Below are 288,358 nucleotides of genomic sequence, written 5' to 3' on the forward strand. Positions count from 1 at the left end.
CATTAGATTTAACATCTGGGTACTGGCAGATTGCCTTAACTGAGGGGGCAAAGGAGAGGTCAGCATTCTCTGCCCCAGATGGGCACTTCCACTTCAACGTGATACCCTTTGGGATGAAGAATGCCCCTGCCACCTTTCAGAGGTTGGTCAACCAGGTGTTGGCAGGACTGGATGAGTTCAGTGCCGCCTACCTGGATGACATTGCTGTGTTTAATTCCACATGGGAGGAACACCTGCAACACCTCTGGAGAGTGTTAGAGGCCCTGCAGAAGGCAGGCCTCACTATTAAGGCGAGCAAGTGCCAAATAGGGCAGGGTTCTGTGGTGTACTTAGGACACCAGGTGGGGAGTGGCCAGGTGGCACCCCTACAGCCTAAGATTGACACAATTCTGGCTTGGGAGCCTCCCAAGACCCAGACTGAAGTGAGAGCCTTTTTAGGTCTCACAGGATATTACAGGAGGTTTGTTAAGGGATATGGTACCATTGTTACCCCCTTAAGTGAGTTGACTTCTAAGAAGCAACCCAAGAAGGTGATCTGGACAGAGGCTTGCCAGAACACTTTTGATGCCCTGAAGGCTGCCATGTGCACAGCACCTGTGCTGAAGGCACCTGACTACTCCAAGGAGTTTGTTGTGCAGACAGGCACCTCAGAGCATGGTATTGGAGCAGTACTCTCACAGCTGAATGAAGAGGGCCTAGATCATCCCGTAGCCTTCATTAGCAGGAGGTTACTACCCAGGGAAAGTTGGTGGAGTGCCATAGAACGCGAAGCGTTTGCTGTGGTCTGGGCACTGAAGAAGCTAAGACCCTACTTGTTTGGGACTCACTTCTGAGTTCAGACTGACCACAGGCCCCTCAGATGGTTAATGCAGATGAGGGGTGAGAATCCAAAACTGTTGAGGTGGTCCATTTCCCTACAGGGGATGGACTTTACGGTGGAACACCGTCCTGGTACAGAGCACGCCAATGCTGATGGTCTGTCCAGGTTCTTCCGCCTTAGTGAGGAGAACTCCCATGAGGTTGGGTAGTTGCTCCCCACTTTTAGCTGGGGGGGGACACGTGTTAGACTTTTCATCCTTGGCGTGGTCTCCCTTAACTTTTTGCCTCTGTTTCCCAGGTTGTTGATGTGTGCTGGACTCTGATTTTGCTGTTTTTATTACTCTGGGCACTTTACCACTGCTAACCAGTGCTAAAGTGCAAGTGCTCCTGTTTAAAATGTGTACGTAATTAGTTCTCCATGATTGGCTTATTTGTTTTACTATTAAGTCCCTAGTAAAGTGCACTGGAGGTGCCCAGGGCCTGTAAATCAAATGTTACTAGTGGGCCTGCAGCACTGGTTGTGCCACCCACACAAGTAACCCTGTAATCATGTCTCAGACCTGCCACTGCAGTGTCTGTGTGTGTATTTTTACACTGTAAATTCGACTTGGCAAGTGTACCCACTTGCCAGGCCTAAACCTTCCCTTTTCTTACATGTAAGGCACCCCTAAGGTAGGCCCTAGGTAGCCCCAAGGGCAGGGTGCAGTGTATGGATAAGGTAGGACATATAGTAATGTGGTTTATATGTCCTGACAGTGAAATACTGCCAACTTCGTTTTTCACTGTTGCATGGCCTGTCTCTCTCATAGGATAACATGGGGGCTACCTTTAAATATGATTAAAGTGTAGATTCCCCTAGAGAGTAGATGGACATGTGGAGTTTGGGGTCCCTGAACTCACAATTTAAAAATACATCTTTTAGTAAAGTTGATTTTGAGATTGTGCGTTTGAAAATGCCACTTTTAGAAAGTGAGCATTTTCTTGCTTAAACCATTCTGAGACTCTGCCTTGTTTGTGGATTCCCTGTCTGGGTCAGTCTGACAGTTGGGTTGTTTTTCACCTCGCACTAGACAGTGACACAAAGGGAGCTGGGGTGTAACCTGCATTTCCTGATTAGCCATCTCTGCTAGGAGGGAGGGGCGGAGTGGTCACTCTCATCTGAAAGGACTGTGCCTGCCTCTGACAATGCAGACTCCAACCCCCTGGTGTGTGTCTGAGGCCTTGCCTGGGCAAGGCAGGATTTCACATGTAGGTGTGAGTCCCCTTTGAAGAAAGGTGACTTCAAAGACTAAAATGGGTATAAGAAGGGCACCCAAATCTACAGACTTTAGAAACACTTCTGGAAATAAGAGGAACCTCTGCCTGGAGAAGAGCTGATAGCTGAGGAAGAAGTGCTGCCCTGCCCATGACTGTGCTTTGTGGAGCTTTCCTGCTGTGCTACTTCTGCCAGAGTAAGAGGGCAAAGACTGGACTTTGTGTGCCTTTCATCTTGTGAAGAAATCTCCAAGGGCTTGATTTAGAGCTTGCCTCCTGTTGTTTGAAGTCTCAGGGACAGCAAAGACTTCTCTCTGCCAGCACCGTCTCTGGAGAGACTCCTGCTCTGACAAGTGGTGCCCTATCCAGTCCCTGGGCCCTTGAAAGGAAAGCTGGTGGAAATCCAAGGAAATCGACTTCGGACCGCCGCCGCTGCTGAATCCGGTGAAACCGCCTGCACCCGACGCCGTGACCTTCGCTGGAACGCGACGCTCTTTGCAGGCCCGACGCCGCAGCAGCCCCGCTGAAGTCCGCAACTCCGTGGAAGTCGCCACACCACATCGTGACAGACGCAGCTCGAAGTGCACGGATTCAACGTTTCCCACAGACGCAGTGATCCCCGACTTCGCGCATCGGCTTGTTTTCACTCTTCACCAAAGGTACTGTACTTGGGGGTCTACATGACTCCGTGTCCAGCGCCGCTGGTGTCGGCTTGTTGGGAATGACTCCGTCACGACGCCTTGTTAACATCTCATTGAAGCATTTTTGTTTCTAAGCGCTATTTTTGAGTTTAATCTTGAAAAATGTATAACTTGACTTGTGTATGTTGGATTTTTGTCGTTTTGGTCTTGTTTTGTTTAGATAAATATTTCCTATTTTTCTAAACCTCTGTTGTGTCATTTTGTGGTGTTTTCATTAAGTTACTGTGTGTGTTGGTACAAATACTTTACACCTAGCACTCTGAAGTTAAGCCTACTGCTCTGCCAAGCTACCAAGGGGGTAAGCAGGGGTTAGCTGAGGGCGATTCTCTTTTACCCTGACTAGAGTGATGGTCCTTGCTTGAACAGGGGGTAACCTGACTGTCAACCAAAGACCCCATTTCTAACACACACTCAGTGCAGATGAAGGGCCTATTTTAGAGGAGGACACTGATGTGCCATTAGTGCAGCAACCTGGGGCTGAAAGGTTTCCCGTTAGAAGACCTGAACTCTGGGTTGCCCCAAACATGGAGCAGCCAGAGTTGCCTGCTTTTACTGGTCTCCCGGGGTGTAGAGTCAATACAGAGAACTTTTTGCCTGTCAATTACTTTGAGTTATTTGTGGATGATGTGTTTTTGGAAGCGATTGTTGAGCAGACTAATTTGTATGCGGAGCAGTATTTGAGGGACAACGCTGCTAGACTTAGGCCACACTCTAGAGCTACCCAGTGGATTCCCACAAATTTGGAGGAGATGAAAAGGTTTTTGGGTTTGACTCTTTTGATGGGGTTGATAAGGAAGCCGTCACTGACTTCTTATTGGTCTACTAGTCCCTTGATGGCAACAGCTATATTTCCTGCAACCATGAGTCGTAATCGGTATTTGCTTCTTCTTAGGATGTTGCATTTTGTTGACAATGCTTTAGCCTTGCCACGAGATCACCCTGATTCTGACCGTCTTTTTAAGATTAGGCCTGTCCTTGATCATTTTGTAGATCGGTTTTCAGAGGTCTATGTTCCAGGCAAAGAAATAGCTGTGGACGAGTCTTTGGTCCTCTTCAAGGGTCGTTTGGTTTTTAGGCAGTACATTCCTAGCAAGAAGGCACGATATGGAATTAAATTGTATATGCTGTCTGAAAGTAGTACAGGATATGTGTATAGTTTCCGTGTCTACACTGGTAGGGATTCCAGTATAGAACCCTCCCTGGTAGTCCTCCCACTTTTGGAGTTACTGAGAAAATTGTGTGGAAACTTGGTAGACAACTGTTCAACAAAGGTCACCATTTGTATGTAGATAACTTCTACACTGGAGTGCAGTTGTTCAAGGAACTGTTTAGAGTAGATACTGCTGCTTGTGGCACAATTTGTTGTAACCGGAAAGGCTATCCAAGGGAGCTTGTATGCAAAAAAACTTGAGAGGGGACAGTGCAGTGCCTTGCGGAATGCTGAGCTGCTAGATTTGACATTTTCAGACAGGAGGGATGTCTACATGCTAAGTACCATCCATGATGAGAGTACTTCCCCCGTGACTGTTTGAGGCCAGGCTGCTGAAGTGTGCAAACCTGTGTGCATTTTAGATTATAATAAGCACATGGGAGGTGTAGATAGAGTTGATCAAAGGTTGGAACCTTATACTGCTATCCGTAAGTCTTACGTTTGGTATAAGAAGTTAGCAATTCACCTCTTCCACTTAGCAACTTTGAATGCTTTTATTGTGTTTAAGGATAGGTCTCCAGAGTCAAAGATGACATTTGTGAAATTTCAGGAGTCAGTGACAGAGAGCCTTATTCTGGTGGAACAGGCCTGAGTTCCTAGAGAAGCAGTGGTGGAGGATGTGGCTAGATCAAAAGATCGCCACCTTGCTGAGCACATTCCTCCCACACCCAAAAAAGACTTTCCAGCTAAGAAATGTAGAGTGTGTGCTCAAAGAGGTATCCGCAGGGAGACTCGAATGTACTGCCCAGATTGTCCTTCAAAGCCTGGGCTGTGTGTGGGTGGTTGTTTCAAGAATTACCACACCCAGAAGAATTACTGGGAACAACCATGAGTGTAAACTGCCGGTTTTGTATTTTCATGTGTTCAGTTTCATGGTTGGCATTTCTGTCATGTACTTAGAGCTTTTGTGTTTGTAGTTTTGTAATTATTTCTAATTACTTAGTGGTTTCTTTGTTTAAAAAAAAAAAAAGTGATGCCATTGTGTGGCGCTTGGCTGACGGTGTACATATTGACTTGCTGTTGGCTACTGTAACACACTGCCAGCCAAACGCCAGTCCACACACTCCCATCAGCTGGTATGATTGCTGTATCAGGCATATGGGTGTATGTAAGTGATGGGCCCTTGAGTGGTGCTGTCTGTCAATGCGAGTATTGTAATGTGCTGGGCCCGTGGCTGGCTTGTGAATGCCATGTATGAAAGGTGTGTGAATGGACTGTAAAGCGGTTGGTGCCTTGCCGTGGCTTTACAACTCACGAGCTGTGAGTCATTGGTTCAGTTTTGTGGCCTTTCAGTTATTAACAGTGCATTTAATTTTTGTGAAATCTCTTGTTAATAAAACTTGATCCACTGAACCATCACTTACCCTTGTGCCAAATCCACCCAGTATGTGTGGTAAAAATGACAAAGCCTGCTCCGCTGTAATCAGGCGTTGCAGCACACCTGTGACACGCTAGGTGTCTCGGGTGGGACCCGGATGATGAAGCATGGCACCAACTTGGTTGGTGGGTGAGGGGTCTTTTTAACATAACCTAAGTGCGTTTCTTTTCACAATTTTAGTGTTTTGAACATCACATAAGTATGTGGACACATCAAAATGATCTATTTCAAAACTACCTGTGTTTGGGAGGGGGGCACCTATGTTTTCGGTCCCGGGTGCGGCCTTCATCTAGGGAAACCTACCAAACCCAGACATGTTTTAAAAATGGACACCCCAAGGCGTCCAAGGAGGTGTGGCTTGCCTGGATCCCCCAACATTTTCTTCCCCAGACTCCTTGGCAAACCTCAAAATTTGCATAAAAAATCATATTTTCCTCACCTTTCTTTGTAGGATCTCCGCTGCGGCACAGATTTCCTACCACCCCGCATTCCCCTCAGTCCCCAAAGTAAAATGATACCTCACTTGCATGGGTCCCCAAAGCAGAGTCAGCCTAAAAGATGTATAAAAGAAAAATATGTGCTTATCAACTCACTGTGCCATCCCCTCAATCTCTACAAGTTTTTGGCCTTTTTCTGTTGCAGGCACCTGGCCCACCCACACAAGTGAGGTATCATTTTTATCGGTAGACTTGGGGGAACGCTGGGTGGAAGGAAATTTGTGGCTCCTCTCTGATTCCAGAACTTTCTGTCACCGAAATGAGAGGAAAAAGTGTTTTTTTGGCCAAATTTTGAGGTTTGCAAAGGATTCTGGGTAACAGAACCTGGTCAGAGCCCCACAAGTCACCCCATCTTGGATTTCCCTAGGTGTCTAGTTTTCAAAACTGAGCAGGTTTGCTATGTTTCCCTAGGTGCCGGCTGAGCTAGAGGCCAAAATCCACAGCTAGGCACTTTGCAAAAAACAGCTCTGTTTTCTTTGTGAAAATGTGATGTGTCCGCGTTGTGTTCTGGGGCAGTTCCTGTTGCGGGCGCTAGGCCTATCCACGCAAGTGAGGTACCATTTCTATCGGGAGACATGGGGGAAGACAGATTAGTAAAACAAGTGTTATTGCCCCTTGTCATTCTCCACATTTTTTCCTTCCAAATGTAAGACAGTGTGTTAAAAAGATGTCTATTTGAGAAATGCCCTGTAATTCACATGCTGGTATGGGCACCCCGCAATTCAGAGATGTGCAAATAACCTCTGAATCTCAACACCCTATTTTGTGGCCATTTTGGAAATACAAAGGTTTTCTTGATTCCTTTTTCTCACGTTTTATATTATTATAGAGTTCTTGATGAACCTACAAGCCCTATATATCCCCACAACCAGAAGAGTCTACTTTTCAGAAATGTTTGGCTTTCTGGGATCCAGCATTGGTTTCTTACCCATTTTGGTCACTAACTGGAAGGAGGCTGAAAGCACAAAAAAATTGTAAAAATGGGGTATGTCCCAGTAAAGTGTCAAAATTGTGTTGAAAAATTGGGTTTTCTAATTCAAGTCTGTCTGTTCCTGAAAGCTGTGAAGATGGTGATCTGACCACCGCAAATCCTTTGTTGATGCCATTTTCAGGGAAAAAACCACGAGCCTTCTTCTGCAGCCCTTTTTTCCCATTTTTTTTTTTTTACAAAAACAAAATTTTCACTGTATTTTGGCTAATTTATTGGTCTCCTTCAGGGGAACCCACAAAGTCTGGGTACCTCTAGAATCCCTAGGATGTTGGAAAAAAGGACGCAAATTTGGTGTGGTTAGCTTATGTGAACAAAAAGTTATGAGGGCCTAAGCGCAATCTGCCCCAAATGGCCAAAAAAAGGCTCGGCACAGGAGGGGAAAAGCCCTGGCAGCGAAGGGGTTAGTACACCAGTTAGGAGTATACCAATTTCATCATGTTGGAAGGAGGAGCACAGATCCTTTACCGCTGGTTAGCAGCAGTAAAGTGCACAAAGTTCTAAATGCAGCAAAAATATAGGGTCCAGCGAAAGGTGAAAAATCCAGGGTTACCGCACTGAAATGACGGATTTCCTACAGTAACCTATTCTGTATGCGCCATGTGATATTGTAGATGCAGTGCACCCACTTAAAAGCAATGTCCCATCCCCATAAGGATGAAGGAAACTGAAAATAAATATAGCTGTAGTAAATCTATCAAAAATACAGTGATCGATTATGTCCTAATGTCTACACACTTCGCTCACTATCTTACAAACTACTCATTGCACGATATCGCAATTAGTGATCACTATCCTAAGAGTATCTCTTAATATCTCCCCTTTTAGCAGCTAGGGAAGATAGTATTATACTGGCAGATGATATTGAACTGGCACCGCGCAATGGATATACTATGAAGTGGGACCAGATAGACCCCAAGTCTTTACTGAAACAGGTAATACGCCAATGTAAACACGCCTTCGCAGACTGTCTAAGAGAGAACCCACATCCAGGGCAATGTCTAAGTGCGTTTACAACGATTACACAAACCATAAAAGAAGCCCTCACTAACAAAAGCAGTAAGGTAGAGAAAAAAAGGATGTCCGGATGGTTTGAGCATTAACTGCACCCAAGCACATAAGAGACTGAAAAAGGCCCTAAATGCCCCAAAAAGGTGCTGGAGTGATATACGCAAACGCAGACAGGAATATAAGACAGCAATAAAGAAAAGGAAATTGACTATAAAAACAAACTTGTGGGAAACCCTCCATATAGCAAGTCGCAAGAAAGATAACATACTCTTCTGGCAGACAATAAATTCCCCTATGTTAGGGGACAGTGACACTCCTAGGATGGAAATTGCTATCTCCGAAGAAGTCTGGGTAGCACATTTCTCTAATATATATTCCCTGATAAGTGACACACCAGACCATACCCACGACCACGATGCACAGGAAAGTCAGCGCCTAATCATAACCCCCCAATTTAGCCTTCAGGAGGTAGAGGAAGCTTTAATAGAAAGTAAATCAGGGAAAGCGCCCGGCCCTGATGGCGTTCCGATTGATTTATTCAAGGCCAACACGGAGTTGTGGGGACCTGTACTGACGCAGACATTGAGGGCTATCTGTACATGCGGACCCCTACCATCTTGGAGAGACTCTAACATAATCCCAATATATAAAAAGGGTGACCGCCTCAATCCAGCCTGTTACAGGCCAATCTCCCTGCTGGACACAACAGCTAAAATTGCAGGGAGAATAATTCTGAACAGGCTACAAACATGGGCAGAGGAAAATAATGTGCTAACCCCGGTCCAGTATGGATTCCGAAAAAGAAACGGAACAGTGGAACAAAGTTTAAATCTAAGTCTTATTATTGCAAAGTATACTAAGATCAGAGCAGGCAACCTGTACCTGGCCTTTATTGATTTATCATCAGCCTTCGACTGTGTGATTCATGATAAATTATGGGATATTTTAAACAGCATGGGGGTGGAACCGGCCATAATTCAATTTATTCGTGAAATGTATACAGGGAGCAGAGCAAGAGTGAGGTACGGCCTAAAATGGGAATGCACTCGCCCCTTTGGTCTATATAGAGGAGTGCGCCAAGGCTGCGTTCTTGCTCCGTTCCTGTTCTCAATGTACATAAACAACCTAGACAAAGAACTGGCCACTAAATGTAAAGATTTACCCCAAATAGATAACCGACCTGTCCCAGCATTACTTTACGCAGACGACGCAGTACTAATGGCTAGGACCCCAATAGCTCTCCAGAAACTCTTAACAACCTGCATTACATACATGTCACAGCTGGGTCTTACTGTCAACCGCTCAAAAACTTTTATCATGAACTGCGGTGGGAAGCGCGGGAAGTCTTATAATATCACTATTGCAGATAGCAAGGTCGAAACCGCGCAATCTTTTTCATACTTGGGCATAACTCTTGACAAGTTGGGTTCCTGGGCCAACTGCAGGAAGATGAAGAGAGTGCACTTGATTAAAACAACGATGGCACTACGACTCTTCTCCAAAAGGCTTGGGGGGATTACACCACCTAACATGGTAAAGATCTACAAAGCCAAGTGCATTCCAGCTATTACGTACGGGGCAGGAATTTGGGGTCATACAAACTGTGATCTAGTTCAGACTGTGGAGAATGATTTCCTACGACACCTGTTGAGGGTACCAAAAGGTACTTCATCGTACGTCACGCACTCGGAACTTGGGGTTCCTTTCATTGCAGACCTGATAAAGATACAGCCATTGCTATTATGGCATAAAGTCTGGACCTTGGAGCACACCAGTTTTAATAAGGCCATTCTTAGCGACTGTACGAAGTCATTATACACATCAAGGGTACCATGGCTAAAATATATCACGACCTTTTTTGAAAAATTGGGCAACAAAGACTACTACTCAAATCCAGCCTCGTTGCAGAAGATATCTAGAAAGGACCTGAGCAAACTGGCATTAAAACACCTAGAAGACATACGCCTGGGTGTGGAATAAAAAAAAACTTCAGTCATTCATAACCAAATAATTTTGACGGCGGAGGGCATGCAGCCTTACTTGGCAAACATGGTACTCCCTCGCCACCGTTATGTCCTTACCAGACTTAGGCTAGATACGTTTCATCGCCTAGTTTCATTTCAAACTATGAATGATTGGTCCATCTTGTTAAAACCATGCCCCTGTGATGCAAAAACACCGCAATCGACAATTCATGTGGTCTTATTTTGTAATTTTTACGCCTACCAGAGGAAACGCCTAGTTGTTCCACTTTTAAGGAAAATTAACCTCCCCCAATGTCGCACAGCCTACGCCTGTCTCCAGTCACTCTCTTCCTTAGAAACGTGTGGAATTTTAGCAAATTTTTTATGTTCGGTATTAAAGATAAGGAAATCCATGGGGGAGGTGTTCTAAATATAATCTACCGTGATAGGTTTCTTCCATTGTTGTGTTTATTTTTTTTTATATATATATTTTTTTTTTACTACATTTTTATCGTTTTATCTATTCTGTCTTTTATTCTTTATTGAAACACATGTATTATAACCAGAGATCTTTTTTATGACTGTTATGTCTTTTATGACTTGGTGAAAGTCGAATAAAGATTTGTACTACTACTACTACTATTAAAAAGTCTTTGACCTGCTTGAGGTTTTTTCTACCATGAATGCCAAGACAAGAATGTTTTGTGTATTTGTGAGCAATTGACCAGGTTTTTGCTTTGTAAATATTCATAAGTGGAACGTCTCCAAGGGAAATCATGGTAGCCCTTTTTGACAAGTGGAATGTGCTTGAATAATGAAATTAGTTGTCTGTTTGCTTGTCCATAAAAAATCTGAATGTATCACACAATCCATTTGGTTATGCCTGCTTCACAAATAGGTTTCGCAAGATCGTAGCACAAAGAAGAAACAAAAAGCAGTTTTGTCTTTCGTACATGTTTGGTCTGAGCTTGGAATACATAAGAGCTTATTTGACATTTAACAAATACAGTGCCTTTTGTACCCTCATTAAGAATTTGTTGCAAGTTAAATAGTATGCTGGAGGTGAAAAAGAGATACCAACTTTGGAAAGAGCTTTGGATGTGTGCATAAGACAACTTTGTCTTTGTGGTACCTAAATGAAACATTTGTCCAGTGATAACACTTGCAGGTCACTAACTCTCCACAAATAATGTATTGCTACCGGAACAATAACTCTCCATGTTAGTGCCTGCAGTGAGCAGGAATGTAGTGGCTCAAATATGGGGTAACTCCTTTCAAGAATTCTATGCAGGCTTTAATGACTTTCCCCAAAGAAATGAATTGTCTGGTTTGATACTTGGTAGCTACTGCTAACAAGTGTACTCTAATGGAAGTGTGGACCAGGACTGATTTATTATGGGAATAAAGGTATGTCACTATTTGTGATAACTCTACAGTGAGTAGATGTGCAGAGTTAGTGAACAAAGTGTTTCCACTCATCCACATAAGTCAAAGTGTGTGTTTTGGGGCTCCATGCTTCCATACAGTTGTTCACTTTAATAGTTAATTTTGATATACAAATTATAATACTTCAGGAGCCAAATCTCTTAATAATAATCATAGTAATAATAATAGTCCTAAATAGAATTATAAAAAATATAGTAAGATTTCATAAACAAAATGACAGCAGAAACAACACAAAAATCAATAAGTGGAATTGGACATATGAATGTTTAAAGTTTTAAGTAGAAATAGAGCCAATAAACACAAAGTGCCAATGATAGTTAATGGTTGCAGTAGACTGGGACCTAGACACAATTTGATGCTGACTGCGATGGTGCACAGGTCGGATGCACCGACTAGGTCCATCCTGGTCAAACATTTTACCTTGCGACTTAGACCTTTAACTGCCAATCCACCACATGCGTATACTTCTAAATCCCCCACAGGACCTCAGTGGAAACACTTAGAGACTCACATGGTGTAAGGTAGAGGCCAACAGCAGGGTCCAGTCACGATTGATCAGGTGGGCAGATGTAGAAAAGGCCTTTTGCAGCTTGTTGTCGCCCTGTAGCTTGAACTGCAGGTCAGCCTTATGACCTCTGAAGTCCACTTCTTTGTCCTGGTTACAAGAGGGAGTAGGTCTAGTCCTTTAAAGCTCTTCTCTCGTCAGAGCCGCCACCGGGTTAAGTCCTCTTCTGTTCTCCCTGAAGTCCAGCAGTGTTCTCAATTAGGGTTCCTGGAGGTGCCACATTTATATCTGGCACTACCTAGATGGTGGGCATAATTCTTCAGCATGCCCTAACCAAGGGAGTATATGTTTCCAGGGCCAACCCATCGCACTTTGGGCATTTTCAAGACAGTGTAAGTTTTCAGCCACACTAAACTTGGGCTCATAGGGCTGGGCTATGGCGGGATTGTACTATAGTAGTCCTAGTGTCCTACAACATCTAACACTAAACTCCAGTTTAAGGCAGCCTCTGTACACACAATAAACCTAGAGAGAGAAGTCTGGTAGCAAACAGACAGTAGACACTCAAGAATTGTCTTGGCAATCATTTGATGTGTGCCCCATGAGTGAACCAAGCATATCTGTCAAGCAGGATTTGAAACTGTAATATCAAAAAGGATGCTCACTACCCCCACCATTCTGCTGAGTTATCCCTGCCCATTCAGGTCAGCTTGTCAATTACAGTGACCTATTGTGTAGCTCCTGGAAGGAATCTCACACCTTTTCCTTACCTACGTATTCAAACGGTAATCGCTGGCTGGGAGGAGTTGGAGAGCAAATGCAAATTAGTCTCCAGAAACCTCAAGTAGGGAAAAGGTAACTCAAGAGGTAGGTATCTATGAGTTCATTTTCCTTAATAATTATAAAACATATGACTTCACCATTGAATTGGATTTAAATAATTATTACAAACAGTTGTTCAATTATTTTTCTAGATAGCCCCATTCTAGAGTTACAGTATTAGGATTTTAATCTGTACTCTGTTTTTTTTGCACTGACACCCAGGGCTACCACAATGAAAAATAGTATTTGGGTGTTTGTCCTTGTAAGGACATATTAACGTTCATTTTCAACATATCCCACTTTAAAATACCATGCTTCCTTTTTTGAGGGGCACACGGCCTATTATAGGGGGGTGACATTAATATTTAAAAGGGAGGTTTTGACCTGTCAAATGGTTTATTTTGACAGGTAGAACAGAGTTTTTACACAGCTACAGTCTGGCTCCTTGGGGTAGGTATGAAGCTGTGTTTGCTCTGCCACTGTATTGGAAGGGACACTTGGTGCTGAGGTTCACTTGTGGCATTTAACTTTTAGGCCCTGGGTACACTTTGTACCATGCACTAGAGAGTTATGGGCAAGTTAAATATGCCAATTAGGAATATGGCAATTAAACCATGTTTAAAGGAGGAGCACAGGAACTTTGCTTCAGGTTATCAGGGGAAGTGCATGGAGTTCTACGGCCAGCTAAAACATAGGGTCCAGTAAAAGGCAAAAAAAACGGGATGATCATGCAGAAAAGGTGGATTTTCTACAAACACGACATGCTGGAGTTTTAGCTAGAGGTGATGCTCTAATGGGAAATTGATCAAGATGCTCTTCGTTATCTGGCTCTACTACGTTTTGTACCATGCATCCTGAAAACACGGAAGTAAGTCCTTAGTTCTTTATCTGTGCTGTCTGCAGTTGTGGCATAGATGGTGGAATATGGTGGTGTTTCCTGTTGCATATGGTGAATTATCAGGTTCAGTGGTTTTACTATGCTTAGGAATGGAGCAATGGCGTAAATCTGGTAAAACTGCCTCCTTGGCAGAGATTTAATGTTAAATAGTAGTCTTACCTGAATATGGTACATTTTGTTGTGAAAGAATGGTTGATTTGGCCTTGTTTATGGACCTAAACAAATCCCTCACATATTTGGCCACAATATAGCCTGTATCACGACCCATATCAATTTGTTTGTGATTCCAATCATGAATATCAAATGTATCTTCATGTGTTGGTGTGGGGACATCATCCATTGTCCTCAGATGTCTTTTTGGTGTTGAGGCTCTCTTGGTTCTGAAGCAGCACCTAATGAGGACATACCTTCAGTTATGGAGTTTCAAGGTCGATCACCCTTAGGGATCAAATATGTTTCCAGGTTCTAACGTCCTTGTGTTTCAAAGCATTCTTTGAGATACCAGCAGGTGGCTGGGATCGAGACTTGGAGTAAGTCTGAACGGTCCCTTTTGTTGGAGTGTGTTCTGAGCACCCCACTTTCAGTGGCACTGGTTTTCTAACCTGAGGAAGAGTTTCATTATCTCTCAGATTTTGTTGCAACAAAAAATGGTATTGAGGATCAGACCACACATCATTTCAATAGTCTTCCGTCAGGTTTGTTCCACATAAGCATCAATGCCCTGTGGATCTTTTGACTCTACAGCAGTAAAAGTAAGCTCACCTATGACCAAGGACAACAGGACCAGGAGTAATGAAGATTACCGGTAAGTAATAGAGCATTACCCCCAGGTTCCTCTAGTCCTCGTCCCATTCATCACTAATTGGAGAACACCTAAGCAGGCAAAACCGACCTTCTGAAAACCAGACAGAGCCAACACTTCAAGAAGGGATACCAAACAAAATAGCACAGGAATCCCAACAAAAAGGGAGCCAACAGACCCTAGATGAAGTCCCAGGCCAAAACAGAGGCCAAGCGCAAACTAGAAAGGGAGCGACCCGGCCAGACCAAGGGAGCAGAGGACCCACCACCAGCAGCCCAGCAGAGCACAAGGAGGGGAACAGACAGAGACTGAACCCAGAAGACCGCAACCATTCATGGAAACCAGCGCAAGAACAAGATCTCTACCATAGGAGGAAGACCAGACATCACAAAAGCCAGCACAACAGACAGCTTGGGAGATGGACCCAAAAGAAATACCCACCAATGAAAACCTCCCGGGCATGATCCAACAAAAACCACAAAGACTAAGGAACAGCCTGGAAGAAAAAGGCTGACCGAAGACATCCAAATACTGAGAAACTAAGGCAGGAAATTGATGCCTCGCAGGCAACTGAATTTTTAAAAAAAGGAACCACAGGAACAAGGAAGAACCAACACACAAAAAGCACTCTAGAGCCGGAAAAAGACAAGATGTGGTCCCAATTCCCACGAGTGCCAAGGACCCAGAGCCCCCAAAACATAGAGAGGTCTAACCAAGGAACCACCGAAAAAGAGAAAAGGGGAACAGCAGCAATCTCCAGAGACACACAGGAGCTGAACCAAAGGCAAGCAAACCAAAACACCACACAGCGACAGTCAGAACTCAAGGAAGCCCCAATCATATGCCACTATCGGGTGCATCTTTGAACAAACGACATACTATGTGTATTGTTTATATTTAAGTTTTTGATGTTGGCTTTGTTTATGATTTCAAATAGATACTTAATTTGAAGAGAAGATTGTATACATGATTAAGGATTGATTGCCGTGATGAAGGTGGCTGGAAATAAGGGGGATTTACCCTGACGGATATGTCCACTGAAACGCCCGTCGGCAAGTTTGATGGCACATAGCAAGTCTGTTTGCATATGACTGAAGTGAAGGAGACGCACTAGAAATAGACTATTTTTCAAACGGCAAGTTCAATGGCATATGATTGAAGTGAATGATACGTACTGGATACAAACTATACTTCCAACATTTACTGGATTTAGTGGCGTTAGTGAAGACCCGAACTGACGTTACTAGTATGGATTTTTTTCATTCTAATAAGGAGCTTTCTTTTCTTCATTGGGAGAACATTTTGATTTCAATCAGTTATGAGTTGTATATTCAAATGGACAATATTATATATTTTAATGTCATTGGATGTCATTTTGTATTTGTCTGTGATGTATGTTGTTTTGTATAGTGAATGTGTCTATGGTCCTGTTTGTTTATGGATTTGTTTATCAGTATTAGTGTATTAGAGTAGAAAAAAAGGGGGGGTTTGAATTATTAATGTTTTTTATGAGTATATATGATTTTGGAAATAAATATAAATATTGGAAATAAACTTTGATATTACAGAAGGAAAAAGAAAAAACAGCCTTTGTTCAGTCTCTGTCATCGCGGATTGAGCTGATTGTTCTGAATCTTTGGAGAGCGATACACTATTTACTTGTGGCACCACCAGTAGGACCATCAGCCCGCAAAAACAAATGTTGCAGAGACCAGAGACTGAAACCAGGACACCCAAAAAAAGCAGCCGGCCAATCCTCTCCATCTGGAAAACCGCACCAACAACAAGGGAAGGACATGTGCAAGAGTCCCCATCCTGAGAAGAGACAGAGCCGACAAAAAAAAAACCCTAGCTGGCAAACAGCAACCAGACAGAACAATACAGAACGGCCAACCCACCAGAAGAATGGAGCGGAACACCCAACCCCACATCAAGGAGGGAACAGACCGATAGTAGGGGATTACTGAGAAAAAATAACCCCCTGTCGAAGGGCCAGCAATTGACCCCTGAAGGATGGGCAAAGAGCAAAGTGCACCCCAGACGCGGCGGAAGACCACATGACCCCCACATACAAAAAGACCAGAGCCAAGTCAGGGAACCACCCAGGACAACCATCCACCGTATCCACCCCAACAGAGGGGCAGGACCCTGTACCGGCTGTGGGTATATACAGAGAACAGGACACAAACCCAGCGCACACAGCCAGCACTGCCAGGGAAGCAGCCTGAACCAGGAGAAGAGAAGGGCAAAAAAATATAAGGGGAAGCAACGTCCCAGAAAGAACACAAACACCCAAAGAGATACCCGAGAAGAACCCCCAATACCCAGTAAAAGAGGCTGGGACAGTGATCAACAGGTGTCAGGAAAGACCCACAAAATGCCGAGGGATACAAACACCCTAAGGCATGCACAGGAGGTGACCCAAGGCCGCGCCTACCAGGCACGACCCTCCCAACCCGCTAAGCGCAGACTGCACCATACGCCGCTCGGGATGCCCAACTGAAGGTGCCTGGAAGCAACCCCAGCACCAGCACAAAAAAGAAAGGGGATATAGAGAGACGAGCTGGAATGGAAGCCAGGAAGGAGACAAAAACCCCTAACAAAAATAGCCCCATATGTGCAAGTAACAGTAGCCTAGGGCCTTAAGCTACAGGGAACCATCCAAGCCACAGAGCAAAATACCAGGCAAAAACCAAACAACACTGGTGGCTGCAGAAACAAGCAACGTCGAACGTGTCATCGAAGGAAAGTCAGCGGCCTGCGAAGCACAAGAGGGGAAAAGCTACCGACAAACGTGGAACAAAAGCCACACGCGACTGAGAGAGGGCCTGAAAATGCGAACACCCAGAGCCACATCCGGCGGCAGGGAGTAGGAAGGAGAGACAGTACCAGAACAACAAGAGGGAAAGGATGGGAAACAGACAGAGATCCCTGGATCCCCGTCTCACCCCATTGGCCAGGAGAGACCATCCTATATTTCAATTTACATGATGGAACAGGCAATGGACGCAGCCCTGCCTGCATGGCTGTCGCCTCTCAAGGGCCCTGGTGGCCGGCAGCCTCAGAGTATATGGTTATCCTGGCACCGGAGGCCACGACGCCTAACAACGTGCAGGCCCAATCTATTTGTATGTTGCAGCTGGAAATAGCGCGAACTCAGGGACAATGGAGCGTGTCGTAAGTATACAGGCATGGATCTGATGATCAAGTTATGATTTGCCCCGAGTACAAGAGGTGAAGTTAACACAAAGACCTGAACCCGGCTCCACAGCACCAAAGTCGACAGTTCCGAACAGAACACCACCTTCACGCCCCTGCAGGAGGCTGGGCAGCCAAAGCCACGACAAGGACCCAAAAGGACCCAAAAGGAGGGGACGACCACAGGAACTGTAGACAGAAAGAGAATGAGCTCCTCCAGACCAGACCAGGGGGACCTCCGACCCACCTGCAAGGCTCCCAGACTGGCACCCACAGAGGGGATGGCAACAATGGGCATACCACACACAGAACCAGGCCCACGAGTCCAAAGACAAAAAACGCAGGAGGAGATGCCCGCTGCGGGGAAGCCATTACGTGGAGCCTACCGGGAGGACCTGGCCGCCGCATGAGCACAGGCGGACGCCAGCTGCCACTGCTGGATGGAGATGGCTGGGCCAAGGCCTCTAAGGCAGGACCCAGAAAACAACAAAGAGAAACACCTCATGAGCAGAACCGCTAACCTGCACGAATAGGAAAAACACCCTCAGAGACACACAGCACCGACCCAACCCCGCAACTGGAGGCTCTGCATGCATGAGCAAGATGCTTCAGGAGACATCACCGTAGAAAAATGTGAGCCCCCGCAAAGAAAACAGAGACACCGCCAAGAGGCACTCACCCCAGGAACCGGCAGCTGCCAATCCAGAAAGCGTTGTTCCCACGTATGCTCGGCAACACCCGTGTCACGAGCAGGAAGTCAGGCAGGCACCATGCAAAAAGAACAGTTGATGGACAGAATGCAGAACAAAACAAACATCCACCCCCTTTCACAGATCTGGGTTTAATGCATCAGTTTTTTTGCTCACCATGCCATTCCATTTTAGACCCAGTCATATGCAAATCAGTCTTGACCCTCAGCCCGAACTGCCAGACCAGGTCCTCCACCATGCAACTGGCTCTCACCACACGCCTCCCAACTGCCCAGGTGGCCAGGAGACAAAGAAAGCTGATCGCCAACGACAGGAACCATACCCTCAGCCCACAATGGGAGGGCCCATCATCATGACGACAGTATCCCGGAGGATGAGCTCCTGCAGGACGAGGCAGCACTGCACTACAGAGCCAGGGCAGCAGCCAAGAAGGGCCTGCCCAGCGGCCACTGAGAAGCAAATAACTGCACACCCACAGTAAGCCCAGCAGACCGGAGGGGAGTGTACCCGGAACAACCGTCACCCAAGCCCAGCAGGGATGACATCCTCACATCCATAGAAGACAGAAAAAAGAACAGGATGAATGCTGGGTGAGTACAGCTTATGTACTACCAGAGGGATGGGCTGGGGAAGGGAGATCCCAGCATTCCTCAAGTTATTTTTTTCTGTCGCGGAGACAGTTATCTCCAATTAGTGATGAATGGGATGAGGACTAGAGGGACCTGGAGGTAATGCAAAGTTTAAAAAAAAACCTGGACTGGGTGAACTGTTCCTGCATGGAAATAGGAAACCTGCCGGTTGTGTGCGCCACACTTTCCTCTATTAATCAAACAGAGCAGTTCCAGCTTTTTATTTCATTTATTTCACTGCTCAAATACGCTTCCTTGATTTTGGCAGTGTTTACTCATTGTACAAATACCTGCAATGATTTCCAGGCCAGCTGCCTCTAGCAATCAATAGTCAGATGGAAAATAACATCTGCTCTCGACTGTATTAGTCTTTCTTCTATGTCCAAGGTGAAGCTTTTGTGCTCACTGCAGCTCCCTGTGAATAATTTATAGCGATAACACTAACATGGTTAACAGCAAACCTGCCACGTCTGGAGCTTAGCACCTGCAGTGAGGGGACCTCAAAATTAAGAAATATATTCAGCTTCTGAAGCGGTTTTTCTGGCTGCTCCGATAAAGGCGAAGCATAACTATTATTCCATTCGTGCAGATTGCATTGTGCCATTTCTTGCATCATGCTTTCCTTTTTAGGTCTTGCCTACGGATAGTTAGTTCCTCTTAGTCGTCAAAAACCTGTTGTGTACAAGGCAAGTACTTACAGCAAGTTTTGGTTTGGCCCATTACTGGCATTTGTCCAGTTTTTTTTTACCATCGTTTTGTCTGAAAGATTGGTATCCTTGGCCTAAGCTTCAACCCTCACATCCGGAAAATATTTTTTTCTTTTTTATTCAGCACACTAAGTGTGCATGTGTTGCCTTGCTCTCTCCGTTATGTGTTACTGTCCCATTTAAATCACTGCCCCTCTTTACTCTCCATCTTGCTGCCCTGTCCCCAGGTCATCCATTGCGTCCCTGACGCCCACATTTCCTGACTCAGCTCTCAACCCAGCTTCTCGCCTTCTCTCCGCGCCGCTCCTCCAGCCACAAGTCAAGGTTTATTTAAACTCGCATCACTGCTCGCCATCACGTTTTTCTCTTTTCTATATTTGTTGGAGGGCCTGGAAATCACACTTTGCTGCCAAGTTGTTTTTTTTAATCACACTAGCATGCTTAATTTTAATTTTTCACTACAGCTGAAAACGTTTTAAGTTACAGCTCCAGATTAAAACAGTAACATAATTGGTGTTGTGTTGATTTGTATGTATGCATTTGTGTTGATGCATCACCTTTATGTACGTAATACGTGTATGTGCTATTATGTAAAGCATGAACCTAGCCAAAAAGGCAGCAGCATGATGTACAGGGTCAAAGACAAGCATACAGTCGCCATGCAGTGTACGTCGTGCAACAGCCGCCATTGTGTGATTATTTTGCGTGATGCTATTCAGCATCAGCCAAAAGCACTGGCAACACCGGTAGTTCTGCAGTGTCAAAGTCAAAAGGCAAGACCTACTGCCATTTGCCAATGCTTGCTAGGTAGAGTTAGGTAGCCTTTATATATTGCTGGACCTTGATGCTGCTGTCTGCAGGCATGGATCTGAGAGGTTCAATCTAGAGGTTAAATAGGAAGAAGGAAGCCCTGTGGGTCTCCACAGGAGACTGAGGGTGTTAATGATCTTGAAGACCCTTTGCATGGGGTGGTGCTGGTTGGTGATGTAGAATGTGAACCGTTTCAAAGTACTGCCTGAAGGTCCCGTCTGTGTTTTCAGGGAGCTGGATGGTTCAGTGTGTTAAAGGCTACAGAGAGGTAAAGCAGGACCAGGAGGAAGTGGGTGTGCCTGGTATTGGAGAGCAGGAGCTACTGACGAATTGAAGTGTGACTGTCTCAGTGCTGCAAGCTGATTGGCAGTCCTGTAGAAGAAGATATTTGCTGATTTGATCCTGGAGTTGGTAGTGACTGATTTTTCAATGTTATTCCATATCGAAAGATGTTGAGACAGGATGGACTCAGGGATGGTTTTCTTAACAGGGAAAGGATCTCTGACCTGTTTTAAATCATCGAGGAATTTTCCTTAGCTTTGGGTGGTGCCAACAATGTGGACAAGGGCTGTGAGTGCCTCCTAGAGCGAAGTGATGATGGAAGAAAGAAGGGTGTCGGTCTTCATCAGAGATTGCCTTCAGAGAGTTAGCCATTTTTGGAGGGATCCATGGGCAAGGCAGGTCAAAGAAGGTTTATTTAGTGGTGAGGTGCTTTGGATGGCGCAAAGCAAGGGGACTACCAAAGTGGTAATGATGATGGATTTCATTTTGTCGATCTCACTGAAGAAGAGTTTGATGGTGTCACGTTTCTCGAATGAAGCAGGCACTGTGGGCTCTGGAAGAGATCTGGTGCAGTGTTTGACAGCATTGAAGAGGACTTTGATTCCGTTGGTTGATTCACTGTAGGTGGTCTAGTCATAGGTTTCAGCCGCAATGATGAGCTATTAGAGCATAGTGTTTTGAGCAAGTGAGAACATCCTAGAACTTTGATCTTCTCCATTTCCTTATCTGTTTCTATAAGGTACATTTATCTATGCCATTTCATGCATCTAATGAGGCTGGAAATAGAAAGTGAAATCTAAGGTGAAATGGTCAGCTGAAAATCTTAGGGCAAGGGTCAAATAATTTGACAAAGTGACAACCTGTACCCAAAACAAGATCTAGGTACTTGATGACTGTAGCGGTGTGGGGATATAATTAGGCCATCAGTTTTATTGTATTTATTGCTTTGACATGTCCGTCTGTATTCCTCTACATTGATCTTTTTCCAACTTTATTAAAATGAATCAATTTTCTAAATGAAAAAATGAAGCTGCAACTACTACATTTCCACATGCATTAAACCAATAAAAGTGGATTTACATTAAAAATCAGTTGGGTTTTAGAATTATAAGTAATCATAAAACTTCTATGAAACTTTAGCAGTGTGGTAGAAAAATGTGTGCATACTTGCTGCTGCTTAAGTTTTATTATTAAACCTCATCCTTTCTTAACTTACCTGTCAATCTGCCCTGTTAGAGGCACGTCAGTCATAACTGACAGCATTGAGAATGTAAAAAAAAAAAAAGAAAACTATTTTCTAAGTGTTTCTGCATTTAAACATGCACAAAGATGTGGTAAGCAATGATTCTCTATCTGTATTTTTTTTCTACAAAATACCAGTAAAATTTGAGACTGAGGAAGGTGTGCCCAGACTGCTGTGTACACAATACAGAATGACAAACTAACAAACAAGACGCCATCGCCATTAAGACTGTTATTTCTGGTGGAGCAAATATTCTGGTTAAATCAAGGTAGATACTATATCCTTATGGCCCGCCATGGTGGGCTATACTGGCCATTAAGGGCCCGCTCCAGCGTTAAAGGCCCAAGCCAAAGGCGAGGGTCTTCAACATAGGAGCAGGACTTTAATGCTGGTATATCCCATGTACAGAGGACTATAAGTCTATTAGAACTTTCTGCCACTAGAGGGCAAAATGGTTTAATAAATAAAACAAAGGCCTAGCATGGTCTGAAGGGAACTGTGAACAAAAGCTTTGGAATGTTGGAGCTCCAGGCTTCTACTGGCTGGTAATACCCCAGAGCACTCCAATATTTTCAATATGAAATGAAATGTAGATTTATATAGCGCGGCTTATCACCCGTGAGGGTCTCAAGTCGCTGTACATGAGCACGGGGAGATTAAGTGATTTGCCCAGAATCACAAGACGTTACACAGTCACTCTGACTGCTGCACTACATCCTCTCCCGATGGGGCTCACGACATTCTAATGTTATATTATGCACACAGTTGATGACATTAACAGTTTGCCAATAAAGTGCAGAAGGTCCTTAGCAGTTTTAGAGAGAACCCTGTAGTGTAAAGAGATGGCTTGGTATTTATATACATTCCAGAGGTTTTTACCAGCTTTCTGGGGTAGTACTGGGTTCTACTGTAGGGTAACTCAGTGGCCACGTCCAATATGAAAGCTTTGAACAACTGAGATAACTCGTTCTGTACCATCCCACTAGGCCCCACGGGTTTGGAGCACCTTTCCAGTGTGGCTCAGTCAGGCTCCGTTCCTTCTCCACGAAGATGAAAACCCTTGCCTTGAGGCATCACTCCTGCCCCAACCGCCCCAGTACGGTGGGAGAGAACCCCTTACTCCAACACCTTCATCAAGTGCCCGTTCTTCTGCTCAACCCAATGTAACACCTCTCGTTGTATGGAGTGCTCTTGTGCTCTGTAGCTAGCATCATTCAAGAGAGACACACACACACGTATCACTACAGAAATGCAGTCAATTGCAATCATGGATTTGGCAGTCATTTTGGCTTCATCTTACAAATATCGTTGCAAAAATTGAGAATTTTATTGCAAAATAAAATACCGAACAACCATGTCAAGGGCTTTATTAACAACAGCATATTTGTGCTGAAAGGCCGGGCCGGATCCCTATCGGACCCAACATGATAGCGATGAAAAGATAAATAATAAAAATAAAAAAGGTTGTGTCAACTGCCAGTTCTCGGTTGGTAAGGACTCTATCCAACAAATAGTTTTGTGGTAAACGACAATCTTTTGTGGCCACTAAACAGGGTTCTATGTGCCACAGCACCAAAGGTTGGGAGATATCTAAAAGCACGAGGTGGTGTGAATTAGTGCAAACATTTTTGCGCAACACGTGGACTACTTTTCACCACCGCAGGATTTCGATGGCCGAACCAATCTTCATCAAATTTACCGGATGGAGTGGCTCTGTGACAAAGGGCCTTAATGTCAATTTTTTTAAAGATTAGTTTAGTCTTGGAAAAGCTGGATAAGCTAAAGCATTTAACAAAGAAAGGGCAAAAATGCAGTATTTTAACCTTTTACGTCGTCACTGTACGAATTATCTTTTTTTTTTTTTTTAAGTATAGCACAAGCACGGTTTAAGCAGAAGAGGGGCACGTGGCCACCTTGATGTTTTTCAAATGTGTGGTCAGTTAGAAGTAGGCTGATGTGTTTTGAACATGTTTCTTGCTGTATGTAGGTCAATGGAAAAAAAAAACACAAAACTGGTTCCTTTTATGCCTCGCCTTAGATCCACAACATAATCAAGTGATTTTTTTAAAACAAAACTCAGCATTATTTAACTACATAAATAATGGCATTTGTTTCCAGAAACACCTCTACTCCATGATTTCTTCCTTTGATTCTCTTCAGTAGATAATATACTAATATATAATCTAATTTAATATTCCCCATTTCCATAGAGCACTTCCTGGATATGTGCAAAATCCACAGGTAACCTGTTCACTGTATATTAACATTCCTGTAAAATAAAGTGCCTTGAGCAGCAGAGGAGAAACCAAAACCTTTGTACTTTTTTCATTCTAAAATTCGCATCCCCTCCGAAAAATTGGGAGTCATGAAAGTAAGTGATGTTAGTATTACCAAAGTGAATGGTTCTCGTTATATCAACATTGGTAGGGCGGAATCTGCCATGCTCAGATACAAACTGCTAGCCACACAAATCTCCCTAGCAGGTGCAACAGCCCACTAGGCTATCACGGGGCTCTGAGAAAAAGATTACAGACCGCTTCTCAGCAGCCCTGTCAAGATAGCCGAAAGGCTAGAGGGAGTGTCTTATACTCCAATGCGTGCAACACTGAGCTTAAGGTTATAACAAAGATAAACCGTATGAGTGATGAGATCAGGGGGTGCAGGAGTTAAGCAAAGATAGTGAAACAGTAGTACAGAATGAGAACTGGACTTTTATCGCCCAAAGCATTGGACACTCAGTGGCAGACTTCCATATCACAATGAGGTGGTACTAGGATATGAGGCAACAGGTCCCCAAAATGTGCACTCCCTTACATCTCAAGAGCTTGACTGTCGATGGAGGAAAAAATCCTAACCACCTCGAGTGACCGCTCAAGGAGTCCTACCTCAAATCACTGTAGACTGATAGCACGACAGCAGTATCAAGTAGAGGGCAAGTCTGTCTCTCATTAGTGAACCCTAAACAAAACCTACTGCCACAATTCTGTGTTTCGATGGCTTGGGGAAGAAAGAGAGTACAAGTCTATCATTCAAGTGCGACCCCTCAAAGAGACCTCCAAATATAATTATCTGTATGTTCACAGCTTGGCAGGTGAAACACTAAAAGATCAAATCTTCTCTTCATGGGGGTCTCCTGGCTACAGCCTCTCAAAGTTCACTTCTCTCCACTGATGGCAGGGTAAGGAGGGTGGAGGCCAAGCCTACATACCACGTATAACCTGCGAAAGAGAACTCCAGCTCAAATGTAAGTGTGCTGATGCCTGGAGGAGAGGCAAGGGAAGAATGCATCTATCCTTCGTTTACGACTCCTAATGGAGTCTCTTGCTGCCTGCTCATAATACTGACTAATTGGTGGTTCTTAGGGGGCCACATTTACAATCAATTAAGAAACAGAGTTATCAACTTTGATTCTGCTGCTAAGCCCAACCACTCACTGCACTCTTCCGTCAGCCTTTCCTAATCTGTTCCCTTTGAGGGGCACCAGTTTTGCCACACCAGATACACTGACAAATAGCAAGTGTCTGGAAGGTTTAGGGAATGGTGGTTCCTTCAGGAGATGATCTGGCGTTGCATGAAGTCTGCTAGCTCCTTCCTTCTCAGGACTCTTGGCATCTGAAGCTGGTCATAGGTGATCCCAGAACCAGAAACAATAAAGTGGCGGAGCAGTGTGAAAGCCCCCGCTCGGACGAGGTGGACACGTGTGTGCCCAATGCTTCCTTTGATCCGTAGCGCTTTGTAGGCAGGAATGTCTTCCTGAAGACACTGATCCAGCTGCAGAAACATGAAACGGACACATTAAATACAATGCTGCAATGGAAATGAATTAAACAGAGCGACAATTACAGTTACCCATTAAGCCAGGAGAGCTGAGGCACAGTGGCCACACCTCAAGCTCAGCCCAGCACAAACAGACTTTCACTAACCAGCAGGCCTTTCTGGGACTTTCCAGGTGCTCCTACAGGCCAGTCTAACTCTGGTAGGGATACATTTTCAAGTCAAAAAAGTTAAAAAAAAAGAAAACTCACTAGGACACCCTGACCTGCAAATTCGATCATGGACATCTCATTGCAAGTCTTGCTATTATTAAAACTGTTAATGTCTGTAAACTGTTGTGTTATTTTCACTTTAAATGCATTTTGAAACAACCAATGGGATGCCAGAAAGGTTAACATTGAGGCACCTTTGTCCAATCAGAACACTCAATCCTTATACTGGGCCAAAAGCTTGTTTTCTGGAGCTGTGGAACATCTTCATGGATTTGAGAACATAATCACCCATATTGCAGATATTGCTTATTGCAAGAAACTCTGTTTGTTCTGTGCAGCAGCATAATGTCACAATTGGACATCATTCAAAAAGCAATATAAACATTATTATAATAACTACTACTAGGGTACTATTAATTGTTTCAATGGGCACAAGCATAAAAGGCTTAATTGGCCAATCAGCAATCAAAACCTATAGGCTGAAACTTACAAGGAGTTCCACAGTAGTAGCTTAACTGACTGTGCCATCTTTCCGTTTTAGGCAATGCTTGTTTTTATACAATATGTGTCTTCATACAAAAAATATTCACAAAGTAAGCACTGACCAGGTTAAGAGATCAGAAGACTAAGCATCAGACCTTTGCAAATGCTTGTTGTAATTAGAAACGGCTTGCGACATTCTGGAGTATACAGTAGTGTTAAGTACATGGTAAAAGCTTCAAGAAAATAAGTTGTTTTTATTTAAATTACCGCAGTCATTGGTAGAGTTTCATCCTCCCACAACCATCACCTACCATAACACAGGGCAGAAGTACTATGTATTGCTTACAAAATACTGGCCATAAATTGCTACCAGTAGATTTTTTAAACTGACCTAAGTAGAAAAAGGTTGGTTTCAGAAAATTATGATCCGATTGGGTCGTAATCCAACCAACCTAATTTATGAATACTGAGATTGGTCACAAAGTGTAAGTCCCTCCAATTGGAGGCCATCATATGAATGCTGGCCATCTCTCGACAGCAGCCCACCATGTCTGTGACTGTTTTCTACAAAGTAACCTTTTTTTTTTTTTATTATTAATTTTTTTTTTTTTTAGATGTGGCCTATTTTCCCTAAAGGAAACAAGAAAGTGTTTAAAAAGAACAGATTTTTTCTTCATTGTTTGAGAGCTACTCCCCAACAATATTTTTGTTTTACTTCATTCACAAAGGGGAAGGGATCCTAAAGAGACCCCTTCCCTTTTGCAAATGATCTTTACCCCAACACTGAAGGGGGTGGGAGGAGCTAACATTTCAATGTTTTGTAGCTGGGTTGTAGTCGCCAAACATTGATTCACATTTGGGAGGAGTGCCCACAGCAGAAAACACATTTCTGACCCCTTTTGCGACCCCTAAATTGAGATGCTAGAGTTGTAAACCAAAAACCTGTGCCAGAATGGAGACTGGGTAGAATAAGCACTACTAGTGATGTTTGCACCACTGCTATCAGTTGACAGAAATGCTGACCACCATAACAGTTCTGCATCCAGGAGCTTAAAGCTGACCGGGCCCAGTGATTTAGAGCAGTGGTTCTTAACCTGTGGCTCGGGGACCCAGGGTGCCCGCGAGGCGGTGGTCCATGACTGCGCAGAAAATGAAATGAATGTGTATATAAATAAAGAAGCAAAATGTAATTCAGATCCTTAAATTTATTTGTGGCAACAGTGCAAGTACATCAAACCGAATATAGTATAAACGATGAGTGGTCTAAATTAAATTTAGACAAGTTCAACCCATCCTATTTGTGAAATAAATTAAAATAAAATATTTCATGTTTATGAATTTGTTTGATGAATGCTTGTTCCTGTACTTTTTGTGTACTGTTTTGTGTTTCAAAGCACTGACTTCAAATCATCTAAAATGCTTATGACAGGTCCCAGGGCTCACAGTAATGACTCAGTAGGGGTCCTCGGATTCCAAACATAATTAAGTGGGGGTCCACAAAAAGTCAAAAGATTAAGAACCACTAATTGAGAGAAAGCATCACATAGCGGTATACGTGCTAAATGAGGGCAGGGGAAAAGAATGCGTCTAATAAATGGTCCTTTAGCGCCCTCCAGTGGTTTCTTGTGATTAAGTGGGAAAAATAGAGCTTCCCTTATTCAGTAAATTCATTAAAATAGAGTTTCACCATCGGGGACCACCAAGCTGGTGTTTCCACATTGTTTTCACTGAAAGTCGGTTTTGTTCACAGTATTTTTGTGGCAAACATTTCTCCACCCTCTTCCATCTATCAGCCACTAAAGGTCAGCTACAGAGGGTCGTGAGTATTTGCCCTCAACCTCCTCCTGGAAGCAACAAGCAGATTTGTAAAACCTGCACCTGAAGAACAGTTCTCTTGTCGCTTTCCAAGGATTGGTGAATATTTTGCTACAATGCTAGTTCTCCAACCCCTTGCCCATGCATCAGGGTACCCTACCGCATGGCACCACTCACTCTCCCTAACTTATACTTGGAACCACTCTGCATTCTTTAAAAAGTCTCCAACATCTCTTACCACTTCTGCACTGATGATGGAGAGCGCAAAATCCTGAGGCTTCATCCACAGTAAGCAACCTCCAATCCCACAAATGCACTGTAGCTAATGTGGCTCAACTACAATGAGACTGCTACATAGTATAAACTGCCTCCAACTACAAATGAGACTACTACATTGTGTCAACTGCCTCTAACTACAAATGAGACTGCTACATTGTATTAACTGCCTCCAACTACAAATGAGACCTCAACATTGAACCAACCTCCTTCAAGTACAAATTTTCTGCTACACTGTTCCTACCGCCTCCAACTACAAATGAGACAGCTACACTGTATTAACCACCTCTAACTACAAATGAGACTGCTACATTGTATAAACTGCATCCAACTACAAATGAGACTACTACATTGTGTCAACCGCCTCTAACTACAAATGAGGCTGCTACACTGTATTAACTGCCTCCAACTACAAATGAGACCTCAACATTGAACCAACCTCCTTCAAGTACAAATGAGACTGCTACACTGTTCCTACCGCCTCCAACTACAAATGAGACAGCTACACTGTATTAACCACCTCTAACTACAAATGAGACTGCTATATTGTATCAACCGCCTCCAACTACAAATGAGACTGCTACATTGTGTCAACTGCCTCTAACTACAAATGAGACTGCTACACTGTATTAAGTGCCTCTAACTACAAATGAGACTGCAACATTGAATCAACCTCCTCCAAGTACAAATGAGACTGCTACACTGTTCCTACCGCCTCCAACTACTAATGAGACAGCTACACTGTATTAACCGTCTCTAACTACAAATGAGGCTGCTAGATTGTATCAACCGCCTCCAACTATCACTGAGACAGCTATATTGTACCAACCGCCTCAAACAAGACTGCTACATTGTATCAACTGTCTCCACCAAGACTGCTACATTGTATCAACCTCCTCCAACTACAAATAAGACAGCTACATTGTATCAACTGCCTGAAACTACAAATGAGACTGCACACTGCATTAACCGCCTCCAGCTACAAATGAGACAGATACATTTTATCAACCACCTCAAACTACAAATGAGACCGCAAATTGCATTAACCTTCTCCAACTACAAATGAGACCGCTACATTGTATCAACTACCTCCAACTACAAATGAGACTGTTACATTGTATCAACCACCTCCAAAATGAGACTGCTACACTGTATCAACGCCTCTTACCATGTGAAGATCTAAAACAAGTGGTCTAATCCCTAATCCTTTCTCGACTTGACTATGGCAACTCTATACTGCATCTTGCCCATGAGAAAGCAGCACTCTAATTTGAAGCCAGACTGGTCCATGGATCCAGCAAATTTAACAATATATCACACCAATCTTCATCTCCTTGTAGTGGGCTTCCGAGATGACACCAGTAACTATCTTGCTCATAAACGAGTCATCTCTGGTGGTCAACAGAATTTATGAAGCACAGACACTCTTCTCTTCCAACTAATTATGTATATAAAAATTAACCCTCATCAGTCCCTCCCAAACTTTGCAATTGAAACCTGCCTGCCATCAGAACTACCCCAACCTACAAAATCTTCAAGAGTCCAATGAAAAGACTACTATTCGAACACCACTTGGCAATCTAAATCTTATCTGCAACAAGACTGTCCTGGTCGCACCCTTGGGACAGTCCACATTTTCTGCATCATACAGCGGAATATGGTTGCCCCATCTCTGACCATGAGTTACTATCGCTGCACCACTAACTTTTTGTACATTGTTATATTGTCTTTTTTATATCAACTGTGTACTTATGTGTAACAAACTACTTGCTCCTTGCAACTTATGTGAAGCGCTATGACACCCATGGTTCATATTCGCACTATAGAAAGTTACAAATAAATGATCAAAAATACTACCAACTCCATCACCTTTGTGGTGAGTATGAGGCTAGCTGGGTGGATAGTGCAGTGGGTTGGGTGTGCCTTCAGCAGATGTTGTGTGCAGGCTACTAGTCACATGTTTAAAATTTGATAGAAGATAGTTTATATTTCAATGGCAAATATATGCTGCATTTCTTATTTGCTCCTTGTATACGTAGCACATGAACAAAAGGACAACCATCCATTTTATAGCCTCACCCAACTAGTCACCGACACAAGACACACACTTTGATGGTCAGGGACAGATTCAAATACAGCCACGTCACTGAGCTCACCTGGACAGGCCACACCACTGTCCACAAGAACCCTCTGCACAGCCTCCAGGCAACCCAGCTCCTCACGCCACAGCTGTAACAAAGTATCTGAGAGCCAGTGGACCAACACCCTCAGCACATCCCACTCTAACACCGCAAGCAACCTTGAACAGGCTGTCCAGAATTTCTCTGTCAGGATCACCGACTTCGCCGACAGAGTCGCTTGTCAAGCACACCAAACTAAAGAGACCCACTAAACAAGCAACTTGGTACACCCTGCAACTATGAATCGTGAAATGCAACTGCAAGCAACTCAAAAGGAAATGGTGCACTAGCAAGCAGCCACAGGCTGAACCCCTTCAAGTCCTCTCTCAACTAATACCACCAACTACTGAAAAAAACCCAAAAAGAAATGCCCTAGCCGACTGCATTGAAAATCGATTCAACCACCCTAAGGAACTCTTCAGCACTGTCAGAGAGTTGTACAACCCCTCAGTCAGTGAAAAAAATATCACCTCTTCTCAGGAACTCTGCGCTTCCCTGGCAGACTTCTTCCACAACAAGATCTCCACCATCTACAAAAACTTCAAACCCCAACCCCCCATCGCCAACACCCTCAGCCTTCTCCCTCCCATGGATGCTCTCCCCAAAGAGGTCTCCGACCACCTACTCACAAGCCTGGGACCAGCTCACCACATAACACCATAGCCATCATGAACTCTGTCCACTGTGGAGCACCCACAGACCCCTGTCCCCATAAGATTTTCAACCTCAGAAGCAAGATTATCAGCAGGGAGCTCACCATCATCTTCAACTCATCTATACCATGGCCTCTTTCCCCGAGGTATGGAAACACTCTAAAGTCAAACCCCTTCTCAAGAAACCTTCCGCCGACCCAGCAAACTCAAGAACTACTGCCCCATCTCGCAGCACTACTTTCCTGCCAAGATACTCAAAAAGGCCATCAACCACCAACTCACACAACACCTAGAGATCAACAACGTCCTGGACCCCTTCTTAATCCGGATTCCGCACCAACCAGTGCACCGAGACTGCCATGGACGACATCATAGCCCTTCTCAATCAGGGAGAAATGGCAGACCTGATCCTTCTTGACCTCTCAGCAGCATTAAACACCGTGTCCCACCACACCCTTATCAACAGGATGCATCACTTCGGAATCCAAGGAAAAGCCCTCAAGTGGATCACCTCCTTCTTCAACGGAAGAACCCAGAGAATCTGCCTAACTCCTATCACCTCAGAACCCAAGGAAATCATCTGCAGAATCACTCAAGGCTTGTCTCTCAGCCACACACTCTTCAAGATCTGCATGACCCCCTTGGCTAACATCATCAGATCCCACGGAATGAACATCATATCCTAGACAGACTACACCATGCTGATCCTCTCACTATCAGGCCACCCCCTCCACCGCACCACCACAAAGGCCAACTCCCACAGGTAAAACTCACTGCAGACAAAATGGAGCTGCTGATCTTCAGGAGCAACTCCTCCAAATGGAATGACTCCTGGTGGCCTACAGAACTTGGACCACCACCCAGCCTGGGAGATCGTGCTCACAATCTTGTCATCATACTGGACTGAAAGCTCATCATGAAAAACCAGATCAACGCAGTTACTGCTGCCTGCTTCCTATTGCTTCGTATGCTCCGTAAGATCTTCATATGGCTTCCAGTCAACCCCAGACAAGCCCTAGTCACCAGCCGACTGGACTACGGCAATGCACTCTATGTAAGAATCACCACGCATCATCTGAAAAGACTGCAGACCATACAGAACTCAGCAGCCAGACTCATCCTCGACCTCCCTAAGTAGACCCACATCACCTCTCATCTCAGGAAGCTCCACTAGCTCCCCACTCAGAAGAGATGCCAATTCAAGATGAGGACCCAAAAAGCCCTTGATAATCAAGGACCTGTACACATCAACCACTGCATAAACTTTTCGCCAATCACATCCAGACTACTGCGCTCCACCTCCCTCTCCCTTGTGACATTTCCTTTATCCATCAGATTGACAGTGGAGAATGCTTGATTCTCCCACCTTACAGCAAAATCCTGGAACGACCTCCCCCTTAACCTGCAGACCTCCTCCTCTCTTCTGGAATTCAGGAAAGGACCCAAGGCCTAGCTGTTCAACTAATTGCAGCAGCTACGCTCTCAGCACCTAGATACCCTCAAGGGTGGTTAGCTGCACTCTATAAATCCGGTTTGATGGATAGCTTTAGAATTGTCAGTGTATTAATTGCGCTATCCTTATTTTCTTATTCTGTAGTTTACTGATCTTAATTGAAATTGTTTAATGTGTGTTAGACTTTTGGTCCATTTATGGTTTGCAAAAAAAATAATGCTTCATAAAAACTATCTACTGCAGACTTTCAGATGATATTAACAATAGCTGGGTCCTTCCAAAGTGACTGAAAAAGAGCTGTCCAGTTTGAAAGTAGTAGTAGTGCTATCACAGTGCTTGGCGACTTAGATGTAGTGCTAGATAACCATACATTTTCCTGAGCCCCTCATCCTTCCAAAGTTACCTCTGATGCATCTGATAATTACAGCACCAGTTATTTACAGTGTTATCAAACTCCAAATGTAAAGTACTACATGCTGTTCAACAAGCAAGCTATTGCTGCAATACACGGACTCCTCCAACATCTGCATAAAATGATACCTATTTTGTTTATTACAGACTACTTGTGTCATGATTACTCAACTCTTCTACTGTAATAATGTAGTAAAATGGAATTGTGACTTGAGTGTGTATTCCACAAATGAGAGAATTCCAGGTATTCCAGTAACATTTTAACTGCTACCCTGGCTCCCAACATCCACACATGCGTTGCTCCAACTTCTAACTACCTACTAAAGACCACAACAACAGAGAATGTAGACCTCCCTCCAGAGAGCACTGACACATACAGAAGGAAATGACCCAATGCACTAACTCTCAGATCACACAATGCCTACTACAGTAGACAGGGCAAAATCCATTCTAACCACAAACTGGATTAGAATGTCACTGAGATTACTTACAGCGAAATACAGGCTGCATATTAATGCATTTGTTTCTGCAGTACAGAGCAATGGTTAATCTACATAACTAAAAGTGGGGCTTTATAGGAATAAAACACTAATGGCTTGATTTAGGTCTTGGCAGAGGGGAATAAATGTGATGGCTATCCCATCTGCCTTATTACAATCCCATGATATCCCACTGAATTTGTGATAAGACAACAGGATATCTGCCATGTTTGTGACGGAGTATTACCTCTGCCAAGACCCACATCAGGCCCCAAGTATTGGAGAGGAAAGAGTTATGGTGTGACCATGAATTATAAGCAATAAAGTCATCCTAAATGTACGTTATAAAGAAACTGAAAGCACCTTACAGCTCTATGACTGTATAAGGTACGGCGTGCAATATTCCTGTGACGGATAGAATTTCATCACTTACAGGATTACAGAAATGTAGCTCAAACCATAATGCTTTGTTTCCTTTATTTTCTGGTTCCAAAGACACAGAACTGCACTGGAGGAGCTCAAGGTTATAAACCAACAAAAGACATATAAATCACCCTACAAACATATCTAAGGACGTGTTATACACTGAATGGCCTTTGTTGCCAGGGACCAGTTAAAGTGCTAAAAATGTTCTTAAATAACTTTTACAAGTAAAGCTTTTCTCTGGACAGGACTGTTGTCGCATTGTCAGACAATCTAATAACTTCCCACTCTAAACATCATCTGGGTGCCTACTTTGTTCATGACAACAAACTAGCCCTCTTTTTGAGCACTTAAGAGCGACATATTCACACGCTGGGCTTATTCTGCCATCTAGTGGGTGGTGTTGCAACGTGCATCATTTTTATATGTTTCTCGGTAAAACGTGTTCTCACTGTCAAGGCAACTGCACACAGAACTCTCTCCGTGGCCTCGATTTATCTTCCGACATTTGTTTCTTAGATATGTTTCCCCGACTGTTTGGACATTTGAGATTAACCCCAATTGATCAAAGACTAAATCATCTGGTTGTTCAGAGATAATCTTGCCCCTTCGTAACTCCGAAAGAACCTGCTTTGAAGTCCTTACGCAAACAGTCTTCAACGCTTTTAAACCTTTTTTTTTTTTAATTCAGCGTCACCCCTCAGGTAAAAATAAACGAATAAATAAATAAACGGCGCTCCCAGAATGACATTTTTTGACAATAATTCTAGAAAAATGGCAGCTCTGTGCATATTTAAGAAGTCAAACACTGCAGATACGTTCGGTTCTCCCCTTTAAAATGCAAACTATTTTCAGCTTGCAACTGGCTGCCAGGTCACTCTAAATGTGGACACGTATCCACAGTGTGGTCCTTTATCATTGATAGAGGAGAGGTCTTTGCGAGTTATTTGCAACCAGGCTCGCCTCAACATCCCGTGATTCTCGGCAAATAACTTAATGTCACCGTGTCTATAAAAAAAATGAATTTGTCCTTGTGTAACACAACTGGGGCTAAAGTAAAGCGCCCCAATGCCTTCGAGTTCAGTTGGTGCTATATAAAACCGCTCAGAAAAGTGTCTGTTTTTGTGAATCCAATCTGTGGCACAAGTTTTACCCCTAAGTGGCCAGCAGAGGGTGCTGATGACATGAGGGCACATGGTGCAGACAGACACCCCTGGCTAGTGCTTAATTTGTAAATAAAAAAGTGCCGGCGCTCAAAGCTCACCTCTTAAACACGCGGCTGCTGCAATTAAAAGTGCGAGCACATAATACTGAGGCAGCGTAATCCTGAAGCCACCTCGGGCCTCTTCAATCCATATAAAGCCACTCCCTGCCCCTTCAGCTCACTCTGTCAGCTACCTGCCTTTCCTCTTCACTGGCGCTTTTTCGTTTTTCTCTTCCTCCGTCTTTCCCACGTGCTCGCAGTAAATGCGAGAGCCAGAAAACTAAGCGCCGGCCCAAATAAGCGCCGGTGCTCAGCACCGGAAACAACAAGCACAAATTAAGCACTGCCCCGGGTTTACCCAGCCTTGTCCGCAGCTCCGAAAGCATCCCAGTCCTGCAAGTAATGCTTAGTCTGTGCCTGTGGCTGCAGGGGCGAGAATCAACACTCATTTTTGGGAACCAGGACTTACTTATCAAACTATTGCCCACAGCCAGAGAGAGAAAGGCAGAAAAGGGAGGAAGAGAGCGACAGGAAAACTGTGACAAAATGGGAAAGCAGACATAAAAAAGATCCAAAAAAGACAGAGAGATGATGGTGCTGGAAAAAGAGGCATAAGATGGAATCAAGTCTAGGCAGCCTCGGCAGTCAGTAACCCCTGCATTCAGCACACTCAGCGGCAGGATACTGCACTTAGTTTTTATTTGGAGAGGGGTCATCCCTGCTTCTACAGAATGGAGGAGGGTTCATGGCTGGAAGCAGAGCAGGTAGTTCAAAGCAGAAGTAATTGGGCCTGTACCGCAGCGAACCATAACAGTTTGCAAACAGAATATTTCATGCAAAAGGAATAACATACTTTTTATCTTACTAATTGCCTTCGTTGGCTTAGTGACGTCTCTTTCAAAAGTGTATGATTTCAGTAATTCATAAAGGATAAAAGACTGCAGCAGTGAGCAATGAGTTTTGCATAGGGCAGCAAAGCAAACAGAAGGGATCAAGATTTATTATTAACTTTTTTTACGAAACTCATTAGTGTTTTTCCAACTCAACTGCACTAACCTAATTGACCTAAGAAGAATGAACATCTGAATGGACCTGCCAGAATTTTAGAACTATGACCATGAGATCAAGCACAGATTCCCGCAGTGAACAATTAGTCCTGTGAGCCAATAACCAGGCAAGTGTGTCAAATCTTGGGAGATCAGAGTGATAATGTCACAAAGAGATTAAGTGATTTGGCTTGAGTCACACATTTCGGTTAGAAGGACAGTTAAGAATTCGGAGCCGACAACTTTGTCTCAAAGCCACGCTTTCCTCTCTCCCAATGAATACAAAAAGCTGTCTTTAAGGACCATCCTACCACAAGATTTCCTTAATGCGTTTACATGCTAAGCCATGAATTAGATTACAAACTTTTTGTAACTTCAGTATTTCTTACTTAATCATACATGGGACAAGTTTCCTGGAACAGCCTCCCTTTGAAGCTGGTTAACAAGACTTTCAAACCTATCTCTTCGCAAAGGCCTGTGTAAGTAACACTTCAGAGCATGACTATGGGAGGAGGCCTGGTTGGAAGGCTGTCAAATGGCCGTACAGCTTATGTGGGAAGAATTGCTAAGTTGTGCATTGTTCATCAAAGTGGTGGCCTTATTCTATCATTGGTGCTGCACATTTATGTGCGCTGGCAGAAGAGAAAGCAAACATTACATTATTATTGTGCCTCCGCAGTGTCTATCTAGAAGTGACAGAGGCACAACCCAATCAATCAAGTTATTTTTAGAGCTCGCTACTCACCCATTAGGGTCTTAAGGCGCTGAGCAGTGAGAGCAGCCAGGTCTGAGGCGTTTCCTGAAGGTCAGCAGGTTCTGGGTCTGTCGTAGGTGGACGGGGAGGGAGTTCCAGGTTTTGGCGGCGAGGTGCGAGAATGATCTGCCGCCGGCTGTAGTTCGATGGATGGCAAGGGCGAGGCTGGTGGAGCGGAGTTGACGGTTAGGAGTGTAGAAGGTGAGTCGCTTGTTGAGATTGGCAGGACTAGTTGTTGTGGAGTGGTTTGTGAGCGTGGATGAGGAGTCTGAAGGTGTCCTGAGAACCCATAGTATGTATTGTACATAGGTGGTTATGGCAGGCATCCTATCTAATCTGCCTGGAGCCAGTGGGGTAATGCAAAATGATGGGACTGCACTGCAGTATGTAATGAGGGGCCACAGAGTTTCCCATATCTTACAAATATTGATTGGCCTTGGGCTGAATAGTCGCCCCAAGGATTATGGGGCACCCTGAAGGGTTAGGGGCTTCCATGCACTTCTCGGGCTTGAGTTGAGCCCCTGCCCAGAGCGGATATCATGCCAATGTATCAAACTGGGTACGAGATAGGTATCTCACACCATATCAAAAGTGCTGATTTCAAAGTGTGCACTTTATTAATGGTATTCATAGCCAAATTTGGTATTGGAGCACTTTACCTGGGATCCAGATTATGTTACAGAAGGTCATTGTGAGAAAATTGGGTTGTTGGTTGACTGGGGAGTGAGCCCTGGTCAAGCAACAGCTATAATCCCTTGCAGGGTGAACCACAAAAAAAGAAATCACTAAATTAACCTGTGCTTAACCCTGGGTAGCTTTGCACAAAAAGCAGTCAGACTTAACTTAGAGGCAATGTGTAAAGTATTAATGCAGCACACAAACACTAATAAAGTGAAAACACAACACAAAAAAAAGTCCTACACCAATTTATAAACATTAAATTTTAAGAAATTGACAACAACAAAAAATCCATTCACTAGAAGCGGAGTTGTGAATTTTTAAAGTTCACGGTTCGAAATAGCACCTAAAAGATAAAACTGCCAACAGTGCACATCTGGTCACTTTAAGCACCACAACCAGGGGTACAGAAGTAAATGGAGACCTCTTGGGGGTTCAGGACTCACTCAGGCTGGCTTTAGGTGTGGGTGCAAGATGGTGGGAGCCTGTTGTGTCCATGTGGCTCTGAACAGGAGGCCAGCAAACTAGTCCTTGGAGTCACTTCTGGTAGTCCTGGTTGCAGGTGTAGAATCAGGGATCAACAGCAGGACTTGCCTCCGAGGGTTCCTGGCAGGCTCTGGGCAGCAAAGTCGTCCCTACAGGTACAGCAGCAGTCTGGCAGAGTGCACAGCAGTTCACAGCAGCAGGCAGTCCTCTGAGAGTCCTTCTGCAAGTCCAGTAGTGAACTGAAGAGTGAGTCTGAGAGTCCTATTTTTAAAAGGTGGGGGACATTTCTGGAAATGTTTTTTGAAGTTCTGGTAATTTCAAGCCTCCTCTGCCCTTGCTCCTAGCTGGCTGCAGAGACAATACAGGGCCTATTGTGAGGAGACAGGACACAACCTATTCAGGAGCAACTGGACTGTACTCAGCTCTGGCCCCACCACCTCTTTAATGAAGCCAATTAATGGTCCTCTGAGGGACATCTAATCCCACTAGTGTGACTGTCTGAGAGGAATTCACAAGTCTGTCAGCTACACCCAGTCAAGTGACTCAAGAGAGGCTTCAGACACAAATGTCTAAGGGCAGGTTAAGTGCCATTTTTTTTTAAAGTGCCATTTTCAAAACTGTAATGATATATCTGACTTTACCGTTAAAGAGAGTTTATCAATACAATTTCATAGGTATTAAACACAATATGTCTTCCTCCTCTCATTTAGGAGTTACAGCTTATTAAAGGTAATAAGGAATCCCCAATGTTTACCTATGGGCGGCGTAGGCTCACCAGTAGTGAATAACGAATTTGGGAGTTTTTTCACCATCAGGACATGTAAAACGTAAACATACCTGTCCAACCTTTAAATTACACAGTACCCTGCCCTTTGAGCTATCTATGGCCTGCCTTTGGGGTGACATATGTCTGTACACAATAGTGTCTCAGAAGTGAGACGCATATGCTAGCACATGCACTCGCAAGCTTGACGCTCAAAAAGAAAAAATTGTAATCTGCTGTCTACTGTCAAAAGGAGAAACTATATTGGTGGTCCTCTCTTCTTGCTGGGCATGAAACCAATGGTGCATTGTGTGCGTTACGTTTTTGTTGACTGTCAGTGCCCAGAGTTATGCTACAAATGCAGATCCTTTTTTTTCCAGCGTCATCCTCTAGACTGTCTGTGACTGGACAAAACTATGAAGTTTCCTATTAGATTTCCGGAATTCAATTTGGAACAACAGGATAAAATATAATTCTCTTTCATTTTTTTACGGTACAAAAAAATAAAGTTTTATTCTTAACTTTTTATTAAAATACAGTGCTGGAGTTTATAATAGTCTCCAACGCAGAATACCTAGGTGAAACAAACAACAGTATGAGGAAGCCAGACAAACGAGAAAACAAAAAGAGATCAAATCACCTCCGGAAATCTCTTATCACACACCTAAGAAAGTAAACTGAAAAAAATATAAAAATGTTGAATGAGTCATGCTTGGTTGAAGAAAGCGGAACAATGGGCATTTTTCTCTATAGGAAGCATCTTGTTTCATAATTCGCCCTGGGTGACGAGATAAGACCCCCAAACTTCATTAGGACGATTTCCCCAGCTGATCAACTCTTGGAAAACGCACGAGGGGCTCGAAAGTGGCTTCCACCTTAATTAATGATCCAATCTCCTCCGGTGCTAATTTAATTACAGTAGCAAAAGCATTAGCGCGGACTGAGACGCCATTAGTAACTGCCTGGGAATCATTTTGTTAATTAAATAGTGCCTATCAACCCATTTTTAGTGTTAGGAATTAACAGCATTGCCATATCTGCTTTGTGGATGGGGGGCAGGCTGTTCCATTTTGAGGCAAAAGTGCCACGTGCATTTAAGAAGAGCGCGAGGGAGAGACAGAAAGAGACACACAAATGGGGCCCACATGGTTGAATTCTACGTGTTATATTCGACTCATCGAGCAATAGAGCTGTCTAAGCCCAGCAAGGCTACTCGGGACTTGTCACACACGGCCTGTCGGGCCAATACAGAGCCGAGCCAGGCATGGGCGTAGGAAGTGTGGGGGACGCGGGGGATATATCCCCCCCAGATTTTGGAGTGGGGGGGACACAGGGGACATGGGTGGGGGGGACGAGGGGACAAAGGATTTCCCTTTCTATGATCTGATTTGCAGGGGCATGAGCGCGCGAAAGCGCGACCTATACTGGCCCTGCACTTGACCTGTGACCTGCTTCCAGCTACCTGCAACCAATCTGATGGTCGGGTGACATCACAAAGGCCACTCTCCCTCTGCCCTTTTGTTGTGCTGCAAGCACAGGAGGAGTTCTTTCACACCTTGCCGCCAACAGCCCACAGCTGCCTGGAGTCTTCACTTCTGAAAACAAAGGGAGAGAGGCCCTTTGTTGATTGCTGTCTGAAATCCGTTCCTGCCGCCCTCTAGCCTGAAGATAGCAGCAAGATTTAAATAAGGTAAGGAGGTTTGGGTAATTAAATAAAGTATTTAACTTACTTTTTAAATAAAGTGCTGTGTTGCCGAGCATCTCCCTTTTTTATACAGTATTGTTGATTCACTGTAAGATATGAGCAGGGCAGGTTTTAGCACACTTGTGTGACAATGTCTTAGGGCCCTGTTTCTGTCGCCCTCTGTCTCCCTGTCACAGGGTCTTGACTGCCCCAGTGCTAATTATTGTCCCCTGAGGTGAGGCTTGAAAGTGGCTTTGAAAGCACCTACTGGGTGTTCCTTGCCCCGGACAGTTTTCAGGCAACAATAAAAATCTCAATCCGATAATTAATGGTCTTCCTGGAGAGAGATTGAAGTTTTGTCTAGTGGAAGTTTTGAGTCATCATAAAATAGTACTAGCGCAAAGAGATGCATACAAACTGCGAGGTATAGATTAGAAAGTTATGGTTGTTCCCCATTTTTTCATTAATTTAGTGTTGCAAAAGGGGTTAATTTCAGTGAAAATCAGTTCTTATTATTAAAGAGAACCCCCAACCATGGTGTTATGTTTTAAATTCTGGGCCTGCGCTTCTCCAGACAGGGTACTCTTAAACTATACCGGATACCAGTATGGATGACCTGTGACTCCTACACCTTGTAGTCCTCTGTCTTATGTAACATTTCCTATAGACTGAGTTACACACATATGATGATTGTCTCTGTGTAATGTCTGTGTGATGTAAAGTGCTCTGACAGCCTACACTGGTATGAAGGATGTATGATGGAACAACACGTGTACATCACGCATGCCTTAACAACTTGTTCTCAACAACGGCCACGTCTTTATCATACATGCCTTTACCATGCACACCATTACCATGCAAGCCTTTACAGTGAATTTCGTTGTAAAAGCATGTTTGGTAAAGGAACATGCATGGTAAATTCTTCCCGTCCTGCCCTCTTACACCTGATACCATACTCCACCCCGCCCAAGCACTTAAAACTCCCCCTTCCCCCGTACTCTGAGCTCTAAAGCCCCCCGCCCTGATCCCTAAAAGTAACCCTGCCCAGTCCTAAAAACTACCCCGATCCCACCCCCACCCTTAATCCCAAAACCTACCCTGCACTGTCCTAAAAACTACCATAACTCCTCCCCCCTTCCCTGAACCCTACAACCTACCCTGCCCTGTCCTAAAAACTACCTGACCCCCTGCCCATGCCCTAAACCCTAAAACCTACCCCGCCCTGTCCTAAAAACTACCCGACCTCCCCGTCCTGTACCTTAAAACGAACCCTGCACTGTCCTAAAAACTTCCCTGACCCCACCCCTGCCCTGATCCCTAAAACCTACCCTGCACTGTCCTAAAAACTACCAGACGCCCCTGCCCTGAATTCTAAAACCTGCTCTGCCTGTCCTAAAAAAAACTCTGCCTGTCCTAAAAACTACCCGAACCCCAGACCCCACCCTGAATCCTAAAACCTACTCTACCCTTTCCTAAAAACTACCCTGATCTCGCCCCCACCCTGAACCCTAAAACCTACCCGCCCTGTCCTAAAAACTACCCGACAGTCTGCCCTTGCCCTGATCCCTAAAACCTAGCCCGTCCTGTCCTATAAACTACCTGATCTCCCCGTCCTGTACCCTAAAACCTACCCTGCACTGTCCTAAAAACTTCCCTGACCCCACCCCTGCCCTGAACCATAAAACCTACCCTGCACTGTCCTAAAAACTACCAGACGCCCCTGCCCTGAATTCTAAAACCTGCTCTGTCTGTCCTAAAAAAACTCTGCCCGTCCTAAAAACTACCCGAACCCCCGACCCCACCCTGAATCCTAAAACCTACTCTACCCTTTCCTAAAAACTACCCTGAGCCCTGCCCCACTCTGAACCCTAAAACCTACCCGCCCTGTCCTAAAAACTACCTGACCCCCTGCCCTTGACCTGAACCCTAAAACCTAGCCCGCCCTGTCCTATAAACTACCTGATCTCCCCGTCCTGTACCCTAAAACTACCCGCCCCCACCCTGTATCGTAAAACCTACCCCGCCCTGTTCTAAAATTTACCCCGACCCCCCTGCCCTGAATCCTAAAAACTACCCTGTCCTAAAAATTACCCCGCCACACCCTGAACCCTAAAACCTACCCCGCCTTAAAAACTACCTGACCTCCCCGTCCTGTACCCAAAAACCTACCCTGCACAGCCCTAAAAACTACCCTGACCCCCTGCCCTGAACCCTAAAATCTAACTCACCCTGTCCTAAAAACTTCCCGGCGCCCCGTCGCACTCTAAAACCTACCCAGGCCTGTTCTAAAAATTACTTTGCCCCCACCCTGAACTCTAAAACCTACCTGGCCCTGTCCTAAAAACTACATGACCTCCCCGTCCTGTACCCTAAAACCTACCCTTCATCAAAGGCAAATGCTAGATTTGTGCCCACTGTGCATGCGCTAGTGGTTGGCCCTAGGGACCAGATGCCAGTGATCATTTGCAACTCCCGCGATCCTGGATGTTGCCACCGATTCTCTGCCAGCACACTTTGGAGGGTTCTGTGACCTTGGTGTCCTGCTCAGGCAAGAATGGTAAGCTGAATTGCCCCACCAATCATGATCTCACCCCAGGGGTGTGGAATTAAATAAAATATCTACTTGTCCATGGGACAGGTTGCTTCTTAAATCTACTTGCCCTGTAAAAAAATCTACTTGTCCCTTTGGGGCCATGTAGTGCGGCGACAAATTATGGCAGCAATCTCATTATGTAAGAGCTCTGATAATAGCCTCTCTGATTATGCTAGAGCTACTACTATAGTAGGGCTTGAATACTTGCAACTTCAATCCCTACTATAGCAATTTCCTTATTTTGCCACCTTTCGCAGATCTACATACTGGGGCTGGAGGAAGAAGTAAGCAGTAGTTCCAGGGCTGGAATGCCTTTGAGTCTGCATACCTACTAACTTGCATGTTTTTAAGTATTTTCACCAGCTCTTCTCAAATCTTTTCCCATAATGAGAAAGGTTGGAAATTTACTCCTGACAATGGCAATAGTATAAATTCTTCCAGGTTTGGGAAAAAATAGATGGAGGGAAAGTGAACTTGTAAACGCTCAATAGATTTTCACATGAGCAAATCTACACATGTATATTTGCTCGTGCTGAAATACAGTTCACAAATATTTTCTAGGAGTACGATTTCCTGGTCTACTTCTGTTAGCTCTTGTGAATTCATGAAAGCCACAAATTCAAAGACGTATACCATGGGTACACTTTTGAGACTATTAATAATTGGTGACAGTGTGTGCTTTTTGAGACCAAAACCCTTTTTCTTTCTGTTTGCCACTGTTTTTACAATGGCGAGGGCCTAGAAGCTCCTACAACAATAAAGTGTTACAAAAGGTATGTCAAAAAAAGCCATGCATTGACAAAACCAAAAGACTCACAAAAAGTGTCAGATCGGTTGGCTTTGCCAGTGCTTGTTGATTTTCATGCTTCCCAAAATTTTGTTGAAAATTGTTACACTCATTTTCTATTAGGAATATATTTTTTTAAATACTAGCATGCATCAACACATTTTACTGAGTGACGCTTCAAAGAAATAACACCTAAAATTTCATTGTAGCAAAGCGTTTTTTTCCCTACTTGCATTTTTTCCGAACATTTTATTTTGAAAGCAAAAAATCATCACTCTTGCTTACAAACTTCTGCCAACATTTTGCATATAATCACAGATCATTCTGGGAGCATTATACTTAGCCTCATATTATTAAGCTTTTCAAACATGTGTGTACACTCATGTTTTTTACTGGAACCACTGTCATTAGTGCAACGTGACCTTAAAACGTTTATTTACAGCGCTCACCCTTATAATGAAGGCTTTTCATTAATGAACCATAAATACAAGTGTGAACAGCATTAACTTATGGATACAAATATTACATCCACTGCAGACAGTTCCCTTCTTTGTAAACTGGCAGCCAAAGTGTTTGTGCTGCAGGGGTTTGGGCCTACTTGTCCCAAGGACAAAATAAATATGAAAACTTGTTGCCCTTGACCCCAAACAGTATGTCCTCAGCATTGGGTGATAGGAATTCCACATCCCTGCACCCCATCTTAAAATACATAAAAATATGACACAAAGCATACTTTCAAAATCTCATCTGCAGTCACCTCAGTGACTTTGGAGGAGATAATGACTGGCCCCAACGGTGAGTTCCTGGCCTGGATCCACCCCTCTGGCTATGTGGCCCTGAGGCAGGTCCCTCCATATGGGAGAGCTCCCCCTGCAGCCCTTTTGGGTGCAAACGTTGTGCAGGGGGCCCGCCTGCCCGCCAGGATACTTACCTTGGGTGCCCCCTCCACCACTCAGGCTCCCACCACCCAAGGGCAAATGCTAGCTTTGTGCCCACTGCGCATGCGCCAGTGGTTGGCCTTCTTTTCTGAAATGTGCCACAATTTAATATCTGAGCAGGACCGTCTTTGTGCCTCCCTTGAGTAACCAGCGCCTCTTCCAACTCCAAGTCCACAGACTCCGCTCCGGCTCACCTGAGCTATTACCTGGGGTAAGACTCCAGAGTCCCTGAGCAGAAGGAAACACAGCACCGCACGCCACCAGAACGCAGCATTCAGCCAGATCAACAACCTACAGTCAGTGAGTGGATCAAGATAATTGCAAAAAGGGCCACTGCTACTACTACCGCTTCCAATAAGTAAGTGCACTATTGAGTTGTCTAGTGTAAAACATGAATAATTTGTGCCCAACCTGTTTGAATACTTTTTTAGTCAAATTATGATAATGCGCTTCCTTTTTCAGCATCTCAACATTTGTGCATTTTCTCTTTGTATGCTGTGTACAGAACAATTCTGTAGCACTATACCTGTATTACTGTGACCAAAATCAAACGCCTTACAATGTCATATGATGTTCCCCAATAGATTCATTTTTGCCACAAGTACAAAAATACTTCACTTTTGGAGACCTGCTTGATCGCATTATCTGTCATCTTCAGCTTAAGGAACTTTTTCAACTAAGTTCCCTGCCACTGTTAAGTATATGCTAGAGTGTTATATGAATTGCTGAAACATTCTAGTTAGGTAAATTGCCAAGTAGAGTTGCTGTTGAAACCTAACGGTGTTTTAAAGCAGCTGGATAGACCTTCTAGGAAATCTTTGCACATGCTAGCATCACTTCCCCTCACTGTTGCACAACATTGGGAGAGGATCCTTATGCTGGAGGCAGGTTTTTCTTCTAACACTTCCTATGTTAATTACATATGCGGATACACACAAAAGTCTGTTTGCTACTTTTAAACTGCAGTTAATTAATTTGTATGTTCCAAAATTGCAACTTCTACAAACTTATCTTTTCTGTTTTTTTCCTAGAATGGACATCCGGAAATTCTTTGTAAAGAAACAGCCAAGTGAAGTGACCCTATATTCAGACAACTCAGAAACTAATACAATTCATTGCAATGATATGCCAGATCTGCAGTCTGCTATTCAATATGGAGTTAGGGTGGCCGATTTAGAAATATCAAGTGATTACACCCCAGTCCCAGGAACATTTTGTGAAGCTGTCACTTCCTCAGATGAATCAAGCAACAGTTCTTCTGCAACAGCAACCAGTCTTCAGGATGATGAGGAAACACTTCGAAGCACAGTGACACCAAACCAACCGTCTGAGAGCACCATGCCTGTTCAAATCATTGAAACACAGTCACAGACTAAGAAAAAACGTATTCTGCATTTTCAGGGAAGGTGGTTCCAGGATTTTCCCTGGCTACATTACAGCGACAGAGTGGCAGGAGTACTGTGCTTTCACTGTGCAAAAGCTAAGTTGCTGAAATTAACAGAGCTGTCCAAGAACGCAGAGGAAGCATTCTGCAGCACTGGTTATACCAACTGGAAGAAGGCCATAGAAAGGTTCAAAAAGCACCAGAGCAGTTATGCTCATTCTTATGCACTGAGCCAATTAGCACATTATAGAGGGCGCCAACCAATCAATCAACAGTTATCACAGCAAATCCAACAACAACAAAACGAAGCCTGGCTTTGTCTTAACAAAATCATTCATACTATTGCTTTTCTGGCAAAGCAAGGCCTTGCACTTCGAGGTCATGATGACAGCAATGGGAATTTCCGTCAGTTTCTTTGTGCACCAGCAGAGGATGTATCTTCTTTGAAACAGTGGATTACAGCAAATCGAGCAGAATATCTCAGCCCAGACATCCAAAACGAAGTCCTTCAGTTATTATCCCATGCAGTTTTGCACCAGATTCGTAAGAATATTGGTGACAATCCATATGCAGTAATTGTTGATGGCACACAGGATATATCTGGTCAGGAACAAGAAAGCTTTTGTATTTGTTACACTGACCAAGATCTGTACCCTCATGAGCATTTTATTGGACTGTATCAGGCTGATAATACCACTGGTACTGCAATTGCTACAATTGTTAAAGATGTTTTATGCCGCCATGGTCTTTCTCTGTCAAAGTTGAGAGCACAAACATATGATGGTGCAGCAAATATGGCAGGGAAATACCATGGTGCACAAGCATTAATACGCCAAGAACAACCTCTTGCTCTTTATGTTCACTGTGGAGCACATTGTACAAATCTGGTTATGCAGGCTGCAGCACATAAATGTTCCATAATGGAAGATGCACTGCTTTATATCCAAGAACTTGGAAATATGTTTGGGCAATCTTTGACATGTCGTACAATATTTTCAGACCTCATCCAGCACAGCATTGAAGGCCCTACAAATGTGTTAAAAATAAAGCCACTGTGTCCAACACGCTGGACGGTCCGTGTAAAAGCTGTACAAAAAGTAATGGATAATTATGAACCTATTCTGGAAACCCCAGAACAATTATCAACATCCAAGTCCAGTGGGGATGTGTCTGCTCGTGCTCGTGGTTTGCTTCCACACTTTCAGAGAGGAACAACTGTCCTAGGTCTTCAGATTGCTCTCCAAATACTGCAGCTTCTGGAATGTTTGAATATTGCCATGCAAGGCCGCCAGCAAACTATATCTGGGCTACTGGCTGCTGTGAATGTAGCAAAAAGTGCCATACTGAAGCTTCGTAATGATGAGTCATTCAACAGTCTGATCCATTCCACTAACCACATGACTTCTAAGTACCATCTTAATGCCATTGAAGTGGCACGACTGCGGCGAATCCCTAAAAGAATAGATGATGGAGCAGCAGAAAGTTTTCATCCTGCAACCGTGGGGGACTACTATCGACCTCAGTACTTTGAACTTTTGGATACAGTTTCTGTTCATCTCACTCAGCGTTTTGACCAGGAAGGCATCCAAAGATATGAAAAACTTGAACAGGTGCTTTTAACAGGCAGTGGCATGGACTCTATTGCGCAGTACAAAGAAATTGACCCTTTGCTGCTCAAAGCTCAATTAACTATATTATCTAGTATGTTCAAGTACTCTTCAGTCCCAGAACTGGCAGACATACTCCGAAAAATGCTTCCAAGAGAGAGAGCTTTCTTTTCACAGGTCGAGAAGCTACTGCAGATTCTTTTAATTATTCCAGTATCTTCTTGTGAGGCTGAGAGAAGCTTCAGTGGTCTCCGCCGCCTGAAAACTTGGCTAAGATCAACTATGTCCCATAAAAGACTGAATCATGTTGCCATATGCAATCTACATAAAGAGATGATGGACTAAATTGACCTACAGACAATATCAAAACAATTTGTCCTCCGCAGTGAACGGCGCAAGAAATGATTTGGCTTTTCAAATTCAAGTTCATAATTTTATTATAGATACCTATAGCAAGAAATAATCATTTCTAATTAGGCCAATTGCATGTTGAGGTTTTGGAATCTCACCAAGAACATTTAGTTTATTCGTCCTTTTTTAGTCCCACCTTTGTTCGCTTGGTGCATGAAGGTGCGAGATTTATAAACATTTTTTTGTGCATTTGGTCCAATTACTTTGTGAATGTAAATAACAATAAAGCATACTTGTAAACTGTGACTACAACCATGCCTTTCTCAATATTTCACTTAAAACTATGCGATTGTATTTGTTTACCCGGGTGATCTCACACATTGGGCGATTTGTATAGGGTCACTTGAAAGTCCTCAAGGTTGTCCCTGTCCCCCCCAGAAATTTACTGTCTCCTACGCCCCTGGAGCCAGGCATCCCAGGCACTGGTCTTTTAACTTCCTGTCACAGGGCAGCTGAGCAAGCGACATCTAAACAGGTGATTTTCTGCTCCGTGAGTGTGACCTAATGAGATGCAATCTGCATGTGTCTCACTGGTGGGGTAGTAAAGGTCCCCTACATGGCTCTGGACATCGTGCCTCGTAGCACATTTTTAGCTTTTGACCCTAACCGCGAGACAAAAGGCCATCCCGAGTATGCCCTAGAGGTAATTCGAGTGACGCGTTTTAAGACGCATAGAGGGGTTCTTTGACCAAGAAGGGCGCAGCATGTGCACACTCCTTAAACCGAGCGGGACTATTTTGCATGGCCGAGGTGTGGAAGACTGACAGAGGCGGCAGAAAGTAAGTTATGATGACACGTCAGGCTGTTTAACATGACCCTGCCTTGGAGCGAGGCCTACAGAATTCCCTGTCCCTGGGACCTTCGCGCATCCATGTGGGACATGGGTGCCATGTGCGTCTACCTTGCTGTGTGTGTAGACGTTATGCGTGTAGAGAGTATGACACGTGCGGTCATACCCACACTGAAATCCATTCTGTACTTGTTACATCCTAAGATGAAGGGTTGGAGAGACGGCAGATGTGAATTGTAGGGATCCTTCAGAGTAGCTGAAATGAGACAGAGGGAGCATTGACAAAGGACCCATTTGAAGCTCTGGGAGTTCCCCCGCTGCCACTTCCTGTCTCACTGCTCACTGGAAGTGCTAATGCACCTAGGTTAACAGATAGCTTAGTGGGGCCGCCTCCCACTCTCTTCTGCCTTTGTTTTGTGTTTCTCTTGACAGGAGGCTGCGAACTCGACCCCGCATCCCTGCTAGCATCTTGTAACAAGGGCCTTGGCTGAACCAGATGGAGTAGCATAAGAAAAAGAACTAGAGCCGTAATGCACGGTCTGGAACCTTAGTATGAAGATGGGTCAGAGCCGTTCAGCCATTGAGCCAACATTTCTAAGCCAGCATTCGCGTCTTCACACCAGCGACGAACGAGAAAATCTCTATATTGCAGAATTGGGATATTTAGTAGGAACTACTTTTGCCAAGTTGGAGACCAGAAGTGTGGGAATCTTGCTAAAGACGGCCAAGAGGGCAGCGTGGACCCTGCTTTAAAGGAGATGATAGATGACCAACTGCGCATAAGGGGTCAAGGATTCCTTTTCCACTGCACAACCAGGGAAGGACCTGCGCTACTCTGCGAGAGTGAAGCCCAGGAATCAGCAGTGCAACTGGAATGTGTACCCCTGCAGACGCAGTGTACTCAGGAACTTCAGCCCTACCAAGCATAGTTGAGACTCCATATTCCAAGAAGCCATGAGGCAACAGAAACCAAGACCCCAGTATGAATTCCTTTCGAAGGAAGTGAGAGTGGACCAAAGTGCTCACTGTTCCAAGAGGGTTGGCACCTAGCTTGTTTGGGTTGTGAGTGTTGTGTCTGGGCCTGAGGAAAACCTCAAGATCAGCCAAGCTGCAAACACCACAACTTCATAGCAGCCTCCTCCACTAGTTCTGGCCCCACCTTCACGTACCAGTCACCCTGCAACAGCATCACTGTTTATACACCAGTCAGCGAGCTAGGAGAGAGTGACTGCCTCTTGCGTTCCGTGTGCTGTGTGGTGCCCACAAAGTAGGGTGGAATTAAGACTTCAGGCACTGCAACAAACAACTTAACAAGAAAGGTATTGTGCAAACTGAGTGAAATCCAGGGATTGGTTATATGGGAGTTACGCTCTCACATATGGGGTACAAAATAATGTAGTGCTGGCCCACAACCCAATCCGCCTACTTAATCCACAGACGTGTTGCATGCCAAAGCCACTGCAAAGGAGAACTACAAAGGCTGATCAGAAATCGTTGCACAGGGATTGTAAGAGGCTGGCTCAATCTATGGTGTACACCTATAGAGTGGCACCCTATATTGAGTCCAGGCAACCCTTCGTGATAGCGAATAGGTGTCCAGATAACAAAAGTTCTCTAAGGGTAGCTGAGGCAAGCAGCTGAACCTTATCCAGGAGGGATGTAAAGCATTTTCAATACCACAGTATTCAGACATTAACTCACTCACAAGAAAGAACCACACAAGTGTTGCAAAAATAAAGGATACTTTATTACAGCACTACTGTTAGACTAGCATAGGTATATCTCCCTTTGGAGATATCTACATACAATATATACACAAAATAACCAACAGAAATAGCATAAAATGTACAGGTCCCTTATATGGATGGGGGTGGGGGAACCATATAGTAAGAAAGTGGAATGTGAAACAGTGAACCCAACCAAGGTAAGTGTGGTAGTTAGCTGGGGCTGGGTATAGATGAAAACACCAGAGGTAAGTACGTAAGTGTCCTCAGCGACCAGGTGCAAGATAGTTACCACCCAGTCATCCCATAGACTAATACAGGGAGAAGTGGATGGAGTTTGTGTGATTCAGGACCTTTTCCAGTGGTCTCTGAGGAAAACAACAGACAAGAGGAAGGGTGCAGCGGGCCCCCACCCAAAGATGCCCAGGAGGCGGGAGGATGGAGAGGGAAGAAGGGACGCTCTCTCTGAAGTCAGTGGAGGCCTCGGATTTTCCAGCTGCTGTCACAACCCATGGACCAGGCCAGTGGAACCCAGGGCTGGATTCCGGGCATGGAGGACCTGAAAAGGAAGGGGACAGAGTCCAGCACCCTTGGAGGTGCCCAGGTGGTGCAGGTGGCAATGCCCACCGTCCTGGAGGTGAAGTTTCTGCAAGTCGGTGGAAGAAGTCCAGTTGCAGGGTCCAGGAGCTGCAGAAGATTCCAGGAGCTGCAGAAGATTCCAGGAGCTGCAGAAGATTCCAGGAGTCGCCTACAAGCTGTCCCTCGACTGCAGGAGGTTCAGTGACCAGCCAGGTCACCAACGAGCAATGGCAAATGCAAGCAAGAACTGAAGATGTATGTGCAGAGCTTTGGGGACCAGCAAGGTCCAGGAGACTCTATCCTTGAGGGGGATCCAGGGCTGGCCCTTATCGTGCAGGAAGGCTAGCAGAAGTTGTTGGAACCCCCACGAGTGAGCCACAGGCAATGGACACAGGGAGTCACAATGAGGCTTCATCAGCACAACAAAACAGAAGTACCACGTTGCAGTTGTTGCAGGACAGGGGCTGATCTTCGCGCAGCAGAGTGCTGGAGGTCGGGGCTACTTGGAACCTTAAGATCGCCTAAAGTAAGAGTCAATAAGTCTTGGCAAGTGGAACAGCTGCAGTGCACAATGCTACCAGTCCAGTGGCAGGAGCAGGGGCCCACACTCTCCCAAGTTGGTCAGAAGACAAGCAGGACCCATAGGAAGCCAGACTCACTACCTGTAAAGCAGAGCCTTTCGATGTCCATGGAACATTAGACCCCTACCAGCCAGTCAACATTGTCTTGAGGTGCCTGTGGATGCAGGAGAGTGACTTCTTAAGACTCCTTAACTCCAAGGGAGATTATTTTGTGCTTCCAGGTGCAAACGGAGTCCTTGTGACCCTGGAGGATGCACAGCCTTGGATGTTGCAGAATTCTTGCAGGATCCGGTGAAACAATGTTGCAATGGGAGCCTTCCCACCAGAAACAGACATGTTTCGGTTCCAAAGCAGACTAGCAGCAGTTCTAGAGGCCAGGAGCAGATGTCTTGCAAGAGTTCCTTGGAGAGTCTTGCTTGAAGAGTCGGAGGACCCACCCACAGGCATACCTGCCAATTCACAGAGTGGCACTGTGTGTCACTCGATATTAGCTCAATTCACATGGTCTCCCAGTGAAAACCCGATATCACATGGTAATTCATTGACCCTGGTTCAATGTTGCCAGTTTGGGCGATTTCCCACACCAATGGGTGATATTTTTGTGGGAAAAAGCACCACTGGTGGCCACGGGTCACTGAGCTGGATTGTTACGAGTGCGTAACATAAACTACATAAGCTGCCTCAGGGTAAAAAGGTTGGATGAGTGCCGCAGCGGTACCAATGACAGTTCGAAATACTACTTGCCCGCCCCTCCTTAGCCGTGCTGAATCTGCACATGTCAGAGTCAGAGCAATAGACGTCGTCCACACTTAACTCACACCACATATCGCGCGCCGCATTAGCTAGTCGGAAAGAGGCTGTTGAAGAAGAAGCACTGTTGTACGGTGCAGCAGCACTGCACAGGCCACTGCCACCGATAATTAAGACACTGACACACAGTAAGTAATGATTTTCATAGCAATGAAGAAACATGAAGCATGATATGGAACAAATGTGAAATGTTAATTTTCTTTTGTTACCTTAATTGTATCGATTACCTTCACAAGAATTTGACGCATGTTCTCGACAGAAAAAGCTGATCACTGGATAATTGTGACTTGTGAAGTTTTAAATGTAGGTCTGGTTTCTGCACCTGGGTTTTAACGATCCACTACTATCAGTAGTAATATTGACCCCTGCCCCATTTCTCAGTGACTTGTGCATTCAAATTCAACACTGCACAGCAATGAACGCTTCCTCACAGAGATCGGTTCCTCTGGACTCCATCCTGAGGACTCGTTATTTTATTCTTTCCCAGTCATGCATGTCTTTCCCCACTAGCAATATTTAACTGCATCAAGCTAAAGCTGCCTGTTGTGAAGGCACATTAATTTCTTTACATAGATATACAGAGCTAGCAGCTGCCAGACCATTCAATATTTCTTTTCACTGTATAAGCCGCTGTTTTGCGCTCAGATCTTTGCGTTTGGATAGGAAGACAGAATACATTTCAGTGCTGGGCCATAAAACGAGACCTGCTACCAAGGGCCTCCTAATCATTAAGTGGGCCTGGCATTTCATTCAGTTACCACTGGCAGGGGGAGCCTGCCTGCTGAACCAAACCCCTGCCATCAGTTATGAAGCAGCAAAGGTAGGAGTCCTTTGCATCTCTCCACAAGATTTCACATGCACGCTCACTTACCGCCTGGCGGGGCAGATGGGAAATATTTCAGAGAGGTGTGACAGTGCAGGGGAACAGGTGCCTTGCAGCACAATGTATTTCCTGGCAGTGTCTGAGCAATTCATGCGTTTTTAATAGGAGACCAAACAATTATTACCATTTAGAACTGACTTGTAAATTAATGAAGAAGGAAAATATCACTTACGTGAAAGGAGAGGCCTCCGTCTAGAAATATAATATCCTGCTTTGGAGCATTATCCCCTTGCTGACCCATTATGTATATACTTAAATGTTTACAATAATACTGTTATGATTTGAAGCACAGTCAAGGCACATGCAGCAATTAATAAACTACTTGGTATTTCTTACAATAAGCATGCGTGTTTCACTGTTTAACTCTCACGATGCATCCCCGTGCGCGCGCTGCTTTGCCTGCACCTCTTAATCAGCTGAAAGATCACAATGTGGAAAATTGTCCAAGGTTGCAGATCTGCTCACAGGGGAACCTTTAAGTAATCCTAAAAGGGGGTTGGTCACTCTCTGAAGTGACCTACCCATCAGAGGGAGTCAGGGACGTGAAATGCTTTGCTTAACCAGGCAGATGCTCTCAGGTGCTTTTGTCCAGCTTGTTTCCAAGATGGCAGAATCAAGTGGCCACCTGGCAGAGCTCTGTTCACCTCCCTAGGGGAGGAGCTGGACAGGGGGGTGGTCACTTCCCTGTCCATTGTGTAGTTTTGCACCAGAGCAGGAACCGGGCGTTCCTGAACTGGTGCAAACTGGATTATGCAAAGAGGGCACCAAATGTGCGCTTCAATGCAGTCTGGTGGCACTCAGAGGTCACGCCACCCCAGCCCTTAGACACCTAATATACAGAGGGAGGTGGTCACACCTCTCCCTTGCAGGAAATCCTTTGTTCTGTCTCTCCGGCCTGAGCCAGGCTCACCAGCAAGAGGGGTAGAATAGTGGTTGGGGTCAGCAACAGTGTGGGCTGGCAGTTAGACCTCATTAGGCTGCACAGACAGGACTGGGGGATCCTCTAAAGAACCCCCAGAATACATGGTATCATGCAACTAGCACGGGAATCAGTGTAGTTGCATGATTCCAACATGTTTGATACCAAACATGCCTAGGTTCGGAGAGAAGCCATTATGTAGTTGGATCACTCGTATTGACCAATGTCCACTACATAGCTTAAGATGGCTTCCCCGCAGGAAATGGGGCCTGTAGGAGCACCCTGCTCATGCAGGAGTACCCTCACACTTAGGGACATGGACCCTGCCCTTCAGCTGAAGGGCCTACCAAAGTAGTGACTTACAGTGTCTAAGTGCAGTGACCAAGGCAAGCCTTATATCTGTGGTGAAAGGGTGCATACACCATTTCATGCAGGCTGAAATGGCAGACCTGCAGACACAGTTTGCATTGGCCCCCACGGGTGGCAGAATACATGCTGCAGGCCATGGGAGACCCCTGGTGTAGCAATGCCCTGGGTACCCAAGTACCATATACCAGGGACTTACATAGGTGCACCAGCATGCCAATTGTGGGTGTAAAATGTTTACCACCATCCAAATTTAGGGGAGAGAGCACTGGCACTGTGTCCCGGGTTAGCAGGATCCCAGTGCACTGCAGTCCAAAACATACTGGCACCAGGCAAAAAAGGGGGTTGGGGAGTACTACTACCAGAACCCAGCTTACTGCAAAGATTACCAAAGAAAGAGATTTTCTCGCACGGACAGTTTGGTCTGTCTCACAACGATCACTTGAAGTTACCAGTAACCCCCACATTTACTGTCTGTGCTAAAACATACAGTACTATGTAGTGTTTGTATTAAGTAAAGCACTGCTTCAACAATTGGGCACTGAGTCTAAAGCCCCTCCCTGAGCAGGCCTGAACCTGTTCGACTTTGCCACCCAGAGTGTCAAGTGCTAGGAGTTATACTTAGGCCTTAATTTTGAGCTTATTAGTAAGGTTCAACCCCAGGACAGTAGTGGTAAAAGGGTCTGGGACTCCTGAAAAAAGTTTCAACACTCAGTGACAGAATAATCTACACAAGAGAGCGCACACTGCAGGATGCAAGAGTCCTCCTTGTTTTACTCATTTATATAACGAGTGTCATTATTGTGCAGAGTCCCTCCCTCTTTGCTTTTTGTCTAGCCGGGAAGGTGGGGAGGCAATGATAACTTAACAAGCATTGGCAAGGCCAATAGGTCTCACCTATACAAGAGCTATTGCGCAATGTGCTTTTACCATGCAGTGTGGCTGCTGTTCAGCATGGGTAAAAGTTGGTGGCGTGGAGTGTCGTAGAGTGGAGTGGGGGGAGTAGTGTCATAGAATGGAGTTGTTGGAGTAGAATATTGAAGAGAAGAGTAGAGTGTCGTAGAGGGGAGCAGAGTTCAGTGGTTCAGTTGCAGAGAGTGTGATGGAGTGGCATGGAGTGTAGTCGATGGAATAGGGTGGAGTGGGTTGGAGTGAACTGAGGTAATGTATTGGATATAAGTACAGTGGGGTAGATTGGACTGGGGTAGAGTGAGGTGGATGGAGCGGAGTGGGGTGGATTGCATTGGGGTAGAGTGAGGTGGATGGTGGTGGGGTGGATTGGACCAGAGTGGGGTGGAGTAGAATGGACTGGTTTCGCATGGATTAGATTGGAGTGGGGCTGATGAGATTGGAGTGGGGTGGATTAGATTGTGGTAGAGGTGAGTGGGGTGGATTGGAGAGGGGTGGACTGGACTGGGGTGGACCGGACCGGACCGGAGTGGGGTGGGGTGGAGTGGATTGAACCGGGGTGGAGTGGGGCGGACTGGCTTTGCATGGATTAGATTGGAGTGGGGCAGATGAGATTGGAGTAGGGTGGATTGAAATGGGTTGGGGTGATGAGGCCTGGTGTGGGCTGGACAGGAGTGAGGAGGATTGGATTGGGGTGAGATAGATTGGAGTGAGGTGGATTAGAGGAGAGTAGGATGGAGTGGAGTTGCTGGAAGGTGGGGAAGTAGTGATAATAGCTTAGCAAGCATTGGCAAAGCCAATAGGTCTTGCCTATACACGATCTATAGGGCAATGTGCTTTTACCATGTTGCACACCAGTGTGGCGGTGTTCTGCATGGGCAAAAGTTAGTATCGTGGAGTGTTGTAGAGTGGAGTGGGGGGAGTAGAGTGCCTCAGAGTGGATTTGTTGGAGTAGAGTATTGAATAGAAGAGTAGAGTGTCGTAAAAGGGAGTAGAGTTCAGTGGTTCAGTCACAGAGATTGTCGTAGAGTGGAGTGGCATGGAGTCAGGTGGCTGTAATAGGGTGGTGTGGGTTTGAGTGAACTGAGGTAATGGATTGGATATTAGTAGAGTGGGGTGGATTGGATTGGGGTAGAGTGAGGTGGATGGGGTGGGGTGATTGGAGTGGGTGGGCTGGATGGGGTGGATTGGGGTAGGCTGGACTGAAGTGGGGTGAGGTGAATTAGACTGGGGTGGATTGGAGTGCAGTGGGGTGGATTAGGCTGGATTGAAGTGATAGGAATGGGGTTGGGTGGATAGGGCTGGACTGGATTGGGTGGGTGGACTAAATTAGAGTGGGGTGGTTTGGAGTGGGGTTAATTACAGTGGGGTGGATCAGACTGGACTAGACGAGTAGGGAGGGTTGGACTAGACGAGTGGGGAGGGTTGGACTAGACGGGAGGGGGTGGATTGGATTGGGGTGACAACTGGGATAGGGTGGACTGGACTTGTATAGGGTGGACTGGAGTATGGTGGACTGGTTTGGAGTGGGGTGGGGTGGATGGATTATATTGAGTGGGGTCGATTGAACTGGGGTGGATTGGATTGGGGTAGAGTGTAGTGGATTGGAGTAAAGTGGGTGGATTGGATTGTAGTGGGGTGAATTAGAGTGGATTTAAGTAGAGTGGGGTGGATTGGAGTTGGGTGAATTGGAGTGCGGTGAATTGAAGTAGAATGGCCTCCGCAAGATCTTCAGGTGGCTCCCAGCAAACACCAGAAGGACCATCACACCGGCCTTCATCACCAGCAGACTTGACTACAGAAACACGCTCGACGTAGGAATCACACCATGCCTCCTGAAGAGACTCCAGACAATACAGAACTATGCGGCAAGGCTCATACTTGACCTCCCCAGAAGGACCCACATCATACCCCATCTCAAGAAACTACACTGGCTCCCGATTCAGAGGGGATGCCTGTTCAAATGCTGACCCACACCTACAAGGCCAAGCACAAAAAAGAACCAGCATACATCTACGAACACCTGACCCTCCATAAACCAACCAGACACCTCCGATCAGTTTCCCCTCCCTTGTAGACACCCCACGGATCTGTTGAGACAAAAGCAGAGGACGCTCCTTGTTGCACATGGCAGGGAAAGGCTTACAACAACCTCCCCCTGCACCCCAGAATCTGAAAAATTTGCGATGGGCTTGGTAGACTGGTATGTAGAAGTATGCATCTTTGAGATCTAGAGCAGGCATAAAGTCGCCCTGTTGAAGTAGTGGATAACATCTTGTAGTGTGACCATGTGGAAGTGTTCTGAAGGAATGTAGTGGTTGAGTGGCCGTAAATCCAAGATTGGCCTCACAGTACTGTCTTTTTTTGGGTATGAGGAAGTATAAAGAGTATACGCCCGACCTTGGTGTTGGAGAGGTACGGGTTCTATTGCTCATTTGAGGAGGAGTGTTTGTACTTCCTGTTGGAGTAATGCCTGCTGTTCTAAGGAGAAGCATTGAGTTTGAGGTGGAATGTTGGGAGGAGTGGTAACGAACTCCAGACAATAACCATGTTGGATAATGTCCAACACCCACTGGTCTGTTGTTTTTTGTTGTCGGATGGGGAAAAATGTTGTAGGTGTCCCTCAACAGGTGTAGTGTGATCCAGGGGAAATTAAATGGAGACACTGCTTACTGGTGATGGTGGCACCAGATGGGGAAGTACACTTGCCCTTTCCCTTTGAGTTGTTTCCCCAATAGAAGCCTGTATAGTAGAACTTTGTGGGAGAGTACGGACTCTGTTCACGCTGATAGGAGGTGGAAGGTTCAAGGGTTTTGAACCACCACGGTAGGTGGATCGACAAAATGAGCCTCTAGAAGCAGGGGTTTGAAGTGTTCCCATGGGCTTAACTGTTTCTGTGTCCTTTTTGATTTTTTCTAACATCTTATCCACTTGTAGGGTGAAGAGATGTTCTTTATCAAAGGGGGAGTTAAGAATGTTCTGCTGAAAATCAGGCTTAAAGCCTGAGATATGCAGCCATGCAAGAGGAATACACTTATGTTTGTACTAGTAGCTGCAGTGTCAGTAGATTCTACAACAACTCTAATGAAAGTGTTGGAAATTAGCTTTCCTTCTGTCACTAATTCATGACCCCTTTTCCTGTGCTCACCTGGGAGATGCTGTAGGAGTAACTCCATCTCATCCCAGTGAGCAAGGTCGTAGTGTACTAATAGCCCCATCGAATTACGGATGCACCACTGGCTAGCTGACTGTGCAGCAACCCGTTTGCCTGCTGCATCAATCCTTTTACTTTGTCAGGCGGTGGAGTCTTGTCTGAAGCTTGTGAGTTAGCTCGCTTTCTGACACTTGTTACCACAAGAGAGTCGATGGTACTTGTCCCCTTATGTAAACTGGATCAGAGGGTGAGGCCTTGTATTTCTTAACAACCCTAGAGGTGGTAACTTGGACCCTGATAGGGTCTTTAAAGATATCCTCTGTATGGTGGAGCATGCCTTTTAGCATTGGCAAGTATTGTGGGCCTTTGTGGGTGGATAAGAAAGTTTCACACAAGAAACCTCTTCTAGAGATTCTTTGTGTAACTGAATCCCATTAAAGGTAGTCAACCTCGATATAAGCTCCTAATATGTTGTTGAGCCATCAAGGAGTGAAGGGGGTGCTAGGTACAGGTCTAGGTCTGTGTCCCCTGGTGGATCTACATCATATGTGTCCCAGTGGTCAGTGACTTGGGGCACCAGAAAGGAGTCATCTGATGGGTGTGGTAATCCAGTGTCACATGCAGTGGGAGCCTTGCACAGAGATGTCCAATGGCTCAATTTCAGAAAGTGGCGAATGAGGCATTTCTGGTATAGGTGATGGAGGTTGTGCAGGTGTTGGAGGCAGCTGTGGTAGTGGAGGTGGAGAATGCGAAGTTTGCAGCAAATGACTGGTGGCTTTGTCCGACAACTTCTTTTTGGTTTGAATGGGTATGTCCAAGGCATCCTGAAAAGAAAATTGTCTCTTGGAAGGCAGTGGGTGAGGAGGTAGCGGTTTAGCCAATACCCACCATTCTTTGTTTGGATCTGGATCTGCTTTTGTTTACAGTACAGTCTTTCCTGCATTTTGTGGAGAATGGGTTCCACAGCTGCCTAAGCAGTCGTTTTCGGCACTACTTTGGAGGGTTTGGTTTCGGAACCAAGCTTGGGTTTCAGCACTGAAGGCATCAACTTTGAAGAATGTGCTGACCATGAGGAAATGGAAGAAGAGGAGGTTGTTGGCACCAAAACTATCGGCTTTGAGTGGTGTTTTATCACCGAGTTGGAGGACGGGCCATTCAAACTGCATTCTGTGCCAACCATGGCCTACAGGCAGTGGTGGTCCAAGGACGAGTCTTTTGGTGGTTTTGACTTGAGACGGGGGTGGGAGGGTCCTAGAATTAACATACTCACTGCGCCAATTTGTATAGAGACGCTGGGGATCTCATATTCGAACTCAGGATCTAATTCTGAGCTTGCCTCAACGGAAGGGGCCTCTTGTTCGGCCACTGAAGGCTCTGGATGGAGTTCCTCTTCAACATCCTGTTGCTTGAAAATCTCTGGAGTGTCGTACATCGATCTGCGTTTTATTTCAAGGTGACACGCTTGATGATCACGCAGTGTCTTCTTCAAACAAAAAGCTCAACAGGCTGCACGGTTGGCCTCCCTATGTTCAGGGGACAGCCAGGTTACAGACCTGGTTGGAGTTTGTCCTGTGGTGTTTTGCGTGGCTATGTGGGCAAAATCTGAATGGCGCTACGCTAGTTCCATCACCGGTATGTCATGATGTGGAAGACAGATCCGGAGATGAAGATGGAAGGCCCCGAGGGGTGAGGCCCTTAACGGTCGACGACGATCCTGCGTCAACTCAACATTCGGTTGTGGCTCGATGCACAAGATAAGAAAAAGCAAACAATAATACTGACGGAAACATGATGGGACCGAAAGAAAGAACTGACAGTGATCCTGACTCGGAGCAGTATCACATATGTCCAAACCAGACAGCAGAGAAAAACCTATCTAACAGTGGAGTAAATTCACATGCGCAGTATCACCGAGAAGGAGGAGTCACTCAAACCTATGGCTCGAAAGACTTTCTTAGAAGAAAAAACAATCTGCACATATCCAGACCCAACACCAGATGGCAGGAGTATGCAGAGCATGTGTATCTACAGCCACACATGCCTTAAACCCATTGATTCACCCCGTGCAGTGACACCATGGTATGGGTCTGTTTAAAAACTGTTAATTGTAACAAATGTCAATACAGTGATATAGTCTATTGTACTAAAGTGAAACACAAGCATTCTCCAAAAAATAATTTTAATTTGATAGAGTATTTATCATTTTTACATGATGGCTGCAGAATCATACTTTCCAAATGTTTTGATGGCTCGACTCAAACTTTGTTTAGGAATGCCAAGCTATACTACTAGATCAGATCTTCCGACAAATTTGTTGACTTGCCCCCTTCTAGTGCTCTATCCTTTTCCTGACCAATAATAAAAGGAAAAAAAAACAAGTACTGACAAAGTCAACAGGTCTTTATATTTTATAAATGGACGTGCTTTGCAGAGCTTCTGAATATGATTGTTTGGATGGGTGAGCGGGCGAATGGGAATGAGTGAACTGTTAGATGGATGAATGTTTGAGTGACTGCATGAATGTGTAGGCGAGTGAGTGAATGGATGAACACACAAATTAACGGTTGTATAAGTACGTACATGGATGGATGAACAGGGAAGGAAATACACCAGAGTGCTGTAGAGGGAAAATTACTCAGAGCTTTGCAAAGAGGTGTGCATCAGTGCTGTGTACCTGGAAGAAAACTTCTCTACACAGGGGTAATGCAGGTAATTGCTGCATGCAGGAAGAGTAATCACAAGTTCCATATGGAGGGAAGCAAACATACATTGCACAGATGCAACAGACCGGTGCACAAGAAGAATGGCCAATCCCTGCACCAGAGACCATTTATTAGAGCCGGGGTCTGTACAATACGTGCACTAGAGCCAAGCGCAAGAAAGGATTTGCATGAAACCCTTCCACAAGAGCTCTATTCAGCAAAGGAATGCACAACAGTCTTACACACACGGTAAGTGCTCTACAGGCCTGCACTGAAAGGGAATATCCCAAACCCAGTATCAGGAAGTAAATACACCAGGGCACCGTACATAAAAGAAATGCACTGCTTTTCTGTACAGAGGAAGGCACAAGAGTCCTGTGCAGGGATGGTGCACCAGAGTCCTGTAAAGGAGTACGGTTCGAGTCCTGCACAGGAGAGAATGCAACAAGGTCCTGTACGGGGTGGTGGTGCACTAGAGTCCTCTACAATGGAAAAGTGCCAGATTCATGCAGAGGGTGAATGCACAAGCATTCGGTAATTGAAGGAGTTGGGTCATGAACAGGAGGTCATGCACCGGAGCACTTCATGATGGAAGTCCATCTGAGCCAAAAGAGATGAAGCATGGTCATGCTTCAGGCCGTGTACCAATCACCTACAGTACTGCAAAATCCCATTCCATTAGCATGTGTGCTTAAACACCTAGCTCACCCTTTTTCTAGGAATCTCCAATGTCATCTTACTTCAGCTGAAGAAGCAGGTAATCTAGGCTAGAAACCAGGAAGAGAAGTTCTTTAATTCAATGAAATTCAAAATTGCTAGCCAAAGTAAAAAAGGCCTTCGTTAAAATCTATGAAAGAGCTTGAAACACACAGATCCTTCTGCCCAAAGCGATAGTTGTCATGAAATCAGCATTCCAAGTCCCTAACTCTATGTCACAGTCTGCCACGGTTTCAAATGAATTGTGCATGAGCTGTGGCTGAACTAAACTGAATCCCACTGAGGGTCAGGGTCCTCAGTAAGAGAAAGAAGAGCTGAGACAGTGTTTTCAAGTATGCTGCAATGGGCAACTAATAATGTTACAGGAACTCACTCCAATTCTTGCACCAACCAAAGTTAGACTAGCATTCAAAGATGGATTCTATTGGGGAGGTAGGAGGGATTGCTAGGGGGCTGCACACAAGATGGCCGCTTGATAGGTGCACTCCTCCAGCCAAAATATAAAATCTGCGGGCATCAGCCTCTGAACCCCCATTAATTGAGCTGGAAGAGGTACAGAGTAAAGATTGGGTGATTAGTGCCCAGCTCTGGCAGTTCTCTCGTTTCTAGACTGATTGGTTCAAATCTGGTTGGGTCCTGGCGGTGGCCCGCTGCAGAGGAGCGAAACTGCAGTGGTCTGTGATGCAAGGGTGACAGGAGACAGCCCCGCTGGAGATCAAGGGGAAGAGGGGGAATCGCCGTCTGCAGCCTGGGAGTCCGGATGCCTGGTTACAGATTCAGAGGTACGCCTGGAGTCTGCAAGAGAGCTGGGACGCAAGTCAACGCCCCAGCCTGGCTTACGCGCAGCATGGCGTGCCCACGTCCTAGCAGCAGGATGAGAGCAGAGGTGATTTCTGAAAGCCTGCCCAGTGCTGGGACACATACGCAACTGAAGACGCATGACTTTCCCCCAGGGGCCTGAGATGTGGCATGAGGAGTTGCTGTGAGCTCCGTGTCTGGAGACTGCAGGGCCCTGCTGGACTGGCATCTTGCCGCTTGGGCCGTCCCTCCGTTCTGGAAGAGACATGCCGTGATATATGGCGAGAAGAGTTGCTTGGTATATCGCATCTGGGGGCTGTGGGACACTGGTGGACTGGTTCATCAGGGCTAAAGGAGACCCTGGCCTTGAGTGGGATATGCATTGTGAGGCGTCGAAGTGAGCACCGTTTCTGGAGGCTGTGGGGGCCTGATGGGCTGGTCTCAGTGTGTGACCAGGGCCCCAACTCTGAGGGACACATAATCTTGCTAGGAAGGCAGAAGGAGCGTTGGTGGGTGAGCAAATGCAGTGAACAGACTCCTTCATCCAGGACTTGACTATCCAGTCAATGACAGCGGCTTGCATCAGCTGTGAGACTCTGTAGAAGTGACACCTTGTTTAGGGGGTTGTGTTGGGGCCCAAGCTATGGGGAAATCAGACCAGAGACAATCAAAGCTCTACTTCGACAAGTGGCAGGATAGCACTCTGACAGATGAACAGCAACCGGCCCTATCTCGACTCGAGGACATGGAGGTCAACGGGCTTCTCAAGAAAGTGAAGGAAAATTTAAAACCCATAGACTAAGATTAGCCCTCTCACAATTCGTACGGATCACGTTAAGATCTATTTCAATAAGCAGAATACTAAACTTGTGGAGGCAGAGACTAGGGTGTCGGAGGTGAAAGACGCTACCCAGGACCACGCTTGCAAACCAGCTACGGTCCCCAAGGAACTTTTAGTGCTGAAATGAAAAATGATGATTTGGAAGGACAATCACAAAGGAATATTATGGGGATTATAAGGGTGGAGGATGCATCAAATATGGAAACTTTTGTTGAGCAACTACTCGCATCCTTCTTTGGCAGAGATGCCTTCTCCCCTGTATCTACAGTTGAATGTACTCACAGGTCTCTAGCTCCCCGACCCAAGCCAGGTCAGCCTACACAACTAAGGGCCAGATGTAGGTAGGCTTTTGCACCTCGCAAACGGCGAAAAACGCCGTTTGCGAGGTGCAAAAGCCCTCAAGCGATGCAGAAACACATTTTGCGAGTCGGAACCGACTCGCAAAATGTGTTTCCGACTCGCAAATAGGAAGGGGTGTTCCCTTCCTATTTGCGACTCGCACCGCGATTTAAGTTGATTTGTGACCGCGAAAGCGGTCGCAAATCAACTCGCAGTTACCATCCACTTGAAGTGGATGGTAACTCATTCGCAAAGGGGAAGGGGTCCCCACGGGACCCCTTCCCCTTTGTGAATGCTCACAACATTATTTTTTCAGAGCAGGCAGTGGTCCTATGGACCACTGCCTACTCTGAAAAAAACCGAAACAAAAGGTTTCGGTATTTTTTTCTATTTGCAACTCGTTTTCCTTTAAGGAAAACGGGCTGCAAAGAGAAAAAAAAAAACTGCTTTATTTAAAAGCAGTCACGGAGATGGTGGTCTGCTGTCTCCAGCAGGCCACCATCCCCGTGAGTGCCTAGACTCGCTATGGGGTCGCAAACTGCGACCCACCTCATAAATATTTATGAGGTGGGTCTTTGCGACCCCATAGCGAGTTGCAGAAGGTGTCTGAGACACCTTTCTGCATTCCAAATTGCGACTTGCAATTTGGAATCTTTCTACATCTGGCCCTAATTTCGGTCTAGCCATTGAACTACAGGGATAGGGACATGGTTTTGCGACTCAGTAGATCCCAACCAGACCTACAGCATGATAATGCCCGGGTGGTGTTCTACTTGGACTTGACGCCCGTTCTTCAGGACACTAGTTAAGAAGCAATTGCGCAAACGCTCGCTCAGGTACTCAATGTTATACCCAGCTAAACTACGAGTGGAGAAAGCTGGCAAGGTTCACTTCTTCACACAATCGAAGGCTGCCTTGGAATTTTTTTAACACAACCCCCTGTTGACTGGGTCCCCAGAGATGAGCACTGCGGCTGCTGTGATTCAACTAAATGGCTGGAGACATGACTTCACCTTGCACAGATGGACTGACCAAAAAATAATAGCTGATGGCGCCCTGTGTACTCCCTACTATGGACAGGTACAATACGCATTTCTAAGAGTTGACTCAGTACTAAGGTAGTGTGGTCTACGTATGACTGCTTGTATTTGGTCTGGCTTGACTGATTTCTGCTTCCTGGATGGGGGCAGCCCCAGGGTACTGGTGAGTGACACTGCCATGAGAGTGAGTGGGGTGGGATGGAAGCCAGTGACCACTTCACCTCCCTGATTATCCCTTTTTATAAATGGCCAATGGGACACTTGCTGATATAGTTATAGACACCTAACCGGTGCCTGGGTCCGCTGCACACTCCCTGCCACAGCCCAGGCAGGTAGCGCAGAGCGGCAGTTATGAACACTTATGTGGGACTTCCTAGGATTTTGTATGAGAGGGGTATTGTCGACTTGGCATGAGAGGAGGAGGGCGATGTATGGGAGTAGTAATTGTGGTTGCTATTATTGTTGATCATCTCACACGTAGGCACAGGCCTCATCACTAGGACATTCCAGTGGCACAGATACGATACAGGCACTATGAATTGTTTACACTTAGACGATGTCTGGGCACATAGGCACAACACCCAAAGCATTAAGTTGGACTGTGCCCGGGCTTAATAACCCGCAGAATTTCCACCAGGTTCTGGATTATGCCACAACAGGGGTGTCTGCTATCTATCCCCTCTGATTGTTCCTCTGGTGGTGTAGCACCTGGTGTGTTGGTTGCAGGAGTTTAATTCCCACACTGGGTTAAGGGTGGGGACTGGTCCTGTGCTGCTGTCCATATATGCAGACAACGTGATCCTTTATCTCCAACACATGGCAGAAAATATAAACCCCGTCAAAGATATCATACGCTTTGGGAGTTATTCTGGCAGGAATTCTTTCCCTGCAGGAGACAAACGTCACCAGTAACACACACGTGGGGCCCGCACAGGTATTTCCCATCAAATTAATCTTATTATCGGGGAGTGGCAATCTTTATACATAAGTCTGTACCCTTCCGACTGCTGGAATGGCAAGGGAATGATAAAGGATGCTGGGTATTAGTGAATGGACATATAGATGATGCACCTCTGGTCCTTCTTAACGTCGATGGCCCAAACAAAGGCAGCCCTGACTTTTTTGATGAGCTCATGACCAGATGCCATAAATCTGCTAAACTGCCAATAATCTGGGGTGGGGACTTCAATGTGACTGTGTCAGGGCATCGTGAGCGATCCACAGTTGCACATTGCCCTCCCATGCAGGCGGTAGTAGCACTTGGCAAGATTAAAGAATTAAATGCACTGTCAGATGTAAGATGAAGGCTACACCCACAAAAATATGACTTTACATCCTACTATACAGTTCACAATACTAGTTCCCATATAGTTTATTGGTTAGTGACACCCTTGGCCAGGGAAATGGTACAAACAGCTGATATCTTACCGAGAACATTATCAGACCACTCCCCAACTGACTTATTGTTAGAAATACCCTGCTCGCTATGAGTTCATAGGTCATGGCAACTGATGGGCAGTGTTATTCCGTAAAATTTTTATTAGCACTGGTGGTTTCGTTTAACTCCAACTCCATGCAAGACGTATCCTCTCTACCCTCTTGTCTGAAAGCTGTAGCAGATTGGATGGCTAACAGCAGAATGCTACTAAACAATGACAAGACTGAGCTGTTGATCGTGGGTCATAAATCGGGCCCCAATCAGACTCTAGAGATCGATGGGTCTAGAGGAGTACTTCCGGCCCCAAGTAACATACTAAAAGCCTAGGGATATGGTTGGACCCATCTCTTACGATGGACTACCACGCTAAGCACATATCTGGTATTTATTTTGGTCTTCTAAGACTCTTAAGAAAAGTTTTGCATATTCTTCCTCCTGAAGCCAAAAGGCTTATAGTCCAAGCTCTGATTATTTCCAGACTGGACTATGGAAACAGTCTCTTTGCGGGGTCACCCTTCTATGTTAAAAATAAATTACAGAGGGTCCAAAATGCAGCAGCTCGTCTACTGCTAGACATTCCCAAAAGGAGCTCTGTAAAGGCAGGACTGACTCTATTACATTGGCTACCGGCTGACCAACGCATTAAGTTTAAGGTTCTGTGTTGTGTCAACAGATCCCTCCATAACAGTGGCCCTCAGATTCTTAGAACCCTTTTCTCCCTTCACAAGCCCAAGAGAGATCTTAGGTCAGCTTCCAGGGCCCTTGCTATCCCCCCCAGAATAAATAAATCTAGATGGGGAGGTGCCACTCTTGCTTATCAAGGGGCCAAACTTTGGAACTCTCTTCCCATTGGCCTGCGGCTGACGACCGATGAACTTAGATTTCGGAAATCTTTAAAAACTTGGCTATTCTAGGTACAGGGTTTTTCTCTCCCATTTGTTTCGGTTCGTAGTCCTCTAGCGCTGGGAAGCCATGCGCTTTAGAAATATGATAACATAACATAACTTAAAACCAACACCAACATCAAAATCCATTCACATAATCATAGAGAATACAACACAGAGCATACTCCTGATTTTAGCATATGGATACACACACTATTGAAAGACTATCCTTGCCTAATAATACTAACACAGAGACATTTACTTAAAATATGAATAATAAAAAGAGACCCTAGAAACCATACCCTCTCAAATAGCCTGATTAAGTGACAGTGCAATACAATATGATAAACGTGAAAGTGCAATCTATATCAAAGTGACAGGGAGCATTTCAATGAAAATTTATAAACCCTGTTAGTTTCATACTACTCTTCAGTAAGTCACAACCCATCAAGCTCAAAATCAGCTTAGGCTTTCCGCCGATCACCCGTTTTTTCTTTAGTTTCTGATTAAATGCTCATTATCATAAAAACATGCAGGACAACTCTTGACTTTAATCTGACCTACTCGATTATTGTAGACCTTTCTTAAAAATTCAGCAGTATAAATTTGGTCCCTCTACAGGCCAAAAAGATGAAAGTACCACCTAACGAACTAATAACAGCTTGCCTACATGATCGAATGTTCAAAATCCTAAAAATATGTTTTAAGTACTTTTTCCTCTGTACTTCCGGCACCGGCCACAAACAGAAAACATGTACAAGTGACTCTTGTTTGTACCCACAAAGACGTCAGGATTGTGTCTGTGACTGATATTTCCAAGAAGGAACAATGTCTTTAGTTTCCATCATACCAAAACGAAATAGCATGAATTGATGTTTCAAAATTTGTGAAAAGAACTCAGAGGTATTCCTGAGCCTATAGAGTTTTGTATGATGATAATACAGACCAGGCATGCCTTCTTGTACCCAACGTGTTTTTGTCTGCTAATAAGGACAAAGACTGAATAGAAGCGTTTGCTATCCAATTAAACTCCACTTTCCCCAAGTTCATGCCCCAAACATCTTGCAAGCCTAATTTCTTATTTAACATTGTTTAGATAATATCTCCATGAGCCCCTCACGTTGCAACAACGTTGTTCCTCAATTTCAATCCAGCATAGGTTATGCATTTAAAACCGAGATCAGGGAATGTATCCAAGACTGCTTTAAACGTAAAAAGAGTGTTCAAGGTGGGTGTGTTGTGGGCAATGTTCCCTCAGTTTATTTTTTCTGTGGGTGGCAATGAAGGTTCTCTGTGCACTAAAGCCAAGGCTATTTGTGTCTGCACCTCCCTCATTTTGCTTGCCGACCTGCCCTCCTTCCGTTGATCTGTTTATAGAATGTATGACTTTACAACACATGCATTTACCACGCAAGGTCTATCAATCTATCTATCAAATTTTAAAGTAAGATTCTTTTCCTTATTTGAGGTAGACTCCCCAAACCCACAATTTAAAAAAATTATTATAACTTTCTTTATTGAGAGGGAAATCCCACATCCCCCCTTTCTTTAATTAAATAACCTTACCTACCCCTAAGCCCTAAAGCTCCTCAGCTCTAAAAAAAAAAAATATCCCTACCTCTCATACCCTTACCAACCCCTAAGCTCTAAAAATAACCTTAGCATCTATGATCGTACCCACCCCTAAATCATAAAAATACACTTAGCATCCTATATCCCTAAATCCAGTGCCTTAAATGGAAATATAAAAGTGCAGGTACTCTCTATTTGGAGTACCTGTTTGCTCCTGAGAATTTCAGCACTGAGAAGTGCAGGTACTCTCCCCTGCAAATTAAAGAAGCACAGGTGCTCGGTAACATACCACTCCCACCGATAAACCCTAAAACACCCTTACCATTCTATGCCCTAATGCACCCCTACACCCTAAAAAAATACCCTTACTACCCTCTGTGGTGTATATTATTATATATTATTATATGTATATATATATATATATATATATATATATATATATATATACACACACACAGAAGTTACAGGGATGTTATAGTTAGGTTCTGAATTTACACGCATAAAACCATAGAAATTCAGCTGTTCAGCTCGTGCCTTAAGGTAACTGTAACTCGTGCCCTCGCCATGCACAGCTAGTTAGCCCACATATTCATGACATAATATGGGGGTAATTAGTTGTGCATGGAGAGGGTATGAGTTATAGTTACTTGAAATAACTATAACAGCTGAATTCCTATTGTTTTGTGCGTGTAAATTCAGAACCAAACTATAACGTCCATGTCACCTTCGTTTTTTCAGTGAATCTCTAAGATTTTTTTATATGCTAATGTCCAACTATAACGTCTCTGTAAACTTCGCTTTTTTTTTTTTTAGGGAATTTCAATTTTTGGTTTTTTTTGTTGTTTTTTTTTAAACGCAGAGGGGGTAGGCTGCAGGGCCAAACCCCGCACTCTTCCAGGACCACACCACACACAGCCTTCATGCATGCATCCAACTCCATGCCACGCACAGCCTTTCTCAATTAAATGTAGCTAGTGCTTATTTCTTTGGTGGAGGTGTGCTCATATTCTTCTGGTAGAAAAACACGTCTCCAAAATCAGTGGGAAGTGCGCTCCGGGGGATTTTTAGGAAGCTGTCTATCATGCTGTTAAAAGGCCGGCAAAAGTTGCATACCACTAAATTGTATGTGGCGGGGTCAAGGTCCCGCCGGCATTGCTCCCGCATGCAGGGAGCAGCAAAAAATGCTGCTTCTTGCGAGCAGGAGCAATCCTTTCAAATGTTTTCCTGTCCACTTGACAGCAAGCAGAAAAACAGATTAAAAGTCCGCACCCTGTGAGCGGGAGCATTTTTCCTGCTCCCGCCAATTGGGAATAGACTTACAGTTTGCTCTCCCTTGGGGAAGCTGTCAAAGCTCCTGCCAAGCGAAAGCAAACTGCTATCTCCAGAGGGTTGGCACCTGGGAAGATAGGTAGGGAGCCGGCCTGCAGGGTGGGGGCGGCTCCAAGAGAGGGGCCACAAGCCCCCCTACTTTTGTTTGTAAAGGGCCGGCCCGGGGGAGTTGGTGGTCCCCAGGGTCATAAACAGCCATACAGCCCCCCCCTCTCACTTGGTATATTAGCCATGCCCCGGGGAGGTGGTGGTCCCTGGGGCCAAACATGGCTTGGGAGTGAGGCCTACTTCCCCCTTTTTACATCATCTGTGCCCCGAGGAGGTGGTGGTCCCTGAGGCAAATGCCCTGTATAGAGGAGGGTCCGGGCAGCCCCCCTTTAATATATATTCCTAGCCCCCTCCTTTTATTTTACTAAAGTAAAGCCCCAGGGAGGTGGCAGTCCCAAGGGCACAAACCGCCCTTCAGGGGGTTGGGGGAGGAAGCACATGCGCCCCTCCAAACAAGCTATTAATACATATGACCTTGGAACCTGGCCTACCCAGTGGCTCATAAAAATACAAGCGCAGGGACACACGCTTGCTTTTTTTCTTTTTTTTTCTTTTTCCCTGGATACATTGTGGTTTCTGACGACTTTTTTTTAATGCTTTTTTGCCCTGATGGGGCCAAGGGGGACCCCAGGACCAGGGCAAGGGGGTCAGGGTATTCCTACACTGCCCACTTTTCTCAATTTTTACTTATTATGTTTTGGGACTCGTTGCGTCTGAGTCCCAATATGGCTTCCGATAGTTCCTGGTTGAAGTGCTGGCAACCAATCAGATTTCAGTACGGAGACTGTTAGATCTGCTTCCCCAGATATACAATATCTCAAAAACTAATGAACAGATTTACACCAATTCACAAAAAGCACTCTTTCTGGACCAAAAACTAGCTTTCTGCTAAATTTTATGTTATTTTGTCCTGCAGTTCGGACTGTAGTCATGTTTCAAATCTCTATGGGAAACTGCATGGGAAAAACATGTTTTGGGGACATCCCCTTTTTTCTCAGCTCCCACTTGATGGATCACCCCGAATCTTTCGATTCGGGAGCTGGAGGCAAAATAGTTTAGAAAATTTTGTGATGATTCGTCAAACAGCGCCTAAGTCATTGGCAAACCAAAAAATCCTTTTCCAGTGGAAACTAGCTCCTAACCGTAGAAATTCAGCAGTTGTAGTTATATTTATAGTTATACTTATGTAACTCATTGCCTAAAGTTACTTTCCAGCATGAGTTATAGTTTCTTCAAACAAGTAGAACTATGACTGCTGAATTTCTATAGTTTTCTACGGGTAAAACTTCAACCTAACCATAAGGTCCCTGTAACCTTTGTTTTTTTCAGTGAATTTCCATATTTGTTTTTTTAACATACACGTTAATGTAACCAACGCCGCCCACTGCAGAAGGTGCTCGATGCAGGTCCTAGCCTATGGCCAAGCCCTGCAGCCAACCCTTCCACATGCACCCAAAACCGAGCAGTGCATGGCTTTCGGCCATGGGCAATGTGTGGTTGGATGCAGTGGGAGTATTTTTTCCATTTTTCCCTGGATCCACTGATCCTTCCCAAGTTTGCACAGGGGGAGCAGCACAGATCCCCTGCGGTGGATCTGCCGATCGGCCCCCCAAAGAATAAAATGGATATCATTTTGCCAGCTCCTTCTATCCTACAGGGTCTGGATACCAGTTTCCCGACCCCTCATACGTTTTTACACCATATGTTTACCTCTCCCAGGCGAATGCATGAAACAAAATGGTGGGCGCAGGTTTCCTTTCAGGTTGTGGCCAGCCAATCAGGGCCTTGATTTTCCCCTGGACCCTTGAATCCGTCACGGGTGGAGCCCCATCCCTCGATATCTATATTTGTTTAGCCTTAAATAACTCAAAAACTACTGATCAGATTTACACCATATTATAAAAAGCAGTCTTTCTGGACCAAGATCTAGCTTCCTGCCAAATTTGGTGTAAATCCATGCAGCGGTTCGGGGTGTAGTTTTGTTAAAAAATTCAAAAAAGTCTATATGCATAGAATGGGGGGGGGGGAGTGTTTTAGTCACCCCCATTTTTCTGACCCCACTTGACGAATCACCCTGAGATTTTCAACACAGCAGCTGAACGGACCGTTAATTTTTTTGAAACTTTTGTGAAGACTTGTCAAACAGCGCCAAAGTTATTGGCAAAACAAATATGCTCTGCCTATGAGAAAAGTAGATTCTAACTATAACTTCCTACTGGCTATCACCAGTAGGTAATATATAGTTACCTTTACTCTTATCTGCACTTACCTTGGTAAAAGCATATGCGTCTTAAAAGCATGCATGGTAAATGATGCATGGTAAAGGGTGTTTCTCTCGGTTACTTGGATACCCAAGAGCTATTTGACTTTGTCAATGATTTTTTACACATATTGCACAGCAGCACAGGCTGAGGAAAGAGGAAAAAAAGTGCTGTGGTGCTGTCAATGTTGGCTGCGTCATAGCACTTTTTTTCTTTTCTTTAAGCCTGTGCTGCTGTGCAACATAATAAAACATTGACAAAGCCATCAGATCTTGCATAGGTGAACTCTTTGGGCTTTGCCAATGCTTGTTACGGTAGCCATGCATATATTCTTAAGTTTGGACTGGGCAGCAAGTGACCTACATTACTGAATAAGACAGCTAAAAAAGTGTCCACCATTTGCAAATGAGGGCTGTGTTGAACGTGTAAAGACATGCTGTATAAGTGTTTTACAAGGAAGAGCGACAAGGCATTTGTGATTACTGCAGGCAGTGCTTGTGATAGTATTAGGGAAATCAACAGTAAAAAAAGTGGTCCACCAGCCCATAAAAAGGCCACAACAGCCAAAATAAAACAGCCTGCAAGACAAACCAATTGGCTCTACAGACCAGTGTAACTGTGTGCCAACCTTGCAGCTTGTTCACGTCAATCCCCGTAACACCGTGTCAAGTCCTTGTAAAGGGCTTGTAAAGATGTTATGTGTATTCGCATATAAATTAAGGAGCTGTTTTAGTCACTGCCAGCCTGAGGGGCCCCAACAGAATACTTATGAGACCCCAGAAAAATCTCTTTTCAACTGGATTCCCCTTTGGCAGCTGGCACATAAATAGAAAGCTTCCTTCCACGATGCTGCATTCTTTTTAAATGAGCAGCTGGGGAAGTCTTTCTCTCCGTACCGGTGATAGTAGTGTGCCCACACCATACAGGGAACATAGTTTGTGGGATGTCTTTAAGGTATACACACAGGGAAAGTGTGTCTCCAAGGGACGGGTATTATTAAAGCACTAAGAGTGCAGCTGGACTGGCTTGAAGGTAAGATCGACAATCTATGATGAAACTAACTGCCATCCACTGTACAAGAACCAATGGAAAAGTTCTGTGCTATCCCTGACCAAGAGATTCTGTATTTGGGGTCGCACATGAGAGCCCAGCTTTTGATGAGGGGGCAGGCCAGGCAAGGAGCTTGCATGGAAAATGCATACAGGAACCACACACTCAAACAGCTGGAAAATGAGCACATGACAGGAACATGAAGACATCCAATGAGGAAGTTTCTGTGTCCTTTTTGAAATTACTACAGGGCTTATACAGTTTCAGCTTAGTATCTAGGCAATGCGACGATGGCGTAGGTAGAAGAAAATATTTGTGAACTGCTTAACTCACCCATTACTTTAGAACACGAAATTGGAAATAGGAGCACTGGCTAGTGGGAAGGCTCCTGGGGGGGATGGTTTCCCGGTGGAATTTTATACAAAATATAGATCTGTTGACGCCACGGCTATTGGCCGTAGAAGAGGGTATGTGGCCACAAATGCTGCTGGAGGATGTTATAACAGTATTATCGAAGTCGGGTCGTGATCAGGGACTATGTTCCTCTTACCGACCCATGTCATTGTTAAATGTAGATAAGATCCTGCCTAAGGTACTGGTGCAAAGGCTACAACAGCTGATCCTTGCGGATCGGGCTGATTCTGTTCCATAGAGATCCATGGCACTACACCTTCGTACGCTGATGGCTTTATTTTTGGCGTGTCAGAATTTTAGAGTAGCACTCGGGTTTAAAATGCAAGAGGATAGGTGGATACACATCACTGTTGGTGCTGGAGAGGATCTACCTCATAAAAATGGTGATTTTGCCAAAATTCCTCTATTTATTCGTTAATATTCCAATAGACTTACACAAAAGCTTTTTCCATCAGCTACAGCAGGAACTCAACAGACTCATTTGGGGAAGGGGGCAACTACATATGTGCTGGTCAGCGCCGTCTTAACCGCTTGAGAGAGGTGGACTGGCGGTTCCTAATTTGCATCTTTAGTACTTGGTAACACAGGCCCACCACGTGCAGTACTGGTATCATGACACTGTCAACCTACAGCATGTGACCAGGGACAGAACTCTTGTGAACCTGACTTGTTGAGTACCATAATGCCTGTAAGCACTGGCAACCCTGGATGGAGATGGATATGCTTGTTAACATGTGTGAGCGCCCTTAACTTATCTATTTTGTTATAAATATCAAATGCATCCCTAAGGTCGATGGACCTTTTGACTCATTTACATTTTTATGGCGACCAGTTATAAAGCACAACAATATCAAACAATACAAACCATTAGGGAGTCAGTAAAGAACGCACCATGATCCATTTGGCCAAGAATAACCACACATTTTTGTATCAATTAGAATGTTTACTTTCCTATATTAACAATGCTAAGGTCACGAAAATTAGTCTCAACACCAACCAATAAAGGTAATGAAACAGCACAGGTTGACCAAATCTTCGACAGAATCTCAATTTAAACAAAGCAATAAGAATGATAATTTCAACAGCGAAAACACTAATTAATTGCAGCAATATCTGAGTAACAGAAATAACATAAATTTGTTCTAAACTAGAAGGATGTCAGTTCATAGGTATAGAGGAAAACACCTCACTAACTTCAGATTAGCATGTTGGGCGTCAGGCAAAAGTTTTAGTAAAACTAATTTAGAAAGCATCTAGCTATGGCGCTATCAAAACTGCAGCAGTATCAATACAGTAGCAGCGGGTATCTGAAAATCAAAAGACAAACAACAATGCACAGAAAATTCCTATTACCTATCCCTAGAGAATCAGCGAAACAGCTTTAGCTTCATCAGGGGGTCAACAGCATCAGGACAGGAGCAGGGAAAGGGGGACAGTTTAGAATTTGGACTATACGATCACTCAACCATCAGGTCATTTGTTTAGCACTGAACAGGCAAAGTAAACTCAGAAAATAATAAAGTAGCAGAACGTCAGTAGACAGTCTGGCAAAGCACGAAGTGTCAAAGTGACAGATCACCATGAGCATGGGAAGAGTCTCTTGAATGAGCCAAGAAAGAATGAACCCCGCACTACAAGTGCAGAATGGTTATGTTAAAACTATCACACGTTTGCTATTGGTCAGAAGCATCAGACGAAGAAAGAACATCCAATTACAAAAACATTAGATATCGCCAATGCATTAGGAAAGATACACATGAAATGTTTGCAGGACACTGATTGGTCTCTTCTCTTTTCACGTAGTTCTAAACTATACTAAATGTATCATCCCGCTCTCTCCTTCAGTCCACGTTCAATAGACTCTTGTTCAGCATGTCCCAAATATGGTGCTAGATAGTGGTTACAAAGACTGTAGCATGAAACGTCACATCCTCGGAAGAAAACCATGAGTTAGAAACATAACTTCTATGCAATTCAAACAATGGAACCGGTCATACAGCGGACATTAGATCATTTCAAATGTTACACTGACTAGAACATCAAGCAGTTATATAACTTCTCGATGTGGCCCTGTCTGCTTGAGACACAGCAGAAACAAGAAATACTCATATTATTTCAGTTATTTATTTTGACTGAGAAACGCTTTTAAAGAAACATGCTTCTTAATACAACGTTAGTACATTATTCATAAGAGTGCATGTGCAGGCCTTGCACTCAATGGTGGCCAATAAAGAAGGCACATTATTTGTCACACGTTAATTTCAACGTTAATGCATCTTACATATTAAAAAACACACAGGAATATATGTAATAATTATTAATGTTAAATTTCAGCGCTCACAATCCTTACTCTGATGACTATATATGTCATCACACTTACATCTCAAATAAATGTATTTAATTCATTACACAGATTTTCAAAAATTTTGTTTACCGCACATTTTTATAGATTTTCTTCTTTCTCTTTGTATTTTCCCTATGTAATCTTTCTAATTGAAATTCTATACCCTCCTCTGTTTCTTATCTAATTTTCTCTTTTTGATCACATTATCACAATTATCACATACCCCATATTCCAATTAGACAAATCACAATAATTGAAACCCTTGAATTATTTTCATTAACATTTCTTTTCCCAGATTGCCGAGCCATTTTCCCACAGCTGCCATCCCTTTGCTAGACTTTTCCCAAACAGTCAGCTCAGTTAGTTCTTTTAATTCAGTTTTATCTTTTGTTATATTGTTAATCAAGCCTCTAACTGCTTTTCTGTTGTCCGGAATATATGAACAACAAGGATGCGGACCTAGCAATTTACAAACTCCGCCCTCCTCTGCTAAGAGGATGTCTAACGCAAGGTGGTTCTGAAGAGTCATAGCTCTTAACGCAGCCATCTCTGTATCTAAAAGGATAATGGCTTCTGGATAACTTGTAATCATGTTATCCACAACAGTAGACAACTGTCGAATTTTAATAGAATTCAGAACAACTCCCACTGAAGGAATTATTGCTCCAAATATGTCTCCAACAATGCCAGAAATTGATTCTCGCTTTTTTCTCTTTGGTTGCAATTCAATCATTTTAGGAAATGTATTAAAGTCATCAAGTTGGTACATTTTCGGGAAGACTATTCCCAAATAACATGCGCCATACCATCCTTTAGGAAGACAGTAATATTCATTTGTCCCACTGATGTAATAAACACCAGGCACTGGCGGGTTTTGACCATTCAACATAAATGTCTACTAATACTCAAACAAAAACACATCTTCATTCACTCGTTCCCACAAATATTTTATTAACCCTAGATTGTGGCCTATATACACAAAGCGTACCTACATGTTGTATGTCCAAAGTTAATCTCCCTTGTTTAGTAATGTCAGTCAAGTCATAGTCATTCCTAAGTTGACATGAAACTAATCCCTTATCTACCTTAGCCTTCATTGCCTTTCTCCTATCTTCTGTGTAATCTAAAAAGCTCTTTTCTAAGGGTGAAAGTAAACAGGTAAGGTTATTGCGGTAGGGAAAAGCTGTCCCAAATGTTAATGTAGGTTCAAAGAAATCCCTCATTATTACTATATTATTGTCCTTAGCTACCTTATTAAGATCCCTAATTATAGGAACAAAAGAAAACAAAATATCAAAGTTGGAGTAAAAATATTGGATGTACTCCTGGTTATAAAATCGTGTTAGTAAAAGACTACAACTTATGCCGTAAGTTAAAGGCAAACTATGATAAGCTATTTCCTCCTCAACAGAGGCTGGAATCTGTGTGCAAACATAATCTGTTGCATCCATTGTACCATCATATTCCCGCAATACGCAATAGAAGACATTAGAAGAAACTTCTCCCTGTGTATGCAAGTATTTCTCATCTATTTTAAATCTATCTATTGCTGAAAGAGTAGGAGCTAACTCTAAAGATGTAGTAGTTGTTTCTACAGCTATGGTATGCTTGGCTCCATTCTTATCAAAGACAATCACACCCACAATTAATAACAGACATACAACTGCACAAACAATCACCAAACCAATACCCATATATTTACAGCATCTATTTTTAGTGTTCTGCTGGCTGTGGTTACCCATGGTCTGTAAAGAATCAAAAAATAAAAGCAAAGACAAGAATATAGCTACGATGCAGCAAATCCTTAATCCCTCCTTATTTTATTTTTTCCAAAGATATTCACAGCTCCATTTGCACAGGACCCTTTTTGTCAAAAATAGGTAAAATTGTCAAATTCAGTTTAGCAGCTTGTCAAAATCAGGTTATCAAAGTCTCTCAAAATATTTTTCAACAGTCTCTTTTCTTTGTGCTTTCTAAATTTGCGTTTCTCAAAAGTTCAGATCATCAGTTCTGTTCACGTGCTAAAATATTGACCCGGAATGTCTCCACCAAAACAAAAATTCCAAAATTCTTCTTGCCATTCCTAGATAGCTACATATGCCCAATCAGGACCTGAGTATCTTCGATTGGCAACTCTCTTTCTTTTTTAATCTTCGACCATCACTTGATTCACCATCACTCAGATCTTCACTTCTGGTGGTATCTACTTCTTCCTGTACTGGTGGCACCACATTTGTCTTCTTTGTCTTTGATCTTGTTTCTGGCCAATTGTCACCTTTCAGAGTTGTTCTTGTTAATGCTCTTTTCAGTATTGGATACAAATTCTTCTCCTTTGATGTTCCTGCAACAGGTTCAGGAGGAGTCAAATCCTTTTGTCTCAGATCTGCCTCAACTCCTTTCCGGCTGAAGGCAGTGACTTGTTCAGTCTGGTTTCCCAGACTATTTGCTTCTGAGGATACCGTCCTTTGGACAGGTTCTCTTACTGATTCATTTGAGGACGCTGAGGACGTTTCATCCTCCTCTTCCAGGATTTCTTCCACTTCATCTGTCACAGGAGTGGGCAAGTAAACTGGAAGATGTTCAGGCACTGTCTCCAACTCGCTTCTTCTTCTGTCTTGCCCCGGAATATGTCTAGATGGTGGTAATCTCAACAGCTCCTCTTCTTGTTCTGTTGTATTATTCACCTTCCAAGTTTGGCTTGCGTGGATCCAGTTTCAGAAGTCCAGCACACTTCACAGCTGTGGTAGTTATTAATACCACCTGGTAAGGACCCTTCCACTGAGGCTCCAAACACAATTTTCTCACATGCTTTCAAATCACAACCCAATCACCTGCATTCAGGTTGTGTTGTTGGTCTTGAGACGGTTGCCATGTGGTAGCCTATACCTGATGAGAGAAATCGCGAACCACATCAGCTAGACCTTTGCAGTAATTCAATACCATATCATTTGTAATGTTCACAAGAGCATTTGCAGTTACAGCTGACAATCTCCTGGCTCACCCATGAGCATTTCTTGAGGTGACAATCCTGTTTTCTTGTCAGGGGTGCTTCTCATTGACATTAGAACCAACATCAAAGCATCCCGTCATTTCAGATTTGTGGATGCACACATTTTGCCAATCTCGACTTCAAAGTACCGTTCATCCGTTCTACAAGTCCTGAAGCTTCTGGGCAGTAACTATAATGAAGCTTCTACTCAATGTTTAATGCTGAACATAGCAATTTAATCATTTCATTGTAGAAGTGGCTTCCTCTATCTGATTCTAAAGAGACCGGAAAACCGAAACGTGGAATTAGCTCCCTAAGCAGTAATTTAGCTACTGTAAGACTGTCATTTCTCCGTGTAGGGTAAGCCTCAATTCAATGACTGAAAATGCACACAATCACCAACACATATTTCAAACCAGCACACACAGGCATCTCAATGAAATCCATTTGCATTCTGCTGAATGGTCCTCCAGCCATGCCACTATGTCCCATATTGACGCCTGTTCCTTTGCCCACGTTCATCTGCTGGCAGATGACGCATCTGTGGCAAACTGCTTCGGCAACCTGTCTAAATTTTAGATTGAAACAAAACTGCTTGAACAACCTGACAATGGCATCTCTCCCCACATGAGCTTGACCATGATAGTATCTGGCCATCTGAGTCAGTAGACTGTTGGGCAGTACTACCTTCCCTTCTCCGAGACCCACATATCGTCCTCCCTTTGAACACATTTAATTTTAATCTAGTCCCTGCGCTCTTCTTTTGAGACACTGTCTTGAAGAGTTTCCAACTCTTCAAAATTGTCAATATCATGCATTACATAATTTGCATTGATCTAATCATTTTCAGGGAACAATTCACATTCTCCTTTGTAGGACATGCCGTTCAATGGACAAAACTTTGGGACTTGATACGCATATGCTTCACCTAGTGACACGTAATCCTGTGATCTCTGATGTGCACTGCATTTCACCACAGAAATCTTTTCAGGCCTTTGAATTGCTTTTAACAACTCATGTATTCTTTCACCATTTCTTATTGGTGAGCCAGCGGAGGTCAAGAAACCTCTCTGGGACCACACTGGCCAAAGTCATGCATAATGCCGAATCCATATTGGCGGTCTGTGAAAATAGTGACTTTCAGTTGAGTTGAAATGTGGCATGCTCTAGGAAGAACCACCAGTTTGGCCACTTGTGCAGAGAATGCTCCTTGAAGCAATGAAGCTTCCAGTATGCCAGTGATGGTGGACACTGCATATCCTGCTCTTAATGTGCCCACATTATCTCTCAGGCAGGAACCATCAAAGATAATTTGGTCACTCTCTTCCAGGCAAGTATCTCTAATATCGGCTCTTGGTTTTGTGCACAATTCTGTAATTTCCAGACAATCATGCTCAATGTCGTCCAATTTATAAGTACCTACATTCTCAATTGGAAAAATTGAACTCTCAAAGTTGCTGGGTTAAGCACTGTACATCTCTTAATGGTTACATTAGGTAATCTCAGGATTACTGATTCGTATCTGGTTAACCTATAGTTGGTTCAATACTGGTTTTTAGATCTAGTAAGCAACATCTCAATTGAATGGGGAGTCATGATAGTGAGGTGATAAACCATCACAATGCTCTTGCTCTGAGCGAGGCTCTGCCCAACTGCTGCAACGGACCGTAAACAACCTTGTAAAGCTGCTGCGACCGGATCCAATGTGGCTGAAAAATATGCCACCGGGCGATTCACACCACCATGATTTTGAGTCAAGACAAAGAACATGCATCACGTTCATGACAAAACAACAGGAAAGATTTTGCGTAATTGGGCATTCCCAAAGCTGGAGCTTAGCTCAAACTTTCATTCAAATCAGTAAATGCTTTCATATAGGCTTCATCCAGCACTATAGGATCAGAAACATCCTTATGAGTCAGCTCCTGTAAGGGCTTTGGGTAAACTTAAGATTTCGGGATCCATTGGTGGCAGTAACCCACCATTCCCAAACACATCCTCACATCTTTCTGAGTAGTTGGTGCTGACATTTGCAAAATAGTTGCAACCCTCTCTCTGGAAATGTTCCTAGTTCCCTTCTCAGTCAAATGACCCAAATATTTCACTTCTTTCTGACAATATTGCAATTTACCCGGGGACATTTTATAACCATTCTCCCAAAAAGTTCAACAATGCAATCGTATCACATTTGCACCATCCTCTAGTCTTGGACACGATCAGCAGATCATCAATCTAGTGCACCATTGTTGAATGATAAGGCATTACTAATGATTCCAAATTCTTTTTCAAGATCTGGTTGAAAATAGATGGTGACTCTGAAAAACCCTGTGGAATTCTACACCAACAGTAGACCCTGTTTAAGAACTTTAAAAAAAAGAGATATCTGCTGTCCTCATGAAGAGGCACAGAAAAGAATGCTTGACATAGGTCCAGTTCAGTGAACCATTCATCATCGCATGGGATCTGAAACATAATCAAAGCTGGATTTGGCACTACTGGGCAACACTTTACCACAATATCATTTATTTCTCTCAAATCTTGCACAAGTCAAATTTTCCCACAGGGGTTGCTCAGTCCATTTATTGGTGAATTAAATGGGCTGGTCAACACTTCTTTTAAAATTCCTTTCTCCAGAAACTCTCCTATTAACGGTTTTACATCCTTAATTGCATATCTTTCATGGGGTATTGTGGAGGGAAAACTGCATTTGGCTTAACTACTACTCTAACTGGCTCAGCTCCTTTTATCAACCCAATGTCCTTTCCTGAAAGATCCCAAACCTTGGTCAGGACACTTTTCTGTGAATCAACAGGAAGATCTTTTACTGCAAAAACTGGAAAGAAACTAATCAAAGGAGCTTCCTCATTCTCTGGCTCATCGAAACTGATCAAAGGAAACTCTTCAATCACCGACTCAGTATTTACAGTAAGTATTGGGTCTTCATCATCACTGTTAGTTTGAATTTCAATGCTCTCATCTGAACAGGTAATTGAACATCTTGTTTTGCACAATAAATCCCTTCCCAGTAAGGACACAGGACTTGAATCACAAACCACAAACTTATGCAGTCCTTTAAAATTGCCAATTTTAACTCTAACGGGTTCTGTGATTGCATTTGTCAAATATTGATTTGCAACCCCTACAATCTGGACTGTCTTCCGTGATAAAGGCAAGTCTGGAACCTCTCCAGGTCTCACTGTGAAGCCTGTAGCTCCAGTGCCAACCAAAAACGACCATTCACCTTTCCTTTAACATAAGGACCTTTCTGATCTACTTCTAACGAAGCAGCTATCACACATTCTTCTGCATCTGAACTCTCAGACATCCAAACATTGTTTATTCCATTGTCACTGTGTAGTGGATATTGTTGTACAGTATTAATACACTGATTTAATCTTTGACCTGTGACTGTCTGAGAAAGCACCACCTGTTGCTGATCTATAGGGGCTTGAGGTATCTGAATTTGGTGTCTAGGCATTTGAATTTGTCGACCAGGCACCATTTGTACCTATGGCTGCACCTGGTGTAACTGGGGCATTTGTACTTATAATGGCTGTACAGTTTGCAAGGGCTGTAAGGGTTGGAAACCCTGCATCAGATAGACATTATTCTGAAAATTTGGATTTTTAACTCTATATCTCGGTACTCTCACATTCTGAAAATAATTAACATGATTCACTTGCTGAACAACACCTCCCTGATTTACCATCGGACACATCCATTTCCAATGCCCAATTCCCCCACAACCGTGACAGGGGAACATCCTCTTTCCTTGTGGCTCTCCGTGTATCACTACTGTATTCAAATCTGGACCACGATTAACGCTTCCCATTCTACCACGACCTCTACCTCTGCCTACATTCTGAAACGGCATGTTTCCCTGCTGCTGAGGCTGATAACTTCCCTGAATCCCTGTCTGTGCAGCTTTGATCTGCATCACCATCGCTTTCAACTTTTTCTCTTCCAATTCAGTCTCATGACTACAGTATTTCGCATACTGCAGCACCTTATCAATCGGCTTGGCTTGCCAACAACTCAAATGACTCTTAATCATCTGACTCATTTCTGGTATGAGACCTTCAACAAATCTGAACAAAAAGATATTCATGTCTTTCGGCTAATTTGTTTCTGTACCACTGTAATGTTTAAATGCTTTCAGCAATCTCTCATAGTATGCATGAATTGCTTCCTGAGCTGTCCTGTCTATGCGCTGCCAATCAATGTTCGTGGGCGAAATTCTCGTTTTCAGTAACTCAATCACTTTATAGTAAGCTTTCATTAATTGAGGGGTTGGTACACCTGTTGCCGGATCTCTCGGCGACTCACTTGGTGGCCAATCTACACTCCTTTTGGATTCAATCCACAAGTCTGCTGGAAAAACTATCTCTAAGAGAGTGTTCAAATCTTCCCACAGGCATTTCGAAAGTTTCACAAACCTGCCTGCTTGCTGATACCATTGTACTGGTTTCTCCCTCAGGCTGGGGTAATCATTTGTAAATGACAAAATGCCACTTCTGCTCCATGGGGCATGTATAAAATTCCCTCCTGGAAATTCTCTTGTTGGTAAAACTTTCACTGCTTCCCTATTCTGCGGTGCCTCTGCAGGAGAAGTATCAAGACCTTTTTTTCAGCTTGTCCCTTTTCTTCACCCATCTGGCCTTCCCAATTGTCTAATGCTCTCCATATCTGGATGCCTTGAAGCAACTCTCTAAGGTGCGTTTTCATCCCTGCAGATTTCATGTGTTCAAAGTCATTTACCTCAAAAACTAACCTATAGCTTCTTTTCAAATGTTTCATTTTTGAAAGGTCTATCCAGTGTTCGTCTTCTATTTCTGCTAACCTTTGGTGTATCTCGTCTGCTTCCTTTGTGGTTCTCGGGCACAAATATTGCAACTCTGCTACAGTGTAAGACTCTAGTCTATTTACAACCATAGTCCCTTCAACAAGTTCACCGCTTCCATTGAAAGCCTAGTGCAGTTGATATAATTCCCTCCACTAGAAGCATCTTGTGGAGTATTCAGCTTTTCTATCCATTCATTAAATTGCTGAGCTGTCAAGCCCTGTAATGAGATGTTATTATGCTGAGTACATGGTAGTGGTTGTACAGTTAAACTCGGAGGTTGGGGTGTCAATAATTTCAAGTTGGGACCAATATGTGACCCTGTTTCAGTTTTCGAAGGAGCTCTAATATAACTCAAGTCCAACAATGACTCTGTTCCATCAAAAGTCTGACCCATAGGTGAGACTATCCTGGTATTGTCACTGATTCCTCCTCCCACTAGACTCTGGCTCAAGATTCCCTGACTGTTTGTGCCATTGTTACCCTGGACAAACAACGGTATCACTGGACCAATAGTGACAGGTACAGACACAGCGTCTGGATTTGGTCTAGCACTTGCATTCTGAGGGTGCATCACTCCTGTATTCTGACTCATCAATACAGACATGTCTGTCTGCGTCACTGTTATAGGAGTGTATTTCGGAATCGTTTGTGGCTGCATTTGTGGCAGTAAGAGCTGAGCTGGCTCTGACTGAACCAACATTGGTTTCTGATAAACCTGTCCTGTCGGCACTATTAGGTTTGTTGCTGCATCAACAACAGACACATCTCAATAAATTCTAGGAACACTAGGTTGTGGCAACTGACTGTATTGGAGACACAGTCAGCGGATTGTAGCTGCTCTGCATTGGTATTGGGACTAAACGACTAGTCTGTAATGAGCTCTGTGTCATGTGAGTATTAACCTGTATGGAACTCTCAGTCATGTTAAAATTACTCTGTATTGAACACTGTGACATGTTAGCCGGTGTTGGTGCAGTGGGATTAACACTAGTACCTGGACCGTTCTCTTGTGCCACATATGGTGGTAGACGATTTCTCAATAACTGTAAAATAAATTAATCATTGTCTGACTCTTCGTCAGGAGTCAAAGACTTCCTGGCCTCTTTTGATTTCTGCTCTTTATCCGAAGATGAACTCCCTTTCGATTTCTTAGAAGCTTTCTTTGCTTCTTTCTCACTCTCCTGTGAAATCGCAGGAAACATCCTAATACCATGTAAGGTATTTAATCTCCATTGTCTCTGGTCATTATCCCACCTAGCTTCTGCTAGTGTCTTCTCTGCTCCTCTCATTTTTCTCTCAAATCTCAACGCTTGTTGTCTGGCTACTAGCTACCAGATTGCTAATGCTTCAAACTGAGCTGGTCTCGGCAGAGGTTTCAAACTATACATCACTTGTCTCAAATTCCCTAAAATTCTCAAATTAAAGGTTCCACTTTCAGAAAACGCTAAGCTCCCTTACTTTTCTGTAATTTTGCACCAATGCTTAAACCAAAGGCATGCTCTGGTACATTTTCTTCAATTACGGTATATGCCGGAGTACCTTCTGGCAGACATACTCCTCCTACCCTAGCTGGAACATATTAATCTCCCCTAAGTGTGCTTTTAAAAGTTTTGAAAAACGCAATTTTCACAAATTTATGTTAAAAAAGAAAACGATAATCAGGAAGTGACTTTTAATCCCACAATCCTCCTTCGTCTACCTTCTCAAACAATTGTGCTTCAGGGTTGTCCAACAATCCATGCTTGACCCTTCTCACTAACCAACCTAAACCCAGCGCTGCACAAAATGACAACACATTTACACACAGCGGCTGACAAAGTCTTGCAGCGAGTCCTCCTAAACTCAAAAACATTGAAAACAAATGCAAAATTACTGGCGAGCACTTCATCAAAACCAATAAAAACAGATCTGTCCATTTACTATAGGTAGGGGAGTGACAATCGCTTTAGGAACCTTACGGATTGTTCACTGATGACTTTTGCTCTAGCAGCTATTCTTTCTTTCTCAGTTCCCCAGATTAGCAAGCAAAATTCGACCAGCAATGTTTTACTCTCAACTGATCAACGGATTCTGTCCTGGTGCACATAAAACTCGCCAGATCTCAGTCAAAAAGACCTTACAATCGACTTAACACACAACCTCGACTTGCCAACCGCACCCAATTGGCCTACTAAACAGACAAATTACAACAAAAACCGAGTGTCTCAACAACTTTTCAATATACTCTGGAGTATTAGACCTCGGAGGGCCCGTGTACCAACAACCATGTGGACAGTTTTTGAGCACCAAGCCCCACCCTCATGTGAAGTTCGACGACTTCCCTACTCTCTCACTTCAAAGTATGCAAACTCCTTCTACAACATCATTTAGAGTACGCAAACTCCCTAAATCCTCACAAACAACTCAATTCACCTGCTAATCAGCTAAAAGCTGTGCAAGTGCATAATCTATTTCATTCAACCCGTCAATAGAACACTGAGAACACTCCCCACAAACATAGGTAAATTCCAAGGTCCAGGGAAAGTCACCTGGTGCGTTCAGGGACACATCTTCTCCATATTTTGCATCATTTTAAATTCAACAAATCTCAAACAAAAACACCTATTAACAAAACAAATTAAAGAGACATGAGCATCCTCTGCTACCAAAAACTGTGAGCGCGCCTTTGACTTATCTATTTTGTTACAATAATAGTAGGCAGACTCACCCCTAAGGTCGATGGACCTTTTGACTTGTTTATATTTTTATTGCTACCAGTTAAAAAGCACAACAATACAAACCATTAGGGAATCAGTAAAGAACGCACCATGACCCATCTGGCCACGAATAACCACGCATTTTAGTATCAATTAAAATGTTTATTTCCCTATATTAACAATGCTAAGGTCACGAAAGTTGGTCTCAACACCAAATGATAAAGGTAAAGAAACATCACAGGTTGACCAAATCTTCTAAAGAATCTCAATTTAAACAAAGCAATAAGAACGATTTTCAATAGCCAAAACACTAATCAATAGCAGCAATATTTGAGTAACAGAAATAACATACATTTGTTCTACACTAGAAGGACGTCAGTTCATAGATTATAGAGGAAAACACCTCACTAACTTTAGATTAGCATGTTGGGCTTCATGCAAAAGTTTAAATAACACTAATTTAGGAAGCATCTAGCTATGTCGCTATCAAAACAGCAGCAGTATCAATACAGTAGCAGTTGGTACCTGAAAAAAAAGACAAACAGCAATGCACATTTTACCTATGCTTAGGGAATCAGTGAAACAGCTTCAGCTTCATCAGGGGGTCAGCAGCATCAGGACAGGAGCAGGGAAAGGGGGACGGTTTGGAATTTGGACTAAAAGGTCACTCAACCATCATATCATTAGTTCAGCACTGAACAGGCAAAGTAAACTCAGAAAATGATAAAGCACCAGACCGTAAGTAGACTGGCTGGCAAAGCATGAAGTGTCAAAGTGACAGATCACCATGAGCATGGGAAGAGTCTCTTGAATGAGCCAAGAAAGAATGAACCCCATACTACAAGTGCAGAATGGTTATGTTAAAACTATCACACGTTTGCTATTGGTCAGAAGCAGCAGGCGAAGAAAGAACATCCAATTACAAAAACATTAGATATCGGCAATGCATTAGGAAAGATACATCAGAAATGTTTGCAGGACACTGATTGGTCTCTTCTCTTTTCACATAGTTCTATACTATACTAAAGTATCATCCCACCCTTTCCTTCCATCCATGTTCAATAGACTCTTTTGTTCGACATGTCCTAAATACACTGCTAGATAGTGGTTACCAAAACTGCAGCATAAAACATCACATCCTTGGAAGACAAACATGAGTTAGAAACATAACTTCAGACAAATATGCAATTCAAACAATGGAACCTGTTTTACAGCGGACATGAAATCATTTCAAATGTTACACTGACTAGAACATAGGCAGTTAGATAACTTCTCATTGTGGCCTTGACTGCTTGAGGCCCAGCAGAAAACAAGAAATACTCATATTATTTCAGCTATTAATTTTGACAGAGAAACGCTTTTAAAGAAACATGCTTCTTAATACAACGTTAGTAAATTTTTCATAAGAGTGCATGTGCAGGCCTTGCACTCAATGGTGGCCAATAAAGAAGGCACATTATGTGTCACACGTTAATTTCAACGTTAATACATCTTATATATTAAAACACACATAGGAATATAAAACAATCATTAATGTTAAATTTCAGCGCTCACACATGACTGGGGCATGGTGGCGCATAGACATTTTTTTGAGTATGGACAGGGTATATTCCCCATTCTGTCCATTGTGAATAACCCTTTTCTTGCCCTGCTGCTTGACCGGTCAGTGAGTGCACTGCAAGGGAACATGCGTTGGTGACCACAGAAGAATTATTACATAACTGGTGTTTCAGGAACAGGAGGGGCATTCTGCTCTAACTACACAACTGTACTATAAGCTACATGCAGCAGCAAAGCGGCATTGATTGACTTCCTTAATGCCCAGTGTAATTGATGGTGCTCACTAAACTGATCCTCAGAGAAAAAGTAGTGAAAACAATCTCTTTACTGTATCAAGAAGTGATAACTATGAGACAGTCACAAGGATATACTGGCACGAGGGAGTGGGAATGCCACTTAGGAAGGGCGATTTCAGACAAGGACTGGCAGTGTTGCTGTGCCTAGGTGAAACATACCACTTTTACCTATTGACACAAACTCAAACACTTTAAATATCTGCACCAACTATACTACACACCTGCACGCACTGCCTGTTTCGAGCCTGAGCGCCATACGATGCAGGAAATATAAGATGATAAATACACCATTTCTGAACATGGCTTGGATCTGTCCAGCTCTCTCCCCATATTGGCAAGCAGAATTCAACACAACCCCACACCAGAGTTGGCACAACTTGGCCTTACCAGAAGCTTGTCTAAATCGATCCACTGAATAATGTCAATGGCCTTATTTCTGGCCAAACAACAGGTTGTGATGGTTATCACAAAATGCCCCTACTGATAATGTATGGTTAGAAGACATGGCGTATTGCCACACTAGTATAGAGGAATATAGTGACATGATACACCCCAGGGTACGGCCACGAGATTTCTGGGAACTCTATAGAACACCATTACACCGTCCCCACATGGCTTCGATGTTGTGGAGGATGCATGTTTTGCACTGTTCTCTCAGTCAGACAATGCCTGTGTCTTGGCTTCTACTTAAGAATTAGAATTCATATTGATAGTCTATTGTTGCTCTTTACTGTGCCTGTATATATGCTAATAGAAACGTCACCAGGATATTTACTTATGTATTGGCAGTTATGATGTTAATAGTGAATGAGATGCATAAATATTCTATTTTCTGATTCTTCTTTATGCAAAACTAAAACAAATAATTTAAAAAAGATGGCTTTAATGGATTTTAACTTTCTAGAGCCCCAAAGACAACATTTTAACTATATGCTCTTATACTGTTTTTTTGGTAGAATTATATCTAGCTTCACACCTGAAAGCTTTGTTGTCATTTTAAAGCCCAAATGCATGTCAGTTATGTTTTTGGGAGCCAACCTCTGAAGTTGAAACATTGCTGGTGAGGGGTGAATACTCCATCCCTCCCGCTGAACTATGGATGTTAGCCAAGTGGAAGCATTATTGATCTGAAAAAGAAGCAGGCATTCCATATAACAACTTTCAGATGAGTCTGATATATCAGGAAAATAGGATGAAAAAAGTAAATAAACTTCCCAGATAAGTACAGAAGATGAACATCTTTCAAGAACTTTCTTCGCACTTCAATGCAGGTTGCAAACTCGAGCCAAGGCAAATTTGCTGGAACCTCAGGTCGAGATCGATCACTCACTTGTCTGGAGCATAATGTAGCCGGCAGGGACAGTGCATCTCCACATGTCTACCCAACTGAAGATGGAAGACAAGTGGGACAATACAGTTTTCAAAAGCTCAAAGTGAAAGTTGTATCATTAGGTCCAGATGAGACATAGCTGTGGTCATGCAGGTTAGGACTTCAACAACTTTTCCATGAAGGAAAGGAAGAACTTTAGGTGTATAAACATGGGTTTGAGCTCCAGGCGACTGATGTGTAAGTCTCTGTCCTAGAGAGTGAAGAGACAGTGAGTCAAATGGCCTCTGTATTATCCCTCCCCTCGACAACACTAGAATGAAATCTGTGGACAGGGTGCTAGAAGAAGAAGGAACTTAATAATACCCTCTTTCAGAAGGCTTGACTTCAGAATCCACCAACAAAAAAGTCAATACTTGGCATGTATTATCCATTTGTTTTATATATAGGATCTACAAATTTAAAGGAATCATATGGATGCTCGAGGCCTTGGAACCCAACAGCATCTACTTTACCAGACCAAGGCTATAGAATGGTTTTAGAAAGCTACAGAATGTATTAAGAAATTTCCAATGTCTGCTTAAAAGGTGGTGATCCCCTCTGGCGGATGGAATGCTAGACCTCTAGTGGCGTCTATCATCACTCCTATAAACTGAATTCTCGAATCGATTCAAACCAGACTACTTGATGGAAAACCCCAAATCATAGAAAGTACTGCACAAAAAAGTTTCTCTAGATAAGCAATAGGAGACTAACTGGAGACCACCTGGTCATCTACAAAGGGGTAATAATGGACCTGTGCAGTTGAAGATAAGCTCCCACAATAGAGATAAGCATAGTCAACACGCTGGTATGAAATGTAGTCAACTGTATTGTTTTTTTTTGTTATTTCAAGGCATAGCTGTTTTCAATAATGATGAATTTCTTGAAGCTATAAAAGCTAGGGAGAGTTGATGGGAACCTTGTTTCAGGATTGTAAAGCTAGAGTGCTTGAACAATTGGTCATCACTACACACATTTCTTATCAGTTGACAGTCAGGCCCACCTAGAACAGGGAGGCTTCATCTTCTACTTCATCAGGGTCAATGGTCAATCCTCTGCCTACCTACAAATAAATAGGGCCATTCATCATGGGTGTCCTCTCTCCCATCTTCTCTTTGTCCTCTTCTTAGAGCCCCTCCTACAGAACATCAAAAACCAACCTTGGATCAGCGGCATCTCACTATGCCAAGACACTTTTAAGCTATCTACTTTTGCAGACAATATGCCCCTCACTCTTACTGAAGGCCAACAGTCACTTCAAGCCCTCATTCTCCTACTTGAGGGGTTCCGGGAGGTGGTAGGCCTTCAGATCAACATGACCAAAAAGGAGGATTTGGTGCTGGTTGGGGGAGCATGCTGGTGGAGACCCTGAAGTGCAAAACACCATTTTGCTGATCCGTAGACACGACAAAATACCTAGGAATCCAGCTGGCATCCAGTCTCTTAGCCTGTGCTAAGACTAACCTTGTGCTACTATTGTGCGAGACCAAAACCACCCTAGCAGCCTGGAAAAATCATGCTCTCTCCTGGCAAGGACATATAAGCTGCTGTAAAAATGACACTGCTACCTCACATCCTACATGTCTTTCAAGTCATGCCCCACTCCCTGAGGAGGGAAGACGACTTACAACTACAGGCAGCTTACATGACCTATAATTGGGAGGGTGGGAGATCGAGACTCTTTGAGAAGACCTGCATAATCAACTGAAGAATAGAGGACTAGGGGTTCGCTACTTACTATGCTCCTACCAAGTTTCTTAATTTGCTACATGATTCAATGTCTGAAACAGGGGAAAAAAAGAAGAAAAAAAAATAATGCTGTTTTGTGGATCAGAACATGGCAGCTAGACCCCGGGGGGGGAAATACCATGGGTTTTCAAAAGCATGAGGGGACAACTCCTTTACGTTGCTCCAGCAATTAGGGCCACACAATGAGTTTGGTGCTCCATCACACAGACAGGGCCTTCCTACATTTCCCCCTCCTATCACCAATTTATTGTAACTAAGACTTTTGACTAGAAATAGCATTACAGAAATTCCAGATTTCAAGGCATAGGGGTTGCTTTTGACTCCGAGACTTCAACTCAGAGGCACTCTGAAATCGTTTGAGGAAATCAAACATGCATGCAGAATCCCTAAGATGGAACGCTTCTACTACCCACAAATTCAGCACTATATGGTCCAGAGCAGCATTAAGGAGATCTTCAGTAGGGAGCTCACACCCTTTGAAAAACGTCTCCATCTTGTCTATTAATTGCCAGATGTACTATGCATTATTCTGGTCGCAAAATTGCCTTTTCTTATCTACATACCTCAAATTGTGAATCTGTAAAAACTTACTAAACTGCAATTTGGGGTTGCGGCCCAATACCAATTCGGTATTTGGAAGGGGTGTGTTTAGGTGGCGCCTTCCTAATACCGAATTGTACTGGTATGTATTAATGTTTTGCAACCGAATTCCAGTCGCAAAACATTATTCTTTTACCACCTCCTAAAAGGAGGTGTTAAGGCAATAAACACATGGGAAGGGGTCCCCAAAGGACCCATTCCCCTTTGTGAATGTGGACCAATTTTTTTTTAAGAGAAGCCAGTGGTCCCACTACCTAATCTTAAAACATGAAACTTACTTTTTTCAGAGGCATTGGGTTTTCTTTTTTAAGAAAAACCTGATTGCATTAATAAACTGCTCTGCTTTTAAGTAGTAACAGGCATAGTGGTCTGCTGGCCAGAGGAGGCCATCACTTTTATGGCTGCCATTCCTTCTGGGTGGCATTTTGCGACCAACCTCATTAATATTCATGAAGTAGGCCAAATTGCGAACTCCTAAAACTTGGTAATTTGGAAACCGACCTATTAGTACATAGGTCGAAACTCAATTTACTACACTGGTCGCAAAACTATTGGCTGCAATTTGAAACCAGTTTTTTTGCACCCAGTTCTTAGTAGATATGAATCCTAGGTTCTAAAAGCAAATTTCTCTCTCAAGCACAATTGGAAAGAAACCTCACAGTTGTCCAAAATATTTCTTTGTACTAATAATTTTTCTCAGTTAGCCCGGGAAGAAAGATCCTCTATAAAATCATATTTCTATGACATCTTAACACCGCACAGCTCCATGCTATCACCCACATGCACCCTAAAACCTGCTGGAGGGGATTTAGTAGGTTCTCTATTATACATCTCGTGGACTTGACCCTGACTGGGAGGTTTCTGGGACAAGGTTTTTCTAGCCATTTCACAACTCCATGGCTAGACCACAGATATACCAGTGTTTGCCCTTACAAAGCAAGCACCAGATTTCCCATTGGCCTATTGGTGGCCAAACATACCATTTTTTATCACTTGGACACTACCAACATCAACAGATGAGCGTTGGCTACATAAGCTAGAAAACAAGTCTCTTCAATTTAACATACTATGGAACCTAGTTCTATCATACTTATCCAATGACTACAAAAGCCTGACCTGCATACTGTAACAGAGATCTGGGCCTAGTGGCTTACACTGCGGTACCCCGGTTAGGCACATCTATAAACTCAGGAGACTGAGGAGTGATGAAGTTTATAACTCTGTGAGTGAACAAGGGTGGGAGGAGGGAACTTTGAGAGGGGGTGTTCAGTGGGATCAATGTTGGTGTAATCGTCCACCTAAAGGTGGTTTGTACGTTTTTTGTGTTGAATTGTATGAAGTAATAGTAAAGGTTATTGAAACTAAAATGGTTAAGACAGTTACCAAGGCTTTGATATTTGGAAAGAGAAGGTGTGAGAAAACAAAAAGTCTGCATGCAGCTAATGATGACTCCTGCCATTGTGTCAATATGATTTTACAATTTTATTAATTTGCCGCTATTGTAAAACTGCTTCTTTTCCCTGTGAAAGTCAGAGAAGAAATTGCTCTGCGCCATCAAGTGGAAGAAACCATAATAAATTCTCAAAATTTTACTTGACCAAGTGAAAGATAGGAACACTGGTAAAAAGTCTTACCTTCTAAGACTTGGTTCAAACAAGACTCAGCCCCACTGGCCAAGAAATATATGAGAAAATTATCCAGACCCTTTCCTTTCCAACAGTTGCAGTAACCATAGCAGACTGAACTTGAAGGCTCCTGGTGATTACAAGTGGCTCATATTCTTTGGTATTTTATAATGACGCAGACCGCAAAGGAGTGAATAATACAAACATTATTCATATTCACCAAGGTTGTACTGGAGTAGACTATGCCAACCATGAACAATCATCAGAAGATGTAGACTTTGAAGGCAGAGGGAAATCTATTTTCACCACTGCATTTCTCATAGCCAAGTGAAACTCGAAATGTCTGTTATTCTTTTTTTTTATATGGATATGGCCGTGGTGCTTTATCTGCACTAGCCATCAATGTTCAATCTGCAAGAGCTCTGGAAAATTCAGACCCGAGTCCATAATGTGTAAAAAAAATAAAATTAAAAAAAAAGTGTTATCATGACTTATTCAAGAAACTGGTAAAAAAAAAAAAAAACGGTGTCATTTCATTAGCTATTCTATTGGATTCAATAGTCAAATTGTCAGGCTGTTATTTTCCTTTTTCAGAAGGCAGCACTGGTGATGTCTCAGAGCCCCTTGGTGGAACAGAATGCAACAAAGGGACTAAAGAGATTGTTCCCCGTTGCCTCCATAGACATGAACTAATAAGGTTCTAGATACATAAATACTTATCAAAGGCACAGGTGGATTCTGTCCAAACATGATGAAGGAAGGGGGATCCTGTTCTGGAGCAGAAAGTCCTGAACAAGAAAAACTGAAATTGCCAGGAGAGAGCTAGAAAGTAGGTGAATCTGAATCCTGATTCAATGTGAAAGGCACTTATTTTTCTGCATATGTACCCTAACAAAACCATACAGTACTACATCAATACACCATTACATTAAGTTCAATTTTACCCATTAGAAGTAAATATTGCCACACATCAATTTTCAGTAAAGACAGATCATTTCATAAGCCTATTGCATCATCCGAAGATTTCCCCTCTGAAAGAGAACATAAGCCTCAGTGTGGCTACACATGTCATATTTTAAAAATCATCTAGGCACAAGATACAGAGAACCTGGCCGAATGGAGCCAAAAATAAATGTGTGAAAGGAAATACTCACTGTCTTGGTTATAGGTTGTAACGGAGACGGAGGTACAACTTTCCTAACTAGTTCTGCAGAAATTACAACAGATATGAAATGGTGCTGAGAGAAATCAATACAGATTCGGGTCTCTTATTTTTCTTTTTTTATGATACTTACTGCCAAAAGAAGAATTACTCAAAGCAGGCCACTGGTGTGAGTTCTGAGATAGAAACTTTGCTATCAATCCTAGAAAACTTGCAATCAATCCTAGAAACCTTGCCATCATGATATTTGCATGTGAAGCATATGCAGGTTTTGGGGAGTGTGTGGGGGTGAGGCAGGGGGGGGGTGCGGTGGAGGGAAATCGAGGCTTAGTCCAGAAATACCAGTTCCAGGTATTCCCCAGTGAACATGTACAGGTCTAATGACCCTGAAGGAGACCCGAGTTCAGCCTCAGTAGTGGGTTATTTGGTCAATGCCTTAAAGACTGCTGAAGTATTTGGATCTAGGGGGCTTGATCAAAGCGAGGATGCTTTTGCCAATGACTTCCATAGCAGAACCATGCAGCTCTGTAAAACGTAGTTTTTGGGACTGTTATGTTAACCTCCATATTGCTTCAAAGATTTAGCACTGACATTAAGGAATTCACACAAATATTAAAAACGAAAGAAGAAAGCATGAAAAATGGTCCCTAATTAATCTTGATAGTTTGGGTATACATATGTTCTATCCTGGTTTCGCAAAAATATATATATATAATCCAGAGATGTTTGAATAGGTGCTAGGGTGACTGAGGAAAGAGCCTGAGTAACTTCCAAAGGTGCAAGGATGTCCTGGTATATCACTGGAAAACATACTTTGCTTGGATGCACAGGTATCATGGCCAAGTACTTCACCATTATATTTGAGTATGTAGGATCTGTGAGAATTATAAACACTGCATCTTGCTACTTCTACTCTTCTTCAATACATACTGGAAACATCACCTAAACCATACCCAGACCATGGTCATGAAAATGTAAACCTCCAAGGACCTATGGACCATCAACACCCTAACTAGCACGAATTTGAAAGAACACTAAAACCAAAAAGACTTGAAAACTAAGACCAATTTCTGACAATGTCATCTGTTCTTTCATTATCATGAAATTTAAGAAAAGAATGTGCTCTGTTCAATAAATTCACTTTCTTGATTTCTGTAAATTAGTGTTTTTGAAGCTTCTTGCCTTCAGCAAGTATTCAGCTACCTATTTCTGTATATTTAATCCTCTTTTCACTTGGGATCACAAATCCTAGAAAGGTACTTATTTTCAAATTCTATTTCTCCAACCACCTATGCTAATAGGCAACAAGGTACCACTGAGGAACAATGAGTACAGAATACTGGAGGCCCAGCCCTGATGTAGGACACAACGGACATACTCTTTTACATTCTCCCAAGCCTTTCAACACATTCTCTTCCACATAGAGTGACTCACCTTGTAGCGCTGATCTTCAGACAAATTCCTGACTCCTTTTAGTTCCACAAATACATCATAGTGGGGGTCTGAACCTCCAGAAAAAGGACCTGGAAGAGAAATGTAAATGTACAATGGTTTGTTACACAGAGACATAGCTAGACGCTTGCCTCTGAAACAATGTTGGTGATGGAACAAATAAATCTTTCTTGCATTTTCTCTTTTTACTAAGGCAGATAGAAGCCTAAATCTATAAGACCTCAGTTTTAAGAGAACCCCGCGGCACTGTTTTTTTTAACCATCAATAAGGTGATGTCCTATCTAGATGGAATTCCAAAGATTTTTGTTGAAAAAATATTCTCATCCAAGGATCTGATCCAGAGCAATTATTGGGATGGTGGGGGGACAGAAATGCATCCTTAAATTTCCAATGATCAATTGTAGTAGATGGACACAATTTATCAAGGAATCTCCTGCACTACCTGGGAAACAATCACCACCAAAGAAACAGCTGACATCATGAGAACCATCCGCTACGAAGCACCAGCGGACTCCTGCCCCACCACATCTACAACCTGGGGACCTTCCCAACTACAAGTCCTCATACAAAACCTGAATAACTCCATCATCACCACCAACATTCCTGGATGCTTGGATTCACGCAAAGGCCAGCGCATTGCTAAAGAAACCTTCAGCAAACCCACTCAATTAGCAAACTACTGCCTGATCTCACTTCTACCATACCTAGCCAAGGTCATGGAAAAAACCATGAACAAGCAACGCGGTCACTACCTTAATACACATAAACTCCTGGACATCACGCAATCAGGCCTTTGGCCAACCACAGCAATGAGACGGCCCTGATCACAGCAAAAGACGAGGTTAGGGTGATCCTCGACTGTGGAGAAACAGCAGCCCTCATACTAATCAATGCCTTCAACACAGTCTCCCACTCTACCCTGATCAGAAGACTATACAAAACAGACAAAAGAACCTGCCCTTAAAATGGATCTGTTCTTTCCTCACAGGAAGAACATGACGATTTAGCCTGCCACCTTACACATCGGTAGCCAAGAGCCTCATCTGTGGAGTCCCCTAAAGATCCTCCCTTAATCCGACCTTATTCAAAATCTACATGACCCTGCTGATTGACCTCATTAGATCATACAGCATCAACATACTTTCTAACACAGATGGCACCCAACTGATACTCTCCCTCTCGGACAAGACCCCCACACCAAAAAACAACTTCTCTGGCTGCATGACCTCGGTAGCCACCTGGAAGAGATACAACTATCTCACACAGACCACAATGAAGTGGTGATCTTTGGAAGGAAAACGTCTGCCTGAAACTATACCGGGTGACCACTATCCCTTGGCCCCACATCCAACCCCACAACCCACGCCAGAAATTTAGGAATCATCCTCAACACAAAACTTGATATAACAGCGCAGGTGAACATAGTGGCCACTACTCCTCTACTTACTTCTACACCCTGAGGATGCTGTGAAAGATCTTCAAGTGGCAACCGGAGAATGCCAGTAAAATGGTCACACAGGCCCTGATCACCATCAAACTTAACTACAGCAACCCGCTCTACATAGGAATCTCCAAGAAGCTTCTGAACAGACTTCAAACCATGCAAAACGCCATAGCTAGATTCATCCTTGACCTACCTCGCCACACATCTATCACTTCACATCTAAGAGAGCTACACTGACTCCCCTTACACCAACACGCTCAGTTCAAAGTTCTCACACACACACAAAGCACTACACATCATTGGTCCGGCATACTTCAACATCCACATACACTTCCACTAAACTCCTAGGCACCTCCGTCAGCCAGTCTCTCACTAACACATGTACCCCTGATCCAAAAAAAACAGATCCGGATGCCACTCCTTCTCTTTCATCTCCCCCAGGGCATGGAACAACCTTCCCACTTGACAATAAAGCCTCTGCATTGTTTCTGATGTTCAGTAAGAAGCTGAAGACCTAGCTCTTCAAATAAACGTACCAGGGGGGCAGCCACCCACCCATGTGGGTGATTAGCGCACTATACACATAAACATATCATGTCATGCCTCAAGCATTTATCAGTGGTAGGCGACCTAGACAATTCATGTCTCATAGTTGTAAATGCACCTCGAGAAGGAAGGTGGCTCTAAAGTGACTCATATGGCAGCATGGCAAGAGCCAATTAGTTTATTTTTAAATTTCCAAGTGAGGTTTCATGGGGGAAGGTACTGGCAAGTTATTTTTACCGGTACGTTGCTAGCGCCATCAGTGGGAATCCTCTGATATACAAAATCAACAGCAGTCTGCTGCAGGCCGCTGATGTCAGCAATCTTACAGCTCTTGTGCAGGTTACCGAATAAAGTTTGGCAGCCAGCTAACTCGGTCCTTTCTTGTGCAACCAAACTCATATGAGCCTAACACATGATTTTAAAGTAAATACAACCTTCACTTTCAGCCGGTTGAAGGATCTTTGTTCCTCTTTCTGTGGTTATATTTTTGAAGCCCCAAGCTTATTCCCACTACAGCATTTTAGACCAACTACAATTTGGTCACTGAGTACGTGGAAATGCCAGCATACACACTCTTAGCATATCTGAGTTGAGAGACCACTATGGCTCCTGCTGCCAACTACCACCAATAAGGAGGGACACAGTGAAACACCTTCCTCAACCATAACTGGTGGAAAAATATTTTTGACAATATCCTTGACTAGGGTGCTTTTGACAGTTCTCCTGCTACAAGGACATCCAAATGTGTTACATTTTTGGATCCTCATATTAGAATAGGGGAGAGTGCCACTTACCTAGCATTCAGACTAAAGAACAAAGGGCCTGATTTAGAGTCTGGCGGAGGGATTACTCCGTCACAAAAAACATGACGGATATCCCATCTGCGTATTACGATTCCCATAGGCTACAATGGAATCGTAATGCGGCAGACAGGATATCCATCACGTCTGTGATGGAAAAATCCCCGCCACCAAACTCAAAATCAGGCCCATAATCTCTAAATTGGCTTCATCCAGGTCTTTATCAGATCTAAATAGCCTTGCAGAATATTATATTGAGACCTATTCCCAATGATTTCTATCAAGAATTGTGTGTAATCGGTGTAAGATTGAACACTGTAGATCTCAAGCATTAATTCACTCCAACATGGTCAAATGTAAACATGAAAGATTATAGAGGGAAGGGATGATTCCAGTGGGACTCAACAGTTGAATTTACTTGGACCCACATGGATGGATCCCAGCTTAAATGTGCAATTACGTTCAGCCAAAGAGTGTTAGTACAGTGATAGTTTGTACCCACTGATCCCTGCTGTGTTTGTCGGGTCAGAAAAACTTAATGATGCATAGTTTCAAAGACTGCAGTGATATCAAGGAGCATCAAAAGAGTGAGTTTGGAAGTGCTTTGGGTAGACTGAGATGTTACTTGAATTAAAGGCATATCAAAGGAATGCCAAGCCAATCTTTATGTCTCCATATTTGTTTTGCATCTCCACTTCCACCATGCCGCTCATCAGAACATCAGTTTTGCTGGGTAGGCCATGGAGACAGTTGTGAAATCCCAGACTTGGACCTACTCCCACTCCCCACTAAACTCAATGACTTGGATATATCCCTTCATGATACTGCTCTACCACCTTCCTTAAAATAGGAGATGCCTAAGATGAAATTCAGCCAGAGAGACTCCCATCTCCGTTAAGACAGCTGGAGAAATTATGAGATCACCTTCAATAAGAGAAATGAAGAAGAGCGTATTCTGGGATTTTAAAACATTATGTATCATGGCCACTGCTGCTAACAGGCAACTTCAGTGTTGAATGTGCATCTCAACACCTACTTGAATAGCATTGTGGAGTTAAAGAAGCGCCGCAATTGGCCTCAGTGTGGAGAAATGCCACTCAGGGAGGGAGTGGGGCACTGCGTTTGGTCTCCACCAGGCTGTAAAATACAGCTGGGTGGACAGTTTCCAAGTGCGCATGTCAGTTTGGCCGGCCTCAGACGGCCGGCCAAATTGACATGCACACTTAGAAGCACACCACCACTCCTATTCCACTTGCTGACGTGGAGGAGGCTGGCCCGCCCTACAAAAGTGGAAAAATAAAAGTGATAATAAAATACTTTTATTATCCCTTTATTTTTCTGCTTTCAGCAGCAGGGCGATGTTCCTTCAACATAGCGGAGGGGCTGCCCCTGCTAGCATTGCCAGGGAAGAAGTATGTGAATACAGGTTGGACCCAGAGTGTGAACCTTTCTCACATACTGAAATGATGAGACAGCTGACCTAAAAGGCTCTTTTTATTGTCAGGAACCACAAACGGAAGCTATGAAGGGACTGAAACAGACCTCCCTTCAGAAATGTCAGAAATTACTGAATCATTAATGAATAGAGAAGGGGGAACTCGTACGATAGCTCCCTAAGAAACCTCATAACAATTAGGGCCTTGAACAGAAAAGGTTGGTCTGGTAGACAAAGGGTGAAAAAGCCACAAGATAACCATTAACTGTGCCCAGAACACAACCCTACTGGGCTGACAAAAGAGCAAAGCCCAACACATTTAAAAGATGAACTTTCACAGAATGTATGTTCTACCTCGCGCACCATTAAACAAAATGATTCCACTGTCCAGCACAGACTGACGTTTTTGAAGGGCGGTATGCCAAAAGAATGGCAGTAAACAGAAGGAACTTAGATGGCTCCGCTCAATCTCCAGGCATAAAAGTTGAGGCTCTGGAGGTTGGAATGCAGGACCTGCCCTTCCGACTCTGAAAGGAGGTCTGCACTGGGCAGTAGAAGAAGCGTGATGTAGCATGTGCTGCTTTAAGATGCTCCACCCAGCTCTGATGAATTTGAGCGAAATTCTCTAATGGTGAAGCAGTTGGTTAAAGAAACTCTGCCAGGAGGTTGACCTTATTTTCCTCCATGAGTAGAGGCAGTTCTAGGACCTCTCAAGGCTCGCAGTAAAAGAAGCCACTTCTGCAAAGGATGGCCTCGAAGGGAACTTAAATTTTGACTCCAGACCAGTATCTAGGCCGCTTGTATGTCAGACAATCTAAATTGGTTATTTCTGTATACAATTTCTACAAAACTCACAAATATACAAATATAAAATTCAATGTGTTATTTACAAAATACATTTCCTATAGTCTCTTTAACCCCTTTGCTGCCAGGCCTTTTCCCCCTCCTGTGCCAAACCTTTTTTTGGCTATTTGGGGTAGTTCATGCTTAGGCCCTCATAACTATTCGTCCACATAAGCTACCCACGCCAAATTTGCATCCTTTGTTTCCAACATCCTAGGGATTCTAGAGGTACCCAGAGTTTGTGGGGTCCCCTGGAGGAGACCAAGAAATTAGCCAAAATACAGCTAAAAAAATTTAAAAAATGTTTTTGTTTTTTAAAAGGGAAAAAGGGCTGCAGAAGAAAGCATGTGGTTTTTTTCCCCCTGAAAATGGCATCAACAAAGGGTTTGTCGTACTAAAATCATCAGCTGTCAGGAACAGGCAGACTTGAATCAGAGTACCAAATTTTTCAACACAATTTTGGCATTTTACTAGGATGTACCCCATTTTTACTATTTTTAGTGCTTTCGGCCTCCTTCCAGTTAGTGACAGAAATGGGTATGAAACCAATGCTGGATTCCAGACAGTTTAACATTTCTGAAAAGTAGACAAAATTCTGAATTCAGCAAGGGGCCATTAGTGTAGATCCTTCAAAGTTTCCTATAGAAAGTAACAGGTAAAATAAACAAATATTGAAATTGAGGTGACAAAAAGAGCAATTTCTGTCCACGTTTTCTTCTATAACTTTTTCCATGTATGGCAGATTTTTTAAAGCAATATACCATTACGTCTGCTAGACTCTTCTTGTTGCAGGGATATATAGGGCATGTAGGTTCATCAAGAACCCTAGGCACCCCGAGCCAATAAATGAGTTGCACCTTGCAATGGGTTTTCATTGTATACCAGGTATACAGCAATTCATTTGGTGAAATATGAAGAGTGAAAAATATGTATCAAGGAAACTTTTGTATTTTCGAAATGGGCACAAGATAAGGTGTTGAGAAGCAGTGGTTATTTGCACATCTCTGAATTCCGGTGTCCCCATACTAGAATGTGAATTACAAGGCATTTCTCAAATAGACATCTTTTTTTAACACTGTCTTACATTTGGAAGGAAAAAAATGTAGAGAAAGACAAGGGGCAATAACACTTATTCTTCTATTCTGTGTTCTCCCACGTCTCCTGATAAAAATTGTACCTCATTTGTGTTGGTAGGCCTAGTGCCCGCGACAGGAAATGCAACATGGACACATCACATTTTTACATAGAAATCGGACGTGTTTTTTTGGAAAATGCCTAGCTGTGGATTTTGAACTCTAGCTCAGCCGGCACCTAGGGAAACCTACCAAACCTGGACATTTCTGAAAACTAGACACCTAGGGGAACCTGAAATGGGGTAACTTTTGGCGCTCTCACCCTGCTACCCAGAATCCTTAGCAAACCTCAAAATTTGGCAAAAAAAACAAAACCTTTCCCTCACATATCGGTGCTGCAAAGTTCTGGAATCTGAGAGGAGCCACAAACTTCCTCCTACTCAGCATACCCCCACATCTCCAGAAAAAAATAGTACCTCATTTGTGTGGGTAAGTCTAGTGCCCGAAGCTGGAAATGCCCCAAAACACTATGTGGAGACATCAAAATTATCAACAAGGGGGGCAGAAATGGCCAACAGTAATGTGCCCCCATGGGGAGCGACCCTTGCCCAAGGGGCTACCCCCCCGCCCCCCCAAACAAAACAAGCACACACACAAAAAAAAAAATCCCTGGTGGCTAAGTGGTTTCTGTCCCACTTGGGGGCAGATGAGCCTAATTGAAATAAACCGATCTGCCCCCAAGGGGAGCACAAATGGCCTAAAATAAATTTGCCCCACCCATTGGAGCGACCCTTACCTAAGGGTCTCTTCCCTTGTGTGAAATTGGTGCAAAAAAAAAAATCCCTGGAGTCTAGTGATTGATATCCTCGAGGGGTGCAGGCCTAACATAAATTTGCCCTCCAGGGGAGTGACCCTTGCCTAAGGAGTCGCTCCCCTTATGAAATTATAGAAAAAAATCACTGGTGTCTAGTGGTTTGGGTATAATAGAAATAGGCCAATCGAACCCCAAGGGGGGGCAGAAATGGCCTAAAATAAATTTGGCCCCCAGGGGAGCGACCCTGGCCCGAGGGGCCGCTCCCCTCATTCCCTTTCATTAAAAAAAATTCCTGGGTGTCAGGTAGGCATTCCTGCAGCACAATCGCTATTCGATCGTGCTGCTGGATTGCTCAGAGAGAAATTTAAAAAAGGAAAGGAAATGCCTTTCCTTTCCTTTTAATGCCTCCCTCACCTCCCCTGCCCCTGTACCGAGGAGAAACTAATCAGTTTCTTCTCAGATCGCACTGGAAACCATGCTTCCAGAGTGCTAGAGGCGACCTCTGATTAGGTCAGTATGCAGTCACGCGCTGATGTCATCAGATGTCACTGGGGGAGGTTCAGGCGTTCTCCTTCCATCCCTGCCTGGGAGTCCCCACCCCCCCCCAGCCGTGGCCAGGACGTAACACTTACGTCCTCAGCACCCAAGCAGTGCAGCAGAGGACGTAACCGGTACATCCTTGTCACCCAAGGGGTTAAAAGATAAAAACAAAGTGATCTTAATTGTTCAAACCATCATCAGTTATGATGCTGTAAAACACAACACTTCCTTAAAATCCATAGAAACCTGGCTAATGCAAAATGAATCACATCATTGGTTGCTGCTATATATAACCAAAAGGTTTCAAGGTAACACCTGAACCTCCCTAAAGCTGCATACAGGAATAATCAATATTTTTGCTCAAATGGGCATAGCCCTTACAAAAAAACAGAACATGGTCTTCCAGGCTGCTTGTATTTTGGGGACCAGTTAACCTGCTGCATCTGTGCTGGTGGGAGGCAGCAAGTCGGATGGCTACCCAGTGCCATCACCACCATGATCAATGATGTGCAGTATTTATACATGGCCCGAGTCTGTACCAAAAATATTATCCATGTGCTGAAAATATTCATCACCAGGCAAATCTCTGGACTGGGAATCCTCTCTGTAACTTTGATGAAAGGGAAGGGCTGGACTTTGAGTCAGACGTAGAGCATGAGGAATGCTGAGCCTAATGCTTGATGCACAACCACATCATAAAGAGGTCTGCCGCCCACTCTGTTAGTGCTTTCCGAGTGCATGAAGCCCCACTGGTTGCACAATGGCAAATCATGTTTAGGCTCCAAGCAGCGCCACAGACAGGCATTCTAAGATCCTGAAATGTTTTGTCCATGGCAGGAAGGACTGGTTTTGAAGCCCAATTTATTAGGTGGAGACAGCCTGACTAGGCCGGTAAAAGCTAGCTTTTTCGTATAAAATGTTCGACCTAGAGCTGCTCAGGATCCATGTCGAATGTCATAGAAAAAAGGAAACAGATGCCAGGATGCAGCATGCTGCTATAAGGGATGTCAAATCAGGGGTGGAACCCAACACCGATATAGAGCCATCTACTGATGCAGGAAAGCTAATACAATTGTTCCAGGTCCATTTTGGGGTATTGAAAAGATGAGACATCCTCAGGTAGAAGTATCCATCAGAACTGCTATTTCTTGGACCAGATGAGAAATGGTTGTTCTATAGATTTGAGTGGAATTCCTGACCAAGATCCCATTCTACATGCATAGGGAGAATCCAGTGACGTCCTGGGTAAGGAGGGAACTGTGTTGGGGGAATTCCAATGCCCATTCCCACTTAGAAATCTTTTTGTACGTGAATGACATGAAGAGTGTATCAAGTATCTGGCCAGGTCTGCAGGACACCTGGCCCTATAGGCTTCAAATGTTGAGTTCAGGTTTGGGTAAATCTTTATTCAACAGTGGTGACAATAGATTATCTTGGTTTTGAATGTACATAGGTACATGATAAATCTTGCCATGAAGCAAATGGTGACAAATACAGTATAAGCAAAGGGAGAGTAATTGTAGAGATATATTAGTAACCCCACCCTACAGTCAAAACTGTTAAACTTGTAAAATTGACAGGTTTGCTTGCTCACATCTAAAAAATAGTGTGACAATCGTTCTAAGCCATATCTTTAAAGAGTCTGTATACTTTCTGTTGATATTGTATTTTTAACAAAGCAAAAAGTCTTGATTGAACTGGGGTGGATGGGTAGAATCAACAAAGACCAGCAAGGCAAACGCAAACATTTTAACAAGGAGTCTCATTGCCATCGCAGATTAATACACAAAAAATAAATATAAATACAGACTATGTGTAGGTGACTGTCCCTCAATTAGATAATGAGAATATTATACAATCCATAAAGCCAGCTGTATACACTCCAGTAATGATTCAAAATGACCCCCAGGGCTAAACCACTCACTTCACTCTCCAGCATTTGAGATTCACTGTGTCTGAGCCATTCAGTTTCCATCATGAAGGCTCCCTTTCTGTCTGCAAGGCTCAAGTCTTGAGACTTAGGGCCTCATTTAGAGTTTGGCAGATGGGACTCAATCCTAGGGCCTCATCCTCTATATTATAAGCGCATATTTGCCTGTGGCACGTGTAATAAGGCAGGTGGGACATCCATCAAATTTTGAAATGGTAACCCATCAACTGAACCCTAAATATGGCCCTTACTTCCTGGACTATGTAAGAATCACTATACATGCTGGAATCGTCTACCTTCTCTATGGAGGGAAAACATTAACACCAAAGTCCAAAATAAAGTGGTTTATCCTATTTCCCAAAGAATGCAGATTGGTTTATTATCAGGTTTGTGCATGAGTGGAAGTTACACCTCATAGCTCAGTAGCTATCATCAAGCTACTGTATGCTAGAGCCCATCAAAGCTTAATTTTTTAAACCGAGATGGTTTGGATTGGATACAACAAGGTTTTAGTGAATCAGAGTTGTAGTGAGGGAGCAGCTGCACAAAATGTAGGTTGCAATATATCCCATGTTTCTTGCCATTTAGTGCAGCAGAAATATACGCAGGCAAGCTTTATTACTTACCAAGAATCCTGCTGTCCATGGAGCAGTAATCGACTAGTCCGGCACCTGGCCACAGAGTGATCGCACGTCTAAGTGAATGGTAAAAGGTATCCTCAGTGATCCCTTCACCACGAATGTTAAGCGTCTGGCTCTGCCTGGAAATAGAAGAAAGAGCATTAACCTTGAAGCACTGGCAAGAGATGTTCAGTTGTACAGCATCCATTTTACGACATTCACACTCCTCACTCTTTCTCCCTCATTTCTTATCTATTTTTCCTCAATCATTGTTCACTACCCCTCCTCCATCGTTCAGCACTTCGCCTCACTTCAAGAGTAATGTTTACAATGGACGAATGATTTCTTCCTAAAATAGACACCAATGTCATTTTATGTGATCCCATTTCTCATTCATATCCATCAAGTCTCATCCTTCATTTATCACTCATTAACTCTTGCCTTCAGTACTGATGAGTGAAGATGCTCATTCCACTAGTTGTGCCCAACGCAAACAAGCATTTCATTGTTTATAAGCAGAGAAGTGAAAAACAGACTTGTTTCCAATAAGCACATACATTCAGGAAGCAGGGATTTAAAAAAAATACTGTTCAATTAACAGATGGGATTTATGATACATATGAGAACCCTTTTAGCATACCCAGAGTCCTTTGCAATTTACTTATTTCCCTTTGAATAAACATGTACATACATTTATTTGGTATGTTACATCACACATATGCAGTATTATTGTTAAGTTACACTGTTGAGAAGACACTCCCAGCATCAGCTTGGTAGGTAAAAATATTAGGGTACCTTTGCTTATTCGTTGATTACACTCAGAAAATGTTAACTATTGACTCCTTTGGAAACAAAGCGAAGAAATGGGAGAGGGTAAAGTTATGCATTATACATACTTCAATTAAATTGAAGATTTTTTTCTCAGGATGTTGATTGAGGAGCTTTAGATCATTCGAAAGAATTTGAATCTGCTTTCTAATAGCATGTCAGGGAAATATCTGTACCAACCAAAAAACAAAAAAGGATCTTTTTCCACTGAGGCGTATGCAAATACATTTACATCACTGAATGTATGTTCATCCTGGGGAAGACCTCTTCTATCATCACTTTCAGTCATCACTAGGAATGGGAGAAATCAGAAAGAGGTGTGATAAATGATGAATGAGGGATATAAGCAGTGGTATGAGGAGCAAGGGGTGAGGATGCCCTAAAGATGAAAGGGAAATGTTTTTTTATGACACAATCATTTGTTGAATTTACTTATGACTCTTGAACTGAGGGCAACTTCATGAGGGATGGAGAATGATGAATGAGGGATGACGGATGTAAGAAAATGCCACTGTTGGCATGGATACCCCACACTTTTTGCCTAGTGTTGATGACAACCTTGCTAACCAGGCCCCAGCACCAAGTGTTCTTTCCCTAAAACTGTTCCTTTGTTTCCACAATTGGCACAGCCCTGGCACACAGTTAAGACCCTTGTAAAAGGTACCCCTGGTACCAAGGGCCCTGTGGCCAGGGAAGGTCCCTAAAGGGCTGCAGCATGTATTATGCCACCCTAAGGGAACCCTCACTCAGTACATGCACACTGCCTTGCAGCTTGTGTGTTCTGGTGGGGAGAAAAGACAAAGTCGACATGACACTCCCCTCAGAGTGCCATGCCCACAAACCACTGCCTGTAGCATAGTTAAGTCACCCCTCTAGCAGGCCTCACAGCCCTAAGGCAGGGTGCACTATACCACAGATGAGGGCATAGCTGCATGAGCACTATCCCTCTACAGTGTCTAAGTCAATTCTTAGACATTGTAAGTGCAGGGAATCCATACTGAGTATATGGTCTGGGAGTTTGTCATTACGAACTCCACAGCACCATAATGGCTACACTGAATACTGGGATGTTTGGTATCAAACTTCTCAGCAAAATAAACCCACACTGATGTGAGTGTGGGATTTTTTGAAAAATACACACAGAGGGCATCTTAGAGATGCCCCCTGTATGTTAACCCAACTGCTAGTGTAAGGCTAACCGGTCTATGACAGCCTGCCACTCCCAGACGAGTTTCTGATCACATGGGGTGAGTGCCTTTGTGCACTCTGTGGTCAGAAACAAAGCCTGTCCTGTGCCCTTGCACACCTCCCCCTGCAAGAACTGTAACACCTGGAGGTCAGCCTCAAAGGCTCAGGCCTGGTGTACAGTGCCCCACGGCACTCCAGCCAGTGGAGAGGCCCACCCCTCAGACAAGCCCCCACTTTTGGTGGCAAGTCCAGAGGGATGAGAAAAACAAGGAGGAGTCCTAAGGTGCCTACAGCTGAAGTGACCCCCTCCTTGAGAAATCCTCTATCTTTCTTTGCAGGATTAGGACCAATAGGGATAGGAATGTGCCCCCCTCCCCAGAGGGAGTGAGCACAAGGAGGGTGTAGCCACCCTCAGGGACAGTAGCCATTGACTACTGCCCCCTGACCCTAATACACCCCTAAATTTAGTATTTAGGGGCGACCCTGAACCCAGCTCTTCAGATTCCTGATGACCTCAAGAAAGGAGGACTGCTGAGCTGAAAAACCCCGCAGAGAAGAGAAGGAGACAACAACTGACTCGCACCAGCCCCACCGGCCTGTCTCCTACTTCAAAATGCTCCAAAAGAAGAAGCAACCCGTTCTGCAGGACCAGCGACCACTGAAAAGCCTCCAGGGGACTGCCTGCATCACTGAGGACCAAGAAACTCCCATGGACAGCGGACCTGTCCAACAAGAAGACAAAGAAACCCGTGTCCAGAGGAACCAACCAGCCAGAGGGGACCCCCAGGCGATCCCGAGCAAGTGTCCACACTGGGCTGACTTTTCCACCCCTCCACGACGACGCCTGCAGAGGGAATCCCGAGGATCCCTCTGACCGCGACTGCCCGGGACAAAGATATCCAACACCTGGAGAAGAACTGCACCCGCAGCCCCCAGACGCGAGAGAAACCGACCACCAGTGCAGAAATGACCAGCAGGCGGTGGCTTGCCGGAGAAGCCCCCCTGTGCCTTGCCTGCAGCACCTAAGTGACCCCTGGGTCTGCCCACTGAGTTCCATTAAGAACCCAACGCCTTGTTTGCACGCTGCATCCAGCGGCCCCAGTGCCGCTGAGGGTGCATGTTTGGTGCCTACTTGGGGTCCCCCCCAGTGCTCCTCTAAACTCCCCTGGTCTGCCCTCCAACAACGTGGATACTTACCTGCAAGCAGACTGGAACCAAAGTACCCCCTGTCTCCATAGGGGCCCACATTATTTTGGGTCCTGTTTGACCTCTGCACCTAACCGGCCCTGTGTTGCTGGTGTTGGGTGTTTGGGGTTATCTTGAAACGCCAACAGTAGACTACCTATGGCCTGGAGACTGAACCCGTAAGTTTGTTACTTACCTCAAAAACTGTCATTACCTCCCCCAGGAACTGTTGAAAAATGCACTGTGTCCACTTTTAAAATAGCTTTTTGCCGTTTTAAAGAAAACTATGTGCATTGTTGATTTTTTTCAAAGTTCTAAGTATTACTATGCAAAGTACCTTTAATTTAATGTACATACCTGCTAAATGAATCTTGTGGTTCTGGAAATAAATTAAGAAAGAATAAAGCCTCCTCCAACCAAGAATATGTTTCAATATAAAAACCTATTGGTCTGGAGTTAAGTCAGTGAGTGTGTGTTTTCACTTATTGCTTGTGTGTGTACAACAAATGCTTAACACTACCCTCTGATAAGCCTACTGCTCGACCACATTACCGCAAATAGTGCATTAGTATTATCTATTATTGCCTCCGTCAAGCCTCTTGTGCAGACTATATCTCATTTTATATACAGATCCAGCTTCCTACAACAGTTCACTGTCAGCAAGAAAAGGGTCCCTTGCTTGGAGCTCTAGACAGTGGGGGTCATTACGACCCTGGCGGATGGCGGAGAAGCGGCGGTAAGACCGCCAACAGGCTGGCGGTCAAATTTTTGCAATTATGACCATTGCGGTTACCGCCATGGTCATCCGCCTCTTCTCCGTTCCGCCCGCTGGGCTGGAGACCTGGGTCTCCAGCCCGGCGGTTGTCACTATACCGCCGGCGGTATTTGGACCCGGCTGACCGCCATGGATTTCATGCGGTTTGGAACTGCCATGAAATCCATGGCGGTAAGCACTATCAGTGCCAGGGAATTCCTTCCCTGGCACTGATAGGGGTCTCCTCCACCCCCCCCACCCGACTCCCTCCCCTACACCCCCCACCACCCCTGCCACCCCCCAAAGGTGGCAGGACCCCCCTCCCCACCCCTACCCCCAACAACACATCACTCATACACACCCGACATGCACGTAGGCACCACCAACACACATACACGCACACACACCGACATACATGCCAACAGCCACACACAGTCAGACATGCACATCCACATTCAAACATACACGCACACATCCATACAGACATACACGCACTCATTCCCAAACACACAACACCCCCGCAAGCATACACGCACTCACACCCCCATGCACCCACACATCACACAACACCCCCCCACCCCCCTCCCCCAACGGAAGATCAACTTACCTGGTCCGTTGATCCTCCGGGAGGGGACAGGATCCATGGGGGCTGCTCCGCCGACACCACACCATCAACAGAACACCGCCACGTCGAATCACAGGACGTGATTCGGGATGCGGTGTTCTGTTGACGTGGCGGTGGAGGTGGAGCAACCTCCACTTCCCCGCCGACTGCCAGTAAAGGACGGAGGGCTGCCAACAGTCAGAATACGCAGAGCGGAAAACCGCCACCACTGGGTGTCTTCAGCACGGCGGTCCCTCAGCGGTCTTGACAAAAGACCGCCGAGGTCAAAATGACCCCCAGTGTGTGCCCCTGCCTCGGGTTCAAAACAGCAAATTGTGCAGGTTTTCAACTTTTTGCCTTAGCATACACGACAATCATGCATGTGTGCGGAGAGCTTCCTGTGGCTTAGAATGAGTCCAACACCAAGGCAATGTAGTCTGGAGTGGCACACCAAGGGCACCTACTTTTTCTTGAACATGCCTACCCAGCAGCTCACCAGTATGCTGAGGACTTATAGATTACATGACACCAGTCTCCTGCAAGGGAAAGTTGTATCATAGCCTTTTCTTTATAAATTGGCCTGCCAGTCTCCTGCAACTGGTCCCTTATGACATCAGTGTGGTACACGGATGACACGTGTTAACATTCATTTTGATTTCCTGAATCCAAGTGGTATGTAAGATAAAGTTTGGATGCACCAATGTGGATTGCAAGATTCTTCCAGGACATGCTAGAGGTCATTTGTAGTGGACCAGACTGAAAGGTGTAAATGAGGGGACATGAAGGGCCATTTCAAGTACAGGGCATTTGCTTTGCCCATTCTTCCCTAATGTTCCCTAAATGTGCTACACCCACAGGTTAACAGTTGGTAAATGGGGTAGCTGTTTTGGGTTTCTCTTGACAGGAGACACAACATTACACTGTCTTCGTACTGACACCTAAAGACTAAGACTATGAGTGGACTATTCTGTAAGGAATAAGTAAAAGCAGGAACTACCCAAAAAGATGATGAATTTAGGAGACCCTGCAGGTCACTCACAGCAACTAATGAAAGCCAAGTGTGTGCTTCACATGGAAGAACCTAGGAGCTAGAAGTGCAAGCCACTGAAAGCATTGTGCAAGCATTCGGCAATCTCCATCAATGAACTTGAGTGACAGAAGCAGAGCTTCACCAAGGGGGACAGAGTAGAAGACAAGGATCCACACTTTAACATCACTGATGTGATCAGATAATACTCTTGGCCAAGGTGGTCGATGTGCTATGTAGAAATGGGAGAATGTTGTTGCAAGATTCCTCAAGCATGTCGGTCTTCTTTGTAACAGTCAACCAGGCCACCAGAGCTCCTTACAAATAGCTCCCCCGAAATTCCCAGAAGAGGACGAAGGTCCATTTGCCATCTAGTTATTAATTGAGAAACATCCTAAAGGAAGAGCCTATAATGTTCTCCAAGATCGCTATGATTAGTTCTTGAAATGCGAATGTACAACTTGAAATGCCCTATGATAATTATGTCTAGCATTGTGTTGTGTGCAGAAGTAAACTTTCTTTTTCTTATGTAAAAACACTGTCTGGACATTGATATATGGATTGCTATGGAATGGGTTGTTGAGTTTTGAGTCTTTAATCCCACTCTACCTCCCTGAATAATCCTTGGATTGCTCAATTTTGCTAACCTAAAGGTCAAGTGCTAAAAGGGTGTAGTTGGGGCTGGTTTACGGGATTAAGAATACACTTAAACCCCAGGATATCTGGGTTTATAGACTCTAATCACCATAATCTGAGATCAGTAACCCATTTGCCATGGGGTTTCTGAAAAAGTTCCCCCGATTATGAGGGATGACAGATGAGGGACCAACAATGAGGAATGATGGATAATAATGGCTGAGGGATGATGGACGAGGGCTGAGAGTTGAGGGAAAATTGATGAATAATGATGGAATGAATGAAGATGGATGAGGAGTGAGAATGAAAATAGGATTGAGGGTCCTAAAATGACTCTACACGGTTGACACACAATAATCAGGTTAGGCTTGTTTGAACATGAATCCCTAAAACCAAATCTCTGGGCACAGGCAGCCGACCGTTGGGGGTTCAAGGCAACCCCAAAGTTACCACACCAGCAGCTCAGGGTCGGTTAGGTGCAAAGGTCAAAGAGGTGCCCAAAAGACATAGGTACCAATGGAGAAGAGGGGTGCTCTGGTTCCAGTATGCCAGGAGGTAAGTACCCGCGTCCTCGGGGGGCAGACCAGGGGGGTTTTGTACAGCACTGGGGGGGACACAAGTAGGCACACAAAATACACCCTCAGCGTCACAGGGGCGGCCGGGTGCAGTGTGCAAAGCAGGCATCGGGTTTTGTATTAGAAACAATGGAGGGACCCAGGGGGTCACTCTAGCGGTGCAGGCAGGGCACAGGGAGGCTTCTCGGCCAAGTCACCAACTGGGCTAGGCAGAGGGTCGTCTGGGGGTCACGCCTGCACTGAGGTTCTGTTCCTTCTGGTCCTGGGGGCTGCGGGTGCAGAGCTTGGTCCAGGCGTCGGGTCTCTTGTTACAGGCAGTAGCGGTCAGGGGGAGCCTCTGGATTCTCTCTGCATGCATCGCTGTGGGGACTCGGGGGGAGGTCATCTCGGGCTACTCACGGGGTCGCAGTCGCCTGGGCGTCCTCCCTGTGGTGTTGGTTCTCTCGAGCCGGGGGCGTCGGGTGCAGAGGGTGAAGTCTCACGCTTCTGGCAGGAAGAGTGAGTTCTTTAAAAGTTGCTTCTTTGTTGCAAAGATGTTGCTGTTGTTGAGCAGAGCCGCTGCTCACAGGAGTTTCTTGGTCCTTAGGTTCAGGGCAGTCCTCTGAGGCTTCAGAGGTCGCCGGTCCCTGTTGGATGCGTCACTGTTGCAGTTTTCCGAGTCAGGAGACAGGCCGGTAGGGCTGGGGCCAAAGCAGTTGTCGTCTTCCGTCGTCTCTGCAGGCTTTCAGGTCAGCAGTCATTCTTAGTTCAGGCTGCAGGAATCTGATTTCCTCGGTTCTTGGGTGCCCCTAAATACAAAATTTAGGGGTGTGTTTAGGTCTGGGAGGGCAGTAGCCAATGGCTACTATCCTGGAGGTGGCTATACCCTATTTGTGCCTCATCTCTGAGGGGACGGGGGCACATCCCTAATTCTATTGGGGGAATCCTCCAATCTCAAGATGGAGGATTTCTAAAGGCAGGGGTCACGTCAATTCAGGACACCTTAGGGGCTGTCCTGACTGGTGGGTGACTCCTCCTTGTTTTTCTCATTATCTTCTCCAGCCTTGCTGCCAAAAGTGGGGACAGTGGCCAAGGGGGCGGGCATCTACACTAGCTGGGATGCCCTGTGGCGCTGTAACAAAAGGGGTGAGTCTTTGAGGCTCACTGCTAGGTGTTACAGTTTCTGCAGGGGGAGCTGAGAAGCATCTCCACCCAGTACAGGCTTTGTTCCTGGCCATAGAGTGGCAAAGGCACTCTCCCCATGTGGCCAGCAACTCGTCTGGTTGTGGCAGGCTGGCAAAAACTGGTCAGCCTAACACTAGAAGTCAGATTGGTATTCGGGGGGTATCTCTAAGATGCCCACTGGGAGCATATTACAATAAATTCCACACTAGCATCAGTGTGCATTTATTGTGCTGAGAAGTTTGAAGTCTGCCGGGGTGGGGGTGGGGAGGGACAAATGCAATATGTGTACCGTCAATCGCCCCAATAATATTGGGGATGTGTCCCATTGCATAAAATCGGACCTTCACAGTGGCCAAATCTTCCACCTGGGGGAAAGCAATGTAGCTGCACATGTGTTTTACCAGGGCGGACAAGACTCTTGCCAGCACGATTGAGAACATTGGCTGTGACATTCCTGCTGCCAAGCCCACTATCACTTGGAAAGAACTAGTTGCCAGAAAATGGAGCACTGCTAAAACCTGCACAAGAGGGGGTATCCCAGTGGGATGACGGATAGCTGATATCAGGTCAGGCTCCAAATGGGCACAAAGCTCCGTGATTGTGGCCCTGTCCAGTCTATAGGCGAGTATAATGTGCCTGTCCTTCAGTGTATCTAAATCCACCAGGGGTCTGTACATAGGAGTATGTCTCCACCTCCTATTCATCTGCAGCGGTAGGTATCTAAGGGACACAAGAGTGAGTTGGCTATCACAATTTGAACAACTATACCACAACAGCAGTTCACATTGTGCAATCATGTTTTGGGACAGTGAAATTTAAAAGTATGTGCCTATTTATCCTGTGACGCAGCAATTATCAATGGGCCTGTTCCCCCATCCCCCCTGAAAGGGCTACCGCCTGTCCTGCGTGGAGGGACAGGTGGAAGTGAGGGAATTCCGCTGATGTAGTGCACCGTGGCGGTAGGCGGTCGTAACCGCCTTTTTCTATCTCAATCATCACGTTTCCTGACCTTCCACAGGAAAAGACCTACACTGCATGTGCTGCTGTGACCTGTGTCTGGAACCTACCATGGCCCGTGTGACCGGGGAAAGGGCCCCAGCCTTCACTTCTGAGGAGCGACTGGTGGATGGGGTCTTACCCCAGTACAGGCTGCTGTATGGGCCTCCAGACCAACAGGTGAGTACACTGTGAGCACAATGCATGTGACATGAATGCATGGCGATGTGTGTGTAGGCATTGTGTAAGGGTGGGTGGGGGTATTGTCTGTTGGCAGTGTACATGTTGTGAGCTGGTCTATGTGTGTTGCAATGGTGAAGGGATCGGGTATGGTGGGCCATGTGAGTGACAGGCTGGACTGTTCATTTAATGGTGTTCTCCTGTCTGTATTACCCCTGCAGGTCAGTGCCCATCAAAAGAAGGGATCATGGCGTGCCATCGCCAAGGATGTACGGACCCTGGGGATCTATGGCAGGTGGAACATCCACTGTTGCAAACGGTGGGAGGACCTGAGAAGCAGGGCACGGAAGACCGCGGAGGCCCAGCTGGCGATGGCCTCCCAACGAGGAAGGGGTGCCCATTGGACCTTGACCCACTGATGGCCTGCATACTGGCGGTGGTCACAGCAGCTACAAGGGGGTGAGTACAGTGGGTATCATTGCAACTTATGGCTGGTGGGGTGGTATCCAGGTGGTGGTTGTGTGTTAGTGGATGCTCCTAAGGCCAGGCCAGACATAGCAGCGTAGTTCCTCTGAAGGGTAATTGGTGCATGGCAAATATAGGTAACCTAGATTGTTAGTATTCACTTCTAGACAGGGCTGCTTGGGTCCCAGGTGTGCTGCAGTTGGCGGTGTGTGCTCCTCTTCATGCCTTGGTGACTAGCCATTTCACTGGTAGTGCAATGCATATTGCGTAGGCCTGTTCCCTGTGTGTGAGGGTACTGTGTACGCCAACGGTGTTGTTGGTGCAGTCACTGACCCAGTGTATTTATTTGTCTCTCTCCCCCCTTTTTTGTTTTGTGATCCTGTCCTTGTGTTCATTAGGATCATCTGGCAGAGGAGCAGAGACACTGGCTACAGAGGGAGCTGCATCCCACAGGACCCTGGAGGCAGAGTCCACCGATGCCAAGGGAACAACTGGGTCGGAGGGCGAGGGGAGCACCACTGCGGATACTGGAGGGGACAACACAGACTCCGACGGGAGCTCCCTGGTGGTGGTGGACACCTCTTTGACCACCCCAGCTGCAGGTAAAGCCACCACCCCGTACCAGCATCGCCCTCCCAGTAGACCCTCAGCGAGTTGCCTGTGCCCACTCACCCAGGAGGGTGGGCATCTCCTTCGCCCCAGGCACCTTAGTCCCTGCCCTAGTGAGCCCTGCTGCCCTCAGTGAGGAGGCTATTGACCTCCTGAGATCCATCTCTGTGGGGCAGTCATCCATTGTGAATGCCATCCAGGGGCTGGCATCCCAGATGCAGCAATGCAATGCATTCATAGTTTGGCAGCCCAACAGAGATCGATTCAGGCTCTGTCCTCCTCTCTGATGGCAGCCATTATCCCTGTTCCTACCATCCCCCCTCCAACTACCACTTCCCAGTCCCATTCTCCTCAACCCCAACCCATCCCACGCACACAAACAGATGAGCATGCGCACAAGGAAACACACAAGAGTGGCACAGGCAAACACAAGCACCACACTTCATCCCACAGGCACTCACAGAAACAACATACCGTTGCAGACATGACAACATCCACAGCCTCCACTGTTTCCCCTCTTCCTCCTCCTCCACCTCAACCTCAACCTTCCTCCCAGTTACATCCACACTCACACCTGCATGCACTACATCTACATCCACTGGCAGAGACCTCCACAACATCCATGCATGCGTCCCCTGTGTCCTCTACCACCGTGTCTGCCCCACCCTCCTACAGGACATAAACGCAAGCACTCAGACACCCAACAGCATCTACCTCACATCAGCGTACAGCCCATGCACCTGCACCCAAATCCGGCAGACATACACCTCCAACAACCACTCCCTCATCCTCCACTGCCATTACTCCTCCCGCCCCAACGTCCCTAAAAAGCGTTTCCTTTTCCAAATTTACCTCTTCCCTACCACCACCCACCACCCACACTCCTCCCACCCCCGCAAGTCCTGCACATATGGGCAGGGTACCCAGGACACAGCTTAGCTCCTCAGCCAAACAGTCCACGGGGACAGTGGCAGCACCACCTACTTGTGGTGGTAAGGATACCCGACCTACGACACTGAAGGGGAAGGAGCCAGCACCACCACGGATGAAAGGGAAGATTCTTGCACCAGCTGTGAGGAAGGGAAAGGAGCCTACACCAGCTGTGAGTAAGGGGAATGAGCCTGCACCAGCTGTGAGGAAGGGGAAGCAGCCTGCACCAGCTGTGAGGAAGGGGAAGCAGCCTGCACCAGCTGTGAGGAAGGGGAAGCAGCCTGCACCAGCTGTGAGGAAGGGGAAGGAGCCTGCACCAGCTGTGAAGAAGGGGAAGGAGCCTGCACCAGCTGTGAAGAAGGGGAAGGAGCCTGCACCAGCTGTGAAGAAGGGGAAGGAGTCTGCACCACCAGGCAGAGAAGGGAAGAGCCCATCCACCCCTGCCAGGAAGGGTAAGGGATCCACGACCCATGAACAGGAGGAGACAAGGCACTCTACGCCATCAGAAGCTGTCAGGCTAACACCACCACCACCACCAGCTGTCACAGGGCCCCCAACGCCAGCTGTGGATGTGCAGCTATCAGTGAGTGCAGGGGCTGCCCAGGAGCGTCCTCCAACCACCAACACCGTGCAGCTATCACTGCCAGCAGTCGCTATGTAGTCTACCCTCCAGGGGCTACTGTGCAGGCCGCCCCCTCCAGAACCAGTGGGAAAGACACCCACTCGAGAGACTGTGGCCTTGCACTCTCCAGGACCAAGCAATGGGCATGTTGTCCCCTCCCGAACCAGTGGGAAAGACACCCACTCGAGAGACTGTGGCCTTGCACTCCCCAGGACAAAGCAATGGGCATGTTGCCCCCTCCAGAACCAGTGGGCTTGTTCCCGCATCCGGCTGAGGTGCCCCCCATCCCCTGCGATACCGCCAGCTTGTTGGCAGTATTACCGCCACTTTATCACCCAAAGTGGTTCTCATTAAACCTGTATTCCCACATTGGCTTCACCAACATGTAGTAAAATATGCCATACCCGCTTAGACTATATTTATTCTATACAGAATTAATCATCCAATTAATTAATGACCCCATTCTCTTTTTAATACACTTAGTTTTTCATCTCATTTTGTACTATTCACACAATACATTCTAAAATCCATCACCTGCATATAGCTTTACAAAGTGCCATAATTATTTGATCATTTCATAAACATAAAAATACTCCACTTAATCAGTCCCAAACCACACTTCCACTTCAAACTTTCTAATGGACACCATACATCCACCCCCAAGCATACCTCTCACAAAACACCCAAACCAATATGAAGAAAATTTTCTTTTTTCTTCCACAATAATTGCATCATAACTGTGGGACTCTACAGACGGTCAATGCATGTTTTGCTGTAATTGTTACTTGCTAACCACCACCTGAGGATCTATGTCATATTAACTTCTCTTTTCCATCACAACTGTGGGGTTTGTTCTTTCACAGCCCATTACCATCTCATCATCATACAGGGAAGAGCTCCCTCTATCATAAATCGATGTATAACTGTTGCATTACAGATAAAAAATCCAGGGTTCCAATGCATTATCAATATTTAGCTTCACAAGGTAGTCTCAGCTGGAAAGTTACCTTTTGTGGACTGATCCATGCTTGTGATTATACAAAGATGGAGTAAGTAACATATTCCAGCAAAGGAAAGGTCTAGCACCATTGGCAAGCTGAATATTGTTATCATACACTACCATATATAAAAAAAGAATACTTTGGGATCTGTAAAATGAGAACAGTGGAGACCACTTTGTGAAGCTATATATAATGGATTGGAACCTGAGTCCCATAATCTCTCTAGAATCACTGCCAGCGATGGGCACACAAGCTAAAAATTATGCCTATACAGAAGCACCTTGCCAGTTAATAGTCATGTGAATAATGAGAAAAAAGTATAAACAAACATTAATAAATATCCCAAAATCATCATGAAATGGACAGAGAATCAAAATGGCACTTTCTCTGTTCATTGAGCAGCAAAGAAAGAGACCTATGGGGAACCTAATACAGACTGTAAGGGATTAATGTACAAGTTACTTACCTTCGGTAACAATATATCTGGTAGAGACATTCTAGTTGCAGATTCCTTACCCTAGAATTTCCCCTGGGCGTCAGACTGGATTTGGAGAATCTTTCTTTGAGCAGTAACCCTGCGCGCCGTTAGGCATCATGGTCGTCATGATGACGTCGCTGTCATATGTAGGTACCACCCTGGCGTGCTGACTTCAGTTTCTTTTCACAACTTTTGATGCCAGTAGTGCGCAGCCATGAAGAACACTGAGAATGGTGCGCTAAAACTACGGCCCTTAAAGGCAAGTACCTGTCCCTAGAAATCAGTTCGCAGTGCGGGAAGGATGGGCAGAAGGGTAAGGAATCTGCAACTAGAATGTGTCTTTTCCAGAGATATAGTTACCGAAGGTAAGTAACTTGTACATCTGATAGAGACTTCTAGTTGCAGATTCCTTACCTTAGAATAGATACCCGAGCAACACCATCACCGGTGGTGGGCTGCGCACTAAGATCACACCAAAAAGTCCAGCAGGACTGAACGGCCAAAATAACCTTCCCTGCAGACCCGACTGTCCAGGCAGTAATGCTTTGTAAACGCATTTATGGACGCCCACATCGCGGCCTGGCAGATATCCAGGAATGGAACTCCGCGTGCTAACGCTATAGTAGCAGCAGTTGATCTGGCTGAATGAGCGTGCAAACCCTCAGGGGGTTGCTTTTTCGCCAAAGCATAGCACATCTTGATGCAGAGGACTACCCATCGCAAGACGGTCCTCCTCTGCACCACCATCCCTTTCTTTGCATCCACGTATCCCACAAAGAGTTTATCGTCCACCCAGAATTCTTTGGAACGATCTAGGTAGAATGGCAACACTCTTTTTGGGTCCAGACGGTGGAGTCTCTCGTCCTCATGAGAGGGATGTGGGGGTACGTAACAAAATAGGCAAGGTGATAGATTGGCCTACGGGAAAGGGCGTTACCACTTTGGGAAGAAAAGAAGCCCTGGTACAATGCACCACTTTGACAGGATGCACTGTTAGGAATGATGGCTTCGAAGAAAGAGCCTGAAGCTCACTTACTCTGCGAGCGAAGGTGATGGCAATCAATAAAGTTGTTTTAAGGGTTAAGAGCCATAGAGGATAGCTGTGGAGCGGCTCAAAAGGGGAACACATGAGGTATGTGAGGACCAAGTTCAAATCCCACTGGGGCATGATGAACGGGACGGGAGGAAACATAAGTGAGGCCTTCAAGAAACCTCCCAACAATGGGAGATTTGAAATGAGAAGGTTGGTCTGGTAGCCTTAAGAAGGCAGAGATAGCAGACAAATATCCCTTAAGGGTGCCCAGAGCTGAGCCCTGCTGGGCAAGAGAGAGAATAAAGAGAACCTCCGAGAGAGGTGCAGAGAGGGGATCAACAATTTGTTGATACAACCTGCCACAAATTTCTTCCAACAACAGGCATCTACTGTTTTGGTGCCTGGCTGCCAAAATGACGTTACAGACTTCGGGTGGAAGGTCAAAAGCCGTCAACTGTCACCGCTCAATCTCCACGCAAGGAGGCGGAGACTGGACAGGTTCGGTGGATAAGCGTCCCCTGCTGCTGCGACAGAAGATCCTCCTGAAGGGAGCCACCAAGATTACTTGGGTCCGGTCTTGCCTGATCTTCTTAAGAACTCTGGGCAGAAGTGGTGCTAGCAGGTAGTAGTACAGGACGCCTGAGTTCCACTCATGATGAAAAGCGTGCCAGAGCGAGTAACGCCTTGGAAACTCCAATGCGCAAAACAGCTGACATTGCACGTTCCCTGCAGAGGCGAACAAATCTAACCAAGGCTCTCCCCACTGCTAAAAGAGACCTTGTGCCACCTCCAGATGGAGACACCATTTGAGATTGACTCGATGGCTGAGTTAATCTGCTCTGACGTTCAGAGAGTCCGCCAGATGTTGAACCACCAGGGAAATGCCCTGGCATTCCAGCCATGTCTAGAGGCGAAGAGCCTCTTGACAAAAGGTCCACGACCACACTCTGCCCTGCTTGTTGCAATACCACATGGCAGTGGTGGTGTTGGTGAACACCTGCACCACTTTCCTTTTGAAAGATGGAAGGAATGCTTTCAATGCAAGTCGGATTGCCCAGAGTTCCAAAAGGTTGATGTGGAGCCCGGACTCCGCTGGAGACCAGAGGCCTCTGATTTCCGCCTGTCCCATGTGGCCACCCCATCCCAGGAGTGATGCATCTGTCACTACTGTGATATCTGGTTGGGGAAGGGAGAGGTATCTTTCATTGACCCAATCTGGATTCGACAAGGCTTCGACAACCACCACTGCAGGTCTTTTGCAGTTCCCCCGAGATCTGAACCATGTCGGAGAGATTCCCCTGATGCTACGCCCACTGGAACTTCAGGTCCCACTGCAGAGCCTGCATATGCCATCTGGCATGTTGGGCCAGCAGCCTCAGAGTCATTCTCACCGAAATCCAGGATAGAGACTGAAACATCGGTATCATAGCCCAAATATCCTGGACTTGCTTTTCGTGAGGATAAGCACAAAACTGCACTGTGTCCAGAACAGCTCCGATGAAAGGGAGCATCTAAGAGGGAGTTCGGTGTGACTTCGGCATGTTGATAGTGAACCCCAGCGAATGCAGGAGGTGGGAGATGACTTTCGGGGGCGTGTCCACCTTCAACAACCAGTCGTTGAGGTAGGGGAAGACTGGAACCCCAAAACCGCACAGATGAGCTGCAACCACTACCAACACTTTCATGAACACCTGAGGGCACTGGTAAGGCCAAAGTGGACCACAGTGAACTGAAAGTGCTCGTGACCTACCACAAATCGTAGGTAGAGTCTGTGGGTCGGCAAGATGGAAATAGGTGTACTGCAAGTCCAAAGCAACCATCCAGTCTCCAGGGTCCAGGGCAGAAATGACATGAGCCAGGGTTAACATCTTGAACCTCTCCTTCTTGAGGAAGAGATTGAGGGACCGGAGGTCTAGGATAGGGCGAAGGCCATTGTCCTTTTTGGGCACCAGAAAGGAGCAGGAATAGCAACAATGACCTACTTCTGTCACAGGGACCCTCTTTATGGCTCCCTTAGTCAGGAAAGCTTTGACTTCCTCATGGAGAAGTGCCAAATGATCCTCCGATGATGGAATGATGGTGGCATGGCTGGAGGAGAAGTCTCGAAGGGGAGGAAGTGGCCCCTTCGGACGATCTGTAAAACCCACCTGTCCATGGTAATGGATTCCCAGTGGGCAGGTGAATCCTGCCCCAACTGGTCCCGGATGTACCAATGGACTAGGAAGGTTTTGAGACAGAGGAGGGGGTGGGGTGGACTGGACGGCTTACTGACTCCCTGATCCACGAGCTCAGTGGATCCTGTGTCCATGCAGGGGCTGTACAGCATGCGCAGTTCGGTGGCCCAGTGGAAATGGACGCAGTGGTATGCCCCTTCCGTAGCCACAAAATGAGTGAGAGGCAGACTGAGGGGGAAAGGAGCGGCTGCGAGGCCAAGGGATCAAACCGTAGCCGGGGAATCCTTGAAGCTCTCGAGCGCCGAGTCCGCCTTGTCTTCGAAGAGACGAGTGTCAGATGTCCTCAACCAGGCGTGGCGTCTCAGTTCCACAGTTGATGCAACCGATCTGCCTAGTGAGTCGGTCGTATCCAGTCCACAAGGTATCATGAACTTGGCTGCTTCTCTCCCATCTGCCATGGCTTGGGAGAGAACGTTTTGGGCCTCTGCCGGAACTTGAGGCAGCACTTGCACGACCATATCCCAGAGAGTATGAGAATAGTGGCCCAAAAGGCATGTGGTGTTCACGGACCGCAGTGCTAGACTGGCAGAAGAAAACATCTTCTTCCCTAAATTGTCAAGTCTTTTTCATTCCCTGTCCGGGGAGCAGTAGGGAATGCGCCAGAGGATGATAAAGCCTGGATGACAAGGCTCTCAGACGTAGGGTATTGGGTAAGGAAATTTGGGTCATACGGCGCAGGCTGATGGCGGCGGGCAGTCGCCCTATTCACAGGAGCCCCTGTGCTGGGTTTGGACCAGGTCCCCAGTAGGACGTCCGTGAGTGCTTCGTTGAAGGGAAGAAGGGGTTCCAAGTTGGAGGCCCCAGGCTGAAGCACTTCCGTCAGTAGGCATGACCTACACAGAAGGAAGCTTGAGGTTCTCACCACCATAGAATAAGACGCTCTCCCCTCCGTAGCCACGGTACGGGAAGAAAACATGACAGAGTCAGGGGAGGTGTCCAACCCACTGGTATCACCCAAATCCTGTAGCCGCCCAGTTCAAGCTCAAGCTGGTCTTCTAAAGGGTCCAGCGACCCCTCTACACTATCCCCTTATACATACCCATAGTAATAGGGTTCAGGATCAACCCTGAGCACAGCAGAGCCCATGGAAAACGGAATTGGCTTCGAGAGTCGATTGTGGATCCAATAGGTACCAGGAGCATGGACGTCTGACCCTACCCCGGGGAAGATCGCGCTGGCATGGCCGGCGTCAGGACAGATCCAGAAGTGGATCCTGAGGTGCCCTCTGTAGTCGGGACCGAAGTCGCCGACTACGAACCCAAGGAGGCCGTCACCGACTCCTCTGGGACCGAGGGCACAGAAGGTGGGTCAGTCTGTCCAAAAATAAGGAGCAACTCCTTAAGTTGGGCAGGGGTAGCACTGGATCCTGGAAAATCGGGGAGGCACAGAGTGGACCCAGACGGAGGCTCCGAGGATGGAGGCTTAGAGCGTCGACGCCCTTCCCGCATTGCGTAGTGCAAGTGACAGGGCGAAGTCGAAGAACAATTTGCCTTCTTCAACTTCTTTTTCTTCTTACCCGAATGTCCAGATGACTTGGACGAAGACGAATGGTGGTGACTCCATGATTGGTCTGCTGACCTTCCTCTCAAACGGGACCGGGAACGTCACGGAGTCGAATGTCGGGCTGCTATGAGCTTCAGGGACCGCTCCCTCAAATATTTCGGGTTCATGGTCCGACACTCGAAGCATGACTTTGGGTTGTGGTCGCTCTCCAAACACCAGAGGCACACGAGGTGCGGATCTGTCACCGACAACATGTGGTGGCAGGAGTCGCAGGGCGTAAATCTGGTCTGGACATCTCTTGGCGCAAACCAAAACTCATCAGAAATAAATCTGACAAAATGTCGTAGTCAGTCAAAAAATGACTGGGGTAGCTCTTCTCTGGATCTCCGTATAGGCTGGTGCGGAAAGAAAAGAACTGACGTCAGCGCGCCCGTCTGGCACCTAAATACAACTGTGATGTCAGCACAGTGACCACGAGGCCAACGATGCCCGCGGAGTCCACCGAAGTCACCTAACGGCGCAAAGGGGTACTGGTCGAATTAATACTCTCCAGATCTAGTCTGACGCGAAGGGAAATTCTAAGGTAAGGAATCTGCAATTAGAAGTTTCTATCCGATGTTATACGATTGAATGTTAAGGTATTTTTGTAGTCGTAACATCCTGGTTTATTGGAAATTGTAGTTTTGTAACAATTGTACTGATTGTGCCTGCCAAGTAATCAAGTGAGCAAAGAAAAGCACAATTTTTACCTCTGACCTGAAAAAAGAACTGAAAGGATTATAAAACTAAAAAGCTGCAAACATCTGACAATTGCAGGCTTTTGACAGCCCCAAGTACTAAGGTACTTTCGAAGTGTGCCATGGAGTTGACCCCCATTTGGATCAAGTATTATGCTCACCACTTTCAGCAATTGCCAGTCACCACTGATAATATTGCTGCAAATTTCTGGATGAACTGAATGGAATTATGAATTTCCTTTAGCACCATTTGCAAAAATAAACTTGAAATTTAACTGAAATAAGCAACAGCACAGCTTTATAGCCACCTACCTCCAGTAGGATGGTTTGCAAGACCAAATTAACCATCAACCACTGAGCTGAATGGAATTATTATACTGAACTACAAGCGGATAGGTGGAAGTTAACAATTGGCTATAACTAGGCACTCATTACAAGCGGCCCATTAAGACTCCCGGTTATTTCCTAGCCCGTGATTTACTATTAAATGTAGCTCTTGTAATTAAGTGGGCATGGGTTGTTAGAAGTATTTGGGGTATTAGAAGCAGGTTACTGTGCTAGTATACCAATTGAAAAATGTTTTTACCTAACGTTTTCTACAGAGATTCCAGCTAGTGAAAGCAGCCAAACTTTCTGACTTACAAAAACAAGACAAACAAGAAGCACTCATAATGACGGCCTCAGTCTGTGAAGTGTAGCATTGGAAGAATTTTCCAGAAGGATTTCAATATAATAATGTGGACTTAGTCGTTGTACCAGAACAAGAGACACAGATTGCATATGATTTTTTAGCTGCAAACTCAGAATCCCTCTGTCCTGTAAAATGCATACGCATTATCTGTTCAGAAACAAGGCATCCTTATTCTCTTAATAACTATTCAATTACACCAACCTGAACATGAACTCGACCACAGGACACTGATTGTGGAATCCGGCCACTCTCACAACATCTCCGTTACGGTACCTTAGAATGGCAAATAAGAGAAGTATCCATATGTTAACAAGTTTAAAGGCTAAATAAAGCCTGCTTACTCACAAAGCCAAAACTTTGATTGCTGAAGTAAATGGAAGGTGTTCACAAATAGATTAGTAAAATGTGGTTAGCTTTAGGTAGGTGACCTCTTGAGATGGGACCTCTGCAAGAAGATGGACAACTCCTCAGTAATAGATTAATGGATATGGATGAATGATATGGTTACTGAAGACTATATATAAGGCTTGGCCAGTGGGATATTGATAAGTGCTTGAGAATAAATTCTAAATGAGAATTAGGAGATAATACCAAATGTCATATAGGCAAATAAGCAAGGAAAATCTATGTGGGTGTTTTTGTCACGTCTTGCAGACTGCCCCTGTTACATGTTTAATTGCATGGTTGCCAATATACTTCAGCGTGGGCGACCTATTTTTTTTTCTTTTGTCTCTCCCCTTCATGCTGCATGGTGGCCATGGCGCTTACACAGCGAACAGGCACAATATCATGAACTCTATTGGCGGTATTGGAGAGCTGGTCACATTGTTCATAGTTACCTAATCAGAGTCATTTCTTGTGGCTCTCCCCTTAAAACACCTGCAATTGGTAAATGCTTTACATAAAACAGAAATTGTCAAAGCAAAAGCATTTCTCCCATTTCATCTCTGGGGCCCCCACACTAGGTTACTGGGGACCCCAAAATAATAACCTCTCCCATCATTCAGTGTCTTTTAAGCGCTCTCATGGCTGGAACTTTTGTTTTACAGCTGGGAATAGCTTATGTGTTAAGGGCCTTGTTTGTAATATCATTGCTATAGGCCTGTTATCCCTGGAAATGTGAAATGCACTAGGCCCTCTAGAGGCTGAATATAGGGTTACACTTCATTATTTAATGGCAATTTGTTTTTGTGTGGTTATGCCCTCTAGGGGATAACTATATAGCTACATGATCATGTTTCTTATAAATTATATTTTCATTGTGGTGTCCTCTTGGGGCTGTTCCAAGCATTACAGTCATATCAACATACAAAAATATTTGTGGCATAGAAACTTGCCCCATAATGCTTTGCAAGACATTACCTTTACAAAACATGTTTGCTCATAACTCAGCCTGTGGAGGTCCTAGGACAATGGGACCAGCTTCAAAACATTGACCACAATGTTCCCTTTCTGTCTACATCATCTCTGGGTCACGCACTATGTTAGGGCGGACTCCAAAATAATAACCCCTACCACCATTCATTATCTTTTGAAGCTCTCTCAAGGCTGGGACTTTTGTTTTGCAGTAGGAAGAAGTTATGTTTTATGGGCCTTGTTTGTAATACTATTGCAACACGCCTGCTGCTAGCTTGAAAATGTGTAATGAACTGTCGCCTCTAGGGCAGTGCTTTAAATGGAAAAATAGAAGTGCAGGTACTCTGTAATAGAGTACCTGCTTGTTTCTGAGAAGTGCTGGGACTCTCCAATTAAAAGTATTATGTTTTTCTTGAGATATGCCGGTACTCTCCCTCTCAAAATAAAAAAGTGCCAGTACTCAGTACCGGAGAGTACCGGCCCATTTAAAGCACTGCTCTAGGGGCTAAATATATGGTTACACTACATTACTTTCTCCCATTCCTTTCTCATGTGGTTATGCTCTCTAAAGGCTGACTGTTTCCAAATGCCATTTTTATTGTGGTGTCCTCTAGGGGCTATTCTGGGCAGCGTAGTCAACATACTATAATATTTGTGGCACAAAAACTTGCCACATAATGCTTTGTAGGGCATTACGTTTACAAAACATTATTGCTTATAACTCAGCCTGTAGTGGTCTTAGGACAATGGGACCACCTTCAAAACGCTCTGTGTACATCCTCTCTGGTTCCCCACAATAGGTTAGTTGTGACCCCAAAATAATAACCCTTGCTACGATTTAGTGTCTTTTAAGCTTTCTCATGGCTAGAACTTTTGTGTTACAGCTGGGAGAAGTTTTGTTTTAAAGGCCTTGTTTGTAATATCATTGCAGTAGGCCTCCTAGCGCTAAGTAGATGGTTACACTGAATTACTTTCTCCTGCTTTTTAAGTGCTAACAATATGGTTACATGACCATGTTTCTTACAAATCATATTTTCGTTTTGGTGCCCTCTAGGGGCTGTTTTGAGCATTACAGTCTAATGCCAAACGTTCACTTCTGATAAAGGTTTTTATAATTGTATATGTTTTAATAATCTCTCCTGATTACAATTATGACCATGATTCTTCAGGCCAACTTAACATCCTCATTACACTATGACTGTTTGAACACTTGATCTGTTTGGATGACCCTTCTAATTTATTTCTCCTCTGAGGCTGTCTTGTGTCTTTTTTTGGGACGTTGTGTTAGCCAGCCAGCAACTCTGATGGTGGGGTGGTGAAAGTGGTATTCTATTGGAATCAGCATGGCAGAATTAAATTAGGATGCTAAATTGCAAAAGGAAGAAGGTTAATGGAAGTAAATTAGTTATATGCAGGGTCACTGGAATTATATGGCAGGAAAATACGAAATTATGAGGCAGGGCTGACCAATTTATGTGGCAAGAAAAGTCCAGTTATGGATATACAATGCCAATAGCTATAACTCAAGCAAATGTGAGACCTATTGCATTGAAAATGCTTGTTTTATTGCTGTTGTGTTGTCCAAGTACTGGCAGTGAGGAATGAGAATGGGATGCAGGCTGGACTCAAAACCCATATCAGTCCTGGCAAAAATGTTCAAATCAGTTTCACATTGCAGGAAGCCATGACTAGAATTGAGCTGTGGGGCAGGGTAGGATCATGGCAACCAGTCATGCTCTGAAAGTTGCTCCCTAGCCTACACCCACTGCAAAAATTCCAGATATTCAGAATGGCCAGTTCAGCCTAGATGAGATGGAGTTCACAATTATTCACTTTTTCACAGTGATCAGGCATAAAACACTTATGCCACCTTCAAGCCACGGTCACATTTGTCACTCTCTAATCTGTTGACTTGCAGCTCTGCCCGATATCGAACACAGGCTACTACGTTAAAGGAGTATGCTGACAGAATCTGTAATGAGTTGAAATGTCACGCATGACTATTATGCAGTGGGGAGCTAAAATGGGAAGTTAAAACGTAAGTTTGAGTTTATCACTAGCTGTTCAAATGCCTGCATGACTGAAAGTATTAAAAGTAATTTTGACCTAAAAAACTACTTTTTCCCTGCAAGACTTATTTGTGGCAAGTGTGTCACTGGTTAGTCAGGGCAAACAACTAGGAGTTTGGTAAGACTATACATATGGGGTTTATACAGGGAAAATGTTTGAGTTGAATAAGGGAAAAAGAAGGATAGCGGAAATCAATGGCATTTAATTAGTGGGGTTAGATATGGAATATTTGGCTAGGTTGGAGAAAGAATAATTATGGGGTTGGAGAGGTGGAAATTACAGGACTTGGACACAAGGTAATTATGGTGCTTGGATAGAAAGAGATAGTTACTAAGGTTAGATAGGAAACACTCTTTGGCAAGGAAGGGGACAGTTATGGCGATTTAATAGGAGTAGCCTAAAGGAATGGAATAGAAAACGTTGTAGCAATAGTTCAGAGAGACACCATGCAGTTGGATAGGAGCAAATGGATACAAATAAGTGAATAAAATGTAATCAGAGGTTTTTATGAAGGTTATATCGATGACAGACACATTGGATTACATAGGATACGCAAATCTAGTCAAACAATGACAATGGCCAAGATGCACTTATGGAGCAGTTAAGGGGGACAAAGCAGTTAAGGACATTTATAGGAATGGACAGTGAACACTTAACATGAAAGGTTGGTAGTAGATCTTTATGCAGGTTGGACAAGGGGCTGCCAATGGGCAGATGATATTTGTCAGGTACCCAAAATGACATGGAATATAAGAAAGGCAGTGGGTTAGTTTATAAACAGATGGGCTTGTACCAACCAAATGATATGGCGAACAGCAGCTAGAATATTATTTGTATCTTCCACATTTACAGGTGTGTACTGGGAAAATGTATGAATGGGCCTTTGCTGGAAGGCTAATACAGATGGGTGCCATGCAAGTGTTTAAGGATCTATGAAACACATGAAGTAGTGTGTGCTTAAAGGCATAAGTACCAGCCTATTGTTGGGCTAGGGTGAGTGTGGGTTAGGCCATGATGAATGTTCAGAAGGTTCCTGCAAGCTACAGTGAAGCTATGCACAGTGCAAGGTTGTCAACCAAGTATTCACCAAGTGTGTTACAAAACAACGGTAGCATAATCTTGCGGGCATAAATCTATGGAAAGGACTGGACTGAAATGAGGATACATATTCAATGGATTTGCTAGTATTTAATGTAGAAGTAGGCATGTACATACACAACACTAATTACACAATCTGCACTGTATGAGCATGCAATATGCAGTCGATGAGTGCAAATGTACAATACTGTTGTATACAAATGGATTATGTCCATAAAGTGAACGTTATATACAACTGGGTTATGTACAAAGTGATGAGGTACCCCTAAGCTGTGCAGAACAAGACACCTTTCCACTGATCAGCCTCAAGGGGTGTGCACTTTGACCATATACACTGAACTCTCACCTGTACAGACCAGCATGGTTTGTCACCACCAGTTCGTAAAGCTCATTCTCCTTCACTTCATGCATTGCAAGAGTGCGTGATTGTGCCTCTTCACAGAGTCCTAGTGGAATGAACTCACAAAACATTGAGCGAGGGCACAACACGTAGTGACGTTCCGACTTCTCTGGCCAAAGATTGACCCCAATCAGACCTGCAGGGGTTTGCAATACAAACAGTTTTCAAACCTGCACAAAGCATCCAGTAATGTACATCAATCACATTTCAATTTTGAGGAAACAGCATTATAGCCCACCACCATGAGGTATACCATCTATTACAGCATTGGAATGAGGAGAGCTCCAATGAAAATAAAATGGGGCAGCAGTAGTCCACAGACACTGATGTAGGACTGCATCTTTCAACACTGCAATATTCTAATCCACTGCCTTGGCCCTCCACTTTTCTCTCCCTGTCCAGGATATGGGGATGTTTGCAGAGAGAGGTAAAGGTTGTGGACCAGGACCACAGGAGCCTTCCACACCTCCTGTCCACAGAGCTCACAATGTCACTGGAGCCTTGGAATGAGGGCTCTGCAAATTCTGTTCAGCTCCCAGGACTCCCTCGCTCAGCTGAATAAGGAAAAGCAGTTTGACCAAGCCCAGGGAGAAGCAGGGGTTGACTTCAGGATCCTGTCACAGCTGTTGCTGTTTGTTCTCAATACCTTAACAACCGTGGCCTTGTGTGTACCAGTAATTGTTTAACACTCACAGCAAGAGTTATGAAACTATGGAGTCACAGCAACAGGGGTGTCAACCCCTTCTAGCTCCTGGGAGGCCTTTGTTTTAAATTAGGACATTTCACAGTTTTAGGGCACAATATTTTTATAGCCCGCCATAGAAGTCCTACTCCCTCATTATAGGCCCTTGCCTGTGGGTCATGCAGATAACACTGGAGGGCCCTTTAATGGCCTGATTGCCCACAATGGCAGGGTATAATGCAGTATTGCAGCACTGGAAAGTTGATAGCTCCACTGAAGACAATAGAGTGGCTCAAGGCCAATAATTATTTTTTTTACATCTTTAAGTGCAAGTTTTGTAAACAAATTACAAAATCAAACTTCAGCAACAAAAAAAATGTTTGACAGGCAATGAAAGACAAGGCATATTTTTTATATCTCTAGTTATAAGCTTAAATATTATGAGCAAATTGACAAGCACTGAGGAACATCTGGATCTATCCCCTCCCCGACTTAACAGCAAACCCTCCTCCCTCTCTCCAGCGCACCCATCTAAGGGACCAAGCCCTTCCTTCTTTGATGACTCCACCGGGATTGCGCTTCCAATCCTGCACTCCCAATCCATGCTGCTCTGTGAGAAGTGCATTTGCGAGGTCTGTGTGGCATCCCCTATCTCAGTCTGCACTATTTCTTCTTTTATTCGAGCTCACAACTGGCAGTCCTTCCCTGCCCTGTCATAGACTCTTACTTCCCGCATTCAGCGATCCCAATTCACAATGAAGGGATACAGACAATGGCTCTATAAGGAGAGAGATAAGCTGGGAAAAATGCTTGCATGGCTGCTGCTGAGTTGGGAACCCCATTCTTTGTCAATTTGTCTAGTCTGTCCCAGTACTCCCTCACTTTGCGCCAGGTTTTCAAGAGCTCAACAGTTCCACCACCATCGAGTGAAGCCCAATGCCGAAGCTGGGGCAATATCGCCTTAACCTTCTTGTGGAGCTCTTGACGCAACTCTTGGGCTATGCCAAATGTCGTGGACATACAGTCCCCACGAAGTACGACCTTGAGCGCTTTCCACTCCATAGATCGCATGGCCGCTGTTCCCCAGTTTACCTCTAGAGATCGGTCTAATGCCTCCCCCACCTCAGTGCGGAAAGCGGGGTCCTGCAAGGCCTTAGGATTAAGATGCCAGGAGGACCCCAAAAGGGGCTTGTGGGTCAAAACGTAGTCCATAAGGACCGGGGAGTGGTCCGATAAGTAACGGCCCAGATGCTCAACTTTCCTTACAAAGCCACTTAACGAGCAATATAGCAGGATCCTGTCAAGTCTGCTATACATATTACGAGTAGAAGAGTGAAAAGTGTACAGTCGGTCTCAGGAGTGAGTGACTCTCCATATAACCACACAGTCCATCTGTGACATGACTTCCGTCATGCCAGGTTTAGTGTGAGGTTTCGGAAGTGAGTGATCCGGCTCCCCATCCAGGATGCAGTCAAAAATTGCACGCCCAGATGAGGGGGTCACCAGTACCAGCACCCTCCAAAAGAACGACTTGTCATCACAGTTTGGTGCTTAATCATTGAGACGAGATATGTCCCTACAGTCTAACTGTCCTGTGAGCTATAGATAGTAACCCTTCACATCAGCATGGGCATCCTGAAACTGAAGGGGCACCCCCCGGGTCCACACAAATCGCCACCCCTAAAGCATAGGCCGAATAAGTGGAGACATATAGTTGGCCTCTCCACTTCAGCCGGAGCTTCTATGCCTCTGTGCCCATCAAATGGGTCTCTTGGAGGAATGTAATGCCCACCCTGTATCACCTCAAGTAGGTATGTACCCAGTACGGCTTGGTGTAGTCATTTAGTTCTCACACTTTCCAGGTCACTACTTGCATTCCCCCAACTACCTAGCTAAAATGAACCCTTCCCGCTGTCCAGTTGGAGGCACTAAGCCCCCCTCGATCCAGCGTTCCCTGTCCTCCCACAACTTTTTGAATGTGCCTTTATGTTCTGCTCACGTCCTGCACTCCTGTCTCATCAAAAATGTTATTAGAACAATCTCCTGTAACCAACCCACCTGACCACCACCCCCAGGTAGAAATCCCTGAAAACATGTGTGAGATGCTTTCCCATAAGCATTAGCACAAGGGGATACATCTTAACCGCTCCCCTTCCTCTAGTGACATGCCGCCTCCACCCCGAACCAAACAAGAACTATCTGACGGAACCCACCACCAGCTAAAACTGACAAGAAAAGTAATATGTGAGAGCTAACCAGGTGCCTCAGCTCCCACCCCGGGTTAAAACCTGAACTGGAACGTAAAGCGCAGGTGCTTCCGGAAGTTCCACCAAAGGGATCAGTATCACACCCAGTTGTCAGTTGTGCAAAGTTCTCAGATGCAACAACGATAGGTAGAACAAAAATATAGATGGGGTGGGAGCATAGACAACAGCAAATATGACGCATGGTATGTCCACCAATTCCAGTCACGTACCCCTGTTTCCTATCCCTCGCTGCAGTATGCTCCCCTTTTGTCAGAATGCCATCATTTCCACGCCAACACTCACTCCCACGCTGGCAGGCTCTCCCTCACACACTTAAAAACCTCCACCCACATCATTCTTCTAGCCAGCAAGGATGGCCGACCACAGCCCAACATGACCCATTGAGGTGCAAGGTTGTATCTGACATCAGAGGGAGTGCACCCCCCCCCCGCCCAGGGTCCAGCTGGACAACCTCTCAGCTTCCTCAACCTCCACAATGTTTAGTGTGCCATCTGATTGCACTTCAATGCGGGTCCGTTCCTCGTGCTGTGGGATACCGCAAAGCCGCTGTTCTGTCGACCCGCTGGGACGGCTGAATTTTCTACTCTCTCACATGGCAGGCTGCACAAATTCTCTCAGCTCCAATCCATCTGTTCTAGCCCAGGTTTCCATCCAGTCCCACACCTCCTCGGGTCATTAAAACATTTTTTTTTTTTAAATGAGCACAGTGCCCCATGCAGCTCCTTGAGCTTGTCAGGGTACAGTAACACATTTCACATTCAGAATGCACAGCTTCCGTCTTACTGACAAGTAGGATCAACATTGTTCCTGCATTTTGTGTGTGTAGTCCAGAAAAAAATCCTTATGGAGTATCCCTCAAATTGAGGATCTTTATGTTTGCAGGCCGACTTCAGCATACCATCCCGATCTCTGTAATTAAGTAGTTTCGCAATGATTGCTCTCGGGGCGCCCCTGGAGGGAGGCGTGGGACCAGCGCTCCGTGGGCCCTCTGGGTAGCAGAAAAGGGCAACAATAGATCCAGATCCACTACGTGCCTAAACCATGCCTCCAAGAAAGCTTCAGGCCTATCCCCCTCCTGTTGCTCCGGGAAGCCCAGAAATAGAAGGTTGCACTTCCTTGTCAGGTCCTCAGCATCCTCTACTAAGGTGTCCAGGAAACGTGCTTTACCGGACAGAATGCGGACTGAAGTATGTAGGTTGCACACCTCCTTAGTCAAGTTCTCCATTTTTTTCACAGTCTAGTGAGTAGTCCAGAACTTCCTGCAAATTTGCTCGAAGCAGGTTCACCTTGCTTGACATTGAGTCAATGTTTTGCTCCACCATCTGCTTCAATCTTTCAACATCAGCCAAAATGTGTGCTCCAGAGGGTTTCAGCTGCGTCAGTGGTGGCCGTTCATTCACCAGTTCAATCTGCCGGGCCGTGCCCTTAGCTGCCCCCCTAAATTGATCCATGCAGGTCTGCAGCAGCTTCTTGACGCTCCGATCGTGCCCCATCATACTGCACACTCCCTATCATCAGCCCAACATCAGCCCCCCTAAAGAGCAGGGAAGCCCAGTGACCGGCGCATGCCCCCTCTGGGTTCTAAAGCTTCCACCTCAGGGCACCAGGAAACTAGTACCCATTCTCCTGTGCAGCGAATTACCCACACCACTCACCAGTCCACAGAGGCGACGCCTAGAGCCCCAGCATCAGGGCCACCCACACCATCAGTCACTATCTTAACTGTATGGAGGCCCAGCTCACTGCTCCTTGCAGCACCTGTCAGGGCTCCGATGTCTCCCCGCTTGTCACCCTGGGGCACTTCTCTTGCTTCAGACTGTACTCCCCTGACATCTGCAGGCCATCGACCCGCAGCAGGGGACCAGGATACTAACGGATGAGAAGGAGCACAATGGAGCTTTCCCCTAAGGTGTGCAGTCAACCATCTTGTTTGGCCATGCCCCGTGCTCAGGGCCAGTAATTGCTGGTATAAGTCTTGTGCTTTAACATTCCAAGGTTTTTCTATTTCTCCCTGTTTAATTTGGAACATTTCACCCTCAGTGTGTAAAATAGCATTATAGCCCTTACAGTTGTGAACTATAGCAGTTGGTAAAGGCACTCTAGTTCGTTATGGGACCTTGCTTGCAGCTCAGGACCATAACGCTGGTTCAGGTCCTTTAACAACCAGCATACCCTCAGTAGTGTGCTATTTTTTTTGTAACATCTCTTTATTATTTCAAAGTGACATACATGGTGGAGCACCGCTGAAACGGCCATTCAGGTGCATAGAGAAGAGAAAAGGGAGAAATACCTTTTATCATTAACAGAGAGTTAAATATACAACTTCAACTTGAACTATAAACTGTATCACGTGGTGGCCAAACCGCAGTCACGCCAGGAAGGCTGGGGGGGTGCATGCAATAGTATTCAAAGGGGGGGGGAGGAGAGTGGGGGCGCCCACGCGCATTGTAGGCATTTGTTATGCAAGTGTGTTAGTGATAGGGGGTATAGCATAAGTATTTCAAATGGGAGATGGGATGAGCCAGGACATAATAGATAGGGTAACAGAGATGTCCAGGAGCACTTTTACGCTGGTACATTAGCGGCGCCCTCTTTCGCCTGGGAACAGCGGCATTCGCAATAGTCACTCACAGAGCAAAATTCAATCGGGGGTGAATAACCAGCCCATCTCAATGTCTATAGGAGATCTAAGGTGGGCGAGTGTCGTCCCTTACCTCCATCTTGACTATAAAGGCGTCCCATATGTCTGAGCCGCCCTGAACTAGTCCTCTATATTGTAAGCTGCGCAGTGTCCGAGCCTCAGCCTGAGACTGCAGTAGTAATATCCGTAGTCACCCATCATGATTAGGGGCATGTGGTGCCTTCCAATTATTGGCTATTTGTCGCTTGAAAACTATGTATGCCAGATCGACAAACCTATGTAGTTGCTTATCCTTGCTGGAGCAACGTCTTAATCCCAGTAGGCAAGATTCGGGAGTTGGTTGCAAAGCGTGGGTGGTGATGTCAGAGACCACGTCGGTGATGTGTCGCCAAGCCACAGCCAACAGGGGGCAACTCCACACCATGTGGTAAAACTCAACCAGGGGGTGCGCACTTCGGGGGCAAGCTGGATCCGAAGCAGGGAACATGCGTTTTATACAGAGGGGGACAGGTAGGAGCAGTGTATGTAGTTAAATTGGGTGTAGCAAAGTCTAGCATTTTGGGAAACAGTTTTAACAGAGGAGAGCGCAGACGACCACGCCGCCGAGGATAGGTGGGGAGGCAACGTCTCGTCCCAGCGAGACCTTGCATGATCTAGGTCCGGAAGGGCGTCCAGAAGGAGCACGGAGTACAAACGTTACACTGCTCTCCCAGCGCCGCCCATTGAAAGGAGTAGAGTGAGGATCTGCGACGTAGGTGGTTCAACGTCTTCCAGACCCCACTAGGTATGCAGGAGGTGTCGTATAGCGCAGTATGCTAAAAAGTTACCAGACGGTATCTTTGTGTGGGGCAATAATTCGTCGAATGTTAGTAGTGTGCCCTCGGAGTAAAAATCTCCAGTCGTGACAATGCCCGCAGCCTTCCACGGGGACATATTATGGTGCGCTAACAAGGACTGTGCTTCAGGTAGAAGTGTCAAGGGGTATATGGGGGAGTATGGTATGCAAGGTCCCCTGCCATGGACATAGCGTAGCCAGCCCAACTTTGCAGCAGTCAATACAGAATTGCCATGTAGAGGAGAGGAGGATTTGTCTGACAGCCAGGTCAGTAATGGTGTCGGAGCCAGGGCACTAAGCAGGACCAATTTCTCACCCGAGGGATGATCGCCCAGCCAATCTGCTGGCCACTTCAGCTGAGCTTGCAGCATAATACATTTTAAAATTTGGAACACCCAGTCCGCCCTCAGTCTGTGGGTGTTGAATCGTAGACGAGGCCGCACGGCATCTGTCTTTATCCCACACAAAGTCCGTCAAAATGCCCTGTAGTGTCTTAAAGAATGCGCGGGGTAAAACAAGTGGGAGCGTTGCAAAGTAGTAGAGTAGGCGAGGTAGGATGATCATCTTAGTGATAGAAACCCTGCCCATAGGGGGGACAGGGGAAGCGTTCCCCAGAAGGGCAAAGAGCCCTTAATGGAGCGAAGGGCTCTGTCCAAATTGCCCTCCCTAAGGTCCTCGAGAGAGTGGTACATCTGTATGCCCAAGTATTTAAAGATGGTATGACACCATGGCAGTTTGCAGTCATTGTTGGGGTTTTTGAAGTGCCACTTTTCCAAAGTAGGAAGCATCAAGTAAACCTTGTTGCTGTTCAGCATTAAAGTGGTTTGGTTGCATGGCTATTCGCAGATGAAGAGGTTGGTGCTGTGCTTGTAATTCTCTGCACTACGGTACACAGCAGGCTGTGTACTCTGGAAATAGCAGATGCATGAGTTAAAATGAGCTGCATGCCACTGGACAATTGCTGGTCAATCTGGCTCTGTGGAGCGTCTGCCACAATCTAAAGAACTCCAGTTTCTTCTGCTGACTGAAGGATTTCTAGCTTTGATGCTGAGAAAGTCTTTAATGTCTGAAGGAGTTTCTTCTGACTGTTCGTAATATCCACCCGATTTAGTAAGTGTTAGTGAGAATTAATAAACGTACTTAGGCTCTGGAAACATTAGGATTTCAATTCTAAAACAACAGCCTGGACATTAGCTTGAACAATTTCAATAGGGAATACATAATTTTCTGTTATGTGTTTATTTATCTGTGCAGATTATTCTCTGCATGTGAAAGAAGCGTGTGTTGGCAGGCAACATAGTTTTCTGCAGTTCACCTTGGGTCATTGTCATATTCGAGTCAAGTACATATCTTTCAGTTCTCTTTGTGTAATACTCTAGAAAACAATTTGGGCACATCAGTAATTCTTCTTTTCTTATTCAGATATCTGTATTCTGCTACTGAAGATTACCTTGAAGAAGACATGGTTGCAATTTGGGCCTCTCCCTGATAGCGTTTCACCCGTCTCAATTTATTAGTAGTGATAATGGTGCTAACCCAATTGATATTCGTGGTCTCTGCTGCAAGAGTCAATCAAGGTCACTACCAAATTCGGGAAGATCTTACAAGCTTTTAGTTTGACAACTGAAGTACCAGCTCCGAGCATGCTGGTTCATTCCTTGTAGGCTTGTTAGCTTCAAAACTCCTGGAGGACCCCAACAGACAAAGAGAAGATTGCACACTACCAGTCCGCCAGCACGTTCTCACAAGGCATTATGGTAGACATTATGTTTTTCTGCCATCAATGTGGGCACTGCAGGTGCTAATTTCTTCCTATTCATGTGCTTCTGGGCTCTTGCTCGCCTTAAGCAGGAAGCAGTAGTCGTATTGTGGGTGTTTTGTCTGGTGAAGTGCCACTCCCGATAATGCACGTGCCTTCAGTGAGGGTTGTCAGCTTTAAAACTCTCTGATGAGCCCAACATCGAAGGGATTTGGAGAGAACACACTGCGAGCAGAACAGCGCACATCCTCCAAAAGAATTACGATAAATTAAATTAATCAAAAGTTAGAGTTTTTGTCATCAATGTTGGTACACCCAGCGCTGTTTGCATTCCTGAACAGATGTTTATGGACTGTTGCCAGTCTTCAACATCAAATAGCAGCCATGTCGGAGGTCTCAGGAGTGCCCCTTCTAGCTTGGGAGGTGAAGTACCACTCTGAAATAAACAGGTGCACCCCACAGCAATTTTTTAAGGCATTATTGTAGATGCATGTCTTTCTTTTCAGTACTCAAAGTCTATATGATAATTGAAGAGTTTCTCTAAACCCAAATAACGTTTTAGGCAAATAGCGAAACATTTACCTTGACTTAAGCCTGCACGTTAAAAACATAAAATGCTGTCCCAACCTTAAAATGTTTCCACGTCAACAAAACTCCTATCCGCATGGTACAGTTAAAACAGACGCTTTACGGCTATTCACTTTAAATTCTCTATAAATTATGCAGTTCGTACCTTCAGGTGTCCCATATAGGGGAGAGTAGACTGGAGTTCCATGGCAGTACATTTCCTTCAGAATACCTCCGTATAGGTCACTAGCACCTGAATCCGCTGCTATGACCACATGAAGCTGGGGCCACACCCTCTTTGCAATCCCCTGGAATCCTTTTTCAAACTCAACCCTCAGCTCCCAAGCACGCTGAGCGTCCGGCTTCAGGAGTGCCTCCAGTTTCCGCCTCATGCTGTCAGGTAACGCCAGCTCGGTATTTATGTGTCCTATGCAAATATCCTCCGCTATCGTCTTCCACTGATTCTGCAACAATGTAAAGGCCTCGCAGATGACCCAGGCACTGCTAGCCTCCAGGGCCCCCAGGGCCCTGTCCCTGAGAGCGAAAAGCAAGTGCACATACAGTGCTTCTTGTATGGATGTAATTTCATAGGCAACATCAGGAGTGGAGTACAGGTGCCTGGTATATGCAGCAGTGGGGAAAATTGGGGCAGGGCCGATTGGAAGGGCTGCTTCAGTCTGGTCTCTGGCAGGGGAATAGCAGAAATTCAATATCTTCTGTGTGCCATAGAGTCTTGGGCAAGAAGTGAAGATGGCATCCCAAAACACTGAAGTGCCCTGTTGTGAAACACAAAGAAAGACACAAACATCACGAACACACAACTCGAAGTGCAGTACAAGCTGAATAAGTGGAAAACCATGTTTGGACAGAGAATGGGTGAAAATAAAAGACATAAGGGAATTAATTGACAATTCTAATCTCCTAGCAGAAAAAAAGAACAAGAGTGGGACATAGTAAATAGATGCCCTCAGTGTTTTGCTACACAGTGTTTTTTCACACTACGGATTGTGACATGCTGCCAGTAAAACACAGCAATGGAGCAACTTTTGTTAATACTCTAAATGTCACCAGCACATGATAAGCCCTGCCCACAACCACTCTAAGCCCAAGTCCTCAACAGCCTTTAAAGACTACTGTTCATAAAGTCTTGGTCCTTACAAAAGTCATATACACAATGGAAGTGAGCTGGGATGGTAGTGGTTTGTTTGAAGAAATATGGCTATCAGGGTAGGAGTTCAAGAGCCATGGGGGTAAGTAAGGGAACTGCTTCTTACTTGTAACAGTCGGACACAGGCCTGCACTTGGAGAGGAACATATATGGCCAACATGCCGTGCACACTTTGGGAATCTATTGTACAGCTTGGAAAGTTTCAAGTTGTTTTTTTTTAAGTAGGAGTTTCCAGTTCAAGATGACTTGTGAAACCTTCCCCTGAGACCCACAAAGTGCTGGGTTGTAGTTGTTAAAGGCTGATTTCGGTGATTGGAAGAATAAATGGCAAACACTGCCAGTAATGGCAAATAATTTCCATTAAGTCGCACGGCAGGGACATGCATGTATTCCTCTGGTAGTTGTTAAGTATCCGAGTTCCAGAACATCAGACTGAGTTACTTGAGGTTGGGGGTGCAGTAAACGTCTGATGGATGAAGATAGCGAAGTGTTCTCACCGTAAGTTATAGCTAGTCGGCCTCGAAGGCATGAAGCTATTTTGGCAAGGGTGTTTTTCAGTTGAAATTACTTTCAATAGCTGGTTAGTCATGGTCTTTGACATTGTTTGATTTTGAGTGGGCAAGATGGCAGATTTTGTGGGATGGTGTGAAACTCCGAGCAGTAGCCGTCAACTACAGTTGAAAATATCTACTGTTCTGAGTAAGTCTTCTAAATTTGGCCATCCTAACCTAATATGTGTGAAGCACTGGGTTATATGCTTAAGTAACAGATTGGAGCTCTAAATTTGTGTGCACAAGGATATCAGTGATGCAGACGCTAATCGCTGTTTACCACATCCAGATAGGAGGTTCTAGGTCCATACATCGGTTTGTTGGCTTGTTTTTTAAGAGGAATCTATAATGTGATTTACAAATATTGCATCATTTGATTGTTTCTGCCAACAGAAAAGCTTTGTCCTTATGCCTGAGTTCTCAACCGAACTAGGAACTTATTATTATTACATATATATACATATATATATATATATATATATCTCTATGTATATATATATATATATATATGTTCGGTGGCATGTGTAGCTGCAGATACACATGCTGTGCATTATCCTGCCATCTAATGTTGGGCTCGGAGTGTTACAAGTTGTTTTTCTTCAAAGAAGTCTTTTCGAGTCCCGGGACCGAGTGACTCCTCCCTTTCGGCTCCATTGCGCATGGGCGTCAACTCCATCTTAGATTGTTTTCTTTCTGCCATCGGGTTCGGACGTGTTCCTCTTCGCTCCATATTTCGAATCGAGAAAGTTAGCAAAAGTATCGAAAATTCAACGGTATTGTTATCGCTCGGTACCGGGTTAGTGTTAGTGAATCGGCACCGACATCAAGACCGCTTCGGCGGCCCTTCGGGGCTTCCACTCTTCACAGAGGCCTGGTCGGCCCGACCACACCCGTCGTCCCAGACTAATGGACCGGACCCCCTTCCGTTTCTGTTCTAAGTGTCACGCAAAGTATCCTTATACAGACCAGCACCGGGTCTGTAATCTGTGTTTATCACCCGAACACAGAGAGGATACTTGCGAAGCTTGCCGAGCGTTCCGATCGAAAAAGACCTTGAGGGATCGACGCGCAAGAAGACTACAAATGGCATCGAAACCGAAAGAACAGCTCGACGTCGGAGAGGAGGAAAGCATCTCCATCCAAGAGACGGACTTGGATGAATCCGAAGGTGAACGACCCTCGACGGTGCAACGAACCATGAGTAAACCTGCCCCGGCCAAAACTCAGTGTCACACCAAAACATTTAAGGCCATGGGGACGCCACCGCCAGCAGGCCATGGTTCAAACCACCAAAAGGAAGGTGACCAAACATCGGCACCGAAAAAGGCCAAAGAATTGCCGAAGACTTCCGACTCTGGTCGAGAATCCGGCACCGAACGATTTCGACACAGAGAGTTCGAATCGACCAAAACACAGAAAATCTCCTCTGAACCGAAAAAGACTGTAACAACAGAAACCTCGGTACCGAAAAAAGCGGCCTCAGAGCCGAAAATAAGCTCTTTTACAGAAGAGCAAGGACTTTCCAGCCAACTCAAGGAAAGACATCGATTTGAGCAAGAGTTGGGTATGGAAGAACCTGACCATACACAATGGAGGTTACACATTCAAAAAGAGACTGGCAAGATACAAACTTTACCTCCACTCAAATCAAAAAGGAAACTTGCATTTCAGGAGACAGAAATGCAACCTAAGGCAAAAGTGGTTAGAGACAAATCTCCACAACCGATGTTCTCACCACAACCGTCCCCACCTCACTCACCACAATTGTCACCAGTGGGAACGCCTATAATGCAGTCACCCACACATACTGGGATGACACAGGATGATGCTGATGCATGGGACTTATATGATCCACCAGTATCGGATAACAGTCCAGAATGTTATCCAACAAAGCCGTCACCACCAGAAGACAGTACTGCATATACGCAGGTACTATCCAGGGCAGCTACGTTCCACAACGTAGCAATGCACACAGAGCCAGTGGGGGATGACTTCCTTTTTAACACTCTGGCATCCACCCACGCTTCCTATAAGAGTCTGCCAATGCTCCAGGGCATGCTCAAGCATGCGCAACAGGTCTTCCAGGAGCCTGTAAAGGGAAGAGCTATCACGCCTAGAGTTGAGAAAAAGTACAAACCTCCCCCAATAGATCCTGTGTTCATAACACAGCAACTCACACCGGACTCAGTGGTTGTAGGGGCGGCAACAAAAAGAGCAAACTCTCAATCGTCACAAGACGCTCCACCACCTGACAAAGAAAGTAGAAAATTTGACGCAGCAGGCAAATGAGTGGCAGCACAAGCAGCCAGTCAATGGCGAATAGCAAATTCACAAGCCCTACTTGCACGCTACGACAGGGCACACTGGGACGAGATGCAAGACATCATACAGCACTTGCCCAAAGAACACCAAAAATGTGCCCAGCAAGTAGTGGAAGAGGGACAGGCCATATCTAATAACCAGATAAGGTCCGCAATAGACTCGACAGCACGGACTGTCAACACGGCTGTGACCATTCGCAGACATGCATGGCTGAGAAGTTCTGGATTCAAGCCAGAGATTCAACAAGCGGTGTTAAATATGCTGTTTAATCAACAACAGTTGTTTGGACCGGAAGTCGATACAGCCATTGAAAAAATGAAAAAAGACACAGACAAAGCCATGGCCGCGCTCTATTCCCCACAAGTCAGAGGCACCTTTAGAAAACCACAATTCAGAGCAGGTTTTCGGCAACAAACATCTGAGCCTTCCACCTCTCAAACCAGACCCACCTATCAGGCACAATACCAAAGGGGAGGGTTTAGTGGTTCCTATAGAGGACAATTCCCAAGAGGAAGGGGAAAATTCCAAACAACCAAACCAAGCCAGACCAAGCAGTGACTTCAATGTCACAACACCCCAACACTTGTCACCAGTGGGGGGGGGAGGCTAACCACATACTACCAAAACTGGACACACATTACCACAGACGCATGGGTCCTATCAATTATCCGACATGGTTATTGCATAGAATTCACGAGATTCCCGCTACATGTGCCACCCAAAACGCACAGACTGTCTCAACAACACTTAGACCTACTACAAATAGAGGTCCAAGCACTACTACAAAAATAAGCAATAGAGCTCGTACCCAATCATCAAAAAGGAACAGGCGTCTACTCACTATATTTCCTGATTCCAAAAAAAGACAAAACGTTAAGACCTATCTTAGAACACTGAATCTCTTCATCAAATCAGACCACTTCCACATGGTAACACTTCAAGACGTAGTTCCCTTATTAAAAAAGAAGGAATACATGACAACATTGGATCTCAAGGATGCATATTTCCACATACCCCTCCATCCTTCTCACAGAAAATACTTAAGGTTTGTAATGCACGGCATACACTATCAATTCAAAGTGCTACCATTCGGAACAACAGCCCCAAGGGTATTCACAAAATGCCTAGCAGTAGTAGCCGCTCACATAAGGAAACAGCACATGCACATATTCCAATATTTAGACGACTGGCTAATAAAAACCAACACTCAACAACAGTGCCTTCTTCACACGCAATACGTCATAGAACCTCTACACAAACTGGGGTTCTCTATAAATTACCAGAAATCACATCTGCAACCATCCCAAATACAACAATACTTGGGAGCAACACTCAACACACAAAGGGCAATTGCCACTCCAAGTCCACAAAGAGTCCAATCGTTCCAAAATGTAAGATCAAGCATACAACCGAACCAACACTACACAGTGACTGATGTCCTCATGCATAGCCATTGTCCCAAATGCAAGATTACACATGCGGCCCTTACAACAGTGCCTAGCAAAACAATGGACACAAGCACAGGGTCAACTTCAAGATCTAGTGTTGATAGACCGCCAAACACACTCCTCGCTTCAATGGTGGAACCCTATCAATTTAAACAAAGGGCGGCCATTCCAAGACCCAGTGCCTCAAGCTGTTATCATAACAGATGCTTCCATGGTGGGGTGGGGAGCACACCTCAACAATCACAGCATACAGGGTCAATGGGACAATCAACAAAAACAACTTCACATAAATCACTTGGAACTGCTAGCGGTTTTTCTAGCATTAAAAGCGTTTCAACCACTAGTAGCCCACAAACACATTCTTGTCAAGACAGACAACATGACAACAATGTACTATCTCCACCATCAAGGGGGGAAAACACTCGTCACAACTGTGTCTCTTAGCACAAAAGATTTGGCATTGGGCAATTCACAACCACATTCGCCTAATAGCACAATACATACCAGGCATTCAGAATCAGTTAGCCGACAATCTCAGTCGAGGTCACCAGCAAACTCACGAATGGGAAATACATCCCCAGATCCTACAGGATCACTTCCACAGCTGGGGAACACCAAACATACTGAGAATAAGGGAGGGATCAGGAGGAATTATGGTCCAGTGTATATCCTCCTTAAGTGAACATTGAAAATCAGCGATACACTGTTCCAATCATATAAAACAGAAAATATATAGTGACCGGGGTCCTAAATTCTAGGAGCAAGGGGCCTCACACACCCATGGGGTGTCATGCTTCATCATAGGCGCTGCTCCTCGTCAGACTGGCGCTGCAATGTCTGACGGGCACCACCCCTGATGGGGGGGCTCTTTGCCGGAGATCTTAATATGTGGTGGTGCCGTGACCCCAAAGGTGACTAAAGAATCAACGGAGATCAAAAACAGGTAAGTAGTTAAAATTGACTCTCAAAACTGCCACTGGGACTGTAGATTTTATTGGACCCAATGAACGGTCAGGGCCAAGGTTAAAAATTAGAACCAAAAGAGTGAATAAAGAAGTTAAGATCAATCACTCTTGTAATGTAGAACATATCAATGAGAGGAGTCTGGGAATTCTCCAAAGACTACCACCTCATGGGTCAACATGTTTCGCATCCTGGTGGTCCAAACGGATCCAGTGATGCTTCATCAGGACCTTATGTGACTATATGTATCTCCTGAATAATAAGGGCCACATATATTTATCAAGAAGTTAATACAAGTATCTCTCAACCAGCAATTAGTAGGGAGGTATAATTATCACTTACATAAATATGGAATAAATAATTCCTAACTCGTGCCCGTCCTAAAATTGAAGGCGAGCATCCTAGGATTACACGGACCAATAGTCCAGCGCTAAACAACGTTTGTTGGAGCAATGCTGGCCAGGCGGAGACCTACCCCGGTCCGTGGTTCCCGAAGAATGTTCACTATATATTTTCTGTTTTATATGATTGGAACAGTGTATCGCTGATTTTCAATGAACACCAAACATAGACCTATTTGCAACAAAAGAAAATGCAAAATGCCAAAACTTCGCGTCCAGGTACCCACACCCTCAGTCCAAGGGCAATGTACTATGGATCAGTTGGTCAGGGATATTTGCTTATGCTTTTCCCCTTCTCCCACTCATTCCTTATCTGGTCAACAAACTAAGTCAAAACAAACAAACTAATACTCATAGCACAAACCTGGGCTTGCCAACTGTGGTACACAACACTGTTGGACTTATCAATAGTACCCCACATCAAACTACCAAACAGACCAGATCTGTTAACACAACACAAATAACAGATCAGAGACGCGAATCCAGCATCGCTCAATCTAGCAATCTGGCACCTGAAGTCTTAGAATTCAGACATTTAAATCTTACACAAGAGTGTATGGAGGTCATTAAACAAGCCAGAAAACCTACAACAAGACATTGTTACACAAACAAATGGAAGAGATTCGTTTGCTACTGCCACACTAATTCAACCACTACATGCCTCCACAAAGGACATTGTAAGCTATTTATTACACTTACAAAAGTCTAATCTAGCATTCTCTTCCATTAAGATCCATCTCACTGCAATATCTGCCTATCTGCAGATTACACATACAACATCACTTTTTAGTATCCCAGTCATTAAAGCATTTATGGAGGGACTAAAAAGAATCATACCCCGAGGACACCACCAGTACCTTTGTGGAACCGTAATATTGTATTAACATGACTCATGGGCCCACCATTCTAACCCATGCATTCTTGTCAAATTCAATATCTGACTTGGAAAGTAGCCTTTCTAATAGCTATCACATCACTTAGAAGAGTGAGTGAAATACAAGCATTTACTATTCAAGAACCCTTTATACAAATACATAAACATAGAGTGGTTCTCTGTACAAATCCAAAATTCTTACCAAAGGTCATATCACCATTCCATCTAAACCAAACTGTGGAACTCCCAGTCTTCTTTCCACAACCAGACTCAGTAGCTGAAAGGGCCTTGCATACATTAGACATAAAAAGAGCACTAATGTATTACACTGACAGAACGAAACAATTTCGTAAAACAAAACAATTGTTTGTAGCTTTCCAGAAACCTCATTCAGGTAACCCTATATCCAAACAAGGCATTGCAAGATGGATTGTTAAATGTATTCAAACTTGCTACATTAAAGCAAAAAGAGAATTACCTATTACACCAAGAGCACATTCCACTAGAAAGAAAGGCACCACAATGGCTTTTCTTGGGAATATACCAATGACAGAAATTTGTTAGGCAGCCACCTGGTCTACGCCACACACATTTACTAAGCATTACTGTGTAGATGTGTTAGCAACACAACAAGCCACAGTAGGACAGGCTGTATTAAGAACATTATTTCAGACAACTTCAACTACTACAGGCTAAACCACCGCTTTTTGGGGAGATAACTGCTTAGTAGTCTATGCACAGCATGTGTATCTGCAGCTACACATGCCACCGAACGGAAAATGTCACTTACCCAGTGTACATCTGTTCATGGCATGAGACGCTGCAGATTCACATGCGCCCTCTCACCTCCCCGGTAGCCTTTTTTAGTTGCATGACAATTGTAAATATGTAAATAAATATTATTTTGATAGACATTAGATACATACATTACTACTTTATTGCATGGGCACCTCTAGTATACTCTTACCTCACCCTCTGCGGGGAAAACAATCTAAGATGGAGTCGACGCCCATGCGCAATGGAGCCGAAAGGGAGGAGTCACTCAGTCCCGTGACTCGAAAAGACTTCTTCGAAGAAAAACAACTTGTAACACTCCGAGCCCAACACTAGATGGCAGGATAATGCACAGCATGCGAATCTACAGCGTCTCATGCCACGAACAGATGTACACTGGGTAAGTGACATTTTCCATATATATAAATATATATATGTCGCATGGTACATTATTACTTAGGCAGACCAATTTGAGAGACTTTTAGTATGAGTGGAGGACACGTAATTTTATGGAAAACATGCAACACTCAGACCCTAATCACACACCACTACCCAACACCTAAAATTACCGATTACATGAGAAGATTGAGAGAAAGGTAAGATGCCTCCCTTTTTAACTCCAAGAAAATGTATGAAGTTATCTTCAGTAGATTTTAGTTAGTCTTAGGATGCAGCAATATCCATAGCCAATGTGACACTTAAACCTTTGTAAGTGAAAACTGTGAACAGTGTCCCTTGTGTAATACCTGAAGGAAGAAGTCCTTGGCAGAAGCGACAGTGCCCAGCAGCATGGCAGGGGAGCCAGAGGTCCCTGAAGTCATCTGCAGTGTGGCAGGCCTGCCAGGAAGCAGTATATTCTCCTGCCCTTGCGAGACTTTTAGGATGTACTCTCTGTAGTATTCATACCGCGTCAAAGGGAGGCGTCTCTGGAATGCTTCAGAATCTAGAAAAAAAACAGAACCCAAATAGGGAAAAAGGTCATGGTTAACAGACCTGTAGCACAATGGCATGAAGCCAAGCACCTATCCTGATATAAAGGCCAAAAAGATGCCCCCCCCCCCCATCCTGGCAACAAAGGCTGTCATTTGCTGTGAGTGGAGCCCCTTCAGAACACTACAGTACCTCATAATTGTCTATGACCTGAAACTAAAGTGTGATACATTACATTTTACTGAATGAAACCTCCTTAAACAACTAACATCATAAAATCTCCAAAAAATATCGCTTTAATAATCGCTTTAATGGCTATATTTTATTTAGGGGCAATATTGACAGGTATAAGCTATTCAATAATGAACTAAAATAAGACAAACTACGAAAAACAAAGTTTACGTTTTGATAAATCTGAAATAATTGATAATGATGCATGATTGGTTTTTATATTTCACTTTAAACTTTCAGAATTTCATCATCGCAGATAAACTGGGATTCGCCTACATTACGATGTGTCAAGGCAAGAGTCCATCCTATGTCCCGTGGTAATGGCTAACGTTAAAAAATGCAAACATTGCTAAAATGGCGGCTTCCCCAACACCTCTTACTAATGGCATCACAACTCTTAGGTGATTTGTTTTAAGCCACATGAGAGGATGCTTCCTCTGTCTGAATCAGCACATTGGAGAAAAAATAGCTTTCGCATCAAGAAACACATATAAATGTGTGAAATTCTTCTCTTCTAGCCACATTGTTTGGAAACCTAACCTCATTCTCGGCAAATGCAGCATTTGTTAATGTATTGCTTCTCTCCCATTCAGTGAGGGTGGTCATTGTTTTAACAACCGATAGACAAAGATTCCAGGAGCTTCAGGGTGTAGCAGCCCACAGTTTGTCAAAATCCTTCAGATTCTGTAGGGTGCTCAAGTAGCAAGAAACAAAGAACAGCAACGGTCTGAGCCCCACATCAACAGCACTAACACCACCAACTGGTCCAACACCAACTTTATGGGGGTTAGTCATCTCAACAACACTGCAACCAGGAGCAGGTAATCCAGTTTGTATGCTACAGTCATCTAATCCTGCTTTCCGACAGATGGCCAAAGACTAGAAAACTACTGGTCACAAGGTTTTGGTCTAGCTAATGCATTATGATAATTTCCTGGATGACTGCCACAGCAATGCCAAAAAAGTTTACCTTTGGCCAACAACTAGTATCTCAAGAGAGGGCCAATTGAGGGATGTTGCGTAAGCAAAACATCTGGTAAACCATGCCGCAGAATAATTACAAGAGAAGTGTTCCGTGTAAGACACCTACTATTACTCACACCAACTCATCTCGGTTTGGCACAAATTGTCATGTGGACAATTGCACATGTACGCAATAGGCTAAAGTGAGGAATATTCATGCAGTCCTGCATCAGCAGCACATAAACAGAATTCTAAAGGATGGTGAAAACACCACTTATTGCCCCTCAGTGGCATTGCAGAGGTGGAAAATCTAGTGGTGTAATTTTCCTACTCCTAAACAACCCATCCAAAAAATTAGTTTTGGAATATGACCTCTAAAGTAAAAGAGAAAATATAAAGTGTATATTAAAGTATGTTCACTAATACACTTGTCTAACGGAAGAAAAACCTAAAGTGAAAGGTTCAAAAAGCGAGATAAAATAAAAAGATTGGAGTGAACATAACTTGATACCTGGATTTTACGTTTTAATATATGTTCCAGAACCATCGGCACGAGAGTGCTCTTGTGAGGGAGTAGCTTATTCCCTTACTTAACTAAATGCGCCTGTGCCAATCACCATTATAACACGCTCGTATGATTAAAATACTATACTCTGTTTAGGCAAAGGCAATATAATTGACTAGCTTTGGAGAGGAATTGCAAAACTTCTGATTACTGGTTGATGTGACATAAAAAAATGGCACTCCAGAAAGGAAGGGTGATTTTTGATAGTAAACCTAGCATAACATGCGTTAAGAAACTGTTAGCAATGAAAGGCCTACAAATGCCAGAATGTTTGCTCCAATTATGGTCCCAATTGGAGCTAAAAATGTATTAACAACAAAAAAGACAGAGATGGTAAGAGGTAGCCCATTAGCGAGGATAATGGCATCCACGTAGGGTGCCTAAGATGTAATACAGCACTGCCCTATTAGCTGATCTTTAAATAAGGGACATATACTCCAATAGAAGTTTTTTCAGTGGTGGATCCAGAATCCTGGACCTACGAGTTTCAATCACGGGGACACTTATGAACCAAACATCTTTAACATTTGATCACGAAGCCATGAAGGAGAAAAATGATATAGGAATTACAATGATCGAGGACCAGTTAAAGAGTTTCCCCTGGCAAAACGTTGGCGTGAATGTCATTGAGATTTTTCCTTGAAACAAAAGGTCAGTGTGAATACGTACACAACCTTTCTTACTCTAAGGTCAATTTGCCATAGCATGATAAACAGTATGCAGGAACTCTGCCTCTGCATGGTTACCCCATATTTTTTGCCTTTTTCTTGACCCTATATTTTTATTTCCATTAGAACTTTGGGCAAGTGATAAAGTGCTATGCTCCCCATTAAAAGATGGCTGGTTTGCAATAGTCCTTATTGGTATCATCAGTCTCTTGTATATGGAACAAAATATACCAGGTACCTGTAATGTTAAACATCACAAGTTGACTACAGCACCTTTCCACTATGGTGACATTGTAAACATGGCTTTGGACGTACAATTGTACACTGTAATTCCACCTGTCAAAATAAACCCTTTGGACAGGTCAAAACAAACCCTTTGGACAGGTCAAAACAAACCCTTTGGACAGGTCAAAACCTCTCTTTTAAATACAAATAGTTCATCCCTGTGTAGGCCCTAAAGCTCGCAAGGCAGGATGCATGGTATTTAAAAGTAGGACATGTAAAAATGTAGTTTTAACATGCCTTTACAGTGACTAGCAACCAAAAAGTTATATTTCAGTGAGGCGAGCCTAGCTGTTCTATATAGGAAACAAGAGTACAGATTAAAAGACTTATGCTATATCACAGGAATGGGACTAGCTAGAAAAATGATTAGCCAACTATATTTTTTTAAATAATTATTAAAAATCATATTCAATGGTGAAGTCAGATTTTTGATAACAATTAAGGAAAAGGGGCTTTTACGAATCTACCTTTTCCTTGCTTAAAGCCTGTGGAGGCCAATTTAGATTTGTTCTCCAACTTCTCCCAGCCAGTGAACAGCATATGAATAGGTGTGAAATGCCTTCAGAAGCAAACAGGCTAATCTGAATGGGCAGAGAGGACTTCTCTGAACCTCACAGAATGTGAGGGGTTGGGGCTGTTGGCATCCTTTTGACACAGCCATGTCTCACTCTGATGGAGTGTCAAATCCTCCTATATAGGTGTGTAGGGTTTGCATAGAACACTGGGGATGCAACTGAAAGGATGGGAACAGAATGCCAAGACAATTTTTGTGTTTTCACTGTCACAAACATAAAAGCAAGATTGCAGACTACTTACTTTCAAAATAAAATGCACATAAACAAATTTAAATGTGAAAAAATGATTTCATAAACTCATTTGCAACTTTAGATACCATTTCTCAGACACATCATTTAGAAAAACTTATTAGGTGCATGTCAATATTTAAAAAGGTTAGCAATGGAAAATCATTGTAAAACCATAGTGGGTAACATACAAATAAATTAGGGGTCCACATCTTAAAGAAGGTCACAAAAGTGCACCTGTTTGAACATGTCCTTGCACTGGTGCAGATTTAAGACTTTCAGGAATTGATTTGAGGCCTAGAGACCGGAGTCCTAGAAAACATCTGAATTTCATTTTGGCTACAGCAAATATAATCATGATTATTTCTCATGCTAAAATCTGCAACTTCACTTTCCATACGCTCCCTTTTAGTCCCACCCTGGAAATTTTTTTTACACCTGCCTCTTGTCAGGAGTAATTTTCTAAAATAGTCCAGGGTGGGAAGTGACCGGAGAGTAGCTGGACAATACCCTTAAACAGGTATGTTTGGGGGAGTGCAGACTCCAAGATAATTCCTACCTTGGAACAACCACTTTCCTCCTACATGCAGCATATAATGATATATTATATGGGAACCTGCAAACCCTGTATAAAAGCCAGTCTCTAATTTCCTTATTACATTCGAGTTGCGATGTGGCTAGACACCAATAGCAACAAAATGATGTAGCTGCTGAACTGTAACTAGCTATTACAGGTGAGTTATGTTGTCACAATGTCTGCTGCCAGTGCAAGTAACCAGGCTGAACGGCAGGTCACAGAGCATAAATACAACTGTAGTTTAAACAAGGAAAACAGGAACCTTCTTTTCCTTCTTGTGCAATGCTGTTATTAAAGGAAAAGCAGAAAGAAGAGATTTATGGCAACATATTTGTTTTCTCCACACTACAAGTCATGACAGGAAATATAGAATACCTGCATGTTGCTATAGAATCTGAGCCACAGTATTTGTTTAACTTGACTTACATCAAACGGATTCTAATATCCTTTTGTAGAAATTACCAATTGCTTTTTGGTGCATTTAATTTTACAGTACGGATTCTACTATTATTCTTATTATCTGCAATAAACATAAAAGAACAAGACACCAAGGATTTAACCCCTTCGCTGCCAGGCCTTTCCCCCACTCAGGTGCCAGGCCTTTTTTTGACTATTTGGGGCAGTTTGCGCTGAGGCCCTCATAACTTTTTGTCCACATAAGCTACCCATGCCACATTTGCGTCCTTTTTTTACCCAACATCCTAGGGATTCCAGAGGTGCCCAGAGTTTGTGGGTTCCCCTGAAGGAGACCAAGAAATCAGCTAAAATACAGCGAAAATTTAGCTTTTTAAAAAAAAGAAATGGGGAAAAAGGGCTGCAGAAGAAAGCATGTGGTTTTCTCCCTGAAAATGGCATCAACAAAGTGTCTGCAGTGCTAAAATCACCATCTTCCCAGCTTTCAGGAACAGGCAGACTTGAATCAGAAAAAAACATTTTTAACGCAACTTTGGCATTTTACTGGGACATACCCCATTTTTACTATTTTTTGTGCTTTCGGCCTCCTTCCAGCTAGTAACAGAAATGGGTGTGAAACCAATGCTGGATCCCGGACAGCTAACCTTTTCTGAAAAGTAGACAAAATTCTGAATTCAGCAAAGGGTCATTTGTGTATATCCTACAAGGTTTTCCTACAGAAAATAACAGCTGAAATAAAAACAATATAGAATATGAGGTGAAAAAACAGCCATTTCTCTCCAAATTTTACTCTGTAACTTTTTGCTGCGATATCAGATTTTCAAAAGCAATATACCGTTACGCCTGCTGGACTCTTCTGGTTGCACGGATATATAGGGCTTGTAGGTTCATCAAGAACCCTAGGTACCCAGAGCCAATAAATGAGCTGCACCTTGCAATGGGTTTTCATTGTATACAGCAATTCATTTGGTGAAATATAAAGAGTGAAAAATATGTATCAAGGAAACTTTTGTAATTCCAAAATGGGCACAAGATAAGGTGTTGGGAAGCAGTGGTTATTTGCACATCTCTGAATTCCGGGGTCCCCATACTAGCACGTGAATTACACGCCATTTCTCAAATAGACGTCTTTTTTACACACTGTCTTACATTTGGAAGGAAAAAATGTAGAGAAAGAGAAGGGGCAATAACACTTGTTGTTCTATTCTGTGACCCCCCCCCCCCCCCCCCCCCAAGTCTCCCGATAAAAATTGTACCTTACTTGTGTGGGTAGGCCTAATGCCCGCGACAGGAAACACAACATGAACACATCACTTTTTTACATTGAAATCTGATGTGTTTTTGGGAAAGTGCCTAGCTGTGGATTTTGGCCTCTAGCTCAGATGGCACCTAGGGAACCCTACCAAACTTGTGCATTTTTCAAAACTAGACACCTAGGGGAATCCAGGATGGAGTGTCCTGTGGGGCTCTCACCAGGTTCAGTTACCCAGAATACTTTGCGAACCTCAAAATTTGGCAAAAAAACACTTTTTCCCCCCTCACATTTCGGTGACTGAAAGTTCTGGAATCGGAGAGGAACCACAAATTTCCTTCCACCCAGCATTCCCCCAAGTCTCCCAATAAAAATGGTAACTCACTTGTGTGGGTAGGCCTAGCGTACACAACAGGAAATGCCCCAAAACACAACGTGGACACATCACATTTTTACACTGAAATCTGACGTGTTTTTGGAAAGTGCCTAGCTGTGGATTTCGGCCTCCAGCTCAGCCAGCACCTAGGGAAGCCTACGAAACCTGTGCTGTCTTCAAAACTAGACACCTAGGGGAATCCAGGATGGGGTGACTTGTGGGGCTCTCACTAGGTTCTGTTACCCAGAATCCTTTGCAAACCTCAAAACTTGGCAAAAAAACAATTCTGCTCACATTTCGGTACCAGAAAGTTTTGGAATCTGAAAGGAGCCACAAATGTCCTTCCAACCAGCATTCCTCAAAGTCTCCTGATAAAAACCCACAACAGGAAATGCCCCAAAACACAACATGGACACATCACATTTTCCCAAAGAAAACTGACTTGTTTTTTGCAAAGTGCCTAGCTGTGGATTTTGGCCTCTAGCTCATCCGGCACCTAGCAAAACCTAGCAAACCTCGCCATTTCTGAAAACTAGACACCTAGGGGAACCCAGGACTGGGTAACTTGTGGCGCTCTCACCATGTTCTGTTACCCAGAATCCTTAGCAAACCTCAAAACACTTTTTCCTCACATTTCGGTGCTGCAAAGTTCTGGAATCTGAGGGAGGGCTACAAACTTCCTTCTACCCAGCACTCCCCCACATCTCCCGATAAAAATGGTATCTGACTTGTGTGAGTAGGCCTTTTGCCCGCAACAGTAAATGCCCCAAAACACTACGTGGACACATCAAAATTATCAAATTCAAAACTACCTGTTTTTGTGGGGAGCACCTGGGTTTTTGGTCCTGAGCTCAGCAACCATCTAGGGAAACCTACCAAACCCAGACATTTCTGAAAACTAGACACCCGAGGGAGTCCAGGGAGATGTAAATGGCCTGGATCCTTCAGTGTTTTCTTACCCAGAATCCTCAGCAAACCTCAAATTTAGCTAACAAAAAAAAAAAATATCACATTTCTGTGTGGGATCACCGCACCGGCACAGATTTCCTACAACACAAGGTTCCCCTGAGTCTCCCAATAAAAATGATACCTCACTCGTGTAGGTGGGCCAAGTGCCTGTGAAAGGGAAGAGCTAAATACATTTCGAAATTGAGGGGTAACCAAAGCGGGCTCAAAAGGGCAGTTTAAAGCAAAACGTTTTTAGGCCGGCAGGTGGGGCAGAATTTTTATCGGTATAGGAGCAACAATTCTGGGTGATAGGCATTTTGTGGATTCCTGCAGATTCCGGAGGGTTCCATTACAAAAATGTGGGGAAAATGTGTGATTTCAAGAAAAGTTGGAGGTTTGAAGGGCACTATGGGTAGGAAAATGGTGCGGGTGCATGTGAAGCAAATCACCCTGGACTCACCCAGATGTTTAGTTTTCAGACGTGTCTAGGTCTCGTAGATTTTTCTACATGGCAGCGTCCCAAAGTCCAAAAAGCCCTGCCCTCACCATTCCAAGTGGGACGATTTTGAGAGTTAGACAAGCTCTCATGGCCCAAATGTAAAACCAAAACCCAAAATAATCAAATGCCCTCTTGCTTGCCACTGGGATAAGATCTTTTAGTGTGCGGGGGAAGGAGCTGAAGGACTGTTACCCCCCCATAGTTGGGGTGGGGGCACAACCATGCCCATACTGGTTGGCAGCCACACCCCACTGTTTTTTTTGTTGTTGTTGTTTTTTTTAATTCCCTGCCACCTAGTAGGCTTTCTGCCCAACCGGAGCCCCCATCTGCCCACCGGTGTGCAGAACAACTTTCTCTCAATTTATTTGGGGTGGGGGTATGTCCATACCCCCAACTTCTTTTTTTTTTAAACAAATCTCCCTGGTCTCTGCTGGGCTTTCTGCCCCCCTTGGGGGCAGATGGGCCTAACAAAAATAGGCCAATCTACCCCCGATTGTTGGCAGAAAAGGCCTAAAATAAATTTGCCCCCCAGGGGAGCGACCCTTGCCTAACGGGTCGCTCCCCTTGCGTGAAACTGACACAAAAAAAATCCCTGGTGTCTAGTGGTTTCTGCTCCCCTTTGGGGAAGATTGGCCTAAGGAAAAAATAGGCTGATCTGACCCCAAGGTGGGCAGAAATGGCCTAAAATAGAATTGCCCCCCAGTAGAGCGACTTTTGCCTAAGAGGGTCGCTCCCCATCTGTGAACATTTTTTTTTTTAAATCCCTGGAGCCTAGTGGTTTCTGCCACCCTTGGGGGCAGATCCATCTAATCAAAATACGCCGATCTGCCCCCGGGGGGGGAGGGCAGCAATGGCCTAAAATAAATTTGCCCCACAAAAGCGACCCTTGCCTAAGAGGTCACTCCCCTTGCGTGTAACTGATATTAAAAAATATATATCTGGTGTCTAGTGGTCTCTGGGTCCCTTGGGGGAAGATTGGATAATAAATAGGCTGATCTGCCCCCAAGGGGGTGCAGAAATGGCCTAAAAACGATGTCCCCCCCCCCCCAGGGGAGCAACCCTTGCCTAAGGGGACGCTCCCTACGTGCAAAAATAAAAATTCTCCCTGGTGTCTAGCGGTTTCTGCCCCCCTGGGGGTGGGGAGTGAAAGCGATTCATCTTCCGTTCCTCCCCATGGGAGGTGGGTGGGAGGCCCACAGGGGAGTGCTAGTGCACGTCCCGTGGGGCAGGTGCAGGACGAGGTGGTTACGTCTGAGACACCTCTGCACCACGGCCGAGGATGTAACCACCCCGTCCCAGGCACCCAAGGGGTTAAGCGGTTTATGGGATGCATGTTGTGCAACCATGTATTCCAAGAAATAAAATGCCTTCTACCTCGGGGTTCCATGACCTTACAAAGAAATTCAACCTTTGGTCTTGTTCCTGTCAATGGCCACTGAACGTCTTGGTGGCTCACAAAATGTAATACTGTACTGTAGGGGGTACTGTTGTGTTCAGCATTATCTGGAATGTGGAAGGAGTTCTGTTCTAGAACCAGTGTAGCAGCAGTTGGAGACTGGCTCCCTCTCGGTCGGAGATAACGTAATAAATTTAATACCTTTTTCTTCCCGCTGTCATGAATTTTTGGGCACCACACAACTTTTCAGGTACTTTATCCCATATATAATATGTGGTACACTGTGATCCTGGTTATAAGCAGAGGGGCTATTATCAGAGCTCTGATATAATGAGAATGGTGACATAATGTGCCACTGGACTGCACCCCGGGGACTTGTAGCTGTTTTTTATAGGACAGGGAGAATTCTTATGCATCCCAACCCTTGTACAAGTACATATTTTATAAAATTCTACAATCCTGAGGCCAGGTTATCCATCACCTGAACATTTTTATTCTATGACAGAACCAGATAGCCATCATCTGTTACGACACTATCATCTGTTGGGACACTAAAAGGGCCTGGAAGCTGAAGAACAGTTTACCATACCTTGGCATCAGAAAAAAACACTATATTGTACATATGTTTCTGATATCGAACTAGACATGTTGGCCGTAGAATTAAGGTTGCCTGCGGATACAGTGCTAAACTTTAAGGAAAACTTGCCGGTTTGCTTCAGAACAACAAAGATAATACTAGGCCATTTGGAGAAATAAGTCAGTTAGCTGAAATTCATACTGAAGGTTCATCCTGATGAGATCAAGGCACGATCCACACACATCTTCCTATGCTTGTTCAAAAAAAATAAAAACAATCTGCCACCTTTATGAAGGAATCAGCAGAAAAGAGCAGTGCACATTAACCATGTCTCACTTTGACTGTGGCAACCCTAGCTTATCCAGCGACCTTCAGAAAAGAAACAATTGTTTGATCACAATTTATTTAAACACATTCATTATGCATTCATTTAATATTTCAGGTTTGTTTTTGTGAGAGACTGTTGAGTTCAGAACAACCTCAGTATCTGGAGTAGATTGGTGATCCTGCCTAGTACTGTATGGCACGGTCATCCTTCCAAAGTTTTGCAATAACAATTGAAACTGAGTCTCGAAATGGAGCCTAAAACCGAATGTTTTGTAGTAAACATTAAAATATATTTTTACTTCCAACTACCAACAGACTATTTTGAGTCCTTGCTTACCACAAGCACATAACTATTATTTAGTGCTAAATACTGTTTTTTAAGTTAGCCTGTTCCAGACTGCCCTCCATTGCTGATCTGATGCCATGGAGACAGTTTCTGTGTAAAAGAAAATACAATAGTTTATTACTAATTTACATATTAAGTCTGGGAAACGTGTAGCGATTCTAAGAATGTCAGACATATTTGGCGGTAATTGATAGCATTTCATGGAAATGCGTACATATCTAGAACAGACACACTAATAAACAAATCAGGGAGACTGGACCTGGTTTGTGGAGAATTGTTCTACAAAATTTCATGAATAGCATTGCTAGACCACTCTTCTCTCCCAGGTATATTACCTTTAATATCACAGAACTGGTGCAATATCCCAAACTCAGTGTCCTGGTTCATCTGGAGCCTTTGAAGCAGTATCGCCTCCTGGACACAATGGATGTCTTGGGAGTCAACTTCCAGACGACGACGCTGCCTGGCACCATGCCAGGCAATTACTCGGAGGGCAAACCAGTGCCACAAAAGAAGGCCCAGGGACTTTGTGGGATCCCAGGATCTACAATTCCAGAGCAGGAAAGTCACCACTGTTCCAAGCAGGGCAATGAGGAAAGCCGCTGAAAGCATTGTTGTTAATCTAGAAAGAGAAGCACAAAACGTACTGAGTTTAAAGAGGAAGAGATAATGGCAAGGGGGTAATGTAAACGTTTTGCAATTTTTGTATATGGTTACTAACATCACGATTTTCAAATCATGCAGTTTTTTCCTTTTTTAGGATGGCATCTTGGCTATGCTCAGCTTAACAGGGATGTCGACATACCACTGGTTGCTCCTATTATGGACTGAATATTGGAAGAATATAACGATACAAAGCACAACTTTCAGTCTCAAAAATAACAATTTACTCACATTTCAATATTCCTCCTTCCGCTCTGTTCCTTTAACTTATTTGGTGACTTTAGGCAGTTCCTTCATGATACACTCGTCTGCCTGCCGACACTGATATAAAATCTGAAGCTTCTAATTGGCAACAACTGCAGCCCCCTATTGGGATCGACAGCAGTTTTTCGACTTGTAGTTAAGTTTTTTATTGAGCTATTCAGGCAGTATAAATGTGTTATTTAAAAAATGTTCATTCTTAAAGTAAAAAGTAGAACATAAGGTTAGTACTCTGCAAAATAGAGAAGCAACAGTTCCATACTCGTCAAAGGTTTAACAGACAATCTGGTCTTTCAAAGTTGTACTCAAGCTCAACTAAAAGACAACAGCGAACTGAAGGCAAAAATGCTTAATTTGATAATTTGTCCGAGTCTGAGAACACAAAATATATCATGGGGTTTACACTCTTGAGGAAACAAATGCATACTCTATAAGCTTCGCAAAGGCTGCAGGAAAAGACAATTTTGGGACAAGAAGACAATAGAGAAAATAGAGAAAGGTTAACCAATTCTAGTTAAAGACGGTTGTTGCCACCCTGTTATCTCTCTTTAGCCGAAAGAAGCATAGGGCTGAGAATGGGACTTCATTCTTAGCCGCAATAATGCATCTCATTTTCATTTAGGTTCATTTTATAGATATTTATCTTGTTGGAAATCCTGAAAAGCAGATCCTCTGGTATCTACGCTGGACACCTTTCACCTAAATTCTTAGTCATTTTGGTCCAATCTCTAAATCAAATCTAAATGAGGAGTAACGGAAAATTCAAGGAAATATGAAGAACAGCCACAAGAATTAAAACGCTACTGCATATTCAAAAAAACATTTTGTAGATACCTTGGAATAAAACCAAGGAACAGCAGGACATTTGTATTTGTTTTTGTATGGTATTTTCTACATTTCTCAAGTGTACTGGACCCACAAATGATCAAACCTGTAAACAATCCAATGAGACAACTCTCGGGCAAAATGTATTGGCAGTGGAAAATCATGAAGCCTAGATAGGGTGCATGTCTTTCCAAAGCATATACTGCTGCTATTGTACCTTTGTACACTATTTTACTGAACTTCATTCTGCCGTTTTAGACTGATTTTATAATCTGTTGGACACTTCTGATATTCTCATTTGAGCGAAGAACAATGGCCTTTTTAAAATTTGGGGGACACTTTTGGTACATTTATTTTTTGGCGTGGGGCAGGGGATTTTTACTACTTTACTTTGTTTGTTGATCAGCATGTGTTCAGTTTGCTGTTCCATTTAGCAGCGGCCATCTTTGGTGACACTTGTAGGTCGCGCTCTAGCTCCCGGACTGACCCCCTTATTTAAAATTGCTGGGAAGCGGGCGCACACAGCCAAAGGCAAGCCCGTCTGCGTCCAACCAGGGCAGTGAGTCAGTAACCTTGGTCTGTTGCAGCCAGAGTTAAGATCATATACTGCATATTTTTTTTAATCAGTGAGACTGGTCCATAAGTCAGGCTGCCAGGTCTTTGACCCCTGGGTGAATGCCTGGACCTGCAGCTACTGCAATTTAGCTTTCACTGTCTTTAGCAATTGTGGTGACGATCCCACTTCCCCAAATTTGCTGGCCAACCATGCTTCTACTAATGAGAACGCCGGTATGCCCAGTCTTCAGCCCTCAGCCAAGCACCCCACTAAGACATTTCTTTTTTTTTTTAGCCTTAATTGCCGCTCACTTTCGAAACACCAGCAACATCTATTAAATTTTTTATATGACTATAATCCAGATGTAGTATTTCTTGTGGGGACATGGCAACATACAGGTTCCTTACCTGAAATCATCGCAACACTTCCTACTAGCTTTTCTCTATTTAGGAAAGACAGGCAAGACAGGCTAGGAGGAGGTATTATTATTATTATGTTTAAAAAAGATTACCGGCATGAAATTGAAGAATTTCCGGGCCCTGATTGTGAAGCTCTGACCTTTTTACTATTCCTCACTCACAATTTCTGGAGCCTTAATTTATCGTGCCCAATGGTAGGCTGGAAAGTGGTGCAACTCCTTACCCGATTTATTGGCTTCTCACATCCTGAGAACTACTAATTGTATTTTACTTGGGGATATTAATTTCCACCTTGATGGGGTCCATAATAATTTGTATACATGCTTTATTGAGGATCTTCAACTCTGATCCCACTTATGCTGCAGGGCATCTCTTGGACCCCATTTTCTCTAACATCAAGGATTTGATAATAAACCCTCTTCTTCTACTTTGCTGGTCTGAGCACCTTGCTATAACCTTCAAGTTGCAGATCCACTCTTATTATCGTACAACATGCAGAAATCCAAAGTGAATTTTAGGAACTGGTCCAAACTTAACATTGTGGCACTTGATGAGCAGTTGCTTAGCACTTAGCCTGCTCTTCAACATCAGGTTGATCCTGACCAGGCTACGATTCACCAGTGGCTCACTGAGGCCACTGATGTTACGCTTGAAGTGCCGGCAGACTTCATCCTCCTGCCTCCTGGTTTCCTGATGAACTTAGATTAGAAAAAAAGGCTGCAAAGCTTTAGAAAGACTTCGGAGGAAGTCATACACGGATGAGGACAAGATTAATTATAAGGAGGCTTTGAAAGTCTATCATGCCCTCTGTGTATCTGCTCGTGCTACTTTCTAAACAGATAAAATTACGAATGCTCAGACTTGCCCACAGACACTTTTCAAAGTGGTGAAAGAACTGGCAGGCGCTAGTAGTGAGCCAGTGTGATGAGTTAGCTTCCATTTTTAAATCTAAAAGTGGAAAAAATTCACTTAAAGTTGGCCAGAGACTCTTTGAAAGTAGGTTCTGACCTAGTTATGAACATGTTTAATCTGCCTGCAGAGGAGGGCAATGACATGTCATCCCAGACAGGATACAGCGCTAAATTAACCCCTTCGCTGCCAGGCCTTTTCCCCCTCAGGTGCCAAGCCTTTTTTTGGCTATTTGGGGCAGTTCACGCTTAGGCCCTCATAACTTTTTGTTCACATAAGCTACCCATGCCAAATTTGCGTCCTTTTTTTCCAACATCCTAGGGATTCTAGCGGTACCCAGACTTTGTGGGTTCCCCAGAAGGAGGCCAAGAAATTAGCCAAAATACAGTGAAAATTTCTTTTTTTTCAAATAAATTGGAAAAAGGGTCTGCAGAAGAAGGCTTGTGGTTTTTTCCCTGAAAATGGCATCAACAAAGGGTTTGCGGTGCTAAAATCACCAGCTTCCTAGCTTTCAGGAACAGGCAGACTTGAATCAGAAAACCCAATTTTTCAACACAATTTTGGCATTTTACTGGGACATACCCCATTTTTACGATTTTTTGTGCTTTCAGCCTCCTTCCAGTCAGTGACAGAAATGGGCATGAAACCAATGCTGGATCCCAGAAACCGCAACATTTCTGAAAAGTAGACAAAATTCTGAATTCAGCAAGGGGTAATTTGTTTAGATCCTACAAGGGTTTCCTACAGAAAATAACAACTGAAAAAACAAAATATTGAAATTGAGGTGAAAAAATCTGCAATTTTTCTCTACGTTTTACTCTGTTACTTTTTCCTGCAATGTCAGATTTTTGAAAGCAATATACCGTTACGTCTGCTGGACTCTTCTGGTTGCGGGGATATATAGGGCTTGTAGGTTCATATGTACCCAGAGCCAATAAATGAGCTGCACCCTGCAGTGCGTTTTCATTCTATACTGGGTATGCAGCAATTCATTTGCTGAAATATAAAGAGTGAAAAATAGCTATCAAGAAAACCTTTGTATTTCCAAAAAGGGCACAAGATAAGGTGTTGAGGAGCAGTGGTTACTTGCACATCTCTGAATTCCGGGGTGAACATACTAGCATGTGAATTACAGGGCATTTCTCAAATAGATGTCTTTTTTACACACTCTCTTATATTTGGAAGGAAAAAATGTAGAGAAAGACAAGGGGCAATAACACTTGTTTTGCTAATCTATGTTCCCCCAAGTCTCCCGATAAAAACGATACCTCACTTGTGTGAGTAGGCCTAGCGCCCGCGACAGGAAACGCCCCAAAACGCAACGTGGACACATCACATTTTTTTAAAGAAAACAGAGGTGTTTTTTGCAAAGTGCCTACCTGGAGATTTTGCCCTCTAGCTCAGCCGGCACCTAGGGAAACCTACTAAACCTGTGCATTTTTGAAAACTAGAGACCTAGGGGAATCCAAGATGGGGTGACTTGTGGGGCTCTGACCAGGTTCTGTTACCCAGAATCCTTTGCAAACCTCAAACTTTGGCTAAAAAAACACATTTTCATAAAATTTTGGTGACAGAAAGTTCTGGAATCTGAGAGGAGCCACAAATTTCCTTCCACCCAGCGTTCCCCCAAGTCTCCCGATACAAATGATACCTCACTTTTGTGGGTAGGCCTAGCGCCCGTGACAGGAAATGCCCCAAAACACAACGTGGACACATCAATTTTTTTTTAAGAAAACAGAGGTGTTTTTTGCAAAGTGCCTACCTGTAGATTTTGGCCTCTAGCTCAGCCGGCACCTAGGGAAACCTACCAAACCTGTGCATTTTTGAAAACTAGAGACCTAGGGGAATCCAAGATGGGGTGACTTGTGGGGCTCTGACCAGGTTCTGTTACCCAGAATCCTTTGCAAACCTCAAAATTTGGCTAAAAAAACACGTTTTCCTCACATTTCGGTGACAGAAAGTTCTGGAATCTGAGAGGAGCCACAAATTTCCTTCCACCCAGCGTTCCCCCAAGTCTCCCGATAAAAATTATACATCACTTGTGTGGGTAGGCTTAGCGCCCGCAACAGGAAATGGCCCAAAACACAACGTGGACACATCAAATTTTTTCATAGAAAAGAGTGCCTACCTGTGGATTTTGGCCTCTAGCTCAGCCGGCACCTAGGGAAACCTACCAAACCTGTGCATTTTTTAAAACTAGAGACCTAGGGGAATCCAAGATGGGGTGACTTGTGGGGCTCTGACCAGGTTCTGTTACCCAGAATCCTTTGCAAACCTCAAAATTTGGCTAAAAAAACACGTTTTCCTCATATTTCGGTGACAGAAAGTTCTGGAATCTGAGAGGAGCCACAAATTTCCTTCAACCCAGCGTTCCCCCAAGTCTCCCAATAAAAATGATATCTCACTTGTGTGGGTAGGCTTAGCGCCCGCGACAGGAAATGGCCAAAAACACAACGTGGACACATCAAATTTTTTCATAGAAAACAGTGCCTACCTGTGGATTTTGGCCTCTAGCTCAGCCGGTCCCAGGGGGGGCAGAAATGGCCTAAAATAAATGTTTCCACCAGCCCCCCTCCGGGAGCGACCCTTGCCTATGGGGTCGCTCCCCCTGCGTGCCTCCCTGGTGTCTAGTGGTTTCTACCCCCCTTGGGGGCAGATTGGCCTCATAAAAATAGGCCAATCTGCCCCCAAGGGGGGCAGGAATGGCCTAAATATAATTTGCCCCCTATGGGAGCAACCCTTGCCTAAGGAGTCACTCCCCACACCTAAAACACAAAACAAAACAAAAAAATATATATATATCCCTGGTGTCTAGAGGTTTCTGCCCCCCCTGGGGGCAGAACGGCCTAATAATAGGCCGATCTCTCCCCAGGGGGGGCAGAAAAGGCCTTAAAAAAAATGCCCCCCCCGGGAGCGACCCTTGCCCAAGGGGTTGCTCCCTTATGTCACTTTCACAACAACAAAAAAAACATCCCTGGTGTCTAGTGGGGTTTCAAAAGCCGGATTGCAAGCAATCCGGCTTTTGAAACCCTGGGAGAGACTTCAAAGGGAAGGAAATACATTTCCTTCCCTTTGAAGCCTCTCCTTGCCTCCCCCACGTGATCGAAAGAGAAATGCTGAGCATTTCTCTTTCGATCGCGCTGGAAGCTGAGCTTCCAGCGCGATGGGGAAGGCTCTGTGATTGTCAGCGCGCACTTGCGTACTGACGTCACAGGGGGGCGGGGGGGGGGTTGTCAGGGGTTGAAGGGGAAGGGATTCCCCTTTCAGCCCTGGCCTGGGGAGGTGGCCCTGGGGGGGGAGCGCTAGCGCTTCCCCCAAGGGCCGGTACCAGGACGTAATGGTTACGTCCATGGCGCCACACGGGCGCTGCCATGGACATAACCATTACGTCCGTGGCGGGGAAGGGGTTAAGTGAATGGCCTCTTCTCGATTTCAGACCTTTTCTAGCTGTCCTGCAATCCATAAATCAGGATCCATGTTGGATCCTTTACCACCCAATAAGCTCAGACTACTGGACACAACTTGCTTAACTTTGCTAATGCAGCTTCTTAAGTCTTATTTGAGGGAGAGGTTTTTTACCTTTGAGGTTGACACATGCTATGATACTTCCTTTAATGAAAAAACCTTATCTGGATCCCTCCAACCTGTCGAATTTTTTGCCTATTTCTTTGTTGTCTGTCTTCTCCCAAGTTCTGGGAAAGCATGTTAACACTCATCTTACTAACTCTGTTGAAGCCCAAAACTGTTTTTCATCTTTCACAGTCCAGTTTTACAGCTGGACACAGCACTGAGTCTGCCCAGCTAGGCATTACTGAACATCTCAGACAAAACCTGGATTATGGAGGCACAGCTGCACTCATCCTTTTGGATTCCAGGAGTTCCTCTAGGCTCTGTCGGGAGCCCTTTGCTATTCAATATCTATGCCTGTCCTTTGGCAGGCTTAATAGAGAGTTCTGAAATTGCTCTCTTTTTAAATGCCGATTACACACAGATCATTTTCGCTTTGTCATTGGCACAGAACCAGGACCCTTCGACCTTGAACCTGGGCTTGAGTAGCATCTATGGATAGATGAATAATACCTCTATAAAGCTCAATGGCAATAGCACAGAGGTCATGGTTCTGGGTGAGAACGACTCTCTCTGGGGCCCTAGACATTGTCAGGACTTCCTAGGGACCCTGCCCACTCCATCCTCAAGGGTGAAAAACCTGGGATTTCTTACTGACAACAACCTTTCAATGAAACCGCAAGTGACCAAAGTAACTGCTACTTGTTTTACAGTTATTAGATGGCTAAAAAAGATCATCTGGCTAATTCCCCCGACAGACTAAAGGATTGTTATCCTAGCTCTGATTATATCTATATTAACCAAAACCCCAACAGTCTCTGGATGTTTTGAGACTGAGAACTATTTATCTAAACACTCTCCCTATCTCCTTTGTTCTCAAACTCTTCAAAACTGTGGTGGAAGAAATATGCTAATGGAACCGTATGTGTATTAGGTGGGCCAACGGACCACTGCTGTCCGTGCAATCAGATGAACTTGAATTTATAAGCCCTGGCAAGTCAGACACTGAGGCCCTCATAACGAGTCTGACGGTCCTAGGACTGCCAGACTCGTGGTGGCGGTTGGTCCAACAGCCACATTATGACTGTGGCGAAAGCACCACGGTCCAACCGCCAGCCAACGGTCTTAATCCGCCAGGGCAGCGCTGCCCTGGGGATTACGACTCCCATGTCCGCCATGCAAAGGCTGGCGGAGACGGGTTCCAGGGGCCCCTGCACTGCCCACGCACTTGGCATTAGCACTGCAGGTGCCCCCATGGGCAGCCCTGCCGCGCTTTTCACTGCCTTATTTACAGGCAGTGAAAAGTGTGACAGGTGCTGTTGCACCCGATGCACTGCAACATTGCCGCGGGCTCGGTTACGAGCTGGCGTCAGTGTTGTGGGTAGTTTCCCACTAGGCCAGTGAGAGGAAACTCTATTTCCGCCCACTGGCCCAGCGGGAAACTCATAATAGGGTCAGTGGGCGGAAGACCAAACTGGCGGTCTTCCGACCTATCGAGTTTGGAGGGCGGCCTCTGCCAAACTCGTAATGAAGCCCTGGGTGTTGGGTTCAAAATATGAAAGCTCAGGCCACATTTGGGCCTTCTTTCTTATGGCATAAAAGAGGTCCTTGGAGCAAAAAATAGCCCTGGTGAAAAGCAAACATTGACTGAAGTTGAAGTGACATTTCTTTAAGCAAATCATTAATCACAGTGTTTCACAAACCTGCAGACGACCCTCATCTATTAAATGATAAGACTGAGTGGCAAATCTATTGTCCTGCTAGAAACGAAGAAGTAAAGACAATCTCAAACAAGTATTTGCAATGCAATGGGTCTTGCATTTGCTCGAATTAGAGCTATTAGCGTTGTTAAGTCCTAACCGGACTTTTCTTGCCACAGAAACTGAAAATTAAAAGTAAAACAGTTTCACATAAGCGAGCAGATTCACAGCGCCACGTCCGCCATGAGCATCAGTGTGAAGAGACACACAAAAGGAAAAAGAAGTTGGCTTGCAGTCAAACTTATCGGAAAAAGTGCAATATTCCATGTAACAGGGGTGAAGGCCAAGGCAGGAACAAAAACTCCCCGAGGGACAAACGTAAACTATTTACCAATGTCATCAAAGGATTTTTGAAGGGCAAGCCCATGAACGAGTGGTAGTGATGGGCGTGAGGTGGGCGCTGTTAAAAGCCCAGATACATACCAACATGTCTGAAAAGCACTTTTGGCAAGGCTGCAAAGACCAGAAAGCAAAGTAAAGGAACTGACAAAGTCAAAGTTATGTTTTATTGTGAAAAGATTGTAGAATAAAAAAGGCTGTACCCAGCTTAACTAACAACAGTGCAAGCTTCACTTCTCACAAGCATGTACAGCTCTGCAGCAACGGTGCAAGCATCCTTCAGACAGTGGCAGGCACACGATAGCATCGCACGTTTCTACCTAACATAAAAGTTACAAAGGAAGGTAAAGCCTAGGGTAGGATGGTTTATCTTGTTCCAACAACACAGCCCTCGTCTTTAAAAATTGCCACTATATGGTCACCAATGTTCACCTGATGCCAGTGAGTTCAGAGGAAGACATCTTTCAGTTATAGCCAGAGTACCGCGTGAAATGCCTTCGGGCTAAATTAGCGCCGGGTGGGAAGGGACAGCTATCGGGGAACATATCTGCCGGGTTAGGCCGCACTTAGACACAGAAGGAGGAAGAGGTGTGTAACTTATTTTTATTTTCGTTTTAAACCCGGCTTGAGTTTAGCTGGGCAAGAGCTCTTCCAAGCACAGAAACCACAGGCACTCCATCCACGCCAAACTTACTTGCCTGCCTCAGTAGGTTTTTGCGCAGCTCTGCTTGCATAGGAGTGATGTCCAAAATTTCACACTATAACGTTCGTGGTGTTGTCTTGTGCTTGGGATCCCTCTCTCAACTTCTTCACAACACAGTCAGAAATAAAGATAAGCAAGCTCAGCATTACAGGAAGTGCCTTTCCCACTCGGGAGAACGAGGCGGCCATCTTGGAAGATGCACCTTTACGATTCAATGCAACGCAGAGGTAAAATAAAGGTCTCGCTAGAAGACTACTAGCCTGCTGTCACTGGTGAAATATTTGAAAATAGAAGATACACAGTGCCCTACACAACTGTGTGAGCACTGTGATAACATATAAACATAAGCATTATCGCAATGCTCACACAAATGTGTGAGCAGTGCTTTAAATGTAAATATTACACGTACAGGTACGCACTATTTACAATACTATTTGCTCCTGAGAAGTGCCCGTACTCTCCCATATAAAGTACTTCTGAAGTGCAGGTACTCCCCCTTTCAAATTAAAGAAGTGCAGTATATGGCAATTTATTGTTCTGAGCTTTGTGACCTTACGTTAACAATACTGGAACACGAGCTAAAGATGCAATTCTAAAGGCACATCCAAAAACATGATAGTCCTCTGACTGGCCCTTGAAACCTACTGGTTTTGAACTTAACATAATATTCCATGATTCCACTGGGACCTTCAATCAAGCATTTCAGCTAACAAGTCTTTAGCACAAGATCAGATAAAGCTTGTAGACAAGATAAGCCTGCACCCTTCAACGAATGACCTCCACTTAGAAAGAGGTAAGCCTCCCAGTTTGGAAAAATGGTGGAACTTTTAACAGCCCTGCCTAGCCCCACTCCCTTCTCGCTAGCTGTAGTGGTTATTCCCATTCACTACAAGCAACGTTCAGGTTAAACCCCACTAGTAATCCAAGTCTCAGGAGTTCCACTCCGACACCAATTAAAGTCAAAAGTGTTCCTTGGTTGAATCGCTATATGGCTGGAAAGTTCTCCTGGGGAGCTATGGTCCGTTAATCAGTCTTATCCACATCAGCAAGACCTGCATGGCTCATATCCCTGATCCTCATGGGCATTGAAGCTGTTTTGGCTGTGTCTGGTGAGTACCACAAGCAACCCTGCAGGGGTAGCGTGTCCTTGAGTTCCCCATAAGCAGTCCTGCAGGTGCAGCAGCCGAGTGTCCATGATACTCCTCTGATGCTGGTAAGCTTCCTTGGATCCTCCTCACAGGTGGGGGATTGGAATTTGACACTACTTGTCTCAGTAAAGACTTGAGTTCACACGAGTTACGGTGGTCTTTTCCCCACTATGATGGTCTTGATCAGAACATGCTCCTGGATCTTTTCCCGGTGGCCCCAATTGGCATAGAGAGTACCACCCTCACTCAGCACACAGGCTACGGCCCGATCGGCACATGGCGGCCCCACTTGGCATATTGGGGCACCAACTTCACTCCGCACATGGGCTATGGTGTGATTGGCACAGCAGTAATCTTCATGGTGGCGTCACCTGGGATACAGGGTCACTGCCTACCAGGGCCGGCTTTAGCTCTGGTGACGCCCTGTGCAACAGTCTTTTCTGGCACCCCCCATCCTATGACCACCTCCTCTAATTCCCTCATTACCACAAGCAAATGCGCCCCTCATCTCTCTTTAACATATATTAATTTGTTTTAAAGAGTTGGCTTCACTAATCCACTTAGCTATCCACATAAAATATAGTTCCTCATCTCTCCATAGTCCTCCTCTCACATAGATTCATTTGTTTTAAAGAGCTTGTAAAGGCTGGCTTTATTAATCCACTCAGCTTTCCACATAACATATAGTTCTGTTCTTTGCAGCAGGCATATTAACCCTCTATGCTACTTTATGGCAAGTCAAAGCTGCCACTAGACAAAACTCCCATCTCTCTCTCTAGCAGCAACATTATTCACAAGAGGTATCTGGAGGTATAAGGAACTTTTCAGTAGGTGCTTTTAAATCACAAATTTCAAAAGTTACTGCTAAACACAGCGCCCCCTGAGGTCACCACCCGCCCCATCCAGCTCAGCACCCGGTGTGCCCGCACCGCCCTAAAGCCGTCCCTGACGACCACCCTTTGCAAAGGGCTATGATCTGATTGGTGCAGAAGCCATCTCTTAAGACCTCACTTCAGAGATCCAATCACCAGGATCCCCACTGGATTTCACTTCCTCCAACATTCTCCTCTTCCTCACAGGGCACAGTGGTCATGGAAGGAGGCGGGGACTGGTGCTTCTGGCTCCAGGAGCAGGTGGTCTTGGATGTCCCCCAGCTCCCCCAGCTGGGACACTAGCAGGTCTTACCTCCTGTCCTGGTCACATGCAGAAGTCCTGTAGAGCTACTCCTTGCAAAGCAACACTGGCTGCTTGACAGTTGACCATTTTGGAGGCCTCAAGCTCATTTATTATAGTGCATTTTTAGACACACAATGTAAATTAGGTCTGAGTCTTTGAAGTTTGTGTTGGGGGGGGGGGTCTGCTTTCTTTTGAGATTCCCTCTTTTCTCCCCTGCCCTTTCTCCAATGAGCAGTCTGCCACAGCAGGAGGGACTTCTAATCAGATAGCCCCACAACACAGACCATGGGAGGGACTAGAGATTCACAGGAATATGTGTATTAAAGTACAAGTTACTTACCTTCAGTAACGATATAGCTAGTAGAGACATATTCTAGTTGCAGATTCCTTACCTTCTGAATTGCCCCAGACGTCAGACTGGGTCCAGAGACTGTTCTTTGAGCAGTACCTCTGCACACTGTCAGGTGGAGTCGGCCGACTCCACGGGCATCGGTGGCATCGTGTTCACTGTGATGACATCGCAGTTGCATATAGGTGCCACCCCAGAGCGCTGATATCAGTTTCTTTTCACAACTTTCCACGCCAGAAGTGCGGATCCATGAAGAACACTGATAGTGTGTCAGACTTTGGGGTACTCGTCCCTGTCATACACTTTGTTTTGTTAAATTACACTCTGCTTGTCACCCATGTGGTAAAATGCATTTATTTCACAAGAGTGCTCGGTGGTGGTTTAATTGTGTCAAGTCACAATGTCCTTCAATAAAGAGACTACAAGTCCCAGCACCCTTTAGGAAGAAGCCATAATTGAGGGTGTGGCTCTCATATAAAAAGCAAACTTCAATAAAGAGACTACAAGTCCCAGCACCCTTTAGGAAGAAGCCATAATTGAGGGTGTGGCTCTCATATAAAAAGCAACCGCACCCAGGTTCCAGTGCTTGCTATTTTGGAATCTTGCCTGAGGAGGAGTCTTGTGACCTGTCTGCACTCCTTCCAGTTTGTCGGTGTACTTTTGTGGACTTCCGAGGAAAGCGAGTGGTCGGACTCGCAGCGGTGAGAGTTTCATCTCAAGATTCTTAGTACCATTGTTTATTTTATAAAAGGACATCTGAGTTATTTCTTTGCCGCTTTAGAACTCCCTGGAGATTTGGATAATTGCATGCTTAAACTGAACTTGAAACTGAAACGATATTTGTTTAAGGCAGCGCGTCAATTTCCTAAAACTCTAAAGATGTTTTTGACAGAACTTTGATGTAGCAATTTATTTAACATTAGAACGAATGAAAGAATAATATGCGCGCACAAGTTTCCTGAAGAATACATTATTGATTTTATCGCGTGTGCCTAAAAGAAACATTTTGTAATCTCATCTAAGTTGTTTGAAGAATTCATTATTGATTTTGTTTTGTGTGCTTAGAGAAAACCTTTTAAAACACACGTGCAAGTTTCCTGGAGAGGTTCATTATTGATTTTTCTGTGTGTATTTAAAAAGTAATTTCACACGCGCGCTCCGGTTGTTAAAAGGCTTATTGTTCAAGCACTAAAAAATGTTCTTGTGAAAACCTAGCTACACATTGCTTATAAATCAAAGAGGTTAATTAGAATTCAGGATATTGTTGGAAAAGACTTATTTGATTATGCTATCTTGGGTTTAAAAGATTAATAATTACATTTATCTGAGTATATTAAACAATTAGGTTTTTACATTTGTAATTAGTGTCAAAAGGCTGTCTAGTATATTTTACGTGTGTATAAGGAATACTTTATGATAATGTTTATGGAAAATAAGGATCAGTAAAAAGAAAGAAAACATTTCTTAATTTAGTGAATATTCATACATAAATAAACAATGAATAATGATTAATGCCTTTGTAATTGTTCTCTTTATATTTTGAAAGTCGCCAATTCAATTTGACCTCCTGTTTTTTCCTTTGTTAATAACTTTTACATTATAATTATTTCGTAGTAGATTACAAAGATACAAATACACAAATCCAGAGGAATCGGACATTGACAGAATAGCAAGCCCACAAATTTACTTTCCTCTTGGTTTGTGTTATTAATATTATAATGGCCACTTTGGATACTGTAATGCAGGCTCTGAACCAATTGCAAAAAGAATTACAAGAATCAAAAAATACCACAGCAGCTCTCGTTACAAAGGTGACACAACTACAAGCCAAAGTGGATGGTACAGCGACTACGCAACAAGGAGCCACTTCTCAATCACATGTTACTCCTTCTCCTAGTAACATTTCAGTACATGTTCCCACTCAAATTCCTCTCGCCGCTCCTGAAAGATTCTCTGGAGATTCTTCTAAGGTACACATTTTTCTTACACAAGTGGAGTTACATTTTACTTGTCGTCCAGCTGCTTTTCCGGATCCACAGTCAAGAATAGCTTTTCTTATTTCATATTTAACGGGTGATGCAGCTTCGTGGGCAGTACCATTAGTACGCCAGGACAGTAGACTATTGTATAATTGGCGAATGTTCATATACGAGTTTGAAAAGGTGTTTGACCGAAGATCTGTTACGCTATCAGCCGATAAAGAACTTTTAGAGTTACGACAGGGCAATAAAGATCTCGTCACCTATCTCTCTCACTTTAATCGTTTAGTTATGGAAACATTTTGACCTGAAGAAAAAAGAGCTGCGCTTTTTTATCAAGGACTTAAAGAAGAATTAAAAGATATTTTAGCGCAACTTGATCCTCAACCAAAGACCTGTAATGATTTGCTAGATCTCACGCTTAGATTGGATCATAGACTTACTGAAAGAAGAGGAGACAAAAAAGGACCGGAACGGAGTTTCTGGCGCTCAGAAAAATATCGAAATACATTATCTTCTAACTCTTCATTGGATAACAGTGGCGAACCTATGGAAATAGGAACACTTCGTCAACCTTTAACTAAGGAAGAAAAAGAACTTCGTCGTCGTAAGGGACAATGGGGGTCATTCCGACGGCCGGGGATGCGGGAACACCGCCAACAGGCTGGCGGTGCTCCTCAGGACATTCTGACCGCGGCGGTTCAGCCGCGGTCAGAACAGAAAAACCGGCGGTCTCCCACCGGTTTTCCGCTGTCCTGCAGAATCCTCCATGGCGGCGCAGCTTGCTGCGCCGCCATGGGGATTCTGACACCCCATACCGCCATCCTGTTCCTGGCGGGTCGCCCGCCAGGGACAGGATGGCGGTATGGGGTGTTGTGGGACCCCTGGGGGCCACTGCAGTGCCCATGCCAATGGCATGGGCACTGCAGGGGCCCCCGTAAGAGGGCCCCACTTTGTATTTCAGTGTCTGCTTTGCAGACACTGAAATACGCGACGGGTGCCACTGCACCCGTCGCACATACCCACTCCGCCGGCTCCATTCGGAGCCGGCTTCCTCGTGGGGAGGGGTTTCCCGCTGGACTGGCGGGCGGCCTTCTGGCGGTCGCCCGCCAGCCCAGCGGGAAAGCCAGAATGGCCTCCGCGGTCTTTCGACCGCGGAGCGGCCATATGGCGGCTCCCTCCAGGCGGGCGGCTCCCGCCGCCCTCGGGGGTCAGAATGACCCCCAATGTCTTTATTGTGGTAAAAAAGGGCATTTTGTAAGAGACTGTTTAGCTAAACCAAAAAATAAGTTTGAACAATTTTCCAATTCAAAGAAACAAGTAGCCATGCTTGAAAATTCCGAGGAAAACGAGTAGACCCAAAAATCAAGGAAGGAGATCTCTTGGGTACAAAAATGATCCCTTCTGTACATTCCAAAAATAGCAATCATATTCGACATTTACGACTTTCTATATAAATTATGGTTCAAGAAAAATGGCAGAACGTGCAAGCTCTAATAGATTCAGGTGCTACTGGAAATTTTGTTGACTCCCAAACTGCAAAAACCCTAAAACTCATGTGCGTGAAAAAACAAATACCTGAAATTGTTCAAGCTGTGGACGGAAGTGAATTATCTGGAGGCCCTGTTACTATGTGCACTGCACCTATTCCTATAATTTGTACAAATGTCAATGGTCAAGAACATCAAGAAAGTCTCTCTTTCGATATTATTCAAGCACCCCAATATGGTTTTATATTTGGAATGCCATGGCTAATACTACATAATCCACATATTGACTTGAAAAAACAAATAGTTAATTTTCTTTCAGAATTTTGTCAAAAGAACTGTTTGCATGATCAGACAAATGTTTCACACTGTATAGCTACTGCAGCAGAAAAATATATCATTTTACCTCATATTTATAAGGAATATGACGATGTTTTCAACGAACAAGCAGCAAATACTTTACCTCCACATCGAACGTATGACTGTCAAATAGATCTCTTACCAGGTTCGGTAATACCAAATTGTAGAATTTATGCGCTATCTGAAAAGGAGAATCTTGTGTTGCGAAAATACCTTGATCAGTGTTTAGAAAATAATTTGATTCGTCCTTCACGTTCTCCAGCGGCCTCTCCATTATTCTTTGTACCTAAGTCAAATGGGGAATTAAGACCGTGCATAGATTATAGAGCCATAAATAAGATCACGGTGAAGAATAAGTATCCACTACCATTAATTCCAGTACTATTAGATCAAGTAAAAAATGCAATAATCTATACTAAACTTGATCTACGAGGTGCTTATCATTTGGTTCGCATTCGTGAAGGGGATGAATGGAAAACAGCTTTCAAAACCCGTTATGGCCTATTTGAATACCAGGTAATGCCTTTTGGTCTATGCAATGCTCCTGCTTCTTTTCAATATTTTCTTAACGATGTATTAAGAGAATATCTTGACATTTTTGTAATTGTATATATCGATGATATTTTGATCTATTCTACTTCGGAAACATTACATAAAGAACATGTAAAGAAGGTTTTATCTACATTAAGAATCTACCATTTATTTTGTAAGCTTAGTAAATGTGAATTTCATGTAACCACAGTAGAGTTTTTGGGAGTCATTTTAACTCCTAAAGGAATGCAGATGACCGAAAGAAAGATCCAAGCAGTTATGGATTGGCCTACACCTAAATCTGTATGAGATGTGCAATGTTTCTTAGGCTTTGCAAATTTTTATCGACGGTTCATAGATAATTTCTCACAGAAAGTGGCACCTATCACAATATTGTTACGTAAAAACATTCCCTTTTGTTGGTCTGAAGAAGCTAATGCAGCATTCCTCATGTTAAAACAAGCATTTACTACTGCTCCTGTTTTAGCCCACCCAAGAGTCGCAGACCCTTTTATCGTAGAAGCTGATGCCTCTGATGTGGCAATTGGAGCCATATTATCACAACGTCATCAATACACTGGACAACTTCATCCAGTTGCTTTCATGTCTCGAAAATTGAATGTTGCTGAACAAAACTATACTATTGCTGAGAAAGAACTTTTAGCAATTAAAGACGCTTTTAAAGAATGGAGACATTATTTATCAGGACCAATGCATAAAATCACAGTATATTCTGATCATCGAAATCTCAAGTTCATGAGCTCAGCTCGGATATTGACTCCTAGACAACTAAGATGGATGTTATTCTTCGCAGAATTTGATTTTATTGTAACTTTCCGACCAGGCACAGAAAATAGAAAAGCAGATGCTCTTACAAGACAAGATTCATCTCTGTCCCATGACAAACAACAACCACAACCCATTATAGATCCTACTAAAGTGCTCTGTTTAATAGCTGCTGATGACTTTTTGGATCTTATTCGATCTCACTTTCAAATCACAGACTGGCAGAATTGGTTACAACAAAGTACTAAACATACCGTTCAACAAGGTCTACCGTTATATGACTCTCGGGTTTACTTACCAACTAAAGATTTAAGACAAACAGCTTTTCAATGGCTTCACACTCGCCCTGTGGCAGGTCATCCAGGACCTCAAAAAACTATGGAACTGTTAAAAAGATATTTCTGGTGGCCTACTTTTTCTGAAGATGTTAAAACATTTATACAATCCTGTGAAGTCTGTGCTCGTTGTAAGAGTTCACATAGCAAACCAAAAGGACTATTAATTCCTTTACCGACTCCAAATTACCCTTGGGAACATATCACAATGGATTTTATCACTGGACTACCTGAAGTGAATCATATAAATACGATCTTGGTAGTCATTGATAGTTTAACAAAATATGCTCATTTCATAGCATGCAGGGGGCTCCCAACATCTAGCAATTTAGCCAATCTCATACTTCAAAATATTGTGCGTCTCCATGGACTCCCAAATGCAATCCTTTCAGATAGAGGTACACAATTTTCAGCACGTTTTTGGCAAGCTTGGTGTCGAGCCTTGCAAATAGATTCCGCTCTATCTACCAGCTACCATCCACAAACCGATGGTCAAACCGAAAGATTAAATCTGACACTAAAACAATATTTACGTTGTTACGCGTCTGACACTCCCACGATATGGCCTGATCTTCTTTGGCTTGCTGAATTGGCATATAACAATTCCTATCATTCATCTATAAAAGAAACTCCTTTTTACGGGCTATATGGTCGACATCCACAAGTATTGCCTGTCAATTTACCAATTGCATCCCAAACGATGCCTGCAGGTCAAAATATGTTATCCCATATGCAAAAGGTGCATAAAAGGTTACAAGTTAATCTACGCCAAGCAAAAAACAATTATAAACTACAATATGATAAAAAACATCAATGTGGTCCTACTTACAAATTACATGACAAAGTTTGGTTATCTACCAAAAATGTTACATTCAAAGATCATAATGCATTCAATCCTAAGTTCATCGGTCCATATGAGGTAATTCGTCAAGTGAATCCAGTAACATACAAATTGAAATTACCTACGTCTCTAAAAATACATCCTGTATTTCATACATCTTTACTTAAGCCTGCCATTTCTTCAAGTACGCCTCAACCAGCACCAATACTAGTACAAGGAAATTGGGAGTATGAGGTGTGTGCTATTTTGGATTCTCGACTTCGTGGTTCTTCCTTATGGTATTTGATAGCATGGAAAGGTTATGGACCAGAAGAAAATTCCTGGGAACCTGCTACACAGGTTCATGCTCCTCGTTTGGTGAACAAATTTCATTGTCTTCATCCTAATAAACCTGGCCCTCCACCGCGCCCGGGAGGGGGGTGTACTGTCAGACTTTGGGGTACTCGTCCCTGTCATACACTTTGTTTTGTTAAATTACACTCTGCTTGTCACCCATGTGGTAAAATGCATTTATTTCACAAGAGTGCTCGGTGGTGGTTTAATTGTGTCAAGTCACAATGTCCTTCAATAAAGAGACTACAAGTCCCAGCACCCTTTAGGAAGAAGCCATAATTGAGGGTGTGGCTCTCATATAAAAAGCAACCTTCAATAAAGAGACTACAAGTCCCAGCACCCTTTAGGAAGAAGCCATAATTGAGGGTGTGTCTCTCATGTAAAAAGCAACCGCACCCAGGTTCCAGTGCTTGCTATTTTGGAACCTTGCCTGAGGAGGAGTCTTGTGACCTGTCTGCACACCTTCCAGTTTGTTGGTGTACTTTTGTGGACTTCCGAGGAAAGCGAGTGGTCGGACTCACAGCAGTGAGAGTTTCATCTCAAGATTCTTAGTACCATTGTTTATTTTATAAAAGGACATCTGAGTTATTTCTTTGCCGCTTTAGAACTCCCTGGAGATTTGGATAATTGCATGCTTAAACTGAACTTGAAACTGAAATGATATTTGTTTAAGGCAGCGCGTCAATTTCCTAAAACTCTAAAGATGTTTTTGACACAACTTTGATGTAGCAATTTATTTAACATTAGAACGAATGAAAGAATAATATGCGCGCACAAGTTTCCTGAAGAATACATTATTGATTTTATCGCGTGTGCCTAAAAGAAACATTTTGTAATCTCATCTAAGTTGTTTGAAGAATTCATTATTGATTTTGTTTTGTGTGCTTAGAGAAAACCTTTTAAAACGCACGTGCAAGTTCCCTGAAGAGGTTCATTATTGATTTTTCTGTGTGTATTTAGAAAGTAATTTCACACGCGCGCTCCGGTTGTTAAAAGGCTTATTGTTCAAGCACTAAAAAATGTTCTTGTGAAAACCTAGCTACACATTGCTTATAAATCAAAGAGGTTAATTAGAATTCAGGATATTGTTGGAAAAGAATTATTTGATTATGCTATCTTGGGTTTAAAAGATTAATAATTACATTTATCTGAGTATATTAAACAATTAGGTTTTTACATTTGTAATTAGTGTCAAAAGGCTGTCTAGTATATTTTATGTGTGTATAAGGAATACTTTATGATAATGTTTATGGAAAATAAGGATCAGTAAAAAGAAAGAAAACATTTCTTAATTTAGTGAATATTCATACATAAATAAACAATGAATAATGATTAATGCCTTTGTAATTGTTCTCTTTATATTTTGAAAGTCGCCAATTCAATTTGACCTCCTGTTTTTTCCTTTGTCAATAACTTTTACATTAGAATTATTTCGTAGTAGATTACAAAGATACAAATACACAAATCCAGAGGAATCGGACATTGACATAGTGGTGCGCAAAAACTAGGGCCCTTTAAGGAAAGTTCCTGTCCCTAGAAATCAGTTCACAGAGCAGGGAGGATGGGTGGGTCGGTAAGGAATCTGCAACTAGAATATGTCTCTACCAGATATATCGTTACCAAAGGTAAGTAGCTTGTACATCTGATAGAGAATTCTAGTTGCAGATTCCTTACCTTTTGAATAGCTACCTGAGCAATACCATCCCCATAGGTGGGCTGCGAACCAAGATCACACCAGGAAGTCCTGTAGGACTGAACAACCAAAGTAGCCGTCCATCACGGTCCTGACTGTCCAGGCAGTAGTGCTTGGTGAATGTGTGGAGAGATGCCCACATGGCTGCCTGACAGATATCCAGGACTTGTACTCTTGTGCTTACGCTGTGGTAGCTGCAGTTGCTCTAGTTAAGTGAGCTCGCAAACCCTCAGGGGGTTGCTTCTTAGCCAAAGCGTAGCACATTTTGATGCATAGGAGGACCCATCGTGAAATGGTTCTCTTTTCCACCGTCTTCCCTTTCTTCACTCCCACATATCACACAAAGAGTTAATTGTCCACCCGAAAGTCTTTAGTACGATCAAGGTAGAAGGCTAACGATCTTTTTGGTTTCAGGGGGTGGAGTCTCTCCGCCTCATGTGGGGGATGTGAGAGTGGGTAAGAGGTGATGGATTGACCTATATGGAAGGGTGTTACCACTTTAGGGAGAAAAGAAGCCCTAGTACGGAGTTTCACTTTGTCAGGATGTACTGCCAGAAAAGGTGGTTTAGATGACAGAGCTTGGAGCTCACTTACTCTGCGAGCAGAGGTAATGGCAACCATGAATACAGTCTTGATGGTTCGGAGCCGTAAAGGGCAGCTATGAAGCGGCTCGAATGGAGTGCACACCAGATATGTGAGGATTAAATTTAAATCCCATTGGGGCATGATAAATGGGATAGGTGGGAAGAGATGTGTGAGGCCTTTGAGAAACCTCCCTACAATGGGAGATTTGAATAAAGGAAGTTGGTCAGGTAGTCTCAGGAAGGCAGAGATAGCAGAAAGAAAGCCCTCAAGGGGACCCAAGGCAAAGCCCTGTTGGGCAAAAGAGAGAACAAAGAGCAGAGCTTCAGAAAGAGGTGCAGAGAGAGGATCGACAGATTTGTTAATACACAATGCCACAATTTCTTTCCTATGACAGGCGTATACCGTTTTGGTGGAGGGACGCCTTGCTGCCAAGATGACGTTACAGACTTCGTGTGGAAGGTCAAAAGCCATAAACTGTCGCCGCTCAATCTCCACGCAAGGAGGCAGAGAGTGGACAGGTTTGGGTGGATGACCCTCCCCTGCTGCTGCAACAGAAGATCCTCCCGAATGGGCAAAGTGCGCCGGGTATGCCCAGACGTGGGTCCCGGGCTCACTGTGCCACTGGATTTAAGCTAGCCTGGCTGATGAGGGGTGAAACCCTGAAACCGGTCCCAGCATGCTTGTTTTCGGTCCAGGGAGAACCTGGCCTGGCAGTTCGGGCTGGACTGTTCCCATGAGGAACAGGGTCAAGACTGATTTGCATATGGCTGGGTTCAAACTGGGGTGGCATGGTGAGCAAAATAATGGATGGATTAAACCCAGATCTGTGACTGGGGGTGAATGTTTGATTGGTTCCGCATTCCGTCCATCCAGTTACGCTATCCCACAGCGTTTGTGTTTTGCTTTGCTTTTGCCGCCCTAAGTGTGCCGGGTATGCCCAGACGTGGGTCCCGGGCTCACTGTGCCACTGGATTCAAGCTAGCCTGGCTGATGAGGGGAGAAACCCTAAAACCGGTCCCAGGATGCTTGTTTTCGGTCCAGGGAGAAACTGGCCTGCAGTTCAGGCTGGACTGTTCCCATGAGGAACAGGGTCAAGACTGATTTGCATATGGCTGGGTTCAAACTGGGGTGGCATGGTGAGCAAAATAATGGATGGATTAAACCCATATCTGTTACTGGGGGTGAATGTTTGATTGGTTCCGCATTCCGTCCATCCAGTTACGCTATCCCACAGCGTTTGTGTTTTGCTTTGCTTTTGCCGCCCTAAGTGCGCCGGGTATGCCCAGACGTGGGTCCCGGGCTCACTGTGCCACGGGATTCAAGCTAGCCTGGCTGATGAGGGGTGAAACCCTGAAACCGGTCCCAGGATGCTTGTTTACGGTCCAGGGAGAACCTGGCCTGGCAGTTCGGGCTGGAATGTTCCCATGAGGAACAGGGTCAAGACTGATTTGCATATGGCTGGGTTCAAACGGGGGTGGCATGGTGAGCAAAATAATGGATGGATTAAACCCATATCTGTGACTGGGGGTGAATGTTTGATTGGCTACGCATTCCGTCCATCCAGTTACACTATCCCACAGCGTTTGTGTTTTGCTTTGCTTTTGCCGCCCTAAGTGCGCCGGGTATGCCCAGACGTGGGTCCCGGGCTCACTGTGCCACTGGATTCAAGCTAGCCTGGCTGATGAGGGGTGAAACCATGAAACCGCTCCCAGGATGCTTGTTTACGGTCCAGGGAGAACCTGGCCTGGCAGTTCGGGCTGGACTGTTCCCATGAGGAACAGGGTCAAGACTGATTTGCATATGGCTGGGTTCAAACTGGGGTGGCATGGTGAGCAAAATAATGGATGGATTAAACCCAGATCTGTGACTGGGGGTGAATGTTTGATTGGTTCCGCATTCCGTCAATCCAGTTACGCTATCCCACAGCGGAGGAGCTATGGCCATGCTCAAGAGCTCGGGATTCCAAACGCTTCGTGCCCAGTCCGGAGCCACCAGAATAACTTGGGCCCGGTCTTGCCAGATCTTCTTCAGAACTTTGGGCAGAAGTGGTACGGGCGGAAAGGCATACAGGAGGCCTGAGCTCCACTCGAAACGAAAGGCTTTGCTGAGCGAGTGCCGCCTTGGAAACTCCAACATGCAAAACAGCTGACATTGCACGTACTCTGCAGAGGAAAAGAGATCTAACCAAGGCTCTCCCCACTGCTGAAAGAGACCATGCGTCACCGCAGGATGGAGATGCCATTTGTGATCGACTATGCATCATCTGCTGAGTTCGTCTACTCTGGCATTCAAGGAGCCCACCAGATGTTGAACCACCAGGGAAATGTCCTGACGTTCCAGCCAAGTCCAGAGATGAAGGGCCTCTTGACAAAGAGTCCACGACCCCACTCTGCCTTGTTTGTTGCAGTACCACATGGCGGTGGTGTTGTCCGTGAACACTTGCACTGCTTTCCCTTTGAGAGAGGGAAGAAATGCTTTTATTGCTAGTCAAATCGCACGGAGCTCCAATAGATTCATATGAAGCCCGGATTCCGCCGGAGACCAGAGGCCTCTGATCTCTGCCTCTCCCATGTGGCCGTCCAATCCCAGGAGTGATGCATCGGTGACTACTGTGATGTTTGGTTCGGGAAAGGAGAGGGATCTGCCCTTGACCCAATCTTGATTTATTAGCCACCACTGAAGATCTTTCGCAGTTCCTTCTGAGATCTGGACTTCGTTGGAGAGTCTCCCCCGATGCTGCGCCCACTGGATCTTCAGATCCCACTGCAGAGCCCGCATATGTCATCTGGCCTTTTGAACCAGCAGGATGCAGGAGGCCATGAGGCCCAGCAGACTCAGAGTCATTCTCACCAAAATGCAGGACAGAGGCTGAAACATCGGTATCATAGCCCGAATATCATGGACTCACTTTAAGCCCGAAACTGTACTGTGTCCAGAACAGCTCCTATGAAAGGAAGCATCTGAGAAGGAGTCAGGTGTGACTTCAGCATGTTTCTAGTGAACCCCATAGAATGCAAGAAGTTCGCCATAGTCTGGAGGTGGGAGATGACTTTCTGGGGTGTATCCACCTTCAACAGCCAGTCGTGGAGGTAGAGGAAGACTGGGATCCCTAACCTGTGCATATGAGCTGCAACCACTACCATCACCTTCAAGAACACCGAGGGGCTCTGGTAAGGCCAAAGGGGAGCATGGTGAACTGAAATTGCTCATGGCCTACCATGAATCTTAGGTAACGTCTGTGGGCTGGCAAGACAGGGATGTGGAAGTATGCGTCCTGCAAGTCCAACGATATCATCCAGTCTCCTGAGTCCAGGGCAGATAAGACCTGAGCCAATGTCAGCATCCTGAACTTCTCCTTTTTGAGGAAGAGATCGAGGGACCGAAGATCTAAGATAGGACGAAGGCCCTTGTCCTTCTTTGGCACCAGAAGGTAGCGGGAATAACAACCACAACATACTTTTGATGCAGGGACCCTCTCATTAGCTCCTTTGGCCAAAAGAGCTTTGACTTCCTCGTGGAGAAGTGTCATGTGATCCTCCGATATGTGGTCGAATGAAGGTGGCATGGCTGGAGGAGAAGACTCGAAAGAGAGGGGGTAGCCCTTCTGAACAATCTGGAGGACCCACCTGTCTTTGATAATGGATCTCCAGTGGGGCAGATGATGGCGAATCCTGCCTCCAACTTGTTACAAGTGTTCTGACGGACTAGGAAGGTTTAGAGACTGAGGAGGAGGGGGTTGGGGTGGACTGGACGACACGCTTGCTCCCTGATCCCAGAGATTGTGGGATCCTGCATCCACGCAAGGGCTGTACAGCATGCGCGGGTCAATGGTTTGGTGGAAAACGACGCTGTTGGGTGCCCCTTCCAAAGCTACAAAAAGGGCAAGAAACGGACTGGTGGGGTCTAGGGGCAGGTGCGAGGCCAAGGGACCTGGCCGTGCTCGGAAATCCTTTAAGTGCTCGAGCCCGAGTCCGCCTTGTCTCTGAAAAGACGGGCGCCATCAAAGGGCATGTACATCAACGTTTGCTCGACATCCCCCGAGAAGCCAGATGTTCTCAGCGAGGCGTGATATTTTAGTGCCTCTGTCAATGCAATTGATCTGCCTAGGGAGTCGGTCGTATCCAGTCCCCAGCGGATGATGAACTTGGCTGCATCTCTCCAATGTGCGAGCGCCTGGGAGAGGACAGTCCGGGTCTCCTCCAGAATTGTAGGCAGCACTTGCGTGACCGTATCCCAGAGAGTATGGGAATAGCGGCCCAAAAGGCATGCAGTGTTTACTGACCGCAGCGCTGAACTGGCAGAAGAAAACATTTTCTTCTCCAAATTATCCAGTCTTTTTGACTCCCTATCCGGGGGTGCAGCAGGGAATGTGCCAGAGGAAGAAGAAGAAGAAGCTGGATCACAAGGCTCTCAGGCGTGGGGTGTTGGGTGAGGAATTTCAGGTCTGTTGGCGCAGGCCGATGGCAGTGGGCAGTCAGCCTCTGTGCAGGTTCTGGACCAAGTACCCAAAAGGACATCCGTCAGTGCCTCATTAAAGGCGAGAAGGGTTCTGATGTGGAAGACCCCGGCTGAAGCACGTCGGTTAGGAGGTTAGGCCTAACCTCCACAGAAGATTGCTCAAGGTCCAAAACCTCAGCCGCCTTTCTCACCACCATGGAGTATGTGGCGCCCTCCTCGGTAGCCACAGTAGGGGGAGAGAGCATCCCAGTGTGAGAGGAGGTGTCTAGACCAGTGGCATCCAGCACCCAGTCCATTTGTGGCTTAAGCTGGTATTCTAAAGGGTCCAGTGGCCCCTCTAAACTCTCCCCGTACCCATACCTGTAAGTATAAGGGGCTGGATCAACTCTGTGTCCAGGAGAGCCCATAGAAAACTGAATTGGCATCGAGCTACGTCGTTCTGGCTCTTGGTCATCAGATATGAGAATAGGATCGACGTCGATTGTGGGCCCAACCGACGTCAGGAGCGTCGATGTCTGACCCGACGCCGGGGAAGTACACTGTGGCATGACCGGCATCGGGGCAGATCCGAGACTGGATCCAGAGGAGCCCTCCTTAGCCGTGGCCGAGGGCACCGAAGGTGGGTCAGTTTGCCCAAAAATGAGGCGCATTCCCTCATAAAACTCTTTTAGCTGAAGAGGGGTGGCTCTGGCTCCCGGGAAGTCAGGGAAGTGCAAGTGGGCCCAGATGGAGGCTCTGACGACAGAGGCCTAGAGCGTCGACGCTCTTCCCTTGCTGAAGCATCCGAGTGATGGGGAGAAGTCGAAGAACGCTTATCCTTCTTCGACTTCTTTTTCTTATGACCCAAATGTCCCGATGACTTAGATGACGAAGAGTGGTGGTGACTCAGCGGCCGGTCTTGAGACCTTCCACTCAAGCGAGACCGTGAGCGTCGTGGGGTCGAGTGTTGGGCACCCATTAGCTTTAGGGACCGCTCCCTCAAAGCTTTAGGGTGCAGGCTCCACACTCAGAGCACGACTTCGGGTCTTGATTGCACACAGGCACCAAAGACACACGAGGTGCGGATCCGTTACCGACATCATTTGGTGACATGAGTCGCAGGGATTAAAACCGGTCTTGCGGGACATCCCTCAACGCATCCATGACCTGGTAAAAAATGTTCGACAAAAATGTTGTTGAAGTAAAAAAAATTATTGAGATACCTCCTCTCCGGATCGGCGTGTAGGCTGGCGCAGAAAGAAAAGAACTAACGTCAGCGCGCCGGGGTGGTGTCTATATACGACCGTGACGTCATCACAGCGAACATGACGCCACCGACGCCCGCAGAGTCTAACAACGCCACCTGATGGCACGCAGAAAAGTCTCCAGATCCAGTCTGATGCCTGGGGGAATTCAAAAGGTAAGGAATCTGCAACTAGAAGTCTCTATCAGATAGTTTTCCCCAGGGTCTGAGCCCTACGTTTTATGATTCTCCTCCCTGAGATGTGCCCAAGCCCCTTTCAAGTGAACTATCTCTGAATCAAAGAGCACCATTTGGAGTATACTGCAGACCCTAGCTCTCCCTTCCTTCAGTGTGCCCCACCCAGCTCACAAGAATGCAGCAATCCACAAATTGTTCTGGGGAATTCCTGTACCTCCTCATTCTCTTTTGGTTTGTCATTGGTCTCCTGAAATGGAACTCAAAATTTACCTTGTAATGTACCTTTTTACAAGCACAAATACACCCAACACATGCATACAACTTACATGCACGCACTGCACATCTTCCATGCATTGTGTCATTCACACGCATGATCCATGATCACCCATGAGAACAAAAATCAACATCATGGATTCAGACATCATTGCATTTGGGGGCACTCTGGGCAGGCGTGCATGTCCATCAACATGCGAAGGGCATTTCCCTTCCAACACCATCCATCCCTCACTTTCTTCTGTCTTTCCTTTCGTGCTCTCTTTGCATTTGTTCCCCCTCCCCACTGCTCCAACGTGCTTGCCCCAACCATTTCGCCAATTAAAATAAAAGTAAACATAAACTTCAAATGTTTTATGTCAGACAGACGTCCTGTGGCATCCACCCCAGCTCAAACTGCTAAAGTTGGGGGAATACTGACTCTCCTGCTATCACATTAGGAGCCATGGTTGTAAGAGATTTCAGAAAAACTCTTTTAAAGAAAAAATATGTAATCACTCTACAAATATACAACTTCCATTATATTATCTAAAAATGTACCTACCAAGTCAGATTTGGTTGCCATAGCTTTTCGTACCAAATATGCTCCAAATCTGCCCACATTTATGCAAGCTCCTGAACTCTTTAGTCATTCTACATCCCATTGCTGTGGAAAATGGAGCAAAGGATTTTTCAAGGGAAATCAGAAGCTAGCTAGCACCTTGGAGTCCCACATATCTCATTCTGTCTTCCTAATTCTTTAAAGATTGTATTATAGAAAGTTTTTGTTTATCTTAAAACAAAGGATAAGATAACAACCTGGAATATGTATTTGTTCTTCTGGCAATAAAAAGGCAACCCCCTCGGGAATGAACAACCTACTGCCTAGGTCAAAAGCCTTGACATCTGACACCCCATGGCATTTGACCAGGTACAGCAACCTGGATAATTTAGCTGCAAGCTGCTCGCATGATAAATCTGAATTAGCTAGGCATACCTGTAAAACGATCAGGACTAAGTTGACATCCCACATGGAAGATTATCATGAATCAAGAGTAACGGTTAAACATATGCCCTGCAATAGCTTTTTAACAAGTGACTGGCCACCCACCAGTAAACCCGAAATCAGATGGTAACCTGTTGAAAGAGCTGAATGATACAAATTGACAGGTCTATATGCTAACCCCTGATTTGCAAACTCTGATAAGAATTTGTCATAATCTACAACTCCCATCCCTACAGATCCATATGCCATTCCAAATACCAACCTGTCCATCTAGTTCAGGCTGGCCTGTAACTTTTTGAGCACGAAGGGCCCAGACTTGATGGCTGTATATGTTAGCTGTGACTGTTCGGCCTGGCATCTGCCATCTTCCTCAGATAATTCCACACCATTGGTCATACCTATTGTGACCCCAATGATTACTTAGAATATAAGTAACCTAGGATAGAAGGATCAGAGATGTAATAGTTTATCAAAATCAGAAACCAAAGCGGTGGCCTTTGAAAAGGCATCACCAGAACTAACTCTATTATTTGACCCCGACGTGTGCCACAAAAGAGGGGAAGGTGTAAGTAAACTCTCTTCTCTATTCTATCAGAAAGTCTTTTTACTTCACCTCCGGGTCCACACACTAAATATAGGTAAGTGGGCAACTGTCAGTTCACCGGTAAAGCAAAGAGTCACAAATCTGCATCTGAAAAATTGCTGGAATTTACAAGGCACTTGCAGATACAGTCTGGTACTGTTTTGGGTTTCTATGGCAGGTGTTCTGCTGTCACTGACAATTTGTTGTTGAGGCAATATTGACATCTTTAGCTAGTTCTACTACAAGCCTGTATTTGGTATCCTGCAAATTATAAAGGTAATGGTATGATGAATAATTGTCTTCTTCTGCAAATGCAAAAACTAATTTTGTCCTTTGTCCAATAATTTACTGCAAATAATCCTTAAGGATGCCCCAGACAATTTACGTGGCAGTTCTTTTTTTTGACCTGGAAAAGTGTCCTGTGGACTCTCCACCACACCAGATTGCACAGCCTATCCTGTTGGAACCTGCATCTATAAACACAACCGGTGAAAATTCATTTTTTGTAGGGAGCAATTTTAAACTGCTGCCACAGAGCCTTTTCTATAGACTAGAAAATCAATTGGTCTCATCACGGTCAAATATGATTTGACTCCTGTGGCAAGAAACCTCAAACGTGTAAAAGGATCATGGGATACTAGAATTGTGACTTCTAAATAAATTATTAGCCTAATCCCCAGAGTCCTCTGGTACCCCTCCTGGATGCATGCCTTGGTGAAACACCAGGATGCTAAGGAGAGACCAAAAGGAAAGGATGGAAAATTGAATGTTTGAATTTATAATATAAATTGTAAATATCATATCTGAGCAAAAAACACTGGAATTGATCAAGTATGCATCCTTGAGGTCTATTTGCCAATATAATCTTCTTGCCAGAAAATGTTCCGCAGAACATTAATACTTTCCAACTTGAAGTGGTGGTACAGAATCCAAATAGGTAGGTAATTTAGGTTTAGGTCTCATGTTAGAAACATTTGTCTCTCTTTTTAACTAAAAACATATTGTCACAAGCCCCTTTCAATGGAAACACGACTACAGGTGAATGGTACCTCTCCAAAGAAGTTATGTTATTTTTATCTATCAGAATTTTTTCCTACTCATCAAAAGATAGTTGTCACGGCTATTAGCTCTGAATTGAGGGAGAGGAGGCGAAAACTCTATGTCAAATCTGTGAATCTGCAGTTAAAACACCTGTTGTGTGTAAAGTATCTGTAGCATGAGGCTCATGTGTGATTCCTGCTTGTAAACTGTTATACCTTCCAGAACCAAATCATACTTTATTTCGACCATAGGTCATAAAAGTTACACATCGAATAGTAGAAAAGGAAAGTGCATTCATTATCATTGTGCTTTCACACTGGCTTAAAATAAAGTTTAGAATAAAAATAGCTTCTCTAAAACCTTCAAATAATGGCAATAAAAAGTAAATCATAGGTCGTAGCCTACTATAATCCACCATTATTCCCGGTGCATAAATTAACATTTAGATGCCAAGGTTTCAAAAACATCTGCATCACAATGTTAAAATAATACAAGTATTTAAAAGCCAGCAAAACAGTAAAAGGTGGTTACAGATTCAAATTCCCAGATAATACCATCATCAAGGTAAAAACAAACAGTCCGACCCAAGATCTAAAGTACAAGGTTGATGTTATAAAGTGATACAGTTTCATAATAATTTAGATGACATACTTTGACAAAAAGTAGCCTACAAGGTTTGCCAAAAAAACAAGGAAACCCTCAATTTGAGCACAATCAAATCATTAGAGACACATGCACAGTGTGGCAGAAAGCTTTTATCATAACTTAAAACAGATATCGGATTCATGTTAAAATGGCACGAATACCAAACAAGTGCATAAAAATAACTCTTTGCGGCTAACACTGGTGATAAAATAGCAGAAACACACAATGATTACCCACATATTGTCTAAAAGAAATCTATTCCAAAGCCCTGTCCAAACCACATGGTCAAATAGTTCTTTACCCATAACGCGAGCTAAACACTGAAACCTGGTAATGTAATAGCCCTATGGCAAATGGACCAAGCTGCTGACAGATATTTAGTAAACGCACTTACTACCAGTGTGGACGGCTCATATTTGCAAATTCTATTAGCATTGGCACGGTCATATAAAAACAAAGCCTTGCTCAACGGGATAATCCATTTTTCCCTTGGACTCTTATATAGGGAACAGAAGAAAAGCACATGTTCGGTTGACTCCACGCATGAATTGCAATTTATGAATTTATTGGCCTCCGAACTGTTCTGCGACCATCGGGTAGTAAAACTGTTAACTGGTAGAATACCATATCTAAACTGAAGTAATAGAGCACGAGCACGTGCAGGTATTGGGAGATCAAGGAATTGCTCAGGCCATGGCTCCTGTTTGGAGAGCAAAAATTCTGATGATAAACGGCCCACCCCGTTACTATGAAGAATCTGCTCGTTGGCCTTCTCCCAATATCTCAGTTTGACCAATGAAATAGCGTTAGCTGGGATCGACTCAGGCCTCTCCCAAAATTGAGGGAAACCCAAGTCATCCCAGACTGATTTCATCTCCCTCAGCCAACTGACCTTTTTCCAGTTACATTGATTCCTTATAAGGTGATTGATTGCTTCGCAAAAAGCTTCCAGTTCCTCTGTTCTCCAAAGGCTGATCCAATATAAGAGAGGCCCCAAACCTGCTACATCTTTAATGCTGTTCATCCCGAGATCAAGTCTAAGGGGAATCATCGGGGTACCCTTCCATGTCCTGGCATATACCTGATAAAATCGTTCTCTTTAATTTGTAGGGCACCCATCTGTCTTTGAAAGCCCCATAGCTCTGCATCATACAGTGCAGCGCCCTGGATCTGAACTTTGTAGATTTCTGCAATGGGGGGCTAACTACAGCTCTGGCTTTACGTCCCAAAGCCCCTCCTCTTTGGCATATAATATGTGTTCCTTTTCTAATATGTGCATCCCATCTACCTGAGTCCATCAGCCTAATCCCCAGATAATCAAACTCATTGACTCTTTCCAATGGAATAGAATTCATTAATATACTAGCTTTCACTTTCTTCTTTCACGAGCGGCAAACCATAAACGTAGTTTTCCCAACATTGACTTCCAGGCCAAAGTCTCTACAAAATAAACAAAATTGGTCAACCAGATTTTGCAATCCCAGGGGTGATTTGCCAGGATGATGGTGTCATCCACATAGAGCAATCATGGGATTTTCTTACCTGCCAACCTAGGTGAATCGTTATTACAATTAGGTACACACTTAATACAGTTGGCTATATATAAAAGAAAGAGGGTAGGGGCAAGGACACAGCCTTGCCTTACTCCTCTCTCAATAACTGTGTCTGTTAATTCACCATCCTTGGCACTCCTGATTCGGGCAAAAGTGCCTTCATGAAGTCGGACAATAAGGTTCAAAAGACCTTTAGGGACTCCCATGTTGGTCAGTGTCAGCCATAATTTATTCCTTGGTACCAGACCAAAGGCAGCTCGAAGGTCAATGAAGGCCACATATAGATTTCCACCTCCGATGTCCACAGTCCTCCATTTAGTTGCCAAAAACCTCAGGACTTGATCTATTGTACTAACCGCAGGTCTAAAACCTGCCTGTAAATCAGAAATGGTCCCACTCTCTGTAACCACTCTTCTAAATGGAACAAAATCTGCTTCGCAAAAAGTTTTTGAAAGTTGTCGAGTAAGCTTATTGGAAGATAATTAAATGGGTAGCAAGGACTGCCTTTCTTAAAAAGGGGAACTATCTCAGCTCCCCTCCATGTGCAAGGAGTAGGTGCTCCTGCGGCAACTACATTACAAACCTTGTTCAAGTTAGGGGCCCAAATGTCGGCATTTGATTTGTAAAGATTGCCAGGTATTTTATCGAGACCCGGGGCCTTTCCCCACTTGAGGGAAGCTATTGCTGCCTTAGTTTCAGCTAGGGAAAACTTAATTGGAGGGACACCAATTTCCTTAATGCTGATCAGCTCCCTGAAATTAGGTTAATTTACCCTGAGTAAAGTGACCCAAAATGATTTACCCATACTGCCGGGAATCACCACTGTCATTTGAAATCAGCTTCCAAAACTTGGAGGCATCATTAGCTCTTGCAGCCTACAAGAGAGCAGCCCATCGTTTCTCCTCCCAACTTCTTTGTGCCTTGGAAAGTTCCCCCCTATAACTCTCTCTTGACTGTGTTATTGGCTCTCTAATCCCCCTTCTCAGGTCCCTCAAAAATTTGTGCTTGGCTTCCCTGCATGAATGGTTGAACCACCTCTTGCTACACCTGTTTCTTGTTTTAGTGACAACTTCTTTAGTGAAAAGTTTTTTAAAGAGTTGAATAGTTCCATATGAGCAACCAGGAGCCTATTATCATCCTCAAGTAAATGGAGCATATGCTCCATTTGATTTGCCAGAAGGATATTGTAAGGAAATGGCTCCCAGTTGCAGTTACCCCCCCACTTTTACCTGATACTGATGCTGACTTGACTGAGAAGTGTGCTGGGACCCTGCTAACCAGGTCCCAGCACCAGTGTTCTTTCACCTAAAATGTACCATTGTCTCCACAATTGGCACAACCCTGGCACCCAGGTAAGTCCCTTGTAACCGGTACCAAGGGCCCTGATGCCAGGGAATGTCTCTAAGGGCTGCAGCATGTCTTATGCCACCCTAGGGACCCCTCACTCAGCACAGACACACTGCTTGCCAGCTTGTGTGTGCTGGTGGGGAGAAAATGACTAAGTCGACATGGCACTCCCCTCAGGGTGCCATGCCAACCTCACACTGCCTATGGCATAGGTAAGTCACCCCTCTAGCAGGCCTTACAGCCCTAAGGCAGGGTGCACTATACCACAGGTGAGGGCATAGGTGCATGAGCACTATGCCCCTACAGTGTCTAAGCAAAACCTTAGACATTGTAAGTGCAGGGTAGCCATAAGAGTATATGGTCTGGGAGTCTGTCATAACGAACTCCACAGCTCCATAATGGCTACACTGAATACTGGGAAGTTTGGTATCAAACTTCTCAGAATAATAAACCCACACTTATGCCAGTGTTGGATTTATAAAAAAATGCACACAGAGGGCATCTTAGAGATACCCCCTGTATTTTACCCAATTGTTCAGTGCAGGACTGACTGGTCTGTGCCAGCCTGCTGCTGAGAGACGAGTTTCTGACCCAATGTGGTGAGGGCCTTTGTGCTCTCTGAGGACAGAAACAAAAGCCTGCTCTGGGTGGAGGTGCTTCACACCTCCCCCCTGCAGGAACTGTAACACCTAGCAGTGAGCCTCAAAGGCTCAGGCTTTGTGTTACAATGCCCCAGGGCACTCCAGCTAGTGGAGATGCCTGCCCCCTGGACACAGCCCCCACTTTTGGGGGCAAGTCCAGGAGAGATAATGAGAAAAACAAGGAGGAGTCACTGGCCAGTCAGGACAGCCCCTAAGGTGTCCTGAGCTGAGGTGACTCTGACTTTTAGAAATCGTCCATCTTGCAGATGGAGGATTCCCCCAGTAGGAATAGGGATGTGCCCCCCTCCCCTCAGGGAGGAGGCACAAAGAGGGTGTAGCCACCGTCAAGGACAGTAGCCATTGACTACTGCCCTCCCAGACCTAAACACACCCCTAAATTGAGTATTTAGCGGCTCCCAGAACCAAGCAAGATAGATTCCTGCAACCTAAGAAGAAGAGGACTGCTAAGCTGAAAAAACCTGCAGAGAAGACGGAGACACCAACTGCTTTGGCCCCAGCTCTACCGGCCTGTCTCCCCACTTCTAAAGACACTGCTTCAGCGACGCTTTCCCCAGGGACCAGCGACCTCTGAATCCCCAGAGGACTGCCCTGCATCTAGAAGGACCAAGAACTCCCGAGGACAGCAGCTCTGTTCACCCAAAACTGCAACTTTGTAACAAAGGAGCAACTTTAAAACAACTTGCGTTTCCCCCCAGAAGCGTGAGACTTGCCACTCTGCACCCGACGCCCCTGGCTCGACTTGTGGAGAACAAACACTTCAGGGAGGACCCCCCGGCGACTGCGAGACCGTGAGTAGCCAGAGTTGCCCCCCCTGAGCCCCCACAGCGACGCCTGCAGAGGGAATCCCGAGGCTCCCCCTGACCGCGACTGCCTGCTTCTCAGATCCCGACGCCTGGTAAAGACTCTGCACCCGCAGCCCCCAGGACCTGAAGGATCGGAACTCCAGTGCAAGAGTGACCCCCAGGAGGCCCTCTCCCTTGCCCAGGTGGTGGCTACCCCGAGGAGCCCCCCCCCCTTGCCTGCATCGCTGAAGAGACCCCTTGGTCTCCCATTGCTTCCTATAACAAACCCGACGCTTGTTTGCACACTGCACCCGGCCGTCCCCGTGCCGCTGAGGGTGTACTTTCTGTGTGGACTTGTGTCGCCCCCGGTGCCCTACAAAACCCCCCTGGTCTGCCCTCCGAAGACGCGGGTACTTACCTGCTGGCAGACTGGAACCGGGGCACCCCCTTTCCATTGAAGCCTATGCGTTTTGGGCACCACTCTGCACCTGACCGGCCCTGAGCTGCTGGTGTGGTAACTTTGGGGTTGCTCTGAACCCCCAACGGTGGGCTACCTTGGACCCAAACTTGAACCCCGTAGGTGGTTTACTTACCTGCAAAAACTAACAAACTCTTACTCCCCCTAGGAACTGTTGAAAATTGCACTGTCTAGTTTTAAAATAGCTATATGTGATTTATGTGAAAAGTATATATGCTATTTTGCTAATTCAAAGTTCCTAAAGTACCTACCTGCAATACCTTTCATTTGAAGTATTACATGTAAATCGTGAACCTGTGGTTCTTAAAATAAACTAAGAAAATATATTTTTCTATACAAAAACCTATTGGCCTGGAATTTGAGTGTGTGTTCCTCATTTATTGCTTGTGTATGTACAACAAATGCTTAACACTACTCCTTTGATAAGCCTATTGCTCGACCACACTACCACAAAATAGAGCATTAGTATTATCTCTTTTTGCCACTATCTTACCTCTAAGGGGAATCCTTGGACTCTGTGCATACTATTCCTTACTTTGAAATAGTGCATACAGAGCCAACTTCCTACAGATATATTGATGAAAGGGAGCCTAGAGAGGAATTGACAGCATCCCACTTGACATTCTGTTTATTTGTCATGATAAGCTGCTGCATATAGTCCCTGGAATCAGGGGCCTCTATTATGGGCAGCAGACCCCTAATAGATAGAATCAACGGGTCGTGGTCGCTTTCTTCATGTTCTTTTACCACCATATCGACCATGTGCCCCCACAAACGAATGTCTAATATAAGGTCATCAATATAGCTCCTATAAGCTCCACATCTGAAAGTGGGACAAGGTTTAGCATCTGAGCAGGAGCAACCGTTACAAGCGCAGAGACCATATGCAAGTGTAATATCAACGATTTGGTAAGCCGTTCTGCTCATTCTGAGACTTTTGTTCATTGCTAATTGCGGGATACCCTAAAGAATGTCCTATTCTTGGTAAAGCTCTTGGGCCAGAGAATACGGTTCAAAAGTAGCATGGAAATCCCCTGCAATTAAGATGTAATGGGTAGTGGAGCGGCGTCTAAGTCTAAAATACCCTTTAAAGAGGGTGATGTGGTGCATAAGACTTGAGATAGAGTTTCTTTGAAATGTTGTGCCAAAGTCTTCTCAGTTCAGGGGGTGTGTCTGGCTTAATACCCCATTAAAAGAAAATTGGATAAGAAAGTGATCCAACCAGGCAGGGCACTCAGAAGGTGCGACCTGTGGACTGATGATGTTAGAAAAAATCAAGTCTAAAGTATGTCCTGCCTAATGTGTGGGGAACCGGACTAATTGTAAAAAGTTCATGCCAGCCAAGGCGTAGGTAAGTTGGGCAGCAAGAGAACAATTCGGATCATCAACATAAACGTTAAAATCTCTAAGAATGTGAAGTTAGCATATTGCAAAGACAACTGGGCAATGGTATCGAATAATTGGTAAAAACAGCTATTGGGACAGTCAGGTGGTTTAAATAACAAAAGTCCAGAAAATTAGAAACTAGGAGCTCATTTAAAGCTACAGTTGAGTCCTCCATATTTCCAGTGTGCCTCAGTAGTAAAGAGGATGTCTCAAAGGACTCCTTGAAAATAATAGCAACACCACCTCCCATTTTATCTCATTCCAGTTGGCGCATAAAATGCGATAGCCAGGGTAAATGGCCAGCGCTAAATCCGATGCTGAAGTTTGTTTCAGCCAGGTTACGAAATCCCTGATATTACCTGATAATTGAAGGAAAATGTCTGAAGTATGTTTGGGGAGTGGCCTACAATTGATAAGGCAGGCTATATAAACCGACTGGACCATGGACTCCCTCAAAGCAGAGGCCAAATGCAACTTCAGCAAAGTCCCCTGAAATCCAGTTCAATTAAGGAATCTCCCTGTGCATCACTTGAGAGTCAGGCCGCAGGCCTTATAGCAATTGGAGATGACACATTCAGGAACAATAGGCTTCGGGGGGAGGAGGTAAATGCCACTCCTATAAGACAATAGTGCTTGCCTTAAACGAGATCTCATCTGATGAGTGGGAGAACTGGCAGCATGGCTGGCGCTGGAAACGATCCAGATACGGACGGCACACTGGCACGTCCACTGCACAACATCTGCAGCATAGGATTTCCTTAAATAGAGGAGTATAAAGCAAATTGACCAAACTGCTAGAGCACTCACTACCAAAGATGGCGTCTCTATGGTGGCACGCAGACCAGGAGGAAAGATGGTGCTCCTCACAAGTAAAAAAAAATATATATATATTACTCTAAAGATAAAGAAAGGGCACTTAGCGCAGAATTGTGCAAGATTATTCCCCCTCACAGATAACAGATGACAAACTCTGTTTTAACGATTAGCATAAATAAATAAAAAAACCTCTGCAAAAGACAGGTAAAAACCAGGTAAATCGGCAGATAAACCCATTACAGCCACGCCTGCGGAATTGTGTGTCTGATCTAGTGATCCCGCACTGCCCGACGAACTCCCTAAGGAGCCACAACCTATCCTCCAACACAGCACATTTGAGGAGATTACCCATGACATGGGATGAACTATGAACACACTGACCATTTACTCTCATACCCCGGGATCTCACTTGCATATGCAGTACTACTGCATGTAAATGGGACGCAGCAGCATTGCCATCACTCCTGAGACATCAGAGGTCCCCCAATTACGCTCTCACGCAGTTGGAACAATGCTTAGTTTCAGGTGAAGCTTAGGGGCAACATGTGCTTCTGAGTGGGAACTATTGGGTGGAGTGAGTCGGGTGTTGATATCATGGTTGATTTGTTTTGTGTTCACTGCAACCTGGCCCATGACAGCCAGTGTTCATCCCAAACCACACATGTGCTGAAGGTCCACTCCGTCCCATAGGGAGGCGTAACAAAACACTTAGTGGTCTCCTATACACATACTCCAGGGCCAACTGATCCACAATGGTCAACTTCTCCATTTTGTCCCGGTATGTCAATGGACTCTGGACAGAATCATGCTGTCTTTCCCTATGTCAAAAGGAAACTTCCAGCTGTCCTTTTTGCTTCAGGAGATCCACCTACTGGGTACCCAGTGCCTCTTCCTGCAAAGCTTTTTGTTATGACTGAGTGTTCCATGTTAGGTTTTTTAGAGGTGCTAGAGGTGTGGAGATACACCTTCACAAGTCTTTGCTACTTATCCACACAACAGTCCACACAGACCCTTCGGTGTGGAGGGAACGTCTCAGCCGAATCTCCCAAAGTAGCACTAGATGACTGCCATGCTCTCATTCTGAGGCTCCCCCAGGGATTACCATCATAGATGGGAACTTTAAAGCAATTTGGAATGGGACTCCACTGTGTTTGCAGTACAAAGTCTCTGATGTCCTGGATGACCTCCCTAGGACTCTGTGATGCATTGATAGTACGGCACCCATACGATAGGGAGCACATATACATATATATATATATGTATATATATATATACACACACACACAACCGCAGCCCACCAAACTCTCTCCTGTATTTACTTGGTGCTGCTCCTTGCCACCAATATTCTCAACACAACAGCATCATAGATCCTCCCTAGAGCCATGTCTGATTACACTCCAGTCCTCCTCCATGTAGGCACCCTGACAGCGCCCAGCAGGTGAATTTGGTGTCACAATGCCCGGTTTCTGAATGATGAGCAATATTTTGACCATCTGGAGTAGGAGATCAGGGCTCCCCTCATCCCCTCAAGGATACCCTCACAGGGGCTTAGACGCACTCTACAAATCCACATAAAATAACAAGGTATTTGTTGACACCAACTGAGGTCCGTCTCAACTGCTGGCACCCTAGTGACAGCATGTAGAGGTACGGTGAGGGGTAAAACAAAGTCCTTGGTTTGCAGCCAAGAACAGGCAAAGGCTCTACAACTGGCAGCCCAGGAATCCCAAATGTATTTCTTTGAGGCCCGGTGAAGCCCGGTGCGTGAATATCACGCCCCCCATGGATCACTAGCAGCTGGAAATAGCTAAAACCTTTGTCCGTCAACTTGCTCTAGAAGAGGCCTGTCAACGTTGGTGCGCGTCCCTTCGTCAAGTTTGGAAAGCTGCTCTAATGGACAGCTACTTTTAACATGTCATTGAGAATAATGCCTGAAATTCTTGATACACAAGGAGCAAAAAAACACACAGCTAGTGCTCTCACAGAAACATTTGTGGAATATTACTGTACCTTGTACAGCTCTCCCCCACAATCCCAAGCAGTGCACTCGAACCCTATTTTAAAGGATATGCCCCTCCCTCACGTTTCTGCCCCCCAGCGATAAGACCTGGACTCAGCACTCACATGGGAGCAGTTTAGTGAGGCATTATCTAAAACAAACCCAGGGAAAATGCCGTGCCCCAGTGGTTTCCCATTGAACTCTACCGCAAATGCCGGGAGCTCCTCTGTCCCCCAACTACTAGAATTATACCAAGAGGCAGAGGCCAAGGGGACTTTCCCACCAGAACTAGATCTTGACACGGTAGTGGTAATACAGAACCGGGATGGACCACTGACCAATGTGCCTCATGCAGGCCAATATCATTAATAAACACCAAAGTCAAAGTATTTGCAAAGACCCTGGCCCACACACTATTGCAAATCACCACAAACCTGGTCCATCCTGACCAATGTGACTTTATGTCTGGCTGCAGTACAAGACACTGTAGCAGGCACCTACACATGGTGCTGGACCGCTATGTGGAGCTCGGGGACTCTGACGCCCTCGTACTGATCGACTTTGAGTAGGTGTTTGACTGAATCAACTCGGTCCTGACCCACAGTCCTTGCACGCATGGGTTTCGGCCCAAGATTCTGCAGAGACGTCAACTTGTAGTACTCTTCACTCTTTGCACAGGTGTCAAGGGATGCTGTCAGACCGCTTCATCATCCGTAGGGGAAACAGACAGTGTTCTCCCTTCTTACCCCTACTCCTTTGCTCCTGGAATTGAACCGCTAGCTCGGCTTATTAGATGTGATGGACAAATACACGCGGACAATGGCATGGGTGTTTGAAGACAGAATCGCACAATACGTGCATGAATGTGCTCCTGTACTTAGGAAACCAACAAGAGTCAGGCCCCGAGTAATATGGATCCTGACCTTCTGTGTAGAAGACTCCGGAGTCCACACCAACTGGTCCAAGTCCCTTCTGATTCCGCTGAGGAGAGTGTCAGAGGCGATAAAGTGGTAAACAAATATCCTGACTAAACAATTTCGTTTTCCCTACCTGGGCATACACATCTCAGTGGAACTCTGCTCTTAACTAGAATGAAGCAGAACGTTAACTTCTGCATACATCTCCCTCTCCAAATCCTTGGCCAAATAGCGCTATTCAAAGTTATGGTTCGGCCCATGTTTCTCTATGTGGTCTCGAATTATCCATTGCATATCCCTGCAGCTTGGTTCTGGAAACTCACGTCTCTGGTCTGCACCCTCCTCTGTGCCAACTGCCCCACACCCCAATAGCCCGAGACAAGTGTTGCCAATACACATACGATGGCGACATGGGGATGGCATACATACGCCTGTATTCCTAGTTAGCAATGACTGGCTGAGTGGGGGCTGGGTAGACCGAACATAAAAGCTGGAACTAGCCCTCCTCAGCCAGGAAACCGGTCTTCATGTGTTGTATGGGGACGCGCTCCCTAAGCTCACCCCTGAACCTAATAGAGGGGTGGTTATGACAGCGTGCAGTGCTAAAATGACTGTGATGGGCCAACATGACAAAATGACTTGGATGTGACAACCTGATCACACAACAGACCCCACTGTGAAGGGGGGTGGGGCAATGTCTCAAACAGGTCTTCCGATTGGTGGGCTTCCACAAATGGGGCATGATTGGAATTACTTCCCTACGAGATGTTTGGCAGGGTGCAGTGTTGAAATCCTTCCAGGAATTACAAACTCAGTTTGCTCTCTCCACCACACAATTCCATAAATACCACAAGTTCAAACATGCACTTTTCTTCCACCAGCAGAAATCGATCAAACCCACCCAAATATAGCCCACTTGAAGACTGAGTACTCCAGGGAACCCTGGGCGAGGTGGGGGGTCTATATCTCTACTCTACAAAACTCTTAAATTCAGCTTGGCTACCAAATTCTAACTCCTCAAAACAAAAATGGGAAGGCTGGGTGGGAACTCTGGTCGAGGTGGACACCCCGACGAGTAATGGTCATCTCCCCCCAAGTCTGCCTTATTCAACTGCATTATCTGCATACCACGTATCCTACCCCCATATGCCTATGGAAAGCAGATAAATGTCCCTCTCCACACTGCTCTCGATGTGCTGCCCGAGAGGCCGGTTTCTACCACGTGGTATGGTCCTAACCTACTTCTGGTCGGTGACTGGCACAGCATTATCCGAGGTCCTCGAACGGGTAGTTGAATTCACTCCATGAGTGGCATTGCTAGGCATGCTGGAGGATTTGGGTGGGGCCCGAGGTGAACACACTTTAGTGGACGCAGGGCAGGCTTTAGCACTAGTGACGCCCAGTTCGACAATGTTTGTAGGTGCCCCCAATGACCACGGACTCCCTCACTACCACCCTTTAACAGTGCCCTTAAGTCTCCATAATCACTTGCTCTAAGATGCATTTAATTTGTTTTATAACACTGCTCATACCAGTGTAGCATGTCAGAGCACTTTACATCACAAACACATTACACAGAGGCAAATCAGTCATATGTGTGTAAATTAGTGTATAGGAAATGTGACTTAAGAAAGAGGACTACAAGGTGTAGGAGCCATGTCGTCCATACTGGAGGCAGTATAGTTTAAGAGTGCTGGGTCTGCTTAGGTGTGGCTAAGCGCCAGCCAAGATCGCCACCATTTAGCAGAGCTGCGTAACTGACTACCGAATCCCCCCAATACCCATTCAGCTATACGTTCTGCAACCGAAACCAGTGCTGTGTGATTTGCTGGAGCAGCAAGGGGCCTGATCAAGGGATTCCTGGGAGCTGGGGCCCCTCGGAATCCACAGATTGTCGCGAGCGGCCACCTGGAACACAATGGAGGGGAGCTGGGGAGTCCCCCGATCGAGCCGCATGCCTGGTCCTGAGACTTGGTGCTGAGGGGGACGACCTACCCTCCTCTTGTACCTGGTGGAGCGGGGACGGCCCTATGGTGGCCAGGGCCTTGGTGGAGGGTGGTTGGAGGCAGGCAGTGGGCCAGAGAAGGAGAGGTCGAGGGCCGAGGTTAGACCGAGCCTGGAGGCAGAGCAGCAGCCCTGTCACCACTGGCCCAGTGGAGACTACGTGGACCCCCCAGGGCTAAGTTATGGTTGTCATGTGAGCCAAACGGGGCTGGGGCCAGGGGGATAAAATCACCTGATGGACTTGGAGAGGAGGGATCTGTCATGGATCCCACGGAGGGACAGCAGAGAGACGAGAGGCCCGTGAACCGCAGCCGGACTTGACTTCTAGCCCAGAAGAGGGCAGCTGGGTCAACTTACATGGGACACTGTTCTCAGACGGGCCCGGTGGTGCTGGGGCCAAGGGGATTACTCTTTCTGGCCTCCCAGCGGATGCATCAATTTGGAGATCTGGCCCATTGGAGCTGTCGGGAGTTGGCTGATCAGCCCTGGGGACCTCGCTGTGGGGGACCTACTGGCTGGCACCGCGGCAGTTGGAGGAGCAGCGGGCATGAGGTAACCCCCATGTTGGCGGGGTCGGCCGGCTTCCCCACTCGTCTATCTGTGGCGCTGGAGGTGCAGCACGTCGCCAGAGATAAGACAGCCTGGAACTGGCGATGGGTGTGTATGGAGGGAGTTGACAGGTCCATGCTCCAAATGTAAGAGACTGTCACACACCAGGGAGGGGATTGTTGGCAACGAGGGGACTGCACCAGGGCCATTCGAGGAGGGGTGGTGACTGCTGGGAATTGTGCAGCACGCAATTGGTGTGCTAATCGACAGAGGCCTACAGGTGGGCCCTCTGAGGTCTGTTGAGCTGGCACTCCTTCAGCATTGTCAGGAACAAGGGGGAGTTCCCTCCACGGACAAAAATAATTGACAAATATGCAGTCCTGAGGCTAAAAGAGAGGCCCCTAGCGGGGAAAGATGCTGATGGGGGGCTCCATGTGGACCGTAGGCTCCCGGGGGAGCCCTCACTGGTTGCAATAATGGCAGCCATTCAAGACCTTAAGGGTTCACTAGAGCCCAAACTGGATGCGGTAACAGTGGATGCTACCCTTCTTCGCGCTGACCTTAAGAAAGTTACGGAAATGGTCACAACTGCTGAAATGGATATTGCTCTTCTACAGTCCACATCCAAGAGACTCAAGGGCAGGTTAAATTCCTCACCAAAGAGCAGGAGAGAATTATGGCACGCTTGGAAGATCAGGAGGCAAGGTCACAACAGAACAATATTAGAGTGATTGGAGTATCAGAGAGGGCAGAGGGCCCCAGTGTCGAAGTTTTTCTGGAGGCCTTCAATACTGAAACCCTTCGCACCAAGAGACTATCCATGTTTTTTCCAATGAAAGGGCTCACAGGGCGCCAGTCCCCCCTCCGCGACCAGGAGACCCTGTGTAGGAAACTGGCTCTGTATATACTATATCAAAATGAGATACAGTGTGCACAGAGTCCAGGGATTCCCCATAGGCTTAACAGAGGCTAAGGTAGATAATACTAAGGCTCTCTTTTGTGGTAGTGTGTTCGAGCAGTTAGGCTTATCCGAGGGTAGTGTAAAGCATTGGTTCTACACACACAGACAATAGAAGAAGCACACACTCAATGAATTAACTCCAGACAGATGGTTTTTATATAGCAAAAATATATTTTCTTAGTTTATTTTTAAAACAACAAGATTCAAGTTGCAGGTAAGTACTTCAATAGGTTCGTATTTCACACATGTATCAACAGTCTTCTGTTTGAAATCGATAAGTTATACAGTTTTTGAAATATTGGCAATTATCTGTTTTAAAAATAAACAGTGCAATTTTCAGAAACAGTTCCTTAGGAGGAATAAAAGTTAGATAGATTTTCAGGTAAGTACAACACTTACAGTTCCAGTCTCTGGGTTTTAGGAAGTCCACCGGTTGGGGCTCAAGTTAACCCCAAACACGCACCACCAGTAACACGGGCCGGCCAGGTGCAGAGGTCAAAGTGGAGCAAATTTAACGTGGGCTCCTATGGAGATAGCGGCTGCTCGGAATCAGGCCTGCCTGCAGGTAAGTACCCACAGCATTAGAGGAGCACTGGGGGGGCCACAAGTAGGCACCAAACACAAAACCCTCAGCAGCACAGAGGCAGCCGGGTGCAGGGTGCAAACAGAACATCGGGCTCTCAATGCTGGTCTATGAAGGGACCCCGGGGGTCACTCAGACACTGCAGGCGAGGTTCAGGAGGTCAGTTCAGACTGACCACTGACTGGACGGTGAGCCGGTCCACCTGCTGAATGGAGCTGCACTGGAGAGCAGATTCTCCAAGGCCTGGGGGCTGCGGGTGCAGCGGTCTTTGTAGGCGTCAGATATCTTTGTCCAGGGCTGTTGCAGTCAGAAGGTCCTCGGGATTCCCGCTGCAGGTGTTGTCGTGGAGGGTAGAGAGGTCAGCCCAGGGTGGGCACTTGTTCGCAATCACCTGGGCACTCTCTCTAGCTGGTTTGGCCACCTGGACACGGGCTGGAGGTGTCTGGTGCAGGGTGGCCAGGACTCACGGATTCTGGGAGGCTCTGGAGTCGCTTGTGTGAAAGTTTTTTGTGGATAGTGCTACTGTCCTCTGGAGTTCTTGGTCCTCTGTGATGCAGGGCAGTCCTCTGTAGCTTGGCAGAGGTCACAGGTCCCACTAGATGCGTTACTTTCTTTGTGCAGGTTCTCTGAAGCAGGAGACAGGCTGGTAGGGCTGGGGCCCAGGCAGTTTGTGTCGTCCTTCTTCTCTGCTGGGGTTTCAGCTATGCAGTCCTTCTTCTTCTTGTGAGGTCACCAGGAATCTGGTGAGCTGGGTTCAGGGAAGCCCTTAAATACAAGATTTAGGGGAGTTACAGCGGTCAGAGGGCAGTAGCCAATGGCTACTGTCCCCGAGGGTGGCTACACACTACTTGTGTCCACTCACTTTGGGGAGGGGGGCACAGACCTAACCCTGTTGGTCCCTGTCCTCCAAACTAAGATGGGGGATTCTGCAGGGAGGGGGCCACTTCAGCTGTGGACACACTAGGGGTGGTCACTCCTCCTTGTTTTCCTTAAGTTTCCCACTGGAAAAGTGGGGCTTTGTCTGTGGGCGGGCATCTTCACAAGCTGGGGTGCCCTGGGGCACTGTAAGACGAGGCCAGAGCCTTTGAGGCACACCACCAGGTATTACAGTTCCTGCAGGGGGGAGGTTTTGTTTCTGGCCTCAAAGAGCACAAAGACCCTCACCCCATGGGGTCAGGTACTTGTCTGCTAGTGGCAGGCTGGCACAGGCCAATCAGTCCTACACTAAAGGATTGAGAAAAAATATAGGGGGCCTCTCTAAGATGCCCCTGTGCGCTTTTTAGAATAAACCCAACACTGGCATCAGTATGGGTTTATAGTGCTGAGATGTTTGATACCACCTTCCCAGTATTCAGTGAAGCCATTATGGAGCTGTGGAGTTCGTAATGACAGACTCCCAGACCATGTACTTAATATGGCCACACTGCACTTACAATGTCTAAGAATGGACTTAGATACTGTATGGGCATAGTGCTCATGCAGCTATGCCCTCGCCTGTGGTATAGTGCACCCTGCCTTAGGGCTGTAAGGCGTCCCAGAGGGGTGACTTACCTATGCCACAGGCAGTGTTTTGTGGGCATGGCACCCTGAGAGGTATGCCATGTCGACTTTCTCTTTTTCTCCCTACCAACACACACAATCTGCAGTGGCAATGTGCATGGGTTTGGTGAGGGGTCCCTTAGGGTGGCATAGCACATGCTGCAGCCCTTAGGGACTTCCCTGGTCACAGGGCCCTTGGTACCACTGGTACCTTTGTACAAGGGACTTATAAGTATGCTAGAGGTGTGCCAATTGTGGAGACAATGGTACAATTTTAGGGAAAGAATGCTGGGGCCTGGTTATCAGAATCCCAGCACATTCTCAGTCAAGTCAGCTTCAACATCAGGCAAAAAATGTGTTGGGGGTGATTACTGCAACAAGGGCCAGTTTCCTACACCCTCTGAGGACAATCATTGCAAGGGTATATAACTTCCGGGACAGAGACGCAATCCTGCAGGTTGCTGGATACCAAGGTGACCACCAGTACGAGAACACCACCATCTGATTTTTCCTGGACTTCAATCTCCAAGTCCAACGACAAAGACAAAGCTTCCAGAATGCCAAAAGAGCCCTGGTTGAGCATAAGCATACATATATGATGCTCTTTCCAGCACACCTTTCTGTGATCGCAGAGGGCAAGTCATGGCACTTTGACATGCCAGAGACGGCCTGGGAGTGGCTCAGGGGTGGCGAGCCGCAGGCCATGGTGGTCAGCGAAGAAACAGAGGCAGATCTAGTGGCGGACTGAAGGCGGACAGTGTAGGAGGCTGGCCTGGCTTGTAGTGGGTACCAAGGGGTACTTACACCTTGCACCAGGTCCAGGTATCCCTTATTAGTGTAGAGGGGTGTCTAGCAGCTTAGGCTGATAGAAAAGGTAGCTTAGCAGAGCAGCTTAGGCTGAACTAGGAGACGAGTGAAGCTCCTACAGTACCACTAGTGTCATATGCACAATATCATAAGAAAACACAATACACAGATATACTAAAAATAAAGGTACTTTATTTTTATGACAATATGCCAAAGTATCTCAGTGAGTACCCTCAGTATGAGGATAGCAAATATACACAAGATATATGTACACAATACCAAAATATGCAGTAATAGCAATAGAAAACAGTGTAAACAATGTATAGTCACAATAGAATGCAATGGGGGCACATAGGGATAGGGGCAACACAAACCATATACTCTAGAAGTGGAATGCGAACCACGAATGGACCCCAAACCTATGTGACCTTGTAGAGGGACGCTGGGAATGTAAGAAAACAGTAAGGGTTAGAAAAATAGCCCACCCCAAGACCCTAAAAAGTGGGTGCAAAGTGCACCTAAGTTCCCCAAAGAGCACAGAAGTTGTGATAGGGGAATTCTGCAAGAAAGACCAACACCAGCAATGCAACAACGATGGATTTCCAGACGAGAGTACCTGTGGAACAAGGGGACCAAGTCCAAGAATCACGATCAAGTCAGGAGTGGGCAGATGCCCAGGAAATGCCAGCTGTGGGTGCAAAGAAGCTGCCACCGGATGGTAGAAGCTGTGGATTCTGCAAGAACGAAGAGGGCTAGAAACTTCCCTTTTGGAGGATGGATGTCCCACGTCGTGAAGAAGCTTGCAGAGGTGTTTTCGTGCAGAAAGACCCCAAACAAGCCTTGCTAGCTGCAAGGGTTGTGGTTAGGGTTTTTGGATGCTGCTGTGGCCCAGGGGGGACCAGGATGTCGCCAATTGTGTGAGGAGACAGAGGGGGCGCCCAGCAAGACAAGGAGCCCACTCAGAAGCAAGCAACACCCGCAGAAGTGCCGGAACAGGCACTACGAAGTGGAGTGAACTGGAGCTCACCCGAAGTCACAAAAGAGGGTCACACGACGCCGGAGGACAACTCAAGAGGTCGTGCACTGCAGGTTAGAGTGCCGGGGACCCAGGCTTGGCTGTGCACAAAGGAAATCCTGGAAGAGTGCACAGGAGCCGGAGTAGCTGCAAAACACGCGGTTCCCAGCAATGCAGTCTAGCTTGGGGAGGCAAGGACTTATCTCCACCAAACTTGGACTGAAGAGTCACTGGACTGTGGAAGTCACTTGGACAGAGTTGCTGAGTTCAAGGGACCTCGCTCGTTGTGCTGAGAGGAGACCCAGAGGACCAGTGATGCAGTTCTTTGGTGCCTGCGGTTGCAGGGGGAAGATTCCGTCGACCCACGGGAGATTTCTTCGGAGCTTCTAGTGCAGAGAGGAGGCAGACTACCCCCACAGCATGCACCACCAGGAAAACAGTCGAGAAGGCGGCAGGATCAGTGTTACAAGGTCGCAGTAGTCGTCTTTGCTACTTTGTTGCAGTTTTGCAGGCTTCCAGCACGGTCAGCAGTCGATTCCTTGGCAGAAGGTGAACAGAGAGATGCAGAGGAACTCTGATGAGCTCTTGCATTTGTCATATAAAGAATTCCCCAAAGCAGAGACCCTAAATAGCCAAAAAAGGAGGTTTGGCTACTTAGGAGAGAGGATAGGCTAGCAACACCTGGAGGAGCCTATCAGAAGGAGTCTCTGATGTCACCTGCTGGCCCTGGCCACTCAGAGCAGTCCAGTGTGCCAGCAGCACCTCTGTTTCCAAGATGGCAGAGGTCTGGAGCACACTGGAGGAGCTCTGGGCACCACCCAGGGGAGGTGCAGGTCAGGGGAGTGGTCACTCCCCTTTCCTTTGTCCAGTTTCGCGCCAGGGCTGGGGGATCCCTGAACCGGTGTAGACTGGCTTATGCAGAGATGGGCACCATCTGTGCCCATCAAAGCATTTCCAGAGGCTGGGGGAGGCTACTCCTCCCCAGCCCTGACACCTTTTTCCAAAGGGAGAGGGTGTAACACCCTCTCTCTGAGGAAGTCCTTTGTTCTGCCTTCCTGGGCCAAGCCTGGCTGGACCCCAGGAGGGCAGAAACCTGTCTGAGGGGTTGGCAGCAGCAGCAGCTGCAGTGAAACCCCGGGAAAGGTAGTTTGGCAGCACCCGGGTCTGTGCTAGAGACTCGGGGGATCATGGAATTGTCTCCCCAATGCCATAATGGCATTGGGGTGACAATTCCATGATCTTAGACATGTTACATGGCCAGGTTCGGAGTTACCATTGTGACGCTGTACATATGTCGTGACATATGTATAGTGCACGCGTGTAATTGTGTCCCCGCACTCACAAAGTCCGGGGAATTTGCCCTGAACAATGTGGGGGCACCTTGGCTAGTGCCAGGGTGCCCACACACTAAGTAACTTAGCACCCAACCTTTACCAAGTAAAGGTTAGACATATAGGTGACTTATAAGTTACTTAAGTGGAGTGGTAAATGTTTGTGAAATAACGTCGACGTTATTTCACTCAGGCTGCAATGGCAGGCCTGTGTAAGAATTGTCAGAGCTCCCTATGGGTGGCAAAAGAAATGCTGCAGCCCATAGGGATCTCCTGGAACCCCAATACCCTGGGTACCTCAGTACCATATACTAGGGAATTATAAGGGTGTTCCAGTATGCCAATGTAAATTGGTGAAATTGGTCACTAGCCTGTTAGTGACAATTTGTACAGAGAGAGCATAACCACTGAGGTTCTGGTTAGCAGAGCCTCAGTGAGACAGTTAGGCATCACACAGGGAACACATACATATAGGTCACAAACTTATGAGCACTGGGGTCCTCACTAGCAGGGTCCCAGTGACACATAACAAACATACTGAAAACATAGGGTTTTCACTATGAGCACTGGGCCCTGGCTAGCAGGATCCCAGTGAGACAGTGAAAACACCCTGACATACACTCACAAACAGGCCAAAAGTGGGGGTAACAAGGCTAGAAAGAGGCTACTTTCTCACACAATCCCCCCCCCCCCCCAAACGAAGGACAATAAGGCTAACCTTGGCCAGTTGAGACTTTATTGTCTAAGTGGTGATAAGTAGAGAGTAGCTCTGCAATAGACTGGTTACTCCCTTTATCATCCACTATATGGTTACTTCCCTGTGGGGATGTAAACCACCCTGTTTGAAGTTTTTTAGCTAAGCAACAATGTGAAGATATATTTTCAGAGTTTCTATCAGTAAGTTTTAGTTTAGAGCAGTGGGAATTGTCCACCAAACCTATTTGTAGTGATGAAAATGCCAGACAGGGATGCTGTCTCAGTAAAGCCATAGCAGGGCAAAAACTTTGTCCATATGGCTGGAAGAGAGAACAGGGATGCTGTTTCTCTTGAGTTGGAGCAGGGCAGGGATGCTGTCCTATGAGCTCCACACTAGGGCAGGGATGCTGTCCTAAGTGTTGTGAGGCAGTGCAGGGTTTCTGCACTAAAATTTCTCTGGGAGGGTTGGAGGGATGCTCCATGTTAACTAAAATGGTGCTCTTTTTCTCACCAGTGTTAGTTATCCCACAGAGAGGTACTTCCACCTCAGGGAGTACAGCTATACCAGCTGATGATTCCCTTGGAACAGGTGCCACCCCAGGAGAGGTTTCTCCCACCACAGGAATGGTATCCTGAATGGCAGGGTGGTTAGGGGATACTGTGATACCCTTTTTACCTGTTGTTGGAGAGGGATCCTGAGTTTTCAGGCCTTCTCTCCTTTGCTTTTTCATTTCAGTAGAAATGAGAGGGAACAATTCCTCAGGGATACCCAGCATGGCTGCATTGGTATAAAACTCTACATCAGCCCAACCTGAGGCCTCTAGGTCATTACCTAAGAGACAGTCTACAGGTAAGCTAGGTGATACCACCACTTGCTTAGGGCCAGTAACTCCACCCCAACTAAGCTGAACTATAGCTAAGGGAAGAAACTTAGTGGAGTTATGGACATCAATAATCTTATACTGTTGTCCAATGATGTGTTGTTCAGGAGCCACAAGGTTTTCAGTCACCAAAGTGATACTGGCACCTGTGTCCCTGTAGGCCTGGGCCTCAACGCCATTTATTGAAACTGTCTGCCTGTACTTATCCATTGTAAGGGGACAAGCAGCCACTGTGGCAAGGCCAATGCCACTAGGTGTGACAGAAACTGTCTTGGGACTGACTACCCCAGTTTCTATGATGGACCCATAAGTGAACCCAACTACATCCTTAGTTTGACTGTTGCCAGCAGTCCCACCACTAGTACCACTACTGCTAGGGGCACTAGAGCTTGATGTATTAGTGGTGGTAGGCTCAGGGGGTTTACCTGGACAGGACTTATCCCCTGGCCTATGGCCTCTGTTTTTACACACAAAGCACCAAGGCTTTTTAATGTGTGTGGGTTGAGAAGAAGAGGAAGAATTTGTTTTATCCCCACCCCCTGAAGAGTGTTTAGGATTTGAAGAGGGATCTTTGGTTTTACCCTTATCCCCATGCTTATCCTGAGATTTCTCACCATCTTTCTTCTTGCCATCCTTGTCACCACCTGTATGAACTTTTCTGTTCACTCTTGTTCTGACCCATTTGTCTGCCTTCTTTCCCAATTCTTGGGGAGAGGTCAGATCAGAGTCTACCAGGTACTGGTGTAACAAATCAGACACACAATTATTAAGAATATGCTCTCTCAGGATTAAGTTATACGGGCTTTCATAGTCAGAAACTTAACTGCCATGTAACCACCCCTCCAAGGCCTTCACTGAATGGACAACAAAGTCTACCCAGTCTTGTGAAGACTCCTTTTTGGTTTCTCTGAACTTGATCCTATACTGTTCAGTGGTTAAGCCATAACTATCAAGGAGTGCATTCTTAAGAACTGTAAAATCATTGGCATCACTTTCCTTAACAGTAAGGAACCTATCCCTACCCTTTCCACTGAAAGATAGCCATAGGATAGCAGCCCACTGCCTTTGAGGGACCCCCTGTACATTACAGGCCCTCTCAAGTGCAGCAAACCACTTGTTAATGTCATCCCCCTCCTTGTAAGGGGGAACTATCTTGTGCAGATTCCTAGAATCATGCTCTTTTACAGGATTACTATTTGTAATACTGCTGCTGCCACCATGGGGTCCAAACCCCAACCTCTGTCTTTCTTTTTCTAAGTCAAATGCTTGTCTATCTAAATCCAGCTGTTGCTTCTTGAGCTTCAGCCTGGATTCTTCCACTCTCAATCTATTGAGCTCCCTTTCTAACACTCTGTCTTCAGGGAGGGTGGGTTGGGCATGCCTTGACATAGAAGAATGGTGAGAATGAACAGAGGGAGACCTGTCCCTAACAGATGGCACTCTAACAACCTGGCCTAAAGGAGTTACCTCTATACTATGATGATAACTCACATCAGTACCAACCCTGCTAGGTGGTCTGCTAATGGGCAGGTTGGGAAGGTTCCCTTGTAACTCCTTTACCAGGGGTGCCCCAGAATCAGAGTGGGAACCATCAGCTAATCTCTCACCAGAAGTGCCAACTAAAGTCTTATCTTGTTCAATGAGCATATTAACTAACAGTTCTCTAGAGGGATTCTTCCCTACCCCTAAACCTCTTTCAATGCAGAGACTCCTTGCTCCTTTCCAGCTAAGGTGATCATAAGCAAGTTTGGTCAGATCAACAGTTTGGCCTGTACCAGACATTATAGAAAAGGTTTAAGGGACAGAAAAAGAAAGACAAAGTTTCAGAACTTTTTAAAGAACAGAAAAAAAACTTTTTAAGAACTTTTTGAAAGTTTTAGAGGTACTTTTCAGCACTTAGCAAAAGAGTAAGAGAAGAAAAGCAAAACTTTTTGGTTAGGTGTACATACACTGAACTTGTTTTGTATATTTTTCTCTTATGAAAAGTACAATATGACAAAGTGGTAAGTAGTTGCAAGTACTTATCCCACCGCTGCACAACCAATGTAGGAGGCTGGCCTGGCTTGTAGTGGGTACCAAGGGGTACTTACACCTTGCACCAGGTCCAGGTATCCCTTATTAGTGTAGAGGGGTGTCTAGCAGCTTAGGCTGATAGAAAAGGTAACTTAGCAGAGCAGCTTAGGCTGAACTAGGAGACGAGTGAAGCTCCTACAGTACCACTAGTGTCATGCACAATATCATAAGAAAACACAATACACAGATATACTAAAAATAAAGGTACTTTATTTTTATGACAATATGCCAAAGTATCTCAGTGAGTACCCTCAGTATGAGGATAGCATATATACATAAGATATATGTACACAATACCAAAATATGCAGTAATAGCAATAGAAAACAGTGCAAACAATGTATAGTCACAATAGAATGCAATAAGGGCACATAGGGATAGGGGCAACACAAACCATATACTCTAGAAGTGGAATGCGAACCACGAATGGACCCCAAACCTATGTGACCTTGTAGAGGGTCGCTGGGACTGTAGGAAAACAGTGAGGGTTAGAAAAATAGCCCACCCCAAGACCCTGAAAAGTGGGTGCAAAGTGCACCTAAGTTCCCCAAAGAGCACAGAAGTCGTGATAGGGGAATTCTGCAAGAAAGACCAACACCAGCAATGCAACAACGATGGATTTCCAGACGAGAGTACCTGTGGAACAAGGGGACCAAGTCCAAGAGTCACGATCAAGTCGGAAGTGGGCAGATGCCCAGGAAATGCCAGCTGTGGGTGCAAAGAAGCTGCCACCGGATGGTAGAAGCTGTGGATTCTGCAAGAACGAAGAGGGTTAGAAACTTCCCCTTTGGAGGATGGATGTCCCACGTCGTGAAGAAGCTTGCAGAGGTATTTTCATGCAGAAAGACTGCAAACAAGCCTTGCTAGCTGCAAGGGTCGCGGTTAGGGTTTTTGGATGCTGCTGTGGCCCAGGAGGGACCAGGATGTTGCCAATTGCGTGAGGAGACAGAGGGGGCACCCAGCAAGACAAGGAGCCACTCAGAAGCAAGCAGTACCCGCAGAAGTGCCAGAACAGGCACTACGAAGTGGGGTGAACCGGAGCTCACCCGAAGTCACAAAAGAGGGTCCCACGACGCCAGAGGACAACTCAGGAGGTCATGCACTGCAGGTTAGAGTGCCGGGGACCCAGGCTTGGCTGTGCACAAAGGAAATCCTGGAAGAGTGCACAGGAGCCGGAGTAGCTGCAAAACATGCGGTTCCCAGCAATGCAGTTTAGCGTGGGGAGGCAAGGACTTACCTCCACCAAACTTGGACTGAAGAGTCACTGGACTGTGGGAGTCACTTGGACAGAGTTGCTGAGTTCAAGGGACCTCGCTCGTCGTGCTGAGAGGAGACCCAGAGGACCGGTGATGCAGTTCTTTGGTGCCTGCGGTTGCAGGGGGAAGATTCCGTCAACCCACGGGAGATTTCTTCGGAGCTTCAAGTGCAGAGAGGAGGCAGACTACCCTGACAGCATGCACCACCAGGAAAACAGTCGAGAAGGCGGCAGGATCAGCGTTACCAGGTCGCAGTAGTCGTCTTTGCTACTTTGTTGCAGTTTTGCAGGCTTCCAGCACGGTCAGTAGTCGATTCCTTGGCAGAAGGTGAAGAGAGAGATGCAGAGGAACTCTGATGAGCTCTTGCATTCGTCTTCTAAAGAATTCCCCAAAGCAGAGACCCTAAATAGCCAGAAAAGGAGGTTTGGCTACTTAGGAGAGAGGATAGGCTAGCAACACCTGGAGGAGCCTATCAGAAGGAGTCTCTGACGTCACCTGCTGGCCCTGGCCACTCAGAGCAGTCCAGTGTGCCAGCAGCACCTCTGTTTCCAAGATGGCAGAGGTCTGGAGCACACTGGAGGAGCTCTGGGCACCTCCCAGGGGAGGTGCAGGTCAGGGGAGTGGTCACTCCCCTTTCCTTTGTCCAGTTTCACGCCAGAGCAGGGCTGGGGGATCCCTGAACCGGTGTAGACTGGCTTATGCAGAGATGGGCACCCTCTGTGCCCATCAAAGCATTTCCAGAGGCTGGGGGAGGCTACTCCTCCCCAGCCCCGACACCTTTTTCCAAAGGGAGAGGGTGTAACACCCTCTCTCTGAGGAAGTCCTTTGTTCTGCCTTCCTGGGCCAAGCCTGGCTGGACCCCAGGAGGGCAGAAACCTGTCTGAGGGGTTGGCAGCAGCAGCAGCTGCAGTGAAACCCCGGGAAAGGTAGCTTGGCAGCACCCGGGTCTGTGCTAGAGACTCGGGGGATCATGGAATTGTCACCCCAATGCCAGAATGGCATTGGGGCGACAATTCCATGATCTTAGACATGTTACATGGCCATGTTCGGAGTTACTGTTGTGACACTATACATATGTCGTGACATATGTATAGTGCACGTGTGTAATGGTGTCCCCGCACTCACAAAGTCCGGGGAATTTGCCCTGAACAATGTGGGGGCACCTTGGCTAGTGCCAGGGTGCCCACACACTAAGTAACTTAGCACCCAACCTTTACCAGGTAAAGGTTAGACATATAGGTGACTATAAGTTACTTAAGTGTAGTGGTAAATGGCTGTGAAATAACGTGGACGTTATTTCACTCAGGCTGCAATGGCAGGCCTGTGTAAGAATTGTCAGAGCTCCCTATGGGTGGCAAAAGAAATGCTGCAGCCCATAGGGATCTCCTGGAACCCCAATACCCTGGGTACCTCAGTACCATATACTAGGGAATTATAAGGGTGTTCCAGTATCCCACGTAAATTGGTGAAATTGGTCACTAGCCTGTTAGTGACAATTTGTACAGAGAGAGCATAACCACTGAGGTTCTGGTTAGCAGAGCCTCAGTGAGACAGTTAGGCATCACACAGGGAACACATACATATAGGTCACAAACTTATGAGCACTGGGGTCCTGACTAGCAGGGTCCCAGTGACACATAACAAACATACTGAAAACATAGTGTAGGAAGTTGGCTCTGTATGCACTATTTCAAAGTAAGGAATAGTATGCACAGAGTCCAAGGGTTCCCCTTAGAGGTAAGATAGTGGCAAAAAGAGATAATACTAATGCTCTATTTTGTGTTAGTGTGGTCGAGCAGTAGGCTTATCAAAGGAGTAGTGTTAAGCATTTTTTGTACATACACACAGGCAATAAATGAGGAACACACACTCAGAGACAATTCCAGGCCAATAGGTTTTTGTTATAGAAAAATATATTTTCTTAGTTTATTTTAAGAACCACAGGTTCAGATTCTACATGTAATATCTCCTTTGAAAGGTATTGCAGGTAAGTATTTTAGGAACTTTGAATAATCACAATAGCATATATACTTTTACATAAAACACATTTAGCTGTTTTAAAAGTGGACACAGTGCAATTTTCACAGTTCCTAGGGGAGGTAAAGTAATGTTAGTTCTTGCAGGTAAGTAAACCACCTACGGGGTTCAAATTGGGGTCCAAGGTAGCCCACTGTTGGGGGTTCAGAGCAACCCCAAAGTTACCACACCAGCAGCTCAGGGCCGGTCAGGTGCAGATTTCAAAGTGGTGCCCAAAACGCATAGGCTTCAATGGGGAGAAGGGGGTGCCCCGGTTCCAGTCTGCCAGCAGGTAAGTACCCGCGTCTTCGGAGGGCAGACCAGGGGGGTTTTGTAGGGCACCGGGGGGGACACAAGCTCACACAAAAAGTACACCCTCAGCGGCACTGGGGCGGCCGGGTGCAGTGTGCAAACACGCATCGGGTTTTCAATAGGTTTCAATGGGAGACCAAGGGGTCTCTTCAGCGGTGCAGGCAGGCAAGGGGGGGGCTCCTCGGGGTAGCCACCACCTGGGCAAGGGAGAGGGCCTCCTGGGGGTCACTCCTGCACTGAAGTTCCGATCCTTCAGGTGCTGGGGGCTGCGGGTGCAGGGTCTTTTCCAGCCGTCGGGATTTTAGAGTCAGGCAGTCGCGGTCAGGGGGAGCCTCGGGATTCCCTCTGCAGGCGTCGCTGTGGGGGCTCAGGGGGCACAACTTTGGTTACTCACAGTCTCGGAGTCGCCGGAGGGTCCTCCCTGAGGTGTTGGTTCTCCACCAGTCGAGTCAGCGTCGCCGGGTGCAGTGTTGCAGGTCTCACGCTTCTTGCGGGGATTGCAGGGGTCTTTAAATCTGCTCCTCTGGATACAAAGATGCAGTCTTTGTTGAACAGGGCCGCTGTTCTCGGGAGTTTCTTGGTCTCTTGGAAGCAGGTCAGTCCTCTGAGGATTCAGAGGTCGCTGGTCCTGGAGAAAGCGTCGCTGGAGCAGGTTTCTTTGGAAGGCAGGAGACAGGCCGGTAGGACTGGGGCCAAAGCAGTTGGTGTCTTCTTTCTTCTTCTGCAGGGGTTTTCAGCTCAGCAGTCTTCTTCTGTAAGTTGCAGGAATCTAAATTCTTAGGTTCAGGGGAGCCCTTAAATACTAAATTTAAGGGCGTGTTTAGGTCTGGGGGGTTAGTAGCCAATGGCTACTAGCCCTGAGGGTGGGTACACCCTCTTTGTGCCTCCTCCCCAGGGGAGGGGGTCACATTCCTATCCCTATTTGGGGGAATCATCCATCTGCAAGATGGAGGATTTCTAAAAGTTAGAGTCACTTCAGCTCAGGACACCTTAGGGGCTGTCCTGACTGGCCAGTGACTCCTCCTTGTTATTCTCATTATCTCCTCCGGCCTTGCCGCCAAAAGTGGGGCCGTGGCCGGAGGGTGCGGGCAACTCCACTAGCTGGAGTGCCCTGTGGTGCTGGAACAAAGGGGGTAAGCCTTTGAGGCTCACCGCCAGGTGTTACAGCTCCTGCCTGGGGGAGGTGATAGCATCTCCACCCAGTGCAGGCTTTGTTACTGGCCACAGAGTGACAAAGGCACTCTCCCCATGTGGCCAGCAACATGTCTCGAGTGTGGCAGGCTGCTAGAACCAGTCAGCCTACACGGGTAGTTGGTTTAAGTTTCAGGGGGCACCTCTAAGGTGCCCTCTGGGGTGTAGTTTACAATAAAATGTACACTGGCATCAGTGTGCATTTATTGTGCTGAGAAGTTTGATACCAAACTTTCCAGTTTTCAGTGTAGCCATTATGGTGCTGTGGAGTTCGTGTTTGACAGACTCCCAGACCATATACTCTTATGGCTACCCTGTACTTACAATGTCTAAGGTTTGGCTTAGATGCTGTAGGGGCACAGTGCTCATGCACTGGTGCCCTCACCTATGGTATAGTGCACCCTGCCTTAGGGCTGTAAGGCCTACTAGAGGGGTGACTTATCTATACTGCATAGGCAGTGTGCGGTTGGCATGGCACCCTGAGGGGAGTGCCATGTCGACTTATTCGTTTTGTTCTCATCAGCACACACAAGCTGGCAAGCAGTGTGTCTGTGCTGAGCGAGGGGTCCCCAGGGTGGCATAAGATATGCTGCAGCCCTTAGAGACCTTCCCTGGCATCAGGGCCCTTGGTACCAGGGGTACCAGTTACAAGGGACTTACCTGGATGTCAGGGTGTGCCAATTGTGGAATCAAAAGTACAGGTTAGGGAAAGAACACTGGTGCTGGGGCCTGGTTAGCAGGCCTCAGCACACTTTCAATTCAAAACATAGCATCAGCAAAGGCAAAAAGTCAGGGGGGTAACCATGCCAAGGAGGCATTTCCTTACACAACCCCCCCCCCCCAAACAAAAGAGGATGAGACTAACCTTTCCTAAGAGAGTCTTCATTTTCTAAGTGGAAGAACCTGGAAAGGCCATCTGCATTGGCATGGGCAGTCCCAGGTCTGTGTTCCACTATAAAGTGCATTCCCTGTAGGGAGATGGACCACCTCAACAGTTTTGGATTTTCACCTTTCATTTGCATCAGCCATCTGAGAGGTTTGTGGTCAGTTTGAACTAGGAAGTGAGTACCAAAGAGGTATGGTCTCAGCTTCTTCAGGGACCAAACCACAGCAAAGGCATCCCTCTCAATGGCACTCCAACGCTGCTCCCTGGGGAGTAACCTCCTGCTAATGAAAGCAACAGGCTGGTCAAGGCCATCATCATTTGTTTGGGACAAAACTGCCCCTATCCCATGTTCAGAGGCATCTGTCTGCACAATGAACTGCTTGGAGTAATCTGGAGCTTTTAGAACTGGTGCTGTGCACATTGCTTGTTTCAGGGTGTCAAAGGCCTGTTGGCATTCTACAGTCCAGTTTACCTTCTTGGGCATTTTCTTGGAGGTGCGTTCTGTGAGGGCTGTCACAATGGATCCATATCCCTTCACAAACCTCCTATAGTACCCAGTCAAGCCAAGGAATGCCCTGACTTGAGTCTGGGTTTTTGGAGCTGCCCAGTCCAGAATAGTCTGGATCTTAGGCTGGAGTGGCTGAACTTGGCCTCCACCTACAAGGTGTCCCAAGTAAACCACAGCTCCCTGCCCTATCTGGCATTTGGATGCCTTGATAGAGAGACCTGCAGATTGCAGAGCCTTCAAAACCTTCTTCAGGTGGACCAGGTGATCCTGCCAGTTGGAGCTAAAGACAGCAATATCGTCAAGATAAGCTGCACTAAAGGACTCCAAGCCAGCAAGGACTTGATTCACCAACCTTTGGAAGATGGCAGGGGCATTCTTTAAACCAAAGGGCATAACAGTGAACTGATAATGCCCATCAGGTGTGGAGAATGCTGTCTTTTCTTTTGCTCCAGGTGCCATTTTGATTTGTCAGCTGTTAAGTCAAAGGTACTTAAGAATTTGGCAGCACCTAATTTGTCTATCAGTTCATCAGCTCTAGGAATGGGATGGGCATCTGTCTTGGTGACAGAATTAAGTCCTCTGTAGTCCACACAAAACCTCATCTCTCTCTTTCCATCTTTGGTGTGAGGTTTGGGGACTAAGGGCCAGATGTACCAAAGGGTTTTCCCATTCTGTGTCAATGGGAAAATGTGTTGGTACATATGGCCCTAAGACCACTGGGCTAGCCCCGGGGCTGTCAGAGTGCTCAATTACTCCCAATTCCAGCATCTTGTGGACTTCCACCTTGATGCTTTCCTTAACTTGATCAGACTGTCTGAATATTTTGTTTTTGACAGGCATGCTGTCTCCTGTGTCCACATCATGGGTACACAGGTGTGTCTGACCAGGGGTTAGGGAAAAGAGCTCAGCAGACTGTTGCAGGACCTTCCTACAGTCAGATTGCTGTTGGCCAGAGAGGTTGTCTGAATAGATCACTCCATCTACTGAGCCATCATTAGGGTCTGATGACAGAAGATCAGGGAGAGGCTCACTCTCAGCTTCCTGATCCTCATCTGTTACCATTAACAGATTCACATCAGCCCTGTCATGGAAGAGCTTAAGGCGGTTCACATGGATCACCCTCTTGGGGCTCCTGCTTGTGCCCAGGTCCACAAGGTAGGTGACCTGACTCTTCCTCTCTAGCACTGGGTAAGGGCCACTCCATTTGTCCTGAAGTGCCCTGGGAGCCACAGGCTCCAGAACCCAGACTTTCTGCCCTGGTTGAAATTCAACCAGTGCAGCCTTTTGGTCATACCAAAACTTCTGGAGCTGTTGGCTGGCCTCAAGGTTTTTACTTGCCTTTTCCATGTACTCTGCCATCCTTGAGCGAAGGCCAAGTACACAGTCCACTATGTCTTGTTTAGGCTCATGAAGAAGTCTCTCCCAGCCTTCTTTCACAAGAGCTAGTGGTCCCCTTACAGGGTGGCCAAACAGAAGTTCAAAGGGTGAGAATCCTACTTCCTTCTGAGGCACCTCTCTGTAAGCGAAGAGCAGACATGGCAGGAGGACATCCCATCTCCTTTTGAGTTTTTCTGGGAGCCCCATGATCATGCCCTTTAATGTCTTGTTGAATCTCTCAACAAGGCCATTAGTTTGTGCATGATAGGGTGTAGTGAATTTATAAGTCACTCCACACTCATTCCACATGTGTTTCAGGTATGCTGACATGACGTTGGTACCTCTGTCAGACACCACCTCCTTAGGGAAGCCCACTCTGGTAAAGATACCAATGAGGGCCTTGGCTACTGCAGGGGCAGTAGTCGACCTAAGGGGAATAGCTTCAGGATACCTAGTAGCATGATCCACTACTACTAGGATGTACATATTTCCTGAGGCTGTGGGAGGTTCAAGTGGACCCACTATGTCCACACCCACTCTTTCAAAGGGGACCCCCACCACTGGAAGTGGAATGAGGGGGGCCTTTGGATGTCCACCTGTCTTACCACTGGCTTGACAGGTGGTACAGGAGACACAAAACTCCTTAACTTTCTGGGACATATTGGGCCAGTAGAAGTGGTTGACTAGTCTCTCCCACGTCTTGGTTTGTCCCAAATGCCCAGCAAGGGGAATATCATGGGCTAAGGTCAGTATGAACTCTCTGAACTCCTGAGGCACTACCACTCTCCTAGTGGCACCAGGTTTGGGATCTCTTGCCTCAGTGTACAGGAGCCCATCTTCCCAATAGACCCTATGTGTTCCAGTTTTCTTGCCATTGGACTCTTCAGCAGCTTGCTGCCTAAGGCCTTCAAGAGTTGGACAGGTTTCTTGCCCCTTACACAACTGCTCCCTTGAGGGTCCCCCTGGGCCTAAGAGCTCAACCTGATAAGGTTCTAACTCCATAGGCTCAGTTCCCTCAGAGGGCAGAACTTCTTCCTGAGAAGAGAGGTTCTCTTTTTGTTGTTGTGTTGCACCTGGTTTCCCAGCTGACTTTCCTTTTCTCTTGGTAGGCTGGGCCCTTTTTCCAGACTCCAGCTCTACTTTTTCACCCTGTGCCTTGCACTGTGCCCTTGTCTTGACACACACCAGTTCAGGGATACCCAGCATGGCTGCATGGGTTTTCAGTTCTACCTCAGCCCATGCTGAGGACTCCAGGTCATTGCCAAGCAAACAGTCTACTGGGATATTTGAGGAGACCACCACTTGTTTCAGGCCATTGACCCCTCCCCACTCTAAAGTTACCATAGCCATGGGATGTACTTTAGTCTGATTGTCAGCGTTGGTGACTGGATAAGTTTGTCCAGCCAGGTATTGACCAGGGGAAACCAGTTTCTCTGTCACCATGGTGACACTGGCACCTGTATCCCTCAGGCCTTCTACACTTGTCCCATTAATTAAGAGCTGCTGCCTGTATTTTTGCATGTTAGGAGGCCAGGCAGCCAGTGTGGCTAAATCCACCCCACCCTCAGAGACTAATGTAGCTTCAGTGTGACACCTGATTTGCTCTGGGCACACTGTTGATCCCACTTGGAGACTGGCCATTCCAGTTTTAGCTGGAGTGGAGTTAGAAGTGGTACTTTTCTTGGGACAGGCCTTGTCTCCAGTTTGGTGTCCAGGCTGATTACAGCTACGACACCAGGCCTTTTTGGGATCAAAGTTTTACCCTTGTACTCAAAATTGGTTTGTGAAGAGGCTCTGGGCCCACCCTCCTGTGCAGGTTTTTGGGGGCCTGTAGAAGACTCTTTACTATTTTTGTTTTTGGATGTCTCAACACTCTTCCCCTGGGGAGGCTTTGTGACCCCTTTCTTTTGGTCACCCCCTGTGGAAGTCTTGGTCACCCTAGTCTTGACCCAATGGTCCGCCTTCTTTCCCAATTCTTGGGGAGAAATTGGTCCTAGGTCTACCAGATGCTGATGCAGTTTATCATTGAAACAATTACTTAACAGGTGTTCTTTCACAAATAAACTGTACAGCCCATCATAATTATTTACACCACTGCCTTGAATCCAACCATCCAGTGTTTTCACTGAGTAGTCTACAAAATCAACCCAGGTCTGGCTCGAGGATTTTTGAGCCCCCCTGAATCTAATCCTATACTCCTCAGTGGAGAATCCAAAGCCCTCAATCAGGGTTCCCTTCATGAGGTCAGGTCATAAGATTCTGCATCTTTTCCAGAGAGTGTGAGGAGTCTATCCCTACACTTTCCAGTGAACATTTCCCAAAGGAGAGCACCCCAGTGAGATTTGTTCACTTTTCTGGTTACACAAGCCCTCTCAAAAGCTATGAACCATTTGGTGATGTCATCACCATCTTCATATTTAGTTACAATCCCTTTAGGGATTTTCAACATGTCAGGAGAATCTCTGACCCTAGTTATGTTGCTGCCACCATTGATGGGTCCTAGGCCCATCTCTTGTCTTTCCCTTTCTATGGCTAGGATCTGTCTTTCCTAAGCCAATCTTTTGGCCATCCTGGCTAACTGGATGTCCTCTTCACTGGAGTTATCCTCAGTGATTTCAGAGATGTTGGTCTCTCCTGTGAGGGAAACAGCATCTCTGACTATTTTATTTGGAGTCAGGGCTTGAGCAGCCCTGTTCTCACTAAGTAAGACTGGAGGGGGGGAATTTCCCTCCAAGTCACTATCTTCATCCTCTGTGTTGCCATCCTCAGAGGGGTTGGCTCTTTCAAACTCTGCCAAAAGCTCCTGGAGCTGTTGTTTCGAAGGTCTGGGGCCCATTGTAATTTTCTTAATTTTACAGAGTGACCTTAGCTCCCTCATCTTAAGATGGAGGTAAGGGGTGATGTCGAGTTCCATCACATTCACATCTGTACTAGACATTATGCTTCTAAAAGTTGGAATACTTTTTAAGAATCTAAAACTAGTTCTAGGTTCTAATTCAAACTTTCACAAACTTTTAAACTCTAAAAGAAATGCTAAACAGGATCTAACACAAGGCCCTAGCAGGTCTTTTAAGAATTTAGAAAAATAGCTCAAATTGCAAAAATCAATTTCTAATGACAATTTTTGGAATTTGTCGTGTGATCAGGTATTGGCTGAGTAGTCCAGCAAATGCAAAGTCTTGTACCCCACCGCTGATCCACCAATGTAGGAAGTTGGCTCTGTATGCACTATTTCAAAGTAAGGAATAGTATGCACAGAGTCCAAGGGTTCCCCTGAGAAGTAAGATAGTGGCAAAAAGAGATAATACTAATGCTCTATTTTGTGGTAGTGTGGTCGAGCAGTAGGCTTATCAAAGGAGTAGTGTTAAGCATTTGTTGTACATACACACAGGCAATAAATGAGGAACACACACTCAGAGACAATTCCAGGCCAATAGGTTTTTGTTATAGAAAAATATATTTTCTTAGTTTATTTTAAGAACCACAGGTTCAGATTCTACATGTAATATCTCATTTGAAAGGTATTGCAGGTAAGTACTTTAGGAACTTTGAATAATCACAATAGCATATATACTTTTTACATAAAACACATTTAGCTGTTTTAAAAGTGGACACAGTGCAATTTTCACAGTTCCTAGGGGAGGTAAAGTAATGTTAGTTCTTGCAGGTAAGTAAACCACCTACGGGGTTCAAATTGGGGTCCAAGGTAGCCCACCGTTGGGGGTTCAGAGCAACCCCAAAGTTACCACACCAGCAGCTCGGGGCCGGTCAGGTGCAGAGTTCAAAGTGGTGCCCAAAACGCATAGGCTTCAATGGAGAGAAGGGGGTGCCCCGGTTCCAGTCTGCCAGCAGGTAAGTACCCGCGTCTTCGGAGGGCAGACCAGGGGGGTTTTGTAGGGCACCGGGGGGGGGGGGACACAAGCTCACACAAAAAGTACACCCTCAGCGGCACTGGGGCGGCCGGGTGCAGTGTGCAAACACGCGTCGGGTTTTCAATAGGTTTCAATGGGAGACCAAGGGGTCTCTTCAGCGGTGCAGGCAGGCAAGGGGGGGGCTCCTCTGGGTAGCCACCACCTGGGCAAGGGAGAGGGCCTCCTGGGGGTCACTCCTGCACTGAAGTTCCGATCCTTCAGGTGCTGGGGGCTGCGGGTGCAGGGTCTTTTCCAGCCGTCGGGATTTTAGAGTCAGGCAGTCGCGGTCAGGGGGTGCCTCGGGATTCCCTCTGCAGGCGTCGCTGTGGGGGCACAGGGGGGACAACTTTGGTTACTCACAGTCTCGGAGTCGCCGGAGGGTCCACCCTGTCTTATCGGACACCTGTGACTTGCATCTGTTGAAGGAAATCGGCTACTCGGTAAGATGGAGGACTCAGGGGAGTTATGTGAATAGATCCCCCTAGGAATTGTTCTATCGTGAAGAATATCTTGGTGTTTGTTTGGAGCTATCAGAAGTGGAAGCTAGAGAATTAATCCTTTCCTGCCTTGTATGTGAGGAAACTCATCAATATCGCCGCTGGGATGTATACGTACAGGAAGGACGAGAACCTATAAGATCGGCGATATTATTGATTAAATATTGAAAAGGAACTGCCCTGATGAAGGCGGCCTTATAAACTGGATGGCTACCGCCGAAACACGCGTAGGCTTGGTTCCTGCATTTGTTTGGATTGACTACGAACTTATAGTGTTAAAATATTTATAAAAATTATTTTACGAATCAGTGGGACGGAGACGCAGTCAAGATTTGAATTCTAATATGATTCTACTATGAATATCATTTAAGTTCTAGAAAAAGAAAGTGTATATTTAGTGTTTATTTCACTGTATTTTTTGTAAATTCAAACTTCATTTTTTTGTTTATTGTTGTGGTTTTATTATCTTTCCTGTCTCGTCTCGTGTGACTCTTTGTCTTTGTCTATCGATTGTATATATGTGTAGGTATTATTTTAAAGAAATTGAGTGCCCGTCTTTCTTTGTGAATATGTATATATTTATATAATTCGGACTATGTTGTTTAGTGTTTGTTGTACATACATATGTAATAAATATCATTTTGTGTATCTTTGTTAAAATTATTTGTGAGTTGTTCTGTACATTATTGCGGACAACAGTGGATACTAGCTGTAGCTCATTTATTTTTTCTTGTACTGGTCCTCCCTGAGGTGTTGGTTCTCCACCAGTCGAGTCGGGGTCGCCGGGTGCAGTGTTGCAAGTGTCACGCTTCTTGCGGGGATTGCAGGGGTCTTTAAATCTGCTCCTCTGGATACAAAGTTGCAGTCTTTGTTGAACAGGGCCGCTGTTCTCTGGAGTTTCTTGGTCTCTTGGAAGCAGGTCAGTCCTCTGAGGATTCAGAGGTCGCTGGTCCTGGAGAAAGCGTCGCTGGAGCAGGTTTCTTTGGAAGGCAGGAGACAGGCCAGTAGGACTGGGGCCAAAGCAGTTGGTGTCTTCTTTCTTCTTCTGCAGGGGTTTTCAGCTCAGCAGTCTTCTTCTTCTGTAAGTTGCAGGAATCTAAATTCTTAGGTTCAGGGGAGCCCTTAAATACTAAATTTAAGGGCGTGTTTAGGTCTGGGGGGTTAGTAGCCAATGGCTACTAGCCCTGAGGGTGGGTACACCCTCTTTGTGCCTCCTCCCAAGGGGAGGGGGTCACATTCCTATCCCTATTGGGGGAATCCTCCATCTGCAAGATGGAGGATTTCTAAAAGTTAGAGTCACTTCAGCTCAGGACACCTTAGGGGCTGTCCTGACTGGCCAGTGACTCCTCCTTGTTATTCTCATTATCTCCTCCGGCCTTGCCGCCAAAAGTGGGGCCGTGGCCGGAGGGTGCGGGCAACTCCACTAGCTGGAGTGCCCTGTGGTGCTGGAACAAAGGGGGTAAGCCTTTGAGGCTCACCGCCAGGTGTTACAGCTCCTGCCTGGGGGAGGTGATAGCATCTCCACCCAGTGCAGGCTTTGTTACTGGCCACAGAGTGACAAAGGCACTCTCCCCATGTGGCCAGCAACATGTCTCGAGTGTGGCAGGCTGCTAGAACCAGTCAGCCTACACGGGTAGTTGGTTTAAGTTTCAGGGGGCACCTCTAAGGTGCCCTCTGGGGTGTAGTTTACAATAAAATGTACACTGGCATCAGTGTGCATTTATTGTGCTGAGAAGTTTGATACCAAACTCCCCAGTTTTCAGTGTAGCCATTATGGTGCTGTGGAGTTCGTGTTTGACAGACTCCCAGACCATATACTCTTATGGTTACCCTGTACTTACAATGTCTAAGGTTGGGCTTAGACGCTGTAGGGGCACAGTGCTCATGCACTGGTGGCCTCACCTATGGTATAGTGCACCCTGCCTTAGGGCTGTAAGGCCTGCTAGAGGGGTGACTTATCTATACTGCATAGGCAGTGTGAGGTTGGCATGGCACCCTGAGGGGAGTGCCATGTCGACTTACTCGTTTTGTCCTCATCAGCACACACAAGCTGGCAAGCAGTGTGTCTGTGCTGAGTGAGGGGTCCCCAGGGTGGCATAAGATATGCTGCAGCCCTTAGAGACCTTCCCTGGAATCAGGGCCCTTGGTACCAGGGGTACCAGTTACAAGGGACTTACCTGGATGCCAGGGTGTGCCAATTGTGGAATTAAAAGTACAGGTTAGGGAAAGAACACTGGTGCTGGGGCCTGGTTAGCAGGCCTCAGCACACTTTCAATTCAAAACATAGCATCAGCAAAGGCAAAAAGTCAGGGGGTAACCATGCCAAGGAGGCATTTCCTTACACATAGGGTTTTCACTATGAGCACTGGGCCCTGGCTAGAAGGATCCCAGTGAGACAGTGAAAACACCCTGACATACACTCAGAAACAGGCCAAAAGTGGGGGTAACAAGGCTAGAAAGAGGCTACTTTCTCACAGACAGCCTACCACAAAAGCAGGATCCTGGACTGGCAGCAGCGCAGTCACCGACGCCATAGATGGTTGAATTCGCCACGCGGCTGCCACGGTGATTGCCGAGTCTGGGTGATGAATGTCTTCTTTGCCCCTAATGGAGAATGGCGGGTCGCCAAGTCCTCTGGACTTTACGACCAGATGAACCTCATGTTGATGCTGCCTGTTTGGACCGGACATTTGGAGAGGGGACTGGTTCATAGACCAAATTCCAGCTAGATCTAAGGGGTGATGCAGGACACTGATATTCTTGGGAATTCGAGTTAATCGTTTTTTTGATAATGAATGGTGCAGAATTAACACAGTGGTGCAAGCCCACCCACGCATGAATTTGCATTGTTAAGGGCGACAGACGTTCCGCTATTTGAGGGAGTGGGCAGTTCAAAGCCCGCTTGGCAGCGAGCAGGGTGGTGGGAGTTCATAGTATTGGATTGTTAAACTGCAATTTCTTGTTTTACAATGTTCTTTTGCTATTGCACTGCCACACACCTACCAGTTGCGCAGCTTGTGGGGAAGAGGTACACTGTAGCAGAGGGGAGTGCAGGGTGGTTAGATGTATCATCCGCTACAAGTACAGAAATATTCTCTGATGGCAGCCTCACTAGCATGTACCCTTAGAGTGATGACGTGGATTGTAAACAGGCTGGGTAGCAGAGTTAGGCACACCATAGTACTCCAATATTTGCGACGACACGGCCCAGACCTAATTCTGTTACAGGAAATGCATCTAAAGGGGAACTGTAGGACGCTGGCCTGGCGTGTGGTGGGTACCAATGATACTTACACCTTATACCAGACCTAGATATCCCCTCTCAGTGAAGTGTAGGCAGTGTCTAGAAGCCAGACTCTCTAGAAGTAGCTGTGGATGAGCAGCCAAGGCTTATCTAGGAGACATGCAAAGCTCATGCAATACCACTACAGTCACACAGTACTTACACACAGGAAACAAAAACACTAGGTTGTACAACAATAAAGGTACTTTATTTTTGGAACACAGTATCAGAAAATAGTAGAGGCAACCCTCCAATAGGAGGTAAGTAAATACACTACATATACACAAATAAGCAGTAAGAGGCATAAAAGGTTTGGAAAATAGTGTAAAGTATCAATAAGCAATAGTAGCCCTAGGGGGAGCCCAAACCATATACTAAGAAAGTGGAATGCAAACACAGGGCCCCCACCTAGGTAAGTAAATCGTGTAGAGGGGAGCTGGAAGTACTAGGAAACCACACAGGTAAGTAATGCAGTACCCCCCCCCCGCCCAAGCGATCAGGATTGCAGGAGTAAAGCACTGGCTTTACCCAAAACCACACCAAAGAATGAAAAGAAGAAAAAGAAGACACCCAGAACAGCCTGCAAGAAATCAGCGGTGGAATACTGAAGATGGAGAGCTGTGGAGAGAGCGGATGAAGTCCAGAATTGTCTGTGGAGTCCTTGGGGAGTAGGAGATACTGCCCAACCAGAGGTACCTTTTGGAGTTAGTTGACAAAGAAGTAAGACAGGTCAGCACTGCAGCACAAAATCCTGATTTGTGCAAAAAGTGTCCCACGCTGGAAGCTGGATTGCAGATGGGTGTCGGTGTAGGATTTCCACCATCAAGCCTTGGCAAAGGCAAATTTGCGATTGGAGGAAAAGAGGTCCTGCCGGGGACCAGCAAGGTTCAGAAGGACTCTACCGAGGAGGGGGAGTCACAGGGGACCCTCAGCATCGCAGAATGCCCACAGGAGCAGAGGCAACACCCACTGGTGTCCCACAGGACAGGGATACAGAAGTTGCTGAAGGAGCCCAGGCAGCACCACAGAAGTTTCTCCCACGTCACCGGAGGACCACGCAGAGACCCAGGAGTTGCAGGAGGGAGTGCTGGGGGCTGGAGCTACAGGTCGCCTGAAGTTTCCTTTGGAAGTGAAGCAAACAAGCCTTGGCAACTGCAAAGGATACAGTGAATGGGGGCGCTGTCTTGCGTGGAGTGGAAAGGACTTACCACCACCAAAGTGTGACAGCTGGCAGAGAAGACCAAGGGAGACTCTCCAGACCACCACCCCTGATACAGGATCCATGCCACTCAGGATGAGGAGAGATCCACACAACTGGTCGTCTTTGCAGCCAGGTTCCTGTGGTTACATGGGAGTGATGCCTTCACCCCAAGGGAGATTCCTTCTTCTTCTTGTGCAGGCTGAAGAGTTGCAGTCTTGGAGGATGCACAGTTGGGGGTATGTTGCAAAGCTGGCAGGAATTCTGGATACAATGTTGCAGAAGGGTCTTCCTCATGGATCTGCAGCTTGTAGGTTCCTGGAGGGTCCAGTCATGGTTCTGGCGGCCAGAAGTTGAAGCAGAGGTTGTAGAGGAGTCCTGCTGAAATCTTGCAAACCCAATCTGAGGAAGACCCTATATAGCCTAAAGAGGGGCCTTGGTCACCTAACCACATGACAAAGGGTGACTCTGACGTCACCTCCCTGACCTGGCCACTCAGATGCTCCCAGAGTTCCTTGCCAACCTTTGAATCAAGATGGCTGAACGCCCGGGGACACTCTCTGGAGGAGTTCTGGGCGCCAGCCCTAGGGTGGTGATGGACAGGGGAGAGGTCACTCCCCTTTCCATTGACCAGTTTCGTGCCAGAGCAGGGACTGGGGGTCCCTGAACCGGTGTGGACTGTTTTTTTGCGTGGAGGGCACCAAATGTGCCCTTTAAAGCAAAACCAGTGGCTTGGGAGGCTTCCCCTCCGAAGCCAGTCACACCTATTTCCAAAAAGAGAGGGTGTTACCTCCCTCTCCCAATGGAAATCCTTTATTCTGCATTCTTGGGCTTGATCAGATCAAGCAGCAGGAGGGCAGAAACCTATCTGACGGGTGACAGCAGCTGGGCTGCCTGTAAAACCCTGTAAGACTGGTCGTAGCCATGCTGGGGTCCTCTAAGGAGCCCCCGGAGTGCATGGAATCATACTTCCAATACTTGCAACAGTATTGGAGTATGATTCTGACATGTTTGATACCAAACATGTCCAGGTTCGGAGTTACCATTATGTAGCTGGACATAGGTGGTGACCTATGTCCAGTACACTTATAAAATGGCATCCCCGCACTCACAAAGTCAAGTAAAATGGGGCTGGAGTTCGTGGGGGCACCTCTGCTAGTGCAGGGGTGCCCTCACACACAGGTACCTGCACCCTGCCCTCTGGGCTGAGAGGGCCTACCATAGAGGTGACTTACAGTGACCTAGTGCATGGGCTTCCTATGGGTGGCAGAATAACTGCTGCATCCCTTAGAGATCCCCTGGAGCCCCAATGCCCTGGGTACCTAGATACCATATACTAGGGACTTATATGGGGGGGGGGTCCAGTATGCTAATTGTGGGTAGAAAAGGTTACTAGCAACCAAATTGAGAGGAGAGAGCATAATCACTGGGGCCCTGGTTAGCTGGATTCCAGTGAACAAAGTCAAGCACACTGACAAGAGGCAGAAAATGGGGGTAACCATACCAATAAAGAGGGCACTTCCCTACAGGAACCATTACAAAGCGATGGACAAGTTTGGGTATCAGCTCGTGGCACATGCAGGTTACACCACAGATTCTAGGGAAGTGGGTATTCTCCTTAAAAAATAAATGCCATTTATTCTGCCCTGTAGTTGGTGGGACATATTGGGCCGATATGTGGCAATGTCCTGAGTGTGGGAGGGTCGCATGCTCAACATATGCTCAGTCTATGCCACGTCGAGGCTCCAAGGGCCTGTTCTTATGGACCTTGGTGCCCTGCTTTTGGACCTCCCACTGGGGCTTCTCATTTTGGGGGGGTGACCCGAACCTTGTAGCCAATCCAGTGTTGGACAGAGTCTCACGAGTGAAGGCACCCGATACCTTGGAGACGCTGCATTCTTTTCTTGACTAATTCGGCTTAGCAGACCTGTGGAGGGAGCACAATCCTGGGACGAGGTACTTCACATACTACTCTCTACCTCAAGGCAGCTCTTTAAGGCTGGATTTTGTGTTCAGCATATGGGCACATGTTGGGAGGTTCAGGGGGGCCAGACACTATCCGAGAGGGATCTTGGATCACTCCGCCTTGGGCATTACACTGCTGGACAACACACCTTCATATTCCCTGCCAGTTAGTCGAGACCCTTGGCACCTGAAAGACAAGACCTTTAGGGATAAAATGAGCGAGAGGACTGAATAATATTTTAAAGAAAATCAGGCTTCAGTGAAATCAGCCTGTATCTTGTGGGAGGCCTTCAAAACAGTTATTAGGGGCCAAGCACAGGACCTAATAGGGAGGCAAGAAAAAGGACCGCATACTGCAGTGTGCGGTGCTTGAACAGGAAATTGAAGCCCCGGAGGCCTGCTGTTAAGAAGGTGGGTGGGGGGGGAATAGTGGTCTTCTAAACCAGCTGCGGCTCAAGAGACAGGAGCTGCGTGAGCTGATATAACAACACACCCAGGCTTACTCAATGGCATCCCAACTGCGTCTATATAACGTGGTTGACAAAGCCAATACACTGCCAGCACGGCTGGGTAAGAGGAACAGTACTGGGTCAGGGAGGTACGGAGTAAGGAGGGAATTCTCTGCGTGTCAAACGACGACATTGTGGAGGCCTTTGCTACATATTACAAGGAGATATACACCTCCTTGTATACCTCCTGATGACTGAAGATGATTGTGTGGACCTCCTGCAAGACATTCAACTACCATGGCTTTCAGAGGAGCACAGAGAAGCCCAGGACAGGGATCTGATCGAGGTCTCCTCTGTGTAGGCTGGCCTGCAGTTGGGCTAGGCAGCAGGGTCAAATGGATTCCCAGTGGAATATTTTAAATGCATGGGGAGTAAGGTGGCCTAATATATGCTGGCCAGGTTTCAGGAGGCGCAAAAAGAGGGAATGGTGCCGGCAGACCAGAGGGCTGTAACCATAGTAGTGATTCCGAAGAAAAGGCAGACCCCCAGCGGAGTGTGCCTCGTATAGGCCCATCTCCCTTCTCAAATCAGAGGTCAAAGTCCTGGTGAAGATCTTGGAAACCAGGCTACGCGCAGTCATCACAAAGCCGGTACACCCGGATCAATCCAGCTTCATGCCACAAAGAAACAAGCACCTGAATCTGCGGTGACTATACTGGGTTCTTCATATGACAGATAACCCAAGTGGTGAACAGGCAGCACTTCTATCCCTTGATGCCAGGATGGCCTTCAATAATCAGGGGTATAGGGTCTGGCTGAGCATTGGAGGAGTGCAATTTGTTATATGTCAACAACACTGATGGTTCATTGTTAGAATAATGCCTTTTCTCTGCATCTTTGGGGAGCATTCTAGTTACCAAATCAATTGGGACAAGTCACTGTTTTTTCCCCTGGCAGGAGCTCATCCCACATTGCCCCCGAATTTTACTGCACCTCTCAGCCAGGAGGGCTTCATGGTACTGTGGATGTATGTCACCAGGAGTCAGGAATGCTTCCTCCAGAGGCACCTGCAACCCCAGCTAAATAGATTCCATAGAGATGTGGGGCAATGGAGGCCTTACCGCTCTCATTGATGGGGAGGGTCGCCCTCTACAAAATGATGATGTTACGGTGGCTCCTATATGTCTTTCAAAATACTCCTTATAGGATACCAGAGGCAGTGTTTCAACAGTTTGATTGGGAAGTCAGGCTGCTGCTGTGGGATGGAGGCTGCTTCCACATAGCATTGCAAAAGTTGAAGCAAGGGGTATACAAGGGTGGTCTAGCTGTCCGGGATCCCCTGCGTTATTATTGGGCAACGTAATTGGTGAACATTAATGAATTAACCCTTGCGGATCAGGAAGACCCAGTGTTCCAAGCAGACAGAGATGCGATGAGGAGGAAGGGCTATAAGTCCGCCTTGTAAACCCTCTCAAATGTGAGAACGTTGCCAGTGCACACGTGAACAGTAGTTGGGGCGTGGAACAACGACACGCTATTTGGGATGGGGATTTACTTTGACTACCCAAACCCCATTGTGGTGCAGCAACCTACTGGGGGAACTCAGAGCCCTGGGTGGGTTTCAGAGATGGTCTCTATTGGGAATAGACCACCTTGGCAATATCTGAAGGGGACAGGCGCCGGTGAAATTTGATGTCCTTCAACAAGAATATGATATGGCGGATGCTAAATGATTTAGATACCTGCAGCTAAGGCATGCGCTGTACCAGCACCTGCTGGAGGGCAAGCAATTGCTGAATCAGCCCCCCTCGAGGACCGCCTCCTGTCTGAACCATTGGAGGTGAAGGCCATTTCTGTGATCCATAGGTAACTGATGAACAATTTCCCTGACCCGGTGATGACCCTCCTCACTAAATGGGAGGTGGACTTGGGAACATTGGATGATGAAGACTGGGAGGAGGCGAAGCAGAGCCCCAGGGTGGTTGCGATTAAGGCCCAGCTCAGACTGATCCAGTTGAGGATTCTGCACAGGCATACTATTTCAGGTTGGTGCTGTGCACAAATGGGCAGGGCCCAGACCTCGCAGTGTTTGAGACGGTGTGGGCAGAAGGGTACCTTTTACCATAACTTATGGGCCTGCTCCAGGGTGCAGTTTCTGGCGGAGGGTCTCAGAGGTGGCAACCTGGGTACTTGGAAAGGAGGTCCCGTTGGACCCCAAGCTGTTTCTCCTCAATATAGCGGGGGAGGAAACCTGGCCGAAACATCAGGGGTTATGGTTGGCAGTGGCAGCTATAGTGGCCAAATGTAATATCGCATGTGGTGGGGGTGCTGAGTCACCACCCAGTGTACAGGAATGGCTGTCAGACCTGGCTTTGTGCTGGGGCACGGAAAGAGTAATCTATCAGAGTAGGGGATGGCCAAAAAAGTGGGAGAAAATCTGGGGAGGATGGGTCACTTGTAGGGGTACTGAGTGATTCACCAAGTGGGACACACAGGAGGACAGGAGAGCTCAAGACTTGATCTACCACACGAATTCACCAGCGTGGCTTTTGATTGTAATGCTGTATTTCTGTCGGATTGGTATCTATTGTAACTTGCCTCTGAGACGAAGATGTATGCTATATAATGCAATAGATGTCCTTTGTTTCTTAATGAAAAAATGTATAAAGGAAAAAAAGAGTGCTTGATCTGGAGACGCACACATTCTAAATTTACAAACTACCACCATGGTTGGGGGTGTTTTTACTAATAACAATTGATTTCTACCCAAATGAACCCATTTTGCAACATTAGGATAATGAAAGACTTGGGAAAAAAATCATAAAGCTCTAACCTATAACTTTCAGTTTCCATGTAGCTCTTTGACAGTTTCTAGCTCACTGTTCTATGTTAGGATTTTAACTTGTAAACTGCAAGTAAACAGAGTATCTCTCCAACAAAACAGTAAAGAACTGACCTATTTTCATTATATGCAGTTTGTGATGTGCATGATACACGTACTTTGCAGCAGGCATATTAATCCTCTGAGCTACCTTACCATGAGCTCAGACTTCCAATAGACAAAACTCATCTCTTTCCAGCAGGTTAATAATCACCTGAATTATCTTGACATTTTAATTGTTGTCGAAAATTGCTGGAGGCAAGGTATGCAGCAGCAGGTGCGTTTAAAACATTAATATACATTTGCAAACAAGGCGCCCCCAAGTGAGGTCAGCACCCAGGGCGGTGGCACCGGTCGCACCGCCCTAGAGCCGGCCCTGAGTGGGCATGGGCACACTACTGGCCAAGAGAGGCATTGCGCGTCTTTGGAATATGACGCAGACCCCCAACATTGAAGACTGGAGCACCTCAATGGACTGCTGTTCCAAGTTGGAAGAATCAGTCTACCTGGCTAGAGGATGCCCATGTAAACACAGCACAATTTGGGGAAGATGGCGGCCCTAATCTGGATTTAGTAATGACATTTGTAATGGTTGTTGAGACAACTCTTGTGAAGACCTATCTGTTACAGGGTTATACTTGTGAAGACTGGCGGGTTGTACTGGGTGTTCATTAAAATTTGATTATTAAAAAAATGTGTGATCGCTGGCAATGCCAGTAGTTATGAAATTGAACCTATGATAACGCACGACAATGGAACGTAAGCGAACACTATTGGATTTGCGTAACATACAATAGACCTTCTTGAAAGCATCTATTCTGTAATAGAAAAATACATTTCGACTTGCACATGGGCTGTGGAAAAGTCTAGAAAAGTAATTTGATTAAATAGTGTTTTTTTTATGCACTGATCACATGCCTACCAGAGGTCTTGTCATGCAAGTACAATGTAAACTTTAAAAGCCGGTGCAATTAAAAGTCAGTGTGCCAAATATCAAGGCTGATAGTTTTTAATTCACCATCAGATATCCCTGTCCCCTTTTCACGCTCTTGCAGGTTCCCGCTTTCATCCTTTGTGACGGTTTGGCCATCTTTCCCATCTTTCCGATTTGAGTTTTTCTTTGTCTTGCATTCTGTAAATATCTGGGGGGTCATTTCAACCCTGGCGGTACAGGACCGCCAGGGCTGAAATGACGGAAGCACCACCAACAGGCTGGCGGTGCTCCCCTGGTCATTACGACCGCGGCAGAAGCGCCGCGGTCGCACCGCCGGGGCCAGCGGTTTCCCGCCACAATGGCCCCGGCGGTAGTAGTCCGCCAGGGCAGCGCTGCTAACAGTGCTGCCCAGGGGATTACAAGTCCCCCTACCGCCAGCCTTTTCCTGGTGGTTTGAACCGCCAGGAAAAGGCTGGCGGTACGGGGAGTCACAGGGTCCTGGGGGCCCCTGCACTGCCCATGCCACTGGCAGGGCCCCATGTGGGGCCCCATGCGGCTTTTCACTAGCGCGACGGATGCAACTGCACCCGGACGGCGCAACACCGCCGGCTCCATTTGGAGCCGGCTCCCATGTTGCGGCCCACATCCCCGCTGGGCCGGCGGGCAGAAACTCTGTTTCCGCCAGCCGGCCCAGCGGGGATGTCATAATGGGCACCGCCCACCAGTGTTGTAATGAGGGCCCTGGTGTGGAAAAACTAAGGGCGTGATTTATACTTTTTTAACGCTGCATTGGTGTCATTTGCTTACGCAAAAGCTGCGCAAACTTACAAAATATAATTGAATTTTGTAAGCTTGCGCCACTTTTGCGTCAAAAGATGCCTCAAATGTGCAGCTAAAAAAGTATAAATCAGGCCCTTAGTGCCTTTGGCCCACGCCGCTGTATGTGCAAAATGCTAATAAATATTCTATTACATGAAAATGTAGATAGGTTGTGGACTCAGAAGCTAAATAATAAATGTAATACTTTTTTCACCAAGAAAAATATCCCACATGTAAATGGCGGACAAGTTACTTACCTTCAGTAGTGCTTTTTCTGATGAAAACAGTAGCTACTTGTGGATTCCTCACCTTATATATTGTCCCAATGTGCCAGCATTCAACAGATTTTTTTCCTAGCTCTCCACATCGACGAGGACGTCACAATTGCTCGGCTCCGCACGCGACTCCGTCTGACGTCATCGGAGCCATAAGAAGTCCTCGCCGGTGTGCTGACATCAGTTTCAGCATTTTTACCGTGCCTTCGAGGCGAACAGGTAAATACCGACATCACAAGCACAACATGTGCCAACTCAATAAATATATATATGAAAATAATTCTTTATAAAAATATATATAAAAATCAAACATATATATAAAAATATACATATTATCTATAACATTATTAGTACTCTTGGTATGGCCAGACAGGCAACGGGGGGCAGGTGGGACTGTGAGGAATCCACAGATAGCTACTGCATCTACCAGAAAAAGTGTTACCAAAGGTAAGTAACTTGATCTTCTGATGGATACAACTACCTGTGGATTCCCCACTTTATGAATAGAATCCCAAAGCAGTCCCACACTTGGAGGTGGGTGCCCGACTGGTCAATCTAAGAAGTCCTGCAAAACAGAATGGGTAAAATGGCAATCCCTCCTAACTTCCGAGTCTAAACAATAATGCTTTGCCAAAAAGTGGAGAGAAGCCCAAGTTGCTGCCTTACAAAAATCAGCAACCGGCACATCTCTAGCTAAAGCCGAAGTGTCCGACTTAGCCCCGGTAGATTGGGCCCTAATGCCCTCAGGAAGAACCTTCTTTGCTAGCGAATAACAAATCATTATGCAAAGAATGACCCACCTTGAAAGAGTACTCTTGTGGACGGCGTTGGCCTTCATTTTGCCCACATATCAAATGAAGAGCTGATCATCAACTCTGAAGTCTCTCGTCCTTTCTATGTAGAAGCTCAGGACCCTTCTCCGATCCAAGCGATGCAGCCTTTCCTCCTCCTTTGATTGATGGGGAGGAGGGTAAAAGGACGGAAGAGTTATAGACTGTCCCAGATGGAAGGGAGTGACTACCTTAGGAATGAAGGCCGCCCTGGTTCTCACCCTACCTTGTTTGCGTGAAAGGTGGTTTCACAGTAAGGGCCAGATGTATCAAGTGTTTTTGCATTCGCAAACGGTGCAAATGTCGGTTTGTGAATGCAAAAATGCGTTTCATGATGTATGAAGTGCATTCGCAGTGGGTAATTAAGAAATCGAAAAAACTGCGAGTTTTTGCGAATGGGAGACTAATTTGCGTGTCGCAAGCAGCGTATCGCAAATAGCGACATGATTTACCGAATCGCTGTTAGCGAAACGCTAATTGCGATACAGATTAGCGATTCGCAGATATCGATTTCCTAAATCGTGCCGCTATTTGCTTGATGAAGATTGCGACACGCAAAAATGGATTCGCAAAGCGATGTAGCAAAAAATCACAATGTGCGATTATTCGCAGAATGGCCGTTTGCACATACAATTTACCATGAACCGAAACCAGGTGGTAACCAGGTGCAACCTATATAAAGAGGCCCAGAATGCCTCAGTTCCTCTTCCACAATGGCTGCACTCTACGTCATGGCGAGGAGAATGAGGATCTTGGCAGGTTTGAGGAGAGAGAGGAGGAGACAGGAGCGCATTTTCAGAGTGCATTTACCCTTTTTGACCAGACTGAGGAGGAAATTTGTGATAAACACAGGTTAAGCTCAGCCATGATACTTGACCTGATAGCTGAGCTCCAACCCATGCTGCAGTGCACAACACACAGGACCAATAGCATACCCACACGTGTGCAGGTATTATGCTCCCTGCACCTACTAGCCTCAGGGAGCTATCAAGGGGTCATAGCAGCAGCTGGAGGGGTATCACAAAGTGCACTCTCTAGATTTTTCAACGCATCTCTCAATGCCATGCTGTGCAGAATACAACTGTACATCAGATTCCCCAACAACCCATAGGCAGTACAACAAACCAAAGTTAATTTTTACCAGATAGCACAGTTCCCACATGTGCTAGGTGCCATTGATGGGACACAAGTAGCAATCTGTCCACCATCGGCCACCGAGTCTGTGTATCGCAACCGTAAAAACCATAATTCCATGAATATACAGGTGATATGCAATGCCTCCTACATCATTACCGATCTCGTGGCCAGATACTCAGGGAGCACACATGAATCCTACATCTTTCGCCACAGCGGGATACACACAAGACTGCTAGCTGGGGAGTTTGGTGAAGGATACCTACTAGGTAATTTGATAGTTCAGAATAATGCATTGATGTAAGCATAACGTCAGACAGCAAATGTACTCATTGTACTCTCTGTGCATTCAGGAGACAGTGCCTACGCAGTGCGCACCTATATGCTAAGCCCTACCTGAGCCCTGCCACCCCAGCAGAGAGGAGGTACAATGCTGCACATAGGGCTACCCGCAATGTGGTGGAGTGCACTTTTGGGCTGCTGAAGAGCCGTTTCAGGTGCATCCATAGGAGTGGAGGTGCACTACAGTACAGCCCTGAGACAACATGCAAAATTGTGGCCACATGTGCTATCCTGCACAACATAGCAACCACCAGGGGCACACCAGTGGAACTCACAGAGCCAAACTCAGATGAGGATGATGATCCCTCACCACCCTTGTACCAGCAGACAGGACCAGTGCAGCAGAAGGCAGGCAAGGACGTGCTGACATCACGAGCAACCATGTTTGATATAAGTAATGACAAATCCACTTCAATAATATGTTTTTCAGTAGTTAGCATCTTTATTACATTGACTTCCGGTAAACACTGTGTCAGAAGGTGATAGCTATTCACAATTGGCAGACATGATCTATTAACAGTGAAACACTATTAGCATCATAGCATGACTTTATCACACATGTTGAGGTGGTCCCCTGTAGCCCTCAACATCACTTCTTTCATCCACGCACTCCACTGGAGTGCTTAGTGCCCTCACTGCCACCTCTAGTAGCAGGTTCACCTGCAGTATTGTGTCTGGCACTGGGACGCCTCGGATCAATCATAGGGACTGTCAGACTGCTGAGGCTAGAGGACTCCTCATTGTCACCAACACCCAGTTCACTGGTTGTGGCACTGCATGATGTTTGCATGGCATCCACTACGTTGGTAATTTCCACCAGTCCTTGTGCAATGTCCCTACTGCAATGTGCCATCTCCACCTGTGTGGCAACGGCACGCCGTGATATCTGGGCTGTTCAACTTGCAAGCAGATTGACTGATCTACAGAAGCTGTCAAACTTAGCCAAATATTGGTGATGGCGCTTGCGCTGGCTGACACGCTCCTGCCTTATCTCTGTGCATTGTTCCACAATGGCCTGTGTCAACTCCTTGGTGTTCTCAGCAACTCGTTGCTGTCCCTCAATCAGGGTCTCCAAGTGCTTGTTTTGTAACCCAATATTGTTATTGTGAGACACAAACTGTCTGTGCAGTGACTTCAAATGTTTGCATTGCAAGCACTGCACCTTCAGCATGGAAGATTCCAGTTCGCCAAAGATTGATGGGCCCACTCCTTCTTCTGTGCCCTGTCTGCCTGCATCGTGGCACCTCCTGAGGGGAGCATGGACTGCTGTCTTCCTGTGGGACTCAGCGCTGGTGGTGGTGTGGGTTCATGTTTTGGCATCTCATCTGAGTCCAGGTTGTACTCTGGCAGTGGTAACACCCTTGCCCTACATCTAGTCGGAACATTACTGTAGGACTCACTTGTATTTGAGTCTGACTGTGGCTGTGTTTCTGCTTCCCCCACTTTTTCTGATCCTGCAGCAGCAGGGACCGAGTCGTCTGCAAGGATAATGTGCAGCATGTCAGTTCTAGCATTTGTCACAGATTTCCACAGTGTTGCTTTATATGTACAAATAAATTGTGTAACCCTGAGTCATTTGTGGTGTTTCTCTATGTGGCTGACCACTATCTTGCTATTTATGTTTTGTATTCACCTTAGTATGGTGTACTACCACTCCCACAAGGCACTGTTGTGTTGTATGCAAGAAGTGACATGGACTACTTTTCAATGTGCACCAAGCTATGTTCTATTTCCTAAGGGGCATGTGTACATGCAGATGTGGGGATACACAATCACTGGCCTTACCTTTGCTAGTGCTGGGTGTCCCTGAGGTGTCAATGTCAGTTACACCACTGACAGCCTCTGGCAGCAATGTGGACTCCACCAGGTCTTCCACAGGGGTGGACGGTGTGTGGGTGGATGGTCTGCCTCCGGTGCTCCTTGCCTCCCTAAGCCTGCTGGCCACCCTCTCCTTGGCACGGGACCGCAAGTCGTACCATTGCTTGCGTATCTCCTCCACAGAGCGCTGCGCAACACCCACTGCACATATTTTTGCCTGTATGTCAGACCAGAGTTTCCGCTTCTCACTCTCAGGTACTTGGAGTGAGCTCTTGCCAAAGAGTCTGTCATGGTTCACAACAACCTCCTCAATGAGCTCCTCCAATTCTTTCTCACTGAATTTCAGCTTCCTCTTCCTGTCTCCCTTCTCCTTCCCATTGCCAGCATTGGCCATGTTGCAGTTTGATCCTGTTCTTCCTCACAATGCTGACTCCCTGGCGCTGGGCTGTGTCTCTCTCACTGCTCCTTTGGGTGTGGCTCCTGGAAACAGCATGAGCTGACTCACTTCCTGGTTGTGATGTCATCAGGCTGTTCCGGTTTGCCATTTACGCTATTTGTGAATTTTAATTACCGAATCGCATTTTTTTTTGCGATTCGGTATTTGCATCTCGCAAATCGCATTTGCGCATTTTAAGAAATCGATATTTGCGATTTTCCTATTTGATACATCGCGTATTGCATTTCTAAAATTGTGATTTCTTAAAAATCGCAATTTGGAAATCGCTAACTGAAATCTTGATACATCTAGCCCTAAGAGCCTAAAGCTCACTCACACGTCTAATCCGACATGATGGCTGTTAGAAAAACTGTCCTAAAAACTAAGAGCCTCAACAGGCAAGTATGCATAGGCTCAAACAGTGAACCCATCAAAAAAGTCAAAACTAAATTCAAATCCCACTGAGGCATTATAAACGGAGTGGGAGGAAACTTGTTTGTTAACCCTTTAAGGAACCTAAGAACTATAGGGGACTTAAATAAGAAAGGTTGTTCAGGTAAGCAAAGAAAAGTCGACAGTGCGGATAAATACTCTTTCACTGTTGCAACTGCGCAACCTTTCTGTTCTAAGGAGAGTGCAAACTGCAAAATATTCGATAAATGGGCCTTTAAGGGATCAAATTGTCTCTCTACACACCAAGTAACAAATGTTGCCCATCTACCGGCATAGACAGTCTTGGTGGAGTGTCACCTGATGGATAAGATAACATCCACCACTTCTGGCAGGAGAGAAAAAGAACTCAGATTGCCCCTTTCAATCTCCAGGCATGTAGGTGCAGGTTCTAGAGGTGGAGGTGTAGAACCCGCCCCTGTGATTGCGAGAGGAGGTCTACCCTGTGAGGGAGATGGAGCGGCGGGCAAAGTGAGAGTTGAAGGAGGTCACATCTTTCTTGGCCAATCCGGGGCTATTAATATGACTTGGGCCCGATCTTGGCAAATCTTCCTAAGAACTCGAGGATTCAAGGGTATGGGAAGAAACGCGTAAAGGAGTTGGTCACTCCAGGTCAGCTGAAACGTGTCCTCCAACACCCTCTGCATTGGATACTGGAGGCTGCAGAACAATGGGCAGTGTGCCTTCTCGTGAGTAGCAAACAGGTCTATCTGAGACATGAAAAACCACGTCCAGAAAAGTGCTGACTGAGACTGTCTGCATGTGCGTTGAGAACTCCGGGCAGATGGTTTGCTACTATGCAAATCTGATGGTCCTGCGCCCAGGACCAGAGCCACAGAGCCTATCTACAGAGAATGTTCAACCCTACTCCTCCCTGCTTGTTGATGTACCACATTGCGGTAGTGTTTTCTGTTAAGATTTGTACAGACTGACAGCAAATGGATGGAGGAAGGCCTTGAGAGCCAGATGTATCGCCCGCAGTTCCGACAGATTGATGTGAAACATCTGTTCTACTGGAGACCAAAGGCCTTTGTTCTCCAGGTCTCCCAGATGAGCTCCCACCCTAGAGTGGAAGCATCCGTTATGACTGTGGTCACCGGAGGTGGAAGACAAAACAGACTGAGGGAGGTTGCTGGCCACAGTCCACCATCGCAGATCCACCGCAGCGTCTCTTGAGATTGTTATAGACTCCTTGAGATCCTCTTTGTGTTGAAACCACTGCTTGTGGAGGCACCACTGGAGAGCCCTCATGTGCCAAAGTGCGTGAGTGACCAACAGAATGCAGGAAGCGAACAAACCAAGCAGATGTAGGACCTTGAGAACTGGAACAGCCGCTCCCTTTTGAAACACTGGAATCATTGTCTGAATGTCCTGAATCCTCTGCGGAGTAGGCCCGATTCATTGTTGTGTCCAGTACTGCCCCTATGAACAGGAGATGCTGAAAGGGCTCCAGGTGAGACGGGCACGTTTACCAGAAAGCCCAGGTTGAACAACAACTGGGTTGTCACCTGCAAATGATGCAGCACGAGCTCTGGGGACCCAGCTTTGATCACCCAATCATCCAGTAGGGAAATACAGATATTCCCTTCCTTCTGAGGTCCGCTGCAACCACTGACATCACCTTCGTGAAGACTCGAGGTGCGGAAGTAAGACCAAAAGGAAGGACCGCAAACTGGTAGTGTTGCAACCCTACCATGAACTGGAGCTACTTCCTGCACAACTTCAGAATTGGGATATGAAAATAAGCATCCTGCAAGTCGATAGACACCATCCAGTCTTCTTTGTTCAACGTAAGAAGCACCTGTGCTAGGGTCAGCATTTTTAACTTTTCCTCCTTAAGGAACCAATTAAAAATCCTCACATCCAGGATAGGCCTCAGTTGACCATCCTTCTTGGGAATCAGGAAATACCTTGAATACCATCCCTGACCCCTTTCCTGCTCCAGAACCAACTCCACTGCACCATTTAACAAAAGGGTATGCACCTCCTGCTGAAGCAATAGGATATGCTCTTCTGTGCAAAATGAATGATGGGGAGGGAAGGGAAGAGGAAAATCCCAAAAGGGAACGGCATAACCTTTTCCCACTGTGCTTAACTCCCAAGAGTCCCACTCGTAGAGAAAATGTAACAGCCTTCCACCCACAGTGAGGACATGTTGGTAGAAAGTGCGAGAACTAGGGCTGCTTCCCTGGTTGGACTCCCCCTGGAGAATATTTGAACTCTCCCACGGCCTCTGTAGGACCTGTAGAGAGGGTTGACAGGCTCTTGGACATAGGACTGCTGCCTCCCACAAAAGGACGATCCACGGTCAAACCCTCTGAACCTGTGGAAAGGTCTGAAGGGCGTAGAAGAGGACTGAAGGCCCAAAGATTTTGCAGTGGCCCTGCTATCTTTGAACCTTTCCAAGGCGGATTCCACCTTTGCTTCAAATAGCCTTGCACCGTCAAATGGGAGATCCATCAATGTGGCCTGCACATCAGAGAAAACCCTGGAACCTGTGAGCCAAGCATGCCTCCAAGTCGCAATGGAAGTCCCCATGACTCTAGGAACTGAGTCTGCAGTGTCCAGTCCCGATTGAATCACCTGCTTAGCTGCTGCTTGGCTGTCCTGCAACAGTTCACTAAAATGCTCCTGAACTTCCTGCGCCAACTTAGGGACTACCTCCTTCACCGTATCCATTAGTGCATAAATGAACCTCCCCAGTACACAGGTTGCATTTAGCGATTTAAAGGCCATTTTTCCTGAGGAGAGGCATTTGTTTGATGACTGCTCCATGCGCTTTGACCCCCTATCAGATGGCGTTGTAGGGAATGATCCCGGAGCCGATCTAGATGAACAAGAAGCTTGTAACAACAAGCTTTCCTGCGCTGGGTGTTGGGACAGAAATTGTGTCTTACCAGGAGCCTCTCTGTACCTTCTGGCTACAGTCTTAGAAACTGCAGGTGTAGTAACCGTTTTCTTCCTTATCTTTCATATGCGTTCTGTCAAGGCATCATTTAATGGGAGGAGGGGCTCTAAAGAGGAAGCCCAAAGATGTAAAACCTCTATCAGAATATTGTTTTTTAACTCAGATGCAGGCAGTGGCAAGTCCAGAAATTCTGCCGCCTTCCTTATCACCACATGGTAGGTAGTCACTTCTGCCGTGAGTTCACCTCCAGGGGATAAAAGCTCCCACTCAGGGGACGTATCCAACCCACTAGCAGAGTATAATCCCTGGAAATCCTCTGAAGGTCCCGGGATTTCTCCTTCCTCCAAATGTTGTTGTTGCTGTTGCCGTTGTTGCTCCTCTTGATACTACTGATCCTCCGGAAGTCTCAAGGCCTTCCTTCTAGACCTCAGTCTGGACTCCAAACGCGGGATCGATAGAGAATTGATCAACATTGAGGACACAGGCTTTGAAGGAGATGGCAACACTGGCAGAGGAGGGGAAGTGGGAAAAGGCACACTCAGCGCCGAAGTAGAGAGCTGAGATCTATCCGACGCTGATATCGACGCCGCTGGTGCCGTCATCCGGGATAGAGATGGTGACATCCTCGGCGCTGTGCCTGTACCATTGTAAGGTGTTGTTGGAAAAAAGGGCATAAATGGGGCCTGCTTATATGGCGCGGGCAACCCCAGTGTAAAAGCCAATAGACCCGTGGGACCAGCAGGTGCACCAGAGGGGACCATCGCCCTATTAAAAATGCTAAACATAGCATTGAGGAACAAAGACAGATCCACTCCTGGAGCCGGGAAGGCAGGATACTCTTGTTCCCCTTGTGACGGTTGCGCTGGATCTGACGCTCGAGCCCCAAATTCCTGACCTTGGGAGGATGCAGGGATAAACTGAGCTGTTGGACTCGCAGGCGACTCCGAGATCTCAATCAAAGTTGGTGCAGGAGATGCCTAAGGTGACTATGGTTGTGGAGTCACAGTGGGGCTGACGTCCCAAGTCATGTGGTGCCGTCTCGGGGGAGATTCTGACCGATCTCTGGATGAACGGCGGCCTGACTCATGTCGTTGGTGTCGCTTCTTATAAGACTTCGATGATCTGTGAGATGAAGTGTCCAGTGTCATTGACCTTCACCAACCTCTTTTCTCCTTCATAGCTTAGCCTCTCTCTCTTTCAGAGTTTTCGGGTTGATGCATTGGCAGGACAAGCAACCTGCAACATAGTGATCAGAGCTCAAACACCAGAGGCAGTTCCTGTGCGGATCTGTCACCGGACATAGGGCCTCCGCGGTCGCTACAAGGTTTAAACCTGTATTTCTTCTGTGAGGACATAGTAGCTCTACAAAATAATTCCCTCAATACAGTTGAGATACAACGGAGAGGTAGAAAAGCGTTAGCGTTGAAGGCGCAGAAGAAAGGAAACTGGTGTTAGCACGCCAGTGAGGACTTCTTATGGCTCTGATGACGTCAGATGGAGTCACGAGTGGAGCCAAGCAACTGCTATGTCCTCGTCAACGTGGAGAGCTAGGAAAACATTTCCATCGAATGCTGGTGCACTGGGAGAATTCATAAGGTGAGGAATCCACAGGTAGTTGTATCCATCAGAAGAATACATTTTTAAATGACGCATGATTTTAAAATGATGTAAATTCTAAGATGGGCAGAAGTTACTTAGGTAAGACACCCTCCCCGGAAGTTGGAAACAATAAAGAAGGTGATAGGCTATCATGTCATGCCAGTGATGACAGTTAAATGATTGATGGATTTGAAAGTCATGTTGAAACTAGAACATGTTGTGGTAGGTAAACATCTCACCTAGACAAGTACAAGGATTTTTACTATGTAACCATAATGTATGCTCTGTGACTACACAAGGTATGAATTGCTATTTACTTGCTTTATTATTTTGCTGTTTTGGCTTCACTCTCATTTGTGTGCTTCTCTTAGGGAGGAAGAGATGTTATAATGTGCTGTCCAAGTGTTCCATCTCGAACATACACCCTGGAGTGCATGCAGTGCACTGATACACACAGCCCCTGGTGGCAGCAGTTGCTGTTGCTCCGTCAGCCTTGCCACCACTCCTGCTCTGTGTCTCCTCATCTCTTAATAAATAATTCTTAACTCTGCATACGACACACAGTAATAATGACACAGTTCCATTGCAATTATACATTACATAAATTCAAGGAAAACAATACATACCAAGAGTCCTAACCATAACTCTGCAATCGTACCGGCAAGTACTATGTCCAGAGCAGTGCCCTGTCTCCCACACCGGCATAACATCTTGAAAAGTAAAATATGCCTTTTTAAGTTTCAGCGCAGAAAGCAAACTACATATTTGTATGAGAAAGGAGCCCAAATGTGTACCACTAGGAATGACTAAACTCCTTATTCAGCATCCAGGTGTTTCGAGGTCCTGAAAACACCTGCTCCCCTTAAATCCCTATGCATACACATTGATGAAACAATTGTCCATCACAGAAAACATGAAAAGTCAGGAAACAAATGAGTGAAAGACAAACAGAACTGGAATCACCTCAAGATTGGTTTTGTCTTTGCTACTTGTAGGTAATGGGGACTTCAGGGTAAAATACAGCTCAACACCAAATGCATCAATGAGCTTGAAGAAATATACAGGATGGTAGAACCAGACTTACTAGTTGACATAGAAGATTTCACGATCATGAGCTCCTGACGGATCGAGATAAACTTGTCTTGGGCCAGACGCTGCAGTTTTAAACTGCTATGGCAAAATAACCCATTTGCCAGGCCTAAACCTTCCTTTTAAAAACTTACAAGTCACCTTTAAAGTAGGCCAGAATGGCTCATTGAGCATGGTGCATGTTATTTAGAAAGTAGGATATGTGGGTTTAAGTTTAAGTTCTGGCAGAGAGAAAACTTTTAAAGTCCTTTTTCACTTCCTTATGACTATCTCTGCCATAGACTAACACTGGATTGCCTTATTACACTTAATACATGCTAACTGGAGATTGGGACTAAATAGAGAAATGCTGTTGACATTCAAATGAATAGTAGCTTAAAATCCTCTTTAATGGTAAAATCTAATTTTAAGTTACCATTCTGAAAATACCACTTTCAGAAAGTTGGCATTTGTCTCCCCTAAATTAAATATACTGTCCTGCCTGTTCCAGGGTCATGTGACTGTGAACGGCTCTCCTGGTTTGTGTATTGCTTCAAGATATTGAGCTAGAGGAGGCCTAGCTGTGGAGAGAGAAGGTCTTCTGATAGGATAGCATGGGGAGGAGTTTCAAAGTGATTACACTTCAAAGGGCCTTGCCTGCAGCACACAAATAAACCTGATACCAGGCCTGCCCTTGCTTTTTCACCCTAAACAGTCTGAAGTCAAAACCAAAGGAAGGGGAAGAACTGACCAGAACCAGTTTTGGGGCTAGATAAGGGAATTAATCACACTGGAGTTGGCACCGGGTATAAAACAGGGACCTTCAGAACCTGTCTTTGGAACACTCCTGGACCTATGGAAGAATCAGAAGAAGGACTGCCCTGCTTTCTGGAGAGGGAAGGACCTGCTTACCTTGACCCCAGGCTCTCTAGAAGTGGCTCCAAGGGTCAGTTGGATGACCTCCTGTTTGAGCCATAGGAAGATGACAAGCGTCCAGACTCCTCCCTGCAACTGCCCAGCTGACCACCACCACATGGTCCTGCTTGAGCCCTGCTGCTGGCCCCTGTTGGAGTAAGTCCTAGTCCTTTAAAGGTGCCCCTAGGTTCTGAACCCTTGGCTGGCATCTGAGTGTACTCCTCCTGAAGAAAAGGTGAAGCTACAGAGGTTTTGGACTCCTTGTGACCAAAGAGACCTCTTCGCACCAAGAATCGTCCATCCACAATGACCATCAACGCAAATCTCCAGTGGAACCTGTTCTTCTCGCCAACAGCGAATGTCTGCAATGCGCATTTGAAAAATAAATTGACTTAATCAAGTTGCATGTCCTCTGTAGGGCAAACTTGAGGAAGAGCTCCTTCCCTAAAAGAAAAAAAGTTATTGTTTTGACATCCTTTGTGTTTTGGTTTTAAGTTGTAATGAGATTCTATGAAAAAGCTGATTTGGACCCATCTTTCCATGAAGCCACTTTGGGGACTTATGAGCATGAATTTCACAAAATGATGTCAGTGCTAAATTTATTAACTTTTAAACAAAGGTTCATGATAATGGTTTATGGTTTTCATATATTAGATACAATATAATGTGAGGCAGATTATATTTGAACAGGAACTATCATAAAAAGAAAATTCGCAAAGCTAAGATCACAACATTTTCTTTATTTATGGTTTAAGAACTGTGTCAGTGGGTTTGTAAACTATGGTGACCAGGGTTACTGTACCCATTTATTTGCAAATCTGGCATTTTAAGTTTGTAATCTGAGGCTCTTTTATGGAGAACATTGTTGAAGAATGAGGGCATCCTCCTGGGACTAACGTTTACTCAGCTTGGTCATGTCCCACTTTGTCCCTGCAATTATTTTTTCAGAGCAGAGCTTAACAAACCGGCTCGGGATAATGGCTGCCGCATCAGAAAATGTCAGCTTGTTCCATGGCCAATCGGGAGCCTTCTGGTTCATAAACCACCAGTTTCAGTTCACAAAATGAAGCAAGTTTCAGGCAATCAAGTTTCATTCTTGGCTTTAAATCTTGTTTGTTTTCTGTTTTGCAAACGCAGTGATTTAGATATATATTTGCCCATCTTGCACAGGTTTTTCTTAACTACAGGGTAGATAGTTAATACTCTGGTACACGCTCTATCTTCAATCCAAGATTGGTCTAATTCTGTCCAACAGTTTTTGCGGTAACGGAAACCAAAAAGTAACATGGCAGTTTGTACAGGTACACCTAAAAATGTTACACTCTCTAAAAAATCTTGGACTGTACCTGATGGGTTTAGTGCATTTTCTTCAAATGGGACCTACGTAATTAGCAATTAAGTAAATGTTTTTCCTGTGGGTCTAACTCATGAATTCAGACATACTAACGCTGCCTCTATAATACATTTAGCAGCCCTGATAACCAGAACACAGTAAAACTGCATTAACCAGTGTTGGAGTCTTGCATTATTTACATGCAGAAGGTGGATTTACTCTTGGATTTATATGTGCACACTGCCATAATGCTTTTGCGTTTGAAACAAATTCCCTATGATATGTAGAAGTGTGTTTTTGTGGCTCTTGTTAAGTAGACCTCAACTTAGGCCCAGACGCCATATTGTCCAAAATGGACGTCTCCTTCTGGATGTACAAAATGTATTAGTTCTGCAGCACGCAGTCACTCAGTCACATTTATTTCCATTGAAGCTGTTTTTGCTGTTCTCAATGAAAACTTTCCAGCATGGCCACAATAATTTGTTTGCCCAAGGACCTTACACTAGCACACTGTTCCCTATTCATTAATAATAGTTTGCTGTTATTCATGTAATAGTTTTCCGTGCCATCTCCAGATGATATGAGCATAGAATGGTCAGAATAATAATGTAGTGGGATAATGCTTGGATGCCAAGGTAATATGACTTTTCATAAAACTGTGCTCTGATTTTCTAAAAATCCACTCCTTTTGTTCACACAATGATTAATCCGCTAGAACTGATGATTTTCTATGAAAGAAAAATGTTATATAAACCACTGACCTTGAGAATGAGTGACAGATTCCTGAATGCTATTTGAGATGCTGTCCGTTTCTCTATTGACTTTGCTGCTCACTTGGGGCTTAAAATGTTTCTAATTTAGACATTATTCTGCAGTGCCCTTTTCTGGGAGTCTTCATGGCATTAACTTCTTGCTTTTTGCATTGATGGCCTCTGTACCGTACCTTTTGAATGTTTGTACTAAATCTTTTAAATGTTACCACTGGTCTAGAACTCAATCATTGAGTGGGAAAGTACTTAATTGACTGTATTTTGATATGCTGTGGGATGCCTAAGTTTGGGGATACTACCTCATAAAACGGTGTACAGGCAAAGAGATTGACAGGACTCGCAGTAGTGGGTATATTGGTTTAGTGTCCCACCTGAGAATACATGCCAAGTACCAATAAATACACTATTGCTGTCTATTTACTTTCAAATAACATGTCTGCTACTTACCTTCCTAGCCTCCTAAAGAGAGGGATGATATTGAATTTTTAACAATTGAATTCAGATATGTTTTTCAAGACACCGTTAATTTTAATAGAATTATGTCTTACAATGAATATGAAATGAGATACTTTTTCAGATAAGCCAGGAGGTGTGTGAATAAAGCACATGATAAGCTTGAGGAATAAGCTGAAGAATGCGTGATGGACATTAGCATAATGGGGAATTTATAGAGAAACTATAAGTGAGATCTGACTAAACAGGAAATACTAGAAGAGGGTTTGGCGACTTTGCGAGCTCAGAGTAGAGATCTAGGTGAAAAAATGAAAGACAGGAGCGATCTGAAGAAATACTGGGAAAGGTGGAAAATAAAGTTACTACTAAAAAGAAAGCCATGGAGGTAAGGAAGAAAACGAAGGGGTTTGTTAGTGATTAAAACTTAGAGACAGAGAATTTCCTCTGAAAGAAGTGCATAGAGGGAATTAGGTTCATGTACCTTGGACTAGAGATGCTCTTTGTGCATTTACGACAACTTTTCCAAAAGTCTGAACGGAATCAGAGAGATGGTACAAGGCAGGATATAGATTAGTTACGATTTAATAAAATGCTTGCATTGATTTGGATACATTATTTGTAATTGTTGTCCCTAGCAATAGCTGTGTGTAAGTAAGGCTGACATTGCTTAGCCAACTAAGGGACCAGTCACATTTGCTCCTGACAGTACTTCTGGTCTCAACCTACATTGTGTAGATACTTTTTTCAAAAGACTTTTCATTTCCTGGAAGGTGGAGTCAAACAAACCTTTGAAATTACTTTGGTCTGGTGTCTGTACCCCACAATGTTTAATGTTCACACCTATACAAGCCAACACATTTTCGAAGATCACATTAAACCACACAATCATATTCACATTTCCGACTGGGAAACCCCAGTATTTTTCAAGATTTGCTATGCAACCAAATGCTGTAGGTGGAATGGAACATGACGAGTTATAAGTCTCCGCAGGAAGCTTGTCCTCAAGGGCAGAACCCTCGTGACTGCCTCTGGTTCTTGAAAACCGGGAACAGCAGTGGTAGTCCAATGATCACTACCCTGATAATTATTTACCTTAAAATTCTGCTGGAGTCTAAACTGCAAGGCTGGGATAAACATATAATCAGTAGGACTCTCTAGTCAGAACGTTGCAGCAGCTGGAGTCTCATTTTCAAAACGTCAATTTAAACATAGCAGCTCATTGTTTACCAGCCATTGGCCCAGTACCTTAAACTACTTCTTAATTGTGCCCAGCGGGAAAGAGACTGGGGGAATAATATAGCATTCCAGTACCTCTTGCATCTGATCATCCAACTGGTTGGAATACAAATGAGGATTAAAGTCCCTGGCCATTACTACAGTGGGCTCCAGGAATTTTTCCAATACTTTCTGGAAAGACTGATCAAAAGTCTCCAGACAATTATTCACTCTACAATACTCCTCTTTATGGATATATGTGTTTATCAATATGAATTGCCTGCAAACCTTGTTCTTCAACCCTAATTCTACAGCTGAAATCTGTATTCCAAGAGACTTTTAATGACCTTAGTAGAAATCAAGGTAAGCACTCCTGTGGAGGTTCTTCCCTTCCCCTGCTTAGATGCTTTACTGTTTATGGCTACAAAGCCTGCCACTGTTTTAGTCCCCTCTCAACCTAGACACCTGCAGGAACACCACATGGTATGGATTTATCCTTTGTTCCAAATTGACAAACCTCTTAAAGCACTGAAACCCATGTATATTCCATTTTAGGATTCTCAGGATGAGAGACAAATCTGCCCTATTTGGAGCATTTAACCAGTCATCCCACTCTTGCATATCTTGAAACTGCATCAGGGGAGCACATTTATTATTCTGCTTCCAATTTGTGATCCCACTACATCATTCTATTCGGTCACTCACTGTTACATCCCTTAAGTTCCTAGGGTTCCGTGGGTCCAGCCTAAACCCCTTAAAAGTGGGCCTCGACACTGACCCTGCTAGAGAGTAAGATTATAACAACTCCCACTGATTAGGAGCCAGCCCACTATGCATATTTAGACTGCGGCTGGTCAGACCTTTCACCATTGTCTCCTCCTTTACAGGGATCTTTATCCCTAAACTGACGCAGGCTAGAACCATTTCCGCAATGACTACCATATTTGCAATACACAGTGAGATAAAATCAACTCATGTTGGCTCCCTCCCTTCCTCCCCAGTCTGAAACATCACATGGGCTAAACTGCCTGAGGAGATCCCATAGTACGAGGGAATCTGCTAGAATATGGCCAGTATTTTAGAACAATTCAGTGGGTGCAGTTTCTTAGCTTTCTTCATCCAACAAATTATATCCAACATCAAGACAACAAATTTCTGGTTCAACAACAAGAGACTTCTCTGCTAAGAGGATGCCCTCTTTACTCTTGCCATTAACCCCAGAGCATTGGTCCCTTCCCCATACCAAACACTGAAGCATCATTACATATGGTAGTGCAGTCATTTATAGCCTGAGACTTCATAATAGGCCAGCTCCTACCATGCCCTAGTGTCTCCGCTGGACTGAAGGGAACAGGGGCTGGGATCATGCCACAAAAAGGGTAATGACAGCTTCTTTTCCTTTATAATTTCACACTCTTTTTTTGTAAGTGCACAGTTCTTATCTTCTTCGTTTCCTTGTTCCCCCTAACCAGACTCTTCCCAGGTGTCCTGTAATGCTATTTTGCATTTAACCACCAGCTCCATCTTGACCACTGACTCCATTTTGTGCTTAGCTTAGCTTCACACACCGTCACATTTGTGGCGCAGATATGTTTCCGCACACAGCTTGTGCGTGAATCGTGTTTTTGCGCTTTCTCATGGAAGATGGGAGCATAACGTGGAGGAGTGATGGAGATAAGAATGTACCAGGCGAGAATGTTTATGGTAAAGCAGGGAACAGCTCGGTCTTGGAAAAACACCATGAGAGTTGGTTAGTCTCTAGCGTGGTCTTTTCAACACTGACCTGGTACAGCCAGCGTTTGAACAACTTACCAGATGGGAGTTTCTAGAATTCTCCTGTCCAGTTTGTTTAAAGGATATAAGGGGAGGAAGCATGACAGCTGGGACTAAAAGGAACTCAGTCTGAGGAGGGACCCCTGGCTCAGAATCCCACTGTGGGTGGTAGACTCCCTCTGTCTCGGTTGTGAGGTTTCCATGACCTGAAGCTGGCAGATGAAGGGATGATGTCTGTGTCAAGCCCCATGGTGATGCATTTTTATTTTTAGCTTTGCGGAATGCATGCATAAATACGCAGTCTCTCTCTCTCTCTCTCTCTCTCTCTCTCTCTCTCTCTCTCTCTCTATATATATATATATATATATATATATATATATATATATATATATATATATATATATATGTGTGTAATATTACGTTTTGCATTCTCTTTCTTTCAGTAATCATTATAATTCTACTGCTGTGATTATTTCTAGAATTGCATGTGTTTTACTGTATTTGAAATAAAAGCTCATGTCATTTTCCCTGTGCAAACTTGGGAAGTGCCTTAATAAATTAATTACTCAGACTGAGTGCTGCATTCTTTGCATTCCTTTTATGTGATTTTCCTCTCAGTCGGAGGCAGAGCAGAACATGCCCTTGCTCTTTTTTTCTTCCGTCTATAACCAGGCAAGTAATAATAACTCAAGAACTTAGGGGGGCCCAAAGGTATATTGCCTTTTCTTAACTAACATTGGGCGTTTTGAGATACATACACAGGGGCTAGAACCATTTGTGCAATGACTACCATATTTGCAATACAGGGTCCTGCTGTGCTCCTTTATCCTTTATTGTATCTGACTCATACCCATTAGCTGCTTAAGTTCCACAACCTCCTTTACTACTAAATTGAAGTGGTTAGCCTACATAGATCAACCTGAATCTATTTCAGATGTTTAGACTGTACGACTTGATTAGCACTAACAACCACAAGCGTTTCTGGAATGACTTGTAGAGTATTCTGCATACATAAAATGACATCTAGCAGAAACGATGACCCAGGTGGCTGTATATCAATAGATGTTCCTATCGATTCTTGGATTATATTTGACACTTGGATCACTGGATCTTCCAAAAGCAGGCGCGTATTCTGCTCCAGAGAGATCAAACTGGATTGGGACCTGTGGGGTCCAGACCTCTCTACTACTGATAAACCTGCCTGTACGCCGAGAAAGGGTGAGGACGAGAGTCTGGGGCCCTCGTCCTAATTGGTGAGAAATGAATCGCCCGAATGATCCTCTAACTGTCCTTTTTTTTCTTCTTAAACCAACACAGCTACACCTGGGGTTTCTGAAGCCACACTGCCGCAGTCTACACCACACCCTTATCATCCGGCCTCCCCTTGCATCACAAGAAGAATGACGCTGCTTTCTTCCAAAGATCCAAGGACCATTACTGAATATTATGGCACCGGTGCTTAGTAAACATATGTGAGGAGAAAACAATAAGCTCGGGTCAGGTAACAAGGTGCAAATCAACCTCCTTCAACCTGCCGCACGTCCAAACTCCCCTGGCTTTCGTGGGAAGTAGAACTCGGTAGTGGGGGGGCCGCACAACCGACTCCGCAGCTCGAACAACTCACGTTCCTATGCCACTGCCACCACTGGACACTGCGCATTTCGGGCTCCCGTGCGGGCCCTTTGACCCAAAGCCCTGGCGTCCACACCGGGGTCCAGTTACTTCAAACACTAGTTCACTTGCACGCTGATTATTGGCTTACTGGTGCTGGAGGCTCTTGGGCAATAACAGCACAATAACAATGCCTGGATGACTGCTGATGCTTGAAGCTAATGGGTAAACACAGTGAAATAACAGTGCCCAGGGCCCTTATGACACGGAGACTGTAGCCTAGAGATCACACTTCATAGCTTGTCACCTGTAGCCCATAGCCAGAGCGTCCATAGTTTGTTCTTTTTGCTTTGCTTTAGCTTTGTTGAATCCAGCACTTGTGACCTCTCATCCGGTGTCAAGCTCTTTGGTGTGCAGCGTGCAGTAACTTGCACGGAAGCAGGTGGTGGGCAAGAGCACTTCAGCGATTACGGTGTTGCAGGAGCACCAAGTACAAAATGCTCATCTCATAGAGTAGCCCTAATTCAGCTGAGATTTTGCCGTCCTGTACTGGCACATGACAAACAGTCGCTTGACTAGGTATGAGCAAGTCATACTGGCAGCTGAAAGCATCTTTATCAGGAGATGTACTTTTCTGAATCCTGCAATGCTGCTTTTTGACTCAAGGAAGACGAGGACAAAAATGATGGTGACAATAATGATGAACCTGAACATCAACATGAATATGTAAACGTCACAAAATTTTGTACCAAACCAAGACGAGACATCATAAATTCTTCTCTAAATGGCTTATGTTAATAACACAACTAATTTTTCTTGTGAAGGCCAACCTTTAAAAGAACATAGGCCCTTATTATGACTTTGGCGGTCTATTCCGTAGACCGCCAAAGTCACTGCCACCATATGACCGCCATATTAAGAATGCTGGCTGCTCTTCGCCACTATTTGGCTAGGAAGCCACCAGCAGCCATACTGGCGGTAAGGATATTCATGAAACCGTGGGCGGTGTTAGGTGGACTGCCGAGTCGAAGGTGGTCAGCCTTTGGCCAGGAGGTAAACTGGCTGCAATGCAATGCAGCCAGTTCACTGCTGCGGTCATAATTTGCAATTTGGAACTAATTTCGTATGATACATAGAAATGTAGTTTCTGTCACGGTGTAGGTACTCCTCAGACTCGGTGTGATGCAAACAAGGTCCACCTCCTGACACCACCAAGTCACTGATAAAAAACCACAGTGCATTGGAGTAATCAAGCGAGGGAAGGAAGGGGAAGGATCAGCAGGGACGGGATAACTGTAAAGAAAAATACACAGTGTTAATTATCACATTGTCTGTCTATTCTCATAAGGTCTCACTAAAACCAAAACGACCTGGCCTGCCCATAACTCATAAGGGCAGAACTAGTCCAAAGCCTGACTATGTTCCATCAGTATCACCAATGGATGACCCAAGCCAACTACGGCCACTAATAATCACCTAAGGGTCTCACCGCCCTTCCTCCTAAACAATACTACAGTACGTATAACGAAACAAACATGAGGAGAAAGAATAAGGTGAAGAAAATCTATTTTGTACTTCTTCCTATGATTCAGTTAACCCACTAAGCCTTTCGTTAATGTCACGTATATTTGAAGAAGTAACTCGTTCATATCTCAGTGAAGGTTGACAAGAATTATTTGTCCCGGCTGTTTGGAATCCTGCAAACAGTAAATCTCATTCTGAATTGCCGCCAACAAAAAGCCAAAAAGATTATGTCTCATAAGATCGCCGTTCCTTTATTATGGTACCTCAAAAAGTAAAGTGCTCCAATATATGACAGTCACCCACAACCTGGCCGTAAGGAATGCAGAAATAAAGAAAGGCGATAGCCTCCGGCAAGTAGCAAGCTTGCCGCTTACCACCTTCTTAGTACTTGGAATTCGAAAGGAGGAGCAGCTAGGAACTCCTTCTGCCGGTAAAAAGTCAGTTTCCAGGAGGGGGCCCTGATGAATCTCATTCCTCTTTTCCGGCCGCCGATGAATTCCCCCCTGGGGAACGCCGTCCGCTCCTACTTCGTTGAGGCTCCGACCTGCCTCATTAGCACAAATAACGCACACCCTTTCCAGGGTGCGCCGACTTTTACGCGATCTCTACCGCGCTGGGCTTCATGGGAGGTGTAGTCCCTAATGACTACAATCTCCCGATCGGCCCTGTAGGCGCCGGCTAGCACCTGACAGTACGCCCACCTCCAAAGCGCCTCCTAGGGCCAGGTTTAGTGGGATGACAAGCATGAAACCGTTGCACCGCCCTAGGGGCATGAACATTGCCTTCCGGCTCCCATGAATCCTCCTCGGCCTCATACCCTTTCCACGACACCAAGTACCATAACTTACCCCCCCGTAGTTTGGAATCCAACACCTTGCGCATCTCATACTCCAGCTGCCCGTCTCTAACCACCGGAGGCACCGCCCGCCGGGTCGCGGACAGACCTGGCTTCAAAAGGCTGCAATGAAACACCGGATGGATTCTTAAGGAAGCAGGTAAGTTGAGACGGTAAGCCACAGGGTTTATCTTGCGTACCACCTCATAAGGACCAATGTAACGAGGATGAAAGATGCTACGCATCTTAAAACGTATATACTTGGTGGAAAGCCACACTCGGTCCCCTGGCTGATACACCGGCCCCTCACGCCGATGTACATCGCCCCATTTCTTATACTGTTCCTTGGCTTTATCCAAATTAAGTCGTATTTTTTTTTGCATGGATTGTAGGTTCTTAACCATAGCATGGACAGTAGGTTGATCCGTGACATCCCGAGGTATGATTATGGGCAACATCTCCGCGTGGAACCCTGTGTTAGCACGAAAAGGAGACTCCCTTATCGAGCTATGCCAAGCATTGTTGTACGATAGCTCGGCCAGCCATAGCAATGACACCCACGATTCCTGCGCGTCTTTTGCATAGCACCTCAGATATTTCTTCAGGGTTTGGTTGAGACGCTCCGTCTGGCCATCGGTTTGTGGGTGAAAACTGGTGGATAGGGCGGATTCAATGCGCAGAACCTTGCACCACATGCGCCAAAACCTAGCAACGAACTGGGGGCCTCTGTCTGAAATAATGGTTCTTGGTAAACCATGTAACCGCACCACTTGAGACAGAATTAGATGGGCGGTCTGACTTGCTGTAGGTAGGTTTCTACAAGGGAGAAAGTGACCCATCTTGGTAAGACTATCGATTACCACCATGATAGCATTGTACCCCTGATCAATTGGCAATCCTACCACGAAATCCACGCTGATGGTTTGCCATGGTTTTTCCGGAGTGGGCAAAGGCATCAGCTTGCCCTGGCTCTTCGCGTTTTCTCCCTTGGATCGAGCACATATCTCACACCGAGCTACCCATGTCGCAACGTCCTTAGCCCAACCTTTCCACCTGAAATGTCGTTGAACTATTTGCGCAGTTTTGGTGTACCCCGGATGACCAGCTGTTACCGCATCATGACACCAATTGAAGGCTTGCATTCGAAGTTCAGGTGTTGGTAAATACAAACGATTACCTTGCAACGGTATTCCATGCTTAAGGGTACGGTCCTGACTTACTTCGGCCCACTCCTTCCACTGAGCAGCAGACTTATGCTTAGAGACCTTTTCTAGGAAGTGAGATATATGAAGGGCACAAAGCACTTTTTCCGGTTGGATGATTGCTTCATCAGGTCTTGAAGTGATGTTCCTCGCGTCCCTTTGTCTAGACAGTGAATCTGCCTTGCGATTGTCGACCCCAGGACGGAAGGTTACTACAAACTCATATTCTGAAAAGAACAGCATCCACCTCATTTGCCGCTGGGTAAGCTGTCTAGCCTCCTTCATATACTGCAGGTTTCGGTGATCAGTATATACCGTGACCGGGTGTTGGGCCCCCCAGAGATAGTGTCTCCATTCTTGAAATGCCTTCTTGATGGCTAGTAGTTCTTTTTCTGCCACCGTATAGTTGAGTTCCGCAGCAGATAGCTTCTTAGATAAAAACGCCACCGGATGAAGCTGTCCCGAGGTCTTGTTTCTTTGGGATAACACAGCCCCAATGGCTATATCCGAGGCATCTGCTTCGACTATAAAAGGTACTTCTGGCTGTGGATGCTGAAGTATAGGCGCTGAGCAGAAGGCCTGTTTTAAGAAGCAGAAGGCCTCCTCTGCCTCCTCTGACCAAACAAAAGACACTCCCTTTCTTAGCAACCTTGTTATAGGTGACACAATGTGGGAAAAATGACAGATGAATCTTCTATAGTAATTGGAAAACCCCAGGAAGCATTGCACGTCTCTCACACTAGTGGGCACTGGCCACTCTTGAACCGCCTGTATTTTTCTTGTCGACATGCAGAACCCTTCCGGGCTTAAATCCACCCCCAAGAACTCAACCTTCTGTACATGGAACTCGCATTTGCTCAGTTTGCAATAAAGATGGTGCTGTTGCAATGCCTGGAGTACTAGGGAAACATGTTCCATGTGCCGCTCTAAGGAGGTAGAATACACCAATATGTCATCTATATAAACGATCACAAAGTGGTCTACGTATTCTTTGAGAACATCGTTCAGAAAGTATTGGAAAGCCGCCGGGGCGTTACACAACCCGAACGGCATTACCAAGTATTCAAACAGGCCATAACGGGTCTTGAACGCCGTCTTCCATTCATCCCCTTCACGGATTCTGACCAGATGGTAAGCCCCCTTCAGATCCAACCTTGTATAGATAGTTGCCTCTTTCACCTGTTCCAATAACACAGGAATGAAGGGAAGAGGGTATCTATTCCTTATCGTGTTCTTGTTCAGCATTCGATAATCGATGCAGGTTCTCAACTCTTTATTCGCTTTAGCTATGAAAAAGAGTGGAGAAGCTGCCGGAGAACAAGATGGTCTAATGAACCCGATTTCCAGGAAACGGTCCAGATATCTTCGCAAATGTTTGGTTTCTGGGTCTGATAGAGCATATACCCTACAAGAAGGAAGGAGTGCTCCCGGAATCAGATCTATCTTGCAATCGTATATACGATGGGGTGGCAATGTCTCCGCCTGACCTTCGTCGAACAAATCCTTGAACTTGGCGTAAACAGAGGGCAATATCACCGCTTTCTCCACCACTGTGGCCAACTGTAACCCTTGAGCCAACGCTAACGCGGGGGGGTTATCATATAAGGAACAGACTTTCTCACTCCTCACGGACTGAAAACTAACCGTCTTGGTTTGCCAATCGATAACAGGATTGCTCTTTCTTAGCCAGGGCATTCCCAAAATTATTTCATACGGAGGAGCCTCTATTATATCTAGCCTGATTATTTCTCTGCGTGCCGGAGATACTCCACTGAAAACCAACCCCACATCCTCAGTTTGTTCAGTAAGGGGTCCAGACTTCAGTGGTGTACCGTCAACTGCCAACACAATTTCGGGGTTCTTTCTTGGAATTCTCAGAAGTCCCAGTCTCTTAACCACCCCTTCATCTATGAAATTTCCCGTGGCTCTTGAGTCTATCATTGCCCATACAGGATGGTTTCGATCTTGGGACACCAGCTCTACGGATAACAACAGGTGTGACGCCTTTTCTTCTTGTGGCAAGAGGGTTAAAGAAGTCAACCGGAACCCCGATAGGGGTTCTATAAAGGGCAAATCCTCTTTCTCTGATATCTTCCCTGACGTCACCGCGGCCTTTTGAGTGGGGGAGTAGGAGAACCTTTTTCTTGGTTTTTGGGGACATTCTCTAACATAATGACCCTTCCTGCCGCAATACATGCACAACCCCTGTACCCTCCTACTCTCTTTTTCGGCCTTTGACAGAGGTGCCCTAACGGCTCCCACTTCCATAGGTTCCCCGCATAAATCATGGGAATTAGGAACTGGTCGCCCCTCTCTTTCTGGAATGACCGGCCGCCTATCACCCGCTCTACGCTCTCCCCTTCTCTCTGCTAGCCGATGATTCAATCTCAAGGTAAGATTCACAAGTTCAGTACACGTGGAAGGCTGTGGATCTATTTGGGCTAGGATATCCTTCATGTCGTCTCTTAATCCTTGATAATAGAGAGACATTCTTTTCTCCTCTGGCCACTCTGATTCCGCTACCAGTCTATTGAAGGTGGTAAGATAAGTAACCAGGTCAGACCTCCCCTGTCTCAGTTCCAGCAATTCTCTATCAGCACTAATGGTGGTTGTTCTGTGATCAAACACCTTCTCAAAGGCCGACCGAAAGGCATTCCAATCCGATAATAATGGGTCATCGTTTCTAACTAACGGCACTGCCCAGTTGGCTGCATCTCCCGAGAGATAAGAAATAGCGAACATTACCCTGGAAAGGTTAGAGGGAAAAGACGCCGGTCTACATGAGAATTGAAGAGACAACTGCGTTAAAAAAGCCTGAACTTTCCTGGGATCCCCTGAAAACCGTTCCGGACTGGCCAAAGGGATTGGAGGGGAGACGTTCACGGTTATCTGCGGTGTAGATGCTGAGGCATCGAAGGGATTCCTAGTAAGCCTTTCTACCTTGTCCCTTAGTGCCGCTGCCTCCACCCTAGAATCGGCCAACTCTTGCTGCACTAACACTAACGCCTGTAATACATCATCCATAGATGCCATCTTTGCATTACACCGAGCAGGAGGAGTATTATTCGTGGGTGCGTTATTCTGTCACGGTGTAGGTACTCCTCAGACTCGGTGTGATGCAAACAAGGTCCACCTCCTGACACCACCAAGTCACTGATAAAAAACCACAGTGCATTGGAGTAATCAAGCGAGGGAAGGAAGGGGAAGGATCAGCAGGGACGGGATAACTGTAAAGAAAAATACACAGTGTTAATTATCACATTGTCTGTCTATTCTCATAAGGTCTCACTAAAACCAAAACGACCTGGCCTGCCCATAACTCATAAGGGCAGAACTAGTCCAAAGCCTGACTATGTTCCATCAGTATCACCAATGGATGACCCAAGCCAACTACGGCCACTAATAATCACCTAAGGGTCTCACCGCCCTTCCTCCTAAACAATACTACAGTACGTATAACGAAACAAACATGAGGAGAAAGAATAAGGTGAAGAAAATCTATTTTGTACTTCTTCCTATGATTCAGTTAACCCACTAAGCCTTTCGTTAATGTCACGTATATTTGAAGAAGTAACTCGTTCATATCTCAGTGAAGGTTGACAAGAATTATTTGTCCCGGCTGTTTGGAATCCTGCAAACAGTAAATCTCATTCTGAATTGCCGCCAACAAAAAGCCAAAAAGATTATGTCTCATAAGATCGCCGTTCCTTTATTATGGTACCTCAAAAAGTAAAGTGCTCCAATATATGACAGTCACCCACAACCTGGCCGTAAGGAATGCAGAAATAAAGAAAGGCGATAGCCTCCGGCAAGTAGCAAGCTTGCCGCTTACCACCTTCTTAGTACTTGGAATTCGAAAGGAGGAGCAGCTAGGAACTCCTTCTGCCGGTAAAAAGTCAGTTTCCAGGAGAGGGCCCTGATGAATCTCATTCCTCTTTTCCGGCCGCCGATGAATTCCCCCCTGGGGAACGCCGTCCGCTCCTACTTCGTTGAGGCTCCGACCTGCCTCATTAGCACAAATAACGCACACCCTTTCCAGGGTGCGCCGACTTTTACGGGATCTCTACCGCGCTGGGCTTCATGGGAGGTGTAGTCCCTAATGACTACAATCTCCCGATCGGCCCTGTAGGCGCCGGCTAGCACCTGACAGTTTCCTTGCTCATATTAACTAGGCCTCAATTAAGGCCTCAATTGAGGCCCAGATGCCATCTAGTCCAAAACAGATGTCTCCTCCTGCATGAATACAGAGTACTGTTTCTGCAGCATGCGGTCACACAGAGTCATGTTTATTTATATTGACATTGTTCTTAATTTTCTTGATGGAAACCTTCCAGCATATAATGTTTTTACACTACGTCGCTGTCCCTATTTTCCTAATAGTTTGCTATTGTTCATGTAACTTTTGTCCTGCCATTTCTGGATGATATTAGCTTTGATTGGGCAGAATCAATATTCATGTAGTGGGCTAGGGCTCTGATGCTAAGGCAATATGATGTTTCAAAAAATGTGCTCTGATTTGCTAGCTATGTGTTTCTTTGGCTCACACCACAATGAATCTGCAGAACTAATGATCTTCTATAAAATAAAATAGTATATAAACATTTGATTTTGGGGATGAGTCCGGAGTTTCTTGAATGCTGCTAGGGATGCTGTGTATTTCTCTACTGATTTTGTTGTTCACTTGGAGCTTAGAATTACTCTGATTTACACATTATTCTGTAATACTCTATTCTGAAAGCCTTCATGGCACTGAATTCATGCTTTTTACATTTATGATTTCTGTACCATACCTTTCGAATTTTTGTAATAAATCTTTTAAATTTTACTCCTGATCTAGAACTGACTCACTGAGTGGGACCTAACTTGACTGTTTTGATATGCTGTGGGGTGCCTTATCTTGAGTATTGAGATTTAGCACTGTCTCCGATTGATCCATCCATGGGTGAATTACTGAGGTCATATTTTGGAGTGAAGAAATTTAGGGGTTCCCCCGCACCCACACCACTTCTGAGAGGGTGCTTTAGGCTGGAGGCGGAGACCATAACTTGCCACTTCAAGAGATTTTTAGTTGTTCTGTTAGTTATAGTTATGTCTTTTCTCTAACAATAATTACCTGTAACTGCAGCCCCCATGGGTCCGGTAGAGTGTGCCTACTGGTGTGATACTGGCATATTCGGTTTTCATCAGTTTCGAACGGGTTCAGATTTATTTGGTCCCAACTGAGTTTGGTTTAGCTCTTGCTTGTGGCACTCTTTTGATGCTCTGCTGTGAGTACTGGCCCAAGAATTGTTCACATCTGGGAGATGGCTGAACTTTCGAATGGCCTAATCCCATTTATTTTGTTCCTCTTCAGATTGGGGACAAAACCGTTCCTCTCTTTGTTTATATTGTACATGGATGTATTGCTTGTTTGTACTAAAACTGAACACTATGATGCCTGGAAGGAAGGTACTGTAGGGTTGCTGTTGCAGCAGTTAATTCAGGTATGTTTTGTCCATTGACCATGTGCCACTGGCCGCCAAATCTTTCAATTGTACTTCCCCAGGCATCTAGACAAGTATCAATTGTTGGTACCAACTGGGATTTTTGTTGGAGGAATCCCAATCCAGTCATTTCTATTTTTGTGCTTAGTCCCCCATGGCAAAGCTTGTTTCATTTTCTCTGTTACTGTGACTTTGTATCCATTGCCTGTCAAGCCCTCCTAGAAAGATTGAATATGCAGGCAGCAGTCTGGAGGAGGTAAATGAATGCAAGGCAATACCATCCCTAAAAGAGACTTGAAAAGTTGTACAATGATCTTCTTTTTTATACTGCAACTGATGTGCTTACTAGGTCAGTCGAAATATTTGTTCTTTGGATGAGAAGGGCTTGCCTAACTGTACAGAAATGCTCCTAAAAATTGGATGTTTTTTAGGAGTGCTAAATTTGATTCGTCTCTGTTTAATGTAATGCCTAATTTTTCAAAGAGCTTCAGACTCTGGTCTGTTGTTGTCAACAAATGTCCTTTGACAATTCAATCTGTGGGATGGGGGAAGACTTGGTATTCCTGTTTTCTGAGATGTGCAGCAACAGGGGCCATGCACTTCGCATTTAGTCTTAGGGCTATTTTGAGGTAGGCTGGACTACTGTGAATTGATAGTGGCAATCAGCCACTTTGATTTTAACACATTTTCGATGCTTGGGGTGAATTGGAATGTTTGCTTCTTAAGAATCAGCTTCATTGGTGCAGATCTGAGGTTGGTTTCCATTTGCCTATTTTCTGTTTGAGGAGAAAAAAACTCAAGTAGAAACCTACACTTCTCTGGGAGTTGGGGACAGGCCCGATCACGCCCTTCTTCACCATTGTGAAGATCCCTGCTTGTAACTGACAGATATGTTAATCTATAATTGGTGGAGATGTTCTCTCCCCTTCCAGGAGAATATCCTTTACCTCAAACTTTTCATCATCTGGCAAGGGGTCTAAATATGGTGCAATATCTCACCACATCAGCCTTTAAGCGCAGCTCATGATCGTTAGACCATTAGATACTCTAATAGAAGTTGCTGCTGTCATACTGAATCCCTTCCCGACATTACTTCTCCTGCCCTCTGTATTTTGTGGTGCACAGCATGGTGACTATTGGTTTATAGATCATCTCTGAGTAGAGTGTATGAAACCAGAATCTGCCTAAGGATGATCAATTAAGCAAGCAGGTGATGCTTCGGGTGTGTTGAATTTTTTGTTGATGCGGGGGGCAGCTGCTTCATTACTTGAAGAGCATCAGATAAGATGTTTTGTATATCAGAATTGCTCAAACTGCTTTACCTGTTGGCTCCTTAAAGTCATAAAGAAAACAATCCATCTGTTTCGTTGGAACTGGAAGGTCAATTGTTTTTGCTGTTCTCTCAGTCAAGTTATCAGAGCCTTCTAAAGCGTTAGGAGGAAAGTCTTGCGGTAGAAGAGTAGTATCTCATGTTTTTGGAGCCACATAATCATCCCATTCTGGGCCATAGTAATATGGAGTATCATCCTGAAAATCCCCTTCCTCCTGAAAATAATCTCTGTAAGCTTTGCCATCATTGTCATGAGCCAATGTCAGAGGCTGGAGTGCCACAGAAGAATGCAATGGTTGAGACACTGATGGGCTGTTCCAGAGCAGTAGATGCATAGGTGCATTTGGTGTGGTAGGGCCAGTTTGACATATTGACTAAGATGGTGAAGAAACTCTAGAAGCCTATCCTCATTTATCAGTGACTGCAGGATTTAGGAATCGGGTATAATGGTCTGCTAGCATAGCTTTTTAGATCTTTCATCAAATTAATTGACTGGAAACTTGAGTGCCGTCATCATAAGCTCCTTGGATATTGAAGGTATCTCCTCAGAAGTGGATTTGGGTCTACACATCCTGTCCTTGAAGCTCTTAGTGGAAAATGTACAAATGATCTTGTAGTCTTTAGCTTTGTAGCTGGGTAAGAGGCAATACATTCCTTCCCCATGTACACCTTCAAAACGAAGCCTCTTTTTACAACAGGTTCAATGTGGCCAAAAAACACCCTTTTTTGGTAGATGTCAGACATTTTCTGCTTAATCCACAGAAGTGTGTAATTATGTCTCAAAATAATAATAACCCAAATGACCCAAAAAGTCACTTATCTGAGTAAAACTGAACAGAGCTAAGTATACTCCTTTCACTCACAACCGGAAGTAGAAATCTGAAGGAGTGGTGTTTTCCAAGCTTGTTTCTGATTGATTAAAAAGTATACTTCTTTTGAAATTATGTAAATAAATTACTAATGTGACCATGTTAAAGCTTTCCATCATATATTTAACACTGAACAGTTCAACTGTAGGGATGGTTGAGGGGCATGGCCTGGCGGTTACCAAGATGACTGCTCACTAATCAGGCTCTGCGAGCTCGCAACATAAGCCCCACCATCTGACATTAACCCGTGCACATCCAGCACTAGGTGTCCCCCTGAAGACTTGGGGCACCTGATGTGCCTGTGGAGGGTCACATTGAGAGGTGGGTGGCTCCTCTGAGACGGCGTCAGAGGGCAAGAGAGGTCCAGGGCCATGGTGTAATAGGCCCAGATTGGCTGGAAGGGGAGCAGAACGTCCCTGGATCCAGTGAGACCAGGTCAAGACTGAATTTGGAGGCAGTGGCCCCACTGGAGGCAGCCAGTGCTGAAGGCTGACAGAGAATAGACTGTGAGGGCGGGGCAGGCCACGGCCCACGGATGGTGAGTGGTGCGCTGATGATGGTGCCTGCTCACAGGGCCCGGGAGTAGGCACACCCCGGCCTTTTTGGAAAGAAGCAACCAGCTCAGAGTGGAGCAGACGACCCAGGTGAGGCGGAGGTAACTGGGATTTGCCCTGGGGGGTTGAGTTGTCGTAGGGCCCAGGTATGGACACCTGGCAAGACATTGGGGAGTGGAGGTTGTGGTGTGCCGGCTCGGAGCTAGCCCCCCCCCCCACATAGACTGTTGCGGTCGGCCCCCCATTTGTTTTCTCTGAGACTACATTGCCTGTACACTGACGTGCCAGGAGTTCTAGTCAGCGCTCCCGGGGGAACTTGAGTGACCACCTGATTGTAGGTTGTGCTGGAAATTTGGGGGGGGAGGGGCGTGGGCGGCTGGCATACCATATCTGCCCTGGCTGCCCAACTCTCGGGGTGGGGCAGTGCCCGGGACACTTAGTAAGGCATTGGGAGACTCCCTCAGCCAATCATTGGATATTTGTCAGATCAGCAAGAAATAAGTGAGACGATGAAACCTTAAAGAACAGGCCCGATCAAATCCAATAAAATGGACAAAAATGCTACGACCAAACAGTCGGTGGTGATGCTGGTTGGCAAAAAAACCCGGGGCTTCGAAGCCAGCACTGGAAGCCATCATGGCGGAGATTCAGGACACGAAAACCTTCCTAGAGCCCAAACTAGATGTGGTAACCATTGATGTCAACCTGCTGTGGGCTGATCTACAGAAGATGTTTGACAAAGTCATATCAGAGGAATCGCATATCACCCTGCTGCAGTCTACGTCCAAGATGTTGGAGTAGCAGGTCCAGTGTCTCGCTCATCAACAAAGGCTTATGGCCACAAGATTCAAAGACCAGGAGGGACGGGCGAGAAGGCCACGGCCCACGGATGGTGAGTAGTGCGCTGATGATGGTGCCTGCTCACAGGGCCCGGGAGTAGGCACACCCCAGCCTTTTTGGAAAGAAGCAACCAGCTCAGAGTGGAGCAGACGACCCAGGTGAGGCGGAGGTAACTGGGATTTGCCCTGGGGGTTGAGTTGTCGTAGGGCCCATGTATGGACACCTGGCAAGACATTGGGGAGTGGAGGTTGTGGTGTGCCGGCTCGGAGCTAGCCCCCCCCCACATAGACTGTTGCTGTCGGCCCCCCATTTGTTTTCTCTGAGACTACATTGCCTGTACACTGACGTGCCAGGAGTTCTAGGCAGCGCTCCCGGGGGAACTTGAGTGACCACCTGATTGCAGGTTATGCTGGAAATTTGGGGGGGAGGGGCGTGGGCGGCTGGCATACCATATCTGCCCTGGCTGCCCAACTCTCGGGGTGGGGCAGTGCCCGGGACACTTAGTAAGGCATTGGGAGACTCCCTCAGCCAATCATTGGATATTGTCAGATCAGCAAGAAATAAGTGAGACGATGAAACCTTAAAGAACAGGCCCGATCAAATCCAATAAAATGGACAAAAATGCTACGACCAAGCAGTCGGTGGTGATGCTGGGTGAGGTGGCAAAAAAACCCGGGGCTTTGAAGCCAGCACTGGAAGCCATCATGGCGGAGATTCAGGACACGAAAACCTTCCTAGAGCCCAAACTAGATGTGGTAACCATTGATGTCAACCTGCTGTGGGCTGATCTACAGAAGATGTTTGACAAAGTCATATCAGAGGAATCGCATATCACCCTGCTGCAGTCTAAGTCCAAGATGTTGGAGTAGCAGGTCCAGTGCCTCGCTCATCAACAAAGGGTTATGGCCACAAGATTCAAAGACCAGAAGGGACGGGCGAGAAGGAATAATCTCTGAGTGGTTGGGATCCCGGAAGGGGCAGGGGGGCCTAATGCAGACCTTTTCCAGGAGGACTTTATAGTTAATACCCTCCGCCTGAAGCGTCTGTTAAAGTCCTTTTTTCTATATAATGTGTGCACAGGACACCTGTACCGCTGCTGAAGCAGGGGGCCCCGCTGAGGACAATAATTGCGAGAGTGTTCTACTGTCGTGATCGAGACGCTATCATACAAGTGGCCCGCTCGCACCGGGACATTGCATATGTGTAAGGAAATGCCTCCTTGGCATGGTTGGCCCCTGACTTTTTGCCTCTTGTTGATGCCAGTTATAACTGAAAGTGTGCTGGGACCCTGCTAACCAGGCCCCAGCACCAGTGTTCTTTCCCTAAACTGTACCTTTGCTTCCACAATTGGCACAGCTCTGGCACCCAGATAAGTCCATTGTAAATGGTACCCCTAGTACCAAAGGCCCTGATGCCAGGGAAGGTCTCTAAGGGCTGCAGCATGTCTTATGCCACCCCCCTCAGGGACCGCTCACTCAGCACATGCACACTGCCTCACAGCTTGTGTGTGCTGGTGGGGAGAAAATGACTAAGTCGACATGGCACTACCCTCAGAATGCCATGCTAACCTCACACTGCCTGTGGCATAGGTAAGTCACCCCTCTAGCAGACCTTACAGCCCTAAGGCAGGGTGCACTATACCACAGGTGAGGGCATATGTGCATGAGCACTATGCACCAACAGTGTCTAAGCAAAACCTTAGACATTGTAAGTGCAGGGTAGCCATAAAGAGTATATAGTCTGGGAGTTTATCGAACACAAACTCCACAGTTCCATAATGGCTACACTGAAATCTGGGAAGCTTGGTATTAAACTTCTCAGCACAAAAAATGCACACTGATGCCAGTGTGGAATGTATTGTAAAATGCATCCAGAGGGCATCTAAGAGATCCCCCCTGAATACCAGTCCAACTCCTACTGTTAGGCTGACCAGTTTCTGCCAGCCTGCCTCAACCAGATGAGTTGCTGACCACATGGGGAGAGTGCCTTTGTCACTCTGTAGCCAGGAACAAAGCCTTTACTGGGTGGAGGTGCTTCTCACCTCCCCCTGCAGGAACTGTAACACCTGGCAGGGAGCATCAAAGGCTCATGCCTTTTGTTACAGCACCCCAGGGCATCCCAGTCAGTGGAGATGCCCGCCCCTCCGGCCACTGACCCCACTTTTGGCAGCAAGACTTGAGGAGATAATGAGAAAAACAAGGAGGAGTCACCCACCAGTCAGGACAGCCCCTAATGTGTCCTGAGCTGAGGTGACCCCTGCCTTTTGAAATCCTCCATCTTGAGATTGGAGGATTCCCCCCATAGAATTAGGGATGTGCCCCCCATCCCCTCAGGAAGGAGGCACAAAGAGGGTGTAGCCACCCTCCAGGACAGTAGCCATTGGCTACTGCTCCCCAGACCTAAACACCCCCCTACATTTAGTATTTAGGGGCACCCCAGAACCCAGGAAATCAGATTCCTGCAACCTGAAACAAGAAGAAGGACTGCTGACCTGAAAGCCCTGCAGAGACGACGGAGACGAAAACTGCTTCGGCCCCAGCCCTACCGGCCTGTCTCCTGACTCGAAGAAAACTGCAACAGCGACGCATCCGACAGGGACCAGCGACCTCTGAAGCCTCAGAGGACTGCACTGGAACCCGAAGGACCAAGAAACTCCCGAGAACAGCGGCACTGTTCACCTACAGCAACATTTTTGCAACTTTCTAACAACTTTTAAAGAACTCACTCTTCTGTAGCGTGAGACTTCACCCTCTGCACCCTCTGCCCCCGGCTCGAGCTCCAGAGAACCAACACTACAGGGAGGGCTCCTAGGCGACTGCGACCTCGTGAGTAGTCCGAGACGACCCCTCCTGGACCCCCACAGCAACGGATGCAGAGAGAATCCATAGGCTACCCCTGACCGCAACTGCCTGTAACAAGAAACCCAATGCCTGGACCAAGCACTGCACCCGCAGCCCCCAGGACCAGAAGGAACCGAACTTCAGTGTAGGAGTGACCACCAGGCGACCCTCTGCCTAGCACAGTTGGTGGCTGGCACGCGAGGCCCCCCTGTGCCCTGCCTGTACCGCTAGAGTGACCCCCGGGTCTCTCCATTGTTTCCTATACAAAACCCGACACCTGCTTTGCACACTGCACCCGGCCGCCCCTGTGTCACTGAGGGTGTGTGCCTACTTGTGTTCCCCCCAGTGCTCTACAAACCCCCCCCCCCTGGCCTGCCCTCCGAGGGCGCGGGTATTTACCTGCTGGCAGACTAGAACCAGAGCACCCCTGTTCTTCATAGGTGCCTATGTGTTTTGGGCACCTCTTTGACCTCTGCACCTGACCGGCCCTGTGCTGCCGGTGTGGTAACTTTGGGGTTGCCTTGAACCCCCAACGGTGAGCTGCCTATGCCCAGGAACTTAGACTTGTAAGTGTCTTACTTACCTGATAAACTAACAATTACTTACCTCCCCCAGGAACTGTTGATTTTTGCACTTTTAAAATAGCTCAGTGCCATTTTAACTAAAACTGTGTATGCCATTGCTCTAATTCAAAGTTCCTAATTTACCTGTGTGGAGTACCTTGTATTTTATGTATTTACTTCAACTTGTGGTTCTATAAATAAATTAAGAAAATATATTTTTCTATATAAAAACTATTGGCCTGGAGTTAAGTCTTTGAGTGTATGTTCCTCATTTATTGCCTGTGTGTGTACAACAAATGCTTAACACTACCCTGTGATAAGCCTACTGCTCGACCACACTACCGCAAACTACAGGATTAGGATTATCTAATTTTGCCACTATCTTACCTCTAAGGGGAACCCTTGGACTCTGTCCACACTATCTCTTACTTTGAGATAGTATATACAGAGCCAACTTCCTACATTGGTGGATCAGCAGTGCGGTCTAAGACTTTGCTTTTGCTGGACTATTCAGCCAATACCTGACCACACAACTAAATTCCCAAAATTGTCATTAGAAACTGATTTTTGCAATTTAAAAAAAAAAAATCTATAATTTTAAAAGTCCTGCTAGGGCCTTGTGTAAGTCCCTGTTAGCATTTCTTTTAGAGTTTAAAAGTTTGTAGAAGTTTGGCTTTAAGCTCTAGAAGCAGTTTTTAGATTCTTAACAAGAAATCCCAACTTTTAGAGAAATTATGTCTAGCACAGAGGAGATGGTGGGAACTCAACCTCACCCTTTACCTGCATCTAGGGATGTCAGAGCTAAGGACTCTCTGTAAGCTACAAAATATAAAGCCTGGGTCCAACGCTACCAAAGTAAAGCTCCAGGAGCTTTTGACAGAGTTTGAAAGGACCACCCCTCTGAGGATAATCCTACAGAGGTGGAAATTAGTGACCAGGACGACGGTTCCCTCCCTACTGTCCTAATTAGGGAAAAAGGGTCTCTCAAACCCTGATTCCACAAATAATAGTCAGAGAGACTGGTTCTTCTACAGGGGAGATCAGTAACTCTGGAAACATTGAGGACAGCCTCAATGAAGATGACCTCCTTTTAGCCACGATGGCCAAAAGATTGGCTTTGGAGAGACAGCTCCTAGCCATAGAGAGGGAAAGAAAAGAGATGGGTTTAGCTCCCATCAATGGTGGCAGCAACACAACTAGAGTCAGAGAAGAAACTGACATCCTAAAAATCCCCAAAGGGATTGTAACAAAATATGAAGATGATGATGACATCACCAAATGGTTCACAGCTTTTGAGAGGGCTTGTGCAACCAGAAAAGTAAACAGATCTCACTGGGGTGCTCTCCTTTGGGAAATGTTCACTGGAAAGTGTAGGGATAGACTCCTCACATTCTCTGGTAAAGATGCAGAATCCTATGACCTCATGAAGGCTACCCTGATTGAGGGCTTTGGATTCTCAACTGAGGAGTACAGGATTAGGTTCAGGGGGGCTCAAAAATCCTCGAGCCATACCTGGGTTGATTTTGTTGACTTCTCAGTCAAAACACTAGATGGTTGGATAACTAGCAGTGGTGTAAATGATTATGATAGGCTGTATAACTTGTTTATGAAGGAACATCTGTTAAGTAATTGTTTCAATGACAAACTGCATCAGCATCTGGTAGACCTAGGTCCAATTTCTCCCTAAGAATTGGGAAAGAAGGCAGACCATTGGTTCAAGACTAGGGTGACCAAGACTTCCACAGGGGGTGACCAAAAGAAAGGGGTCACAAAGCCTCCCCAGGGGAAGAGTGTTGAGACATCCAAGGGAAAAGTAAAGAGTCTTCTACAGGGCCCCAAAAACCTGCTCAGGAGGGTGGGCCCAGAGCCTCTTCACAATCCTCAAATGGGCATATGGGTAAACCTTTGATCCCAAGAAGGTCTGGTGTCGCATCTGTACTCAACATAGACACCAAACTGGAGACAAGGCCTGTCCCGAGAATAGTCCCACAACAAGTACTACTCCAGTTAGCACTGAAATAGCTAGCCTCCAGGTGGGATCAACAGTCTGCCCAGAGCAAATCAGGGTTTACACTGAAGCTACATTAGTCTCTGAGGGTGGGGTGGACCGAGCCACACTTGCTGTCTGGCCACCTAATATGCAAAAATCCATCAATAGCAGCTCTCAATCAGTGGGACTAGAGCAGAAGCCCTGAGGGATACAGGTGCCAGTGTCACTATGGTGACAGACAAACTGGTTTCCCCAGGACAGTACCTGGTTGGATAGACATATCCAGTCACAAACGCTGACAATCAGACTAAAGTCTATCCCATGACAATGGTAACTTTAGAATGAGGAGGGTTCACTGGCCTGAAACAGGTGGTAGTCTCTTCTGCAATCCCAGTAGAAGGTCTGCTGGGAAATGATCTGGAGTCCTCAGCATGGGCTGAGGTAGAGCTCAAAACCCATGCAGCCATGCTGGGTATCCCTGAACTGGTGTGTGTCAAGACAAGGGCACAGTGTAGGGCTCTGGGTAAAAAAGAAGAGTAGGAGTCTGAAATAATGGCCCAACCTTCCAAGAGAAAAGGAAAGAAGACTGGAGAACCAGCTTCAACACCGCAAAAGAAACAGAACCTCTCTTCCCAGGAAGAAGTTCTATCCCCTGAGGGAACTGAGTCCATGGAGCTGGGACCTTACCAGGTTGAGCTCTTGGGCCCAGGGGGACCCACAAGGGAACAGCTGTGTAAGGGGCAAGAAACGTGTCCCTCTCTTGAAGGCCTAAGACAGCAAGCAGCTGAGCAAGAAAAAGGCAATGTCACTGGAACTCACAGGGTCTATTGGGAAGATGGACTCCTTTACACTGAGGCAAGAGATCCCAAACCTGGTGCCACTAGGAGAGTGGTAGTGCCTCAAGAGTTTAGGAAGTTCATTCTGACCTTAGCCCATGACATTCCCTTTGCTGGGCATTTGGGACAAACCAAGACATGGGAGAGATTAGTCAACCATTTCTACTGGCCCAATATGTCCCAGAAGGTAAAGGAGTTTTGCACCTCCAGTGTCAACTTTCAAGCCAGTGGTAAGACAGGTGGCCATTCAGAGGTCCCCCTCATTCCACTTCCAGTGGTGGGGGGTCCCCTTTGGAAGAGTGCGAGTGGATATAGTGGGTCCACTTGAACATCCCACAGCATCAGGGGACCAATATATCCTAGCAGTAGTGGATCATGCTACTAAGTACCCAGAGGCAATTCCCCTGAGGTCCACTACTGCCCCTGCAGTAGCCAAAGCACTCATTGGTATTTTTACCAGAGTGGGATTTCCTAAGGAGGTGGTTTCTGACAGAGGTACCAACTTCATGTCAGCTTACCTGAAACATATGTGGAATGAGTATGAGGTGACTTATAAATTCACCACACCATACCATACCATCCACAAACCAATGGCCTTGTTGAGATATTTAACAAGACATTGAAGGGCATGATCATGGGGCTCCCTGAAAAGCTCAAAAGGAGATGGAATGTCCTCTTGCCGTGCCTGCTTTTTGCCTACAGAGAGGTGCCACAGAAGGGAGTAGGGTTTTCCGCCTTTGAACTTCTGTTTGGCCATCCTGTTAGGGGACCACTAGCACTTGTAAAAGAAGGTTGGGAGAGACCTCTCCATGAGCCTAAACAAGGTGTGGTGGACTATGTACTAGGCCTACGTTCAAGGATGGCAGAGTACATGGAAAAAGCAAGCAAAAACCTTGAGGCCAACCAACAGCTCCAGAAGATGTGGTATGACCAAAAGGCTGCTATGGTTGAGTTTCAGCCAGGGCAGAAAGTCTGGGTTCTGGAGCCTGTGGCTCCAAGGGCACTTCAGGACAGATGGAGTGCCCTTTACCCAGTTCTTGAGAAAAAGAGTCAGGTCACCAACCTGGTAGACCTAGGCACTAGCAGGTCCCCCAAGAGGGTGATCTATGTGAACCGCCGCTAACTCTTTCATGATAGGGCAGATGTAAACATGTTAATGGTTACAGATGAGGACCAGGAAGCTGAGAGTGAACCTCTCCCTGATCTCCTCTCCACTGACCCTAAAGATGGCTCAGTAGATGGAGTGATCTATTCAGACACCCTCTCTGGCCAACAGCAGGCTGACTGCAGGCAAGTCCTCCAGCAGTTTGCTGAGCTCTTTTCTTTAACCCCTGGTCAGACACACCTGTGTACCCATGATGTGGGCACACAAGACAGTATGCTTGTCAAAAACAAAGTATTTGATGCTTTCCTTAACTTGGTCAGTCTGTCCAAAGTGGAAGTCCACAAGATGCTTGAGTTGTGAGTTACTGAGCACTCTGACAGTCCCTGGGCTAGCCCAGTGGTCTTGATCCCCAAACCTCACACAAAAGAGGGCAAGAGAGAGATGAGGTTTTGTGTGGACTACAGAGGGCTTAACTCTGTCACCAAAACAGATGCTCACCCCATTCCAAGGGCAGATTAGCTCATAGATAAATTAGGTGCTGCAAAATACTTGAGTACCTTTGACTTAACAGCAGGGTACTGGCAAAAAAAAAATGGCATATGGAGCAAAAGATAAAACAGCATTCTCTACACCTGATGGGCACTACCAGTTTACTGTGATGCCCTTTGGCTTAACGAATGCCCCTGCCACCTTCCAAAGGTTGGTGAATCAAGTCCTTGCTGGCTTAGAGTCCTGTAGTGCAACTTATCTTGATGATATTGCTGTCTTTGGCTCCAACTGGCAGGATCACCGGGTCCACCTGAAGAAGGTTTTGCAGGCCCTGCAAGCAGCAGGCCTCTCTATCAAGGCATCTAAATGTCAGATAGGGCAGGGTACTGGGGTTTACTTGGGTCACCTTGTAGGTGTAGGCCAAGTTCAGCCACTCCAACCCAAGATCCAGACTATTCTGGACTGGGTAGCTCCAAAAACCCAGACTCAAGTCAGGGCATTCCTTTGCTTGACTGGATACTACAGGAGGTTTGTGAGGGGTTATGGATCAATAGTGACACCCGTCACAGAACTGACCTCCATGAAAATGCCCAAGAAAGTAAACTGGACCATGGACTGTCAAAAGGCCTTTGACACCCTGAAGCAAGCACCAGTTTTGAAAGCTCCCAATTACTCTAAGCAGTTCATTGTGCAGACAGATGCCTCTGAACATGGGATAGGAGCAGTCCTGACCCGTACAAATGATGATGGCCTTGACCAGCCTGTTGCTTTTATTAGCAGGAGGTTACTCCCCAGGGAGCAGCGTTGGAGTGCCATTGAGAGGGAGGCATTTGCTGTGTTCTGGTCCCTGAAGAAGTTGAGACCATACCTTTTTGGTACTCACTTCATAGTTCAAACTGACCACAGACCTCTCAGATGGCTAATGCAAATGAAAGGAGAAAACCCTAAACTGTTGAGGTGGTCCATATCCCTACTGGGAATGGACTTTGTAGTGGAACAGACACCTGGGACTGCCCATGCCAATGCTGATGGCCTTTCCAGGTTCTTCCACTTAGAAAATGAAGATTCTCTTGGGAAAGGTTAGTCTCATCCTCTTTCGTTTTGGGGGGGGGGGGGGGGGTTGTGTAAGGAAATGCCTCCTTGGAATTGTTACCCCCTGACTTTTTGCCTTTTGCTGATTACAGTTATGATTGAAAGTGTGCTGGGACCCTGCTAACCAGGCCCCAGCACCAGTGTTCTTTTGTTAAACTGTACCTCTGCTTCCACAATTAGCACAGCCCTGGCACCCAGATAAGTGCCTTGTAAATGGTACCCCTGGTACCAAGGGCCCTGATGCCAGGGAAGGACTCTAAGGGCTGCAGCATGTCTTATGCCACCCTGGTGACCCCTCATTCAGCACATGCACACTGCCTCACAGCTTGTGTGCGCTGGTGGGGAGAAAATTACTAAGTCAACATGGCACTCCCCTCAGAGTGCCATGCCAACCTCACACTGCCTGTGGCATAGGTAAGTCACCCCTCTAACAGTCCTTACAGCCATAAGGCAGGGTGCACTATACCACAGGTGAGGGCATATTTGTGTGAGCACTATGCCCCTACAGTGTCTAAGCAAAACCTTAGACATTGTAAGTGCAGGGTAGCCTTAAAAAGTATATGGTCTGGGAGTTTGTCAAACACAAACTCCACAGTTCCATAATGGCTGCACTGAAATCTGGGAAGTTTGGTATCAAACTTCTCAGCACAATAAATGCACACTGATGCCAGTGTGGAATTTATTGTAAAATGCACCCAGAGGGCATCTTAGAGATGCCCCCTGAATAACAGTCTGACTCCTAGTGCTAGGCTGACCAGTTTCTGCCAGCCTGCCTCAACCAGATGAGTTGCTGACCACATGGAGAGAGTGCCTTTATCACTCTGTGGCCAGGAACAAAGCCTGTACTGGGTGGAGGTGCTTCTCACCTCCCCCTGCAGGAACTGTAACACCTGGAGGTGAACATCAAAGGCTCATGCCTTCTGTTACAGCACCCCAGGGCATCCCAGCTAGTGGAGATGCTCACCCCTCCGGCCACTGCCCTCACTTTTGGCGGCAAGGCTGGAGGAGATAATGAGAAAAACAAGGAGGAGTCACCCACCAGTCAGGACAGCCCCTAAGGTGTCCTGAGCTGAGGTGACCCCTACCTTTAGAAATCCTCCATCTTGAGATTGGAGGATTCCCCCAATAGGATTAGGGATGTGCTCCCCTCAAGGAGGAGGCACAAAGAGGGTGTAGCCACCCTCCAGGACAGTACCCATTGGCTACTGCCCCCCAGACCTAAACACACCCCTAAATTTAGTATTTAGGGGCACCCCAGAACCCAGGAAATCAGATTCCTGCAATCTGAAACAAGAAGAAGGACTGCTGACCTGAAAGCCCTGCAGAGACGACGGAGACAACAACTGCTTTGGTCCTACCGGCCTGTCTCCTGACTCGAAGAAAACTGCAACAGGTACGCATTCGACAGGGACCAGTGACCTCTGTAGCCTCAGAGGACTGCCCTGAAACCCAAAGGACCAAGAAACTCCTGAGAACAGCTGCACTGTTCACCTGCAGCAACATTTTTGCAACTTTCTAACAACTTTTAAACAACTTTTAAAGAACTCACTCTTCCCGCCGAAGCGTGAGACTTCACCCTCTGCACCCGACGCCCCCGGCTCGAGCTCCAGAGAACCAACACTACAGGGAGGACTCCCAAGCGACTGCGACCTCGTGAGTAGCCCGAGACGACCCCCCTGGACCCCTACAGCGACGCATGCAGAGAGAATCCAGAGGCTCTCCCTGACCGCGCCTGCCTGTAGCAAGAAACCAGATGCCTGGACCAAGCACTGCACCAGCAGCCCCCAGGACCAGAAAGAAAGAACTTCAGTGCAGGAGTGACCACCAGGGACCCTCTGCCTAGCCCAGTCGACGGCTGGCCCGAGAAGCCCCCCTCTGCCTGCCTGCACCGCTAGAGTGACCCCCGGGTCCTTCCATTGTTTCCTATACAAAACCTGACGCCGGCTTTGCACACTGCACCCGGTCGCCCCTGTGCCGCTGAGGGTGTTTTTTTTGTGCCTACTTGTGTCCCCCCCAGTGCTCTACAAAACCCCCATGGCCTGCCCTCCGAGGACACGGGTACTTACCTGCTGGCAGACTGGAACCGGACCACCCCTGTTCTTCTTAGGCACCTCTTTGACCTCTGCACTTGACTGACCCTGTGCTGCTGGTGTGGTAACTTTGGGGTTGCCTTGAACCCCCAACGGTGGGCTGCCTATGCCCAGGAACTTAAACTTGTAAGTGTATTACTTATCTGATAAACTAACCATTACTTACCTCCCCTAGGAACTGTTGATTTTTGCGCTGTGTCCACTTTTAAAATAGCTTATTGCCATTTTTACTAAAACTGTGGATGCTATTGCTCTAATTCAAAGTTCCTAATTTACCTGTGTGGAGTACCTTGCATTTTATGTATTGACTTCAAATCTTGAACTTGTGGTTCTAAAAATAAATTAAGAAAATATATTTTTCTATATATAAACTATTGGCCTGGAGTTAAGTCTTCGTGTGTGTGTTCCTCATTTATTGCCTGTGTGTGTACAACAAATGCTTAACACTACCCTCTGATAAGCCTACTGCTCGACCACACTACCACAAAATAGAGCATTAGAATTATCTAATTTTGCCACTATCTTACCTCTAAGGGGAACCCTTGGACTCTATGCACACTGTCTCTTACTTTGAGATAGTATATACAGAGCCAACTTCCTACAATGTGAAAATGCAGCAATGCGTTTTTTCCCCAGATTTCATGTTCCAGGTGTAGCGAAAATGTTGCAGCTTGGGTGAGGTCAACAAGATGCTGCGTTCCAAAGACATTAAGTACATGATGCTCTTCCCAGCTCAACTGCAGGTGCTGGTGGAGGTAAATACACCTTCAGAAGCCTGGGACCCTAAGAGGAGCTGCGCTTTGGACACTCTGGAGAGCATGTCAGGAACTACCACCGGGATACTCTGGAGAGCATGTCAGGAACTACCACAGAAGACGGTAATGACTCCATCCGAGACAACAAATTGACTATGGTTGTCAAATTGAGTGATAGCTCTGGATTGGGGCCAGCGTGATTGCTGAGGCAGTGTGAAGGTGATGTGCCTAACGGGGTATTGTGTACTTGGGAAAGCAAGTCAACTTGTCTGGCGACACCAGCCAATCCTGGACTAGCTAACTGGTCCAGCTGGGGCGAAAGGCACTCTGCAAGTTTAGGGGGGGGGGCTATCCTATGCCTACCATGAAAGGTAGCAGGGAGGGGGGAGTTTGGAAAGAACTGTTGTTCAAATGTTGAGCAAATTTTTAACGTGTAAATGCTCAGGGATGTCATGTCCTCCTGGGTCAGATGGGGCTGGGAGACAGGTGCTTGTCTCTGGACAAGATTAGGTGATACAATAGCAGTAATTGCAATAGAATGTCCCGACACAGCTCCGAGGAGAAGGTCATGACACAGAATGTCAATTGCCTTGGTAACAAGATCAAACATACCATAGTCCTTCAGTACATCCGTACACACTCGCCAAACTTTGTCTTACTGCAGGAAACCCATTTAAAGGGTAACAGATACAGGGCGTTAGACCGAATGGGATACTCCCTTCTAGCACATTACAGCTTTACCACCAACTTCAGGGGTTTGGGAAATTTAGTTAGGTCAGCAGTCCCCTACACACGAGACACAACATGGGCAGACATGCTCGTCAGATGTGTGGCGCAGACAGGCACTTTCAAGGGCCAGACGATCAACCTCTGCTCCATTTATGTTCCCCCAAAGCTCTACACGTGTAGGAAAATACTCTCTTTTTGGCATGGTTACCCCCACTTTTTGCCTGCGGTCAGTCTGTTGTGACTGTGTTCCCTGGGATCCTGCTAACCAGGATCGCAGTGACTCTGCTCTCTACCTCTAAATTTGGTTGCTTAGGACCTAGCACACCTCTCAATTGGCATACTGGTGCCCCCTTGAAAGTCCCTAGTATTTGGTACCCAGGGCATTGGAGCACCAGGGGTTCCCTATAGGCTGCAATATGTATTATGCCACCTATGGGAGCTCATGCAACAGTTGTCTGCAGTCCTGCCATTGCAGCCTGCGTGAAAAGGTGCATGCAACCTTTCACTACAGGTCACTGCACCAGGTTACTGTAAGTCACCCATATGGCAGGCCCTCCTAGCCCAGAGGGCAGGGTGCAAGTACCTGTGTGTGAGGGCACCTCTGCATGAGCAGAGGTGGCCCTACGAACTTCAGCTCCATTTTCCTGGACTTCCTAAATGCGGGTAAGCCATTTTACCCATGTAGTGGACACAGGCCACTACCAATGTCCAGCTACATAATGGTAACTCCAAACCTGGGCATGTTTGGTATCAAACATGTTGGAATCATACCCCATTACTGTTGCCAGTATTGGTTGTATGATTCTATGCACTCTGGGGGCTCCTTTGAGGACCCCCAGCATTGCTCCTACCAGTCTTCTAGGGTTTTTCAGGCAGCCTGCACTGCTGCCATCCTACCAACAGGTTTCTGCCCTCCTTATGTTAGCCAGCTGAAGCAGAGGAAGGCAGAACAAAAGATTTCCTTTGGGAGAGGGAGGCAACACCCTCTCCCTTTGGAAATAGGTGTTAAATGGCTTGGGAGGGGTAACCTCCACAAGCTACCGGTATGCTTGCATTAATTGGTTTGCACCAGTCCACGAACCCCTGGTTCCTGCTCTGGCGCAAAACTGCCATCGTTCTAGAAGGCAGAACTAAGCCTCAGAGACAGTCAGAAGAAATATTGGCAATTGAAGGGCAATAAAACCAAATTGGAAACAGTGATACATGGAAGGTTTTGATGTGATTTGAATTGAAGAAGAAAATGATTGGTGGATGGTCCAAGTGATATTGGTGAAGATGGATGTTTTAATGTAATATGGAGAAATGTGGATGCCCCCTATCGATTAACCCTGAGGAAGAACCGTTGTGGAGCCGGGAGTTGGCCCAAGAGTGAGAGGGGGTCGAAACGTCGATGATGATGCTTTAGCCTGAATTGGGATTATTTCTTAGAAGGACCTAATCAGGGATCTAATCCCGTTTTTGAAATAATATTGTGATTCAATGTGGTAAAAGGAACAACCTACAGGCTGTTATATATTTTTTAAGGGTACTTTTTTGATTGGTTTATTGGGAAATTGATTACCTTTTGTCTTTCTCTGAATCACGAGCACTTGATCTATTTGCACTCTATTCTGTCCTTCTTTTTTTGATATTATGGGGGATTGTATATTTTGTATATATATGAAGAAAGAATATATTTTGTATATGTAATAAAGGATGTTCTCCGGAATCAGTAAAGGTTAATGCTGCATGGTTTGGTGTGAGGGGTGGGTTGTATGTGATTATAATTGGATCCAAGGGGGTTCATGTTGTTTTGTGATAAGCTTTTACCCAGACCCCTGTGGGTTTTCTTGGGTGGCCCTCTGTGGTAGGTAAGATACTGGCACAAAACTGGACAAGGGAAAGGGGAGAGGCCCTTGGGAGCATCCTAGTGGTCAGGTCAGGCAGGTGACATCACAGCCCCTTCCTCATAGGTGACCAATTCCCCTTCCTGAGCTATTTATCCCTCCAGAGTGGGGCTTCAGATTCAACGTGCAAGGTTCCAGCAGGACTCTACTGCATAGTTTACTTCATCTTCTGGCCACCGGAACTGCAAATGAACCCTCCAGGAACCGACAATCTGCAACTCCAACGACGACTCCCCTCTGCAACATTGTTTCTCTGGCTAGTCCCAGCAACTGCAACATTTCCCTGGTTGTGAGTCCTCTTCAGCCTGCACAAGAAGCAAGAAGGAATCTCCCTTGGAGTGAAGGAGTCACTTTCCTGCATCCGCAGGCACCAACTGCAATGACGTCTAGCTGCATGGATCTTCTCTCCTGCAAAACTGTGTGGATCCTGCAACACAGGTGGTGGTCTGAAGTGGTCCCCTAAGTCCTCTCTACTAGGTGTCCAACTTGCAGGGCAGTACCGCTGTGTACTGCGACTCTTGCAGCCACCAAGTCTTGTTTGTTCCTCCTACAAGGGATCTTCAGGTTCTGGGTAGCTCGGGCCTCCAGTAGTCTTCCCTGCAAAGCACAGTCCCCTGCTGGTCCAGCGGTGTGGGACTCCTCTGCAGGTGTGCTGCTTGGGCCTCACTGCAACTCCTGTGCCTGCTGCCTGTAAGTTGCATGTGGGGTCTGCATCCTCGTCTTCTGAGTCTACTCACTGCGGAGGGTCACCAAGGACTCCCCTCCCTGGGTTGTGTCCCCCTCGACCATGCTAGTCCCCGCCAGCTCTGCGACCCTTCATCTGCAACTTTTGCCTTTGCCAAGGCTTGTTGGTGGTTTTCCAACACCACTGACCAACTGCAACTCTTTTTCCGGCGTGGGACATCACCTTCATCACTTCTGGAACTCTTCTCCTGCTCCAGTGCTGCACAGCTGACTCCTTGTCTTCACAGTTGACCTGGTCCTGCATCTCCAGAAGGGTGGGTAGTGGCTCCTGCCCCAACCAGACACTCAAACTGGACTTGGTCCCTTTTTTTGCAGGTCCTCTTCTGTCAGGATCCATCTTTGGGTTTTTCCATTCTTGCTTGGGTTTTGCATAGTCCTTTTCAAAAGCTTACCTGTGGGTTTGGGGTGAACCAGGTACTCACCTCTTCTCTCCTGGTCGCTGGGGGGGGAACTCTGGTACTTACCTTTTAGGGTTCCTAATACCTCCAGCTGCCCTCTACAGATTCCACTTCCTTGGGTGGGGAACTGTCTTTCGCATTCCACTTAATTAGTTTATGGTTTGGTCTCCCCCTAGGGTCTTCATTATTTTCTATTATTCTACTGCGTGCTATTACTTTCTATGCTAATTCCTGACTTCTAATGTGTGTGTATATATTAGTGTGTTTACTCACCTCCTAGTAGAGTATTGCCTATACAGTATTTTAGTAATTGTATTATCATAATAAAGTACCTTTATTTTTGTAACACTGTGTTTAAGAGCTGTATTGCTGTAGTGGTATCGCATAAACTTTGCATGTCTCCTAGATAAGTCTTGGCTGCTCATCCAAAGGTACCTCTAGAGAGCCCTGACTTCCTGGACACTGTCTACACCTCACTAATACGGGATACCTTGACCTGGTATAAGGTGATAATACCATAGATGCTCGCCACACACCACAGCAGCTTCCTACAACTCGGAAACCTTTCAAGCGATTGCCGAGGTCTTGCTCGCGTTTCCTACTGGAATGCTTGCCTTGGGTGGGGATATGAATGAAGCATTGGACCCTGAGGGACAGGCTTTCTGGAACCAGGGGGGAACTGAGGTGGGCCCACTCAAAATGTTTTTGGACGCTCTGGGCCTAGTAGACTTGTGGCATGAACATCACATGACGGATTAACAGGATACCTATTTTTCACATGCACATAATAGTTATTCCCGCTTGGACTACATATTCACTCAGTCTACACAGGCCGGGACAGTTTCATGGGGCAGACTACTTGCCACAGCGCATATCGGATCATTACCCAGCGGCGGACACACTGACGGGCCCTGGATTGGGGCAGATGCTACCGCACAGGATAGACCCCAGGTACTTCAAAGATCGATCGTTCCAAGACAAGATGTAGGAACAGATGACCTAATGCTTCAGAAAAAATGAAGGAACGGTTGCCTCTCAATGTATTTTGTGGGTAGCCTGCAAGGCGGTCCTGAGTGGCCATGCACTGGCCTTGATTAGTGGCATAAGGGAAGAGCATATTCTGTAATGCACAGCACTAGAAACAGAAATTTCCATTTTAGAAGCTGAAGTACTGGGTAGGGGGCAGCCTAGCCCAGAACAGAGCCAGACGCTCCAGCTGCGACAACAAGAACTTAGAGACTTAGCGGAAAAGAAATCCAGGGCGTATGCACGGACAACTCGGAGACAAGGAGACACGGCGAATAAACTTATAGCTTGGCTGGAAAGAAGGGATGAGGAGGAATTGGGTCATGACAATAAGAAATGCAGACCACCAGGGAAGCCATAGCAGACGTTTTTGCCACGTACCATGAACAGCTATAAAAGTTACCGCTCGGGTTCTCTCTGGGGATGTCAGGCCTGACCTAGAACAGGACCCGACTGTCACCAACGGATTGCCCGCCGAATTATATAAATGTGTGGTTAAGGACGTGGCAGGGAACATGTTAAGTATGTTCAGGGAAGCGTGGAGGATGGGGATTCTCCCGGTGGACAAAAGAACGGCCACAATTGTGGTGATACCAACAAAGGATAGGAGTTCAGACGCTTGTAGTTCATACCAGCCCATTTCCCTCCTAAATGCGTAGACCAGGGTATTGGCAAAGTTCTTGGCCAACAGACTTAAAAAAGTTATTATGACCATGATCCATCCAGAGCAATCTGGATTCATGCCTCACAGAAATATGAGGCTTAATCTGAGACAGTTGTACGGGGTCATGCATATGACAAATGCACCTGGCCATGAGGATGCAGTTTTGATGTCACTGGAGGCTGAATGGCATTTAACAGTATTGAATGGTCATACCTATACGCTGCTCTCGCCAGGATGGGGTTCAGTCCCTCCTTTTGTACCTGGACTAAGCTCTTATACCAGGCTCCAAGGGCACAAGTGTGGGTAAACTGGGGAACTTCCTGTCCATTTGCCCTGCAAAAGGTAACAAGGCAGAGCTGCTCCCTCTCCCAAATGCTTTTTGCCCATGCACTGGAGCCACTAGAGGCCTGAATATGACAGGACCCTCTAGTGACAGGAATTACAGGAGGGGGGATGGGAGGAGCATATTTCTATCTATTTACTGTATCCCACCAGACCACGCACCACGGTAAATAGGTTGCTTCAGATCTTTGGACCTTATTCAGGATACCAAAATCAACTGGGATAAGTCCCTCGTCTTCCCCCTAGCGGGGAAATCTCTGCGGTCCCCACATGTTGCGGGGCCCGGAGGGCAGGCGGGGGATTTTAATTTTAATATTTGGGTCTACACATCACACGCTCAGTTGATGGTTTTATGGGGCAGAATCTGCTTCATCAGTTGGAGCACATCCGTAGGGATGTGGCACACTGGTGGGGACTCCCAGTATCCTTAGTGGGGAGGGCAGTTCTATTTAGGATGATGGCTCGCCCACACCTATTGTATGTCTTACAGAATACTCCATATCAGGTGGCACACAAACTGTTCAAGGAAATTAATGGTGAACTGCACCGCCTCTTGCGGAATGGGGCTAGTTCCTGTATTTTTCTATCCAAGCTCCAACGCGGAGTATTCAAAGGTGGGCTGGCGGTACCTGATACAAGCCTCTATTACTGGGCAGCACAATTATGCACAATAAATAACTGGGTTTTTGTGGCCTGGGATGACCCATTGATTCGGGTAGACAGGGAGGCAATGGGAGAACAGGGCTATCTGTCACATCCTTATGGTGATGGGCGAGAGGGCCGACTACGCCACACACTCAATCAGTAGTATGAACGTGGAGGGAGGCAAGTACATTTCTTGTTTGGGTGGACAGACAGACGTGCCATTCACCTATCTAGAGCAGCAGACTACTGCGTGAGGGTGGGAAACTACAAGGATTCAGGCAATGGGGGCTGATTGGATTAGATTATTTGGGTGACACCTGGAGAGGGGGGAGTTGCTCCTACCTTTTGTAGACTTGGCTAAAGAGTATGGCATGGGCAAATCGGAATGTTTTTGGTACTTGAAACTGAGACATGCACTGCAATGCCGTATCACTGAGGGGAAGCGACTTCCAGAGTCTGCACCACTAGAGGATAGGCTCCTATTGAAACACATGATGACCAAGGCTATCTTTCAGATCTATAAGAAAATACACAATAACTCTCCTGATCCACTGCAGAACCTCCGGGTTGCCTGGGAGAGTAACAGCGGGCTGATCAAGGATGATGACTGGATGGAGGCGATTTAGAGCCCCAGGGAGATCATCATAATGGACAGTTTGAGGTTAATACAACTCAGAATCCTACATAGGGCATACTACTCCAGACCACTGCTGCACCGACTGGGGAGGTGTGCATCTGACCAATGCACCAGGGGATGTGACATGGTGGGATCCTTTTTTCACATCCTGTGGGAATGTCCGATGGTGCAGAAATACTGGAGGGAGATAGCACCAATTATGTCCAAGGTTACGGGTCTTCAGACACCGCTGGAGCCCAGGTGGCTACTACTACACATTACGGGATAGGAAACATGGCCCAAACATCTGAGAATCTGGCTGTGTGTGGCGGCGGGTTGGCCAAGCAGAATATTGCAAGACTGTGGGGGTGCATGGGTCACCAGGGGTCCCTGACTGGGAGAGAGATCTGGACTGGTTCCAGCAGGTTGAGCAGGATTTTTACCAGAGTCGGGGCTGCCCCAAAAAATATTCGAGAAAATATGGACATGGTGGTCAACAGAGAGACTCAGAATGCTAACTAGGCGCGTGCAGTTGGGGGAGCCTGGGGTGGGGAGAAAGGGGGGTTGCTGGCTATTACACTGACTGAGCCGCAATTTGGAGCGCTCCATGTGATTCTGAAATTTCACACTGTTATATTTGTTGTGGTTGCTAGGTTACTTGGCTGTAATGACTATATTTTGCACTATCTGAATCATGCACTGTATGCTGAGCATTGCTATAATAAAAAGATTAATAAAAAAAACTATAGTGACGGTTCAGGAATCTGAATCTAGGAAATATTCACTACTGCTGAAATATACATTCACACATATATGCAGCAATTGTGCCTAGCAGGTAACAAATCAATACCTAATTTGACAAACAAAATAATTTCTTTTCAAGCTATCGTAATCAAAGAACACATCATCAGACTGTAAAAATGAGCCTTTGAATGCAATCTATAACAGAATAAGTCTTACCTTTGACTCAAAGAAATAAGACTCGTTTCCAAGTTTCGTGCCATTTAACATAGACAAGGAATTCCAGCCATCAAGGTAGGTTTCTTAGTAATAGCAACTGGTTCTTGCTCATTCCAAATGGTTCTGAATGG

At 45.6% G+C, this 288,358-nt stretch overlaps 1 protein-coding gene across 3 annotated transcripts; it reads right to left on the reverse strand.

The window, feature by feature from the left end:
* Positions 1-23,224: 23,224 nt before the first annotated feature.
* Positions 23,225-170,131, reverse strand: GHDC (GH3 domain containing). Of its 3 annotated transcripts, none has more exons than XM_069237687.1 (9): positions 170,018-170,130; positions 160,356-160,642; positions 149,610-149,806; positions 140,529-141,138; positions 131,558-131,747; positions 126,889-126,960; positions 107,254-107,387; positions 97,184-97,272; positions 23,225-25,645 (listed from the first exon to the last, which is right to left on the reverse strand). In XM_069237687.1, exons 2-9 carry the CDS (start codon positions 160,630-160,632, stop codon positions 25,424-25,426), a joined length of 1,791 nt encoding a protein of 596 aa, XP_069093788.1. In that variant the 5' UTR covers positions 160,633-160,642; positions 170,018-170,130; the 3' UTR covers positions 23,225-25,423. The 3 variants fall into 3 exon arrangements, with proteins under 3 accessions (XP_069093788.1, XP_069093786.1, XP_069093787.1); XM_069237685.1 differs by having other exon boundaries at positions 23,741-25,645; positions 170,014-170,131; XM_069237686.1 differs by lacking the exon at positions 126,889-126,960 and having other exon boundaries at positions 23,741-25,645; positions 170,014-170,131.
* Positions 170,132-288,358: the final 118,227 nt, after the last annotated feature.

Source organism: Pleurodeles waltl, chromosome 6, assembly GCF_031143425.1.
Source record: "Pleurodeles waltl isolate 20211129_DDA chromosome 6, aPleWal1.hap1.20221129, whole genome shotgun sequence".
NCBI lineage: Eukaryota > Metazoa > Chordata > Amphibia > Caudata > Salamandridae > Pleurodeles > Pleurodeles waltl.

Excerpts from the sequence above, each read along its gene's own strand:
- GHDC (XM_069237687.1), bottom strand. The coding sequence starts at position 160,632 with ATGCTTTCAGCGGCTTTCCTCATTGCCCTGCTTGGAACAGTGGTGACT. Across the intron at positions 131,748-140,528 it reads CCTATATGGGACACCTGAAG|GTCTGATTGGGGTCAATCTT; the intron begins GTACGAACTGCA and ends AAACCCCTGCAG. Across the intron at positions 25,646-97,183 it reads CTGAAGATCAGCGCTACAAG|CTGGATCAGTGTCTTCAGGA; the intron begins GTGAGTCACTCT and ends ATGTTTCTGCAG.